Here is a 288,358-nt window from a genome sequence, read left to right as displayed (position 1 = left end):
GTTGACTTTGATGTAATTCTGATTCATGCCTGATTCCTACCTGCATTCCCCTGTGTAAGATATCTCGTAATTCTTTATTAAATACTTTATTATTATACTCTAGTTTGTTGTGACTTTGCTCCTGGGTTCAACTCTGTCTGCATCCTTGACAACTAAAGTACTTCACATATTAAACTTTATTTATATAGCACATGTCATACATAAAATGCAACTCAAAGTACTTCACATGAAAATAAAATAAAAAATAACAAGCAGCGGAATGCCAGAAACAAAAAGTAGGTCAATCTACAATTAGCAAATAAAAAAAACAATACAAAACTAAAACATTAAAAATGGTTAGGAAATTTGTATTGGATAGTACATTTTAAATTGATATTATTAGATATTCAACTTTATTGACATTTATAATTAAATTGGTGTCTTTACACTGTAGAATCCATTGTTGTTTGTTTCTGTTGCTTAACTCTGTTGCTTTAACTACATATAAGTGTCTATTTGTTTGTCTCTAAATGTTTTGATGAATTGAACAATGCCCTTTGTTCAATTCATGCCATACTATAGCACGCCGTTTTTCATCATTTTTGAGGATTTGAAGAAAATTCAAAATTTCAAAAAACATGGGTTATAGCCCATCGTTTTTTGAATTTTTGAAAAAAATGTTATCCTCATTTTTCATCATTTTTGAACATGGGCTATAGCCCTTACCGTACGGCATACTATAGCACGCCGTTTTTCATCAATTTTGAGGATTTGAAGAAAATTCAAAATTTCAAAAAACATGGGTTATAGCCCATCGTTTTTTGAATTTTTGAAAAGGATGTTATCCTCATTTTTCATCATTTTTGAACATGGGCTATAGCCCCTACCGTACGGCATACTATAGCACGCCGTTTTTCATCATTTTTGAGGATTTGAAGAAAATTCTAAATAAAAAAAAACATGGGTTATAGCCCATCGTTTTTTGAATTTTTGAAAAGGATGTTATCCTCATTTTTCATCATTTTTGAACATGGGCTATAGCCCCTACCGTACGGCATACTATAGCACGCCGTTTTTCATCATTTTTGAGGATTTGAAGAAAATTCAAAATTTCAAAAAACATGGGTTATAGCCCATTGTTTTTTGAATTTTTGAAAAAAATGTTATCCTCATTTTTCATCATTTTTGAACATGGGCTATAGCCCCTACCGTACGGCATACTATAGCACGCCGTTTTTCATCATTTTTGAGGATTTGAAGAAAATTCAAAATGAAAAAAAACATGGGTTATAGCCCATCGTTTTTTGAATTTTTGAAAAAAATGTTATCCTCATTTTTCATCATTTTTGAACATGGGCTATAGCCCCTACCGTACGGCATACTATAGCACGCCGTTTTTCATCATTTTTGAGGATTTGAAGAAAATTCAAAATTTCAAAAAACATGGGTTATAGCCCATAGTTTTTTGAATTTTTGAAAAAAATGTTATCCTCATTTTTCATCATTTTTGAACATGGGCTATAGCTCCTACCGTACGGCATACTATAGCACGCCGTTTTTCATCATTTTTGAGGATTTGAAGAAAATTCAAAATTTCAAAAAACATGGGTTATAGCCCATCGTTTTTTGATTTTTTGAAAAAAATGTTATCCTCATTTTTCATCATTTTTGAACATGGGCTATAGCCCCTACCGTACGGCATACTATAGCACGCCGTTTTTCATCATTTTTGAGGATTTGAAGAAAATTCTAAATTAAAAAAAACATGGGTTATAGCCCATCGTTTTTTGAATTTTTGAAAAGGATGTTATCCTCATTTTTCATCATTTTTGAACATGGGCTATAGCCCCTACCGTACGGCATACTATAGCACGCCGTTTTTCATCATTATTGAGGATTTGAAGAAAATTCAAAATTTCAAAAAACATGGGTTATAGCCCATCGTTTTTTGAATTTTTGAAAAAAAATGTTATCCTCATTTTTCATCATTTTTGAACATGGGCTATAGCCCCTACCGTACGGCATACTATAGCACGCCGTTTTTCATCATTTTTGAGGATTTGAAGAAAATTCAAAATTTCAAAAACATGGGTTATAGCCCATTGTTTTTTGAATTTTTGAAAAAAATGTTATCCTCATTTTTCATCATTTTTGAACATGGGCTATAGCCCCTACCGTACGGCATACTATAGCACGCCGTTTTTCATCATTTTTGAGGATTTGAAGAAAATTCAAAATTTCAAAAAACATGGGTTATAGCCCATAGTTTTTTGAATTTTTGAAAAAAATTGTTATCCTCATTTTTCATCATTTTTTAACATGGGCTATAGCTCCTACCGTACGGCATACTATAGCACGCCGTTTTTCATCATTTTTGAGGATTTGAAGAAAATTCAAAATTTCAAAAAACATGGGTTATAGCCCATCGTTTTTTGATTTTTTGAAAAAAATGATATCCTCATTTTTCATCATTTTTGAACATGGGCTATAGCCCCTACCGTACGGCATACTATAGCACGCCGTTTTTCATCATTTTTGAGGATTTGAAGAAAATTCAAAATTTAAAAAAACATGGGTTATAGCCCATCGTTTTTTGAATTTTTGAAAAAAATGTTATCCTCATTTTTCATCATTTTTGAACATGGGCTATAGCCCCTACCGTACGGCATACTATAGCACGCCGTTTTTCATCATTTTTGAGGATTTGAAGAAAATTCAAAATTTCAAAAAACATGGGTTATAGCCCATCGTTTTTTGAATTTTTGAAAAGGATGTTATCCTCATTTTTCATCATTTTTGAACATGGGCTATAGCCCCTACCGTACGGCATACTATAGCACGCCGTTTTTCATCATTATTGAGGATTTGAAGAAAATTCAAAATTTCAAAAAACATGGGTTATAGCCCATCGTTTTTTGAATTTTTGAAAAAAATGTTATCCTCATTTTTCATCATTTTTGAACATGGGCTATAGCCCCTACCGTACGGCATACTATAGCACGCCGTTTTTCATCATTTTTGAGGATTTGAAGAAAATTCAAAATTTCAAAAAACATGGGTTATAGCCCATTGTTTTTTGAATTTTTGAAAAAAATGTTATCCTCATTTTTCATCATTTTTGAACATGGGCTATAGCCCCTACCGTACGGCATACTATAGCACGCCGTTTTTCATCATTTTTGAGGATTTGAAGAAAATTCAAAATTTCAAAAAACATGGGTTATAGCCCATAGTTTTTTGAATTTTTGAAAAAAATGTTATCCTCATTTTTCATCATTTTTGAACATGGGCTATAGCTCCTACCGTACGGCATACTATAGCACGCCGTTTTTCATCATTTTTGAGGATTTGAAGAAAATTCAAAATTTCAAAAAACATGGGTTATAGCCCATCGTTTTTTGATTTTTTGAAAAAAATGTTATCCTCATTTTTCATCATTTTTGAACATGGGCTATAGCCCCTACCGTACGGCATACTATAGCACGCCGTTTTTCATCATTTTTGAGGATTTGAAGAAAATTCAAAATTTCAAAAAACATGGGTTATAGCCCATCGTTTTTTGAATTTTTGAAAAAAATGTTATCCTCATTTTCATCATTTTTGAACATGGGCTATAGCCCCTACCGTACGGCATACTATAGCACGCCGTTTTTCATCATTTTTGAGGATTTGAAGAAAATTCAAAATTAAAAAAAACATGGGTTATAGCCCATCGTTTTTTTTATTTTTGAAAAAAATGTTATCCTCATTTTTCATCATTTTTGAACATGGGCTATAGCCCCTACCGTACGGCATACTATAGCACGCCGTTTTTCATCATTTTTGAGGATTTGAAGAAAATTCAAAATTTCAAAAAACATGGGTTATAGCCCATCGTTTTTTGATTTTTTGAAAAAAATGTTATCCTCATTTTTCATCATTTTTGAACATGGGCTATAGCCCCTACCGTACGGCATACTATAGCACGCCGTTTTTCATCATTTTTGAGGATTTGAAGAAAATTCAAAATTTCAAAAAACATGGGTTATAGCCCATCGTTTTTTGAATTTTTGAAAAAAATGTTATCCTCATTTTCATCATTTTTGAACATGGGCTATAGCCCCTACCGTACGGCATACTATAGCACGCCGTTTTTCATCATTTTTGAGGATTTGAAGAAAATTCAAAATTTCAAAAAACATGGGTTATAGCCCATCGTTTTTTTTATTTTTGAAAAAAATGTTATCCTCATTTTTCATCATTTTTGAACATGGGCTATAGCCCCTACCGTACGGCATACTATAGCACGCCGTTTTTCATCATTTTTGAGGATTTGAAGAAAATTCAAAATTTCAAAAAACATGGGTTATAGCCCATCGTTTTTTGAATTTTTGAAAAAAATGTTATCCTCATTTTTCATCATTTTTGAACATGGGCTATAGCCCCTACCGTACGGCATACTATAGCACGCCGTTTTTCATCATTTTTGAGGATTTGAAGAAAATTCAAAATTTCAAAAAACATGGGTTATAGCCCATCGTTTTTTTAATTTTTGAAAAAAATGTTATCCTCATTTTTCATCATTTTTGAACATGGGCTATAGCCCCTACCGTACGGCATACTATAGCACGCCGTTTTTCATCATTTTTGAGGATTTGAAGAAAATTCAAAATTTCAAAAAACATGGGTTATAGCCCATCGTTTTTTGAATTTTTAAAAAAAATGTTATCCTCATTTTTCATCATTTTTGAACATGGGCTATAGCCCCTACCGTACGGCATACTATAGCACGCCGTTTTTCATCATTTTTGAGGATTTGAAGAAAATTCAAAATTTCAAAAAACATGGGTTATAGCACCTCGTTTTTTGAATTTTTGAAAAAAATGTTATCCTCATTTTTCATCATTTTTGAACATGGGCTATAGCCCCTACCGTACGGCATACTATAGCACGCCGTTTTTCATCATTTTTGAGGATTTGAAGAAAATTCAAAATTTCAAAAAACATGGGTTATAGCCCATCGTTTTTTGAATTTTTGAAAAAAATGTTATCCTCATTTTCATCATTTTTGAACATGGGCTATAGCCCCTACCGTACGGCATACTATAGCACGCCGTTTTTCATCATTTTTGAGGATTTGAAGAAAATTCAAAATTTCAAAAAACATGGGTTATAGCCCATCGTTTTTTGAATTTTTGAAAAAAATGTTATCCTCATTTTTCATCATTTTTGAACATGGGCTATAGCCCCTACCGTACGGCATACTATAGCACGCCGTTTTTCATCATTTTTAAGGATTTGAAGAAAATTCAAAATTTCAAAAAACATGGGTTATAGCCCATCGTTTTTTGAATTTTTGAAAAAAATGTTATCCTCATTTTTCATAATTTTTGAACATGGGCTAAACCGCCTACCGTACGGCATACTATAGCACGCCGTTTTTCATCATTTTTGAGGATTTGAAGAAAATTCAAAATTTCAAAAAACATGGGTTATAGCCCATCGTTTTTTGAATTTTTGAAAAAAATGTTATCCTCATTTTTCATCATTTTTGAACATGGGCTATAGCCCCTACCGTACGGCATACTATAGCACGCCGTTTTTCATCATTTTTGAGGATTTGAAGAAAATTCAAAATTTCAAAAAACATGGGTTATAGCCCATCGTTTTTTGAATTTTTGAAAAAAATGTTATCCTCATTTTTCATCATTTTTGAACATGGGCTATAGCCCCTATCGTACGGCATACTATAGCACGCCGTTTTTCATCAATTTTGAGGATTTGAAGAAAATTCAAAATTTCAAAAAACATGGGTTATAGCCCATCGTTTTTTGAATTTTTGAAAAAAATGTTATCCTCATTTTTCATCATTTTTGAACATGGGCTATAGCCCCTACCGTACGGCATACTATAGCACGCCGTTTTTCATCATTTTTGAGGATTTGAAGAAAATTCAAAATTTCAAAAAACATGGGCCCATCGTTTTTTGAATTTTTGAAAAAAATGTTATCCTCATTTTTCATCATTTTTGAACATGGGCTATAGCCCCTACCGTACGGCATACTATAGCACGCCGTTTTTCATCATTTTTGAGGATTTGAAGAAAATTCAAAATTTCAAAAAACATGGGTTATAGCCCATCGTTTTTTGAATTTTTGAAAAAATGTTATCCTCATTTTTCATCATTTTTGAACATGGGCTATAGCCCCTACCGTACGGCATACTATAGCACGCCGTTTTTCATCATTTTTGAGGATTTGAAGAAAATTCAAAATTTCAAAAAACATGGGTTATAGCCCATCGTTTTTTGAATTTTTGAAAAAAATGTTATCCTCATTTTTCATCATTTTTGAACATGGGCTATAGCCCCTACCGTACGGCATACTATAGCACGCCGTTTTTCATCATTTTTAAGGATTTGAAGAAAATTCAAAATTTCAAAAAACATGGGTTATAGCCCATCGTTTTTTGAATTTTTGAAAAAAATGTTATCCTCATTTTTCATAATTTTTGAACATGGGCTAAACCGCCTACCGTACGGCATACTATAGCACGCCGTTTTTCATCATTTTTGAGGATTTGAAGAAAATTCAAAATTTCAAAAAACATGGGTTATAGCCCATCGTTTTTTGAATTTTTGAAAAAAATGTTATCCTCATTTTTCATCATTTTTGAACATGGGCTATAGCCCCTACCGTACGGCATACTATAGCACGCCGTTTTTCATCATTTTTGAGGATTTGAAGAAAATTCAAAATTTCAAAAAACATGGGTTATAGCCCATCGTTTTTTGAATTTTTGAAAAAAATGTTATCCTCATTTTTCATCATTTTTGAACATGGGCTATAGCCCCTATCGTACGGCATACTATAGCACGCCGTTTTTCATCAATTTTGAGGATTTGAAGAAAATTCAAAATTTCAAAAAACATGGGTTATAGCCCATCGTTTTTTGAATTTTTGAAAAAAATGTTATCCTCATTTTTCATCATTTTTGAACATGGGCTATAGCCCCTACCGTACGGCATACTATAGCACGCCGTTTTTCATCATTTTTGAGGATTTGAAGAAAATTCAAAATTTCAAAAAACATGGGTTATAGCCCATCGTTTTTTGAATTTTTGAAAAAAATGTTATCCTCATTTTTCATCATTTTTGAACATGGGCTATACCGCCTACCATACGGCATACTATAGCACGCCGTTTTTCATCATTTTTGAGGATTTGAAGAAAATTCAAAATTTCAAAAAACATGGGTTATAGCCCATTGTTTTTTGAATTTTTGAAAAAAATGTTATCCTCATTTTTCATCATTTTTGAACATGGGCTATAGCTCCTACCGTACGGCATACTATAGCACGCCGTTTTTCATCATTTTTGAGGATTTGAAGAAAATTCAAAATTTCAAAAAACATGGGTTATAGCCCATCGTTTTTTGATTTTTTGAAAAAAATGTTATCCTCATTTTTCATCATTTTTGAACATGGGCTATACCGCCTACCATACGGCATACTATAGCACGCCGTTTTTCATCATTTTTGAGGATTTGAAGAAAATTCAAAATTTCAAAAAACATGGGTTATAGCCCATAGTTTTTTGAATTTTTGAAAAAAATGTTATCCTCATTTTTCATCATTTTTGAACATGGGCTATAGCTCCTACCGTACGGCATACTATAGCACGCCGTTTTTCATCATTTTTGAGGATTTGAAGAAAATTCAAAATTTCAAAAAACATGGGTTATAGCCCATCGTTTTTTGATTTTTTGAAAAAAATGTTATCCTCATTTTTCATCATTTTTGAACATGGGCTATAGCCCCTACCGTACGGCATACTATAGCACGCCGTTTTTCATCATTTTTGAGGATTTGAAGAAAATTCAAAATTTCAAAAAACATGGGTTATAGCCCATCGTTTTTTGAATTTTTGAAAAAAATGTTATCCTCATTTTCATCATTTTTGAACATGGGCTATAGCCCCTACCGTACGGCATACTATAGCACGCCGTTTTTCATCATTTTTGAGGATTTGAAGAAAATTCAAAATTTAAAAAAACATGGGTTATAGCCCATCGTTTTTTTATTTTTGAAAAAAATGTTATCCTCATTTTTCATCATTTTTGAACATGGGCTATAGCCCCTACCGTACGGCATACTATAGCACGCCGTTTTTCATCATTTTTGAGGATTTGAAGAAAATTCAAAATTTCAAAAAACATGGGTTATAGCCCATCGTTTTTTGATTTTTTGAAAAAAATGTTATCCTCATTTTTCATCATTTTTGAACATGGGCTATAGCCCCTACCGTACGGCATACTATAGCACGCCGTTTTTCATCATTTTTGAGGATTTGAAGAAAATTCAAAATTTCAAAAAACATGGGTTATAGCCCATCGTTTTTTGAATTTTTGAAAAAAATGTTATCCTCATTTTCATCATTTTTGAACATGGGCTATAGCCCCTACCGTACGGCATACTATAGCACGCCGTTTTTCATCATTTTTGAGGATTTGAAGAAAATTCAAAATTTCAAAAAACATGGGTTATAGCCCATCGTTTTTTTTATTTTTGAAAAAAATGTTATCCTCATTTTTCATCATTTTTGAACATGGGCTATAGCCCCTACCGTACGGCATACTATAGCACGCCGTTTTTCATCATTTTTGAGGATTTGAAGAAAATTCAAAATTTCAAAAAACATGGGTTATAGCCCATCGTTTTTTGAATTTTTGAAAAAAATGTTATCCTCATTTTTCATCATTTTTGAACATGGGCTATAGCCCCTACCGTACGGCATACTATAGCACGCCGTTTTTCATCATTTTTGAGGATTTGAAGAAAATTCAAAATTTCAAAAAACATGGGTTATAGCCCATCGTTTTTTTAATTTTTGAAAAAAATGTTATCCTCATTTTTCATCATTTTTGAACATGGGCTATAGCCCCTACCGTACGGCATACTATAGCACGCCGTTTTTCATCATTTTTGAGGATTTGAAGAAAATTCAAAATTTCAAAAAACATGGGTTATAGCCCATCGTTTTTTGAATTTTTAAAAAAAATGTTATCCTCATTTTTCATCATTTTTGAACATGGGCTATAGCCCCTACCGTACGGCATACTATAGCACGCCGTTTTTCATCATTTTTGAGGATTTGAAGAAAATTCAAAATTTCAAAAAACATGGGTTATAGCACCTCGTTTTTTGATTTTTTGAAAAAAATGTTATCCTCATTTTTCATCATTTTTGAACATGGGCTATAGCCCCTACCGTACGGCATACTATAGCACGCCGTTTTTCATCATTTTTGAGGATTTGAAGAAAATTCAAAATTTCAAAAAACATGGGTTATAGCCCATCGTTTTTTGAATTTTTGAAAAAAATGTTATCCTCATTTTCATCATTTTTGAACATGGGCTATAGCCCCTACCGTACGGCATACTATAGCACGCCGTTTTTCATCATTTTTGAGGATTTGAAGAAAATTCAAAATTTCAAAAAACATGGGTTATAGCCCATCGTTTTTTGAATTTTTGAAAAAAATGTTATCCTCATTTTTCATCATTTTTGAACATGGGCTATAGCCCCTACCGTACGGCATACTATAGCACGCCGTTTTTCATCATTTTTGAGGATTTGAAGAAAATTCAAAATTTCAAAAAACATGGGTTATAGCCCATCGTTTTTTGAATTTTTGAAAAAAATGTTATCCTCATTTTTCATCATTTTTGAACATGGGCTATAGCCCCTATCGTACGGCATACTATAGCACGCCGTTTTTCATCAATTTTGAGGATTTGAAGAAAATTCAAAATTTCAAAAAACATGGGTTATAGCCCATCGTTTTTTGAATTTTTGAAAAAAATGTTATCCTCATTTTTCATCATTTTTGAACATGGGCTATAGCCCCTACCGTACGGCATACTATAGCACGCCGTTTTTCATCATTTTTGAGGATTTGAAGAAAATTCAAAATTTCAAAAAACATGGGTTATAGCCCATCGTTTTTTGAATTTTTGAAAAAAATGTTATCCTCATTTTTCATCATTTTTGAACATGGGCTATACCGCCTACCGTACGGCATACTATAGCACGCCGTTTTTCATCATTTTTGAGGATTTGAAGAAAATTCAAAATTTCAAAAAACATGGGTTATAGCCCATTGTTTTTTGAATTTTTGAAAAAAATGTTATCCTCATTTTTCATCATTTTTGAACATGGGCTATAGCCCCTACCGTACGGCATACTATAGCACAACGTTTTTCATCATTTTTGAGGATTTGAAGAAAATTCAAAATTTCAAAAAACATGGGTTATAGCCCATCGTTTTTTGAATTTTTGAAAAAAATGTTATCCTCATTTTTCATCATTTTTGAACATGGGCTATAGCCCCTACCGTACGGCATACTATAGCACGCCGTTTTTCATCATTTTTGAGGATTTGAAGAAAATTCAAAATTTCAAAAAACATGGGCCCATCGTTTTTTGAATTTTTGAAAAAAATGTTATCCTCATTTTTCATCATTTTTGAACATGGGCTATAGCCCCTACCGTACGGCATACTATAGCACGCCGTTTTTCATCATTTTTGAGGATTTGAAGAAAATTCAAAATTTCAAAAAACATGGGTTATAGCCCATCGTTTTTTGAATTTTTGAAAAAATGTTATCCTCATTTTTCATCATTTTTGAACATGGGCTATAGCCCCTACCGTACGGCATACTATAGCACGCCGTTTTTCATCATTTTTGAGGATTTGAAGAAAATTCAAAATTTCAAAAAACATGGGTTATAGCCCATCGTTTTTTGAATTTTTGAAAAAAATGTTATCCTCATTTTTCATCATTTTTGAACATGGGCTATAGCCCCTACCGTACGGCATACTATAGCACGCCGTTTTTCATCATTTTTAAGGATTTGAAGAAAATTCAAAATTTCAAAAAACATGGGTTATAGCCCATCGTTTTTTGAATTTTTGAAAAAAATGTTATCCTCATTTTTCATAATTTTTGAACATGGGCTAAACCGCCTACCGTACGGCATACTATAGCACGCCGTTTTTCATCATTTTTGAGGATTTGAAGAAAATTCAAAATTTCAAAAAACATGGGTTATAGCCCATCGTTTTTTGAATTTTTGAAAAAAATGTTATCCTCATTTTTCATCATTTTTGAACATGGGCTATAGCCCCTACCGTACGGCATACTATAGCACGCCGTTTTTCATCATTTTTGAGGATTTGAAGAAAATTCAAAATTTCAAAAAACATGGGTTATAGCCCATCGTTTTTTGAATTTTTGAAAAAAATGTTATCCTCATTTTTCATCATTTTTGAACATGGGCTATAGCCCCTATCGTACGGCATACTATAGCACGCCGTTTTTCATCAATTTTGAGGATTTGAAGAAAATTCAAAATTTCAAAAACATGGGTTATAGCCCATCGTTTTTTGAATTTTTGAAAAAAATGTTATCCTCATTTTTCATCATTTTTGAACATGGGCTATAGCCCCTACCGTACGGCATACTATAGCACGCCGTTTTTCATCATTTTTGAGGATTTGAAGAAAATTCAAAATTTCAAAAAACATGGGTTATAGCCCATCGTTTTTTGAATTTTTGAAAAAAATGTTATCCTCATTTTTCATCATTTTTGAACATGGGCTATACCGCCTACCATACGGCATACTATAGCACGCCGTTTTTCATCATTTTTGAGGATTTGAAGAAAATTCAAAATTTCAAAAAACATGGGTTATAGCCCATTGTTTTTTGAATTTTTGAAAAAAATGTTATCCTCATTTTTCATCATTTTTGAACATGGGCTATAGCCCCTACCGTACGGCATACTATAGCACAACGTTTTTCATCATTTTTGAGGATTTGAAGAAAATTCAAAATTTCAAAAAACATGGGTTATAGCCCATCGTTTTTTGAATTTTTGAAAAAAATGTTATCCTCATTTTTCATCATTTTTGAACATGGGCTATAGCCCCTACCGTACGGCATACTATAGCACGCCGTTTTTCATCATTTTTGAGGATTTGAAGAAAATTCAAAATTTCAAAAAACATGGGCCCATCGTTTTTTGAATTTTTGAAAAAAATGTTATCCTCATTTTTCATCATTTTTGAACATGGGCTATAGCCCCTACCGTACGGCATACTATAGCACGCCGTTTTTCATCATTTTTGAGGATTTGAAGAAAATTCAAAATTTCAAAAAACATGGGTTATAGCCCATCGTTTTTTGAATTTTTGAAAAAATGTTATCCTCATTTTTCATCATTTTTGAACATGGGCTATAGCCCCTACCGTACGGCATACTATAGCACGCCGTTTTTCATCATTTTTGAGGATTTGAAGAAAATTCAAAATTTCAAAAAACATGGGTTATAGCCCATCGTTTTTTGAATTTTGAAAAAAATGTTATCCTCATTTTTCATCATTTTTGAACATGGGCTATAGCCCCTACCGTACGGCATACTATAGCACGCCGTTTTTCATCATTTTTGAGGATTTGAAGAAAATTCAAAATTTCAAAAAACATGGGTTATAGCCCATCGTTTTTTGAATTTTTGAAAAAAATGTTATCCTCATTTTTCATAATTTTTGAACATGGGCTAAACCGCCTACCGTACGGCATACTATAGCACGCCGTTTTTCATCATTTTTGAGGATTTGAAGAAAATTCAAAATTTCAAAAAACATGGGTTATAGCCCATCGTTTTTTGAATTTTTGAAAAAAATGTTATCCTCATTTTTCATCATTTTTGAACATGGGCTATAGCCCCTACCGTACGGCATACTATAGCACGCCGTTTTTCATCAATTTTGAGGATTTGAAGAAAATTCAAAATTTCAAAAAACATGGGTTATAGCCCATCGTTTTTTGAATTTTTGAAAAAAATGTTATCCTCATTTTTCATCATTTTTGAACATGGGCTATAGCCCCTACCGTACGGCATACTATAGCACGCCGTTTTTCATCATTTTTGAGGATTTGAAGAAAATTCAAAATTTCAAAAAACATGGGTTATAGCCCATCGTTTTTTGATTTTTGAAAAAAATGTTATCCTCATTTTTCATCATTTTTGAACATGGGCTATACCGCCTACCGTACGGCATACTATAGCACGCCGTTTTTCATCATTTTTGAGGATTTGAAGAAAATTCAAAATTTCAAAAAACATGGGTTATAGCCCATTGTTTTTTGAATTTTTGAAAAAAATGTTATCCTCATTTTTCATCATTTTTGAACATTGGCTATAGCCCCTACCGTACGGCATACTATAGCACGCCGTTTTTCATCATTTTTGAGGATTTGAAGAAAATTCAAAATTTCAAAAAACATGGGTTATAGCCCATCGTTTTTTGAATTTTTGAAAAAAATGTTATCCTCATTTTTCATCATTTTTGAACATGGGCTATAGCCCCTACCGTACGGCATACTATAGCACGCCGTTTTTCATCATTTTTGAGGATTTGAAGAAATTTCAAAATTTCAAAAAACATGGGTTATAGCCCATTGTTTTTGGAATTTTTGAAAAAAATGTTATCCTCATTTTTCATCATTTTTGAACATGGGCTATAGCCCCTACCGTACGGCATACTATAGCACGCCGTTTTTCATCATTTTTGAGGATTTGAAGAAAATTCAAAATTTCAAAAAACATGGGTTATAGCCCATCGTTTTTTTAATTTTGAAAAAAATGTTATCCTCATTTTTCATCATTTTTGAACATGGGCTATAGCCCCTACCGTACGGCATACTATAGCACGCCGTTTTTCATCATTTTTGAGGATTTGAAGAAAATTCAAAATTTCAAAAAACATGGGTTATAGCCCATCGTTTTTTGAATTTTTGAAAAAAATGTTATCCTCATTTTTCATCATTTTTGAACATGGGCTATAGCCCCTACCGTACGGCATACTATAGCACGCCGTTTTTCATCATTTTTGAGGATTTGAAGAAAATTCAAAATTTCAAAAAACATGGGTTATAGCCCATCGTTTTTTGATTTTTGAAAAAAATGTTATCCTCATTTTTCATCATTTTTGAACATGGGCTATACCGCCTACCGTACGGCATACTATAGCACGCCGTTTTTCATCATTTTTGAGGATTTGAAGAAAATTCAAAATTTCAAAAAACATGGGTTATAGCCCATTGTTTTTTGAATTTTTGAAAAAAATGTTATCCTCATTTTTCATCATTTTTGAACATGGGCTATAGCCCCTACCGTACGGCATACTATAGCACGCCGTTTTTCATCATTTTTGAGGATTTGAAGAAAATTCAAAATTTCAAAAAACATGGGTTATAGCCCATCGTTTTTTGAATTTTTGAAAAAAATGTTATCCTCATTTTTCATCATTTTTGAACATGGGCTATAGCCCCTACCGTACGGCATACTATAGCACGCCGTTTTTCATCATTTTTGAGGATTTGAAGAAATTTCAAAATTTCAAAAAACATGGGTTATAGCCCATTGTTTTTGGAATTTTTGAAAAAAATGTTATCCTCATTTTTCATCATTTTTGAACATGGGCTATAGCCCCTACCGTACGGCATACTATAGCACGCCGTTTTTCATCATTTTTGAGGATTTGAAGAAAATTCAAAATTTCAAAAAACATGGGTTATAGCCCATCGTTTTTTTAATTTTTGAAAAAAATGTTATCCTCATTTTTCATCATTTTTGAACATGGGCTATAGCCCCTACCGTACGGCATACTATAGCACGCCGTTTTTCATCATTTTTGAGGATTTGAAGAAAATTCAAAATTTCAAAAACATGGGTTATAGCCCATCGTTTTTTGAATTTTTGAAAAAAATGTTATCCTCATTTTTCATCATTTTTGAACATGGGCTATAGCCCCTACCGTACGGCATACTATAGCACGCCGTTTTTCATCATTTTTGAGGATTTGAAGAAAATTCAAAATTTCAAAAAACATGGGTTATAGCCCATCGTTTTTTGAATTTTTGAAAAAAATGTTATCCTCATTTTTCATCATTTTTGAACATGGGCTATAGCCCCTACCGTACGGCATACTATAGCACGCCGTTTTTCATCAATTTTGAGGATTTGAAGAAAATTCAAAATTTCAAAAAACATGGGTTATAGCCCATCGTTTTTTGAATTTTTGAAAAAAATGTTATCCTCATTTTTCATCATTTTTGAACATGGGCTATAGCCCCTACCGTACGGCATACTATAGCACGCCGTTTTTCATCATTTTTGAGGATTTGAAGAAAATTCAAAATTTCAAAAAACATGGGTTATAGCCCATCGTTTTTTGAATTTTTGAAAAAAATGTTATCCTCATTTTTCATCATTTTTGAACATGGGCTATACCGCCTACCGTACGGCATACTATAGCACGCCGTTTTTCATCATTTTTGAGGATTTGAAGAAAATTCAAAATTTCAAAAAACATGGGTTATAGCCCATTGTTTTTTGAATTTTGAAAAAAATGTTATCCTCATTTTTCATCATTTCTGAACATGGGCTATAGCCCCTACCGTACGGCATACTATAGCACAACGTTTTTCATCATTTTTGAGGATTTGAAGAAAATTCAAAATTTCAAAAAACATGGGTTATAGCCCATCGTTTTTTGAAATTTTTGAAAAAAATGTTATCCTCATTTTTCATCATTTTTGAACATGGGCTATAGCCCCTACCGTACGGCATACTATAGCACGCCGTTTTTCATCATTTTTGAGGATTTGAAGAAAATTCAAAATTTCAAAAAACATGGGTTATAGCCCATCGTTTTTTGAATTTTTGAAAAAAATGTTATCCTCATTTTTCATCATTTTTGAACATGGGCTATAGCCCCTACCGTACGGCATACTATAGCACGCCGTTTTTCATCATTTTTGAGGATTTGAAGAAAATTCAAAATTTCAAAAAACATGGGTTATAGCCCATCGTTTTTTGAATTTTTGAAAAAATGTTATCCTCATTTTTCATCATTTTTGAACATGGGCTATAGCCCCTACCGTACGGCATACTATAGCACGCCGTTTTTCATCATTTTTGAGGATTTGAAGAAAATTCAAAATTTCAAAAAACATGGGTTATAGCCCATCGTTTTTTGAATTTTTGAAAAAAATGTTATCCTCATTTTTCATCATTTTTGAACATGGGCTATAGCCCCTACCGTACGGCATACTATAGCACGCCGTTTTTCATCATTTTTGAGGATTTGAAGAAAATTCAAAATTTCAAAAAACATGGGTTATAGCCCATCGTTTTTTGAATTTTTGAAAAAAAATTATCCTCATTTTTCATCATTTTTGAACATGGGCTAAACCGCCTACCGTACGGCATACTATAGCACGCCGTTTTTCATCATTTTTGAGGATTTGAAGAAAATTCAAAATTTCAAAAAACATGGGTTATAGCCCATTGTTTTTTGAATTTTTGAAAAAAATGTTATCCTCATTTTTCATCATTTTTGAACATGGGCTATAGCTCCTACCGTACGGCATACTATAGCACGCCGTTTTTCATCATTTTTGAGGATTTGAAGAAAATTCAAAATTTCAAAAAACATGGGTTATAGCCCATCGTTTTTTGAATTTTTGAAAAAAATGTTATCCTCATTTTTCATCATTTTTGAACATGGGCTATAGCCCCTACCGTACGGCAATACTATAGCACGCCGTTTTTCATCATTTTTGAGGATTTGAAGAAATTTCAAAATTTCAAAAAACATGGGTTATAGCCCATCGTTTTTTGAATTTTTGAAAAAAATGTTATCCTCATTTTTCATCATTTTTGAACATGGGCTATAGCCCCTACCGTACGGCATACTATAGCACAACGTTTTTCATCATTTTTGAGGATTTGAAGAAAATTCAAAATTTCAAAAAACATGGGTTATAGCCCATCGTTTTTTGAATTTTTGAAAAAAATGTTATCCTCATTTTTCATCATTTTTGAACATGGGCTATAGCCCCTACCGTACGGCATACTATAGCACGCCGTTTTTCATCATTTTTGAGGATTTGAAGAAAATTCAAAATTTCAAAAAACATGGGTTATAGCCCATCGTTTTTTGAATTTTTGAAAAAAATGTTATCCTCATTTTTCATCATTTTTGAACATGGGCTATAGCCCCTACCGTACGGCATACTATAGCACGCCGTTTTTCATCATTTTTGAGGATTTGAAGAAAATTCTAAATTTCAAAAAACATGGGTTATAGCCCATCGTTTTTTGAATTTTTGAAAAAGAAATTATCCTCATTTTTCATCATTTTTGAACATGGGCTAAACCGCCTACCGTACGGCATACTATAGCACGCCGTTTTTCATCATTTTTGAGGATTTGAAGAAAATTCAAAATTTCAAAAAACATGGGTTATAGCCCATTGTTTTTTGAATTTTTGAAAAAAATGTTATCCTCATTTTTCATCATTTTTGAACATGGGCTATAGCTCCTACCGTACGGCATACTATAGCACGCCGTTTTTCATCATTTTTGAGGATTTGAAGAAAATTCAAAATTTCAAAAAACATGGGTTATAGCCCATCGTTTTTTTAATTTTTGAAAAAAATGTTATCCTCATTTTTCATCATTTTTGAACATGGGCTATAGCCCCTACCGTACGGCAATACTATAGCACGCCGTTTTTCATCATTTTTGAGCATTTGAAGAAATTTCAAAATTTCAAAAAACATGGGTTATAGCCCATCGTTTTTTGAATTTTTGAAAAAAATGTTATCCTCATTTTTCATCATTTTTGAACATGGGCTATAGCCCCTACCGTACGGCATACTATAGCACGCCGTTTTTCATCATTTTTGAGGATTTGAAGAAAATTCAAAATTTCAAAAAACATGGGTTATAGCCCATCGTTTTTTGAATTTTTGAAAAAAATGTTATCCTCATTTTTCATCATTTTTGAACATGGGCTATAGCCCCTACCGTACGGCATACTATAGCACGCCGTTTTTCATCATTTTTGAGGATTTGAAGAAAATTCTAAATTTCAAAAAACATGGGTTATAGCCCATCGTTTTTTGAATTTTTGAAAAAAAAATTATCCTCATTTTTCATCATTTTTGAACATGGGCTAAACCGCCTACCGTACGGCATACTATAGCACGCCGTTTTTCATCATTTTTGAGGATTTGAAGAAAATTCAAAATTTCAAAAAACATGGGTTATAGCCCATTGTTTTTTGAATTTTTGAAAAAAATGTTATCCTCATTTTTCATCATTTTTGAACATGGGCTATAGCTCCTACCGTACGGCATACTATAGCACGCCGTTTTTCATCATTTTTGAGGATTTGAAGAAAATTCAAAATTTCAAAAAACATGGGTTATAGCCCATCGTTTTTTTAATTTTTGAAAAAAATGTTATCCTCATTTTTCATCATTTTTGAACATGGGCTATAGCCCCTACCGTACGGCAATACTATAGCACGCCGTTTTTCATCATTTTTGAGCATTTGAAGAAATTTCAAAATTTCAAAAAACATGGGTTATAGCCCATCGTTTTTTGAATTTTTGAAAAAAATGTTATCCTCATTTTTCATCATTTTTGAACATGGGCTATAGCCCCTACCGTACGGCATACTATAGCACAACGTTTTTCATAATTTTTGAGGATTTGAAGAAAATTCAAAATTTCAAAAAACATGGGTTATAGCCCATCGTTTTTTGAATTTTTGAAAAAAATGTTATCCTCATTTTTCATCATTTTTGAACATGGGCTATAGCCCCTACCGTACGGCATACTATAGCACGCCGTTTTTCATCATTTTTGAGGATTTGAAGAAAATTCAAAATTTCAAAAAACATGGGTTATAGCCCATCGTTTTTTGAATTTTTGAAAAAAATGTTATCCTCATTTTTCATCATTTTTGAACATGGGCTATAGCCCCTACCGTACGGCATACTATAGCACGCCGTTTTTCATCATTTTTGAGGATTTGAAGAAAATTCTAAATTTCAAAAAACATGGGTTATAGCCCATCGTTTTTTGAATTTTTGAAAAAAAAATTATCCTCATTTTTCATCATTTTTGAACATGGGCTAAACCGCCTACCGTACGGCATACTATAGCACGCCGTTTTTCATCATTTTTGAGGATTTGAAGAAAATTCAAAATTTCAAAAAACATGGGTTATAGCCCATTGTTTTTTGAATTTTTGAAAAAAATGTTATCCTCATTTTTCATCATTTTTGAACATGGGCTATAGCTCCTACCGTACGGCATACTATAGCACGCCGTTTTTCATCATTTTTGAGGATTTGAAGAAAATTCAAAATTTCAAAAAACATGGGTTATAGCCCATCGTTTTTTTAATTTTTGAAAAAAATGTTATCCTCATTTTTCATCATTTTTGAACATGGGCTATAGCCCCTACCGTACGGCAATACTATAGCACGCCGTTTTTCATCATTTTTGAGCATTTGAAGAAATTTCAAAATTTCAAAAAACATGGGTTATAGCCCATCGTTTTTTGAATTTTTGAAAAAAATGTTATCCTCATTTTTCATCATTTTTGAACATGGGCTATAGCCCCTACCGTACGGCATACTATAGCACAACGTTTTTCATAATTTTTGAGGATTTGAAGAAAATTCAAAATTTCAAAAAACATGGGTTATAGCCCATCGTTTTTTGAATTTTTGAAAAAAATGTTATCCTCATTTTTCATCATTTTTGAACATGGGCTATAGCCCCTACCGTACGGCATACTATAGCACGCCGTTTTTCATCATTTTTGAGGATTTGAAGAAAATTCAAAATTTCAAAAAACATGGGTTATAGCCCATCGTTTTTTTAATTTTTGAAAAAAATGTTATCCTCATTTTTCATCATTTTTGAACATGGGCTATAGCCCCTACCGTACGGCAATACTATAGCACGCCGTTTTTCATCATTTTTGAGCATTTGAAGAAATTTCAAAATTTCAAAAAACATGGGTTATAGCCCATCGTTTTTTGAATTTTTGAAAAAAATGTTATCCTCATTTTTCATCATTTTTGAACATGGGCTATAGCCCCTACCGTACGGCATACTATAGCACAACGTTTTTCATAATTTTTGAGGATTTGAAGAAAATTCAAAATTTCAAAAAACATGGGTTATAGCCCATCGTTTTTTGAATTTTTGAAAAAAATGTTATCCTCATTTTTCATCATTTTTGAACATGGGCTATAGCCCCTACCGTACGGCATACTATAGCACGCCGTTTTTCATCATTTTTGAGGATTTGAAGAAAATTCAAAATTTCAAAAAACATGGGTTATAGCCCATCGTTTTTTGAATTTTTGAAAAAAATGTTATCCTCATTTTTCATCATTTTTGAACATGGGCTATAGCCCCTACCGTACGGCATACTATAGCACGCCGTTTTTCATCATTTTTGAGGATTTGAAGAAAATTCTAAATTTCAAAAAACATGGGTTATAGCCCATCGTTTTTTGAATTTTTGAAAAAAAAATTATCCTCATTTTTCATCATTTTTGAACATGGGCTAAACCGCCTACCGTACGGCATACTATAGCACGCCGTTTTTCATCATTTTTGAGGATTTGAAGAAAATTCAAAATTTCAAAAAACATGGGTTATAGCCCATTGTTTTTTGAATTTTTGAAAAAAATGTTATCCTCATTTTTCATCATTTTTGAACATGGGCTATAGCTCCTACCGTACGGCATACTATAGCACGCCGTTTTTCATCATTTTTGAGGATTTGAAGAAAATTCAAAATTTCAAAAAACATGGGTTATAGCCCATCGTTTTTTTAATTTTTGAAAAAAATGTTATCCTCATTTTTCATCATTTTTGAACATGGGCTATAGCCCCTACCGTACGGCAATACTATAGCACGCCGTTTTTCATCATTTTTGAGCATTTGAAGAAATTTCAAAATTTCAAAAAACATGGGTTATAGCCCATCGTTTTTTGAATTTTTGAAAAAAATGTTATCCTCATTTTTCATCATTTTTGAACATGGGCTATAGCCCCTACCGTACGGCATACTATAGCACAACGTTTTTCATAATTTTTGAGGATTTGAAGAAAATTCAAAATTTCAAAAAACATGGGTTATAGCCCATCGTTTTTTGAATTTTTGAAAAAAATGTTATCCTCATTTTTCATCATTTTTGAACATGGGCTATAGCCCCTACCGTACGGCATACTATAGCACGCCGTTTTTCATCATTTTTGAGGATTTGAAGAAAATTCAAAATTTCAAAAAACATGGGTTATAGCCCATCGTTTTTTGAATTTTTGAAAAAAATGTTATCCTCATTTTTCATCATTTTTGAACATGGGCTATAGCCCCTACCGTACGGCATACTATAGCACGCCGTTTTTCATCATTTTTGAGGATTTGAAGAAAATTCTAAATTAAAAAAAACATGGGTTATAGCCCATCGTTTTTTTTGAATTTTTGAAAAAAATGTTATCCTCATTTTTCATCATTTTTGAACATGGGCTATAGCTCCTACCGTACGGCATACTATAGCACGCCGTTTTTCATCATTTTTGAGGATTTGAAGAAAATTCAAAATTTCAAAAAACATGGGTTATAGCCCATCGTTTTTTGAATTTTTGAAAAAAATGTTATCCTCATTTTTCATCATTTTTGAACATGGGCTATAGCCCCTACCGTACGGCATACTATAGCACGCCGTTTTTCATCATTTTTGAGGATTTGAAGAAAATTCAAAATTTCAAAAAACATGGGTTATAGCCCATTGTTTTTGAATTTTTGAAAAAAATGTTAACCTCATTTTTCATCATTTTTGAACATGGGCTATAGCCCCTACCGTACGGCATACTATAGCACGCCGTTTTTCATCATTTTTGAAGATTTGAAGAAAATTCAAAATTTCAAAAAACATGGGTTATAGCCCATCGTTTTTTGAATTTTTGAAAAAAATGTTATCCTCATTTTTCATCATTTTTGAACATGGGCTATAGCCCCTACCGTACGGCATACTATAGCACGCCGTTTTTCATCATTTTTGAGAATTGAAGAAAATTCAAAATTTCAAAAAACATGGGTTATAGCCCATCGTTTTTTGAATTTTTGAAAAAAATGTTATCCTCATTTTTCATCATTTTTGAACATGGGCTATAGCCCCTACCGTACGGCATACTATAGCACGCCGTTTTTCATCATTTTTGAGGATTTGAAGAAAATTCAAAATTTCAAAAAACATGGGTTATAGCCCATTGTTTTTTGAATTTTTGAAAAAAATGTTATCCTCATTTTTCATCATTTTTGAACATGGGCTATAGCCCCTACCGTACGGCATACTATAGCACGCCGTTTTTCATAATTTTTGAGGATTTGAAGAAAATTCAAAATTTCAAAAAACATGGGTTATAGCCCATCGTTTTTTGAATTTTTGAAAAAAATGTTATCCTCATTTTTCATCATTTTTGTACATGGGCTATACCTCCTACCGTACGGCATACTATAGCACGCCGTTTTTCATCATTTTTGAGGATTTGAAGAAAATTCAAAATTTCAAAAAACATGGGTTATAGCCTATCGTTTTTTTAATTTTTGAAAAAAATGTTATCCTCATTTTTCATCATTTTTGAACATGGGCTATAGCCCCTACCGTACGGCATTTGTAAGTGTAAGGCTTAATTGGGTCGTCCACTCACAGTTAACAGTCTTTGTATTGAGTTTGTGCTTGAAATGTAGGCCTACTGTAATTCTGCAAACTGTTAATAAATATTTCAATCAATCAATCAATCAAAATTGACATTTCAACTATTGATCAGACGCTGTGCATTGACGACACCTAGTGGTCATTCATTTTAATTGCATGCATGCAGAGAAATCACAACATTGTGAGACGCACTGGGTCGTTGCCATGTTTTGCCACGGAAACCAGCGACCTGCCTTGTGTAAGTAAGTAAGTACATTTTATTTATAAAGCACCTTTCTTAACAATGTTACAAAGTGCTGTACAGTGACACAATAAAATCAATCATAATTAAAACAGGACAGTACAACAAGCAAATAAGAACAACATAATCAAGTCAAATAAAATCAGAAAAATGTTCTCGAAATAAAAACGTTTTCAGTGGACGAAGCCAGGCTTGATACGAGCAGACGTGGCAACGCGATCGAAACACAGGGGCAATCTCCCGTTGGCCGAGAGGTTGGAACTCACGGGCCAATGGGAGCCTGTGTCGTGTAATTTCTCCCTTTACACTGACTATAATTCTATATATTTGAGACAGAAACGGCTAAGCAATACGGCAGGCTGTAGGCTGTAGTCAAAAGCACCGGACGAATGAAGGCAGGCAGAGAGTGTTCTGAAGTGTAGTGTAGAGTCGATAATTTTATTGCAACCGAGACCAAGACAGAGAGCTTCGCCATTGTCCCTGAGCCTGGAGCTCAGGGACTCCCTCGTACTGAACCGCTGCCGCGGCCAGTTTAAGACTCCCTAAACCTTGCATTTTACAGGACATATATACAGTGTTTTTGCATAGACACAGATATACGGAGGTGGAGACTGAAACTTTACATACGGGTATTCATCAACATATTGCCACTTGGTAAGCAAAGGTCTCTCCTGGATACAATAGAATGCTAAGTTCCCTATCACACCTGGCCAGGCCAAGCTACTTGACTAAGGCCCACGACACCTTGACTTTAAATATCAAAGACAGGCCTCTGCAGACACAGTGACTGCAGATAGTGACAGTTGACTTATTTAGCATGCCCTTAGCACAGTGACCATTTTAACATGGCTTATATATGAATATCATGAAATATAGATACCACACCTGCATGCTTTTGGGCGGCCAATAAGGGCAGGGGTAAAACAGAGAGAATTGTTCCGGATCCTTAACATCAACTAGCACAGAAAAGCTGTGTTGTAGTAACCAGCAGTTAGCTCAGTGTGATGAGTGTCTGTGTTTGTGATCCACAGGTCCAGGGTTCAAATCCCACATTATTCATGTGTCTCTGTGATGCTTTGCTTTGCACACTGACTTTCAGAAGGACAACTTTAAAGCAGCAAAGAAATTCCCAATGATTGTGTGCCTCAGTGGACCAACGGATAAGTCAAATGATATCCGTAGTATACCTAGTAGAAGTGTGCCGGTTCGAACCCCGACATACTCAAATCTTTACTGACACTTTGCATTCCACACTAACATCAACTAGCACAGAAAAGCTGTGTTGTAGTAACCAGCAGTTAGCTCAGTGTGATGAGTGGCTGTACTTAGTTGTGATCCACAGGTCCACGGTTTAAATCCCACATTATTCATGTGTCTCTGTGATGCTTTGCTTTGCACACTGACTTTCTTGAATAAAAAATAAAAACTCAAAAGCACCAGGAGACATCTGCTGAATGCCCCAAGGTGCCTTGGCTCAATGGTGTGGAGCGCTTGACCCAGTTGCCAGCTTCAGACAGTTGGCCGGTTCAAGTCCCATGTCATGACATCAAGGTGCTGGGAAGGACCATCGGGAGACGGTGCTCTCTCCCCCTGTTTCCTGAAAAGTAACGGTTGGGGGTTATGCCGTACGATATAGGCTATAGCCCACCGTCCAAAATGATGAGAAACGAGGATAATTTGTTTTTTCAAAATTTCAAAAAACATGGGCTATAACCCATCGTTTTTTTTCATTTATTCCGCAATTTCCGCAAATTGCGGAAATTGAAATTGCGGAAATTGCAAAATTGCGGAAATTGCGGAAATTGTAATTGCGGAAATTGCGGAAATGGTAATTGCGGAAATTGCGGAAATTGCGGAAATTGCGGAAATGGAAATTGCGGAAATTGCGGAAATTGCGGAAATTGTAATTGCGGAAATTGCGGAATTGCGGAAATTGCGGGAATTGCGGAAATTGCAAAATTGCGGAAATGGAAATTGCGGAAATTGCGGAAATGGAAATTGCGGAAATTGCGGAAATTGCGGAAATGGAAATTGTGGAAATGGAAATTGCGGAAATGGAAATTGTGGAAATGGAAATTGCGGAAATTGCGGAATAAATGAAAAAAAAAAAAAACGATGGGTTATAGCCCATGTTTTTTGAAATTTTGAAAAAAAAAAAGTTATCCTCGTTTCTCATCATTTTGGACCGTGGGCTATAGCCTATATCGTACGGCATAACCCCCAACCGTTACTTTTCAGGAAACAGGGGGAGAGAGCACCGTCTCCCGATGGTCCTTCCCAGCACCTTGATGTCATGACATGGGACTTGAACCGGCCAACTGTCTGAAGCTGGCAACTGGGTCAAGCGCTCCACACCATTGAGCCAAGGCACCTTGGGGCATTCAGCAGATGTCTCCTGGTGCTTTTGAGTTTTTATTTTTTATTCAAGAAAGTCAGTGTGCAAAGCAAAGCATCACAGAGACACATGAATAATGTGGGATTTGAACCGTGGACCTGTGGATCACAACTAAGTACAGCCACTCATCACACTGAGCTAACTGCTGGTTACTACAACACAGCTTTTCTGTGCTAGTTGATGTTAGTGTGGAATGCAAAGTGTCAGTAAAGATTTGAGTATGTCGGGGTTCGAACCGGCACACTTCTACTAGGTATACTACGGATATCATTTGACTTATCCGTTGGTCCACTGAGGCACACAATCATTGGGAATTTCTGTGCTGCTTTAAAGTTGTCCTTCTGAAAGTCAGTGTGCAAAGCAAAGCATCAAAGAGACACATGAATAATGTGGGATTTGAACCCTGGACCTGTGGATCACAAACACAGACACTCATCACACTGAGCTAACTGCTGGTTACTACAACACAGCTTTTCTGTGCTAGTTGATGTTAAGGATCCGGAACAATTCTCTCTGTTTTACCCCTGCCCTTATTGGCCGCCCAAAAGCATGCAGGTGTGGTATCTATATTTCATGATATTCATATATAAGCCATGTTAAAATGTCCGACTTATACATTTGGTCACTGTGCTAAGGGCATGCTAAATAAGTCAACTGTCACTATCTGCAGTCACTGTGTCTGCAGAGGCCTGTCTTTGATATTTAAAGTCAAGGTGTCGTGGGCCTTAGTCAAGTAGCTTGGCCTGGCCAGGTGTGATAGGGAACTTAGCATTCTATTGTATCCAGGAGAGACCTTTGCTTACCAAGTGGCAATATGTTGATGAATACCGGTATGTAAAGTTTCAGTCTCCACCTCCGTATATCTGTGTCTATGCAAAAACACTGTATATATGTCCTGTAAAATGCAAGGTTTAGGGAGTCTTAAACTGGCCGCGGCAGCGGTTCAGTACGAGGGAGTCCCTGAGCTCCAGGCTCAGGGACAATGGCGAAGCTCTCTGTCTTGGTCTCGGTTGCAATAAAATGATCGACTCTACACTACACTTCAGAACACTCTCTGCCTGCCTTCATTCGTCCGGTGCTTTTGACTACAGCCTACAGCCTGCCGTATTGCTTAGCCGTTTCTGTCTCAAATAGATAGAATTATAGTCAGTGTAAAGGGAGAAATTACACGACACAGGCTCCCATTGGCCCGGGAGTTCCAACCTCTCGGCCAACGGGAGATTGCCCCTGTGTTTCGATCGCGTTGCCACGTCTGCTCGTATCAAGCCTGGCTTCGTCCACTGAAAACGTTTTTATTTCGGGAACATTTTTCTGATTTTATTTGACTTGATTATGTTGTTCTTATTTGCTTGTTGTACTGTCCTGTTTTAATTATGATTGATTTTATTGTGTCACTGTACAGCACTTTGTAACATTGTTAAGAAAGGTGCTTTATAAATAAAATGTACTTACTTACTTACACAAGGCAGGTCGGTGGTTTCCGTGGCAAAACATGGCAACGACCCAGTGCGTCTCACAATGTTGTGATTTCTCTGCATGCATGCAATTAAAATGAATGACAACTAGGATAACATTTTTTTCAAAAATTCAAAAAACGATGGGCTATAACCCATGTTTTTTGAAATTTTGAAATTTCTTCAAATCCTCAAAAATGATGAAAAACGGCGTGCTATAGTATGCCGTACGGTAGGGGCTATAGCCCATGTTCAAAAATGATGAAAAATGAGGATAACATTTTTTTCAAAAATTCAAAAAACAATGGGCTATAACCCATGTTTTTTGAAATTTTGAATTTTCTTCAAATCCTCAAAAATGATGAAAAACGGCGTGCTATAGTATGCCGTACGGTAGGGGCTATAGCCCATGTTCAAAAATGATGAAAAATGAGGATAATTTTTTTTTTCAAAAATTCAAAAAACGATGGGCTATAACCCATGTTTTTTGAAATTTTGAATTTTCTTCAAATCCTCAAAAATGATGAAAAACGGCGTGCTATAGTATGCCGTACGGTAGGGGCTATAGCCCATGTTCAAAAATGATGAAAAATGAGGATAATGTTTTTTTTCAAAAATTCAAAAAACGATGGGCTATAACCCATGTTTTTTGAAATTTTGAATTTTCTTCAAATCCTCAAAAATGATGAAAAACGGCGTGCTATAGTATGCCGTACGGTAGGGGCTATAGCCCATGTTCAAAAATGATGAAAAATGAGGATAACATTTTTTTCAAAAATTCAAAAAACAATGGGCTATAACCCATGTTTTTTGAAATTTTCTTCAAATCCTCAAAAATGATGAAAAACGGCGTGCTATAGTATGCCGTACGGTAGGGGCTATAGCCCATGTTCAAAAATGATGAAAAATGAGGATAACATTTTTTTCAAAAATTCAAAAAACGATGGGCTATAACCCATGTTTTTTGAAATTTTGAATTTTCTTCAAATCCTCAAAAATGATGAAAAACGGCGTGCTATAGTATGCCGTACGGTAGGAGCTATAGCCCATGTTCAAAAATGATGAAAAATGAGGATAACATTTTTTTCAAAAATTCAAAAAACGATGGGCTATAACCCATGTTTTTTGAAATTTCTTCAAATCCTCAAAAATGATGAAAAACGGCGTGCTATAGTATGCCGTACGGTAGGGGCTATAGCCCATGTTCAAAAATGATGAAAAATGAGGATAACATTTTTTTCAAAAATTCAAAAAACGATGGGCTATAACCCATGTTTTTTGAAATTTTGAATTTTCTTCAAATCCTCAAAAATGATGAAAAACGGCGTGCTATAGTATGCCGTACGGTAGGGGCTATAGCCCATGTTCAAAAATGATGAAAAATGAGGATAATTTTTTTTTCAAAAATTCAAAAAACAATGGGCTATAACCCATGTTTTTTGAAATTTTGAATTTTCTTCAAATCCTCAAAAATGATGAAAAACGGCGTGCTATAGTATGCCGTACGGTAGGGGCTATAGCCCATGTTCAAAAATGATGAAAAATTAGGATAACATTTTTTTCAAAAATTCAAAAAACGATGGGCTATAACCCATGTTTTTTGTAATTTTGAATTTTCTTCAAATCCTCAAAAATGATGAAAAACGGCGTGCTATAGTATGCCGTACGGTAGGGGCTATAGCCCATGTTCAAAAATGATGAAAAATGAGGATAACATTTTTTTCAAAAATTCAAAAAACAATGGGCTATAACCCATGTTTTTTGAAATTTTGAATTTTCTTCAAATCCTCAAAAATGATGAAAAATGGCGTGCTATAGTATGCCGTACGGTAGGGGCTATAGCCCATGTTCAAAAATGATGAAAAATGAGGATAATTTTTTTTTCAAAAATTCAAAAAACGATGGGCTATAACCCATGTTTTTTGAAATTTTGAATTTTCTTCAAATCCTCAAAAATGATGAAAAACGGCGTGCTATAGTATGCCGTACGGTAGGGGCTATAGCCCATGTTCAAAAATGATGAAAAATGAGGATAACATTTTTTTCAAAAATTCATAAAACGATGGGCTATAACCCATGTTTTTTGAAATTTTGAATTTTCTTCAAATCCTCAAAAATGATGATAAACGGCGTGCTATAGTATGCCGTACGGTAGGGGCTATAGCCCATGTTCAAAAATGATGAAAAATGAGGATAACATTTTTTTCAAAAATTCAAAAAACGATGGGCTATAACCCATGTTTTTTGAAATTTTGAATTTTCTTCAAATCCTCAAAAATGATGAAAAACGGCGTGCTATAGTATGCCGTACGGTAGGAGCTATAGCCCATGTTCAAAAATGATGAAAAATGAGGATAACATTTTTTTCAAAAATTCAAAAAACGATGGGCTATAACCCATGTTTTTTGAAATTTTGAAATTTCTTCAAATCCTCAAAAATGATGAAAAACGGCGTGCTATAGTATGCCGTACGGTAGGGGCTATAGCCCATGTTCAAAAATGATGAAAAATGAGGATAACATTTTTTTCAAAAATTCAAAAAACAATGGGCTATAACCCATGTTTTTTGAAATTTTGAATTTTCTTCAAATCCTCAAAAATGATGAAAAACGGCATGCTATAGTATGCCGTACGGTAGGGGCTATAGCCCATGTTCAAAAATGATGAAAAATGAGGATAACATTTTTTTCAAAAATTCAAAAAACGATGGGCTATAACCCATGTTTTTTGAAATTTTGAATTTTCTTCAAATCCTCAAAAATGATGAAAAACGGCGTGCTATAGTATGCCGTACGGTAGGGGCTATAGCCCATGTTCAAAAATGATGAAAAATGAGGATAACATTTTTTTCAAAAATTCAAAAAACGATGGGCTATAACCCATGTTTTTTGAAATTTTGAATTTTCTTCAAATCCTCAAAAATGATGAAAAACGGCGTGCTATAGTATGCCGTACGGTAGGGGCTATAGCCCATGTTCAAAAATGATGAAAAATGAGGATAACATTTTTTTCAAAAATTCAAAAAACAATGGGCTATAACCCATGTTTTTTGAAATTTTGAATTTTCTTCAAATCCTCAAAAATGATGAAAAACGGCGTGCTATAGTATGCCGTACGGTAGGGGCTATAGCCCATGTTCAAAAATGATGAAAAATGAGGATAACATTTTTTTCAAAAATTCAAAAAACGATGGGCTATAACCCATGTTTTTTGAAATTTTGAATTTTCTTCAAATCCTCAAAAATGATGAAAAACGGCGTGCTATAGTATGCCGTACGGTAGGGGCTATAGCCCATGTTCAAAAATGATGAAAAATGAGGATAAATTTTTTTTCAAAAATTCAAAAAACGATGGGCTATAACCCATGTTTTTTGAAATTTTGAATTTTCTTCAAATCCTCAAAAATGATGAAAAACGGCATGCTATAGTATGCCGTACGGTAGGGGCTATAGCCCATGTTCAAAAATGATGAAAAATGAGGATAACATTTTTTTCAAAAATTCAAAAAACGATGGGCTATAACCCATGTTTTTTGAAATTTTGAATTTTCTTCAAATCCTCAAAAATGATGAAAAACGGCGTGCTATAGTATGCCGTACGGTAGGGGCTATAGCCCATGTTCAAAAATGATGAAAAATGAGGATAACATTTTTTTCAAAAATTCAAAAAACGATGGGCTATAACCCATGTTTTTTGAAATTTTGAATTTTCTTCAAATCCTCAAAAATGATGAAAAACGGCGTGCTATAGTATGCCGTACGGTAGGGGCTATAGCCCATGTTCAAAAATGATGAAAAATGAGGATAACATTTTTTTCAAAAATTCAAAAAACAATGGGCTATAACCCATGTTTTTTGAAATTTTGAATTTTCTTCAAATCCTCAAAAATGATGAAAAACGGCGTGCTATAGTATGCCGTACGGTAGGGGCTATAGCCCATGTTCAAAAATGATGAAAAATGAGGATAACATTTTTTTCAAAAATTCAAAAAACGATGGGCTATAACCCATGTTTTTTGAAATTTTGAATTTTCTTCAAATCCTCAAAAATGATGAAAAACGGCGTGCTATAGTATGCCGTACGGTAGGGGCTATAGCCCATGTTCAAAAATGATGAAAAATGAGGATAAATTTTTTTTCAAAAATTCAAAAAACGATGGGCTATAACCCATGTTTTTTGAAATTTTGAATTTTCTTCAAATCCTCAAAAATGATGAAAAACGGCGTGCTATAGTATGCCGTACGGTAGGGGCTATAGCCCATGTTCAAAAATGATGAAAAATGAGGATAACATTTTTTTCAAAAATTCAAAAAACAATGGGCTATAACCCATGTTTTTTGAAATTTTGAATTTTCTTCAAATCCTCAAAAATGATGAAAAACGGCGTGCTATAGTATGCCGTATGGTAGGGGCTATAGCCCATGTTTAAAAATGATGAAAAATGAGGATAACATTTTTTTCAAAAATTCAAAAAACGATGGGCTATAACCCATGTTTTTTGAAATTTTGAATTTTCTTCAAATCCTCAAAAATGATGAAAAACGGCGTGCTATAGTATGCCGTACGGTAGGGGCTATAGCCCATGTTCAAAAATGATGAAAAATGAGGATAACATTTTTTTCAAAAATTCAAAAAACGATGGGCTATAACCCATGTTTTTTGAAATTTTGAATTTTCTTCAAATCCTCAAAAATGATGAAAAATGGCGTGCTATAGTATGCCGTACGGTAGGGGCTATAGCCCATGTTCAAAAATGATGAAAAATGAGGATAATTTTTTTTTCAAAAATTCAAAAAACGATGGGCTATAACCCATGTTTTTTGAAATTTTGAATTTTCTTCAAATCCTCAAAAATGATGAAAAACGGCGTGCTATAGTATGCCGTACGGTAGGGGCTATAGCCCATGTTCAAAAATGATGAAAAATGAGGATAACATTTTTTTCAAAAATTCAAAAAACGATGGGCTATAACCCATGTTTTTTGAAATTTTGAATTTTCTTCAAATCCTCAAAAATGATGAAAAACGGCGTGCTATAGTATGCCGTACGGTAGGGGCTATAGCCCATGTTCAAAAATGATGAAAAATGAGGATAACATTTTTTTCAAAAATTCAAAAAACAATGGGCTATAACCCATGTTTTTTGAAATTTTGAATTTTCTTCAAATCCTCAAAAATGATGAAAAACGGCGTGCTATAGTATGCCGTACGGTAGGGGCTATAGCCCATGTTCAAAAATGATGAAAAATGAGGATAACATTTTTTTCAAAAATTCAAAAAACGATGGGCTATAACCCATGTTTTTTGAAATTTTGAATTTTCTTCAAATCCTCAAAAATGATGAAAAACGGCGTGCTATAGTATGCCGTACGGTAGGGGCTATAGCCCATGTTCAAAAATGATGAAAAATGAGGATAAATTTTTTTTCAAAAATTCAAAAAACGATGGGCTATAACCCATGTTTTTTGAAATTTTGAATTTTCTTCAAATCCTCAAAAATGATGAAAAACGGCGTGCTATAGTATGCCGTACGGTAGGGGCTATAGCCCATGTTCAAAAATGATGAAAAATGAGGATAACATTTTTTTCAAAAATTCAAAAAACAATGGGCTATAACCCATGTTTTTTGAAATTTTGAATTTTCTTCAAATCCTCAAAAATGATGAAAAACGGCGTGCTATAGTATGCCGTATGGTAGGGGCTATAGCCCATGTTTAAAAATGATGAAAAATGAGGATAACATTTTTTTCAAAAATTCAAAAAACGATGGGCTATAACCCATGTTTTTTGAAATTTTGAATTTTCTTCAAATCCTCAAAAATGATGAAAAACGGCGTGCTATAGTATGCCGTACGGTAGGGGCTATAGCCCATGTTCAAAAATGATGAAAAATGAGGATAACATTTTTTTCAAAAATTCAAAAAACGATGGGCTATAACCCATGTTTTTTGAAATTTTGAATTTTCTTCAAATCCTCAAAAATGATGAAAAATGGCGTGCTATAGTATGCCGTACGGTAGGGGCTATAGCCCATGTTCAAAAATGATGAAAAATGAGGATAATTTTTTTTTCAAAAATTCAAAAAACGATGGGCTATAACCCATGTTTTTTGAAATTTTGAATTTTCTTCAAATCCTCAAAAATGATGAAAAACGGCGTGCTATAGTATGCCGTACGGTAGGGGCTATAGCCCATGTTCAAAAATGATGAAAAATGAGGATAACATTTTTTTCAAAAATTCATAAAACGATGGGCTATAACCCATGTTTTTTGAAATTTTGAATTTTCTTCAAATCCTCAAAAATGATGAAAAACGGCGTGCTATAGTATGCCGTACGGTAGGAGCTATAGCCCATGTTCAAAAATGTTGAAAAATGAGGATAATTTTTTTTTCAAAAATTCAAAAAACGATGGGCTATAACCCATGTTTTTTGAAATTTTGAATTTTCTTCAAATCCTCAAAAATGATGAAAAACGGCGTGCTATAGTATGCCGTACGGTAGGAGCTATAGCCCATGTTCAAAAATGATGAAAAATGAGGATAACATTTTTTTCAAAAATTCAAAAAACGATGGGCTATAACCCATGTTTTTTGAAATTTTGAATTTTCTTCAAATCCTCAAAAATGATGAAAAACGGCGTGCTATAGTATGCCGTACGGTAGGGGCTATAGCCCATGTTCAAAAATGATGAAAAATGAGGATAACATTTTTTTCAAAAATTCATAAAACGATGGGCTATAACCCATGTTTTTTGAAATTTTGAATTTTCTTCAAATCCTCAAAAATGATGAAAAACGGCGTGCTATAGTATGCCGTACGGTAGGAGCTATAGCCCATGTTCAAAAATGTTGAAAAATGAGGATAATTTGTTTTTCAAAAATTCAAAAAACGATGGGCTATAACCCATGTTTTTTGAAATTTTGAATTTTCTTCAAATCCTCAAAAATGATGAAAAACGGCGTGCTATAGTATGCCGTACGGTAGGAGCTATAGCCCATGTTCAAAAATGATGAAAAATGAGGATAACATTTTTTTCAAAAATTCAAAAAACAATGGGCTATAACCCATGTTTTTTGAAATTTTGAATTTTCTTCAAATCCTCAAAAATGATGAAAAACGGCGTGCTATAGTATGCCGTACGGTAGGGGCTATAGCCCATGTTCAAAAATGATGAAAAATGAGGATAACATTTTTTTCAAAAATTCAAAAAACGATGGGCTATAACCCATGTTTTTTTAAATTTTGAATTTTCTTCAAATCCTCAAAAATGATGAAAAACGGCGTGCTATAGTATGCCGTACGGTAGGGGCTATACCCCAATGTTCAAAAATGATGAAAAATGAGGATAACATTTTTTTCAAAAATTCAAAAAACAATGGGCTATAACCCATGTTTTTTGAAATTTTGAATTTTCTTCAAATCCTCAAAAATGATGAAAAACGGCGTGCTATAGTATGCCGTACGGTAGGGGCTATAGCCCATGTTCAAAAATGAAAAATGAGGATAACATTTTTTTCAAAAATTCAAAAAACGATGGGCTATAACCCATGTTTTTTTAAATTTTGAATTTTCTTCAAATCCTCAAAAATGATGAAAAACGGCGTGCTATAGTATGCCGTACGGTAGGGGCTATACCCCAATGTTCAAAAATGATGAAAAATGAGGATAACATTTTTTTCAAAAATTCAAAAAACAATGGGCTATAACCCATGTTTTTTGAAATTTTGAATTTTCTTCAAATCCTCAAAAATGATGAAAAACGGCGTGCTATAGTATGCCGTACGGTAGGGGCTATAGCCCATGTTCAAAAATGAAAAATGAGGATAACATTTTTTTCAAAAATTAAAAAAACGATGGGCTATAACCCATGTTTTTTGAAATTTTGAAATTTCTTCAAATCCTCAAAAATGATGAAAAACGGCGTGCTATAGTATGCCGTACGGTAGGGGCTATATCCCATGTTCAAAAATGATGAAAAATGAGGATAACATTTTTTCAAAAATTCAAAAAACGATGGGCTATAACCCATGTTTTTTGAAATTTTGAATTTTCTTCAAATCCTCAAAATTGATGAAAAACGGCGTGCTATAGTATGCCGTACGGCAGGGGCTATAGCCCATGTTCAAAAATGATGAAAAATGAGGATAACATTTTTTTCAAAAATTCAAAAAACGATGGGCTATAACCCATGTTTTTTGAAATTTTGAATTTTCTTCAAATCCTCAAAAATGATGAAAAACGGCGTGCTATAGTATGGCATGAATTGAACAAAGGGCATTGTTCAATTCATCAAAACATTTAGAGACAAACAAATAGACACTTATATGTAGTTATAGCAACAGAGTTAAGCAACAGAAACAAACAACAATGGATTCTACAGTGTAAAGACACCAATTTAATTATAAATGTCAATAAAGTTTAATATCTAATAATATCAATTTAAAATGTATTATCCAATACAAATTTCCTTACCATTTTTAATGTTTTAGTTTTGTATTGCTATTTTTATTTGCTAATTGTAGATTGACCTACTTTTTGTTTCTGGCATTCCGCTGCTTGTTATTTTTTATTTTATTTTCATGTGAAGTACTTTGAGTTGCATTTTATGTATGACATGTGCTATATAAATAAAGTTTAATATGTGAAGTACTTTAGTTGTCAAGGATGCAGACAGAGTTGAACCCAGGAGCAAAGTCACAACAAACTAGAGTATAATAATAAAGTATTTAATAAAGAATTACGAGATATCTTACACAGGGGAATGCAGGTAGGAATCAGGCATGAATCAGAATGACATCAAAGTCAACACATGAACAGGCAGGACATCTGTGACACAGGTTATGAACTGACAATGAGTGTTTGTACTGAGTCCAGTTTTATAGTGAGCAGGTTGATTGGAGAAGTGTTCACTGCTGGGCTGATTAGGTAGTTGACAGGTGTGTAAATGGAACTGGGTGTGCTGGAATGGGATATGGGAGGCCAGTGTGGAGACTGAGGGAGAGACAGAATGTGACAGAGTTGCATTTTATGTATGAAATATGCTATATAAATAAAGTTTACACCACTGACTGTCCCTCCATATAAAATAAAGGCGAAAGTCACAAAAGAAAATTGATCAGTTACAATTCCAGACTATGAAGAATCATTTAATAAAGGAATACTTCCAGATTCAGTTAGATTAGCTACAATAATTGTGATATTAAAAGTTAAATGCTCGTCATATGACATAACAGAGAGGAATGGGCCGGACCCTGCGCGCTTGAACCGGCACACTTCTACTAGGTATACTACGGATATCATTTGACTTATCCGCTTGGCCATTGAGGCACACAAACATGTTGAATTTCTGGGCTGCTTTAAAGTTGTCCTTCTGGACCTTTAGATCTTCAGTCTAACGCTCTCCCAACTGAGCTATTTCGGCTTGCAAGTGTCAAATCCAGCATTTATTTTTTACATTGACTGTTACTTCTTACTTCTTAAACAAAAAAACTCATAAAGTTTTTCACCCAGGGAGATCAGCCTAAGAGTCATAGGGTTTGCTGTACCTCATTTCAACTGGCGAAAGCCGGGATTGAACCAGGGACCTTCAGGTCTATCAGTCAAACGCTCTCCCAACTGAGCCATTTCGGCTTGCAAGTGTCAAATCCAGCATTTATTTTTACGATAGAATTGCACCCTTTCCCTTCCTTTTCTCTCTCCTTTTCTCTCCTTTTCTCTTCTTTCTTCTCTTTTTCTTCTCCCCTTCTTCCCCCTCTATTTTTCTTCTTCCCCCCCTCTTACAGTCTAATGTTCCCCAGCTTCTGCCCAGGCGGTGGCGTAACCGTCTGGGCACCCGACTGGTAATCCAGTCGCAGTGAGCCGCGGGTTCGACTCCCGAGCCCGACACGGCCTTTACTGCATGTCTTCCCCCATCTCTCTCCCGTTTCCTGTCAGCCTACTGTCTAAAACAATACAAGGCGTAAGCCACAAAAAGAATATCTAAAAAAAAAAGAAAAGTAAACTGATTGCTTTCCTTGTTGTAGTGTTGCAGATTATGTGGCGGTTGTGGTCCTGCAACTACAGCACTTTATTTGTGTGGATTGTTGCAATAATTTAGTAATTTACCTTCATGTCACTTTAATGGAGTCTTTACAGGAACAATGGCAGCATATACAGTATTGTGGTCAGAACTGATCCCCCCACACATACACAAAAATACAGCATCAATAAATGTACCGTACAAAAACACACTTTCTTGGCAATAATACAAGATAGGGTACAAACTACAAGTGATTTGTCTATACAGAGATTACTTGTTGATCGCTGCATGAACATATTACAACATTAATTTAACATCATATACTATACAACAGTAGCCTATAGTTTAATACTATATAAACAATATGTACATACCATACATCTTTTATTATGTGCAAATTGTCCCATTTTACATGATGTTGGTGAGACACCGTGTATGACTGCCTTTCTTTGACCCAATCCAACCAAGCACCAGGGAGAGGAGAAGATGACAGACTATACTATTTGCCTTCCCTTAAACCCATGCGTTCAGGTCTATCATGTTGGGATTAAAACATTAATTAAATGCAAGCTTTGTTCTTCCTACTTCACTCAACAAAATGTTTCAATCGACCCCGAGGACTGATGTCAGAGAGAAGGAGACGTCTTAGTTGATGACTCAGCGATCTAGTCGGAGTCATCACTACTACAGTAAGAACTGTCAAACTCTGCTGTGTACAGAAAGGTGTGAATGTTGGGGTTGAGCTTTGGCACCCAGCTGCGAGGGATCAGGAACGTCGCCAAATTAAACAGATCCACAAACACCTTGTAGCGATCGCTGGAATGGAAAAACAAAAACAGTCAATTTATGATTAAATAATCAGCATTGGGGGAAAAGGGGGTCGCTTTTAATATTGTAGAAAATAAAATTTGCCCATGATACCTTATTAAAGATGGAGCACCGTGCTTTTTGTACTTGTTATGTGTCTATGGAGTTAACATTACTAAAGCTGAAAGCCTTTGAGGTGAAGAAAATCTTCCTACTCATAGTACCTGATGATCATGCTTTAGGGGGGAAAGAAATCACGGCACTCCATCTTTAAGTACTGTACATCTTGAAGTTTGGCAAAATGTATCCTCATTATAGAAGCGATTCGGATGCTAACTTGTATATGTTGAGCAATTTTCATAATTGGCATAATATGTGACCATACCATTAACAACCTATAGAAGGCAGAATATTCAAAATGTCATCATGCTTTATGTAGCATGTGACGTGTCAAACTAGGGGGTTTTCATGACGCTGAATCCATTCCAAGCATTAGTTTTGCTAAACTAACTTATATAGGTTGTTAATGGTATGGTCACATATTATGCCAATTATAAAAATTGCTCAACACATGCAAGTTTGCATCCGGCAGTTTCTACATGCTGGGGACCCATACTAAACATTTATAACATAAAACGTTGGTGTACTCAACATGTCCGGGTTCATTTTTTTGGCTACTAGGCTAATTTAAAATGTGCTGAACAATTTAGGATGAATTGACCATTCAACTGTGGTGATGATGACGCTTACCTGACAGTAGACCTGAGGTAGTGGTACCCAGATGAGCCCCCTGTGCCAGCTTTGCTGCCGATCATACGATGCACCATGCACACATGATTGTCTAAAACACAAGAAGCATTACAAAACACAATCAGAATCAGTTTTGGGGGTGGATCCTTACTGTAGCTAAAACATAAATTCCATATAGCGCGAAGCTGTCGCTTGCTGAGAGGAACACATCGTCAAGCTAACAGCGTTGTTGATGATCTTGAAGATTAGTTCTACTTGGATGGAAAGTGACACCATTGTGTGATGGAAAATACATTATTCGCTGTTATTCATTTTACTCATGTCAGGAATATCTGACCTGCAAGTTACAGTACATGTTTTCCTTGTTTCTTTCTATCTCTATCCTGTGTGTGTGTGCGTGTGCGTGTGCGTGTGTGTGTGTGTTTGCTGACAGCAGTGACTTACATCTCCATTTAGTCATCAGTGTATCAATATCCATGAGAGAGGTGAGCAGCTGGAATGGAACCTGAAACCTTGGCTCTTCTCTGAGGGAAAACAGAAGGTTGGAATACATGTTTGAATATTAGGTGAATATTCTAAGTTAATAGCCCTAGATTAGAATGTCTATATGATCTTACTATATATTTCATGTAATACACAGCCATAGACCGGTCCTATGCGCACACGTTTACCAGAATGACCTCGTCGGCATTTAACCCATTCTGAACGGGAACCCATTTTGGTGTTAGCATCATTAGCTTTAGCTATTGAAAAATAGCAGATCTACAAGCTCATAGCGCGCCACCGAGTGGCGCGCTACGAGCTTGTAGGTCTGCTATTTTTGAAAAATCGAAGAACGACTGTGACATTTTTAGAATCTGATCTCAGGTCAGAATGGGTTGATCAGACCAGTGTGTGTCCAGTGGGAAACCTCGTATGAATCTGATCTCAGGTCAGAATGGGTTAAACTTATGCACCCACCCAATAATGAATTCCTAAGACTTGGAGTCGTTTTGGGGACTAGTTTCATTTTCATTTGAAAGTTCAGGCAGAAAATGTGTATTTAGTCAAATATCTCCACTTTTCCACGAGCTGCACACGGACGACATTCTCTCCGGCGAGGGGCCCGGAATGAGTGCAGGAATGAACATATCAAAACTTTAGGAAGCACAAATGTATGGGGCACAGGAAATAGGTTGTTTGATCAATTACCCAAAACCAATCGCAACACACCTGCCAATTGTGTGCGCCATAATGTTTGCGCTTCCCAAACATCGACTGTTCCCAAAGGACGTTTTTATATTTTCAGTCTAGCTCTTCCTCATGTAAAAGTGGCGATATTTTACATAGCAGAAAAGTAGAGACATGACGCTCACGGGCCCAACCCCCGGTTTTACACCGAGTGGTTGGGGTTGGGGATGTCACCGTGAGCGACACTTTCACGATCCAATTAAATTGTTCGTGTAAATGCAGAGTTTCTGTGCTTTTGCGCCACCAGGTGGCGGGACCCCAAATGACTCTCTTCGAGAGAGTCAACTAGAGGACAGTAGCTGACTCAAAGTATTAGGAATTAATTACTGGGTGAGTACACACGCAGTGCTAAAAGTTTACATGCTGATGTGGTCAGTCTGCTAACTGCTCTGATAGGACTGATGTATGGCTGTGTATTTGGTATTTGGAATACATGAAATGTATGTAAGATTACAGACCTTCTAGGGCTATTAACAATGTTGGAAAGGTAATGATTAGGAAAGCCAGACCATACTGACAGACAATATTGTTGGCTGGTATGAGCGTCACAGAAAAAGCGAAAACAAGTACAATTGTAATGCACTTGTCCGGGAAGATTTAATACTTGTCCCGGACCCGGTCAAGCCTGTGAGTGTGAGTGTGAGTGTGAGTGTGTGTGTGTGTGTGTGTGTGTGTGTGTCATATACAGGATGTTACAGCATGCATTTTCAGTAAACGTCCTCTGCTCTGATTACACAGAAGGTGAGAAGGTTTTGGTTTGAACATACCTGTAGAAATAGATCATCAGAGCTCCTTGGAGAGCCTTGTATGACAGACGCCTCTCACCTGCACACACAGAAAATAAATAATTCATGTGAAATCACGTAATATTACAAACAAAAAGTGGGTCTGAAAAATTGGGCACCCTGGGTCGCCATTTTGAAAGGGCACATAATGTGTTTTAAAAGGAGCTCTTTGTCTTCAGATGGTAACCGTAACTAAGAAACACAGAAAAGGTATTTAAAACCTTGTCAGATACTTTTCTTTATTTTATTTTGATAGTTCACCCACATATTATTGTATTTTTAGCTTTTTCTTTAACTATGAGAAAAGCTTACATTTTGGTGAAGCTGACCTTTGGTCATTTTATCATCTATGTGAACACCCCAGACAGTTTTTAGATTGCTTAATTCAGTATTTAGATATTTGATATTCATTTTAGCTCGCACCTTTACTCAGGAGATGTTCATGACGTTTTTCATCAAAGAGGGAATTGAAAATATCTTTCTGCTTGACCAGTTCCTCTGTCAGCTCCTGCCTCTCTTCAGAGTCAGCAATTTTCTGTCAGAATTGATAACAGGAACAATAAATAATAACAGTATCAGTCAATCATTTCATTTCTCTACACACAAACTACATATAAAGGGAGAATAACATCAACTCACCTCGATTTTCTCCTTCTCTTTATGCAAGCCTAACGTAATGTTGACTTCCAGTTTGTGCCAGAAGTTGAAGCCATCTTCCTCAAGGCCAGGAGTTCTCTCCAGCCATTCCTAACAAGAACAACAACCTGGTTTTACTCAATCTACAAGGTGGTCTTTATTGTTACGTCTTCTGTACATCTACATAAGAGTAACATTTATTTTGGTTTGGCACCTCAGACTGTAGCATAAGTATTATGATTAATAATAATAAAACAGGCAGGCCTGTCATATTATTATACCTACATAACGTGTTTGCATGAAACTGGAAGTATAATACAATTTTACATCTGAAATTCTGAATCCCTGGCCTGTACATTTGTTTGGCAAAAAAAGGGGCTTCTGAGTACTTCCTCACTGCCTGCACCAATCACTCCCACTTTTCACACAGGCTTAGACCATAATAGAGCCTCAGTCCCGCCCCCTCGAGAGAGGAAAAGGGTTCATTTTCCTCATAGACTTTTCAGAAAGTATTTATTTAAAGACGTTTACGCCGCGGACAAAGCCAACTCTTGTCGTGACAAATCATGACAACAAACACAATTCTTCGGGCTGAACAAATAATTAGAAAGAAGAAGAAAATATATATATTTTTTCTTCTTTGTAATTATTTGTTTGGTCCAAAATATTGTGTTTGTTGTCATGATTTGTCACGACAAGAGTTGGCTTTGTACGACGCTTATAATGTCTTTAAATAAATACGTTTTGAAATGTCTATGGGAAAAATGCATTGGAAACTATTTCCTGGGCCTGGCGTCGTCATGAAAGGGGGCGGGACTGCGACGCTCTATAATATGGAGGTCTTAACGAAGCCCTTTTTCCAATTTAACAAATTATAAATTAATAATACATTTATTAGTGAATTAAAAATGCGAAAACGCACCCAGGGCGCAGTACCCCCAGGGGCAATAAATCACAACGGGTAAGGGCTATGTATTATAACTCTATAATATTGATAATTGTGACAGTGAAATAACCGTAAAATTAATGAGAGCTACTGTACCTCTACCAGTTTCAGTAGAGGAGGTTCCTGCTCTGTGGCCAATAGCATCTCAGTTTCATGGCCTTTGAAGATGTCTCTGTAATGGCGTCTGTTGTAGGGAACTCTCAGGTTGTCTGGGACTCCGATCTTGTTTTCCAGGAGACGAAACTGAAGACTCTGGAAGCCAGAGGCAGGGGCTAGGTACTCCCTGAACACGAAATGTACATACATTTACAATAAAGACGCTCTGATCCAGAGTGTCAAAGCCCTTTGTGTATTTAGAAAAGCGCTATATAAATTTGAGCTATTATTATTATTATTAAAGTGCAAGATTGGAGGAGTTAACGGTATGAACCCTGCCCTGGTCAGTGGTCAACCAACAAAAGGGCTAGCGGTCAAGTAAATAGAGTGCAAAGAAAGAAAACAAAGTACTACAAGGTAACTAGGATACCAGGTAAACATCAAACGTAGCATACTGTATGTCTAAACAATATGCTATCTAAATTACATACTGTGGAGAAGTAAACAACATAAATAATGTATGTTTATACAGCAGTAGCATACAATTATGTAAACATAACACACATGTGTGTGTGCGCGCATGCACACGCACACACACACACACACACACACACACACACACACACACACACACACACACACACACACACACACACACACACACACACACACACACACACACACACACACACACACACACACACACACACACACACACACACACACACACACACACACACACACACACACACACACACACACACACACACACGCAGTGATACTGTGTACAGCATGCAGGCACATGCAAACACACAAGGAGACAGGCTCGAGCACACACAAGTATTGTGCAAAAAGACACACAGCCCCATAGGGTGGTCAGCAGAAGGGGAAGGGTCCAGTCATAAAGAGGTGCCCCCCTAATTAAGTGTTCACAAATAAGGCTCTGCAATGAGACGCATGCAGGGAGGGGGTCAGAGGTCATATAGAACGGCACCTGAAGTCAAAGAAGTCCAACGCCGTCATGGTCTCCAGGACGGCAAACTGATCCACCAGCAGTCTGAAGATCATGACGATCCTGTGGATCCGTGTGTTGACCTTCAACATGTTCCTCTCGTCACGAACCTGCAAAATGCACGTGACACTTGTTGTCGCACACGTTTTACAGCTGAATTAACACTGTGCACACGCTCCAATGTAGCCAACTACAGTATATGCTGTAGGCTACTGTATAGATTACATTTTCTTGTTCACACATGACTATGATCATTAATGTTCATTATATTTATTACATTTATTCATTCTAAATTCACCACCAACTTAAATAAGAAACGCGCTCCAAAAAAAACCGGAAATACTGTTTCAGTGTCCCTGGCAGACTTCAGAACTCACATGTCCACTGATGAAGATTTCTCGCACAGAGTCGAGTTCCCATAGAATCTGCTTGAACCACAGCTCATAAGCTGAAACAAAAGAATGTAAAAAAAAACCCAAAAACAATTAACATAATAAAATGTAATAATCATTTGATTTAACCTGCGCAGCTCAGATTATATAAAATTATTGCGGATCGTTTGGAATTGTGGGGTGACAATATGTTGAATGTTAAGTGGAGCATGTGCCATGAAAGATACTATATCTTTCATGGCACATGCTATACACTGCAGAATGAAGGGAAAAGACAAAAAAAGATTGATGCATTCTCATCAACAGTTTTAGTCCAATTCTAAACGGAACGAAATGTGGCAACTTGTGTTGCGTTACTGTTTACACAGCAGAGCTGCTATTTACTGTACCTTGGTGGGTGACAATGAAGAGGTGCTCATCGTGGATCTTATCATTTTTCAATTCACTCTGAAGCACCTGGGCTCTCAGGACTTTATCAAGCTGAAAGTGAAAAAACACACACATACAACTGGATGTAAAATATCAACAAAACATGCACATAAAATGTACCTTTAGCGCAGCACATCCGAGTTAAAAGGGCTTGGGATTGTTTTCTACCTGAAGGTAGTCGCCATAGACGATGCCCCCTTTACTGGCCTTGTTTTCCCCAGCCTGAGCGGCCTCATCTTCCTCGGGCGGAGGTGGTCTGTTTCTGAATAACCTGCAGTGTGGAGAGACAACCCATCAGGCAGGGACAAAAACGTGATTATGTTGAGCACTGCTCCGAGGCCTGTTACAAATCAATTTAGAATATCGCAATCAAGCTTAAGCATGTAAACCCTCTTGGCTTTAGTGAAATTAATAATCGCTTCGCCAAAAGTAGCCGAGCTCCAAAAGCTCAAAACACGCCGCAGTGTTTTGGAGTTTGTGTAGATCTGCTATTTTTGGCGAATGTTCCGCCCGGAATAGGAAGGTTGGGGTTCAGATGATTAATAAGATAGTCCTCCGTCAGCTAAGCAGACAGATTCCTCCAGTGGATGGACGGCCGATTCAACGTACAAGTGCTTCTTTTCCAGGTACGGACATCCACTCATGATTAATATCCAATAGGGTTGCAGAAAAGATGTGCTTCTCCGGGCTTTACTATGTTTTTCTAAGCTCGTCCGTTACGCAGTTCAGACTTTTAAAGGCTCAACTTGAGCCAATCAGACAGCAGGATGACATGTCCATCCGGCCCGCCTGTGTGTTGGGTAAACCTGCTGTGATTTCATGTGACAAAGAAGGGTCAAAGGATACTTTCCATGTGAAATGATTCGATGTAAACAACATCCCTCTGAAAACGTGAGTTTGTTTGTTGTGCCTACGTGGCCCGAACATCTGAAAAATAGTAGGTCATCATCCTCGGATTAATGGGAATTCAATCTTCAGACTGCTCTTCTCACATTTAATTACTCTTCTGGTTTAATCTTTAAATAATAATAATAATAATAATAAATAATTATATAATTGTGCGTGATCATTGCTAATATGCTGTTGTTTTAATTACTTACTTAGATTTATATCCATTATTTTCATTAAAGAGGCCTTTTTGAATAATTTATGTTAGTTTCTCATTGCTGGATTGTCTTCATGAAATGCTCATAATCCTAAACTATAAGAAATGAAACACATGTACTGTAGCTTTTGGTCATGACCATTTGACACAGTGCATCATCATCACTCCATGTAGACATAACGTTTTCCTTGCATGCTTGGGACTTGTTGCAACATCTCTGCTCAGGTCAGGTGACCTGATGAATCAACATCATGCCAATACAGGCTTTAGTGCAGCTTACTGGGGCTACGAGAACCAACCCGTAAATATTTACTTAGTGAAGCTTGTTAATGAGTACATACCATCCTTGTATGAACTTCACTTGTGTTCCGTGCTTGCAACGTGTGTGTGTGCTTTTCCTGGAATATGATTACTGAAACATGACTGTTCGACATCTGTTCAAATGTGGCGACTGTAGATTAGTGATGATTATCTCAACAAGAGTGTTTGTGTTTCTCATTATAGCCCATGTGGTGGAACGTAACAAATGGTAACTGGTGCATTTATATAGCGCCTTTATCCAAAGGCGCTTTGCAGAGATTGTGCATTACATTCACCCATTTAGACACACATTCATACACCGATGGCAGCGGAAACCATGCAAGGCACAAACCAGCACATCGGGAGCAATTAGGGGTTCAGCATCTTGCTCAAGGACACTTCGACAGTAAGCTCTGGGGGAGCCTGGGTTCGAATTGGTTATCGATGGCGACGTAACGATGACATGTTCAGTGTCGGGTGGACTAAAGGTAATGCCCCTATGTATACTGTTAGTGTACATGCATCTAATCTGACACCACTGCCATAACAGGCATAAGTAATCAATACCACACTTCGAAATACTACTTGTTTTCCTCCAAAAGCAAGGTACGTAGCAAATAGCTAAACCTAATTCAAATATTGCAAACGCTCTTTCACAGAGAGGCTGAGATTTGAAAGTTTGTAGCGGTCTACAGTACTTGCACACTCTGCTTGCGCACTAGTAGGCCATTTATGGCCTACTCGTGTGCAACAAGCAAAGTAGCCACTCGACAGAGTGCAGTTCTAGTTACCATTGTCATCATCATCATCATACTTTTCGTGAACCTGCCTCTACTAGGCACTAGACTGTCATAATCACCTGTACACGATATTATACAAGGGAAATATAGTTAATTCACATCAGGCTACATACAACATACTGTATAGTTGGAATGAACGATGATCAAGTTCATCCCCTCTAGCAACCACCAGAAAAACAAATCACAGCAACGATGTCAATCAGCATCAAAGCCCTTTTAAGAATGCTTAACCCAGTTTCATCAGTACGACTCCAATCCTCCCACCCACCCTCAGCACTGCAGCACCCTTTGTTTCCTCCACCCTGGCTCTTTGTATAGCTCCGGTCTCCAAAGCCCATGCAACCGTCCTCAGAAGATGTGAGAGTATACGATAACAAGCAACTATTTCTGAACTGGGACGTGGAAGACAGCCAGGCTGCTTTAACATTGCACTGTTAAAAAGGGAGCACCTATTTTCAACCTTATCTTCATACAGGCTAATTCCCTAATGCTCATTATAAGTTGGCACCATTTCTGTCTGCTCACTCTTTGTTCTACGGGGTGAGGCCTTGGTGGGCTGTGGTTAGTTCGGAAATGACATGCTATAATAGGAACTACATGGGAAATACAGATCGAATAAGGATCGCTGATGATGTCATTGGTAGGCAAAGGTTCTAACTATCGACACCCCATCTGAGAAATGGCACCACCACCATCTCATAATGAGATGAACGTTAGCATGAGAACCCGAACCCATATATGATGTTGAAAAAACATGGGGGGAATCAATAAAAGCTGCAGCATCAGAACCCTAAATGCTTTGCTCTCGAGCCTGTTGAGCCCGGACCATGAACAGGAGGATAAATGACCAAGAACAATCAATAACTATAAAGAAAACTGTTAAGGTTTCCGGCCTCAGCTACCTGACTCAGACGACACATATAGCTGCATGAACATATTGATAAACCATGACATGATGATTGTCTATTACTTTATCAGAGGGACTGACTGTACGTACGATATGATATGAGACGCAAGCGTGTTCCTGCTCATTCTGTTCTCATCATAATACAGTAGGACAGTAGATCTATGACGTCCCTATGATAGATTATTGGAACCATGATAACAGAATGAGCAGGAACACGCTTGCATCACATATTGTACACATTGTACACAGTCTACTATTGACACAGTAGTAGTCTAGACAATCATCATGTCATGGTTATGCTTATGCAGCTCTGTGTCGTCCGAGTCAGGTAGCTGAGGCCGGAAACCATAACAGTCTATCAAAGATTTAGATTTGAGTTATTTAAGATGAAATCATTGATATCCAATTAAAATCCATCCATCCAAATTGACAGGGCATCACTTTCAACACAACTCACGTGCAACGTGTCAACAGAACGTTATCATTCATCAGTGTGGATGATCGCATCGTTATCGTTAAAGTTATCATTCTTGGTTCGCCTGTCACTTTGGAATGCATATAGGCCAACCAGTATTTCAACATGGCTTAGTGCCTCATAAAAATGTTACTTTTATAGGCCTACAGCGTTCCTCTCAGACTGCCCTCTGTCCTCGACCCTATGCCTTGCTGTTGGGTCCTGGGGGCCTAGGGCTGCTCGTTTATAATGACACCTTGACCTCCAAATTTCAACAGTACGTGGATTTCTCTCTAGATGACACAATAAATGTGTTAATAATACTATGCTGGGCGACCAGATAGCCTCGTTTATAATGACACCTTGACCTCCTAACCCACAATAAATGTGTTAATAATACTACGCTGGGCTACCAGATAGCCGACTAATGCATGGAAAACAAAGTACCCGGTTTGACTCCCGGCTGGCCATTTTCTGCATGTCACTCCTCTGATCTTTGTCTGCATGAAAATGTTAAAATTACACCAATAACATGCCAGGTTAATTATTAGTTAATAAACACCAGACAATCTGTGACCATGAAGCTTTGGCAATGTAAGCTATGTTTTCTCCTGCCAATAAAGCGCTTTGAATTGAAATTAAATTGAAGCAACAGTTCTTTGTCCATTATCTCTCTTCACTCTACCTGTCTCAGGCTGTCTGAATAAGAAATCTGAGAATGAATAAAAATTACAACAACAATAAATATGAAAAATCAAACAGATCTGTGTTGAACACATGACTATAGAGGTAGTGTATACCGAATTGCGTGGTGTATGGATACAATCTGTAAGGTCGCTTCTTGCCCTCAAGGGCGTCTCACTGGTAGGTAAGAACATTAATTGGCCTGTTATAGCGCCACCATGAGGCCGATTTGAATTCTTTTAAGTTGCATTTCTTCCTCAGCCTAGTGGGAATGTTGTGCATGTTGTCACGGAAATCGCACGCTGCGTCCATGATTTGTGGCATTTTGTTCAAAACGGACCAACCTGCAAACTTTGGAAAACAATCTTAGCCAATGGCGAGGGAATATGGGGAAGCGGCCGGGTCCGTGTTGATCACATGACTATAGAGATAGAGTATACCGATTTCCGAGATGTATGGCTAAAATGTGTACGAGTAATGTAATGAAATGTGTTTAGCAACGGACGGACGGACACACGGCTGGACGGACGGAGTGCAAAACATACTCTCTCCCCATGCCTTCGGCCTGGTAGAGACAAGACAATAATGTACCATAATTATTTGTAAATAAACAACACACAATGTGTGACGACGAAGCACCAGATAAACATTTCAGAAATTCCCCCCAAAAAACAAACACAGACCTGTCTAATATAGGAGCTCTGAAGGTCATTGGTACTCTAAGGGTCTAATCCAGCGATACAACAAATGACAGAAAACAATCATCTGTGCCTGGAGTCCTTCTGAAATGTCTTGCCAGGATGGGAACATATGAGCACAGAAAACTTCAATCTTAGATTAGAAGGCTGTGCAAGAAGCAGAAAGTCGCCCCGACCTTTGGTGCTCCAGCAGTTCGAGGCTCTGGGAAGAATTCCAGCACTGAAACGGCGGCTCAGTGTTTGCTTCAAGATGAAAGCCATGGCCTTGATGTGGCTTATTGGGTTTAGGATCAAATGAGAATTGAATTGGAATTGGCATCGTCCCAGCCCATGTTTATTGAGGTCTCATTCACACATATCAAAATAATGTTCTGTGCTCTTTCTGTGATTAGTGGCTGCCACAATGGAATTCCAATGGGAGTCACATCACATGGTTTGACCTAGCCATGATTCATGACTCTCGTATTACGAGAGTCATGACGAAACTTCACCCTATTTTTGGCACTCACATTTTGTCTCACGGGTGTTAGTTAGTAGCAGATCCAGCGATTAGAATTTCTGCATCCCGCGTTGTTTAATAAAAAGCATTTTTATCCGAGCTGTTATTTTCCCATTGGCTTTCAACTACGCGCCCCTATCGGTCGGGAGGAGGGTGGCACTCGGTGTGTTCGATATAGGTACTCTGACCGCCCTGCCAATACAGACTTAGGGCCGATTCATACTCCTATTTTAGAGCCGAATAAAAGTCGGTTCGGCGCTGTAGAGCCTACAATTTGACGTCATTTGAGGTTCGGGGGGGCGGGTACCGTCCTAAAGTCGGCTCTTCGGTGCTACTGAAATTTTCTGACGAGCCGAAATCATTTCGGCACTACAGCGCCGAAACAGGAGTATGAATCGGCCCTAATAGGCGAGTGCGCTCCCGGTGTGCAACTGTGGATTTCCCAAACGAACCCCGTTTGAAAAAAGTAGCCGGGGCGCTCGGACAAAAATGCTTTTTATTAAAGAACGCGGGATGCAGCAGTGCTAGCGTTTGGGCTGCTACTAGCTAACACCCATGGGACAAAATGTGAGTACTTTATATTTGAAATCTGAATGTTTATATATACGGAAAACTTGTAAATGCAGCGAGTGCCAAAAATAGGGTGAAGTTACGTCATGACTGTCATGATAATCATCATGGCAGTCATGTTTCAGGGCTAGGTTTGACCAAACAATTGTGTTTGATTGCTGATTGCTGTTTGACCAACAAATGTTTGGTCAAACCATGTGACTCACATTGAAATTGCATTGTGGCAGCCATTAATCACAGACAGAGCACAGAACATTTGTTTGATACGTGTGTGAATGAGGCCTCAATCCAAATTTGGCTTTTAAAGTACACACATTAACCAGTCAACCGTTTATTCAATACCAGTAAAAAGCCTTTGGCGAGAGCGACCGCAGGGCTGAGCCACTCTCCCGGAATAATGTCACTTAATTATGTCAGCACTGTCATAGAAGTTTCATTTTAAATTGTCTCACATAAGCAGGGGGGCACATTATTATTTTTGGCTAGTACTCAAAGGAGCACCTGTACGTATCCTGCCACAACGTTATGCTGCTTTCACACGGGCAGATGCAAAAGATGCAAAGCTGCACAGTGTTATGCGTTATATTAAGCAGCAGGAGGAATAGGACCAGCAGGTGTCCGTTTATCATTAGCGCAAACACAAACGTCCAACACAATGAATTACTCACCTAATGCTGCAGGTTCCATGTTTAATTACAACGTGTGTAACCTACATTGTTTAAGTGACAGATCATGCATGGTTTTCATATTGTAAATAGCCTATGGTTATTTGGTTGCTAATGTGGCGACTATAGCACTTTGAGTACAGCTCATCCATCGTAGCTTGTTTACAAGTGAAATGGACTTCCTGTGCAGAAACTGCCTCATCAAAATAAGAGCCACTTGTAATGATTATATAGTCACTACTCACTTGTCTGTTAGAAAAGTTTGAAGGCCCTATAGTAGTGCAAGTGATATTCATTGCCTAAATAAATGCATTTTCTGTTCATAAAGAGCTAAAGATACATGTATATGGTATAATAATTAGTACAGTACTATTTATAATATACATTCATTTAACACATTAAATGGCTGTTTTAATGATAGGCAAAAAATATTTAGTTAACACTTGCTATGCATCCCAAATAAGCGTTTTATTATTTATTATATTAATATATTAGCGCCCCTCACTTCACACGGGTGTGATTTTATTACTTTGACCATCTTACTAAGCTGGGATGACCCGATCTTATGCATGTTATTGCAGGCTGACCAGGCTACCCTTCCTAGTTTGAAAGTCCTTTTGGGAAGGGTTAGATATAATATAATATGAACCCAAACACTTCATCAGGTAGTCATCAACCTGTTTCAGAGGAGTGTTGTTATAAGTGTTTTTATAATGTGGTTATTGTTGGACTAGCATATATTTAACGTATTCAGTTTTCGTCTCGTTAAAGTTGGAGGCCTGGGAGTCTGAGCGTATTCCAATGATTGACTGATACGCGTTACTAACCCCAGCAGTATGTCTGTATTAATGGCATAAACCTAAAACTAAATCAATTGCAAAGCCCTGCAATGGAAACGTTAATTTGCATTATAGAACCCAAATACATTAACAAATTGCTTGCTGAATTAGTTGATTGCAGGAACAATTTAAATGTTTTTCAACACAAAATATCCACCTTTGCGCTGCTGCACTGGCAGCACTGCATTGAACGCAGTTCAGTTGAATTAAAGAACTTAGGGGTGTTGTTGCTCTGATGTGGTTATTGCATGATGTCTTTGATGTCATTGCAAAGTCGTGCCATCTCTTTTGCCTTTGAAGTAGGTCTATAGCTGCTCTGCACTGGTCTCTGCTGTGATGCTGCTTTGAACAAGCCTGCTGCGATCACACTGGTCACACTTCTGGAAAGTAGGCTATACTGACACTCATGTCTCTAACATTTGTTCACCTATTCCGTTTGATGTCTCCAGTCCTTAAATCAGTGGAACAATGTCTGAACATGGTCAGCCCTGTTGGACTTATACTGTACGATTTATTTTGTGATGTACATAGTACATGTGACGCCACAGCTAATTTCAATAGCTGTTAATTTTTGCTAAACTTACTTGGTCAATTTCGAATGGCCTTTCGAACTAGTGTTCCTTGACAGACATGAATGTAGCCTATTATATACATTTGGTTGCTAATGTATCCATCCTTCTGCTGTTTCAATCTGTGTATATATATATATATATATATATATATATATATATATATATATATATATATATATATATATATATACACACACACACACACACACACACACACACTATATATCCTTTCACTGCACAACTAATGAGTAGTCTATGTGCTATAGAAAAAAAAGATTAATTCAAAGTTAATTCAATTCATAAGTGTTCTTTCTACATTATGAGCAGACAACCAGCTTATTAATACTTTGTGAACTGATGGCACTGAACCACTAGGGGGCATTGGAGAGCAAGCATGGGACAAGATATAGGCTAGGCCTTTCATTGTGGGAGTCTTTCCCCCCATACATTCTGTGGTTTCAAATTATCTCTTTTGGGACACATCAAAACACTTTGGATTTGCAGTTCATTGGAGTTCATTTTGATTTCACAGACGAACTCATAGTAATGAATATTTCATAACAACACATAGGGAATAAAAACAACGGGAAACGAAGATTTCACACTATCAGTACCCTGCTGGTCTCTACTGTACATTGTACTACTGTAATATGTCATAATTATATCTACTTGTACATTATTATACTCTGGTTTAATAAAATGTTTAATAATATTTAAGTTAAATTGTGCAGGTTGGGCACACAGACACACAAAACAGAACCACCACCACCACATATCCACCACCTCGCCAAAGTTTGACACTAAATTCTGCAAATTAGCATCACATCAAAGGATTGTTCGCAGCGATGTGTGTCCTTGTCAGCAGACAAACTGTTCCCTGCTTTGATCAGATTGTTGTCCTCAGTGCAATCACAGCTCAATAATTACATGTAATTAAAAGTGCAGTTAGACACTGTTCACACAGAAGCTTAGAACCAAGAAATCATCGGATCAAGACGCTGAATGAGAATATTGTATTATGTAGGAAGCTGCTGTAAATTCAGGTTACAGTAGTTACACACATTTTCCTCAGAATTCACACAATTTAGCCCAACTTCAAACAGCTGACTTCAAAGGACTGCAGGATTTCTCCTCTAGACTCTTTCTTTGTAGTTGAAATTATGCTTTTTTATTTCCTTTTTTTCCTGCTCATGTTTTATTTTTGATGTATTTTTTAAGCAATCCCTATATGCTTTGTTCTACGATGATAATTAAAATAACGGATAACTACAAGGATAACTACAAGCTGGCAATGCATTGTGAGCATTATTTGGAATTTCTTGAAAATTGGAAAAAGAATCAGGTTAAAAGTGGTCTATACTGAGGTCATGCAGAAGCATTTGTGACGATTTGGTGAAGCGGTTGTGATGTTCTACACACTTTTCCCCCCCTTTTCAAAACGTTTAAAAAACATGTTCTTAAATGTTCCCTCCAAACATTTTAGTTTTTTGTCTGTTTTTACCATTTAAAACATTGGCAGAAGTGATTAATTCATACTGTATTTTTTGAAGTTCGAGCCCCGGGAAGACGTAATCACATTTCTCTTTTTATTCTTGAGCTGAAAAACACCACCTAAAAAACATCATCTGGGGAAAGAAAATAAAGAAAAACAAAAGCTGTTATTTCTTCACTGAAAACATTTCTCATTTCTCAAAATGTAAATAAAAATGCAACAAACTGAAACATTTTCATCTATGAGTGCATTGAACATTCAAACACAAGCTATGGAAATACCTACAGTATTAGGAAATATGGATGGAGTCTTTATCTGGATACATGGAAACCTTTATGTTTATGTGAAATGGGTTCATAAAATATTTGTGTTGATGAAATATTCATTGGACAGGAAGCCAGGTCATAAGGCACCATGCCCAATAAACATTAAATCTAGTGGAAACAATAGTTCACTGCTTGTTATAGATACACCTTGTATTCACCAGTCACTACATGTACAGATTTCTGCTAATTAGATAAGCATTTTGCACCAAATGTAAAAAAATAATTATAATATAGGCCTATATATTAAAAAAAAGCTGTAATGTAACACGCTGCATGTCTCAAAAATGAAAAAAATTGATTCGATTTTATTTGTAATGTATAAACACAACATAAATTACTGTTAATATGACCAGTACGGACAATTATTCAATTTCAGTAAAAAAAAAGAAAAAACATAAAACTCTTGCATAATTTACAAAACATGGTGTCCCTGCACAATCCAAGACACAGCTGTGCCTATTGTTTTGTCAACCTATCCTTATTGTCCTTTGATCCGAGATGGATATTGGGTCTTTAATCATGGGATTAAATGGAACATTAACATTTTTTATATATATATATTTATATATATTTTTATTTTTTTAAAGTAGAGCTAGAATAGAATAAGACATTTTGTTGTTTTACAGTGCTGATTTCTGGTTTACATAGTGGTCGTTTGGTGAGAATATCTCTAAAATTTGAGGTCATTAAAAAAAAAAAAGTGCACACAGCTAGCTATGCGAGCCTTGTTATATCATTGTTCCAGAGAAGTGCTGCAGATATGCATATTGTAAACATTTCCTGTCCTCTTTAAATACTCTCTGTGGAGAAAAAAAACTTCCCCAAATCAAAAGAGAGCAATAAACAAACACCTAAAATAGTTCACCCCTAAACACACAAGCATTCTTCTGATTCACTTCACGGAATCCACAGTCCAAAAGGTTTTGTGCTACAGAGGAGCTAACCTGTAATTGCCATGTTAAGGCTTGTGTGTAGTTATACATTTACTCTGTAGTCCCAGGGTCACAATGCACAGCATTGCTTTTGACCTTGATTTTTTTCATCATCTTTGTAACAAAAACACATCGACAGCTCTGTGTACAACCTCTAACCTCAGAGGTCTGCTGTTCATTCAGACATCAGTGTTCCTCTACCCAAGAAGTCTCTTTGGCAAAAACAAAAAGAAAGAAAGAAACTCTGTTTTGTTACCTTTTGCCAATTTCGTTTTGCCGCAGGAAATGAATGTTATTGGCACTGTCAGCCAGCTCAGGGTACTGCTCAATGGAGAGCACAAAATAGCCGTCATACCCCAGCACCTTCCCACTGCTGAGGAGCTGCCTCTTCTCCCCCTCTGTCCACGGTCGAATCCCCTCTTCGCCGTCGCGCACCCGCTGCTGCTCCCGCGACCAGGCGCTCGCGAGCGCCCTCTGGCGGGCCAGCTCCACCACGCGGGCCTTCTCCTCGTCCACGGTGGAGCCGTAGCGCACATGCAGCGCCAGGGCGCCCCTGCGGACTTCCACGTCGGCGAAGCGCCGCGTCCGTCCGTCCATGACGGTGGTGGACTGGGACACGCTGACGTTGACGCCGTTCTCCAGGGTCTTGTGTCCGCTGGTCAGGCGCAGCGCGGCCAGGTCTCCGTCCGGGAGCCCCGGCTTGACGAAGTAGTGCGTGTCGTGGCCCTCGATGGTGAAGTGCAGGTCCTCCAGGTAGAAGGCGTTGTCGAGGACGGTGGCCACCTTGACGCAGTCCTCGCCGGCCACGTTGAGCGCGTGCGTGCGGACGCCGCCCTTGTAGACGGCGAACATGACGGCGCGGCCGATGGGCGACGCCGCCGCGGAGAACCAGAGCCACGGCTTCTCTCCCCGACGGCCTCGACGGCTCAAGTGGACCTCCGGCAGGCGCTCGAATGACAGGAGAGAGCGTGCTTGTCTGCCGACTTCCTGCTGGACCCCAGAGATGGACTGTGGGAGGGGAGTGCAGTGAAACGTTAACCCATTCTGAACGGGAACCCATGTTGGTGTTAGCATCATGTTATGCTTTAGCTATTGAAAAATAGCAGATCTACAAGCTCATAGCGCGCCACCGAGTGGCGCGCTACGAGCTTGTAGGTCTGCTATTTTTGAAAAATCGAAGAACGACTGACATTTTTAGAATCTGATCTCAGGTCAGAATGGGTTCATCAGACCAGTGTGTGTCCGGTGGAAACCTCGTATGAATCTGATCTCAGGTCAGAATGGGTTAATGCCTGAACATGACACTATACCGGACGCTCCAGAGCATTTAGGAGCACAGGAATGCTCCGCTTCAAATTGTTTCTCATCTCCCCTTCAAGATAATGGTGTTTTCAAGCTTAGTTCTTTCTGCACACAAAAGATAGATAAATCCCCATTTGAAGATTTTAGGACTATTAACTAATGTGAGCTTGCTAGGCCCATTAAACAATTCCACAGGGTTGAATCTGAATAATAATTAATCAAACTTTTTTCTTTATTGTAAACTTCCAGAGACGACAAACCAGCAGAGCGTCGGCAGAGTTCTACCACAATTGTCTTCTTACTTACTTTTCTTTTTCATTAATTGCCCTTAACTTCTTTCTTTATTTCTGTGTTTTTTGTATTTGTCTTTTTTATTTTCTTTGTATTAAATATGTATTACCTGTTCTTGATTCCCTCATAAAGGATAGGCCTATAGATAAACGAATGAAATGAATATAGTTTTTTCTTAGCTTAGGCCTATTCCCTTTTTTTTCTATTTTTGTATAGCTGAAGGGTTAATTTTGTTCTGTATTTTGTTTTGTATACTGTATGCACAAAAAAGAGAGTTGAAAAGTCTGTTATCAACAGTGACATAAACATGTGAAAAAAATGTGAAAAGAAAGCGTATAACAAGGAATTGTACATGTTTCTGACTCAATAAAGTAAAAAAATATGTAACACATAGAAATCTCTGTGCCAGTGTCAGGCTACATACCTTTTTCATTGTGTGTGTGTGTGTGTGTGTGTGTGTGTGTGTGTGTGTGTGTGTGTGTGTGTGTGTGTGTGTGTGTGTGTGTGTGAATTCAAATCATTAGTACAAATGTCGATAATCCCTCTCTGAACGACTACAATAACCCTATGGATACTTAGCACGCAGAAACTGTGGAAATTCAGAGACAAACTAAGCACTATGCCAGCATTGTATGCACTATGCAGTGCACGTACAGACTCATAGTATATATGTTGATTTGCGAGAGTGTCTATTAAACACAAAAAGTGTGTTTAGTAAAAATGATATGAAGGACATTGGTCTTATTGTGGCTTGTTATAGTGCTGTAGTCATTAGCCAGACACATTTTGGGTAGAGGTCCGTTGCCAATCAGGATGGAATGTGAAATAAATCTTACAGATCGGTCTGTTGCAGAAGCCGTTTGTTGCAGAAAAAATATTTTTGGGGGGATAAATCCCCTGAATTACTTCACATTGCAGGGGTGACGTGACATTGTAATTGGCTAGCAAAAATAGTGGGAGGGGCCTATGTAAGCGATTGCGGCAAGCCACACTTTTCCAGTTCAACATGCTACACAAAACTAAAATATTCAGAAGACCAACCGGCAGATCATCCCAGAGCTGGCTCTTCCCCAGTTCGTACGATGGCATGCTCAGGTCAAACTTTGGCACCGGGAAGCCAGGGATGGTGTTGTGAAGATGAAAGCCAAAGGTTACCAGCCAGGTGTTTACATCTGGGGGGAGAGAGAGAATACATTGGAGCCTGATTATGTACTTTGGAAGTCAATGTGGTCAGCTACATACGGCAGAGTATACTGCAGTGCAGACACACACACACACACACACACACACACACACACACACACACACACACACACACACACACACACACACACACACACACACACACACACACACACACACACACACATATGTACAGTGCGCATGCGTCGTTAAAATGTTTTCTGCGCGGTAGATCAAAGGCATGCGAGGCGCATTTGCGCACCAATAGCTGAGACAGTTATGTAGACAAATCTTACAGGCATTCGAAAGGAACTCAAATGTGATGTTAACGTCCTGTAAGTAGTCTTAGAAATAAAACTAGTGTTGACTAATCATTACATGTGGCTCTTATTTTGAAGAGGAAGTCACAGTGCACAGGAAGTCCGTTTCAGTTGTAAATAAGCTACTATGACACTTTCCCAAAGTTACGTGGGATAGTGGTAGTCGCTAAACCACGAGACCATAATTGTTTACAATATGAAAACCATGCATCTTGAACAACACTGGGATTACTAAAACATAGAACCTGCAGCAGTAGGTGAGTAATTACTTGTATCTGTGTTGGACGTTTGTTTTGGTTTCAGTGGTTGAGCCATTGTGGCAGAGTAGAAACGTCCGTATTCACACCAACTTGCATGTACAGGTGCTCCTTTGAGAACTAGCCCAAAATAATAATAATTGTACAGCCCTGTGTGTGTATATGTGTGTATATATATGTATATATGTGTGTGTGTGTGTGTGTGTGTGTGTGTGTGTGTGTGTGTGTGTGTGTGTGTGTGTGTGTGTGTGTGTGTGTGTGTGTGTGTGTGTGTATATATATATATATATGTGGAGAGACAGCATGATTGAGATGTTAACAGGTTATACTATGCCAAAAATAAATATATTTTGTACACCTTTGAACACCACAAATTTAGAGGTTATTGGAGAAATCCAGCATAACTAAATAATAGGATAATTCAGAAAATAACAATATCAATGAAAGTAAACAATCCTAATCATTAAGTGTCATGCTCAATCGCTCAATCCCAGACCGGTAACACTCGGTTAAAACTGTTGCAATATAATTGGCTGATGAGGGTCTATATCACTCCAGAGAAACTAAATAAATTTAGTGCAGATATTCCAGATACTTGTATTAGATGTGGGGGGGACAAAGGTACACTTTTCCATTGTCTGTGGGCATGTCCAAGAGTGAAAGAATTCTGGGAAGAAGTGAGGAGGGAGATTCAGAAGATATTGTCGATAGATATTGAGCTTGACCCAAAACTGTTTCTATTGGGTCTTTGCCCACCTGGCCATAAGATTCAGAGTAGCGAACAAAGATTTCTGGATTTATGTTTACTACAAGCCAAAAGGGCTATAGCCTTATCGTGGAAAAAGATAGGCAAACCCAGTATTGCTCAGTGGTTTAGGGAGTTGTCATTGTGTCTTCCTCTGGAAAGAATCACGTATGCTTTAAAGAATAAACAGAAGATGTTTGATAGGATGTGGGGAAAGTTTATTCAGTATATTACGGTTAATGACTTTGAAAAATTGTTTGATCTTGTTCTCTGCAGCTGTCTGTTTTTGGTCTTGTTTGTTGTTTGACTCTGTTATTGTTGCCATTCGAGTGCCATTTTTATTATTATTATGTACGTACTGTATGTTGTTGTTTTGTTTTGTTTGTTTTTCATTTTGGGTAATTGTATTGTCTGTATTGTGTATTGTTTTGTTTGTTGTATTGTCTGTTTGTCAAAAAAAAAATGCAATAAATATATTGTTAAAAATAAATAAAAGTGTCATGCTCAATCTACTTTCTTACCGGCAACATACTCTCTGACTTCATGCACTTTGCTGATGGGGTTGTTGTTCCTGAACATGTACAGGTTCAACGGTGCTGGCTCATTCGCTATTCTCTTCCACGTGCTGACGTCTGGAACAGTCCACCTGCCGGGCATAATGTCATAGTCCCTCTCCCCAAAATGTATCAGTTTAGTCAGAGGGTCATACAGCCCTCCGTGAAATCCCAGCACCAGCTGGAAGTCCGGGTTCGAGTCAAAGTAGACCTCCCCGTAGGCTGTGTGCTGCACCTGTTTGACCAGCAGGCCGTTGCTGGTGAAAACAGCCACCGGCGTGCCCGTGTTGTCGCAGGCGATGTAGAACTCTTCTCCGCTGCTGATCTCCATGGCGAACAAGTGGCCCTGCAGGTCGTAGTAGAGGGACGTGATCTCCGAACTGGAGTGGTTGTAGACGTGCGTGATCCTGGCCGGGTAGCTCAGGTCGGCGTAGAAGTACTGGAGGTGCTGGCCCAGGCTGGTCTTGGTGGAGACTCTGCGGCCCAGGCCGTCGTAGCGATACTGAACGGTCCACCCGTTGCCCTTGCTGTACACCCTCACCAGCAGACCCTTGGAGTTGTACTCGAAGATCTCCGCGCCGCGCTGCCGGAGGAACCCGTCTTCGTCCATGCGGTACTGGACGTCCCCGAGGCGCGTGATGCGGTCCCGCAGGTCGTAGCGCAGCGGCAGCAGCCGCGCGCTGTTCCCCGGGTTCAGGAGGTGGAGGTTGCCGTTGAGGTCGTAGGTGTAGCGCCACGTCACCTTGTCGTTGAGGTAGACCGTCTGCAGCTGGCCGTCGACGTCGTACTCGTAGCCGTACTTGGTGGTGTTGGCGAACGGGCCGATCTTGATCTCCCGCCGGGTGACACGCCCGACGTCGTCGTACTGGAACGTGATCCAGTACATGAGGGAGCGGAAGATCTCGTACTGGATCTCCTTGATGCGTCCGTGGGCGTCAAAGTGCTTGGTGTACGTCATGACGGCGGTGGAGATGATCTGGTTGATGTCGTAGTAGATGACGCCGAACTTGCCGAACTGCTCCACCTTCCCGGAGATGTCGTCGAACTGGTAGAGGTCGATGGGCAGCGGCGTCTCGTTGATCACGCCCTGCACGCTGGTGACGCGCAGGCTGCCGTCGTAGGTGTAGTCGAAGCGCGCGTTCACCATGCCGTCCTCGCTGAAGCGGAAGATCTGCCGGTCGACCAGCGGCCCGACCTGCCGGTAGCGGATGGAGCAGACGAAGCCCTCGCTCTGCAGGTTGACCGTCTTCAGCACGCCGGCCGTCTCGTCGTAGGCGAAGCTGACGCGCGTGGAGTCGTACAGGATCTCCGAGAGCTTGTTCTGCCGGCGGTACCTGTAGAGGACGCGGCGGCCCGTGCCGAGGTGGGACACGCGCAGCAGGAGGCCGTCCTCGCTGTAGTCCACCGCCACGGAGGCGTTGCTCTCCGGAGGCCGGTACAGGTTCCGGTAGTAGCCCACCGAGCGGAGGGTCTGCATGGTGTAGCGCGCCACGCTGGGCATGGTGACGGCGGACAGGCGGTCCAGAGAGTCAAAGTCAAAGATGTACTGACGCTGGCTGTGCAGCAGCAGGACCATGGACTAGAGAGAGAGAGAGAGAGAGAGAGACAGAGACAGAGACAGAGACAGAGACAGAGACAGAGACAGAGACAGAGACAGAGACAGAGACAGAAACAGAGAGACAGAAGAGGTCAATGACAATAGTTCATAAGTTTGGGCACTGTAAATTAGTAATTGCTAATACAAGCTCCCAACTTGTGACCTTGTAGATGGCTATACAGTTATCTTGGGCAATGTTTATTAAAAGCAATATGTTTTTTTCATAATAGATGAAATATATGAACTGTTCCACCCCTAATTAAATAGTACATTTTCTGTTGTGACACTTACAGTGTACAAAAAAAAGAAAAAAAAAGAAAGTGGAACAATTATTTATATTTAGAGCATGAAAATGTTATCCATTTAAAGTACAAAAAATTCAGTACATTGAGTAAAATAATTCAGGGAAGGTTCAACATAGACGTACATACAGCAAAAAAAGAGTCTAGTCACTAGAACACACACACACACACACACACACACACACACACACACACACACACACACACACAGTCACACACACACACACACACACACACACACACACACACACACACACACACACACACACACACACACACACACACACACACACACACACACACACAGATCGAACAAACAGCCGTGTTTATTTTTAACTAAACCCCCATCCAGACTTTATTTGATTAATTCATATGCACTTTGGATTAGAGTAGGGCTTTCCAGAGCCTTGCCACCCTGGCTGTTGAAATGTCAAGTTCAGTTCAGTCATGCGTTGTGTCAGTGAGGTTCCTCTCGGTCCCTGAGCTCTCTGAGCTCCCCGTGTCACGGCGCTGACACGACCTCGCCTCGGTCACGCAACCAGGACGAGTGGCCCGAGAGTGGCTGAGGGGGGAAAAGGAAAAGAGCCCAGACACTCCGAATTAAACAGCGGAGCATCTTCTCGCATGCTAATCTCTGCTGTTCTGTTTAAAAAAAAAAAATTAAATGGATCAATGCCGTTTGGGAGCAGCGAGAGAGAGAGAGGGGGGCGAGAGAGAGAGAGAGAGAGAGAGAGAGAGAGAGAGAGAGAGAGAGAGAGAGAGAGAGAGAGTTGAGCTTGACATCTGGAGCGATGGAAGTATCACATCAATCTTTAAAAATGTAAATACATGTGACCCAAACAATTACCGAGGCATAACGTGTCAGACAGACAGACAGACAGACAGACAGACAGAGAGACCTTCTTTTCTCTCTGTTTTTGGCTCCATATATACCTTACAGTGTCATCTTATAACTGTAATCATTCTTGAGAGAATGAACAATTGAAATGTGTTTGGTGCTAAAATGTGGGTGCTAAAATTTGTATTGTCTACCATTAAAGCAGAGAGAAGACATGGAGGGAGAGAAGGGGAGAGAGAGAGAGAGAGAGAGAGAGAGAGAGAGAGAGAGAGAGTTGAGCCTCCAGCTTGACATCTGGAGCGATGGTATCACATCAATCTTTAAAAATGTAAATACATTTGACCCAAACAATTACAGAGGCATAACGTGTCAGCAACAACCTGAGGAAGTTATTCTGAAGCATCCTAAACAGAGTACAGTAGTGAACTTTGTATACTGTAGCTATGGTATAATAGCTATACCACCCACACCTTCATAAATCAACATCATTTTCTCTTGTTTTGTAGATTTCATAAAAGTACTCGACTCATTTTGCTGTTCCTGAAATTAATTGCAAACTATGTAGGGGGGTAACGGATACAAATACAAATAAATGTGCTATGAAAATTGAGGCTGCAGTCTCAGCCCATGCTGTTTTTCTCAATAGTTTAAACACAATTACTGAAACACAACTGCACGCACTCAAAACTGCACGGACAAACCCCAAAACACTTTCACCATCAATAAGTTCAAAGTCCCTCAAAATAATTTAAACTCATTTAAACAAGTCCACATGGGCATACACTCCCAACAAAGAACTCTGCTAAGCTGAACTCTGTGCCAATTTCCCCCTAATTAGGATATATAAAAAAACGCTCTACAAAGCAAATGATCCCAACTCCCACCATTACAAAACTCTCCACTTCCAAGAGAAGAACATAGAGCGAGTCCCCTCAGCCAGCTGGTCCTCAGGCTCACAGCACAGCCTCCACACTCAATCTGCTCCAACCACATTATAGCTCAAGAAACAGAAAATTACATTAACTATTGGCCCTCTACCACAAAAGCTCAAAGCTAAGTTCAACGCTATTTGGCTTAGTACACGGTAGCAGTACTTTCTGAGCACCAAGCCTGATCCAAAACTATACTGTACTTTTCCAGAGAGCGGCTGACAAAGACATGGTTGCATAAAACGTGATTTACACTTTGTCGTGCCGTACGTACACTGGCATTGTGTGCTGAAAATAGCGGATCTACAAGCTCACAGTGCATTTGCATGTTGTGAGCTTGGTATTTTTCAACACGCGGACACGTTCATGCGACGTCGTAAGAAAATCAGTCTTCAGTGCAAAAACTCTGACAGCGCAGTGCAGCGTGAAGTGCTGCCCACAGCACACCAACAGTAAGCGTCACACTGGCTGCCACACACACACACACACACACACACACACACACATGCTGCAGGGATGAACAGCACTGAGAACACACACACGCCGTGGGACATTTGTTCTGTCCGAGGCATCTTGATTCCTCAGCTGATTGAATAACCGCAATCTCCAGAGCTGTGGCTCATCAGTCTGTCCCCGTCTATTGTTGTCTCGACAACAACGGGTTGGGACTATAGTCCGCAGGTTTTGGAATCTGCTGTGGGGGCAACAAGCAGAACGGCACGTGTTTCGACTACAAAAACCTTACCTCGGCGTAATCGTCACACCGAGGAAGGCTTTGTAACTGAAATATTCTATAATAAAATAAGAAGCACCTGAATGGACGGAACAATGAGTGCCGGCTACCATTTCTTATGTACTTTTGGAGCCGCGTGCACCCGGCAAATACTTTTCATGCGTTTTTTTGTTGCTATATGCATTACAGCAATACTGTATATTGCTTTTTCTGTGGCGGTGATTATCCCTGGAAATGGGTCGCCAGGCACTGCAGAACGCAGACAGGCGCTGGTGCGGGTCGACTACCACAGCTGATGTTGGGGCTGTGCATAGGCTAGTCTGTCTACAGAAGATAGGTGGAGACAGAGCAACGTTAGAACAATGGAGACATTAGAACAATGTTTTTTAAATGTAAACTCCAGACTGGCTGACCATGCCCTTTAGACAATTTAGAAAAAAAATCTCTCTCTCTCTCTCTCATTCATACCAATAAAACATACTGAATTGAGCTGAATTAAATTGAATTTTGGGAGACAGAGAGTCAGAGAGAGAGAGAGAGAGAGGGAGAGAGAGAGAGAGAGAGAGAGAGAGAGAGATCTGTTGTCTGGGTACATGTTCACATGGCGGGATCCGTCCTGGTCAAAATTGGAACACACAGCGGAGGCACACCTGAGTGAACTTTACAGCGAGGTTTCCACCGCGTACACCAGCATTCCACCGGCAATCTATTTCCTGTTGGTGTTGGGAACTGTTCAGAGTCAGCAGGTGCTGAACCAGAGCAGACGAACAACCGGATTTAAAAACCCACTATCACAGTGGATGGTGGGGTGCTTACGCCACCATATATAATACATTAGTTTCTAGCAAGGCAGGATTTGCAACTCCAGCTACCAAGGTTTCTTCACTGAAAATCAAAGTTCAAGGTTCATTCACACACAAATCAATATTAACTTAATAGATTATAAAGAAGATGCAACATGGAGCCAAATTTCCCATCAACGTGACATGAAAGTAAAAAAAAAACTTGTGCCAATTTTCATCAAAGCAAACCGAGCATCGGCCAATGTGTGGGGAAAATATTGCTTCAATCGTTTCCCACCATTCAAGCAACACAATATTATTATTTGTATTGCTTTCGGTGTGACTGCACCTCAACCACTCGGACTCCAGCATCCCTATTCTGGGGGGAACATTAGCCAAAGACAGTCGGTCTACAAGTCCACAGCGCTTTAGCAACATGCAGCATTGTGATCTTGGAAGAACCTAGAGAGACTTTTTTTTGTGCGTTCATATAGATTTTTTGGCGAACAATAGTGTGTGGTGTGGTCATTAGAGAAGTGGGAAAACAATTTGACGGACTTTTACAACTTTTCCCTCACCTTCTCCAGGTAGGTGTAGCTCCACGTCTTCCCGTCGGCGAACACCCGGGACACCAGCCGCCCCTGGGTGTCGTACTCCACCCTCTCCGTGGTGGGACCCCTCTGCAGGGCGCTTATCTGCCCGGCGCTGTTGTGGCTCACGTTGACGGGCAGCAGCTTGCTGCTGGGGACCCACAGCACCGGGTGACCGGCCGCGTCGTAGATGATCTTCAGCAGGAACTTCCTGTGGTCGTCGTAGATCTTCTCCGTGCGGAGAGTCCGGTCGTAGTCGACGGAGAGGATGTTCCGACCGTTCACCTGGATCAATAATTGAAGGTTGATAATCAGTTCAAATTGGCGGTTGTCCGGTTTATTACAAGAAGTACATTGGAGGGAGGTTATGAGTGTAGTAGCAGCAGTGGAAGTTGCTTTATGCACTTTACATTGTTCATTTTACTCGTGTTTAATATCATGTATATTGTCTGCATTTCTTTTGTTCCATTCTTCTAAATGGGAGCATCTATTTTATGCCGTCAGACTATTGGGACCAAAAAGAAAGTCTCAATGATTAAACTTCGCACGCCCAAGGCTACAGAGCACTTGAATACATTATAGTTACGAATAAAAAAAAGAACAATTTGAATCAGGGATACATTTGAAGAGGTTCACGTATTCTTTCTGTGGCGGTGTTTTAAAATTCTTTGAGCACTTACTGCCCTGTGGAAGTCACAGTGAGAGATTAACAGCCCCTATTGCTGGCTTCATTAGACACTGGCAATCGCTCAGGTGCGCTTAAATCACAACCCGACACCCCAACCACCCCCCCCCCCCCTTAAATTTACTGGAGGCGAAAATTGCTGTGAGGCAAAGTAACTACCCCAGTTAAGTTCATAAAGCAAACCATCAATCGAACCGACAGTTTCTGGGGAGGGGCTATACGATGTGAAGTAATATACAGTGCAGGAGATATTGATATCCCCATTATATGCAAGTTTAAATGTTTATATGACCCATAAAAGCCCAGGGGAAGACAGGGGTATAGAAAGGACAGGTTTAACACGGCACTATTCTTCACATCGAAAAGGCAGCAGGCTTTTGGTGGACTTTACAGTACCATGGATCCATGCAGTTTTAATGTGGTTGGCAGACAGCAACGTTATAGTCTCTTGGGCTTTTTACCAAACCCGTTTCTATAGTGGCTCTACTTGGGGAGAGTCAGAAGGGGGGGGGGGGGGGGGGGCGGGGGGGGGGTTCAGTGTCCCATAACCTGATTTGATTGTTCAGCAACTGGCAGGCTTGAACCTTCATGTGCGTTTACCGTTCAAATCTCCGGCCGAGCCAATCAAATTAATCAACAGGAAACACATACAGTACGTCGTAGGCCTATATGCCCCGTTCCGAAAACACCTGGACTGCAGTTAGTCGATTAAGGGAATCGAGAGGGGCAGAGGCTGCCGAAACTCTCTAGCGGGGGTTGAACTGAAAGTGGCACCATAAGATGGCCCGTAAACTATAGCTGAGCCTCGCCCTAAATGCTGAACCACCATTCAGCCAATAAATGCTCCCCGAAAATAGCATACCCACAAGCTCACAGTGCGTCGCATCTGCGCTCACGTCGTGAGCTTGGTTATTGATCACTTTCCATGTCACATGCGGGAAAAAACAACAACAAAAATAAAATCACACCCGTGTGAACTGAGTGGTGCAACCCCCCCCCCCCCCTCTCTTTCTCTCTCTCTCTCTCTCTCTCATTAGCAGGCAACAGTGCACCACTATCCCTCTCTCTGTTTCTGGCACAACAGCGCCCCTACTGGTGGTCATTATACTGGTGCTCATTAACGTCACATAGGTGAACAACAAGCAAGGTACTGTACGAGGTGGCAGGAGAAGAGGGAGACAAAAGAAAAGATGGGAAGATAACATCGGAGAATGGACACACTTGAAACTCAGTGAGGCAATGAGAGCTGCCGAGGACAGAGAGGGATGGAGAGAGCTGGTCAACAGATCGTCTGTGGTGCCCCAACGACCCTCCGGGGTTACGGGATAGGTGAAGGTGAAGGTGAACATATAGGTGAACATATAGGTGAACACGGGAACACGGACATTGCTGTTCCTTGGAGTGGTTGCACCACTCAGAAACGAACAAACAAACAAACCAAAGAAACATAATATATCTCACTCTCAGCTTGCGACCGAACACGATGACCTTCCCTCTGGCCTGCTCCTTGCGGAAACGCCACTCCACCAGGTTCTGTCCGCCGTCTCCCGGCAGGCTCATGTTGCGCCTGGCCACGGTGGGGTTGGCGGCTCCCGCCAGGATGTGAGGTTCCGTCTGGTAGTGGGTGTCCATCCCGTTGGCGTACGTGATCCTCAGAGAGTTGTCCACGCCCACCTGATAGCTGCTTCTACACTGGTCTGCAGGAGACGGAAGGGATGAAGCAGACGGGGCAATTAATAAAGACACAGCAGAACGGGTAATTATGTGGAGGAATCTGTTATTAACGATCCCGGGGGGGATAATTGTGCTAAATGACTTTGAAGGCACTTGTTTCACATTAGAGTGTTTTCAGATCAAAAAGGACCGAACTGCAGTGTCTATAGAAGGGGAAATGGGCCATCTGGGTGTAAGCCCTGCAGAAAACCATCTAGTCATCCAGCCAGCGGTGGAAAGTACATTTACTCCAGTACTTTTACTTGAGTATTTCCATACAGGGCTGCTTCGATGCCTCTCGGCGCCCAATGCGAGATTTAGTAGATGTCGCACGGGATGCGCAGTTGCGCACGCACGCTGCTTGTGCGGACCACTCGTTGAAAACCACTGAAGAACGGAAAGAGTGTGTGAAGGTGTGTGTGTGTTAGTATCAGCAGGATCAGAGAATGACAAGAGAATCGTCTTGAAAATAAAAGTGGTTACAGTATAGGCCTACTGTTTTACTTTCTCTCAATGAATGAAAACAACAGCCACAGCTTGGCGCAGCACAGTGGTCTCTGGATCTTTGGATGTTTTTGGCACGGTTTAGGACAGTCATGTTCTCGTGGGAGGATTTAATCAAATAAAACTTATATGAGATTAGAATATAATGAAACGATAAGAATTTGCTTGATGTATTGAAAAGGTGCCACCATGCTTTAATTGGTATAGTCTCATGATCCTTCCCCGCCAGGGGAGGATTTATAATCAAATAAAACGTATGAGAAAATAAAAAAGCGATAATGATTTGCTTCGACATCTGAAACATGCATTGAAAAGGTGCCAGGCATGATGCCACAATGCTTTTTTGGTAGTTACACTAGAACAGTCGCACAAAAAAAGTGCTGTGTTTATTTAGTTTGGGCTGTTAAAAAAAGATTGTTTTGACCCAAAAACGAGATAAATCCAGGCAGTGAGGCTGTTATTTACCTACAACAGGCTTTCCACCTTGCGCTCAGAGGAGCTTTTTTGCGGGGGGGTTGCCTGTTAATCAAGTGTGTCACAATATCCACCACTTAAAGCAGGCAGCTAGTGCAGCAGATGAAACATTGTTGTTGTGAACAGGGGTGCAAAGTGTATTTATTATTGTTTATTTGTTCAATGGGGAGGGACACCTGGGCTAACCTGACTCTGCCAGATGGGGGCGGTATTGGGTAACCATGTTCCCCAAGACAGCATCCATCTGAGATCGCTCAGGGGGTTGAGCTAACACCGAACCGCTCCGGTTCGAACCAATCAGCGTGAGCTAAGGGCGGGACATGTGTGAAACCGGATGGGACGCTATATAGACACGTCAATATGATTGGTTGTGTTTGCACGCCCACACAGTGATAGACAGACGGTCCCATCCAATCATCTACCAAGTATCTTGAAAAAAAAAGGAACAGCCCCATCATCGAATTGGCTCCCGAGATCCCAGATCCCAATAAGCTGTGAAACAAACTTGTGTAGCAAGCTTCTTGGATCTGGCAGCGTCAGGTTACACCTGGGCACCCACCAGAAATTTTATTTCATCTTTTTTTTTTTTAGGGCTACACAGCACCCCTACCAACCTGGCGCCCTAGGTGGAGAACTGTCCCGCCTGTATCAAAGGCCGGGCCTGTTTCCATACTTCTACTCCACTAGATCCCCCTGTATTAATTTCAGTCATTTCTTTGTATATTTAAGTCCTCACTATGTCACTTTTTTAATGGATACATTTTTAATTTAAGCAGGAAATGAATCAGGTAAGCAGGTACGGTAGAAGAGGGACGGGGTAGAAGAGGGAAGTTTTCTACTTATTCACTGTATGTTCCAATGGTCAATGTCAAAAACACAATTAAATAGATTATTTCCAACCAGGGAAACTCCCCCCTGTCAGGTGTAAAAGAGCAACTTGGACACTCAAGCATGAAGGAAGCATGAGTTAAGTCCGTTGCTCTCCCCAGGTTGGCGGAGGGTGTGTAGAGCCCAGGATCACAGTAGATGATTGACACAGGGGTGAAAAATGGGTTACAAAATCGTGGGATAAAAAATATATATAAAAAAAAAAAATAGATTATTTCGCAATTATTTGTACATAATGACAATTCATCGTCAACTAAAACGATTGTGACAGCCCTTAAGCCCTGCTATAGTCTATAGAAGGAAAATGGGCACATCTAGACGTGAGCCCCACAGAAAGAAGTGGACACCGATACGCTGCTTCTACCTTTAGTCATCATCAATGCCGTCGTCTGTCAGGCACCGCGCAGTGCTGCACGATTTAACCTCACTGCCCCGACGACCCCACAAGAACATTACGTATAACCACTTTAGAGATGGCAGCTCAAATAAAAGCTTGTGCCTGTGGAGTCACACAGCATCTGAATCCTTCTGCAGCATGTGCATGTTGTCAAGTGGTTATCTTAAATTCCTAAAATGTCTATCTATAATTATATTGCACACTATATATGACATGGTAGGAGGCAAGCCGTAGTCTGTCACATGATGTCCTAGACATGGGAGCCTCAGTGCTATTATTGTTATACTGAAGAACAACATTAGTAGTTAGTTATGTTATTAGTTCAGAGACTTCAGACCATTGCAAACATCTGAAGGCTGAGAATAGTCACTATCACAGTGGAGCCGTAGTTCAACAAGCATGCAGTGAAGAACAAGGTGTGTGTTGTGTGCGTGCGTGTCTGTGTGCGTCCTACCCTGAGCCAGGGTGTAGAAGGCACGGATGGTTGAGGTGTTGGTGGTTATGCTGATCTCCTCCTCGCTCAGCGAGCTCTCGATGTCCACGGTCAGAGCACTGTATAAGTCTGTGTACAAGTTATTCACCATGCCGGTAGGGAAGGTCACATTCATTAGCCTCCCATCACTGTCGTAGCTGCGAGGTGCAAGAGGAGAGAAGACAGGACATTAAATTATCACCACTCTTTAGACCTAGTGAACGAGACCGCTCTCTTTTCCTGTAATTCGAATGTCAAATGTCAATTATCACTCGGAAAGAAAAGAGAGAATGTTCCCAATTTAGAGATTGCCTAAAGAGGCTTGCCATATCAAAGCACAGTGTTCATCAAACGCAGGCTGAGGGAGAATTCAGTGTGTCATCAGCTGTCAATTTCTAGATTAAAAACACACACACTTGTGACGGTCATATACATTTTACATTAATTCAATTTGGATGATTGATGTGTAATTTCAGTGTCATTGACCGGGGGCTGTTGCAGTCGCTACTGTGGATGTCATTTATAATTATTCTTAATGTTACATCACAGCCTCAAACTGAACTACTGTATATCTAGATGACATTCCAGACATTTTATTTGTTTGTTTGTTTATTTATTTAATTGAATGTATGCAAATCAATTCCATATGAAATAACTAGGACTTTATGTCCCTTCGCTGCAGCCACCTGACCTCTGGAAAATTTATGGATATTATAAGATATAGGTTTAATAAAATACTGCATAATTGAGGCATCCCTTTGGGTTATTACAGACCTAACAGGGCTCATTTTACAGATGGGAGGCAATTTCTTTTTAATTAGGTTTCAATTAATTGTGCACCCTAAAGCAGTAGGCAGGTAAGTAAGGACAGCAATTATAGACTCAACTGGTCCTGGGCTATGGGAAACAGACGCACGCACGCACGCTTACACTCATCCATACGCACACGCACAAGCACACATCACACACAGTTTTTTCACCTCCAAGTTTTATTCACCTGATACTGCAAAATATAGCTGTCTAAATAGGTTGACAGTCAAGTGCCGGACTAAAGTGGAAGTTCATTAAATAAAACCTACAACTGGAAGCTCAACTCCAGGTTCTCCTTCAATCAACCATGAAGGACATGCCATAACGTTCTATATTCGTTCTAAATATCAATTTAGAGTTTGAAACTGTTTATTATTCTGATGAGAATCACCATGAGGATATTGCAAGTGTCCCAACTAATTGGCAAAACACTTTCATTTTAATGATAATATAACAACAACAATAATATCAATTAAAAAAAAAATATATAATTATGTTAAAAAGTAAATTCTTTACAACTTCGGAAAAAGGAGTTTCTTTGTGAGAGCGATAAATTAACTTAATGTTAGTTCCACTGATCGAAGCCGGAACGCAAATAAATTAAACCCTCTGAAATGCATGCACGCCCACCCATCTGACCACAACCACAGCCAGTGAGAGGGCTGCACTTTCCAGAGTTTCAAGTGGGCCCTGATTCAGAAAAGGTTGGGAATCACTGGTTTATTCAATTGTACATGCTTGCAAAAAGTGGACAGTTTGTTTCGGCACGTGGAACACCCAGTATTTGAACCCGGGTCACCGGTGTGGAAAGCTAACATCGTAACCACTAAGCCAAAGGGCATTCTCTATGATCTGTGGGACATAACCATCAGGCTGAGGTTGTGAGTCACTCTGCTACACATGCCACTCACTAGAATGAAGTCCGTTTTATCTGAACTAACTAACTTATATGATTAAATCAATTTTTGGTGCTGGATCCATCCAGATAAATGTTTTACATCTCTCTGATAAAATATTAAATTGAAATGCAGTGTAATCCAGTTCAGTGGAGTGTGACAAGCTCCTTAGGTCCTACACAATGAAGGCTAATTCCGACTTTGTCACCTTTCAACATTTTCATTTACAACTGAAAAAACTAAAAGTAAATTCAGTCAAGCGAGACAGGTGTGAGGAAGTATGAATTGAACTGAATCAGTTACTTTCTTTCTTTTATTATTATATTTTGAAAGACTATGGTGGGATGGTTTTTGTTTACTTTTTAAATCAGTGTATATAAACATAGTATAAATATATTACGGTTCTCAAAGTGGGATCTGAAGATCCTCAGGGTTCCTTGAAAGGGGTTCCAAACGGACCCTTACAGGTCTGTAACTCTGAGTTACGGGGGGGGTTCTTGACATTAAAAAGTTTGAGAAACTCTAAACTAATATATTAACTCAATGTACTCACTCATAGAATGTTGTCCAGCCAATCTCCGAGGTCTTGGTCGCGAGCAGGCCGTTGTTGCCGTGGTAGGTGAGGAGCGCCAGCTCCTGCCCCTGGGCGGTCAGGGTCTTCAGGCCCCCATTGGTCCCCATGCTCATCCAGATCACCTGGTTGTCGGGGGCGACGATGCGGACCGGCATGCGACTGGCGTCCCTGCGGATCCGCAGGGTGTTGCCGCTGCTGTCCGTCACCGCCGTGACGTCGCCCTCGGCGCTGTAGCCGAACGTGTACTTGAAGTCTCCCGTGAGCAGGCTGGACGTGTGCTGGTGCGTTCCGTTGACGTCGAACGCGTACAGTTCCTGGGCGTCGGGGGAGGCGACCTCGTACTGCTGGAGGCTGGCCCCCGACGTGGTCGCCGCCGGCCCGTTCCTGGAGATGGCCCGGATGCGGATGTTCCCCAGGTCCGCCACGTACAGCGCCCCGTCGGGGCCGGCCACCAGGGAGGACGGGGCGTTGAGCCGGGCGTCCTTGGCGTACCCGTCGCCCGTCTGGTAGCAGTCGCAGTTGGCGTCGTTCTTGCAGTCGCAGTCGGACGGGGCGCCGGCCATGTGGGTGATCTCGCCGTCCGCGGACACCATCCGGATGCGGCTCATCTTCCGCTCGTCCGTCTCGGCGACATAGAAGGCTCCGTGGTACGACACGGCGATGGCGACGGCCGACTCCAGCGGCGTCAGCAGCGCCCGCTGGCCTCCGGCCACGCCACGGTCCATTCCGGCCAGCGGGCAGTGGACCGGGCGCCCGGCCGCGATGCTCACCTGGCCGTTCTCGGTGATGCGCAGGACAATGTTGTTGTCCAGGACGTAGAGAGAGTTGTCCATGGGGCTGAAGGAGAGGTCAGTGGGCCACTCCAAGATAACCTGCAACATTAAACATTTAGATTAGTTAATCTGCCGTGACAATCTGCAGTGAAAAAAGGACAGTGTGTTCTGTCATAATCTGAATCCATCTAGTCAAAAATGACCTCAAGAGGCATCCAAGATGGTGCATCAGAAAGTTCCTGCCCAGTGCCCACCCCCATGGTAGAATGGGGTTACCATTCCCGCATAATGCCTCTGGGCTTGACCGGACACTTGTGTTTAAATTGTAAGTGGGAAGCATTTAGTCTTTAGTAACTTTCTTGGCTTTGTAAAGGAAAATATTATGTGAAACTATAACAGCCTGTCTGTCTTCGATCCATCACATTGATCCATCACATCCAGCACATCTGGAAGATGTAAGAAATTACCTGAAGATTTAAAAAGCATTTCTCTTATTCATTTATTTTCTTTTTGTATTTGCCATTTCATTTGGATTATGAACGAATTCATTATGTGATATGCTTCACAGTGACATCTTCAAACATATCTTAATAGTCTATGGTCAATTAAAAAAAAGATATTAAATATTAGACTAGAGTGCACTTGGGAGTCTCCAGAATCTTTGGTCATGATAATAAATCTAACAATCCCTCTTTTTGCTATGCTGTCTCTTATGCAGCATGCATGAGTGTACAGTATATGTCATTTGTAAGTTGATTAGCGGTATACTGTGGTTACTTTGCGCCCTATGCACCGTCCCAGCCTTTTCGATGCGTATGCACCGTCCCAGCAATGACTAATGACTAGACATACGTATACATATACATTATACTATATAGAGTATGTAGTTGTAATTTGATTAGCAGTATACTGTGGTTACTTGGTGCCAAAAAGTGACAGCCGTCTTTTTCAACCGTTTTTATGTGTATGCAAATCTGTGCCTGGTTTGCTGGGACCAGATTACACATTACGTCATCGTTGAGAGCTGGGACCAGAGTACATGGTGTGTATATGTATGACTAGCTCTCAGTGATTACGTAAGTGTGTATATGTATGACTAGCTCTCAGTGATGACGTAAGAGAAATGGTCATCTGTGTAATCTGTCCCAGCAGACCAGGCACAGATTTTCAAACTACAAATTTCAAATTACAACTACATATAGAGTATGTAGTTGTAATTTGATTAGCAGTATACTGTGGTTACTTGGTGCCAAAAAGTGACAGCCGTCTTTTTCAACCGTTTTTATGTGTATGCAAATCTGTGCCTGGTTTGCTGGGACCAGATTACACACTCTGGGACTCTCAACGATGACGTGATTGCTCAAAGCGCTTTACAATGGTTCATTCATTCATACGTTGGGAGGCGAAAGTTGAACCTTCACCTCCCAATGTCCTATAGACAGCTAGCCCTTAGGACAGCTTAACTTAGGACAGAACTTACGTTCTGGTGGTGCAACCCACTACTGTTCTGCTGTTGCCTGTCTGTGTTTATTTCTCTCCATGAATATGCCCAAATATGGCCAATGAGATTGTGTGAAATCATTAGCTATCGTACAATATGACGTAATCATGCAATGACATCACAACCACATTATTGTTGTTTATAAATAATTGTCCGATACACTAAACATCAGTTAGTGATTTGCAACAAGGAAACCTGAGCTGCCTTCATCCTAACAAGTTCATCCGTAAACTAGCTGTCAACGCTCATTGACGGTGGAGCTGCTGTGTGAAATGTTTCACTGGACGATACATCTGGAAGGAGAACATAGAGAGGACCAGGCTGCTGCTGTGGTGGTCGGACACCGGATCTACTGCTTTGGAGGAGACGTAAACCAGATGGATCACATTGAAGTACACGTCTTCAACACAGTGTCTTTATGCTGGAGGAAGTTGACCCCAGGGATCTCTGGAACAGGAGAACCTCACCTTGAGGTTCCCTCCAGACGCCGGGACCACACAGCTGTGCTGATTGAAGACACTGTCTACGTCTGTGGAGGGAGGTCTTTCATTAATTTCTGCATTGACCTTCATGAATTTGATGTCGACGCCCACAGATGGTTCAAACCACAGGTTTCTGGAACCGTTCCAGATGGGAGGTGGTGCCACTCAGCCTGTGTTTTGGGGAAGGTCATATTCATCCATGGAGGATTGACCCAGACTGGACCCACTAATGACATCTACAAGTTGGACTCCACCACAATGGTCTGGACTTTAATCAACACCAGAGGAACTCCACCTCCTGATTCATACTGTCACTCTGCTACCATCATCGGGACAAAGATGTTTGTATTTGGAGGCTGGGGGTGGGGTCACTATCACAACACCATCAGAGTGTTTGACACAGAGACCAACCAGTGGATGAACACACCTTCTACACAGCATCTTACAACAGGACGCTATGGTCATTCCGCCTTTACCTACAATGGAGAGCTGTGCATATTTGGTGGCTACAACGATAACCAGTACTTCAATTATCTGCAGATATTCAACGCAAAAACCTTCTCCTGGAAGAAGGTTGAGCCCAAGGGGAAACGCCCACATCAGATGAGGAATATGTGCTGTTGCATGCTGGGAGATCGTGTCATCCTCTTTGGAGGAGTCAACACCCCAGGTGACCTGTATGTCTTAGACTTCAGTCCTAGCCTCAAGACATTATGCAAGCTGGCAGTTATTCAGTACGGTCTGGATCAGTCTGGACTCACACACGACATCAGGTGGGAACTGGCAGCCATGACTGGCAACAGAAGCTGAGAAAATAACATAGTCCTCTAAACAAAGGGCATTAAGCAACTAGTCCACTAGTTTACTAGTAAATCCACTAGTGGACCTTGTTGGTACTACCGTACTAGTTGATTAATTTTTTTATTTTGTAGGCCTCAAGATCAGGTATAATAGTATAGTTATAGTCACCAATGTACACCGTTTTTACAAATATTAATTTCACACGAAGGTCAAATGACCCTTCATGATGTTGGGAAGGAAAAACAATTAGCCTAACTCAGGAACACCAGAGGAGAAAACCTTTTCTTTATGAGTTAATAGTGTCATCTTACATTTCATATATCTTGTATAACTATATGAATATAAGAGCGCCCCTCACTTCACACAGGTGTGATGTTTTTTTTTAGGACAGTCTCTACACACTACTAGTTACGTTGTGCCTTAAACGGTGGTGGTGCAACACACTTTAGTAAGCCACTAGTTACAAACTAACTAGTAGTTAGTGAGCCTCTAGTAAGGACTCAACTCCCTAACTTAGGACAGAACTTACGTTCTGGTGGTGTAACCCACTACTGTTCTGGTGTTGCCCGTCTGTGTTTATTTCTCTCCATGAATATGCCCAAATATGGCCAATGAGATTGTGTGAAATCATTAGCTATCGTACGATATGACGTAATCATGCAATGACATCACAACCATATCATTGTTGTTAATAAATACTTGTCCGATACACTAAACATCAGTTAGTGACTTGCAACAAGGAAACCTGAGCTGCCTTCATCCCAACAAGTTCATCCGTAAACTAGCTGTCAACGCTCATTGGCGGTGGAGCTGCTGTGTGAAATGTTTCACTGGACGATACATCTGGAAGGAGAACATAGAGAGGACCAGGCTGCTGCTGTGGTGGTCGGACACCAGATCTACTGCTTTGGAGGAGACGGAAACCAGATGGATCACATTGTGAAGTACACGTCTTCAACACAGTGTCTTTATGCTGGAGGAAGTTGACCCCAGGGACACCTGGAACAGGAGAACCTCACCTTGAGGTTCCCTCCAGACGCCGGGACCACACAGCTGTGCTGATTGAAGACACTGTCTACCTCTGGGGAGGGAGGACTAATAATTTCTGCAATGACCTTCATGAATTTGATGTCGACGCGCACAGATGGTTCAAACCACAGGTTTCTGGAACCGTTCCAGAGGGGCGGTACTACCACTCAGCCTGTGTGTTGGGGAAGGTCATGTTCATCCATGGAGGATTGACCAGACTGGACCCACTAATGACATCTACAAGTTGGACTCCACCACAATGGTCTGGACTTTAATCAACACCAGAGGAACTCCACCTTCTGATTCATGGCGGTGTCACTCTGCCACCATCATTGGGACAAAGATGTTTGTATTTGGGGGCTGGAGGTGGGGTCAGACCTACAACACCATTACAGTGTTTGACACAGAGGCCAACCAGTGGATGAACACACCTTCTACACAGCTGCTTCCAGAAGGACGCTATGGCCATTCCGCCTTTACCTACAATGGAGAGCTGTGCATATTTGGTGGCTACAACGATGACCAGTACTTCAATGATCTGCAGATATTCAACGCAAAAACCTTCTCCTGGAAGAAGGTTGAGCCCAAGGGGAAACGCCCACATGAGATGAGGAATATGTGCTGTTGCATGCTGGGAGATCGTGTCATCCTCTTTGGAGGAGTCAACAGACCAGCTGACCTGTATGTCTTAGACTTCAGTCCCAGCCTCAAGACATTATGCAAGCTGGCAGTTATTCAGTACGGTCTGGAGCAGTCTGGACTCACACACGACGTCAGGTGGGAACTGGCAGCCATGACTGGCAACATGAAGCTGAGAAAATAACAGTCCTCTAAACAAAGGGCATTAAGCAACTAGTCCACTAGTTTACTAGTAAATCCACTAGTGGACCTTGTTGGTACTACCGTACTAGTTGATTTATTTTTTTATTTTGTAGGCCTCAAGATCAGGTATAATAGTATAGTTATAGTCACCAATGTACACCGTTTTTACAAATATTAATTTCCAAAAAAAATAAGTAAGTAGTAAACTAGTAAAAACTAGAACTGCACTCTGCCGAGTGCATACTTGCTTGTTGCACACTAGTAGGCCATAAATGGCCTACTAGTGCGCAAGCAGAGCGCGCAAGTACTTTCGACCGCTACAAACCGCTACAAACTGTCAAATCTCAGTTTCTGCCTCTATGTACAGTAGTTAGTAGTGGTCGGTAGAGTACTAGCGTCTTATCAGACACTCCATGACAGGTCTTTATTCTGTAGTCTGTTGCCCCAGGGTCTTTCAGTCTGGCCTGAGTCTGGTCTTCACTGGCTCTTAGCTTCCTATGAAATCTGCTTAATGAACAATATTCTTCTGTGACATTACAAATGCTTTGTTCTCATATTATTCAGCGGGCATCGCAGCGTTCTGCTGACCTCCCAGAACATCACATACAGTCTCAGTCTCTCTCTCTCTCTCTCTCTCTCTCGCCTCCATGCACTGAAAACACAGATTGTCTTGCATTTTCCTAAAACAATGTATAGTTTCTTCTCTCCTCTCCATGTATGTGCGTGCATAATGTCTTCCGCTATCACACATGAAATGGAAACGCTTGGTACATCTGCTGTCTAGGCACTGCGGCTTGTTTCACCCTTTGACTTGGCACTGCTGGGCGGCTTGTAAAGTTGGTGATCTAAGCAGTTTAAAACTTATCCTACAATTGCACTTGTAAGTCCCTCCGGACAAGAGCGTCAGCTAAACGTCTAAAATGTAAAGCGGTTAAAGATAAAACTAATGAGAAAGCCCCAAGGTCATGTGTGATGGAGCTCATGGGGCACGGAGGTAAAGAGCCCTCCGATCCTGTTCCAATCTCATTCTCAACAGCCAGCCAGGGCACTTTTAAAAATTTCTCCTCCCACAGAGAGAACCTGATTATTATGTGATGTGCCACAAACACATTCGTTTTAATCTCATGAAAGCTTTTTCTTGGCTTTTATTTTCTTCGCCATTATTCCTGGGTGCCAGGTCTGAGGAGGGTGACGGTAATGGGAAGGACAGGGCAGATAAATACAGGAAGAGGACGGGGAGGAGCCTTTTGCAGCTCTGCTTCTTGCGTCTTCTAGTTATAGTTCACAGGTTTTCAAAGTGGGGGAAACGCAACGTTGTCTCAGAGTTCCACACAGGAGCTAACATTAATGTCATGTCAGAGCCACGATTCCCTAGAACTGTGAGCGGAAATCATCACTGTGGATGTGGTGGTGGTATTAATGTGAGTGTGCGATAAATATTCTGTAATGGCAATGTGGAAGTTTGACTCATGACAGCCACGCTGTATATCTAAACTGGCCAGATAAAATTATATTACGACCCTATATCTGCCGCTTTAATTGGAGAACCACGTTGTTGGCTGGATATAGGGCATGCAGAGTGACTCTTTCAAATCTGTTAAGTTAGCGTTAGCTCACTCAGCTGTACCAAATCCACTGCTGTGGCAAATCTGCTGATTAACATTAACGTTTACCACCCTCGTAATACCAAACAAGGCCCAAAAGGGCCAGGATGTCAATTAGGGCTGGGCAAGGCAATTGAATATCACAATATTCAAATACCTCAATATCGCTATTGTGATGTTTACAGTGGGGCACAAAAGGGGGCATGCATGCCCATGTTCAGTATGGGCGTATACTGTTGATATCAGCGATCTCCATAATATGGGCATAAAAGGGACTGACTGATAGAGATCCGAGGTCCGACCGCTATGTCCATAATGTGCATACAATCAATCAATCAATCAATCTTTATTTATATAGCACAATTCAGACAAAAAGTGCAGTTCAATGTGCTTCACAGGAAGAAAAGAAAGGAATACAAAAATATGGGACTGACCGACTTCAAGCGCAGTGGCAAGGACACGAGGGAGTGCGGTGCCTGTTGGCTCGAACCACTAGAAAAGTCAGGTAAATCATACAGTATTTAAAGTCATACTGTATATGACTAATTTAAGTAATCTATCGATTCATTTTAGTAGTCGTTTAGGGGACAAAACTGGTAGCTCCGTTGTCATTACAGTGTCAGTGTGTATGTTTGGCTATTTTCACAGAATAATTCCCTATTATGTCCAGCATAGGGACATTCATGTGGTTCAAGCTGGTCTTTTATATTATATAGTACTTCATTGCATGGAAAAGAAAACGTGAGTTTTACTCAAGCCGTGGCCCGTGACCCATACAAAATTGGTCCGTGACACACAAATGGGTTTCCGACCCACTGTTTGGGAAACGGTGCCTTAACCCCAGAATATTACAGCACACCTACAAACATCCTTGGCTGAGGTCATTAGAATTTCAAATGAGGAAACAGATTAGACTATAACAGTGGCACTGGCAGCCACTTCAAAACAGGCTCCACAATACAGAGATAAATTATTTTTATTTTTTATCTATCTTCTGCCATAACCTGAAAACTCATCTCTTCAAAAAACACTCTATATGAGTTCCCCACCCTCTTTCTCTCCCACAAATCACACCGCTATTTCTAATATCGAACTTTTCAAACGACACTGAAAAATGCGCCTGTTTGTTGATTTAGAAAAGAGAACGTATACCTTTTCCCCACTGGCTGTCCACCCCCTCCTCCTGACAAGCACTTCTCCATTATGCATGACCATTCCACAAACACAAGAATATTTGTTAGCTATATCAGGGATCTCATGTCAATCACACCGGATTTCATAGACATGCTATGATATCTTCATAAAGTGCTGTGAGTTTGAAACTTGATTCCTGTTGGTTGCTTGTCGGTGAGATTAAGTGAGGGTTATTCCAGAGTTGAACTGATTGTAGGCGAGTCTGCATTAAAATAACACCAGCTAATGTCCCAAACTTCAAAGTGAATTCTTAAACATTTTGTTGACACTCACTCGCAATCACCTGGAATCCACAAAACCCAGTAGTCACAGGTGTCTACTGTCTGAATGAATGTTGTGTCTATTTTATGGTTTACTATTAGAATGGGTGTTGTGTGTGCCTAATAATGTATAGTCTACTGTCCTGTGCGTCTTAAATTGGGCTCAGAGAGATTATCCACTATATGAACCTCATACTATCTATCTATAAAAGCACCGAAAAATATCTGTCTGTCTGTCCTTCTGTCTGTAGCCTATACACTTCCTTACAGATCACGTGGCAGCAGTGAAATGCATGTTGGGAGGGACACAGATTAATGTATGTATGGTCACAGTTTTCTGCGCAACATTCCCCTTGCCTTCCCCACGCACCGGCACCTCCCCGGTGTGCTCTGCTGAACCACACCGGGAAACCTCCCGACACGGCTATACTACATACACGCTCGACACCCAACACTGACACACAGGACTGAGGACGCCTCTCTCTCTCTCCTCTCTGTTGCTTTTCACTCCATAATTCTGTCTCTCTCCCCGCATCAACAGAGCTGGCATCGGCCAGGCGCATACTACAGTTATTATTTAACAACTGCGCTATGCGATGTTGGAACGTCACTCCATATCATAACTTCAAACCAAACGTGGGTCGAAACGCCTGGCCACTTCTGTGTGGAGTTTGCATGTTCTCCCCATGTCCCCTAGGGTAGATACCCTCACAAAAACATGCCGTAATCCTGGTCTCTAAAACTACCTCCCCCTGGCCAGCCGGGGCGCCTGATGGAGGGGAAAGGAACTGGTTGGAATAACGTGTCCCTTCCACGCGCTACGTCCGGCCGGGGAAATTCCCCTCTGTCAGGTGAAAAGAAGCAGCTTGGACTCCTCATGCATAGAAGGAGGCATGAGGTCAGTCCGCTGCCCCCCCCCAGGTTGGCAGAGGAAGTGTAGCGCCCAGGATTACTTAGATAATTGGCACTGGGTGAAAAAGAAAAACTGGGATACAAAATCGTGGGATAAAAATGTAAGTAAAAAAAGGTAACGCGAGGTTACAGATCTGTCACGGGCGCCACTGTTATTTTGACACCTTCAAACCAAACGCGGGGAATAACAGCACAGGCATTGTGGGCGGCAGACAGGCAGCTGCTACACACAGTGCATAGCCTACTACAGTTATTTTTTAACCACTTTGCATTGCAATGCGATGTTGGAACGTCACTCCATATCATAACTTCAAACCAAACGCGAGTGACACGCCTGGCCACTGACGACGTGCAGATCTCATCTTTCCTGCAGCTAATGTGAAACAATGAACAGCACGGCCAGTCATAACATATTAATAATACCATCCACCACTCCATGGAAGGGGAAGACACATCCCGTGCCGTCTGTAAAATTCAACGATAAAACACATACAGACAGATGCAATGACCAAAGTTTGGCTGCCTGTCGTCTGTCGACACCACTTGAGTAAAGATGGCAAGAGATTCACACATTCGCTCTTCCGGCCTCAATAGCTCAGGATCGAAACATTCCTATAAATCACAAAAAAACATCTCATTCTTATCCTGATTAGATAAAGAACAAACGACAACTTCATTTGAAGCGCAAACAGCCAACCTCCAAGCGGTTAGTTAGGGACCGTCTACAAAGTGCAACACCGAAAGTGAAAAATAAATATTCAATAACTTAATTTCTATGCAGAATATTGCCAACAAATCACACACATCAATGGTGTACTTATGATTGTACTACAGCATTTATTTGCGAATGAAAGGTTTAATTTATAGAGGCCTATGTTTAATATTTTTTTCCCATTGCCTTGCATAGGAAAATCTAAAAGGCTTTTGGTTTTATTTGATCGGTTCACCAGTAGCCGTTAGGGTTAACGGTTGGCCACTCACAACGTCATTATCCGTCCGTCCATCCATCCATCTCTATTAGCCTACTTTTGTGCCCAACCCAACTTCCCACGATCATATCTGAAAACAATTCCCTCCCTATCAGTAATGTGATCAATCAGGCAGGAGATATAGAAGTATCCAGAGCTCAACATGTCACTTCAGGGATAGCACTTACCCCGTAGCCATTATCTGAACTCATAGTATATGCATATAGCACTTTTAAAAAACTGAATGTAATTTCCTATGCTGCTGGTTTTTGTTTTTGTATTGTACTGTCCTTCTTGTTTGTGTATCTATGGTTGTCTGTATATGTTGAGTATGAACCAAGACAAATTCCTATCAACTTGTTGACATGGCAAATAAATTATTGAATCTTGAATCTTGAATCGCATTACCCACACTGAACATCATTTGCTGTTCATATATTCAGAACGGGTAAGGACTATAGTAACAAACACTGTATACTATATATTTGAAAGTAAGCCACTCGCTGGCACCGTGCCTTGAGACAACTTGTTGTGATTTGGCACCATAATTACAATCACATTGAATTGAATTGTGACATGTGAGCTACTGCACGTGGCACTTCAATCACCTGATTGATGTCCATGCTGCTGTCACAGGTGAGGGGGCGGGCAGACGTGAGGTCGTTGGAGCCGAGGAACGTGGAAATGATGCCGTTTTGATCCACCTTCCGGATGGTCGTTCCGTCTACGAAGTAAATCAAGCCATTCTTGTCCAAAGCGATGCCTGTTGAGACACCAGAGATGGAAGGGGGGGGGGGGGGGACGAAAGAGGGGGGTGGGGTGGGATGAGAAAGGTAAAGTGAGAACGGAGGTGGATGCGACCGATGCCCGCATCTCGCCACCACTCACATGACTCCGAGGACGGAACACGACGGATACATGTGTCGAGTTTGCCTTCCCATTATTCAGGTCACTGGAAAAAAGCACAGCCATCAATAATTGACGGGGCTGCTTTTCTGCTATTAAATAATTTCTCGGATAGAAAGTGGGAAAGGCTGTATTCATGCGGTATACGAGCGTGTTTCCGCCTGGCTCTCGTTATCTAACCCCCCCCCCCCCCCCACCCTCCACCCCCCCTCTCCACCCCTTTGCCCCGCCCATTCCCGAGGTCTAAAAACAGACCCGCGGGTAGCCGTGCCTCTGTGCCATCGAGTGGTGCGTTTGTCAGGACATTTTTGTTGGTGCCTGCAATCATCCACAATCTAGTCCTCTGTTTGAGGAATGGATGTTGAACACCAGGGAGGAAATGACAGCATCAGGCCATTTTGTGTTGAAAGAGGTGAGTAACAAGCGTTAGTTGCCATGGTGACGTGGGCACTGCGAAGAGTATTAAATTGTCCGACTGACTGAGTGTTGTTGGGATCAGGAGGTTCAGAGGGTTGCAGGTGATCCCGAGGGCTGAGTTTCCTGCTGTCGACTTGTCCCACATGGTGGGAAAACATTAGCAGGCCGTGTCAGCCCCATATCCCTCTCTGTCTCTCTCTCTCTCTCTCTGTGTCTCCGACTCTCTCTCTCTCTCTCTCTCTCTCTCTCTCTCCCTCCCTCTCCCTCTCCCTCTCTCCCTCTCTGTCTCTCTCTCTCTCTCTCTCTCTCTCTCTCTCTCTCTCCACGTCACTGTGCTGTCTAAAACCAGCGAGATTGGGAATTCATTTAAACCTTAATTTCTCTCCCTGCTGCCGAGAAACAAATTTGGACATCACCGCACTTAATACATTGCTTATTCACAGCTTATGTCATATATCGACACACGCCATTTTCCCGTTAATGGCTTTATTTTATTTTGCAGGCTCCCCATAATCGTTCAAAACGTTACTGACCATATTGAATAATTGATTTGACGTCGACTATACTATACGTCATGGGGCCGCTTTTCCTTTTGGCCGCTAGAATTTTCAATCCATACTTTTAAACACGTTTTGGGGCGGGAACCCCTTTTGGTGTTTTAAACGTGATATAGCTATTGAAAAATAGCAGATCTACAAGCTCATAGACGAGCTTGTAGGTCTGCTATTTTTGAAAAATCGTAAAAATGCGGCGCAAATCTTTGGATATATATTCTTTCAAAGTGAATGTTTTTAACTCATGTCTACATGGGTTAAACACATAACCAGTGCAATACAGTCATTATGTCAGAACGCTTCAAGTCTCTGCACTAAAATCACTGATGACTTCCTTGATTTGCCTGGTGAGATTCTGGTGTGTATATTTACAGTGAGCCATAGTCAATGGGCTAAAGATGTCGGACCAACCGCATGGTCCTATAACACACTGCTGTGATTTTAAACCAAATTAAAAACACTTAATCTCAGGAAGCTGGTTGTATCGCATCCATTTTAAGGTTAAACATCAATCTTATATCCTGGCTTTATCTCTAGAGTATGACTTGAATGAGAAAGAACAACTTAAATCCTATATACTTCACCGAAAATAGCCGATCTATTCCAGCTGTGAACAGTGAACCTGCTATATTAGCCGAATGTACGCTTCAGTAAAAGGGATGCCTCGGTTCGTCTGGTTAAAAGCTTCTGATAAAGTTGAGTGGTTTGGTTTGACCCGTGGGCATGGCCTAAGCCAGGTTGCTACCCGCTGAAACATTGATGGCCTGTAGTGATCCTTTTTGACAGTCTAAGATTCTCAGACATTTGAGCAGAGTTCAGCATAAAACGTTTGAAGCCTGGAGGGAGAAAGAAAATGGAGCCATCTGCTCTATGTTCTCAGCCTCCATCCCCGCCATTGAAACCTTTCAAGCCCCCAGCAGAGGCTATAAGCAAAGACAATTGGCATTCAGTGCTGGCAGCGTCTGATGAAAAACAAACCACGTCTGATTCTGTCATTGTGACGGTCCATTACGAGGTTCCGTGGATAGCAGATAGCAGAGTTGTGTATCTCACATGAGCACAGCAAATCGAAATCTGTCACACTTACTTGCTGTACACTTCTGCCAGCACACGCTTTAATTTCTTCTCACTGTCAATTTCTCTCCAAGAATTTAAGCACATTTTAACGAGCATGAGCCAGTGAAGGACATTTTCTTCTTCTTCTTATTATTATTATTATTATTATTATTATTATTATTATTATTATTAATTTAACCTTTATTTAACCAGTAAAGAGGCAAAATAAGTGACACAGCTCTGCCAGTAGTAACAATAAATACAAGACAATAACAACATGCAACGCTCATAAATACAGTACCCACTACCGAAGAAGCTCAAAGGGAGAACAGGAACGTCTAATAACGCAACCTAATAAAGGCTAATCTATAAAAACTAAGCAACGAAATGTGCTAATAAACTAAAAAGGAACAGAACCAACATTTTGCTATATGTCAAAGCAGGAGCAATGTTTGGGAAGTGTGCCCATGGCAATTCTTTTAAAGCTCACTAGGGGAATCACAGAAGCCAGTTTGAGTCTAGTCTGTAGGTCATTCCAACACCAGGGTCCAAAAAAAGCAAGCCATTTCTTTCTAGCCTCAGATTTTGTTGGGGGCACGACATAGCGCAGCCAAGCATTTTGATCTGAGGTTGAGAGAGTTTTGGTCAAGTTCAAATTTAGAACAAATGTAAAGTGGGAGATTTACCAAGAATTGCTTTATAAGTGAGAATAATACCAATGTAGCAACCTGCGAGACGTTAAGGAGTACCAACCCACTAGGGCGTACAGAGTACAGTGGTGAGTCATATAGGGGGAGTTTGTTAGAAACCTCAATGCAGCATGAAACAGGGGGTCAAGTTTGCTCAGAGTTGAGGGACTTGCAAAAACGGTAGACAGTATCACAGAATCACCTAAAATGTGTCTAGCCGGTGCCTCGTGGATATGCAATAGTTTAAAGCATAGTTTGGCCTTGGGCGCAGTTATTGAGCCGGTGTTACTGCTTCTGTTCATTACATTCAAAGTCACACTGGTTGGATTTTGTTTTAACCCATTTTGGGGCGGGAACCCCTTTTGGTCTTTTAAACATTATGTTATAATTTAGCTATTGGAAAATAGCAGATCTACAAGCTCATAGGGCGCCACCGAGTGTCGTGCTACGAGCTTGTAGGTCTGCTATTTTTGAAAAATCGTAAAAAAATGCTGCGCAAATCTTTGAATATATATTCTTTCAAAGTGAATGGTTTTTTTTTTTACTCTAAATGGGTTAATCAACAGTGAATTAATTCATTAATTCAACACAAGCCTATACATCGGATTCCAGTGAGTGATTGAGTCATGGGGGAGTTAGCCTCGATACCCAGGCTTTCATTTCGTCTGCGCGAAAAATGAAAGCCTGGATTTACGCATGGGCTGCACTGGTCTAAAAGTGGGGTCGCTCCAAATGATGTGACGTCAGGGCTCTGAGCGGTGTGCACCCCTCAAAATAACACTGTGAGGAAATTATTACCAGTGGAATTCAAACGAGGCTATGCGAGGAAAATGAGGAGAATGGCTGAAGAACCTGCACCACACCGTCTAAGAAAAAAACCAACGTGTGCCGACTCTGTGGAAATAGCTTTGACAGTCTGTTAGAATGGTATACTCCAGCAACCAGTGGTTTCTGCTTCTGGTCGACACAATAACAGTGCTGTACTGGGGGAAGGGGGGGGGGGGGAGACCGGGGCTGACGGACAGATCGGTGAACCAATCAGGGTGCGCGTTTTTTCTGAGCCGCGGCCCTCCCATCTAGGCCAGAAATGTCTAGCGTTAGCTCAGGCTACGGGGGAGTTACCTTTGGGTCCAGTGAGGGAGGCCTCGGTGGCTTTGCCTCCGTCCCCACAGTGGTTCTCATCAAACGGGAGGCAGTGCTCCCCGGTCCCGGCCACCACCTCCGCGTTGGTCTGCAGGTCCTTGGTTCCGGTCAGGGACTTCGGTCGGTAGAGCCTCCGAGAGTTGGTGTCGGACACGTACAACAGGCCGGTCACTGGGTCGGTGGCCAGGTAGTAACGGTGTGCAGGGTTGTTACTGTGGTTATACAGGGAAAAAAGAGTGGTTGTGTCTGTCAATGCAGATGTTCACTGTGTTGTTTAAAAAAACACATCGACAGCCTCGTGTGAAATTGTCAAAACGGGATGTTGAAATGTATAATGTCAAATGTGTGATGCAGGGAGGAAGAAGAAGAGGAAGAGGAAGAGGAAGAGGAAGAACCAACCTCTCCTTGGTTAATTCATTTAGTTTGAATAAAATGAAGCTCAATTATATCATACTGTTTTCCCCTTTATACAGAAAGGGAAATTATGACATTCAAATGGATAATAAACGTTTAGGGAGTTAACATTTGTTCTATTTTTTATCAATATGAAAACTGTATTAAGATTTGTGCAAGTATTCTCCATGGCAGAGAAACAGAGAAAGATAGAAAGATAACGAGAGAAAGCGAGGAAGAGAGAGAAAGGGGGTACTCTGTATTTTACCGAGTGTGTAAGATACTTGTATCACAGGGACAGTAAAGACAGTTACAGGAATAATGTGAGGTATACCAAGTACCAACAGATGACAAAGTGGAGATGACAACAATCTATATTATTCAATTGTCAGTCTTCTGTGCTAAGGACAGGCACAAACTGGTCGAGTTGCATCTGGCTCTGCTTATTGACATCCTTTTAAAAAGTTTACAAATGGACCGCTCACCACCTCAGAATGAGTAGGACTAGTAGTGGAAAAATGCCTATACATATCAGCTGGACACAAACGTTTGCCTTCAAATTGACTATGCACGTTCAGCCAATTATAGTACAGGATCTTATTTTGTCCATGATAAAATACTCATACTCAGTAAAAACAAGACATTATGAAAGTATTAAAAGGTCCACTCAGTCATTCAGTACCGTCGGAAGGAAATTGCAAACAGAGCACATGGCACGTGCAGCCACAGATCCTTTCTGTTTCATTTATTTTCTGTTAAAAAAAAGTAGTGGAGTGCCCGACTGCCCGTGTAGGACACTAAAAGTCCATGATTGGAACCATCAGTCAGTCACAGTCGACTGACAGTCTCTCAGTTTAATCGTCAATTGGTTGAAGTAGTATTGGTTAGTTGATTCGGATTCAACTCGGAGTGAGGGGTTGGGTGCAGCCCTACCAAAAAGATTCACATGGACATTTTGCTTCTGTATTATAAAAGGTTAAAAGTAAAAAAGTAAAGGTTTCCACACAAATGTAAGAGAACGTCTTGTTAGCTTTGTTGGTTGACTGAAGCCATGTGTGTCATACATTTCACACACACACACACACACACACACACACAGAAAATCGTAACGCTAAACAAATTGAATATAAAATATTATTAATATTATTATGTGAGGCATAGCCTATGATAAATATATTTGTTATAATATAAGATAACATTGTAGCTTGCTACAATGTTATCAATGTAAACATCAACTGAGAAGACCTTTAACCGTCCTCAATGCAATGTATTACAGAACAGGTGCTTAGGGGACATTAATGTGATCCATTTAAAAATAAAGAGTTTAATTTTAAGGCTACAGATTGAGCTTTGCGGGACACACTCAAGTTTAACGATATACCTCAATCAATACTGGATGGATTTGGAAGAGGATAAAGCAAGGCCGTTAAAGTGAACATGGTGATCACAGTCAAACATCTACAGTGTGTATAAAACAATGAAACTGAATCATAAAACCCCAACAGCTTTTATGAGTCAAAGCAGATGGTTTAAATAACAAATAAATAAAAAATAGATAGAGATAAAATATATCAAATTCCTATTAAAAGATAGAGATTTTAATAGAGATGGAGACAGGGAGGATATGAAGACGTGCACAGTGTACTGTACCTGTGTCTAAAGTCTTTATTTCTACGGGAAGGCAGGAAGGAAAGCAGTGAAAGAAGGAAAGGAAATTGAGGTGAAAAGTGTCAGATGTAAAGACAGGTTGACATTTTAAATTTCAGTCAATTTCAATTCAGCAAGAGCATAAAATGTCACGACTTTGTTCTTGAAGAAATCCAAAGGAAACACTAAAATCCAAGGAAAGCATTCTGAAAGAGCAGCACATCAGGGTTTTCCGGCATTCGTAGGCCTGTGAGTTAAAGGGATATTTCACTTTCAAAAAAGACTTTTGGTCACTTCATCGTCTACGCAGTCTTAGATTTTTAGATATTTTGATATTCATTTTAGCTGCCCCGCCCCCTTCCCATACAGACCCATTATAACTTCAAACTCCACTTTAACCATGATAGATTCATCGAAAACATCCAACCTTTTTTTCTGGTGACTGATAGTCTGATACTGCCCTTCTAATATGTGAGGGGGCCGTGCTTTTTCATTTACTGTTTTCATTTATTTTTGTAATCATTCTTTTTGATTTTTAGAGGGGTGCCGGAGTAGGTTCTTTTCAATCAAAAATAGCAGATCTACAAAACGATCTTAGATGTGCCGTCCTATAGTTGAAGAGAAAAAGGAGGTGATTGATTGAATTCTTTATTAGACAGAATGACAGAAATGGAAACAGACGTGAGGTTTTCATTGTGTATCGATCTAATAAAATCTAATAAACATTTTCAATTTAGAGTGACAACAATGTCTCGACATTGGTTTAATTAACCCATTCTGACCTGAGATCAGATTCTAAAAATGTCTTCTACATCCTGACAGTTTTCATTCTGACCTGAGATCAGATTCTAAAAAATGTCTTCTATGTCAGTCGCTCTTCGATTTTTCAAAAATAGCAGACCTACAAGCTCGTAGCGCGCCACTCGGTGGCGCGCTATGAGCTTGTAGATCTGCTATTTTTCAATAGCTAAAGCATAACATAGTGCTAACACCAAAATGGGTTCCCGCCCAGAATGGGTTAAAAGACAAACAATTCAAATATTAGCATGTCATATTTGAAAATAACATGTTTTGGATAATTTAGTGACTAAAACTGAAAGCTTGTGTGATAGGAGCACTGTGCACTGCAGATGTATGATCTTGAAACGTAATAATATAGGATCTCGGGACCCTGTATCAGCAGATACAAATGAAATGACAGTACTTGGATATGGGGCAAAAAAAAGAAAACAAAACTTGACTGAACATACCTAGTTAATTATCATAAATTATTAAAAAAAACACATTAGCTCTTAACTTATTAAATCATTGGAAACACAATACACATTGAGGAAAATATCCTCATTTTCAACGGTGCCAAGAAAGAGCAACAATAATAATGCCTGGTCGATTAAGCCTGAAGCCCCCGAGACTATACACGTCTAATCCCACATGACCACTGTTGTTTTTACTTCATCTCAACCTCTCCTATTGGATTATTGATCCTGACACTTGTGCCACAAGCCACTGAGGTCAGTATCTAAATACAGACTTTACTTTGGCAGCAACTCATGCGGAAGTTACATGGGGTTCTGGGAATACCATGTATTCTGGTTGTATCAGAACAAGCATGCATTATACATATCTTCCCATGCAATTAAACCGCTTCAGCTCCTGCATACCTGGAACTACAATATGTATCCTGCGTGTGCAAGCAGAAATTCTGCAGCTGAAGATACTAGTGGATTTTGTGGAATTGTTTTCTTTTTCTCCACTGGATGAAGTCAGAATTTAAAATGAACCACTTTCGTATAAAAGCAGTAAGGTACCAATCGTTTCCCCCATGGCATGCATGTGTTTGTATTGGTAGATCAGTTTTCGTCAAGAAAAAGTGTATTCATTTCTCGCTTGCGGATAATGACATTATATCCTAATAAAGGTAACGTTTCCTTTAATTTTGTTAAACTGATAAGCTGCCACCAGCGGGGGGCATGGGTGTACGTTTACACACTCAGACAGGATTATTAAATGCCAAACATATGTCGTGTCATACATTACAAGATGCAGAGCTCAGGTTCAAGATAACACATTCTATGGAGAAGATACCTAGACTGTTTCAAACTAAAACCTCACATTTACTGTGCATTAGGGCTTTAAGCAACTAGTCAACTATTCAACTAGTCGACTAGTAAATCCACTAGACGACCTTGTTGGTACTAGTTGAATAGATAGAAAATAAATAAAAATACAAATAAAATCTTCCTGTTTTTGTAGGCCTCAAAATAAGCTAGATTATAGTCATAGTCACCAATGTACAGCGTTTTTAAATGAACTATTATTATTATTAAAATTATAAAATAAAATAAAACATAACAGGTAGGCCTGGTTAAAAAACGAGTCGACTAGTAAACTACTGTCGGCAACTAGTCAACTAGTAAAAATCAGAAGTGAAAGCCCTACCGTGCGTCACTTTTCTGGGTTGTGCTTTGGCAAATCTAATGCTGACATGATAAGAAACAGATCTAAGGGGACATTTGGCTCACGACGCACAGCCATATAATTTTATTAAGTAATTATTACTTCAATTCATTAGAGCTACACACAAATTATACGGTATGATAACTCTCTGAGAAGGTGTTTTTAAGCATGCACTGTATGCTCTAATTTCTAGCATCAAGATGCCTCTCATTTATATAGTTATGCATATTCACACCTGGGAGGTGCCTGGGAGCAGCCTGGGGCAGCTTCAATGGAGCAACTGATGTACGAGTGTCTTGTTCAAGGGCGCCTCACTGCTGAGGGAGGGGACGAGCATTACTCATTCCCTTTGTATGCCCAGGCTTTTCTCAAAACAACCTCACTTAAACAACCTCAGTTCCCCACTAACTCACAATGATAACTTCCCGACCTGAAAACCACACAACCTCTCTCTCACACACACACACACACACACACACACACACAACCAGACAGCATCACTCACGTGACCTTGACAATGCTCAACTGCACCAAGGTCGAGGTCTTGTGGAACGGCCTAATTAACTATTCCCTCTTAGAGATTATAGCCCGGTATGGTGTATACGTCCGAGGGAAGACGACTGGCCCCAGCGGACATTTAATCAACGTCCGACATTTTGGAAAATGGCAATTGGCTGAACAAGACTCGTTGGAGAGAACGGCCAAGTTGGCATGAGGGGACGTAAATCATCTCAATTACACTGTGAAGACGAGATGTCTTTCCTAATTATTGAGATGGATTGGGAAAATATGTATAAAATTGTTGCGGGCAGGGAAAGGATGGCAGCGACTGGAATTCGGAGCCTCGTTCTACTAGTGTGGATGTCTCGGAAATGTCTGCGTTCTATTTTTAACATGAAAATGTATAGTGTGTTCTTAGAATGTAATGTTTTAGCATGTAGGTTGCCTAGTTTGTACAGTAGTCTAGTATGTGCATGATATATGGCACGTAAGGACCAAAATTAAGTTCCGTAGAACAGGCTAGAATACATCTCATCCTATCGGTCTATTTCCAGATTACACATTTCACATTACAACATACACACATTAAATTGAACATGTCACACATGCACGCTTGAATTTAACCCATTCTGAACGGGAACCCGTTTTGGTGTTATAGCATCATGTTATGCTTTAGCTATTGAAAAATAGCAGATCTACAAGCTCATAGCGCGCCACCGAGTGGCGCGCTACGAGCTTGTAGGTCTGCTATTTTTGAAAAATCGAAGAACGACTGACATTTTTAGAATCTGATCTCAGGTCAGAATGGGTTCATCAGACCAGTGTGTGTCCAGTGGAAACATTCGTATGAATCTGATCTCAGGTCAGAATGGGTTAATCGACTCGACTTCTCTCCGCAGTGTGCACTATAGTTCAGCCATGCAGTGAAAGAGAAAAGGAAATCCCACTCATAGTTGTATATACCTGAGCTCCATGACACTGGTGACATTGCCGGACGGGTAGATGCGGCGGATGTAGTTGAAGTCCCCGACGTACAGGCTGCCGTCGAGGCCCCACGCCAGCGCCACGGGCGCCAGCAGCTTGTTGCCCTGGGCCTGGCCGTTGCAGCTGGGGCAGGAGATGCTCCGGCGCCGGCCGTTCCCCATGACGGTGGAGATGACGGGCGGCTGGAGGGAGATGAACTGGTTCTCCCCGCTGCCTTTGTACAAGATGCCTGGAGAGAAGCAAAGAGTGGTGAAGTATGTTATAAGTATAGTATGTATAGTGGTGGTGGTACTGCATGAAACTCAAAATTGCAATTTATCTTACAGCTTTCTGTAATTAAGCCATGACAAGCGAGTAAATGCATGGCGAGCCATTGGTGTGGTTTGGGGCTATTGAATTGAACCAGTTGAGTCACGACTTGGGTCGACTTGGGTCGCGACGTGCAACAGGACATACCACACCGCTGGGACGAACGCTGTAGTTTGGGCTTTAGGTCAGCAGGACAAAATTCTGCACTAAAATCCTGCACTCACACTTGATTAAGTAAAAGGACCATTTCACCACTTTTCAACTCAAACTTCATATAATTGGTCCTCACTAATGTTCATGATAAACTACCACAATTCTTTCCTATTACCCTGTCTGTGTAGGAGCAGGAGGGCTGTAGGCAGTTCCGATTCAGAAACCCGTCCACCAGTGATGACGTCACTGGTGGACGGTTTTTTGAACTGAGTAGAAAGAAAAGTGCCATTGTATCAGGGTCATTGAGGTGAGGACCAATTATGGAGATAGGTTGAAAAGTGGTGAAGTGGTCCTTTAAGGATTGCAGCTTAAATTAAATGTCAAATTGATCAGATGTAATGCAAATATAACTCTAAATGGCATGGGATATTTACCTCGCGATTAAGGAAACATGTATTCCTTTTCAAAAAGGCTGACAGCTGAACAGAAATGGGTCCTCACGTCTAAATATAAGGATCACACATCTACAGTTTGAAACGAGAGTAGCGCCACCACATTGCTTTGTCTTTTAAATTATACATATATTGTACAGTCATGAAAACCGATTATATCTATACTTCTACCTTTATTACACATGAATAAAGCAAGGCTCGATGTAAATGTATTCCATCAGCGTTTCTTAACCTATAAGACACTGATGTGTGGTCTGGTTGTAATGGAGCCTCGATGCAGCAAGCATCAATCCTAGCGCTGGACACTAATGCCTGATTTATACCTAGTTGTGCATCGTGTTGGCGTTGCAGACAGAAAATATTTCCGACGCGCAACACCGGTGCGTAACTAAATATAAATCAGGCCTAACACCTCCACAGCCCTGTGTTTTTATGTCATCACTCCAGTGGACCTCTGGAAATCAACAACAAAACAGCGACATATGTTATGAAATGGAATGTGCCTTTAATCTTGTAAAGGAACACGCTTTTCCCCCTCGGTCACAGTGAAGGGGAGGGAAGATTAATGTGGTGCATTGTGGCCTCGCCAACCTCCGCGAGACATCCATTCCTCCGCCGAGACACGGAATTCGGGCGACTCACGGCAGATTAATATTTAAAAGAGAGAGGACGAATTAAGAACATTTCTAGTATGGAAGAGCGTATAGTGCAGTGTTTGGTGGAGAACGGGGTCGAACATGGTGGGACCCGTCGGACGCCATAGGGGTGTCTGGGTAGGGGTGAACGGCATGCTGGGAGCACTTAACCACTTTCAACGTGGCATCATTATTTTGGGCATGTCATTACAGGCAAAACCAAAAACAACATAAATACAACCTCATAACATGACGCATTGTGACACGTGAGCTTGTAGATCAGCTGCTGCTCACTACATTTGTCGTATGACAATTTGACATAGTACTGTATAGGGCTTAAGTGGTTCATTATTGTACTTTTGAATTCTTGCACTTGTCTCAGTCGATGAGGAAGTCATTGAAGATGTGGCCCTAAACGAGTGGCCCTAAACCCTTCATGTACTGTCTGTAGGTCAGTGAAATTGCGCGGCGTGCCACCGTGTTACAGTGTCCCCTCACTGAGTTCTTTCCTTACATTGCATTAATCTACTGAAGGGCGAATTCAAATGGAGACATGGTCTGGTGAGAGACTCTCTCTCTTGACAGGACACTCCCTGGAGCGGTCGGGCTCCCTTTGTACACGCGAGCGTTGTAAATGCATCGCTAACAAAGACAGATTGGTACCGGGGCAAAACGGGCTTCGTTCACGACGACACCCAGACGTGCGACCTTGGGTACTCGGGAGTGAACCGCGATCTGTGCGTTCGCAGTAACCGACAGCAACACGCCGTGAGCGTCACCGTCGCTGATGTGAATCTGCTGACTTACGCGTCCACTACGATGTAGAAACATTACCGACAGCAAACAGCCTGTGGGTAATATCTCTGTTGATCTTATACTGTACATCCAGGTGTCTAAATACTGGACGCCTAACACTCTTGGCTGCGGCAGAAATCAGCAATCTAACAGTTTGACTGTGCACTTGAGCTAAAAAAAAATACATATCTGATACTGAGGTAATTCTGGCAGTCTGCCACGTTCCCCTCCATTTACACTTCAATCAGAGTTTACAATGCAGACAAGTCTTCCCATAGGCTATTAGACAGACTAATGGAATGCATTAAATACAACAATCAATCATAAACCTCACCCTCCCTGAGCACAACATCCACATGTGGCCAATATTATTTGTATAGAAGTATACAATCTAATGATTTGGTTTTAGACATCTACAGCATCTGATGCCCTGATAGCCAGAGAGACTGAACACAAGGATAGGGCTGTTGGGGATATGTTTTATTATCCCTGCTTCAGGTCAGACTGAATTACATTAAATACATTTAATTTGCTTTTGTTAAAGGGGCATGCAATCCCAGGTTGATGTCGTGGTTTGTTTTTCAGTTCAGGTTAAAAGCGACAGCAGATTAAAAACATGGCAGACAAGTAAGCATCACAGTACAGATGAACAGAACATGAATCTGGATTCCCCCCCCAATTGACAATCTCCACAAGAAGAGACAGCGCAAGAAAGGATCCCCCCCACACCTCAACCCCCACCCTCCCTGACACCTGTTGTGTCTTCGTCTGGGCCGTGTTCGTCTCCACTGAACCCGCCATGATAACGCAGGACAATGAGGCAACGTTGACATGACCTTTGGCAGATATGCCAGGAACACACTTACACAAACGCATGGGAAATGAACTTTCCACCGAACTGTTCTCATGGACACACATGTCTTACACACAGCCGCCTTCTACCCCAAATAACAAAGAATAAATAATAAATAAAATAATAATAAAGAACCTTGAACCTTGAGAACCTTGATGCATGTTTTTAACCCCGCTGTAGTTTATAACCTGAAGTGGGGAAACAATAATATCACCATCTACATGTTTCTTTTACAATTTAATTCAAATGTATCTTAACCACATTAACCGTGGTGATGTTCACGTCAAGCGTGTATACATTTCAACTCAGAGGAGCACTTCTTGTTCGGGAGTGTCTTCCGTACTCGAGTCACTCACCACGCGAGGTAATAATCACTTACAAAACATTCCTAATTTCGAGTCAGAGAATTTGCTTCTAAAAGGGGCCGAGCGAGCAGTCTACCGGTGCCAGACAGCACCATGGTCGCCTGACAAACTGTCACGTTGCCCTGAGCAATGTCACCCTGCTGATGCTTACATAGAGCAGACTGGCAGGGGAGAAGGATGAGCCTTTTAATTGCACCCTCTACCTTTTCTCCTCTTTCCCTTGTCGCCATGTAACATGTCTGCCGTGACAGTGAATCGACTGCACTTAATTAGCACCGTCCTAGTCATCTGGAGTCTAGAACATTCAAAGTGCATGCTTTACAATGTCTGCCTCACATTCATGTGCACACGCGCCGCGCGCGCGCACGCACACACACACACACACACACACACACACACACGCACTTCGCATTCATATTCACACACTGACGGTAGTGTGGAGTCAGCCATGCAAGGCATCTGCTGATCAACGTGCAACACCAGGAGGAGCCAGGATTGAACCATGAAGGATTGAACTCTTGTCAGCTTGTGTTTCAAAAGACACCATTTGAGAAATGCGTGACCATTCGTGTAATACTGTAGTCGCTGAACTCTGGCAATGGACAAATAAGAATAGCCCCTGTAACTGTTACCCCATGGACGGTGAGGCAAGTTCCGTGATTGAGGAGCGGCTGGATCCTCTTTAATGAATAGAGCGAGGGAGAGGGAGGGAACACAACTAAAGCACAGACAGCAGTCATTTGCCTTTATCTGTTTTCCGACATACTCTGGAGGAGAGAGAGAGAGATGGAGAGAGAGAGCCACTGCCAGGGAGGATGAGAGTGGAAGATGCTTTATTGGCACACATCACAGTCAAGCTCTCAGACGGACAAGAAGAAAGCCAGAAAATGAAACCTAAGTCATGGGAGGAGAATGATAGCGACCATCTGGACTTAGCCTGTCACTGCTCCGCCTGCAAGTGGACCACTGTGGCCTTTCTTGTCGCAGGCAAAGACATTAGTCATGGGTTTGTTTGCGGTATTAAGGAATCGATGGTGGGGAGCAGCAGCAGCAGCAGCAAAGGCAAACAGTAATATTTGGATTCATGTTGGTGGCGTGGAGCATTATTGAACAACGTCGGCCCGTCCACAACCCCCATGTGGACCGTGAATCTCAAATGTCAAAAAAGAAATGGAATAAAATGGCTTAACTTCAAACTGAATAATTCAGTTGGTATTGAGAAAAATGCATAATCAAAGCCTCTCGTGATTATCGTTTTATTGGTACACACAGAGGCAGATAGTGACTGTGTGAGAGGATCGTTGGTATACTTTGATGTGAGCAAGCATACTGGAATACAAAAACAAACAATCTGTACTATACAAAGCTTGGTCTGAGCTAGTAGATTGGGTTAGGATGTCCTTTTTTAACAAACCGATGATGAGAGCAGAGATGAGGCAGAAAACATTAGCTCGTGATATTACTTTGGTACCTTTTATATTTGGAGTTTAGATCTGCTTTGGGAAAGAGATTCCATTACCAGAACAGGAGAGAAAAAAAAAAAACTTCTCAGGGCTTGTTGTTTCCAAAGATATTTCTATCGCTATTTACAGCATCTGTGTGTAAGTACGACATTGCATGTGACGATGTGCAACCGCAGACATCAAATCATTAAGATAAAACCTCAATTGCTCAACACAGCTCAATCCCAAATAAAGGACACCGAGTCTCATTTGCATATCACACATTCCCAGAGATGAAACCTTGCACGTCGGCATCTATCCACTGATCACAAATGCGGTCTCATCTCTGCAGCGGCTCTACCCCCCCGTCGCGCGACGCATACGCCTCAGCGAAAGGCTTTGGTGATGTGGGCGTCGTACCTTAACCCATTCTGACCTGAGATCAGATTCATACGAGGTTTCCACTGGACACACACTGGTCTGATGGACCCATTCTGACCTGAGATCGATTTTTCAAAAATAGCAGACCTACAAGCTCGTAGCGCGCCACTCGGTGGCGCGCTATGAGCTTGTAGGTCTGCTATTTTTAAATAGCTAAAGCATAACATGATGCTAACACCAAAATGGGTTCCCGTTCAGAATGGGTTAACCCATTTAGGCCCGACGTCGAAATTTGAAAAAAATGTATTTTTTTAAAATGTTTTTTTCTCTGAAAAACCTCATGTTTCTATATCAGTGGGGTTCTCAATATTTCATGTCAAGGACCCCCAAAAATATATGAAATTGGCCGCTATCTGAAAATGTGTTGTTTCAGGGACCACCTCCCAGATTTAAGTTAAAAACGTTCGCTCTGAAAGAGTATATAATTCAAAGCTTTGCACCACATGTTCATGATTTTTCTATTTCTATTTTTCAATAGCTAAAGCATTACATAATGCTAACACCAAAAGGGGTTCCCACCCAAAATGGGTTAAGACAGGTGGGATGAAACGAGATGCAACCGGAGGCATTCGGGCTCCAAATGCATTTCAATGTTCTTCTGTGCAACACGCATGAGAGGGCTGATGACAGATTGTGTTCAGCTGTTATTTTCAGTTTCTAACAAAGAGAAGCTATAGCAGAGTTTGGTGTAAACATTAATACCAAGGAATGCAGAGTTACCTTTTTTTCCTCTTATTTTTTTAGTTTTCTTCTTCTTCAAACTGTTTGCTTGCTGTGTTCTTTAGTTTTTTGTTTTCCACAATCTTATGTGACAGAAAGCAGTTCGGAAACCATCCATGACCTCAAAGTTGAGGTCCGCGGGGCTATAGGCTATAGGCTAAACTTCCGCTCGTTCGAGCCATTGAGTTATAATTATACTTCCGGCAGTTTTCCCGGGTGCTTGAAAACGCCACTGAGCAACTTCCACTGAAATGAATAACGGGGGTGGGGGGGGAAACTAAATGTTGACAGCTAAAATAACCCGTCTTGATCACATGACTATGGAGAGCATGTGCACCGATTTGCGTGAAACTTGCGTGATAAAATCTTAAGGAGTAATAATTAGACAATGTGTTTGACGTATGCCGGTCTCCTGGTGGCGCTCTAAAGAGCAGATGTGGAAAAATTCCAGGCAAAGGTTTTTCCTTTGACCTCTAGGGAGTGTGCATACAAGGATCGGTGCAGTTATAGGTAAAACACTAATCAGGCAGTTATAGCGCCACCATGAGGCTGAGTTGAACATTTTCAAGTGGCATTTCTTCCTCGGCCTGGTGGGAATGTTTGTGCAAAATGTCACGGAAATCACACGATGTGTTCATGATTTGCAGCATTTTGAAAGAAACAGAGCACTCCTGCGAACTTTGGAAGCCAATCTTAGCCAGCAAATCTGAAAGTCCCGTTTCGTCGAATGGCTGTAGAGAGACTGTGTATTTGCGTGATGTTTGGACAAAATCTGTAGGTGTACTGTCAAAACATTTGCTTTGCACAAAGCGGCCTCCTGGTGGCGCTATAACAGGCCAATGTGAAAACTTTGGGGCAGAGGTTCAGTTGTGGCATTCAGGCAGTGTGTGTGTGCAGAGTATGGCTGCGATCAAGCCAACGGTGCCAGAGATTAGCTGGTCACGGACGGACGGACGGACGGACACACGGACGGAGTGCAAAACATATACTCTCTCCCCATGCTTTCGGCCTGGTGGAGACAATGACATCAATGGATGGATGCTGTCTGTTTTAAAAAAAATGTACACTGCAGCCTGTGGAAACTGGACTGTTTGGAGAATCACAATCACTGTCCGACGCCCGGGGACCGGCAGGCAAATATCAGGCCAGGGGACAGTAAATGAGAAATGCCCTTTCATGCCTCATAGCAGCTGCCATCGGGTTGCCCCTCGAGTATAAGGCACTTAACCTCCACCTCCCTCCAGTGGAACAGCTTTGTGGCCCACGGCGCACAACACTGTGTTTGCACTGGGCAGCTCCCAGGTGTGGGACGTGCAGAACGGAACGCACGTAGAAGCCGCTTTAACCCATTCTGACCTGAGATCAGATTCATACAAGGTTTCCACTGGACATACACTGGTCCGATTAACCCATTCTGACCCGAGATCAGATTCTAAAAATGTCAGTCGTTCTTCGATTTTTCAAAAATAGATCTGCTATTTTTAAATGGCTAAAGCATAACATGACGCTAACACCAAAATGGGTTCCCGTTCAGAATGGGTTAAAACCGCATAATTACTCAGCACACACACCCCCCTTGATAAATCAAGGCACGAAGGGGAACTATGCTTAATTATATTAGCTGATCTGCTATTGGATATAAACAAAAAATATTGTAGGATTAAATTGAAGACGTCTGAACAAAAGGGAGATGAAATGATGCACTGAGGGGAACTCTGGAGAGACGCCAGCCCTCCTGCAGGAAGTGGGACAGGTTCTCTCTCCTCGTTCTCCAAGGACAACTTCTAACCATAAATGACTTACTTACCGAGAATAACTACAGCACTGTCTTTAAATTACAATAAAACACAGTGAGATTGCTCTGTGGAACAAAATTATTTTCTTTTCGGCATGCATTGAGAATGACGAAAAGGGCCAATCAATGAGGAAATATAACCTCAGAATGATAATAATCAGTGGTAGAAGTTTTTGTTTTTAGTTTTTGTTTTACCAATGTCAAATGATTGATCGTTCTATTTCATACTTTCATGAATTTAGAAGAATAGTGATTATGTACAAGCTCATGCTGTACATAATTTCAGACCAGAAAATGTATCTCTGTCAAAGGATGTTTAAAGATGACATTCCATTGTTCATGTCAGTCCAGAATGGGACATGCATTTCTGATTGTAATTACTGTGTCTCCCAACTTTTCGGATTCTCAGAGAGCTCGAGATTGTCACTACCATCTGCAGTTACGTGTACGTTCTAATTCTCTGCTAAAAAGCTCCAGCTATTGTTGTCTCCACCAGGCTGAAGGCATGGGGAGAGAGTATGTTTTTCACTCCGTCAGTATGTCCGTCCGTCCGTCTGTGTACAGCTAATCTCTGGCACCGTTAACCCGGTCGATGCCAAATTTTGTGCGCACACACTCCCTGGATGCCAACGATGAACCTCTGCCCCCCGATTTTCCAGAACGGCCTGTTATAGCGTCACCAGGAGGCCGACATTTGAAAAAACATATTTTTGGATATTACTCCTCCCGATTCTGTCCAAAATCCCACTAATCGTTACACACTATCTCTATAGTCATGTGTTCAAGACAGATGTGTCTGATATTTCATATTCCATCCGAAATGGCTAACATTGGCTTTCAAAGTTTGCAGGATTGGCCCGTTTTGAACAAAAATCCTCAAATCATGACAGACTTTCCTACTAGGCTGACGAATATATCCCACCCTTTTCACATTGGCCTGTTATAGCGCCACCAACAGGTGGCTTGTTATAGCGCCACCAACAGGTGGATTTTTGGCGCAGAATTTGAGGCATTTTGCGCCAAAAATGTGTTTTGGCAAAATCCAATCCAATCCAATTGCCATCCAAAGAAATGGCACCGTTTTTCACTATTACAGCGCCACCAGGAGGCCACAACCTGACCTGCCCTGGTGGGACCTTTGTCCCGAGGGGCACTTTATCTAGTTATACATGTATTTGTGGCTTCAGACCATGTTACTTCATTTTCCATTATCCTGATTCCACTGAGCTGGATTTAACACAACAATATCTCTAGTAAGTAGCACACTTCTTCACCAATTAGAATATAGCGCCTGGGAATCAGAGGGTCCCTGGTTCGATCCTCGACTCCTTCAGGCTTCGTGTCACCTGGTTAAGTGTCCCGCTGATCAAGACACTTAACCTCCAACTGTTCCCCAGTGGCTGGCTCACTCGGAGCGAGTCACTGCTGGGTCAATGCAGGCAAGTAATTACCCCCTGGGGAGTGCTTAAAAATGCCCTTAATAATAAGCATCCGTCTGATGACATCACAAGGACAAATTATAATGTAACAAATCACTGTTTTTAGGAAGAGCAGCACCTTTGAAGCGTAGCAGCCACATAACATTTTGCCTTTCAACAATTATTGACTTGGGTCAATGATCTTTATTGTATGTTGGAACATGTCATCCAGACAGGTACGTGTGTAGCCAGATAATCAGATTCAGAGATGTCTTTCTAGTGGTACGTGTGGGGAAATCTTAAATTCATTGATTTTGGCTTGGACGGCGGAGAAAGGCAGCGGCAACAAACCTATACTGGCCACCTCCCACTGCTTTAGAATCAATCCTGGGCGCTCGGATGACTTACTTTTTCATTTAATCCTCTTTACCCCGCTGAGGGGCACAGGGCATTTCACCAGCGCTCCCGATATCTCCATCTCACTCTCTCTTCTTTATAGGTCTTGGGAGTGTGGAGCGTCTCCAGTTGTTTCTCTGCCTATAATAACCCGTGTCCTCTATCCCTGTGGAGTGCAGTGCAGTGCAGTGCAGGGCCATGTCTTGTGATGTCATTTTGTGTCCTTCCAGTGTGTCCCATCATCCAGTTCCACTTTCTCCTTTTGATGGTTATGGGACCTGTAGTATACCTACAGTGTAGTGTAGGTAATGGTACTGTATACTGTCCTGGTTTGTGATCTGCTCGGGTGGCGCAGTGGTTAAGTTAAATGGTTAAAGCAGGTTGAGGTTGTGGGTTTGAATCCACAGTGGTGCATCCGGCTTTGTCAAGCGTTTATATTGCCCGTGTTCGGGGGAGGGAAGTATGGACCTCCCCAATTAAAAACGAAAATCGTGTGAAGTGAGGGGCGCTCTTATCATCGTACATCCTCATGACTTAACATGTCGATTTGCTTTCGACATTCATTGTCAATGGGAATTTAATGTTTGTGTAGGACAAAAATAGACGGTTTGCCTGTACACATAGTACGTCATCATGACTCTGATGAAGACCGCATAGGTCGAAACATTAGTGGTTTTTGTATGCTAGCACCTAATAAAAGCCTTAAAATGTCCGTGCTGCTCCAGTGTCCTCTCCTTCTTCTGAAACATAATGTCCTTGTTCCTGTGACGCACCGGGCCCTTTGGAATTCAATGTTTGTGTAAGACGAAAATCTACACTAATAGCTGAACTTAGGAGGGGCTAGGGCCCCTCACAAAAAGAAAAAAGAAGAAAAAAACTAAACACTATATCCCAATGTGAAGGAATGCCCTAAAGTATTTTCATTTGTTCTGCGACGTTATCATTATTGTTTCTGAATGGTTTCCCTTCGACCCAGTTTTATCCCATTCATTGATATCAAACTCTCAATCTCATGATGTCACCAAGGCATATCAGTACTAGGCGGAGTATCTCTGATCGGAGACAACCAGACATGTGGCTTTTAAACAACATAAAAAATACATATCAGGGCAAGTGGTCCAAGGCACATGCCACATAATAGGCTTTTTTAGGCTTTCTTTGCTGCTTGTCTCTCCCCTTCTCTGTCTTCCTCTTTCCTGTCTATCTTCACTTTATACTATCAATAAAGGCAGAAAAGCAACAAACAAAAAAAAGACACGTCATCCCTACGTGATGCTTCTGAGCTGAGGACATAAACAATGAAACCCTATATTATATTATACATGTAGTACGTAGGGTATGCAAGGGTCTATACTTCTACAGAAAGTAATACCAGCACTAACTTTTCAAGTTTTTATCCATTTAGGATTCTTTGTTTATTAAAGGAATAAACAGCAGCATAGACTATCCCTATACCAGAACTGTGCACCCGATATTCTTATACTGTGTGCCTGCTTCTACTCTCTTCAAGTCATCTATACTTCTACACCAAAGGCTCCATTCTCGTCACCGCTAAACCCCTTATCCCTAAACTTCTTTGCCTTTTTTTACTATTTTGCTAAACATTTTTGAATAGTTAAAACGGCCAGTCTACAAGCTAAAAAATAGTAAAAAAAAAAAGGCAAAGAAGTTTAGGGATAAAGAGTTTAGCGGTGACGAAAATGGAGCCCCAAATGTCTTTGCTGAAAATAGCTGATGTCAAACCTCACAACATATGCGTCGTGAGCTTGTATATTGGCTATTTTCACAGAACGTTTGCCCCAGAATATAGGGACGGTAGGTTTCATGTGGCTAAGAAATAGAAGACGGTAACAGGTTGTTTAATGTTAGTTTCTTCACAGATAAACCTACATGGAGATATCCATGCTGCACTGACCCACATGCTGGAACCATCTGTCTAGTGTCTACCCTGTAAACCCCAAGAGGTCACTATCACTAGTTCTACATTCAACAGCGTATTTCCACATAAACTCTTACATATCCCTCTCAACTGCCAGCGGAATCTGAGAGCTTTGACGCATCTCTGTATATTGTCCCTCTCAATGTATACTGTGTGTGTAATGTGTGTGTATATGCATGTTTGTATGTATGTCATATAATAGTACACAATATCTCCACACCAACGTCATCAAGACAAATTAATTTAATTTTAATACTGACATCCTAGTAGAATCCTACTGTACCAAGGTAACCCTTTTCTGTAAAAAATAACACCTGTGTGAAGTGAGGGGCGCTCTTATCATCATACGTCATCATACAGTACATCATCTGGCCAATCACAGTTTGCGTCCTCACTTTTGTCTTCAATGTTTGTGTTTACACACTTTTGTCTTCAATGTTTATGGTTACACACTTTTATCTTCTATGTTTGTGTTTACACAGACCCTCAAAAGCTGGACATAGGAGGGACTAGCGCCCCTCAAAAATACTATGACAAATACGCCTAGATGTAGTGTATACTATATAGTAGGAGGATTTGTTCGGTATTTCACAAAAATATTGGAAGTGGAACTGTAGTGTTAATCACTTTAACCATGGGGACACCTATTTTGGGCATGTCATTATTTACTCTAAGGGAAGGTTTTCAAAAAATACCGAAAATAACCGATCATCAATCTACAACACACTCACAGCCCATGGCAACGCAATGTATAAGGCTTAACTCATTTTGGGCGGGAGCCCCTTTTGGTGTTAGCATTATGCTATGCTTTAGCTATTGAAAAATAGCAGACCTGCGAGCTTGTAGGTCTGCTATTTTTGAAAAATCGAAGAACGACCGACACAGAAACATGGCTTTTTCAGAAAACTGTCAGGATTTACAAGACATTTTTTAGAATCTGATCTCAGGTCAGAATGGGTTAAGAAGCTTAAGTGGCTTAAGTGGTTAATCATTTGGCTTAATGTTACACAAAAGCATTGTGTGAACAAATACATTACTGAGAGAGAGAATGAGTGATGTGTGTGACTTCCATAATGGAAAGGAGGAATTTATGATACAAAAACTAAACTAAACAAACACAGAAAAAGCACTTCACTGACCCAGAGATGGGAAAGCAAGAACCCAGGCACCATTTCCAAACTGATGCTATTAGACTGAATTAATTAAACATTAAAATGAACACGGCACAGAGCGGCGGTGGGCCGTGACCTCGGGCAAGGACACAAATCCTGTGTGACGACAACTGCAACAAATCAATCAATCATCTGTGCCAAAGACCGCAGGACAGACTGGGTTTAGTGTCACTTACAGCCAGCAGGGGAAATGAGAAGACCAATTCACTGACAATACAACACGCTGGAATAACAATAAAGGGCTAGCATAATGATACTCCAATAACAAACCGTAGCATCATACGCATTTGTCATCGCATGTGGTTTCCAACCTTTATTCCTTAGTGCCCCCCACCCCCTCCTTCATCTGACAAAAACTGTTCCCCCCCACATGTGCGTACACACACTGCATAATCGCAGGGGTAGGCAACCTTTATTATCAGAAGAGCCATTTTTGGCCCCAAAAACGTATTACAATTATATCTGGAGCCGCAAAAATAATGTTTGCTTTAATAAAAGCAAACTTTGATTATTTGGGATTTTTCTGGCCTTTCAATATTATACATTTTATTGTTTGCTAATTTCTCAAAGCATATCAAGTGTACTGTACCAGCTAAGCCAGCAGCATTGGTGGTGAAAGAATAACTTTATGCCTCGTACAAATTCAATAATACATTGATTAAATGTAAAAATAAAAATAAACTTCTTATTCCTTTTCATACTTCTTTGCCGTAGCAACTGGGAGCCACGGGAGAGGGCCTATAAGAGGCTCTAGAGCCGCAGGTTGCCTACCCCTGGTATAGTGAAATGGTCGAATAGTGTAAATTGGTGATATAACCGAAAATAGCTGACCTTCATGCTCACTACAACACGTCTGCTATATATTCTCCCATTTTCATTTGTATTGAAAAGTTTTGAAAAATGAATAAATAGCCCAACAAGCCCAAAATACCCACTTCCTGCACAAGCCTTTGCCTGACCTGCACGTCATTCATTGAAGCAGCTGTAATTCATCTGCCATGTCGTTTCAAGTCCTTGTCCTGTGTGTATTCATAGACTAACTAGGTCTTCTAGTCTGTCACAATGTCTTACACTGTCTCCTTGAGCTGCACATGAGATCCTGTTGTCCCCGCGTCATGTAAGTCAGTGTGTCTAACGCGATACCGTCGTGTGTGTCACCAGCCCTGAGGGCGCTGGCAAACTTGGCTTGGCGTGTTTTACTCCACACGCTAAGCGAGTGTGATTGATGCGCGGAGCCATTCACCAGGTCAACTATGTTAATGAAAGGGTTAAACATGTCACAGCTCTCTCCCGGTCCGCATGGAACGAGGAGGCCGGTTTCTCTTCCTGAAACGGCTGAGCAGGGTGAAAGCGTTGTGAACGCCACTCTACTGGCTTCTTTCACTCTTGATTTATTCCGTCATTAAGGTGAATGATTGGCCTTTCACAGCTCTCCTCCATTATCTGCAGCAGAGATGACGAACCATATTTCATTTTGATCCGAGTATTTATTGCATCGATCGCAGGGTAAAGACCACCTGTTCAAAACTCTGAAAAAGGGACCACCTGTCTCATGCACGTGCACGCAAACACACTTCAACATGTGCGCACACAAACGCAGACAGTTCCTGCCGGTGCTCGCATTTGCGTGTCAGTTAACACAATCTGTGATGAAACGAAATATCTCGTGCATAGCTATTGTACCCCACTGTGCCAAAATAAGATTTGATTAATCCATAATTAATAAAAAAATAACTCACGTGGTGGTCTAAATGCGAATCCGACGTACACTTGCGCACGCTTATTAGTCGTTTTTCTGCTCAAAATGAGACAAAATCCGAGGTTTGGGAGCTTACTGTATAAATCCATGATAAACATCGCGCCGATAACAGCAACTCTGTCGCGGCTCGTCTACAGGCGTGAGAGTGAGCCCACACTGTAGTGTGGGGTGGGGCTGTACTTCCTGGTTGCCCAGGATCTCTTCTTCTACTTTGGTATTTCGCGGCATTTGACTGGTACTGGCCACACGATCCCGCCTAGTGTAGCGGGAGGGAATGTGTTTTAAGTGTCTTACCGTTCTGGACGTCCAGTATGTGGTGTTTGTCCAGCATCCATCCACCCATGTAGGAGGCGTCCAACTCGTAGCCCTGCAACACAGCCGTCCTCTTCTCCCACAGCACCACGTCCAGACATGACTCATACTCGTAACCCACGGACACTGAAACAAAGAAAACGACGACATAGCAATTAGCTGTCCTGTCCTTTAGAACAGTGGTTGAGGGTCCGTGAAGGAGTTCCAGGGGGTACCCAGCTAAATGATAGTTTGGAACCAAATGGACCCTTATGGGACTGTAACTCTGAGAGTGTACAAATGGAACCAAATGGACCCATTCCATTTGTACAAAAACATTAATTAACATTGATTTTACAATAAAAAATTGGGGTCCCAGAGATAGAAATGTCTAAGTTCTCAACAGGCCCACAAATTAAGGCCCGGTCCAGCACGGCCCGAAGCTCGGCCCGAACCAAAAAATTACCATAATGTTAAGCCCGAAGCCAGATCAAAAAAAAGAACGCCACTTTAATGCCCAGCGCAGCGGCACGCACCGTGGTTCAGTGTGTGTCTGTGTGAGAGTGAGAACGGAGTTCAATGGACTTAATAAAATAAAGGATTTATGTAGCTCACGTTAAGACTGTTAATGTTCCCTTTCCTAGTCATTCTAATGGATTCCATTTCCACTGGTGGCGAGTAGCTCCCCTTAGTTTCATCTGAAGTGAAGCAGCTATGTCCAAGACTCCAAGTATCGTCCAAAAGAACAAACATAGCCTACAAAAGTTTACAAACCATCCACGTACCGCTCATGGCGTGTCTCGACAGCTTAGAGATCTGTTATTTTAAATTGGGCACATATAACGAGGCGCACTGCCGCACCGAGGGACGGCGGTTATAATACTAATCATTTTGGAAATCAAATAGCCTGTAGCCGGCAGTGGACTGTAACACTGCGTGGTCATCATACACTACAGAATGATATCATTTATATGGATCGGTTGGTGACTATATGACGTTGATTGATGTCTGATTAGGTTATATTCATCGCAGCCAGCTGGGTTTAACGAGATAGCTCAGTCAGTGCAGCTGCAACATGACGAAAACCTGATGCTTCAGCTATCGTGTGATAATCCGATTGATTTTTATAAAACATTTAGCGTATGAACTGAAGCTCATTTGGTGCGCCGCAAACCAGAGGGCCAGCCAGCGGTGTAAACAACCACCCCACCGTTCGACCATGCCAGCACGCAGTCAGTATGCGTGCTGCGGCTCCGAGTCTGAAACGCCAGTGTCCCCTGCGTCCTCCAGACGGAGTGGAGGAGAAAAAAAAAGAAAGAAAAAAGAAGGTTGGGCCAGGTCGCGTTCGGGGCAGAGTTTGAGAACTTTATATGCATGTCAAACTGGGGGTCCTTGAAATGACACGGGTTGAGAATCACTGGTCTGTCAAATGGGGTCCAGTCACAGTCACACTGACCTGACGAAAGATCCATCAAGATCGAAAAACCTTGTTGTCTTGTTCAATAAAGTAATCCTTTACCAAAAGAATGGTGTGCGCCGGGCCCTATATACCTCCTTCCATGATGGCCTTATTGGACCTGCAACCCGCTGTCGAGGTGCGTGTAGATAGGTATGCTCTGAATTTACAGGACATGAACAACTTGGGAATCACAGCTTTAGAACATCTGTTGTGCTTTGTTGTTTCTGAGTGCTTGTTTGCCGTTCTAGAGGATGCGCGCACATCTGAATAAAAACCCATTTCATTCTAACTGTTCCCTCAATAGATGTAACGTAAGCATGTGCGTGTATCCTCTATTTGTGTGGGCCTTTGATAGATCATCTTCATCATCTGTATATCCTTTGTATTCCCGTCTTCAAAAAATGTATAATAGAATATAGAAGTACAGTGTGTTGAAAGGAAAGGATCAATTGCACGTTATGCAATTGATCCTTTCCTTTCAACATACTGCACTTTATATGTACAGTAATGTACGTTTACAATTACTTGTGTAAACGTTTTAGGATGAGGATGACACATGCAGAAATGATATACTCTATAACACACTGCACCATATCACACTCAATGGCGTAAGCGCACCACGCACGCACTCACGCACTCGCACTCACACTCACACTCACACTCACACTCACACTCACACTCACACTCACACTCACACTCACACTCACACTCACACTCACACACACGTTCAATCTATTAACCCATTACCTGACCAGGTAACTAGTTAGATAGTAGTGTCAACCACAATGCCAGGACATGCCAATAAAAACGACAACATCACACATACTGTATGTACCCTGTGCAACTATAAGTGTTGTCCTGTGCAAAAAGATGGTCAGAATGATGAATTACCATGCAAATACAAAGACATTCTAGAAAAAGGTTTATTGACCAAACACCCGACTTGTTTCAGTGCCTGTGAGGCAATATGTTATTTAGTCACAGCGCCCTTGATGAAATATTATACATGCAAAACACAACAGTCAGCAGATGAGCAGTGGCCTTCAGAAAATGCAGCAGTCTGGGATTCCAGGATTTCACACCAGCTGCTAATTCTGTATCACACACACGGAAACAATGCACTACTTTCCCCGATCGGCTTCGAGCGGCAAACTGAGTTCACGTGCGGTTCATCGCCCGCAGCAAGAACAACCGGGAACAGCTGCTGTCAATCGGTCTGATGTCTAAATGGTGTCCCGGAATGCAGCTGCCAATCATTCATTGTGAGTAATTGTGATTACTCGAGAGAAACACAGGGTAGGAAATTAATGATTTGGTGTCTTGCCGGAAAGGTTAGAAATATAATATGAATGTAATTTGCTCACGACCCACAAAACAAAAACAAAAAACAAAAAAAACATAAAACCTGAATAGCATGTTTGCTCTATACAGTCGTTCTGGTTCATACACGCACGCACACACGCACGCACGCACGGTCGCACGCACGCACGCAGCAGCCAATCGTGGCAAAAAAACTCACCCACAGCCTCGGCCAGTCCGTACACCTTCTGGTCGTACGCGTCCGTCTTGTCCCAGATGAAGGTGTAGGACAGGTCCGGGAACGCCGGGAAGGTCTTCTGGAACTGCCGCCCCATGACGGCCACCATGAGGTGGACCTTCATCAGGCCGAAGGGGAGGCGGTCCGGCGTGAGCAGGACCTTGAGGAGGGGCCGGTAGCCCGCCGCCCTGGAACTCAGGTACACCAGGTTGAGGTCGCTGCCCGGGATGGCCACCTGCTCATGGAGCACCTGCAGACAAGCAGAGACGATTCGATTGTCATTCGTGCTATATTGGGACAGAATACAGCTTAACAACTTTCAACATCACTTCCCAATGAATTGAATATGAAGGAGCACAATGGGAATAAGCCAGCCATATAGGCTTTCTTGGGTTTTAAATCCTCTTAGCAGACCTTTAAATTGAACTGTACTTTCCTGTGTGATTTTCTGCAAACTGTTAATAAAGTATTCAATCAATCAAAAATGTTCTATGTTCTGAATGCCATTGAAGGTGACAATTTTCAAATATTCCCATATTGGGTAACAGTTCTCTATACTTTTTCAGAAAACGACCTATTTAAAGAATGACATTTCAACTCAGGTCCCCAACGGGGGACGTAGCAATAATCAAAGCACCATCCGGTGGGCTAACCGGTGAGCCTCATCCACACCTGTGACTTTTAATTAGCAGGCGACTGCAAACTATAAAGTGACACATGGAGTGTGTGTGTGTGGGGAGACCAGGTGAAAAAAAGGGACGTGACACCTTTTATCCATCTGAACAGGATGATGATGGCATCTTGTCATTCAGTACAATATAAGTCTGTATCACCCTGTATGGTGAATAGAACGGGAGTTATATTAATTGGCACACTTGTGTGTACAACTAGGAATACAAAAGAGACAAACAATAGGTTTCCTACACTTAACATAACAATAAGAAAAATAAGAATAGGAATAGATTAGGTATATTCTCTCTCTCTCATATGACAGTTTGATATGACCTTTGGCCCTCTCTCATCGCTCGTGTCTCAGCGTTTCACCTCGTCTCTCGTCCGTCCCACCCAGGGGGGCAGTCAGACAGATATTTCGTGAAGCCACCAAGGAAATCGGGACATCCTGAAAGTTCATATAATGGCCTGTTGTGGCGCTGTCATTTGGCCCAAAAAAACCCCATATATCCCCTCCCCATAGAGGTCCATGTATTTGGGCCCAACTTCACCTATTACCTTAATAAACATGGTCATGAATACTTTCTGCTTCCAGTCACTAGTTTAAAGTCTCATTTCTCATGTCATAATATTCTTTTTGGAAAATTATGGTCCCATTTATTAAAGAAATTACCATAAAGTATGTTCTGAGGGGCGTGGCTACCGTTACAGTCTATGAACGGGAGCCACTCCCCGTTCGAGTCAAAATAAAAAACAACTAAGAAGAAGGGGGGGGGGGAAGTCCCGCCTCGTTGTCTGGGCCAGCCAATGGGCCAGCTGGGCCAAAACGGATCTGGAAAGATGGCGACTTACAATACAAGGACTGACTGGCTTCATTTTACGTCCATATCAGACCCGGCGAACGCTTTGTCCATATTTTTTTTACAGTCTATGGTCCCACCTGGCTCTCTGCCTCATCGGCCCTAATGTCTCTCTCTATCCCTCACTGTGTCCATCTGTCTCACCTGTGTCTCCGTCCCACGCGGCCCCCGTCTCATCCGTCCCACTGTCTCTCTGTCTCACTTGTTTCTCTCTCTCGCTTAAAACCCATTTTGGGGGTGGGAACCCCTTTTGGTGTTAGCGTTATGTTATGCTTTAGCTATTGAAAGATAGCAGATATATACAAGCTCATAGCGCGCCACCGAGTGGCGCGCTACGAGCTTGTATAGGCCTGCTATTTTTGAAAAATCGAAGAACGACTGACACAGAAACATGGCTTTTTCAGAAAACTGTCAGGATGTAGAAGACATTTTTTTGAATCTCATCTCAGGTCAGAATGTGTCTCGTTGTGGCAACCCTTCATTGAATATTTCAATATAACCCCTCCTACACAATAGAAAATTGGAAAGAAAAAAAAAGGGGAAAAAAGGAACTGAGTGTTTTTTCTTTATTTAATTTTTTATCATTTAAAAAAGAATATCTGTAATTCACTTAATGTACAACAACATGTTGGGAAAGTTTGAGAGCAAGAGTGTCTGTCCTGTTGTCCGTTTTGTTTGTCTGTAAACTCATTGTTTAACTTTTTTTTGTTTTTTTCATGTTTATCACATTCATGTCTTTTTTATTATGTATTGTACGTGGAACATTTACATTGCCTGTTATTTTTTTCATTTTATTTAACTGATACTACTCATCATTGTCGATAATATTCTGATGTTATACAAAAAATGCCTGATAAAAACAGTATTAAAAAAAAAAAAAAAACGTGTCTCGTTGTCTCACCTGTGTCTCGGGGATGATGGGGTTGTCCTCGGGGGAGGTGCGGTACAGCGTGGAGAGGGGCGTGGCCAGGATAAGCGCGCTGGGCCTGGCGAGGCCCGTCAGGTAGCAGGCGGGGATGTCGTTGTCCTCTCGCTTCATCACCACCGTGTCCGTCACGTGGAAGACGTTCCAGGGGATCCACACGGTGCGCCGCAGCGCCGGGAACGGAGCGCGCTCGTAGTTCAGCGTCAGGGAGGCGCCGCCGTTGGCCAGGAGGTCAAACCTTTAAAAAACCCAAATTGGACGTAAAACCGTGAGAAAGCTATAGACCTGTCATGGATGTAGACGGAGTCGAACCCAAGTGCAGAGTAACAACAAACAAGTAGTAGATAAGTAGATAATAAAGTATTTAATAAAGAATAAGGCAGATCTTACACGGAAGTATAGTAGGCAGGAATCAGGCAATTGCAGAATGACAATGCAGTCAAAACAGGAATCCACAGACAAGCAACCATGACAACAAACTATGAACTGACAATGAGTGTTTGTGAAGAGTCCAGTTTCATAGGAGCAGGTTGATTGGCAAAGTGTTCACAGGTGGGCTGACGAGGGAGTTGAAGACAGGTGTGTAAATGGGACTGCAGTGTGGTGGAAATGAATGTGGGAGTGGCCATGGTGGAGCCACAGACTGAGGGGGAGGGAGAATGTGACAAGACCTACTTTTCATCTTCTTTTTAATTGTTTTTCAAGCTATTCACAACTCGCTTTCAAAAAGTGTTTAATTTCAAATCCCAAATCCATCATTACAACGACGGTCAGCCAGTAATCTTCACCCCACCTTCTTTGTTTACTGTGCCGCATTAGAGACAAAGCAATGCAACATCGTAATCACGCTGCGCCATTATAATGACGCTTGTAAATATTACCAATGTGCTTTAAAAAGCTCAGTAATAATACTGAGCTATTACACTTGTATTTATTTTCTTCTTTCATACATTTGTTTGTATTCTTTTAGCCACTCCTGCACATTCAGTTATTGTTTTCACTTTCCAATTATTATGTACTGTACGTATTCTTTTAATGAACTATCATGTATTTGCAACTAAATAAAATAAACGTCTTGCCTGTGTGAAGCGTCACTATAGGCAAATTAGATAGAACACCCAAGTCATTGCATTACAGAATCTCTCACAAATGTATAGGACAGTTGTTCAATGGAAGATGCGACTTTTAAACTTTTAAACTATTTGACCTTGCATAATTATCACTCTCTGAATCCTAAAAAAAGTATGACTTTTTCTTAACCATGCTAGAGGGAGACAAGACAGTTAGTTTCTTTGGTGAACTAGTTTTAATCCATTTTGGGCGGGAACCCCTTTTGCTGTTGTTTTAGCTATTGAAAAATAGCAGATCTACAAGCTCGTAGCGCGCCACCGAGTGGCGCGCTGCGAGCTTGTAGGTCTGCTATTTTTGAAAAATCAAAAGAACGACTTTTCAGAAAACTGTCAGGACGTAGAAGACATTCTTAGAATCTGATCTCGGATCTAAATGGGTTAATTAGTATCACATGGTGGAGGGAGAAAGTTACTGGTTTGGAAATGAAGGGTGGTCTTTGAAGTGCTGCTCCATATATTCTACTGGCTGCACTGCCCAGGGGGCTGCAGCATATACATGGTGTCATTACACACTCACTCACGCACGCACGTACACGCACGTGCACACGCACACACAGACAATCTTCTCCTTTCTTTCAACTCCTTCATCTCTCCATTCCCCTCTCCTCCCAATCCTTCTCTATCTCTTTCCCTCTCTCTCTCTCTGTTCTTTTCTGTTCTTTTGCCACCATGTTGGACAGTAGAGAACCGCTCACAGCTGCTCTTGAGGACAGGCTTTGATGCTGCCCACACGCGCACACGCACACACGCACACACACACACACACACACACACACACACACACACACACACACACACACACACACACACACACACACAGAGAGAGATCTCAGCACCCTGAGCTGCTCCGGTGGCTAACCAAGTGTGATTATCCCTCCTCTCCTCCATTTATCATGTTTCCAGTCAGAGGACTCACAGGGTTGAATATCAGAAGAGAATCACCTAATCCCCGGGCTATATCCGCAGGACCCCACCCCTGATCTATGTGTGTGTGTGTGTGTGAGAGAGAGAGAGAGAGAGAGAGAGACAGAGAGAGAGACAGAGAGAGAGAAAGAGCACAACAGCTGAATCATTCCTTGCCGTTCATAACATAAGCCCCCTGTACAGTATGTATTATTCATCTGCTGTCAACGTGTGTAAAACACACGAACATATCTCTGAATATGAATAAAGGTCCTCCTCCAAATGTCACTAAACGGCACTCTGTAAAAATCTAACTTTCCAAGCTCTGTATAGTACAGATACCACACACAGTAGCTCTATACACTCACGCGTCTCGATTTTACATCTGGTATTTTAGATTCTCCTGACCATATTGTAGCATGTTTGTATGTTGGGGTTTTTACTAAATTGGGACACCAAGCTGAAAAAGTGACCAGACGAGGTGAATTCACCTCCCGCCCCTCTACACACACACACACACACGTGGGACGTGCATTTATTTGCCTAGCGGGTGTTTGCGTTGCGTTGCGTTGCGTTATGTATCCGGCCTTTGTGCGCCGGTAATAGCGGGAGAAGGTCAGACAGTAATCCTATGTTTTACACACACTGCGGGCTGATTGATTCAGCCCTCCCTGATTCAATGCATTTTAAACAGCCTCGTTCAAAATGGCCTCAACCCGCTGTGACATTTGCATGAGGAATTGTTATAGGGTGGCGCAGAGCTGCTGCCGGGGCTTGACAGAGACGGCCTTTTTTTTTTACTGGATAAAAGCCATGACTTCTCTCTCGGAGCCCCTCTCATTTCTTTTACATTTCTCCGTCCCCGGCGGGCGCAGAGCAGAACGGGATCATCATAAATACACCCAGCGACGGGGACAGAGAGGTCCTGTCTAACGACCGGACCACCTACCACAGACGGCTCATGTTTATTCTGATGAGACGTGTTTGTTTGTGTTTATCGACATGAGCGAGAGAGATAGGGAAACATTTACAATTACAATTTTGGCATTTAGCAGATGCTCTTGTCCCGGTGGCGATTTTACAAAGTGTGAGATCGGAGTGAATGGCAAAGAGAACCCCTAGTCAACAAACGACAGGTGGATGAAATGGTTATGCACGGTAAGTAGAGTGCAAACGGCAAAGAAAAGATCATTTTGTACTCGCAAAACACACCTATACAGCAGGTGTCTGAACAGCATGCTATCTAAAAAAAAAAAAAACATTTTTGATGAAGCCAACTGTATGTCTATTTAAATAAGTAGCCTATGTGTACAAATAACCAACGTACATTCTGTACTGTATAACGAGCATCTCAACAAAAAAGGGAAACAAGGACGTGCAACATACGATGGTGGAATAAGTACTGTTTACTTAGTGTAAGTGTAAAAGTACCAATACTACAATATAACAAATAGCTAAAGTAGCTATTGTTTTGTTATAATAATCTAAAGCTGGGGCACCGGTGGCCGCCCCTCGTGCCTATAGCGGTTAAGGCGCTTACCAAATATAGGCTTCATGCAGCCTAACAGTGAGTTTGACTTCCGGTACTTTACCCCACTGACAAGGAAAAGGGTTACAGAGGCCCAGCGTGTAGATACAGGGGTGCCCAAAAGGCAGATCGTGACCTACCAGTACTGTAGAATAGATCACATGACATGCCCCTAAAAAACATTTCATTTAAATATAAAAACATTTTTTGGCATCTGCCACTTGAATTAAGTTGACTTGATTGATTGCTGTGCACAAATGTCGGTAGATTACAAATGAAATACAAAAAAAATAACTATACCTATTCCATTTCTCCCCTTTTCACATTCCAGGTGCATTTGTCTTAAATGTAATGCCAGCGTTGCGCTATAGCTATTCCAAAGACATTTTTTTCAGCAATGGTATTATAATGTTTTCTAGTGAGTAGATCTTTGTTGAGCTGGTCATTTTGAAAGTAGCTCTCGTCTCAAAAAAAGAGTGGGCACCCCAGCATGTATATAGAAGAACCAGCTTGGAAAGGAAGCATTAGCAGCAGGTGTGCTCACAGCACACAGCACAAATAACGCAGCGTAAGACACTGCCACCCCTGCGTTCAGGTGTCCACAGATTTTTGGCTGACACCAGATGAAATTTCCGTGTTATGGAGCGAAATCATTTGTCGTGAAATAGTTTGCTGTCTTGGGTCGATCAGCATGACAGGGTGAAGGATGTCTGACCAGCGAGCCGTGTCCGTGGAGTATTTAGGCCCCAATTAACCCATTCTGACCTGAGATCAGATTCATACGAGGTTTCCACTGGGACACACACTGGTCTGATTAACCCATTCTGACCCGAGATCAGATTCTAAAAAATGTCAGTCGTTCTTCGATTTTTCAAAAAATTGCAGACCTACAAGCTCGTAGCGCGCCACTCGGTGGCGCGCTATGAGCTTGTAGATCTGCTATTTTTCAATAGCTAAAGCATGACATGATGCTAACACCAAAATGGGTTCCCGTTCAGAATGGGTTAAGTTCTGCCAGCGTCTGAGATTTTGGAGTGCTGCGGTACTGCTTGTTTTTTTTCCGTTCCAGAGAAAACCGTCTTTACAGTTCCCTGGTTGCATTTGTTCAGCGTCAATTGGGCTCGGTATACACGTGCTGTTGTAGGATGCCAAATTGTTGCTCAACCAGTCGCACAATATTATGACATTGGAAAAACATGCAATCTGACAGTCTTATTATGAGAAATTTGACCGTAGTGACATGATCACAGTTTGACATAATGAATATTTATAGAGTTTATGTATACTTTACTTGAGTAGGCCTATTTGTATTTTTGGATACTAATGAAAAAAAGTGCATTATGAATAAACCATTTAAGCCGTATTTCAAATATGGAGCAAATAAAAAGTAATCTACAAGCTCACAATGAGCAATGCAACATATCTTTTAAATAAACTTGTGGAAAATGATAGAGCAAGTAAAGCATGTACTTTAACTCAAGTACACATTTGAGTGAAGTTGAGTAAAAGTTTACCAGGAGTATCTCAAGTGCGTAGTTGAGTAGTGCACTTTTTTCACCACTGCAAATTGGTTAACGGCTTGACCCATCACAGTTACAGAAGCCACATGCTGGGTTATGTGTGTATGTGATTTGATTTTGATTTGAATTGATCAAATCAACCCACGCACTGTGTTACGTGCGTGTATGTGACCAAGCTATATGAACTAGCTTGCAAGCAACCCATGATTTATTTAAAATAATCTTCCGGTCGCCCTTAGCCCCAACAGTGCCAACACGCAAGACCACAATGAGCCCAGAAAGTGTCAGGGTCAGAACGGTAAAAACAGATCAGAGTATGCACAGACTTTGTTGTAACCCTGAGCCAGCAGGTGTGTTGGAGAACAATCCAGAGCGAAGCGTCCAGACCAGAACCGTACAAATCCATGCACCTACAGTATAATCCACAACATTCAAAAAACCAGTAGTGAAAAACATACTGACATTTTTTGAGTGGTGCAACCACTCCAAGGAACAGCAATGCCCCTATGTCCTAACCTATGTGACTATGTCCCGATGTTTAGAGTACCAGTAGGGGCAAGAGTGGAGCTGTTGTGCTAGAAACACAGAGAGAGAGAGATAGTGTTGCACTTTTGCCTGCTAATTACAGAGAGAGAGAGAGAGAGGCAGGGGGAGAGAGAGAGAGAGGTGTCTGCTAAATGGTAATTCCCCCGCACAGTAACTCTGTCATTTCTCGACCGTTTCGGACACGGGGCGGCTCGCCGGAACTGGGCTGGCACCCTGGGCGCGTTTCCTGTGGGTATTGTGAAGTATCCAGTTTGGTATCCAGTATCACTACGCCAGCAGCAGCACAAAACCTATAGTTCCATGTTATTTATTAGGGCGGCTGTGGCTCAGGAGGTAGAGCAGGTCGTCCAATGATCCTTGGGTCGGCGGTTCGAATCCTGGCTCCTCCTGACCACATGTCGAAGTGTCCTTGGGCACGACACTGAACCCAACATTGCCTGCAATGAGTCGGTCGGTGTGAGCTTTCCACCATTGGTGTGGGAAGTGAGGACGCTGGTGTCAACTGTTCACCGCTTCACCTCCAAATGTATGAATGAATGAACCATTGTAAAGCGCTTTGAGCACTTGGAAAAGCGCTATGAAAATGTTACATTATGTTACAGAGGGGCAACAAAAGTTGCTCTATATCAGTGGTAACCAACCTTTTCAAGCCCAAGAGCCCATTATATTCCCAATTGTAAGCCAAGATCTACCACTAAAACGTGTTAGAAAAAACACTTGTTTTTTTGCTATTTCTTTATGGTAGAAATAGGTCAACAATGCATTAATGACGCTAGTTTTGTGGATTCATTTATTTTTAATGCGTGACCCCCAGTGACCCTCACAAAATGACCGGATATACTTAATATTCACCAAAACCAGAGCAGAACTCCCACCACGGGACTCTGGGAATCAATTAATACCTTTGCAATTGCAACCACTATATTGATGGCAAGTATTTAGTACTGTACTCAAGTACAGAACTTGAGTAAATGTTACTTTACACCACTTTTAAAAACACAAATTATATGAAATGGAGGGCTGTGGACTGAAGAAGGAACTGAATGTAGCGTCTCGTGTCCACAGACTCACGCACACAGCTGACGCAATGAACAAAATCTAAAGATGGATGTGCAGACGCTTGTGCGGAGTTCGATGATGAAAGCGCTCTCTTAACTGTTCGTGATAGCAAATGAAGCTTTCATCTGCGTTATCACTGCTGACTGCAAAAAGGGACTGTACACATTCTATAGTGCATTCTACATACGTAAACATAATTTCCTTCAGTGCCGATAAGGTGCACTGCTCCGCTGACATGCTGCAATGCACTTTCACTTTGAGAGAAAACCCATTATACAGCATATCACCGCTGCCGGGCAGAAACCTTGTATCTCTCTCTCTCTATGTTTATAAGGTTTTGTGGTAAATGAATGCCCTAATTTCTTGTTGTTCAATAGTGAAGATAGCCAGTCTACAAGCTCACAACATGTTGCGATGGAATGCATTGAGCTATTCTGCAGTTTTTTGCCGTTTAGGAAAATAAATAAATATTTTACTGTACACCAAATTAGACCTAATAAGGCGTAATGAGAAATAATGTGTTTGTTAGAAGTTACACCCAATTATACATAATTATCCCTACATTATGATCTCATTACATTAACATCTAATTACAACGGACCTGTACCGTAAATTAAACACGGATTGCACGTATTACACACACACATACAGTACGCTCTGTGTAGCTCAGCCATGTGTTATATGGCAAAAGGAATAGTTAATGTGTGGTTAATATAATGCCTTAATCTATTTTAAACAACACAAATCCTCAAAGGCCCAACACATAACAGGATAATAACAATCCTTCTTTATACTCTATGGTCCAGCCCTACTGGACTGCATGGAGGAAGTTTCCATCCTCCTCCTGGGTATGTAGTTCTTGTGACTCGCGTCAGCAAGTCAAAAGGGTGTTGGCTCACTGAAAGATGACTACAACAAAAATGGGCGCTTCTGTTCCTTTGGTTGGCAGCGCGACCAGTTGAAAATCATCATTATGATCGATAGATCGATGTCATTCCCGCTCCTGTTGACTTTCCCGATATAGTCCCGATCACGGGACTAATACAAATATTAATCCCATCACACCGGAATCCATGCGGGAATTTCCCGTGACCCTGACAAAATGTCAGTCTCTAGTCTGTGTGTATATTAGACTACTTCTATCTGTCAGACTAAAGTGATCAAGGAGCAACGTAACATAGAAAGATACACACACAGCCAGTCTGTAAACTCCATTTGAAGTTTAAGATCTGGAAAGGTTGTGTTTAATTTACGGTACAGATCCGTTGTAATTAGATGAAATGAAATGTAATGCAAGTAAGTAGAAATAACATTGACTAAATAACTTCATCTAATAGTGTCGTGTTCAATGTAGAGTACATTAGATAATAAATGGAAATAATAATAAAGAAGTTAAAAGAACATGGCTTTGGTCTTATGTGATTTCTTATAAGAGCATAATTTAGGAATTATTTTTGTATACCGTAATTAGGGTATAAATGTGTTTGTCTAATGTAATTAATATTATTTCTAATAACAAACAACACATTATTTCTAATTACGCCTTATTATGTCTTATTAGTGTACCGTAAATTGTGCAGGGACCGACATCTTTGCCTATAATGACATGCCAGGTTGAAAGTGGTTAAGTCTGTTTTATAAATATTTAAGTAAAGAAAAGTATTAACAAGCCATTTAGAGCTTAAGTTGTAACTAAATAACTGCATTGGATCCATTGGAACACAGGTTTCTCAAATCGCACCGGAAATATACTGTCTATCTGTATATATCCAAAGAACTGCCCATTCATCTATGTCATCTGCAGACTCAGAGGACAATAGTTTTGTAGTTCTTTCTTCCAGACCATTCATGTTATCATGATCATTTAGTAGCCTACAGACAGTACATGGTCGTTTCGATTATGTCACATCATTGGGGATGGGATGGGACCATGTGACCTTAAACTTCCTGGTTCAGCAAAAGGCCCTGCCATTTCCACTGGGAAATAGGATTTAAAAAATGTTCCCTTTAAATAACCAATTTATGTGATTTATATCTGAACATAATTGAGTTGACCTTGGACTGAAAGCATTGACATCTTGTAAAATTGCTGCAGTAATGTGCACCAAATCTCCAAGGGTGTGTGTATATTATATTATATTATATTTATCTTTTTTGCCTACTTGCTTGTATTGAGATATGAAAGGGGATACGTCACAAGACAGAAGCAACAATACATACTAACAGCACATATGAACCATTCACGTTAACACATAGGAACATACAGCAGGAAGGCTATATCGATGACGAGCGGCCCGGAAGAGAATTTCCCATTAATTTTCCCCATAGACGTTTCAGAAAGTATTTATTTAAAGACCTGAAAACCTCGGACAAAGCCAACTCGGATGGTGACAACTCATGGCAATACATTTTTTGGGCCAAACAAATAATTAGAAAGAAGAAAAACTACAAAACAAGTGTTGTACCCTGCCCTATTTTGCTTCTTTCTAATTATTTGTTCAGCCCAAAAAATTATTGTCATGAGTTGTCACCATACGAGTTGGCTTCGTCCGAGGCTTTTCTTCTTTAAATAAATACTTTCTGAAACGTGAAAATGCGAGAAATAAATTGGAAATTCTCTTTCCCTGGACGCTCATCGGTGGCGGGACTGCGATGCTCTATACTGTACATCATGTACCGTACTTGATTAAGTACAAAATATCTCACTGAGCTTGTAGATCTGTTATTTTCACTATTTCTGAAATAGGGCTCAAGTGATTCATAATGTATTTTTGTAAGTTTGGGTCCTGGGGAGAGTAGACAGCGCTTCTATCTTTTGGGTCTTGGGCTGAAAAGTTTGGGAACCGAGGATTAGACAACCACATGTCTCCTCTAATACAGGAGTCACTTGTGCAGCAACATGCAGCTTCTGACCCATGAACATGGTCAATGGGCTATATAAATAATAAGCTGTGTGGACACACAGAATAACTCTTCCTACTTCCGGGCCGCTTCCTTACTCCCTTCACAGGTGTTACCGGTGATACTAAATACTAATTAAGGTTTATTTGGTGTGAGGTAGTTCTCAAAACGTGAAGGAAGTATAGGGAAGGGGCCCAAGTTGTTTCCAAAATGGCGTACAGCACATAGAGCCCATTGTGTTTGTTAGAGCGCCCGGGCCAAACCAGAGGCACCACGGAGGAACTGAAGCCCACGGTCTTCCAAGTTGGTGGGCAGAAACATTTCGCCTGTGCCACCCAGATGCTGCCCACCCTGGGTATACTTTGAGAAGTAGGCATTCTGCTGCCGTCTGCTATAAAAAAAAAAAACTCCCACATGGGGACGGGTACTTACATGCCGTCCTGCCGTGTGACCGTGTGGCCATACTCTGGGTAGTGCAGGAAGGTCACGTTGACTCCGATCAGAGGCGTTCCGTCTCCCGTCAGGACCTGACCTCGAATGATGGATGCCAAGCTGTGTTCAGAACAAAAACAAGACGGTAAACAAACAAAGCGATGCATCACTGCCAAGAAGCAGGTAATTCTTATGGGGCTGTACGTGTCCCCAGAAAAGTTTTCCAGAACCTTTTCTGCTATGCATTTGTGGCGTATAACTAAAGACACGCGTCACACTTATTGGTACAGTGCCCTGGGCGCTTCAAACTGTTTGAACTGTTGGAGAGGACTGCCGGTCATTTGATCCTCCTGATTCCAATCCGGAATGTACAACCCAATGCTGCATCGCAACCACGACCATGAGAAGTCCATGTTTACGTTGATTCGGCTAGCCAATTGTTGCTAATGACACAGATAAGACAAGACGTTCGAGCACAGCAGAGGTTGATAGGTTTTGAACATTGCGGGCATCAATAGAGGGTATGCTGCGCATGCATGAAGTGATTAGCAAAGTGAGTTTAACGTTGTTAAATCAAGAGTCCTATCTGATTTATTTCTGTAATGTAATCCTTGGCACTACACTCCCTCTGCCAACCTGGGGAGAGCAACGGACTAACCTCTTCCCTCAATGCATGACATGAGGAGTCCAAGCCACTCCGCTTCTTTTCACCTGACAGGGGGGGGGGGGTGTTTCCCCGGTTGGACGTGTGGGAGGAACACTTTATTCCAACCAGTTCCTTTCCCCTTCATCAGGCGCCCCGGCCAGTGGGAGGCAGTATAGAGTCCAGGATTACTGCATGTTTTTGTGAGGGTACCTAAGCCCCCCCCCCCCCTGCTTTCTGTGGACGTGGTCCCTCATTCTCCCTGCCATGAAGCATGTTGATTTACTGACAGTTACAGCAACACACGCACAGTTCACATACAGTAAAACACACGCGGACACACACTACGAAAAACAAGTTCACAGACACGCTTAGCGTCAGTGGTTGTTTATTCATGCGACAGCCACCTGCCGTGTTCCTCTCCTCTCCCCCCCCCCGCTTTCTCTAGCCCCTCTAAAAGCCTATAAGTCTTCCAAATGAGGGCTCTCGAGAGTCAAGATGCTGACTTGGATTTAGAACAGTTTACCTACAAAGCATTAAAGCGTCGTCATGCCATGTGGGTCGCAGCAGTGACACAAATTACTCCCCACATCCATCTTCTTAAGCCCCGTTTGTCTGTACACAGATAGTGTCTTATCTACGGTAGCCTATGCGTGGCCAGCTCCCAGAACTATAGGCAGTGGTTTCCAAAAAAGCAGCCATTTTAGGTGAGAGACACATCCCAGCCAGCGTCTGTCCATAATCTTATAATTATACTTAATCACTCGTAAGCTGTGTAAGCATATCGTACAATCCTATCCCACTGTAAAAAAAATCCCGTCCCCCTTGGCATGCCAGCAGTAAGGAAGACGATAAGGGGCTGTTACTTAGCATTTCTGTGAACTCTCATTCAATTAACCCATTCTGAACGGGAACCCATTCTGGTGTTAAGCATCATGTTATGCTTTAGCTATTGAAAAATAGCAGATCTACAAGCTCATAGCGCGCCACCGAGTGGCGCGCTACGAGCTTGTAGGTCTGCTATTTTTGAAAAAATCGAAGAACGACTGACATTTTTAGAATCTGATCGCGGGTCAGAATGGGTTAATCAGACCCAGAGTGTGTGTCCAGTGGAAACCTCGTATGAATCTGATCTCAGGTCAGAATGGGTTAAGACTGCTGTGGGTGGGGGGAGTGACTCACAGGAGTATAGGTCTGATCGATAGGTGTTTCCAATTGTCTAATGTTCTCCCCTTTTTATAGTAGCATGTTGTACCATGGAGGAGGATAGAACACCAACAGAGAGAGAGAGAGAGAGAGAGAGAGAGAGAGAGAGGGGGGAAATTGAGACCTGATGAAAAAAATGTTTTTCACACTTTTAGAGCATACACCCATGATCATAATAATGAGAACATTATGTATCAATATTTGCCAAACAAATTGGGGGATTGTTTTGTATTCTTCCTATATTCAATGTACTGTATTTCCAATGTAGCTACGCCCAAATATGATGTGTGTTGTCTAACCTCGATGTATCGGATTCGTCATGGCTTCAGGCACAAACAAATCACTCAGCCATCAATACTAGTGTATATGGGCATATACTGATGACATCAGGGATCTCCATACAGTCTATGGGCAAAAAGGGACAAGGACTGACAGATAAAGAGCTCTTCATATATCGACATAAAAGGGACAAGGGCTGACAGATACATAGATCTCCATAATATGGGCATATACTGATGACATCAGGGATCTCCATATATGGTCATATCAGTCGGATTGGGGTGCATTGGCGTAAAGTCCAAACTTAATTTACTTCCTGTCTCATGTGTACAGTGTGATTCCCATAGCTCATGATATTTTCATTATGGAGATGCTCTCGCACTGCTATATTGTTTATCTTACTCAAGATGGCGACAAGACAGTGAATTACTCATTAGAAATGTAAGCAGTGCATTAACACGGAGTCCGCCAGAAGCGTAGAAAGCCTAGATTAAGTTTAGTCTGGCAGCCCACCAACAGTGTGTAGCCTACATTTTCTAGGCTTTATATTCTTTAGTCCATGCTTTGATCGGATCACATCGATAGCCGTCTCTCGTTAGCGTCCCAGCGCAAAGTGTGATTTAGAAGATGCGCGCGCAACCACTCGCACTCTATGTGCTGCTTTCGATGGCCTGCATTTCCAAATCGGCGCAATGAATATCGTTTCTGGTGAAAACAAGGTTTTTCCAACGGCCGACAGCTATGGACAGCAGGCGCTGTGATACTCGCGGTCGGGTTTTTTATGCACCGAGCAAGAGAGCAACAACCGGTCAGCCTTCTGTTATCGAAAAGCGTTGAAAGGGGAAAAACTCGGGATGTGCCCACTCGGGATGAGATGTGCGCCCAGTCCAGTCAGTATACTTTTTTGAAGGTTGTCTTGTCAGAGACTCTGTTCTTTGTTTTTGCCAGTCCGTGGCAATGCGCGATAAATAGATTAATTAATCCTGGCAGTCAAACTAAATATGTATTTCTGACACCACGTGCTCTCCATTATCAAGATACAGCAGGCCCAAGTGCACTGTCACTGTAGAAGTACAGCTGCCATCTGCTTGTTAGAATTACATCATGCATCCATTGCTATTCATATCCTGTCTTCTGTATCAGTCACGCCGACTCACAGCTTTCCGATCACGTAATGTGGCTTGTGCAAATGTATAATAATTCTCTGTGTTTGCTCATTAAACTTAAGAACATGTGTGTGTGTGTGTGTTGGGCGCGGCATTGGTGTCATCTTGTTCTCAGAGCTCGTGCTTGCTTGCCGAGCTCCAGTGTGCGACTTACAGTGTGCACATGACACTTCATTTGCAAAAGGTGCCACTTAAAATTTAACGAGGTCGCACCGGTGATAGCCTATACTTGGAAAAGGCAAAAAAGAATAAAGAAATCAGTTTGTTTTACTCCCCTCCTCAGCACTGAGGAGGGCGGCTATGTTAGTATAGATAATAAAATATTACTTTCTTTTGGCCCAATCGCCGAGTCCCCTTTCTCCCCTCTCTCTCTCTCTCTCTGCCTGCCTGCCTGCCTATCTGCCTCTGGCCTGAGTGCCTGCCATGCATGTGAGACTGAGTGACGTGCCTGCGCATGTCGTATACAAGCGGCGGCGGCGTGCTCACTGATAAACTCTGACAAAACTAAACAAAGATGCAGACGTGAACTGGTCAATAGTTGATTTTTTTCAAGAATAGAAATGTGTCAGAGGATACATTTTACAACTGGATGATGATGCTCGGTTTGCTCGCGGCGAATCCACGGAGACAGCAGACACAGAACATGTCCCCAAACACTGAGGTAAACGTGTTGTATTGTTTGATTCAACATAGAGTGCCACCAAAAAATTGCTTCCAATAGCTTGTTATTTTGCTTAGCGCTGTGTGCAGGCTACACAAAATACATCTCCAACGTGAAACCTGGTATATTCTTAGTCGTACGACGTGTTGCATGCTGAAAATAGCAGATTTACAAGCTCACAACGCGTCACGTCCACCACACGTGAGCTTGTAGATCAGCTATTTTCAGCACGTGGAAATATGCAGGCTGAGACGTTCAGAAACCTTTCCCTTTCACAATAAAAGCACATCAGCTTTCACATGTTTTCCTCCGAGGTAGAAACCTGGCGACGCGAGGTTATTCACATAACATGGCGACATTCCATATAAAGACGCAAGCAATTAAAGTGGGCAAGGATTCGGTGGCATTTCACATCGCAAAAGGGTGCAGGGAGAGTGGGCACGTAAACATTGTGGGCACCCGAACACCAGGGGTGTGTCTCATTTCTGTTTCATATTGCCAAATGATAATAACGATGGAAAAAAGGAAAATGGAAAATATGCAGTATGCACATAGGTTAATTATAATAATTTGATTAATTTTTTGATTAATAATTTCCTATAGAATTTAATGTTTATTGAATCGCCCATCATGCCCAGGCAGCTTATAAAAACACACAGCCAAGAAAACCATTGCTAGCCTTGGTGATAAGGTCATGTACAGTATTAATACCACGCTATACAAAGAAAAAGATGGCGCTACCTAATTTGTGGTGGCGCTACCAACTGAAAAGGGTGGCCCCTGCAGTGCTACCTGTGAAAAAGTTAGTCCGGAGCCCTGCAGGAGGGAAATTAATTCAACCGAGTGACCCGTCACCACCTCTCCGACTAGAGGAGAACGTTCGAGATCACAACAGAGGATTCTACGTCACTCTCTCAACAGACAACTAAAAGAACACCTCTTGATGCCTGACTGACACTTAACAGTACAGGGTAAGCAGTGTGGGGAGCACAACATTAATTCAGAACACACAGTGCAGGAAATATGTCCTGTTGTGTCCTCAGTATATTCCAGGCAACTTGATCAACCTGAATAGCCAATACCCAGGCCAGAACTACTGTATGCCTTGCCAGGCATTCTCATTTTTTGGCAAGGACTTTATATTGACAGGACATTGTGCCAATGGATATCCAATTGGATATTTCAATCATTGTTTGTCCTCGGCCATTGAGCCGTGGCAACAAAAGGTTGGGACTAGTATGCAACTTTGGGAGCAAAAGAAGAGTTGCAGTGCCAACCGCTCCAACGTGTGGCTTTGTGTGTATGCCTACCCCCCCCCCCCCCCCCCCCCTAATAATGCCATCTACTTGATAAGTTGATAGTGTGTGCAAAACGTATGAAAAATGTGTATTCCCCCGTGACGTCATGTGCTTGATAGTGCAGGGTGCGTCAGGTCAACTCGTCAAAGGCACCGCTTTTCGTGTGACTTCACACGAGTGCGTATTCTTTTTTACACAAACATTTTTTAAAACCGCAGGAGAGGGAAGGGCAGAGACGGCGGCGTCACGGTCTCTCCGGTTGCCGTGTGGTCACATCAAACATGGTGGCCTCATTTCTGTTCTGCCTCGTCCGTCTTTCAAGGTCTACTGATCACCGGGAGAAACTGCGGCAAGAAGGCCCTCATGAGAGAGGGGCCGGCCACTTTATAAAAGTCCCGCTTCAGAACACGTTATACAGCTCAGATTACTACCTTTTCCCTGTGTGAAAAGTGATGAATATTTCATGCCCGCTAGCACGGCAGATCTGTGCAACTGCCAGCTGTAGAGCTATATCAGAGTAACTGTAAATATGATAGAAGGTAGTGTTTCAGTTGAACCGACCGCCTCGGCTCAGTTACACGTGTCTCCTTGATGTGAGAAGTTGTGAAGGTTGGTGGGTGGCTGACACGCGTCAAGACAAGGTGCTCCATAGGCATCTCTAACAACAACAACACATGCAACGCTGGAGGCAAAGCAGTCACGGGAAACTGAAAGGTACAAAAGTATACAAAAACACCCGTAAAAGGCCTGGGCCATGGCTCAGCGGTCCAGGCACCTTGGCTGGTAATCCAGTCTGGCAGTGTGCCGCGGGTTCGACTCCCGGTCCCGACGGCCTTTACTGCATGTCTTCCCCCCCCCCCATCTCTCTCCCCATTTCCTGTCAGCCTACTGTCTGTCCCTCCATAAAAAATATAAAATAAAAGGCAAAAGCCACAAAAAAACACCCGTAAAAAAACCCCAACTATGAGACACTTCCTCCCCCAGACATCTTGTCTTCTGCTGGTGATCACCGAGCATAACCTACACAGCACGCGTAAGGTTATGTTTATCTAAAGGCCACATCGCCGATGGGTGCTGCTGAGACATCACTTCATTATCTCCCATGATGGGCCACCATCTCTGATCTATCCCCTGATACTGTATATATATCTAAATCCTGGACCATGGCATCACTTACTGCAGAGTTTGTGTTAACGTCGCGGTTAAATGAATGGTGACCAGAGGGATAAATGAGCAACGACTGGAGGTCGCCATGCAGGTAACACGGTCCGCCTCCCACGCTCATGCTCCCTGACTGACAGACCCTAGATGACTGTCTGACGGGGGGGGGGGGGAGGTGTGTGCGTGTGTGTGTGTGTTGTGTGTGGTGGTGGGGGGGGGGGGGAAGCAGGACAGAGCAATATTTCTCCATCAACACTTAACCCATTCTGAACGGGAACCCATGTTGGTGTTAGCATCATGTTATGCTTTAGCTATTGAAAAATAGCAGATCTACAAGCTCATAGCGCGCCACCGAGTGGCGCGCTACAAGCTTGTAGGTCTGCTGTTTTTGAAAAATCGAAGAACGACTGACATTTTTAGAATCTGATCTCAGGTCAGAATGGGTTAATCAGACCAGTGTGTGTCCAGTGGAAACCTCGTATGAATCTGATCTCAGGTCAGAATGGGTTAATCAATCGCTTGCTTCCCCATCCGTGGGGCTGCATTCAGAGTGGTTGCTCCAACATTTGTCATTCTGTAGGCGAGGGGGGAAAAATAAATAAAGGAAGACATGTCTCATTTTGCTCAGTTTATCTACGGGTCATTACGGCTATGAGATGGGGCATGATCAACGGGCCGTCGTCCCTCTGATTACAGCCACCACCCCACCGTAGCCACCTTCCCCGCCATACGTCTAACGGAACCCCCCCCCCCCGCACTTTCTTTATTTAGCGTCTGGCTGAGCAAGGGCACTTAAGAGCTGAAATAGGTTCACGCTTCCCTCTGCAGACGCCTGCAGACTCCATTAATCTCTCTCCAGAACACAGACTCGTCCGACAACAAGGGCTGAACCTCAGAATAAACACAGAGTCACGTCACCTGCCCGGCTGCCCCCGGAAATGAATCGTATAATTGTAGCGCATCCTTATCTGTCGTTTTGTCTCACAACGTATAAGCTCTGGAAGAAGATGGAGAGAGAGTGCAGAGAGAATAGGTGTGTGTGTGTGTGTGTGTGTGGGGGGGGGGGGGGGGGGGGGGGGTTGTATATACGATAGTGCCCAGGGACTTCACCACAACACATGTTCTATTCTCTTTCTCTATGCCATCGGAAAGGGAAGGGAAGGGAAGACTTTGCTGTGGAGATGTGAAACCCGACCACACAATGAAAACAACTCTCATCCTCTCTCTTGCGGGTCATGGCTATCTCTTCAGCAAGGAGGGAAGGATGACCTCTAACTGTATTCAAAACTGTATCCATGCTGTCAGACATGCAGTGCAATACAGCTAGACATTGTCGCACGCACGCACACGCAAACACACACGCACCGAACAAAGGATGATTGTACATTTTTTCCATTGTATCTTCTGGAACGGTTTTGAACAAATTAATTATTAATAGACAAACCACAAGTGACTATAATATGGGGGAATGTATCTCAGCATGTTTCCCGAATACAATCTATAATACATTATGATTTTTACAGATTCAGTGTATAGCTGCACCATGGAATTTTATTCCATATGGTTATTGGTCTCAACATATTTTCTCTACAATGACCACAAAAGGTAATTCATCTCGATTGTGTGTCATTGTTTGCAGAGCGTCTACGGACAGTGTCGTGTTTCACAATGAGCAAACCGACTTCTCGGAGGAGAACATTGTGGCAAACAGAAGTCTAAAGAGCGCGCTATGACGTCGTCAGTTAAGCTGAAGACAATAACGACGAGGATTACTTCCTACCGGCCCCGGTGGGAGGGGCCAGCGGCCAGGGGGTGTGTGTTGGGCCTCATTCTATATTTTCAGAAGAGCACTATTTACATAAGGATTACTCTAAACTACTGAAGGAAATATCCCCAAAGCTTTCTGCACACAGTTGGCAGACATTTCCATTTCCATCAGCAGGGGCTCATGATTCTGAACAGATGTGTGTGCGTGCATGCGTGCCGTGTATGTGAGACAGTGCGAGTGAGAGAGAGAGAGAGAGAGAGAGAGAGACTGCTCAGTTTGCACATAGATCAAGTCTGGGTGCTTTATTCTCACAGTAATGTCTGTTTTGCTTCATATCCGTCCTGGATGAAAGGTGCTTATCTCTACATCGGGGCTTTACGTTCAGCCTAACCGCTTTGATAGCACACATTCCCTCCGAGATAACACTTTCATGTGTGGAAATAGCTAATAAAAAGAAGAAAAGGAAGAAATAAAGAAAAGTACAAGTTGGAGTTTAGTAGGTGGAGAAGTGTGCTTGCAGGGCTGATCCTATTATTAGGCCAGCAGAAGACTGTGGGTTGCACTGGGCCACTGGCCAAGAGTTTAACCCATTCTGACCGGGCACCCATTTTGGTGTTAGCATCATGTTATGCTTTACCTATTGAAAAATAGCAGATCTACAAGCTCATATCGCGCCACCGAGTGGCGCGATACGAGCTTGTAGGTCTGCTATTTTTGAAAAATTCGAAGAACGACTGACATTTTTAGAATCAGATCTCAGGTCAGAATGGGTTCATCAGACCAGTGTGTGTCCAGTGGAAACCTCGTATGATCTGATCTCAGGTCAGAATGGGTTAAGACTGGTTGTACTGGGCAGTATAATCCTGAGTGTTAGGATTAGGACATGGATAAGAACATTTAACCAAAAGAGCCCGAAGTGCCACCTTTTTTTCATAATTACTTACTTCAACCAAGCAGCTCATTTGGAATATAAACACCTCTAGAGAGACATCAGATGCGACAGTGCGAGGTAGTAACGGAAGATTAAGCCTCTCGGTTTTGGGGGGGGGGATGGCTTTTCAGAGTAAAATCTGCCCAATCTGCTTGGCACTAAAGTGCAATTCTGGAGCATTCATAGTGTTAAGCAGTCACAGCATATTCTTCACTACGATCGCATCCTTGAACGTTTATAATGAGAGCATCATTTTCTGCGCGATTGCTCGACTGTATGTCAGTGGACCATAGGTTAGCCAAGAGCGCCATCTAGTGTAAAAACTAAAAAAAAAGAAAGCACGTCCAAACACGTCATTGGCACAGATTAGTTCATTTAAACGTGTGTAAAAATGAACATGTGCATTCTTATATCCTGAGAGCCAGATGTACGTACAGTACTATGGCTCCTGCATCTCATTTCAAACACATTTTGCTCCTGTAGAAACATGAGTGTTATTTATCATTATCAAGCGCAAGCACACCGGCATACAAGCGCAAGTTGATTGTATTCTGAAGTGCACCATGTCCATGCCATCACGTCTCTACTTCATGCATATGGATGCATGGGAGGACGGCACAGATAACATGAGGAGATGGTTGATTACGCATTCTGCTGACCCAAGCAATTCGAGAGGGTCAGTTTAGCATGGGAAATTGTCAGTCTGCAATGCAATGCGATGCAAATGAACACAGGTACAGTATACTATAGGTAGGCTGTGGCGGCGATGTCACCTCTAGTTGCAGTTCAAGGAAACAGATTTAGACACACTAGGCAACTTCGCACGCAAGACATTATGGAACGGTGAAGGTTAAGCAGTCACACAATAGTATTATAGTATTTGCCACGTGTAGGTGAGGTAAGGACCCAAACGCAGGACAGCCAGGCGTGTAGTGTTGGAAAGCATGAAATGGTGTTTTAATTCAGAAGCCAGGTGAACATGAAATAACTTAAAACAGACTGAAACAGGTGACAGGACACAATGACTCAACAAGGACTGACTGGGGAACAAGACTGATAAACACATGAGGGTTGATTACAAAATGAGACACAGCTGGAGCAAACCAACATAGAACCATGGAAACTAGACCAGGGAACAAAACAGAAATACAAGACTTAGACTGTACAATAAATGACAAAAGTCTGTGACTGTGACAGAATCATCCTCATTCCATCTAGGGAAGTCAAACTCTTGTGACTCAATTCTGTTATAGTCCTACACCTACCATGTTAATCATGTCCCCAACATGGCAGGCGTAGGACTACGTTTGAAACTCATGAATACCAATGACCCTCAAATATTTTAATTCCAAGGACCCATTTTTTATTTTTTTACCCACAATTTTGTAAGAAAGAATAAAGAAATAAAGAAATCACTCAGTGTTTGATTTGATATGATGTTGGGGTCCCACATCATCATCCCACACTTTCTGAGTTACAGACTTGTAAAGATCCATTTGGTTCTTAATCAATCTTAATCAGTGATTTATCTGGGGACCACCTGGAGAACAATAGTCAGTCACTCGTTCACTGTCCTAGGCATTGGATGAGTTGGTATTGGTGCACAAACAGATTTTGCCCGCATCCCACAAAGACACACTAAATGTGTCAAGTGTAATCTTATTATGTTTTGCTTTTAATTTATCGAGAAGGATCTTACAGTCCAAGTGTTTAGATGTCCATAAAATAATATCTATATATATTTACATATATATTTAAATATATATTTAGGTCATTAATATATTCTTTTGGATTTGGGTTGATTTTATTGGGATTTGTGGGTGGTGTTTCAGGGTATATTTCTTTATAGATGTGCACTGATTTTATTTGAAGTTAAGGGGAAGGGGGGGAAAGTAAGCAGTCAGGAGCCTATTTGTGTGAATTCTAGCAGACTGGAAGAACAGCCATATAAGGCCATGTGTTAAAGGAGTGTTCTGTTTATTTTCAACCATTTATTTTGGGACTGTATAAGAGAGGGTGTAAACCTGTAATTGGGAGATGTCATGACACCTTGGTGTTGTGACATTCTCCAGGAGCGCTCTTGTAATAAATCCGTGATTGTGTTCTCAACACTTTTAAACCTTTCCTTGATCCGGACTTCAAAGTCATTACACTTTGATTGTGCGTTTAAGATATCCAGTACAATGGCATACTGTGATAACAGCACCGAGGGCTGCTGGCATCACCATTGGCTTGATTTCCGCCGTAGTCTGAAAACCCCCCTTTTCAGACTCCATCATGGCCCGTAGCACTTGCCCTAGCCCCTTAAAGCACTTCGTGTAGACTTAGATAGCATTTTATACAGACTTATAGCATGTTACGTAGACAGCACTATAATTAAGAGCGTCTGCTAAATGCCCAAATTGTAAATTGTAAATTGATGGAGCCTAGAATTAAGCAGATACTGTATACGGTATATGGACCCACCACAACGAGGCATATAGCAAAGAACAAGAAGAGGGCTCTAACAAGCACAAATTAAAACTGTCCAATTTGACCTCTATCATCCAAACCAAAACGGTTCACGTGCAGAGTCAGCACAGCTGGTTGAGAGAAGCTGTCAACTACCATCAAGAGGAGCAGCAGGCCATGCTAGTACAACAAAATCCTGGAGGAAGAAAAAAAAAAGGCAGTAATCCTAAATTCCCTCAATGCCTTCAACTCTCTTCACTCAATGCGCTATTCAAGTACTTCTTTGCTCATGACAAGTAGACGTATGCCAGGCTGATTCCCCTCTAAAAAAACAATAATTCATCAAGGGACATGTCATGTTCAATAAGAACCGTCGTGTCTGAGCTGAGCTGTCTGTGTCTTTTTTTCTTTTTTGTCTTTGTCATAAAATGTAAAAATCAATAAAGATATTATTGAAAAAAAAATAAAGAATCAGATGCCTTTCTGTGCAATTGGGTGGATAATGCACTTAACATCACAAAAGTCCCTGGAGGCCTTGTGGACATTATTCGGAGGTCATGAACATACTCAAAAAGCTCCAAGTCCAACTAGAAGAGGCCTGGTGATGACTTTGGTTATGTAGATGAGCAACCAGAATGCTACCACTGAATGTTTTCCCCTGTCAACAAAGACCAACGATCTATGTAGTGTTTAGTGTTCCATGAAGGAGGCAAAATCGAAGAGATGCCAGGGTGGCAAGCCCTTAAATAACTACTCATCATGTGGAAGATAGGACACCAATGGGAAAGTGTCAGGAAAAATAAGTTCCTGTCGAGAGTACCAGCACCAAAGAGGAGCTGAATGTTTATCAGCAAAACCCCAGGTTTTCGTGGAAGCAACAGCAAGGCTAAGATATCGACTGAAATTGTATCTCAACAGCTTGCAAGAGAATATAACGTGGATATTACCGCACAGCCTGGATGCCGTCGGAGGTGGTACAAGATTCTAGCTCGAGTCCACTGACACCGATGTGTGAAACTATACAATCAGCTATGCAATCTGGCATGGGCAACAAGAAACGCACAATCCCACTGGAGACAGCAGTGTATAGTTGGCACGGGGGCCTTTATCAATCAGATAATCAGGGAGGAGGGTTTAGAAGTTGAAGGGAAACTGATAGTATAATATACTGAAAGTATAATAGTATAATATACTGAAAGTATAATAATAGTATAATTATTGTTTGTTGATAATAATTGATGTTCATTGAACAACCACTTCCTTTGTTGAGTCCCTTTTTTGAGTGGTGCAACCACTCCTACAACCAGTAATGTCCGTGTACCTGTGCCTATGAGCACGAGTATGTTACTTTTCATACCAGTAGGGGGCGCCAGAAACAGAGAGAGAGGGGTAGTGCTGTGTCTCTAATGAGAGAGAGAGAGAGAGAGAGGGGGGGGGGGGGGAATTGCACCACTCAGTTCACACGTGTGTGATTTTTTTACGCTACACCAAATCTCTTCACTGAAAATAGCTGATCTACAAGTTCACGGCGTTTCACAGCGTGAGGTGTTGTGAGCTTGTAGACATGCCATTTGCTGAATGTTTGCCCCAAAATAGGCATGCGCTATAGGGTTATATGTGGTTAAATAAGTAAATGCAAGAGATTGAATGTTTTTGAGGGGCGCCGCTAGCCCCTCCTATGTCCAGCTATTAGTGTGCGTGTAAACCATAGAATGTAAAAAATATGGACAAAGCGTTCCGCGGGTCTAACATGAAGGTAAAATGAAGCCTGTCAGTCCTTGCAATGGAAGTCGCCATCTTTCTAGATCCGTTTTGGCCCAGCTCAGGCCAGCTGGCCCATTGGCTGGCCCAGACAACGAGGCGGGACTTCCCCCTTCTTCTTCGTTGGTTTTTATTTTGACTCGAGTGGGTGGGGGATCCCGTTCATAGACTGTAACGGTAGCCACGCCCCTCAGAACATGCGCGACTTTGTCATTTTTTTTATAAATGGGACCATAATTTTCCAAAAAGAATATTATGACATTAGAAATGAGACTTTAAACTAGTGACTGGAAGCAAAAAGTATTCATGACCATGTTTATTAAGGTAATACAGTCTAGGTGAAGTTGGGCCAAAATACATGGACTTCTATGGGACTATGGGTTTTTCTGGGTCCAGTGACAGCGCCACAACAGGCCATTATATGAACTTTCATTTCCTTAGTGGCTTCACAAAATATCTCTCTGACTGCCCCCCTGGTGTAAACACAAACTTTGTCCTAACACAAACAATAAACGCCATTGATAATGTATGGCCAGCTTTGAGTGTAAAAGACTGAATGATTGGCCAGAATGAGATGATGTATGATGATAGGAGCGCCTCTCACTTCACACGGGTGTGATTTCTTTCCCTCTGTATATGACAATGTTCTTTGCTGAATGTTTCCCCCAGAAAAGGCATGCTCATTTTCATGTGGTTAAATAAGTAGAATTGATATTGATATGACAGTGATGATGATGTGCATTGCTTAAAGTGAGTGAAAGAGAGAGAATTCTAAAAAAAGATCCACTGTATGTTCTATTCAAAAAACTGTTTAATTCTGTGGATTTATGGTTGGGTGTCATTGAAGGCTGATAACTGCAACTAAGCTACCACTTAGAAGAGTGGTAATGTTGAAATTTCTAATCTAGGGATTAGACCTTTAAAGAAAATAGAATTTGCCACCTCGAGTGTCCCCGATTAGTGAAAATTATTATAGTGAGTATTGGAGGTTGCATTGCATCCCTCAAAAAGGACTTGTTGTTCCGTCACTTCAATGTATCTATATTTAAATTTCAGCATCACTGAAGTTGGGTTTACGTGTATTTCTGATAGCTGATAAGAGGGCTTTACGTGTTGCACACATTCCACATGCCTCACACGTACAAATACCACTAGACGGTTCCATTCACTGATTGCATAGTTATCTCCTGTCTTAGGAAATCACACGTTCATTTCACACAGGTTGCAAAGCGTAAATTGAATAGAAGGTGGAGGAAAAACTCGCACTGCCACTCTAATTATACAGTTCATAAATCAGGCCTTCTGACTTAACCGCTTTCAACCTGGCGTGCCTATTTTGGGCATGTAATAGGCAAAAGATGTAAAAACATTCAAAACCGTTCCCCCTTTCCCCCAAAAACGACAAAAACATACAGCATATCTACAATCTCAAAATACATTGCTTGGTGACGTGTTCTCAATGGCCAAAACCATGGCTGTACTGGACATAGTTACACGCTATGAATGTGTGTCAGTTTTAATGTGAGGTGAAGGATGCTAGTGTACATGTACAGTCTGTACAAGTGGTGCACAGACTGTTAGTTTGGTAGACTTGCGTTACCAGACGATCTGAGATGTCTGCTGACTGGACTTCTATCAATCCAAGCTGGTTGCTAGAACACTTGATGCCATGCAACCACCGCCCCAATATGCAGGATCGCCCATGAAGACTTTGGATTGGTTCTGCACTGCAGTTCTTTTTTAACCCATTTTGGGGCGGGAACCCCTTTCGGTGTTGGCATCATGTTACGCTTTAGCTATTGAAAAATAGCAGACCTACAAGCTCATAGCGCTACGAGCTTGTATAGGTCTGCTATTTTTGAGAAATCGAAGAACGACTGACATGGAAACATAGCTTTTTCAGAAAACCGTCAGGATGTAGAAGACATTTTTAGACTCTGATCTCAGGTCAAAATGGGTTCAATCCTTAATTGTTTCCTCCCAGTTTTAGCAACGAAAGCTGGGAAATTGCCCTCAGCCTCTAGTTGAGCAACTGACTTGTGAGTGGAGTCATCAAGGACTCTCACCACCCGGCCACAGTCCGCTCATGACACTGCCAAGGCTGCGGCCAGGCGAGCGATATTAGCCATGTATCAAAAGCCATTCCACCTAGACTACAGGGCAATTTCCACCTGTCACCCATCAGGCTGTTGAACAGGTGCTAAGTCCTGTCATCATGTCTGCCCTGACGACACAGACCTTCACAGGCATTAACACTTCCTGTACAGTACGCTATATGTATGATTATGAATATACTGCATTGCTTGGCTGCTGCACTGGCACTAACATCAATGCATAGATACACTTACATGTTTGATATCTGCTACGTGACGTCTCTGAGCTGCACAAGACACATGTGATGCTATGTTGCTATTCTGTACTGTATCTGCGGCAAATGTCTCTACTTCCACAAGAAGCATATTCCGCCTAATTGTATTCCTTTGTTGGTCATGTTTCTCATTTATATTTGACACTGATTTCTCGTACTATGACCACCCTTTTTTCTTTCTCTCTTATCCTATGGCTCTTTTCTTGTACAAAAAAAGCATTTCACTACTCCCTCTTTTACAGCTGTAAACTTTGATATGTATTGGGTCCCGGGAACTGATGGCAACAATAGAATGGCAAAGAAATGACATAGTGTAATTACATACAGAGTGAAATTAGATAAGCCAAGTAATGAAAAAGAGAAGGCTTTGGTTTGCCTTGAATTACTGAAATACCAAAATAAACATTAGTTTGCCTGAAGGAGACCTTGTTTTTTTTGTCAAAACAGGTTACATGTTTGTCCTGAGTGTACTGAAGAAATGAATAAATATCACATTGGGGCTTCTTTTGGTACACAAATGATTTATCAATCGCTGAAGTTCATGTGCTGCTCTAGGCTATGCATGGTCTGTCTCATGGAAATAATACAATGCACAAGGGAAGTCTCTCTCTCTCTCTCTCTCTCTCTAAGAAAAGAAACAAGTTGAAGGTGAACATCTTATCAGCGCACAGAGCATATGTATTTGTTCTGTCAACAAAGAACAAGCAATAATGTCATAATTTGTTTCTCCTCCATCTTAGCAGCATGCTCCTTGTAAACTGTGGTTTCTACAGTACTCTCCAAATATTGTCGGACAGGCATCTCTACAGTGGACACATTTGCTTTGTCTCAGTTGATACAATTATTGGTTGAGGGATGACGGGGATCCCTCATGTGTCCATGCTCAGGACCTCCGAACAGCCATATATATATATATATTGTTTTTGCACAGTGCTGCACTGTTGCCTGCTAATGAGAGAGAGAGAGAGAGAGAGAGAGAGAGAGAGAGAGAGAGAGAGAGAGGGGGGAGGGGGGGGCGGGGGGGGGGGGGAGAGAGAGGGGAGTTGCACCACTCAGTTCACACAGGTGTTGATTTTTTTTAAGGAGGACCTCACTCACAACCACTTAACGGTAGGGTTGGCAACAATAAAAGGGACATCATGTGTTGGAGAACTGCTTCCACTTTAGAGAGACAGAAAGCACCTGACGGGTGAATATTTCATGTTTTCAAGTTGCATTCCAGAGACGCAGGTGCATCTGCTGACTGCCAGCACGCCAACGCCAAATTGTTAAAAAACTGACACTTTACAACTCATTAAGTGCAGTGTGTTTGGCTTGAAGTGTGCAAGCTCCCGAAACGCTCCATCCAAAAAAAGCTGAGCATTCATGCTGTTATAATGAGTTTATACTTTGTAGAAAGAACTGGGATTTCTTGCATATAAACTGGGATGTCTTGTAAGCGTTATTTCAGTTATAGAGATGGAATTAAATTCAAGATTTGGACGGTGGGTAGAGAGAGAGGCTGTCTGTTCACTAGTTTACGTCCCCGGGGCCCGTCCAAGTAACAGATGTCAAAGTGTACCCTGAGCAGCCAGCAGCTGGGTGAAGCTGCCCCGCGTTGGGATTAAGAGGTCTACAACAAATAGTAGTAGTAGTAGTTGGGGAGGATATACAGTCACTTTCTTCACAAACAGCACGTCAGTACACCACTTTGGGAATGTGTCTTACCTGCTGTTGAACGGGTTCTCCCCGGGTATCACGTGACTCCCGCCAGGACCAATCAGGAAGCTGACGCGGTTGTAGAAGCCCTTGGAGGCGGGCTGAGCGGAGGAGGAGGCGGAGCCGCGGCCCTGGCCTGCGATGACAGCGGGGTCAGGTGACCCGCGGCAGTAGCTCTGACCCTGGCAGGAGATCTGAGCGCAGCAGTCGGGGTCCATGCAGTCGACGAGACCGTCTGGAAGGAACGCAGGGAGAGAGACTCACTGAACTCTGACCTCTATACGCGACAAGTGCCAGCGATGACAGATGGCCGTGTTTGTGCAGGTCACGCAAAACACCAATGGGTTCAGTTTTCTTTTTTTTCCCCCCTTACAGTATTTGTCAAATGACAACATGACATCAGAGCATCATCTGTTGAATCTGTTTTGTACCAACACTTTGTATAGTGGTGGCTATACGCATGCATGTACACAGATGCACGCACACGTGCGCACGCACGCGCGCGCACACACACACACACACACACACACACACACACACACACACACACACACACACACACACACACACACACACACACACACACACACACACACACACACACACACACACACAAAGGAAACACTCAAAAGGAATTGTTTTCATCGCTACTTATTTATACAGTGAGAAACACAAAAGTCGATAACCTTGTTGTGAGCTGGTAGAGCTGCAGGCTGAAAGTGGTTAATTCACGAATTCCTAGTTGCAACGTGTTGCAATCAACAACTTGTTGACATGCACAACGTGTTGACACCAACAACAAGTTTGTCTCCTCTTATACCAACACTCACAACAACAATCTCCTGAGATGTTTCTTCGTTCTTACCTCCTTCGTTGTCCTTTGCGTCCGAACAGAGGGTCTCCGTGGCGACGTCGCAGCCAGTCCTCTCCATCCCGATTGGCAGATGCAGTGCCACACGTTCTGGTCCAGCACACACCTCCCGTTGTTGTTACACAGGCCAGGGCAGCCGTCTGTCGAACACATCGCAACCAAACCGTCAATCACGCACGCATCTCCAGCCAAAACCGCCAATAGAGAGCCATACAGCACGGGGGGGGAGGGGTCAGGGTGTGGGGAGGGAGGGAGGGAGGGAGGGAGAGAGAGAGAGGAGGAAGTGGTGGTGGTAGGGGGTCAGGTTATCACGGGACAGCGGGTTTGGGGAAAGTGGGCGGGACAAGGGAAGGGACAAATAATAAAAAGAAATGACAATATCTGGGTGGACATACATGTGCAGTACACCTCTGACAGGACTGGGTGAGGGGGGGTGGGGGGTTACGGTTACTGTGCAGGTTTCACATGAGCTGCAGGAGGTTTCACCTGCGAGCTACAGGGGGAATGGATTAGCTGTTAGCATAGTTAGCAGTCCACGACGTGAGAATCACAGTTCGTCAGCGCTGTGCGGCGCGGCGTCAATACGGCACTGCTGTCAAAGAGAGAGACCCTCGACATGCACAGCTCCAATGTGCTTATCGCTCTCTTTCTCTTTGAAGGCTGTTGGAGTTGAAACTTTGGCCTGTTCTGGTTATTATACGGTCTTTGTGTTTCCATTTGCCACACGAACCCCTATTCTGGAGGCGAGAACAGATGGGATACTATAGAGTGTAGGAGGCCGGCTATCTATAAGTATTATCTCTGCAGCTCTTTTATAAACAGAAAATACACGTGCTTTTACTTTTGTTTCACTGAATGAAATAAATAAATAAATTACATCCCGTGTAAAAGCCTATTCACAGCAGAACCCGTGTAGAATAAAAAAAAACAACAGTTTTCTTGGCACAACTCTATCTACTGTGTGCATTACCCTGTACTCTGGTCGACTCTAGTGTTCATGCACTTACTCGTTGACGCTCAGGAGGAGAGCATCCGCTCAACGCCAAAATTCTAAAAATACACTGTAATAATAATAATAATAATAATTATTATTAATTCTCTTCAAAACATGGATTAGCCAAAATCAACAACAGTGTGATTTACAGCAGACAGCAGCAGCGTAGTGACATCCTAAATTCAACTCGGCACAGATGTCTAAAAATGTGTCTCATGTGAAGTGCACAGCAACATCAAAGGAGGAGGCAAGTCTAAAGGGGAAGGGGAAGAGGAAGAGGGGTGGCTGGGGAGTGAGGTGAAGGGTGTGGGGGTCTAGATTCTCCACATTGACACAAACAGAGCACTTGCTGCCAGATCGCATTCCTCTTTGTCTGCAGAGGGGAGACGAGTGACAAAACACCAACTGGGAAAGCACATCGGTTAATCTGGGAGTTGAATCTGGCAGAGACAACGGAGATTTAGACAGGCAGAGGAAAGGGGGGGGGGGGGGGGGGGTGCTGATCGTGTGACACCGGTTCAGACAACAGGGGATGAGGCGACGTGTATAGGATAACATTATGGTCAACCGGGAGGACACAGAAACAGGTGTGTAAAGAACGCCGTGCGGAAGGGTTGAAACAGAGAGCGGAGGAGGAAAGGGACGGAGGGAGGGGTTGTTGGTGACAGACCTCCCACTAGGGGTGGGTGGTTGGGTGGGAGAGGGTGGTGGTGGTGGTTCGAGAGGGGGTGGGGGGTTGGAATAGTGGTTCAGTTTACCTTTATATCCTATCTTGACTGCTCCTATTACGTGATCGAGGAAAGGGAAACATTTGGGAAAAGAGAAATTACTCGTCGAGGGTGCACATTTGACCAGAGAGGCCTCAAGGTCACGTTAGGTGACCTTTAAATACCTGCTGTACACACAAGCTTTGGCTGCTACTGTACATTTTGTTTGTTTTGTTTGTGTCCTTCCCCCGACAGACACGATGGAAAAAAGCTGCAGTTGCTGCAAGATGTTCTTCCTTGCTAACGTAAAAAGGATGGAACTTTAATTTAAGCGTCCTATCCTAAGATTGGGTACTCAATAAAACAAAGGAAAAACTATGTTGTCGCGGTGATTGAGATGAACAGCCAGTAGGCAGCGTGTCACTCAGTCCATAAAGAAATAAGCAGCAATAATAACGGTCAAGGAGCATGGTGTGTGTGTGTGTGTGTGTGTGTGTGTGTGTGTGTGTGTGTGTGTCTGTGAGTGAGTGCGTGCGTGCTTGCATGCGTTCGTTCGTTTGTGCGCGTGCACATGTGTGTATGTGTGTGCGCGTGTGTGTGTGGGTGTGTATTTGTGTTTTACCTGATACTCTGGAGTCCAGAGCTACAGGAGGAAACAGGCAGCGAGTTGTAGAGAGAGAGAGAGAGAGAGAGAGAGAGAGAGAGAGAGAGAGAGAGAGAGAGAGAGAGAGAGAGAGAGAGAGAGAGAGAGAGAGAGAGAGAGAGAGAGAGACAGCCAGCCAGACAGACAGACAGACAAACAATAGAAATTGAATTGAAGTAAGTAGTAGTTCAGGAGAGAGATACAATTAGACAACATTTTAAAGGGCAGAGAGGGAGTGAAAGGCAGTGTGAGAGTTGTTAAAAGTGCATGCTGGTTGAACTGTGAAAAGATAATCCACTATTTGACGGAGAGAAAAGTTTCATCATTAAATCGAGTTATAAACAATCCCAAAAAACCCTGGCCTTCTCCATATCTTCTATTATTCAATGCATCAGCAGTCAGCAAGAGACAAACCAAACATCTTTAGCTGAAGAAAATTATTCACTGTTAATGCAGCTCCATCTGCTTAGCTCTGTTAAGTAAAGGCTTCAACAGGCTAACACGTCCATGAGACGTGTTATTTATTCCCCCCCCCCCCGTCTCGGTTTTATTTTAAATGATTTTGCAAATGTTTCTGCAGTAAAAGACGCTCATTTATAAACCGGATTCATCTGGTTCTCCTCCAGCCTCGTGGCTGTCTGATGGCCAGGAGGTGCGTCAGCTCATTGTCATTCTAATATGAATACATTGCACGGACTATGTTTTCTTCTTTGTCTGTGTTTAAAAAATAAAATGAGCCATTATTGTCTTCACGTCACTGATTCAGATGATAAACAAGCAAAAGAAAGGCAGACATGTAAATTAACTCCCACTCCATGCAAATAAACAAACAAATAAAATGAATAAACCATCATCGTGATGTGGTGGCATGGCGATAATAGCAGCGAGAATGGACTAAGCCTCGCATTTGAAAACAGGATCTAGATTTGTCTGACAATGGACCGGCCGAGGATGTCCCCTATTCAGACTCTGGGCCGCGTAATGTGATTAAATGGTGCTTTGTGCAAATGGCACTCATTCAGGGTGTTGAAAGACGGACTAAGCTCCCCCTGCTCCATGTACCTAAAAGGTAAAAAAGGGCCCTATTCACCCCCCCACCCCCTCCCCGCTCCACCCCCCCCCCCCCCCCCCCCTTCCATCAAGCGCCAGGAATTAGTCTACTGCCCGGGGTCTTAAAAACAGGAAGGGAGCGTGAAAGAGTGGGTCGCAGCGGGCAACAGGGGGACGGAGGGATTAATACGATCAGGAATGCAACCCTCCTCCCCCGCAGACAGATGGGGGTTGTCTGTCTTGTGGATGGATTGGATGGGGTTGAGAGGGTGGGGGGGGGGCGGGCGCAGACGAGAGAACTTGTAAATACATAATTAGAGGGTTCAAGTGTTTGAGTGCTGGGTCGCTGTTTCGCGAGGATGATCGCTGTCATGGAGAGGGGCTGGGGGGTTGTCACTTTGTGTGTGTGTGTGTGTGTGTGTGTGTGTGTGAGTGAGAGATGGGTGGGGGACCTATACTTGACTGCGGGAGGGACCCTCAGACTCTGGGGGACATGGGGTCGAGGAAGTTGGGGTTGAAAAGGTTGAGAGGAAGTGACATGGCAGAACTCATCATGGCCATTAAGTGGTCCACGCAGTGCACTAGAGAGGCCATATAGGCTGGGACTTTTCACCACTCCCTGAACACCTGCCCTTGACTTGCATTAGCGAGTATCAATTCAGAAGTCAAGAAGGGTGGAGAATGGAAATGCCAGATGGATGGAGAAAAAAAAAGACGGTAAAAGAAAAAGAAGTGAAGAACTGCTAGCCGAGACCCTCAGAAGTATCACACCTCTGTTATCTTCCTTTCATATCTTTTGTGGGGGTTCGGGGGTGGTAGATGTTGTTATAAGTTACATTCCAGGACTTATTTTGACAAATTAAACATTATTTTAACCATAATGGTAAAGAATGTCAATACGTTATAAATGGATATGTCTGTGGTTTCCACCTGCAGCATCTCTGCCTTCTGTAGTGCCTTCTATCCATTGCAATTTTTTTTATCATGCACCTTCTGCACGTGTATTTTTGGATTTTGGATGTTTGATTTGACATCCTGACATTTTACTTGTTCTGTGTTTCTTCTCATTCTCTCTCCCTCTTCTTGTAACTACACATTGAGAGTTTGCACAAAAACTAATCTCTCTTTGTGACATCATGTGATGTGGTGATTCTGATTCTGATTCCAGCACAGCTGATTGGTTGCAGGTCGTCTCCCTGCTCTTCCATTGATACATTTCACGCTAGTGTCGGCTGGGACACAGACTGATAATGATGTCAAAAAAAGTTATTTGAAGCACATAATTGGAAACTAGATACAGTACACAACCATCTGTGTAGCTTGGACATTGCTGCAATTAGCCCTTCACTAAGTCCCTCCCCAACCCATCCTTGTCCAATAGGCATGTTAGCAGCGAAGAAAGCTTGTCCTGCATTAGCAACCGTCGCTAAACTATTTGGAAGGGCTAATTACCTCTCTGTGTCAGGAGACGGAGGCAAAGGATATAAACCTCACAGAATGTAGCTTTAAAGTTAAGAATGGGAGGGCGTGTTTATTTAATATTGCCCAGTATACAGGTGACCTTCAAATTTCAAAGAAACAAAACAAACATAATACATGCATTTGAATCAGAATTAAATGACTGGTCAGAACGTGGCAGTAGATGACTTGATAGAGTGTCGACCAACGTCTGCAGGTTTGACTCTATCTGTGTTGCAATTCCTTTCCCCCGAACTCACCTCAACACAACTCAAAACTTTATCCATAAAGCACATTTACAATGACCAGCGGTCAACCAAAGTGCTGCACGTCGACACAATTATTATCCTTCTATACCCGAATTGAAAAGGGTGGGACCCGTTTATCTGTTCGTCTTCTTCTATGTACCAAACCACTCTGTTTGCACAAATCTCTCCATGCACAAATAGCAATGCGTGCCATAGGAAATACAACGCCTACATTGCATCCATGCAACTGTCCTATTTACTGTACACTACACTTCATATACTTTTATTATCGCACGATTCCCAACTGCCCTGCTTGCTGGGACGCCAAATGCGTCACCCCTTAGAGCCCCCCCCCCCCCCCACCTTTTTTTTTCTTGGAAATGTTTTTTTTTTTTACGTGGCGCTAGAGTGAGCTTCTAATAATAATAATTATTATTATTAAAGGTAGAGTAAGTGATTCACTCAAAAAAACCCTTAGGTTTCGTTTTTGGCTGTGGGACCTATAAGCCTTCGTCCAATCAGGATAGAGAGTCAAAAAACGAAACCTACGGTTTTTTTGACCCCCCCAGGGGTTAACTGGGGACAGGGAGGAAGTCCTTATATGGTCAGCACACTCTATAGTAGAGAGGATTATCACAACAAAACAAAAAAATAAGTGACAATAAATGACTCACCGATGTGCAGTGTTCTCCCGTCCAACCCTGGTGACAGTCACACTTGCCCTCTCGGCAGACGCCATGATCCATGCAGCGCGGGTGACAGTCCCTCTGCTCGCACTCCGGTCCTGCCCAGCCCTCCTCACAATGACACGTCCCACCCAGGCAGGTCCCATGAGGACCACAGTCAACCACACACACTTCTGGAGAGAGATAGAGACACACACACACACAAAAAAAGCACAATTGAAATATCTTATTTGGATCTGCACAAGGAGCGTAACATGACAGATCCAAAAACACTGATTATAAAAGGGAACTGGATGCACATGCTTATTCACGCATTATACGCAGACACACACACACACACACACACGCAAGCACGCACAGGCTTGTATCAACTATGGACAAGTACGTATAGTACCAGAAACGAATAGTTTTCATAATCCTCATGGGGGCCCGCATGCCCTGGTTTAGCCAAGGGAGGGCGGTGTTGGACAGTGTCTTGACTGTCTTCAGTGCGCTTGGTGCAATTCCCGAAAATCCTCATGGGGGGTCCCTGGCCCTCCGGCCACCCAACAGACTCTACTACGTCACTGGACAGTACAGTAGTCAAGTCACATGTTTCACTGAGCAACTACGTTTGCCTTTGTGTGTCATGTCAATGTTTAGAGCGAAATAGCAAAAAAGGAAAAAATAATCAAATTTTATTATCTTGTAAGCCGTCAGATGATGCAAGGAAGAACGGCTTGTACGTGAATTGCGAAGGCTGGGAGACAATGTTGTGTTACAACTCACTGTGTACAGTGGATTCCACTGAATAATATTCGACACAGATTTGTCGACGGTGCTAATAAAGCAGAGATTTATGAAGTATACTGTGTGCAGTAATACAGGAAGGACTGTGTCCACAGAGATGATCCCACAAAAGGTTGAACTAATCCAAAACAAACACGGGTAATGAGGTTCGCCTACACTCATTTGCAAATGATGTTCTGTCAAAATGTCAGTGAAATGAACTACGGTATTCGAAACTGTGGTGGATTTTAATGAACTCAGCTAGTGAGTGACAACCAGATTGTCCCTTCGTTACAGTACATTACGACAAACTATTCTTCTGAATGTTTGCCGTTAAATAATGGAGTATAATAACCCTATATTCTTATGAAAAGTGCAAATAATACAGGAGTGAAGAGGACTTCATGCAAAATAACAATACTAAAATAGAGATATTGACAGATACAGTACAGTATATTGGATTGACATATTGTACATTGGGCCGATATGCAAATGTGTTGTTTGTCAAAATAGTATTGTATGTATTTTGAACGCATGCCAGCACTACTTTTATACAGTACGAGTGCTTAAAGTGCTTTAAATGCATAATAGGGTAAACTATACAAATGTCTAGAATAAAAGATATGTGTGCAGTCAAGCTTTCAGGGTCAAGAATTCATACATTAATTATGGATGTCGGAATCTTTGAGAGAGAGAGAGACATTGGTTGATATATCGACCTTGGCCTTCATGTTCATCAAAATACTGGAATCTGTATCAGACTTTGAGTCGATATAGGTCTTGGAATACATGAGATGGAAAAAAGTTAACATTGACTTTATCTGACAGGAATAAAAGAGAACTGCAAACAATATGTGGATGTGTATAATTGTGTAATGCATGTTATAACAAAAACGCGTAGTTTTCAATAATATCGTATTGTTATTTACATGAGTGGCAGCTGGCGGGAAAAAAAAACATGACTGAGAATGAGACATTTTCCCATTTACAGGATCTGAGGGATTTAAACGGATGTGGTGAAGGTTGCTGCTGTGAAAGGCTACAGGGAATGCCTCCAAGCAACCATTGCAGATGTATACAGTATTGCATTAACATCCTTTTGCCATACAGATTGGTTACAACAAATTAAGTTTTATTCCTTACAATAAATTCTGGATTTGAGCAAAATTAGTCAGACATAATTTCGTGCTGGCTGTGATGTACTGTAATAAGGGACAGATTAAATATCAACTATGTTGTTCTTTTTGGGTCTCTCCGCGTTCGAACGGAGTTTTTCTTCGATTGAGACCTTGGACGGGTCTGATTAAGTCTCGACGCCACTCCAGAATATTAACCCATTCTGACCTGAGATCAGATTCATACGAGGTTTCCACTGGACACACACTGGTCTGATGAAGCCATTCTGACCTGAGATCAGATTCTAAAAAAGGTCAGTCGTTCTTCGATTTTTCAAAAATAGCAGACCTACAAGCTCATAGCGCGCGCTATGAGCTTGTAGATCTGCTATTTTTCAATAGCTAAAGCATAACATGATGCCGACACGGCATGTTCCCGTTCAGAATGGGTTAAACATGACTCTGGGGGGGGGGGGGGGGGGGGGTGGGGGGGGGAGACTCATTCCATTCAAATGGAGAGGGCCTCCTTCCCATAGAGCATAGAATCTATGTAATCAATTTTTCATTAGTGCCAAAGTGTTTATCTGCTCTTAACATGCCCCTGACTGACTGCAGCCTGGATAGAGGTTTTGTGTGTGGGCGGTCGATCTGTGTGCGGGGCGCTGCTTGTTAATTAAAGTTTATTTAATTGAGGGGGAACCGCTGAAATAATTAAGAGACATCCCTCCACCCGCACAGGTGGACTGACTCCAGGGGGGGTTCTTTCTCTTTTTTCCTCTTGTGGGGGGGTGGGTCTGGACAGTGCTGAGTGCAACGTCTACCTTCAACGTTACGCTTTTGCTATCGACCGGTGCGAGATACAGTATCTCGCTGAGTGAGAGGACTGTGTCTGGGGAATCTGAAAAAAAAAAAAAAAGCTTTACCAGAATAACATACTACCCCCTCTTGAAGATTTGTTGGCTGAAAAAAAAATGAATCAAGCAACATAAATAAATGTTACCCATTCTATCCCCAGACCCCCAAAACAATCTTTTTCCGGGCAGAGAAAACGCTGCCTGATGGCTCGTTCTTGCGTTTTACTCACCAATCTATCATTTCAAAACTCACCAAACACTCTCCTTAAGCTCTAACTTTTCGACTAAATCTCAGCCAGCAAAAATAACTTTGACAGAAGCACGGCAATATAACAACCTATGATATACTTAATCACTGGTCTAGAAATGGCTTCCGATTTTGCCTCTGGGATTCATCGCTGGGCTCAACGAGTCTATTGTGAGGAGACAAACAACATAAATCACCTGGACTCTAGCAGCAGATTAACATCTGGGAGGGGCCAGCCTCTGAACTAACATGTCAACTACATGTGTGCAGAGAGAAGCCATCTGAATACAAAGCTAAGTAATAAATGAGGTGTTGCAGAAAAGCTGCTGTGTGTGCTGTGGACACTTACACAAGCCCTACAGAAATCCCTGGACGGGTGCTACACCAGAATGTTACGTGTGGTACTTAACATCAACCAGGAAGAGCACATCACCAACAAGCGTCTGTAGTCTGTACGGGGCATTACCAAGTGTAACGGAGAAGATAGCAGTAAGGAGGATGAGACTAGCTGGCCACTGCCACCGACAACAAGAACTCCCGGCCAAAAAGCTTGTACTGTGGGAACCAACACACGGGCATCGATCGAGAGGACGTCCCACACCTACCTACGTGGACGTACTAAAGAAAGATACTGGTGCGGAAAGCACAAAAGGAGCTGGCCAGATGTATGGAGAACCGAGATGACTGGAGACGACGATGGAGGACTCGTCTGAGGACGACGTAGAGAGAGAAGCCCCGTTGTTCAAACGTTGACCTCTTCAGATCTCAACGCATCACATTGTGACCACTGTGTGTGTGTGGAGATCGGTCATTTTTGAAAATCTTCCTTTCGTTTTATTTAATAGTGCTTCATTAATCAGTATTAAGCCCAAATCACACCAATGGTCGCTATGCAACTCCTCTCAACCAAACTGTTGTGAGTAGACGCACGTAGACTAACACTGCAGCACGCACGCACACACACACACACACACACACACGCACGCACGCATGCACGCGCGCACAGTCCATTGACTGACCCAGCGAGCAGTCAGCTCCGGTCCAGGTGTCCTCGCAGACACAGGTCCCAGAGTCCGTGTTGAAGGTACCGTGGCTGGAGCACTGTTCTGGACATGTGCTTTTCAGGACTTCACAGCTGATCCCTCCCCATCCAGGGTTGCAGTGGCAGTCTCCATGGTGACAGGCGCCATGGTCCGAGCAGGTTGGGTCCAGACAGTCCACTGAGAGAGGGGGGGGGGGGGGGAGGGGGATTGAGAAGATAAATTGATTCACACCTGAGATCAGTTTAAGAGAAACTTTACTTTCTGGCAGTGGTCTTTTTAATACCTAAAATAAAGAAAATAACTAGGCCTATATCAAAAGTAATCAACAAATTATAAACTGGGCCTAATTTCTAAATAATATATATAAGAAAGAGTAGGCAACTTTGAAAGAAGGTTGATCTGCTATTTCAGCAATATCTATCTGTAGGAACCGAGTCAAACTAAATGTGACGCCTCAATTCCTAAAATTCCAAGTGTTCGTCCGGGCGGGAGTTTCCCAGTTCAAATATGAACTGAAAAATATCCTGAAAAGGCTGAGAACCATTGGTCTGCAGACGGACTCTGAATGACGCAAGCTGCTTTGACCGGCCACATGCGTCTTCTGAGGGAAGGAGCCCGGCCTGAGGGCAGCGATAGCTGGTTATCTGTGTAGGTTCTGTGGTGTAGAAAAGCTTAGCCAGGCCTGGGCCATGGCTCAATGGTCCAGGCACCTTGGCTTGGTAGGTAATCCAGTCTGGCAGTGTGCAGCGGGTTCGACTCCCGATCCCGACGGACTTTACTGCATGTCTTCCCCCCATCTCTCTCCCCAATTCCTGTCAGCCTACTGTCTGTCCCTCCATAAAAAAATAATAAATAAAGGCGAAAGCCACAAAAAAACATAAAAAAGAAAAGAAAAGCTTAGCCAGTATGGCGCAGCGGCGAGTCGTCTGGAAGAACAGGGAGCTCAATTTCCTCTGCAGAACGGCACATTTTGGCCCAGTGACCGGAGGAAATGTTTACCCTCTTGGAGAAATTCTACCGCTTCCACTTCAATATCCAATTTAAATGTCACAATTCCTTCTATCGTTATCTTTTTGTGGTGGGACATTAAATGTTTTTTCCCAACAATATACCGTACTTAACCAAGAAGCTAGGAGAAGAAAAAAAAAGAGAGTGCATTAAATGTCTAGAAAAGCTGATCAATGATTGTCATTAACAATTTTTTTCCGATCGAAATATCTAAAGCTTAATCATTAGCAATTATTTGCAAAAGCAAAATGTTGTTTTATCTTTCCACTGACAATAATTGCTTTTTGTGTTTGGCTTACCTGATTGGGCAATACTATTGATCGTTAAGCCCTTTCATCATGTCCAAGCATAGGAATGCACACTTCCTCTGCATATTACCTCACTTCACAGCAAAACCAACAATATAATCGTTCGGTAAACTCGATTGCATTTTTTACACGGGAGGTCAACGAACTACAGATGTAAATCTGCACCGTTAATTGCCTTTTGTCTGAAAGTGGATCGATGGAGTTAAACGGATTGAACGGGGGTCAGGAGAGGTTGAGGAGAAAGAATGAGGCTTGTTTTTCTCCTCAACAAAAGGAGAAATAGAAACCAGGAAACCGATTGATTCTAACAGGTGTCTCCTACAGAGGGAGGAGCACAAAAGGTTACTCATGAGAATTGATGGACAATCCAATTGATGCAATTCATTCCAATCTGTACAGTGAGTGGACTGAACAGTTACGAGGAACTAATTTATACGCACGGATGTCGATTAGAGTATCTGAGGAATTAGCCACTCATTGGAGTTGAAAATGCCGATTTGTTTTGTCAATGGACTGCATGTGCCTCGGTGCCCCTGAGGGTTTCTCACTTCTAATCCAATATAGAGAGAACCTTTTCCCTCTTCTTTGTTAGCACCAGTCATCTGAGCAAAAGCTGCCTTACACAAACCAGTAGTCAAATGTCACCACAATATATTATACCACTAAGTTGACTAACCCACCCCGTGCACCCTCTCCCAGGTCAGTGTTGTACCTTACCAAGCCTTGTTGTTAAAGGGAAATTAGGTAACATTTAGCATTTTAAATATACACATTTTAGCCTTAATTTCCCTCTATCAAAGACAGCTTCCCGTTTGATACCTGTCAGAGAGGGGAGGGGGAAGTGTCTTTGTACACACAGACTTGTCTAGTGTCCCTTTAAATATGATTATTGACATTTATTTAACTTTTAATTAGATTTATTTGCATTGTTATATTGTTGAATTCCAAAAACAGGAATGTCATGGTTAATGTGGTTTCTATGCTGAAGAAAATGGCTTCATAAGAACAATGTTATTTTTTTGTACACGCATTCCAGTGCAGTGTATGTGTTGATCTTTTAGGCATTATTCGTTTCTTATACAAATGTTGTTCTCATGAAGTTTATACAGTAGGTAAAGATAACTACAGTATTTAACAAATGTTTTGTCGAGGCAATGCAAGGCAGTTGCTGATTTACAGTAAGCTTGTTTCTCAATAAATAGTCAAAAAATAACAAAACTACTTCACAAGAACAATGTTGGTGCAACATTGACCATGTATACCTGTATACTATCTTTGAATGTACAACGCGCCACTGTTGCATGTTGTCCATGTACTATATCTTTGAATGTATTATGCCAGTTGCATGTTGCAACGCACTACAGTGCATGTAATGTGTTGGTATTTGTCTGCTGTTCACCTTGTTCACAGTTGCTCCCCTTGTGTCCGGTGTTACACACACAGCCTCCGGCCACACAGAGCCCATGCCCTCCACACTGAGGGTCGATGCACTGTGAACTGGGGACGTCACACTCTGTTCCCTTCCAGCCGCTGTAGCACTGACAGCGTCCGCGGGTGTACTGGCCGTTCCCACTGCACAGGACCGGGCAGGCAGCTGAACAGAGTGGTGCAAATAACAGTTTAACTTGACTTGATGTTGAATTGCTTTGACTTTTTTTTTTAAATAATATTGGTATTAAACACATTGACTGCCAAGCACGTCATATCATATCGTCTTTTCAGTGGCGGGGCTCTTCTGCCAAACAAATTAATGATACGAGGTTGCTAGGAGACGTGAAGACTCCCTGTCCAAGTGTCCATCCGCTCTAAACGTTTTCTAATCCTTTTACCAGATTGTGTTTTTGGTCAAAACAAGCTATATTCAACGGGCTAAGAACTACAGAACCAATGATCGTGTTCACAAAATGTATTTTCCGGGTGAAAGAAAAAAAGATCTGCCACTCCAGACAGCCTTTTGTTTTACATCCGGTCGACACAATAAGGTGAAAACACTGAAAAACACTGCCGGTTTTGGAAGAATTCATTAATAAATACCCGGGAATCAATGTGTTAATATTATTAGCTGAATAGCTACTGATCTGAAAATGTTACTTTAACACATCTCGATATTATAAAACTGGGCATAAAAACAGAACATTGTGCAGAGCAGTGCTATTCTCCTGGGTGCCAAGTGGTTACAGAATGAGCCAGAATGAATCAAATGCATCACATGCAGTAAGATTGAAAGAAAGATAAGTGTTTTATCTGTGCTTTCAGTTTGTGAAGGAATATAAATATTCGTATTAAATGTGCGGAACAGTAAAGATGACAGTTAATGGTAATACCTCTGGAGCAGTACGGGCCTATGAATCCTGGGAAGCAGTGACAGGAGCCTGCCACACACTCTCCGTTCCGGTAGCAGTTGTGTGTGCACTCCATGACCGACTCTGTGGGTACAATTACAGCGATGCACCGTTATAATGTATGAGTTAAATGACGTTAAAGAAGCGAAAGTTCAATTATTTTCATTATGTCTCGGGAATTGTCATGTTTCATGATTTTCGTCTAAACCTACACTGTGTACGGCAGTATATTAAAATCAAGTTATCCTGCTCATTGAACCTCATTGTACCAGAAAGCATTTCTCGCAATTCTCAATGGAGAAAAGAAAATCCAAGCTGGATGGATTCATCCAAAATGAATCCATCAATTAATACCATAACAAACATTGGTAACATAACGTGCCACTATTATAACCAGGGCTGCTGCACACAACTTTTTTGGTCTAGTACTCAGAGGAGCACCTGGAGGAGTTACTTGGTGCTCCCAAAATGCGGCGACCCGTCTCGCCGGATGGATAAAAGAGGGATGCATGAATAACTTATAGCAAAACGATATTTATTGGATAAGTGGGTACTGGGGAGTCAATGGCGAGTATTGCAACTCTAGATTCATCCCATTATTTAAAAAAATCCAGAGTTGCAAATTGCAGCTATAGGTCCATGTGTATTCCAGCCCTATATGCATATTCTAATACAAACTTCTTAATACTTCCTTTGATTGATTGAAATATGTATTAACAGTTTGCAGAATTACAGTACATTTCAAGCACAAACTCATATTATCCTAAGGATAATATGAGCATCAAAGCAATATTTAGATACTTTATTTTTATTTTTATTTAAAGCCAAATCTACTAGCTCACAACGTGTTGCGGAGCCGCGACACGTTGTGAGCTTGCTGATCAACTATTTGTTTAACATACGACACGTCGTACGGCGAAGCATACGTCAGGCTTCCCTTTTAGCCGAGGCGATGTACAGTACACAGTCAAGACAGTCAGACACGCATGGCTCCTCGGTGCAAAATAAATAATGTACAATACCCGACTTTACGATAAAAGCTGGGTGACTGAAATTCTTTGTCCCTGTATAAAAGGTGCAGTTTTTATCGGCCAGATTGGGATGCTCACGACATATTTTGCACCACATCTCGCTGCGCTCAGCATTAGTTTGGAGCCAGCCGACATCCAACCACTTTTCCGCAAACACACGTTTTCTGTGCGGTTCAGGTGGTGTTCCGTTTGGTGTCTCTTTGGAGGTGGTGGTGCTGGAACACCAAAATAGTTACTTAATGGCGCTTGCTTCTTGGACATTTTGACGAGAGTTTGGCTGTAATACTGTAAGAATAATGTGTCAGATAACTTTTTCTCAGAGTCCATAGTAAACTCCTGTCCTCCTCCCAGTAGCAAGCAGGAAGCAGCACGCATGGATTTGGAATCCTCCCTCGTTTGAGTAAGGACGCGCTGTGATTGGCCACAATGGCCAGTGCACTCTCGCAAGACGTGCTGTGATTGGCCAGTAGCCACTTTGAGTGGCAGTCGGTGGGAAATGCTCTCGCCACAGAATTTAGTGGGTATTCTGGCCATAATAATCATTCTGGGTGCCCCCAGCTGTTGGTACGCAGAAGCGCTTCCCGGCGCTTGATTGACAGCGCATTTTTTATTTTGACGACGCATGCGCACTGGCGCACCACTCTGATTATAACTCATACCCACAGAAACTATCCTCTAAGACAGGGTTCTCAACCTGGGGGTCGCCAAAATATTGTGGGGTGTCCCCAGATTATTATCTTTTATGATTCAAAGTTTATTGCTTTTTTGTAAATGTAAATTAAACTATCATACAAACAATTAAGACAATTTACAATTACAATTTAGGCATTTAGCAGACGCTCTTAATCCAGAGGGACTTACATTAGGCAAGAACAAAAAAGCATGGGAATACATCACATATATAAAATGCATTTATCATGAAACATGCGTAAGCTAAGAACGTAACTAGAACATATCTACATAATGACACTATACATATAAACTATACATATTTACTATACTATGCTATACATATGTACTATGAAGTGCTATGACTATATACAATGCAATTATTGTGCTGTCTACATGACATGCTATAAGTCTGACAACAAATGAAACAAAACAAGACAAAAAGTAAATACAATACACTACAATACCAAACTTTTACAGAAAAGATGATACAATACGCAAGACATGGCCAAAGCATTTCCGGGGGTCCCCAGCGAAAAATGTTGAGAACCCCAGCTCTAAGTAGTATAAGAAGTATATGAATTAATTTATGAGCTTGTCCTTTCAGAATACTGTTGCAGTGTTCTTTGGTGGTTACATGGGACATTCACTTAACAGTACCCCTGCAGGGTGCCAGGGTTAGGGTTAAAACGACCACAAATAACCTTCAACTCAACTACACAAAATGAAAAACATACTCCTCATGCTTTCTCTTCTGCAACAGCAGCAATACACTCCGCTTTCTAAGCGATCTCTCATCTCTAAGAAGCACGGCATACATTTACAGCTATTTGTCCACATCTGAGTAAGGTCTAAGCTTCCAGAACAGGTTTACTGCACCAGTCTAAAAAGATCTAACAAAAGCTCCCCCGCACAGGGTGGTTTAAATTACCCCCAAATAATTCGTACCCCCACCCCACAGGCCTGACCGAGTGAGCATGGCCACAGAAAGCCACAGTGCAGTTTGTAAATCCTCTCAGAGTTGAAGTTAATCTGACACATCCCTCGGACAGATCAGCTGTTCACTCAATAGACCAGTGCTCATAAAGGGCACCTCGAAAAGCCCATTTTGATTCTTTGTAAGAGGGCCAGACAAACAGCTATAGTGTATAAGACACTCTGTCGGTCAGTCTGTCAGTATGTCTGTCCAAAATGTGATATGTGCAAACTGAAAGCTGGTCACAGCTTATCATGGATTACATACTTGTTTTGTTATTGCTCTAGCTGTGCATTGTATGCACTGTGCTGTCCCTTTGGACCCTAGCAAGTTTGACCCCTCAAAACGTCAATAACTTCATTGAAGAGAGGGATCGATGGAATTCCCCAAAGTAATGAACAAATAAATGAAAATTAACTCAATAACTGTCCTTCCCTGAAATCCACAAGAAATGTTCACGGGCTTCCAAACGTGGAAGAGGTTGCCAAGAGAGATCAATGCTTATAGTGTTTTTAAACCATTAACCTACAGCCAACTTACTCTCGTGGGCAGATTAAACTGTGCCAGTCTTCATTCATGAGGCAGCTAGATTCACTAAAGGCCCCATGAGTCTTCAAACATGCATGGCTGTGAAAACAAACAAAGAAACTAAAAAACTAAAATACAAAAAACTAAGTTAAACTAAAATTTTATTAAATTAAAAATCACACAATCACACCCATCCAGGAGCCAGAGAAATGTGGGATGGCAGGAATTTGTGATTCAAGTGGTCAACAGTAGATGGAAGAGTGATGTACTGGGCAGCTCTCAGTGACCATCAGTAGAAGACTGTGGTTGTACTGGGCAGCTCTCAGTGACCATCAGCAGAAGACTGTGGTTGTACTGGGCAGTTCTCAGTGACCATCAGCAGAAGACTGTGGTTGTATTGGACAGCTGCCAGCAATGAATGAGTGTAACGGTCAGAACCAGGACGTGAACAGAAGCTCAGCTCTTACCCAGTATGATGGTGTTGTAGGTCACCGGCTCCAGGCTCCGCCCATCGTTGTAGAAGGCCAGGTGCCACACCCCCGCCTCCAGGTACTGGATGAACCCGGCCTGGTGGACTGCGACCGGGTGCTCCAGTCGAGCCCTGGCCTCCGGCTCGCTGGGAGTCCGGCGCTCCTTGGCGATCAGCCGGCTGCCGTCCAGCAACTCCACAAAGTCATACTGAAACAGATCCAGAATCAGAATACTTTGACATTTGTTGTTTCCAAAATAACATTACAAAAGGTAAGTCTATAGATGTTCTCCGTTTGCCTGTTTGTGGTTAACCATCTAATCTAACATTAGACAAAAGCTGAGCGCAACCAAATATGCCTGCACGCACGCGCACGCACGCACAGACACGTCAAGTTAATGCCCTATATGCAAGAATTGCCAATCTAGAAGCTCACAAACTTTTGGACTACTTCCAAACAGTAGCCCCCAGGTTGGAAAACACATTTCAGGTGTCCAGCTGGGAGAACGATTGGAGTGGAAAAATACTTAAAAAGAAAAAAATTGCTATCTATTGTTTCACTCAAAGCCTCCCTTTCAGCCATCACACCAATTTTTGAAATTACAGTCTTTATTCCAGACTAAAACAAAAATCTAATAAAAAATGAATCCTGAAGTCACTGATTTACCAATCGGGGCTATATACGTGAAGCCTGCCAAATGAAAGTGGCACAGCTGTGCCTCCACTCGGCCACAGAGAGCTGCACCTGTTCAACACCTGAACCTCACTCTGACTCCAGAGGAATGCACTACATTAACACAGACAAGCTGCTTAAAGCACTTTCTGCCAGCCAAACGCAGACAGACACACGCAGACATGCAACCTAGATGAAATCGGACCAGATACTGGCAGAACTCAGGCTTAAAGCGTGTGAACTGAATACTGAATAAAAGAGAGTTTATATAGGATACAGTGCAGTATGGGACATTAAGGAAGGGTGGCATTTGACCATAGTTTTGAGTATTCCATTTGAATTGGACGTCAATTAATTATTTGAAGTGTCAATTTTGATAAATCCAGAAATGGCACGATGGCAATAAACCGTCGTGCCAATTCTTGAATCTACCGCAGCTTAAGGTCTGTCCACAATCCACCTCTAAACAAAAGTGAGGCCGACAGAAAAAGGGACAAAACAGAACATAAGAGCAGTAATACAATGAGCGAGGATTTAGCCCTCACACTGCTCACAGGAACGTGACACACAGACACATGCAACCTTGCAATTGACTCGCAGGCGGACAGGAAATAAAGCATTAAGACAGGGGCAGGAGAAGTCAACACTGTGATTTAAGCCACTCTATGGAGTGCACCCGAGGGCCAAAAAGAAAGGGATATTAACCCGGTGGAAGTCCACTCCTTTGTGTAGCTGGCTGGAGGGCTAAGTAATAAAACAGTTCATCGCCACAGCACAGAGATCGCGGGCGGAGTGCATACATCTCGATTAGCTGGTGAGAAAGCCCCCTGACTCATCTCAACACAACAATACCAGTTAATAACAGCCAAGAGGTCAAGCGTGTAGAGACTGCGGACCGCCCAACTGATGGGAGAGAGAGGGTATGTGTGCGTAAGGCAGTGTGTGAGACTGTGAGAGGGCATGTGCAAGTGGATGAATATGTGTGTTAAAGAGAAAGAGAGAGAGAGAGAGAGAGAGAGAGAGAGAGAGACAGAGTATGCATGCGCGCGTGTGTGTGTGTACTCGCGAGTGTGTGTTCATGCGTATACGTGTGTGTGCGCTTGTCTGGGAGGCGCAGTGCTCGAAGAGAGAATCATTTTTATATTTCTTGCTAATCAGAATCTGTTAGGAGTGAAGTTTGGATTCAGATCAATAGACATGTCGGCCTTTTTGAGAGGCACAGCAGCAGACGCTCTTAAAAGTAGCTTTTTTTTCCCCTTCTGAGCTACGAAAGTAACTGACAGTCAATATCTCTCATCAGGGACTTTCATGCTCAGTTAAGTGAACACATCGATCTGTCCGCCTACCACCCTACCCAGCACAGTAGTTGTACCAGAATGACATTTACAGTTGGTGCAGTGTCCACTGTGAGTTGCTTAATAATAATAATAATAATAATAATAATAGTAATAACTAGAACTGCACTCTGTCGAGAGCCTACTTGCGTGTTGCACACAAGTAGGCCATAAATGGCCTACTAGTGCGCATGCAGAGCGTGCAAGTACTGTCGACCGCTACGAACTTTCAAATCTCAGCCTCTGTGAAATAACGGTTTCAATATTGAATTATTAGGCTTAGCTATTTGCTACGCACCTAGTTTTTGGAGGTAATTTTTCTTTTTTTTTTGAAGTATGGTAAAAGCTTCTATCTATAAAAGAAATACAGTCCCATCGATTTAGATGTGTCCAGGGTCCACTCTCAAAGAAAAATAACACATGGATATCAAAAAAAGTATATTAATTGAAAATAAATATGTTATCATGTATAGTTGTATACAGTATAATATTATTTATTTAAACTTTCAATAACATTGCTTTAATTTTACTTAATTTTGGATTATAGTGATCAATACTAAATCATGGTCCGAGTAATAGGTGTCTCTAACTTCAATGTTTGTAATGGTATTTAAATATTTGTTAAAATATACATGATCTAAAATACTGATATTGATTAATTGTTTAAAGCCTAATCCGGACATGAAGGTTATCCTTTTTACTCTACTGAATGCTACATAGGCTTGTCCAGGGTTAAAATGTGATCCTTTCATAGATACTACGATTATGTTTTATAGTTAAACCTTGAACTTTATGAATAGTTAATTCCCAAGCTAATGTCAATGGGAATTGAAACGAAACCTGTTTGTTGATCCTGTTCCTCTGCCTCCATGGTAAATGATGGTTTCGTGTCTATATATTGGAACTGCTTCTGGGTAATTTGTTTTGTAGTTACTATTAGACTTTGCATTAAGTCCTACATCTTTGTCTTCGAACTTAACGAGTATTACTGTAACATAGTCACTGTTGTTCTGGAAGTCAATATATTCAACGAAGCCGTTGACTAATCCATCAGATGCCATCACATTAGCAGTCAACATCAACAATTGCTATATTAAGTATAGTTCGTAAAGCTCCTGTTTGTGATACTTTCCTTTTTGTGCAATCCAGATTGAATAGTCGCGTGTCTTTATCTTTATTAGTATCTAATGCCTTTATACGATAAATATTCATATTAAAATTAATCATGTTTGTAGTTATTGTGTTCATCGACAGATGTGTTCTCTGCAAAGACATGAATTGCATCTTCTGGGCAATTATCATCATTAGGATTTATTTCTCTTGATTCTAACTGTTGGATATCCTCATCTGTTATTTGTCCTTCTCTGACTCGATTCAACATTCCAGCAAAGTTCAGATCATCTTTCTGTCGCATAATTTCACATTTCAAGTTCCAACAATTTAAATAAATCCCATCCAAAATATGAAGCGAGCGATCATCAGCGACTTTTATCGTATCGTAAGCAAGCAAAAATATGTCTCCCGTTTTTTGGGGTTTTTTTTCGGAACGGAAGTGGGGGGGGGGGGGCTTACAGAGTAAAAGCGGCCATATCTTCCCGGCACCCCAAGCTTCTATTTTGAAAGAAATCCCGGGAAGACGTTATGGGTTTAGTGCCCAGCTCAGGGACACATAATAGACTGGGCCGAGCTGAGGATTGAACCAATGTTGTTCATTAGAAACACCATGTTCTTTATTTCTGTTATGCACTCCCTCACTCCCTTTGGCATTTGGAATCAGACTTTTTCACAGAACAACAGGACGATCAAAGATGAACAGAAAATCCAACACACAAGATAATGAGAATGAAAATGATGAAACAGAACACCTGGTTTGGTACCAAAAAGGGCATCAAATATTAGTGACTGATGAAAAGGGAAATACTGTAGTTATTACATTGCAGCATACTAGATCATTACTATTATTATTACTAGATAATTATTATTCATTTTCAGGTCAAATGGGGACATTCGAGTAGTGCACATTAATATAACTTTTATATCATGTCATCGACTTCACAATGTCCAGCAAATGAAAAATCACACATTGCATAATATGTTCCATACTGTGCAGCTCTAACCTTAACCCCGACTCTAAGGCTATTACACCTCTTTTACACACATTATCCTCTTGAGGACTTTTGGTGCACATAAAAGTAGAACAAAGGTACAAAGAAAGTTCGCACGCACGCACGCACACGCACGCACGCACACGCACGCACACACACACACACACACACACACACACACACACACGCGCACAGACACACACGCGCACACACACACACACACACACACACACACACACACACACACACACACACACACACACACACACACACACACACACACACACACACACACACACACACACACACACACGAACTTGAAGGGAAATAAAGGAGGGCAGTTTGGCACTAAAGTGAGTCCATCCATCTTCAACCGCTTATCTGTAGTCGGGTCGTGGGGGCAACAGCTCCACACTTCGACAGTAACTCTGGGGGAACCCAGGTTCGAACTGGGAACACTGCCGCCAAAAAATTGTGCAATTTTATCATGAACCACCACTGACCTAACCTGACTCCACCAGATGGCGGCAGCATCTGGTCTCTCTCGGGCAGAGACGATGCCACTCCGATCAAATGCTGATCGGAGCGATATGCGGCCGTAAGCGGCCGCTAGAGGCGGGATCAATGAAAAAATGGTGATGTATTGTAGCTGTGCAGCGCAACAGGACTACAACTCGAAATTAGATATCAGATTTTTGTACCGCTGCTTTGGGTTCATCATTTCTGCTTGAGAGAGAGACCAGCTGCAGGCAGGAGGAGGGAACTTGTGAACTCAATAGTGTCAGGTTACCACTGACCACCAGAGAGCTCCAGACTTCCCTCTCCAGAGCAACATCAGTAACTTCCTCCTGGGGGGATCCCGAGGCGTTCCAAGGCCAGTGAGTCGATGTGATTCCTCCAACTGCGCCTTGGTCGGCCCCCGGGTGTACCTCCCTAGGGAGACGCCCAGGAGGCGTCCTAACCAGACGCCCGAACGACCTAAGCTGGCTCCTTTCCAAGCGAAGAAGTAGCGACTCTACTCAGAGTTCTACACTAAAGTGAGTGATATCTACGTTATCTAGTAAGGTCACCTTCCTTGAGATTGTGTGTACCTACATCTGGATTTAATTACAGAATGTGAAAGAGTGCATCTGAAAACAAATTAATTCATACTATGTGACTCAAACAGCAGACTGTGTTACCCTTAGTTACGTAGAGGTACTCAAACAGTGTGCCCAGGCACACTGATGTGTCGTGAGACAAGTCTATGTGTGCCTTGGGATTTCTTTCTAATGGCTACTCCACACTTTATTTATAGCACAATTTCAAAGTGCATATAAAGGATATCTGAAAATAAAAGCATACATTGTTGGCCTTGAATATCAACGTTTATTAGAAAATGGAATTGCAGCAGGGATTCTGCAGATTTTAGTTGTAGGCACATCTTAGCAATGCAATGAATGAATAATACCCTTAGCATGGTGGAAGAACTCACCGACTAGTCTTGAACAGGAACACGGTCCAGTGAATGGAAAGAACTAAATGAAGAATGTGTCCTCTTTTGTTTGCTGTTGTTGCAGTTAAACACTGTGCAAAGCGTTTTGTTTTCTCGGAAAGAAATCAAACTGTTGTTCGCTTGTACATGTTTAGTTTGCAAGTGCCGCTGTACTTGATTTAAAGCTCTTGTTAGCAAGGACGTCACACAATGTAAAGTTCTGAGTTTAACTCTCAGCGTTACAGACCCGTAAAGACTACGGAGTGCAGACTAACCTGGCATTACTGGGCTTTTCCACATTGCAGAAAATACGTGCACCTATAATCACACAAATCTGAGCACTCACAAAATAATCAAAAGAGCCACCAGTCGCCTCTGGGTGACAGTCTGGCATCAATAATTATAGATGCATGATGTGAATAGAGAGAGCTAGATGTGCATAACATACACACACAGCTGCCAGGCGGAAAATTCAATCTGAGCGTCGGTCGCAAACCCCACTTGCGCAAACCCCCACCTTCACCTTCCTGCTATAGAAAGTTTATAATCTTGTTATCGTCATAATTTGATCATTCACAGCTGTGATCTGCGTGTCGTGTGTCCTACCTGTGTGTGTGAGGGTGGGAGGCCCTTCCTGCCATACACTCCTATAAGGGCGTTCTTCTGGACGGAGATGTTGAACTTGAGGAAGTGAGCTTCCTCCATGGTCAGCCTGGAGCGCCAGAACGACCCTGGCAGCACACTCTGTCCTACTAGACGTCCTATCTCCACCTGCCCCGTGTCCACCGAGTTGTTCTCCTGATGAAGCAGACCAGGTCTTCCTACACACACACACCAGACACACACACACACACACACACACACACACACGAGCATGAGATGCAGTATGTGTATCATTGAATGCTGATTTGAAGAACCTTTGGCCCTCTGCTGTATAATCTCACACCTTTATTCAAGCAGGGAGCCATCTCTTTTTCAAATGAGCACTGTACTGGCCAAGCGAGGCAGTATTAAAAATAATGGTTCCCTACAGTCAGTGATGCAGCACAAAAAAGGAAAAATGACCAGAGATAAATGGGCCTTTTATAAGGCTTTATATAAATCGCTAACAGGCTGCCTGCCCCATCGTCTGAGTGTTTCTGTTGAGTCATGAAAGAACATTTCTGCCCGAATTCATGGACTCATGGAGTGTTACCTGGGCTAAAGCAACAATGATTAAATGATTAAAAGCGGCATATTTCGGTAACTGAATCAGAATCAGAATCCACAACACAGAAGTAAAAATAGATAGTTCCCATCGTGTGATTTATTTGGAAGTGGAAGAAGAGAGGAGGGTGGGGGATGGTAGGAGATCAAGGTAATAGATAAATAAGAAGAAATGAAGCACACACACACACACACACACACACACACACACACAGCCGGAGGGTCTCTCTTATCTTATTTACAATACAGATACAATACAAATAAGCTTTCCAGATATATACAAGCTTGTTTCATAAACGGCACAACCATAGGGTCTCTCTCATCTTATTTACAGATTATATATATATATATATATATATATATATATATATATATATATATATATATATATATATATATATATATATATATATATGGTGCAGGGCATTTCTCAGGTTCAGGACGTTATTCAAGGTGCAACGTTGTTCATAGTGCATATAGTCCAAGGATGGTTCAAAAGATGAGCTAAACTCCAAGTCAAACGAGACCCCAGGATAATCCACAGTAGATTCAGGAAGGGCAAAAAGAAGGTGTATAAGGCCAGCCTATCGGTATTGCATGTCACCATGTGGGTGTGACTGTGGCTCAAGAGGTAGAGCAGGTCGTCCAATGATCCATGGCTCGGCGGTTCGAATCCCGGCTCCTCCTGTCTACATGTCGAAGTGTCCCTGGGCAAGACACTGAACCCCAAATTGCTCCCGATGTGCTGGTTGGTGCCTTGCATGGCTTCCGCCGCAATCGGTGTATGAATGTGTGTGTGTGTGAATGGGTGAATGTATAATGCACAATCTATGTAAAGCGCCTTGGATAAAGGCGCTATATAAATGCACCATTTACCACCAGGCTGCCGAGCAAGGCATCGCCCGTCATCAGGCCGCTAAGCAAGACTCACGCCTTGCTCAGCGACCTGATGGCAGACTCATGCCATGCTTCAGCAATCTGACGACTGTCGTGTGGAAACTGCTCATTAGCCTGGTGGTGCTGCCCTTGATACTGCTGTAGGCCCCTTTGACCATACCGCGGGCATTGTGAAGGGGTGAACAGGCTACGCTACCGCTTGTTGAACGCACTATTCGCTGTAGGCTGGTCTTTTCTGATTATCTAGTTCATAAATGAGTGAGTGAGGAACATCATGTGTTATTGGTCATTTACGGTGTAGATCTATCTTAGATGAGACTTTTGCCATTTTGTGAAGTGATTACTTCTAAATGATGTGGCTGATAAACAAAGACGTCCTGCCACCAACTTACATCATTAACGCCAATCAAGCGAGTGTGCGTGCGTGTGTGCGTGAGAGAGAGAGAGATGTGAGAGAGATTGAGTGTGTGTAATGAGGCCAAAGCCTGTCACTTAGTTTCAGTCAAAGTGAAGCCAGGCAGCCAAATTTACCTCTGGGGAGAATAATAGCAGGATATCGATTGCCTTTAAGCAGTCCAAAATCTGCCACATGCCATCTTAATTAGCACTACTAATGAGGACTTAAGTTGAATATAGTTTAAAATAATGAAGCCTTAGTTGGCCATTCTCAACTCAATTAATGTTTTCATGGCCATGCATTTAAAAATGTGTGATCCGCGTCATCAGTGCCCATACCCATACCCCCAGTTGGCGATAGGGCCTTTCTGTGTGGAGTTTGCATGTTCTCCCCGTGTCCCCTAGGGTAGATACCCTCACAAAAACATGCCGTAATCCTGGTCTCTAAAACTACCTCCCCCTGGCCAGCCGGGGTGCCTGATGGAGGGGAAAGGAACTTGTCGGAAATAACATGTCCCTTCCACACGTTACGTCCGGCCGGGGAAATTCCCCTCTGTCAGGTGAAAAGAAGCAGCTTGGACTCCTCATGCATAGAAGGAGGCATGAGGTCAGTCCGCTGCCCCCCCAGGTTGGCAGAGGAAGTGTAGCGCCCAGGATTACATTAGACAATTGGCACTGGGTGAAAAGAGAACTGGGTTACAAAATCGTGGGATAAAAATGTAATAAAAAAAAATAAAAAAATGTGTGTCTACTCTACTCATCAAAGATGAATTTGATAGCTTTTTTTGTTTGTAAAGGTGAGATGAGGTAGTCTGTCTCGAGTCTTGTACTGAATACCGACGGGTCCAGTTATCATTAATCTGTACAAGGGTGTCTGGAATCAAACATTCGTGAATCACAGGTGTCCCAAAAAATGGAGTAGAGCTTAGCCGATCCATCTCACCCTGGTAGAAGGCTATGTCAGGCCCAATGTGGTCCAAAAGTCAAACAACATAATACTGTTTGACCACATTTGAGTATTGGTATGAATGTTTCCAATGAGAAAGTAAAAGAATATTTTTCCCAGCAGTTTTCACAACACAAACAAATCATTGGAATATTCATACTGAGACAATAATATTAACACTTCAAATTATGAATGTGAAGGCTTATTTAAGTAAACAGAGAACTATGAAGCTTGATTTGAACATTGCTGCGGTGTTCCTCCCTCCTTACCATTGTCGGCTGAGAGGGCTGTCACTATGCTGGGCTGAGTGGGACCAGGCTTCACCCCGGCTCCATTTTCAAACGCCGGCTGGTGTTCTAGATCCTGGAGCTGCCAGTTTAGGCCAAAAAGGTGCATCGCTGTGAAGAACAAAGACGAGAATTAGCAACAAGTTTGCTTAATGAAATAAAGAAAACTAAAACAGGTGTGGGTGAACGGTGAAGAAAGAAAAAAGGGAAGAATGTCCTCAAACTTCGACATCTCTTGGAACTTTTCTCTTACCAACATTTTGTCCAGTAGCCAGCCCATAGACAACCCGGACATGTTGAGTACACCAAGGTTTTAGGTTAGAAATGTTTAGTATGGGTCCCCACCCAGCATGTAGAAACTGCCGGATGCTAACTTGCATATGTTGAGCAATTTCCATAATTGACGTGACCATACCAATTACAACCTATAGAAGGCAAAATATTAAAGATTTTATCATGCTTTATGTAGCATGTGACATGTCAAACTAGGGGGTTTTCATGATGCTGAATCCATTCCATTTGAATATTTTGCCTTCTATACAGTAGGTTGTTAATGGTATGGTCACATATTATGCCAATTATGAAAATTGCTCAACATATGCAAGTTAGCATCCGGCAGTTTCTACATGCTGGGGACCCATACTAAACATTTCTAACACAAAACCTTGGTGTACTCAACATGTCTGGGTTCACTTTTTGGCTACTAGGCTAATTAGAGTGTAAAGTGATGCACAACCCGAGAGACGTCCTGTGGATAACGTTCCCCAGGAACCCCGTTGGTCCCCGTGAGTATTCTTAGGCAGATGGAGGCTTTGCATTAAAGTCTTAGAGTCGGCACACAAAAACAGCATCTGTATCAAAGACGGGCAGCAGCAGGTGCCATTTCTATTTTGACACAAATCTTTCCTCTACAGAGAAAGAAAAAAAGCGGGGGGAAAACGTAATTCTCAAAGCTCCACGGGTCTGACAGAAGAAGAACACACGGTGGATGTTTTTTTGTGTGTGTACGCCGAAATGAAAAAGGACTGTTACAAAAAGAGCAAGACAGTCGACTCTCTCAGTGGGAGTGGGACGGGCGAGGGTGACGAACCTGCAGGGCGTCTCAGTGCTTCTGGTTCGTCTTCTTACATAATAGCACGTCGCTGCATGGCTGGCTGACATCTCACAGTGGATGTCTTACCACCACCACCACCACCTCCAGCTCAACGTGGGCAAAACTGAGCTCATCTTCTTCCCTGGAAAACCTTTCCATTTCCATCAGTGATAGTAAGGCTATACTGTTCCAACTTCTGAATCTGGGAGTGGTCCAGGACAGTCAGCATGTTCTCTTCACTGGCTTGTGGTATAGCTACCTGGATCCAATTAACTTGCGATGAACTACAAGGCAATCAAGGTCACGACAACCCCATACCTTCAGTGTCTTCATTACACTTTACACATCAGCTAACACAGGACGTCTGTCTGCTCCTCCCATCCCTATATGACACCCTGCAGGCAAAACTCTTAGCATCCTAGATTTTTCTCCCTCCTGGTTCCCAAACAAAATGACCTCCCCTGACACAGTCAGGACTGCTGACTCATTCCACATTTTCTGCTGCAGTCTGAAAACTCGCCTCTTCAGACTCTACAGGGCTCCAAATTCCCTTTTTTTCATTGCTATCAAAACACCACTCAATGCAATGATTATAAAATAAAGATTAGCATTTTCATTTGAAATCATCTTAGCCACTGTGACATTTATATCCCTATAAGCCAGTAGATAATATTGTATAATAAGTAGTGGTGCATTATATAATCGGTAGCATATCAAAATCATCCATATCATATGCCATGCCATATCGGTATCGGATCGGTCTAAAAAAATAATACAATATTTCCACAGATATTGATGACGCAATAATAGTGTGACCGTCGCTTTTGTTTTGTGTATTTCTAATGTTTGAAGGCAGCATAATCCGTATAATATCGGTCTGAATCGGTATCGGATATAACTGTGCACCCCTAATAAGACTGATAGGATGTTGCACTTTGTAACTTAGTCGTCCTGTGTAACAGCATCTGCTAAATGCCTATACACTGTGAATTGAACATAAGTAAACTCCCTGTCTTTCACTCAGCTGGCCAAACCGGCCTGTATGGTTGCTGTGTATTGAATGCAATCAGACTGTGGCTCAGCGAGAGGTCCAATCTCCCTCAAAGTCACCAGGCTGGGAACCCGCTGGTGAAGCATCTTGATTTCGGACCATTCGATCTGCACGAGAGCCATTTTCTCGTCGTCATACGTCACATTCCATGCTCAGTCAATCAGAACATCACTACGGGGCACACACACATACACACAAAGCTGGGCATAGGAGCGGCTAGCGCAGGTGGAGCGAGGTCAAAACGGTGACCGTCATTGATTGATTCATACATCGGTCGCCGTCATCCGTCTGTCCGTCGCTGATTACAACCGACCGGAATCACCGACCAACTTGCTTTCTCTCGGCTATAGCGCCCCTCAAAAATCTGATCTACAAGCCCTGCACAAGCAATAACGTATGCTTGTAGTCCAGCCATTTTCAATTTGAAGCCTGTGAGGCTTTTGGGCGGTTTAGATCCTGACACCTGTTCCCTCATACTGTACTTGTTCCCGGCAAGTTCCACTGTGCACTCTCTCTACTGCTTTGCTTCAAGAAAAGCTCCCATGCTTTTCTTGCCGCTGGGCCACTGGAGATTAGGAAATCGCACGCCAGCAGCGTCTGTCTCTCTCAGCTGTGGACGATGATAAAGTTAGTGACCAAGAAAGGTGCCCTCAGCAGAGTGCAAATCTCCACCAGGAGTCATGTCTTAACTATTTTTTTCCCCAAGTCTGTATACAGTATGTACGTATGTCTACGCTAGGTGGCGTCATAGGTACCGTATATATACGTACCCCAACCATAGACTGTAAAAAATATGGACAAAGCGTTCCGCGGGTCTAACATGAACTTAAAATGAAGCCTGTCAGTCCTTGCAATGGAAGTCGCCATCTTTCAAGATCCGTTTTGGCCCAGTTCAGGCCAGCTGGCCCATTGGCTGGCCCAGACAACGAGGCGGGACTTCCCCCCTTCTTCTTCGTTGGTTTTTATTTTGACTCGAGTGGGAGGGGGATCCCGTTCATAGACTGTAACGGTAGCCACGCCCCTCAGAACATGCGCGACTTTATGGTCATTTTTTTAATAAATGGGACCATATTTTTCCAAAAAGAATATTATGACATTAGAAATGAGACTTTAAACTAGTGACTGAAAGCAAAAAGTATTCATGACCATGTTTATTAAGGTAATACAGTCTAGGTGAAGTTGGGCCCAAATACATGGACTTCTATGGGGCTATGGGTTTTTTTGAGCCCAATGATAGCGCCACAACAGGCCATTATACGTATGAACTTTCATTTCCTTAGTGGCTTCACAAAATATCCGTCTGACTGCCCCCCTGACCCCAACGTGTACTCCGTCTATATAATGGTTGGTGCCTATAGGGAAGCTTTTAACTTTGGATTGCAAATATATTCACAGTGCAAACCAGTGGAAGGGAGGGATTTTCTTTTTTTTTAATATATTTTTTATCCCATGATTTTGTAACCCATTTTTCACCCCTGTGCCAATCATCTACTGTGATCCTGGGCTCTACACACCCTCCGCCAACCTGGGGAGAGCAACGGACTTAACTCATGCTCCCTTCATGCCTGAGTGTCCAAGTTGCTCCTTTTACACCTGACAGGGGGGAGTTTCCCTGGTTGGACGTAGCGCGTGGAAGGAACACGTTATTCCAACCAATTCCTTTCCCCTCCATCAGGCGCCCCGGCTGGTCAGGGGCAGGCAATTTAGAGACAAGGATTACTGCATGTTTTTGTGAGGGTATCTACCCTATAGGGGACACGGGGAGAACATGCAAACTCCACACAGAAAGGCCCTTTTGCCAACCCCGCCTTCGGGTATGGGCACTGATGACGCGGAGGAGGAGACACGCCGCCAGCACCCACACTGCCCCGAGCGGGAATCGAACCCAGGACCTTCTAGCTGTGAGGCGACAGCACTACCAACTGTGCCACCGTGCCCCTAAGGGAGGGATTTTCAAACCTCATAAGTCTTACTCTAGAATCGCTGTCCTTTGGTGGATTCTCTGCCATCCACATTGCGGATTTAATTTGTGCCTTTGTACAGCGTACGCTGCCGCCAAGTAAAATCTTCTGACGAAAGGTAAAGAGTGTGTGTGCGTGTTCCAATGACACTAGAGTGTGTGTGGGGGGCGGGGGGGGCAGGCAAACACCGTCTTTTAAAGTGAAGGCGTATGCTGGCACTGGGAACTGGGGTGTATGCTAACAGCTAGCGGTAGAGATAGAGTTAATAATAATAGAAATGTATGGAGTGACATTCACATCATGTACAATCATGAAAGTAGCACAGCTTGTGCAACCAGTTGATTGTTAATTCCTTGAGTCAAAGATGTCTGTACTGTATCATCAGCCAATCAAAGGCTGGTTCTGGTCCAAAGCATCACAAAATGGATATCCCATAGCTTATATTTATTTGAAAAATAATTCTGGAATTAAGGTCTTTGGCCTGCTGGCAGCGTGCACAGGAAATGTGTCACTGATCGGGCCCAGTAATATGCAAGATTAGCGGCAGACACACGCACGTAAACACGCACGGACGAATGCATGAATATCTTAGCGGAAATTATATATCAACCAAACCGTCCGTTACGACATGACCGATGGTACCAAATTAAAAACACATCACACTTAAAAGGAAGAATGAAGTTGAATAATTGATTGGCAAGATGACACAAAAGCTCCGACTGATAAACTTTGGATGAAAGGGAAGCTGTGGCCCGGCCCATCTTGTCTCTTAATTCCTTTCTTTGACTGTTGAAGACCGTGGCCTTATCTCAACAGGAGTTTCAACTGTGTCTAATGTCTTTCCTTCAGTTCTTTAAAGCAACGCAAACCGTGCCAGACACGCGTCACACATCAGACTGACGGCAGCATATAGCACACTGTCGGAAGCGTCAACCGACTTCCTGCCAGAGAGGAAGTGATGTACTGTACGAGTCTGTGGGCCAACCTCGCGGTGTATCGGGGGGGAATCTCTGAAGCGAGACAACAGCAGGAAACCCCTCTTTGTGCTCTTTCCCCTCTCCAGTCACCCCGCCATCAAACTGCCTCAAGGTGAACAGCCCTCAATTTAAGAATTTACATAAGTTATTCTGCCCCGACCAGCGCGGCTGGATTAATATTTATGGAAGGTGAGAAACGTCTCTCTGTGAGCTAGAAACCAGAGAACCGGGACTATAATCAGCGATGCCATCAGAGCTGAGCAGTATATGCAGCTGCTATATGCACAACATCCAGCATATACTGGCTCATATCCACACTATCCTCTTATTTTGGAGATGCTATTTATGTGCACCTATAATAACAAAGTGAATGGGACTTCTTCCCATCTTTGCTCTTCCGGCTTTTAGAACAGAAAGGCCAGGTGATGATGGTCCCAGTGGTCCCCGATGTTTGGCCATGCTACGTATATAGGGCGAAAGCATTTAAAAAACGTTCCAAAATAGTGAAAATGGGAGATCTACTACATGCCAGCTCACAATGTGACACATTGTGACCTTGTGGAACTGCTATTTTTCACAACACCATGGATGAGAAGCATAACATATGGCTTAGCCCAGTTAGACGAGAGGCTGATTCTAAAAAAAACACCTTATAAATCCTAACCTAAGTTTATATAATATTTAATCAAAACATGATGTTGCTATACAGTATACTGTACACAAAGCAACAACAACCCGAAAATAGGTTCCCGGATTGAAAGGTATAGTTACTGTACGTATAGGGGTTCCTGGTCTAAATGGGTTAAGTGGTTAATCGTGTGTGTGCGTGCGTGCGAGCGTGCGTGCGTCTCTATCTCTCTCTCAATTTTCTTTTTTAACGTGGTAATGTTGATTATGCAATGAATCGAAAAACAAATAATTGACAGAACAAAATCAATAGTAGCAAGCCCTACAATTGAACACAAGTCATGTTCTCATACCGAAGCCCTTGCTTCAGCATGTAATTCCAGATAATACTGGAATATCCAAGATATCTTATCATGAATTTTATAGCAGAGATAAGAGCTTATCTGGGTTACTGTAGACAGCATATATATATATATATATACAAAGTGCATTTCCCATGCACCAGCTCATGTGAGGCATGCATTCAAATTATGAATAATAATAAGAGGATATTGGTGTACGGGGAAAGGGCCCATTGAGACAGAGATTGAATATGCAGACTCAGTACTTTGGGTCTTTCAGTCGAATATGTTTTCTCAGGGTCAATGTAAGTTCAATGTAAACATTACTTGAGCCGCAAAGTGAAGTGACTGCAAAACCCTGTAAAAAGGCTAACTGTATAACTGTATAACTGCATAACTGTAACATCCTGAAGTGTTAGAGTAATTTAAAGGTGATGTAAGTTAATAGTGTGGTACGAGGTGTCCAAAAAACAGCTCTTGTTGGATTTTTTGTCTGTGGTTGAGAATACTAAACAGGGGCTTTTATTACTTTAACTAACCTTTATTGTTAGTCAATAAGCAGCCAAAAGGGGATCTCTGATCATGACATCAAAGAAAAGGACCCGCACACTGTCAGGAACTTGCAAAGAATGTTGCTCTTAATTCGTTTCGGTCGTTAGACCTTCATCAGGACAGACAATGATTGACGATTGTCTGTCCTGATCCGACCGAATCGTTGAATGAAGTTCCTGACTGTGTGTGGGTTTGATTGATTGTACAGTCAAACACCAAACAAAGTCCTTGCTGTCTTGTTTCCATTTATGCCCTAGGAAAGAATGTAAAACTGTATGTACAGATTGGGGGGAAAGGAGGGGGGGGGGGGGTCACCTGGGGGAAGGATAATTTCCTCTCCCTTGGGCCTATAGAGTGTCGCAGTCCCTCCCCCTTTCAGAGCAACGAGTGGCCCAGGAAATGAATCCCAATGCATTTTTCCCATAGGTATTTCAAAACGTATTTATTCAAAGACCTTTCAAGCGTCGTACGAAGCCAACTCTTGTCGTGACAAATCATGACAACACACACAATATTTTGGACCAAACAAATAATTACAAAACAGAAAAACAACAAAAAAAAGTGTTGTAACCTGCCGTTTTCCTTTGTTGTCCTGATTTGTCACGACAAGAGCTTAAAAGGTCTTAATAAATACGTTTTGAAATGCCTATGGGAAAAATGCATTGGGATTCATTTCCTGGGCCACTCGTTGTTCTGAAAGGGGGAGGGACTGCGATGCTCTATACTGAAAGGTGGTATGTAAGTGATCTCCCTTTTTTTTTTTTAGAAGGAGATATTTGTTTTGGAAGTCGGTGGTACCAGATTGTTGTTTCCGCTCCCTCTAGTATTGTGGCTGTGGGTGTCACTCACTCTTTTGAGGTAGCTAATCAGGTATGCAGCCTTGGGTACTGAGGGCATTGAGGGCAAGGCTGCATTTACAATTTTGAATGTCAAACACATTTTCATTTGCTTAACTCTGTCCTTTAACTCAGTTTAGACTAGCAAAATGCGTTGGGAAGAGATGGGTCATGGGCCCCAGAGAAGTAGTTGAATTATTTTGTTTTGGGAGGTCTGAAGCTTAGTTTTAAGTGACATTGTGATGCTGGAGAAGAGGTGGAAGCTTAGTCAAAGGAGGGCTGAATTAGAGCTCCCTCTAGAGTTTTGAGAGCACTTTGATTTACTTTTTTGATCACTTTTGTTGCCATGTTTTCACCTGTCAGCTTGTTGTCTTTGTTGGAGATTACTATGTCTATGTCATCAACTTTAACCTTGGAGTCATTTACGTTGACCTTACTGAGGGAATGTTTATAACCGAAAGGTTTGTTATCGGTAAGCCGAGTACGGATTTTGGTGAGTTCAGAACTGAGCGCCTCCTCGACTTGCATTTTGTTCTGGCCCGAGATCAGGAGTGCTGAGTCAAGACAAGAACAAGAACTCCTCTCTCCTTTTCTTTCATGTCATGATCAAAGATCCCCTTTTGAATATACAGCTCCATCTCAATGAATTAGATCATTTTGTAAAAGTTAATTTTCTTCTGTAATATAATTCAAAAAGTGAAACTTGAATGAAGTTAAGTATTTAAAACTTTTTTTTTATTTTTTTATCTTGATGATTATGGCATACAGCTCATGGAAATCAAGGGGTGTTCCCTCCTCCCCGTCATCAGTGCCCATACCCGAGGCGGGGTTGACAAAAGGGCCTTTCTAGGGTAGGTACCCTGTTACGGACCACGGTCCTTGTGATTATTTGATATTTGGTTAAGTATAATTATTATTTATGGTGACTATTAAATTAGGATAAAATGTCAATGCCAAAATGTGGGAGTTGTGAACGAGAAATGTAAATGTCTCTGGTATTGAACAAAAAGGGCTACTACAAATAAATTGAAGTTCTTTTCAACCCTGTCTCCTCGCAAATTATGTCATGTCCCTTCACCCTAGATGAAGGTCCATCACAAAAAACATGCAGTAATCCTGGTCTCTAAACTGCCTCCCCCTGGCGGCAGCTGGGGCGCCTGATGGAGGGGAAAGGAACCGGTCGGAATGTTCCTTCCACGCACTACGTCCAAACGGGGAAATTCCCCCCGTCAGGTGAAAAGAAGCAGCTTGGACTCCTCATGCATAGAAGGAAGCATGAGGTCAGCCCCCCCCCCCCCCAGGTTGGCAGAGGAAGTGTAGCACCCAGGATTACATTAGATAATTGACACTGGGTGAAAAAAATGGGTTGCAAAATTGTGGGATAAAAATTACGCCATAATCATCAAGATTAAAACAAAAAAAGCTTTTAAATACTTAACTTTATGCACAATGAATTGAGAATATATGAAAGTTTCACTTTTTGAATTATTAGAAAATTAACTTTTACAAAATATTCTAATTCATTGAGATGGAGCAGTACTTTTTGTCCTACTATAGCCGGGGAGCCACAGGCCCAACATTTGAGACGACCTGTGATGTCATGCTGTACTTTTTATTTGTGTTTTTTCCTATTCATTTGGTCATTAAGGTCCAGAGAATAAGAGGCCTGCTCTGCCTGAAACATCGCGAAAAAAGGTTATTGTATAGCACACCATAGACATTATATAAGGCATTATATAAGGCAACCTTTTACACATTTCATCATGCTTTAAGTAGCATGTGACATTAATGTGACTTAATGTGATGAGGTCGGCACAAATGTGAAGCGTTTTCTTTTTTTCGTATAAAACTCATGCTTGGAATGGATTCAGAATCATGAAAACCCCCTAGTTTGACATGTCACATGCTATAATGAAATGTGGAAAATGTTGCCTTTATAGGTTGTCTGTGGTGTGGTCATAACTTATTTTCCTCACTATGAGTATTATTAGTTAGTGTTAGCTATTAAACAGCTAAATGAAACGTATTGTTTATTGAATTACTAATATCTTCAGCTTTCGCTAGGGGTTAACCTTAGAAACGTTAGGGTAGGCTATTAGCCTCACCTGCTTTTTGTGTTATTTGAGATTAAATGGAAAATTCCCTTCAAACCCATTTAGATCACATCCCTGGTCATATTGTGCACCTAAATAACTGTATTAAAAAAATGTTACAATGTTCCTTTCAACATTCAAATGTAATTCCTCCCAACGCTATGTCCTGCCTACCTATCCTGTTTCACTCAGAAGTTAGATAAACTCAAAATGCAGTGCATGAGGCAATGCATGAGCCCCCCCATGCACTGCATCCTAGAGTTCTGGGTATAGGCTATATTTAAGACTGACTGCAAAGCAGAATTGCTGACAGATAAAAGAGAAAGAAGTAGAAGAACACACTCACGCACGCATGCATGTGTACACACGCGCGCATATATACACACACGCACACTCACACAAACACACGGAAGCCTGTATACGCGTACTGACTTAGGAATCAGGCCAAAACAATTACAACTCCCGACACACAACAAACCTGTATCGAATTGACAAGAGGTGTTACTTGAAATGACTAATTCAACAACTGATCTGAGGCCCAGGTTCCTACTGGCATAACCCCAGCACATTTTGTTGTGAGTAGTATAGGAGATAAGATAGCTGGCGAATCCGAGAGCCGCTGTGTCACAGGAGCATCATCTAACCACTTATTCCAACAACAGGACATCATGAATAAAAATAAAAAAAGAATAACACAGTCAGGGAACGCATAAAGGGTCTGCGTGTGTTGATATTGATGTAATATCTTTACGACCACTGCCGTATGAAGAGATCCCCCCCTTCCTCTCTATTCAACAATAAACCAGCGGTAATAGCATCTTCCCAACATGGACATTATTTCTCCTTATACGACTGTGTCACATCTTCTCCTCCGTCTGCGGCGGAGGAGGCCTTATATATCTGCTCTGGGGGGAAAGTCACAGTAAGATTAAGGGCTTGGCTGACAGGAGAGGGCAGAAGAAGAGATGAATCTGCAGCACTTTTATTGCTGTGGTCAAGACTATAAAGGTTGGCAAGAAGTCAGCTCTGACATAGAGTAAAAAAATAAGACACTTCTTGAGAGTGAGAGAGGGAGGGGGTGGGGAAAGGTGAGCATCTCTTCTTCTTGAGAGAGGGGGTGGGGATAAAAAAAAAGAGAAAGAACTTCCTGTCAGACATAGAGATAGATAGTTCCACCTCTGAACTCATGAAAAACCCAAGGGTTTGTTCAAGATTTAAGCACACAGAACCGGAAATGTTTGATTTAAGGACAGGAGGCGGTCTAGTTTGTATTCGTCTTTGATTGGTTCCATATGGGCGACCCAATGGAGTCCATGTTTAATCCCCCTGGTGTGTATTATGTAGAGGGAACCCCACCTGGGCATGTCACATTCTGGATGAGAACAACTCAAGAGATGATGCATGGCCTTGTCAGATGAAAATGCAGATGGGAATGTCTCATTGCCGAACGCTGTGACAGCGACACACAATGGCAGACTGATGGCTTTAGTCAGAGCTGAATCGTATCGGAGGACATCTGCCATTTCAGCAGGAGGAGGAAGCAAAGTAGAAATGCACTGGCAGAGATCAAACTTTATATAGATTAAGAGGCTGGCGTCTGGCTTGTCTGTCATCTGTTCGGCTCTGACTGAACAGAGTGTCAAACAGATGGTTCACTCTGCTGGCACCTTTCATCTCAGTTAAAGCGAGACATCACTCTTTTCCCGGAGAAAGAAATACATATTTCAACATCAAAATGGTAGCAGCTATACCGTTCTGCCTGTATTGTTCCTGCCATATCACCTGAGTGAATACTCAAATTTGATTGGCTGGAGGAGTTTTGGATTATTTGTGATAACCACAAAGGTTTGACATGACACTTCATCACTGCTCTGAATAACTGCATGATAAAGATGTAGGAGAGAGAGAGAGAGAGAGAGAGAGAGAGAGAGAAAGGTTTCTCACCTATACAGTAGCAGAGAATGATTGACAGGACAACAGCCACGCCCACGGCTATCAGGGCGGTACACCTCCAGGAGCAGTGTTTAGGGGACTTCTTGAACTTAAATGCCCCCCTGGAGAGGCTGTTTCTGGGCAAGGGTCTTGTCGGCGTGGAGTAAACCGCTCCCGTGGCCATGGTGTAACCGGGAGTCGCCGTGCCGAAGAAAGGCGTCGTCCCTGTTCCGGTTTTAAAGAGAAAGTGCCTACGAAGACAAAAAGGAAAGGAACACAACTATGAATTATCGTGACAAGGCATATTATGCAGGCAAGTTTTGAGTAAAGGGAGTTTGGTGCTCATCAACAGTAAAGGACGGAAGTATACAAAGCAAAAACTTTTTTTTGTTTTAACTGGGCACTTAGTCTACCGACATAAGACACTGGAGCACTCTTTAAGTATGCACATTGCACAACACTGCATATATTGCAGGAGTGACTGATGTTTCGGGAAGTGTCTTCCTCAGATCTTGACTCTGAAGGGAGACACAAACGTCAGTCAGCCCTGCTATGTGCAGATTTAACCACACAAAGCCTTCATGTTGGTTACAGAATAATTTACCTGCCGTGCTAGGGGTATATTTGACCGGAATATACACTTGGTTTTATTACCTTTAGTAAACATTTTCATAAAACCTTTCAAGTTTTCAGTCTGTACGTTCTTTCAATCATATATGTGTTTTTTTTCGTAATTAATCATAAAGAAGGGTCTGTTTCTACTGGTTCTACTAAGTGAAGCCGCTTGTACTGTACATCGGCCATTTCTGCTGAAGAGATTTGGTGCAGATGGAACAAAGGAGGTGAAGTACACTACAGACCCCTGGTGGACCCCAAGTAATAAGTATACCAGTGTCTTATTTGGGTAGTCTATTTGAAGTGTCCAAGATAAGTGTTTGCTTCCATACTGTTCATAAAGAGAATTTTACTTTCAATGAATCCCTGAACTTTACAGAACATCACGTTAATCTGTCCACCACTTTCACATGGCAAGGCATTGAACCTTGAACCCTCCGGTAAAATGTGGGCATGTATATGTCCCTCTCTGAAGGCGTATGATTTATTCTCCATGCAGAAAATGGGAGATTTGTTTATGAATATAATGGCTGGGTTTCCCCAAAGGAAACATGTATAGTGAGTATGCGTGTGGTTCTTCTCAACAACACCCCCTTTCACTGTGAACATAGATATTCCGTGCATAGATGTGCCATGCAATGGTAGGCCTGAGGCCTACCATACCGGCCTGACCAGTCAATAAAATAATGCTGAATTAACTAGCTTGTATTGGTAACTTTGACTGCACAATAGCCTCCCATTTAACCTCCTTGTAGGCCTATTTATTTATTAACCCACAATTGAATGTTATTCAATTTAATTCACTTGCACAATGGGAGTAGTGTTTTCATAATAGGCCTACATTTATGTTGCCGACATCACTTCGCCTCTGAAATTGAATTGAATAATACTGCTGGACATCTGACAGTAGGCTCTCTTCACTCAAAAATGATATGGCAATTTAATTTCTTTGATGCTGAAGTAGGCCTAAACATGTTTCGAAATTTTTATAAAATGAAGAAAGTCACCACTAATTTCTCTGTGAATGGTTTTATTACTGCCACATGTCGACAGGTGTGTGTAGGCTAAAGAGGCTTTAGGGAAACAGGTTTGCTTCTAAATGTATTCATGCAGGAGGCTGTGCTCTAGTCTAGGTTGTCAATTTCTATGTTGTTGTGTTTGACAGTGTTTCCCAAAAAAGGACATGTCTGATTGCAACACAAAATGTGTTTGGGGAAACCCAGGGAACTTTGACAGAAAAAGACCCGCTCACCGTATAAACAAAGAAGTAAAACTCCTTAGACTTGAGACTTAGAAAAAACCCAGCCATTAATGTCCCCAATCTCCCTATAATTCTGAAACACTAATATTTGTACAGATCACTTCCTTTTCTCAGCTGGTTGAGGGTGTTAATATCCTGTCTAATCCTGACATGGGAACCTCATAAAAACAATCAACTCCCACTTGCCCTTTCGCAGCAAGGGCCGCTGCTAATAGCCCATTATACCTGGGGTAATTAAGAGAGTTTAATCAAATGCAGTGAGGGGCAATCGTCCTATTAGCTTTTAAACCCCTGATGAGAACCTCTTAAGTAAACGAATTAAGCCCTGTTCCTACTCTTGCCACTACTTACAGATTACCAGACAAAATGTCTGGTAATGGGTTATTTAATCCATTACATTATAGCGCCCAGTCGATTTATAAACACGGATCACTTTTACCGACGGGCCGGATGTTGCTGTGAATGTGTGTGTGTAGCAGCTAACGATAGCCACGCCACTCTAGAGTCGATCGACAACAACGGGAGGTAAGAATAAAATCTATCGCGACTAGCGACTGGACCGCGGAGGGCCGTCTTAACACAGGATCTTTTGTCATAATTAGACGGGATGATGATTTAGATCGCGAGTTATTGATGTTTTAAGATTTTCGTCGGCTAAACTGGGGAGGGAGTTTTTCGACTACGTCTCATTCTTGCGCAACATCGAGGATTGCCCAACAGGCGCTCCCGGGCTGTGTATAGCCATGCGATCTGTTCTCATAGCAATAAACTTCGTCTTTTGGACAATACTTCGTCCTGGGCGTCGGCCGTTTACTATAGAAAAGACGAAGATACTTCTTCCTGGGCATTCTAGGGGCTGTATTTTGCGTGTCTTAAGTACCAGGTCTTATTCCCTAACTTGAGTAAACTAAAGACCTGGAGGCGTGGTCAATGCCATTTGGCTATTCTGAGTGGCCAAAGAGCATTGATCACGCCTCCAGGTCTTTCGTTTACTCAAGTTAGGGAATAAGACCTGGTACTTAAGACACGCAAAATACAGCCCCTACTAGGTGTTAAATGCCTAATCTAGAGACTCTGGTCCAGGCAGGGACAGCAGTGGTAAAGAATACATTCACTTTTCATTTCGTAACCTTATCATTTCCTCAGATTAAAAAAAAGTTACTAGAGCGGTGCCCGTGTTAATTGTGACGTCAGAACAGGCCAGATCCATAATTATACGGAGATATACAGTAGGCGTGATCAGGTCCAGATCCCAGCAGAGGCATTTGTGCTGGTTCTGGACAACCAGAAATGCATGCCCCACCCAGTTATTATGATGTACAGTATGTGTCCCTTTTATGGAGTTCTTTGTCAAGCATGCCAAATGAGGCTTTTTTATGCTGGTTCTGGACAAACGGAAAACGCAGAGTAGTACCCATTCCAGGGCCTGGGCAAAGTGGCCTTTTTGGGGCGATTCTGGACAACCGTGGGTCCGACCGACTCAATACCAGGCACTGCGGGGGGGGGGGTGGAACGTGTGTGTCCAATTTTAAGTCGTGGGGCGAACGGTTCTTGAGCTCTTGAGACAGACAGAAAGACAGACACATTATGCATCTATAGATAGATAGATAGATAGATAGATAGATAGATAGATAGATAGATAGATAGATAGATAGATAGATAGATAGAACTGAGTTTTAGTTACTGATTAATTCATAGAAGCCCAGCAGACCAATGGGTGACTTGAAAACGTGGGATAATTTAAGGCACTTGTACAAGTACATGATGATATTCAAGTGCCATTAAAAAAAAATATATATATATATATATATATATATTATATTCTCTTCAAAAATGCACCTACTTATAGGTGTAGGGGGCCTAGGGGCCATGTCCCTGTTCCCTGAATATGGCTTCCTCTGCATTGTTTAATCCCTAGAGCTCTTCCCTCCCTTGGAGACGGTATGTCACCTGGGAGCAAGCTCTGCCTCAGGAACCATGCTTAGGGGGGAAAGAAATACCTTCTGCCACCCTGAGCGAGCAAGCATGTGCAATGTGCATCGCTGTGGAGTTCTGGGACTTGGCCTGTTGAGCCGAGCTTATACTAAGAATCCCATTTGATGGGAACACAGGCGTTAGAGATAAGATATTTCATCACATTTAGCATCGGCATAATACGTATGTTGAAAGTGAAGTGAAACCTATGGGTCATGATGGTCCAAACAACAATATTATGCCACGTCAAATCTGTTTGGGATCTAGGGCTATGCAGCAAGAACTGTGGTTGGCATGATGCATTCACTCAGAAGTCTCTCTATGGTCTCTACCTCTTCTGACCTAATCTTCCTCTCAATAATGCAGAGCCGTCCTAGTGCAAATATTCTCTTGGCGAGCGTACCATATAACACGAAATGAATTTGAGAGAATGTAAACAGTGGGTTTTGTAGAACTAGTCCTTACCCGATATTGCCCCCCAGAAATATTAATTACCAGTCATTTTAACTTGTATAATATATTTTTGTGTTTTTTTTTTAATGAATAAAAACAGTACTATAACATGAAAGTATTTGTATAAATGCTAAATGTTAATTGAACTCTGAGAGTGTAAATGGGTTCATTTGGTGTGGTTCCATTTGGTTCCAAACTATCATTTAACTGGGGACATGGGGGGAACTCCCCCATGCAGGACCCCTAAACTATGATTTATCCACACACACACACACACACACACGCGCGCGTTGCGAAAGTAGCGAGACACAGACACACACGTGCGTTGCGAAAGTAGCGAGACACACACACACACACACACACACACACACACGCGTGGCGAAAGTACACACACACACACACACACACACACACACACACACACGTGCGTTGCGAAAGTAGCGAGACACACACACACACATACACGTGCGTTGCGAAAGTAGCGAGACACACACACACACGCGCGTGGCGAAAGTACACACAAACACACACACACGTGCGTTGCGAAAGTACAGCTGCCTGGAAGGAATTGTTTACCTGGGCTGGTGGAAGGCAACGTGTGACGTGTGATCAGTGTGTGACCCACGCACGCGTGCGTGGCGAAATTCGTCGGGTGAAAGAAAGTGTGTTGTGCTGTGTACTGCATGCTGCAACGTGAGCTGAGGCAGAGGCTGTGCCACACAAGCTGATTATACTGTAGAGTCTACACTACAGTGTAGATGTTTGCTTCTTTATAGCCAATTATTTTAACCCTCATTTTCTCCCCAATTTAGTTGTTAAGCCAATGAATTCCTCCACCACACACATTTCTGTGCTGTCACTGCTGTTCCCTGCTGTATCCTCCTAACTAATCTGGAGACCCCACCGGGAGGACAACTCTTCCCGCAGCACTAGCTCCCTGCTGACGGGTGCCACCCCAGCCTGTAGGAGTATGTTATAACCCATATCAGAGACGTGCTGGCCATTGGGAAATTCGGGACAACTCCCGAACGGCCGGTCCAGTCCAGTCCAGGCCGGTCTGGGTTCAGCCGTTTTTTATATATAAAAAAAAACAAAACACCACGTCCCTGACCAATATCATCCTCCCCGTCCGGCTTCCCTCCTCTTGAACACAGGCCAATTGTGTTTGCTTAGATGCCCCGACAAAGCCGGACACGCCACTGTGGATTCAAACCCACAACCTCTGTGGTGGTTGGTGGGGGCAGGAACTTTACCACTGTCCCATCGGAGCACTTAATAAAGGTTATCTTATCGTATTTCACGTTTCATGTTTCTGGCCCGCAAGGCTAATGTTGGGATAGAAAATGTCCTCTGATCAATTTCCTGACTGCAAGAACAAATGTCATGTTTGGATCGTCTGAGTCAGATTTGGACGCTGGGCTGTGATTGACATGGGCAGACCAGGGAATGCATTTAAAGGTTACAACACATCACTGTCTGAAATGAATCACAATGACTGTGCAGTCAGCTTCCCTGTACTGTAGAGCCAATGGAAAAGTGCATCTAGTAACTAATTAAATAGCAGGCCTTTCATTTAAAGTGATATTGAACGTTGTACTGTCTACTGTACCTGGACATGATACAAGTACAAATGTGTTGATCAGCTTTTTCTGATGCTTTTGTGCTCTGTGAGTGAAGAACTAGAAGTAGTCAATATAATCATGGTGTTGTAGGAAAATAACACTTTTAGCACATAAACAAAATGGGGGGGGAAATTTATATATCAATAGCAGAAACCACTTATTTGCACTTGTTTATGTGCCAACAGTATGATTTTGAGACCCGTTTCACTGTAATGCCGGTGAATTAATCACTACTGCTGGTTTCTCACTCGGAGCACAGAAGCAACACGTAAAGATGGATATTGTTTGGACGATTTCATGCCCAGGTAGCTATATAACTATAGGTTCTACTAAAGTTCAATATAGCGTTAACTATTACACGTATATACACAATGTACATACAGACAGTACAGTACTATCCTACTATGAATGTGCCACGTCTGTCTGTCTGCGTGTGTGTGTGTGTGTGTGTGTACGGTTGTAATGCACGTAACTCGTTTGCCCCACCGACACACGTGTTCCCCCCCCCCACAGGGAGTGCAGTGCCAGGTATCGAGTCGGTCGGACCAACGGCTTTCCAGAACCACCACAAAAGGTGGGCCTATACGAGACCAACTCCTTTCACCTGGGCCAGGCTCTGCCAGTGGGCCTAATGAGGCCAACTCCTTTCACCTGTGCAATTTCCAGCCTCAGCCAATTGACTCTCAACCAATCAGGCTCTGCCAGTGGGCCGAATTGATTGCCACTAGTACACTTTTCAGCTTTCAGTCCTCCCACACAGGCACATAGCAGAAACTCTACCGCCCACTCCGTCGCGGCACACACAAACAAACAAGCCACTAATACCACCACTTTTACAGAACAACATAATGATACAAACCAACAGACAACAGACACAACCCTTTGTAGAGGGTTTATTTGTCACTCGCTGATACAGGTACAGTGAAATTATCATGATGGCACTGGCAGAATGGCAGCACGCCCGGACCTTTCCTGGTGGCCTGCCGCCTATTGGCCTGCCTGCCTGTCCTGTTTTTTTTTTCATCATTGCGGCAACCTACGGTCGCGGCCCACCGGGAATATGCCCGGTACGTCCTGTGGCCAGTCCAGCCCTGCACAGATCTCCATGTGGGACACCGGCTGACAGTCAAAACGGGTGCTATGACAACGTATATCATTAGGTTCCCAAGTTGCATCGTTCCCAAGTAGGCCGGTGGCCGACTGCGACGGACTCTAGTATATTATAAAGCAAATGTAATAACATGTTATTCTTATTATATAGGTATCCAGGTAATGAATGAGTAATATACCCGTTTGTTATTTGGCAACAGTGAACTTATTATTATCTATTTGACTCATATTATAATGTTGCAACAAGCCTGTACATTTACCTCCACCAAAAGATATGTTTCTATCCCTGGCTGTCTGGGTAGGACATTGTGCATTCATCCTGCATCGACATCCGTTGCGTGCCATATACTATTAAGTAAGGGATTCATATTAATTTACTTTGGCACATGATGCAACCCACTATCCACAAGCACAGGACTGACAGAGAACATGGACAACTAGACATTTAACCCATTCTGACCTGAGATCAGATTCATACGAGGATTCCACTGGACACACACTGGTCTGATGAACCCATATTCTGACCTGAGATCAGTTCTAAAAAATGTCAGTCGTTCTTTGATTTTTCAAAAAATAGCAGACCTACAAGCTCGTAGCGCGCCACTCGGTGGCGCACTATGAGCTTGTAGATCTGCTATTTTTCAATAGCTAAAGCATAACATGATGCTAACACCAAAATGGGTGCCCGGTCAGAATGGGTTAAATTAGCAGCAGGCATGCCCTAATAATACTAGTGATGTATGCAGTTACATTAAGTGTTATTTCAAGACCGATTAGTTTTTCCGAAGGTCAGCAGTCAGCACTCAAAAGACTGTTGGACAGCTCTGAAGAAGTGGAATGTGTGCAGACATTAAGACTCTCACAATTAGTTTTGTTGTTTACTTGATTGTCATGTTTATAAATGTATATTTTTGCTGTAGATGTAACGTTGACTTATACGGGCAAACTTGCATGTCTGCAATTGGCCGATACATGATCCCACGCACGCACGCGCGTGCTCACACTCACACACACACACACACACACACACACACACACACACACACACACACACACACACACACACACACACACACACACACACACACACACAAGAAAAACAACACCTGCATCCAGTACATGGATGTGGTCTCACTAGTAAATAATCCGGAATTGGCATCCAGGGAGTGTGTCTGCAGTCTTGTAGCGGGGCCGGGCCAACGCTGACGGAGATTAGCTTGGGTAACAGACGGAAGGACACACACACACGCGGTCGGACTGAAAGGGGCGAAAAACACATTCTCGAGACAACAAAATAGTTAACTTAACTAAGAGCTAGAGTACTATACAGGAGTGGTTCAGCAAGCATAAAACAAAAGTGGTATTATTTGGTACCAGGCAGTGGCCATCTGGGGACAGGACAGACTAATCTCCGCTTGGAGCTGGAGACAGGACAGACTATGTGGAGCAGTCAGGGCTGCAGAAAATGCTGTAATATGCAGCGGAGAAGGAATTGAGGTCAGAACTTACACAACGCCTGAGACAGCGCGCGCGCACGCACGCACACACACGCACACACCCACACACACACGAATGAGCAGATTGAAAAACCAATGCAAGACAAAGGCAGACTGGTGATCAGGAAAGACAGTCAGGCCAGGAGTTCACAGGCAGGTGATCAGGCAGGCAGGCAGGCAGGGAGACAGACCAAATAGACTATAGAAAGTTGCATTCAGTTGAGCGCAAGTGTCTGTCTGAAATCATGCCCTGATAATAATCGTCATAATAGTTAGATTAGATCAGTGGTTCTCAAAGTGGGGTCCTTGAGGATGGTTCCAGGGGGCTCCCGGCTAGATTTGTTAATAAAAATGATCATTTTGTTTCAAAAAGAAAAACACAAATCTTCTCTTCTGGGGGTCCCTGGCACAAAACCTTTTCAGATGGGGGTTCATGGCCAAATATACCATGCAGGCTCCTTACAATAAAGTTGGAGAACCACTCGATTATAGATGGTTACATCGCATGTCGCGACAGTACTACTTAGCAGCGCAGCATGTGATCACCGACTGTACATTTGCTGTAGAAGTCACACATCGCCAAGCAGCGGTCAGTAGGCTCGTCTCTAAGCGGACAGAGCGGTCGTTGTGATATTCACCAATATCAGAACAAAACTATACTTCACAAGAACAAGAGACTCACTTATCTCTAGCATTTATTTTACACGCACAGATGAACTATAATGTCAACTTCCACAAGTTGACATTATAGTGGAAGGAGGCAGAACAAGGACATGGACAAAGACTGAACGGGGACAGTGTCATTCCAACGCGGGCTGACAGCCAGGCCTAGAGCTGGATTGGACAGGGCAGGAGGACTACTGGATAGGACCGGATAGGGCCGTGTGACACCAGACAGTGCAGATGCAGGACGGGATTAGATAAGACTGGGCAGGGCAGAACCACTGGGCTAGACGTGACAGACAGGGCCAGGAGAGGTAGAGCAGGTAACCCCGACAGGCAGACATGGAGACACATACACGTACGTACGTACATACAGTACGTACACTAGTACAAGCGGACAGGCAGAGAGAAACCAGCATTAACAGACAGCCTGACAAGACGACAGACAGAAAAAAAAACGGAAAGACTAACGGATACACTAATATACAAGCAGACAAACGAGGCTGGACACCTTATAACCAACTTATAAACAATCAGACAGGCAGGCAGGTTTGGGTTCTGGGATGCTGGACCAAGACTAACATAAGGGTCTGTACGGTATACACACGGTCAACACAATGGACAGTCAATCAGCGCAGATGTACGGTAACACAATGTGACATAAAGCAGATGAGAGGGCCGATCGCGAGGTGAGAGTGACAGGTAGAAGTGGCACAACTGGGACACTTAATGCAGAGCGGAATGGGAACGGGAATGACATACCGACTACGATAATGTGTGCACTGGAAGAGCACTTCAACAGCTTGAGATCATTATATTATGTGATCATCTATTATTACCATACAATGATTATAATTATAAGGCCAATAGGGCCGGTGGTGGTTGATGATATTCATACACGCTCCCAGATGCTGCTTGATCTCTGTTCATTGCCCTGAAATGGAAAATCCAATAATTACCTAATGGGAAATTGAAAGAATTTTAATATGCACATAATTAACGGGATTTTTTTTTTCCTTTTCTCTGCCTATACCCGATAACCATTTGGCACTGGGTGGGTTTTGAAGGCTTTTGCGTATAGAAAAAAAAGAGAGCGGCCTGCATTTAATACTTTTTCTGTCCGCATGTACAGTATGAATGAATGAATGCATGAAGGAATGAACGAACGAACGAACGAACGAAAGAACGAACGATGAACAAACGGACGAACAAACGAACGGTTTCATTTGGTGATGAAAGAAGAGCACATCAGAACTTCCACAACATCATCACAGAGGATAAAAAAAACACAATAAAGTCCCGAGGCCTATACGTACATATATCCACTGTGGTCCAACAGAACAGTCACAACATTTCACAATGTATATGACACGCCGCCGTATAGCAGGACGTTTTTTGGCCTTAACCCTCTGCGCGAAGGCCAACCCGAAACGTCCGGCGCGTTTGATCTTGCTGCCGGCGGGGCTTTTTTTAACCCATTCTGACCTGAGATCAGATTCATACGAGGTTTCCACTGTGACACACACTGGTCTGATGAACCCATTCTGACCTGGGATCAGATTCTAAAAAATGTCAGTCGTTCTTCGATTTTTTCAAAAAATAGCAGACCTACAAGCTCGTAGCGCGCCACTCGGTGGCGCGCTACGAGCTTGTAGATCCACCAGTAGTCACAGAGACTGATCCTGGTGGAGCTGAGCCAGTGATTAAGGGGAATGTGATAGCGCTGTCTGATGGCACGACGTGATTAAATGATGACATGATTAATAGATGGAGGTGAAGAGGACACATCCCTCATTCAGACACACACACACGCACACACATTATTCTACTAATAGCTATAGTGTGTGGTTTGTTGTGCACGCGTGTCCGGGCGCACGCGCATGCAGTGTGTGTGCATGTATGTGTTAGCATGAGAAAGAGAGGGGTAGGGTGTGTGTGTGTGTGTGTGTGTTTGTGCGCATGTACGTGTTACTATGAGAAAGAGAGGGTTTGGGGTGTGTGTGTGTGTGTGTGTGTTTGTGTGACTGTGTGCATGTTTAATGTGTTAGCATGAGAAAGAGAGGGTTAATGCGTGTGTGTGTGTGTGTGTGTGTGTGTGTGTGTGTGTGTGTGTGTGTGTGTGTGTGTGTGTGTGTGTGTGCGCGCGTGTGCGTGCGTGAGTGTGTGTATGCGGCAGAAAGAGAAAACAGAAGAAAATGGCTAAAGGGGAGAGGGGACAAAAAGAGTTGTTGTAGCTTGTAGATCTGCTATTTTCAGTGTGTGACACCAACATGTGTGCATGGGAGAATCTTTTTTCCCCCTTTGTTTTGGCTCGGCTGCAGGGATCATGTCTGAAACTATGAGAGGCAACGTCCGTCCTTTGAATAATGTAATCCTCCTCTTAGCCTGACACGCCGCGCTAGGCTATAGCGTGAGCGTTTCAAGGTGAGTGCAGGAATAATCGGGAGCCTTTTAATCTGCCCAGCCGACAGCGAGGGCTACAGTACAGATGTTCAGCGGAGTCTAGGGACTTTTCCTATTTCACTCGTTCTCTCTCTCTCGCTCTCTCTCTCTCTCTCACCATCGTCACCTGCCCTCTCTTCAGGGAGGTGTGCTGTACCTGTGTTGCTAGCGTGCGTGTGTGTGTGTGTGTGTGTGACCAGTATGGTGCAATCTTTAGACATTGTGGTATTATCAGAGACACAGAAAAGGTGTTTTCTTTTTCAATCTGAGCTCTGAACAATGATGACCCCCAACTGCCCTTGTCTTAACATGTACATGTAAATGCACTTGCTCACCAAGAGAGCATGCACAGTATGTTTTGACAATCTGTCGGCACAACGTCCTAGCATAAAATTATAATTCACATCGTAGTAAGAACACCTGCATTTCCCACTGGCATCAATACAGTACACTGTACTGTCACTGTAGGTTGGTCGGTCTTTACATGTATCTATAATAATGCCATGGCACCATGTATACCGTATACTTGGATGCTAACTTATTCATTTCTCTGCTGCATGAATGAGCATTCAGTATAGGGTCACTATTTTCATTCTGTATATTTTCTATCCTGCAGGCAATATTCTGTTTTTTTAGCTGCACCATATACTGTAGACATATAGCCTATATACTGTATATCCACATACCTGAATAACGTAGGGAAGGTGCAATTGTAAATGTATATCTTTGGTTGCTCATACTTATTTATACATGTATTTATCTTATTCTGCATTCTGTACTGTATTTGCTTCTGTGTGCAACATTGATCATTGATTTTTTTCCACCCCCCTGAGCTTTGTATTTGTAGCTTGTGTTACATCTCGAAGTGTATTATGGTGGACATTGTTGCACAGTACTAGCTGGAGATCGCTGCGCCAACATTTCACTGCACATGTATGCACTGTATGAGTGGCGTGCGTGTATGTGACAAATGTGAAAAAAGTCTTTCAATCTTGAATGTTGTTTGTGGCTGCTTGTGCATAAGATTATAGATGGACAGGATTTGATTGGGGTTGAGGGTGTGATGTGCTGAGCGCACGTGCGTATAGATTGAAGTTTTGGACTGTGAGAGTGATCCGTGTTCATGAATGACAATCAGGGGTGGGAAATCAACACAGGAAGCCATCTGACCAACACTGGTAGTTTCACCGCCGAGTCTAAGTGACTGACTGACTCGATGCTCACAGCCAGGTAACTATAACCATTATTACGAAATAATGCGCAGTAAAAAATGACTGGGCAGCTTTGGGCAATGTTTTACTTTCACCAACAACAGAGGCTGGAGAGAGAGAGAGAGAGAGAGAGAGAGAGAGGGAGAGATAAAACAGAAGGAAGGCTTTTTAATTATTTACAATTTGTTCGATTGATTTATATGTTGTATTTAATTGTTATAATCACTAGCCCTTACCCGTTGTGAGTGACTAATAAATTCATTAATAATCATTAATGTGTGAAATCGACTGACTGTATGCCTGTACCTATGCCTTTCATCCAAAAAAAAAAGAGGAAAAAAAAAGAAGGAAGGCTGGAGGACAAAATAAACAAGTGTTTGACACAACACCCCGTAATGACCACGTGTATCTACAGTCAGTCAAGACATTTATATAACCTGCACACCCACGACCTATACCAGCCTCACTGCACTTCTAACTTGTTGGTCTGTTGGTGGAACAGCACAACGCAAGACACATCATTGCATTTAAGCCACAAACGCTCCCCTGACACCTGGATCCGGTGAGGAGTCGGACTGACAGTGCATTTAGAACACCTTCACAAAGACTAATTTTGAAATGTCACAACATCTCAGAGAATCTGAGGGGAGAGAATGCCAGAGAGGATTGCAAGACATATATATGGAACAGCAGACGGTCACCAGCGGGAGCGTGGGCTGTGTGTGTGTGTGTGTGTGTGTGCACAGTGAGCACAGTCTCGCGATCGAGAAAGGCCATCATAGGCAGACCTGTATCCCGAGAGAAGACAGACTATGCACCCACTGCACACAAAATGAAGTGGAAACCGAGCTACACTTCCTAACCATCTGAGTGATCTTGGTACATAGAATTTGATCTATTAAAGATTCTGACCTTCAAATGTACATAATTTTTGTTTTGATTGTATTGCTGTATTGTTGTATTATTCTTTCTGCTTTGGCAATGTAAACGTATGTTTTCTCATGCCAATAAAGTGTGTGTGTGTGTGTGTGTGTGTGTGTGTGTGTGTGTGTGTGTGTGTGTGTGTGTGTGTGTGTGTGTTGACAAGACAGACATACATACTAGAACTAGTGTATATAAAATATAAAAGTAAAAATATGTAGGACGACCGATTCTACTCTATGGCTCCGAGACATGGACACTTTCAAAGAAACTAAAGAAACGGTTGGCACTTACACCCGCCTTCTAATGAGAGCGCAAAATCTGTCTTGGAAGAGCCACCCATCGACTAATCTAATATACGGCAACCTTCCCCCCGTGTTTCTTCACTAGTCCGATCCAGGAGAACACAGTTTTCTACAGAGCTCACAATGAGGTTTATATCTTCCCTTCTTCTCTGGAGTCCTGCCTCAAAGCAGACCAGAGGTAGAAAACTGTCGTTCCCTGATGTCATCGCTATAGGGACACAGGCATCAGTAAGCAGGAACTGGGGATGGCAATGAAGGACCGGGCGTGTTATTGTGAAAATCCACGATCTCGACCGCGGTCGAAAAATGATAATGATGACTAGTGTACATAGTGACATACATAGCCACTTTAGGCCACCCAGCGGTATTGCAGCTGTCCGTACTCAAACAGACATACATGGAGACATACTGTATTCATATAAATACATTCATACGTTAATTGGAGCGGTTCGGCACAACTCAAAGGAAAATGCGCAAAAGAAAGTGCACGAGTCACTCTTAATTGTGCCCCAGTAGTCATAGAGTAAGGCGCCAGTGCCATATGGTGCCATAGCAAATCGATTTCACACAGAGTCAACTTTAAGTAAAGGACAGCTGTAGCAACAGAGTAAGTACAGTGCCTGCCGAGTGCACGAGGCTATTCGACATGCAATGCTCATCGCATAATAATGGAACTCAATAGCACATCAATACAAAGCCATCACAGTTGCTATGGAGACCAACGCTTAACCAGTGAACATGTGTGGTTCATTAAAAGCACTCTAAAAGCACTTAAAGATCTCAGGTGTGAATGTTTTCTTGGAACTATACAAGAATAGCGGCATGCAGTAACAGTTCTCTATTGTGTGTATAACCCATTCTGACCTGAGATCAGATTCATACGAGGTTTCCACTGGACACACACTGGTCTGATTAACCCATTCTGACCTGAGATCAGATTCTAAAAAATGTCAGTCGCTCTTCGATTTTTCAAAAATAGCAGACCTACAAGCTCGTAGCGCGCCACTCGGTGGCGCGCTATGAGCTTGTAGATCTGCTATTTTTAAATAGCTAAAGTATAACATGATGCTAACACCAAAACGGGTTCCCGTTCAGAATGGGATAATTGAGGTCTTTATACAATTACAGAGCTGGAGTGGTCTTGGCACCATATAGAGCAAAACCTAAAGTAGAACAGAATGTCTCAGGTGGACAAGATGCCATTAGTCACTTAGGAAATGACTATAATCAAGAACATGTGGTCTCTTAACCACACGGTCTGGTAAAACTGTGCTAATTTGTGTAAAATGTGCAATTTTACAAAATGAAATACAAATTGATTGTGAATCAATGTCTTGTTCTGTTGGATATTTTAGCTGCTCCCTGAACAAGAAGAAACGTAATTGTCAATGTTTGTTCACTTCAATTCCTCGTATAGGGGCAGTTACTGAGGTGAGCGGAACCTTCTTGATGCTTTCAGAGGGTGCTTACAGCAGTGGTTCTCAAGCCTTTTCATGTCAAGGGACCCCCAAATTGACACTTAATGGCCCACGGACCCCCATTTGAAAAAGATATGCCAGGGACCCCCATAATGGTATGGCAGTGATTCTCAAGTCTCAACAATTTTAATTTCAAGGACTCCCAGTTTGACATGCATTAGGCTATAGACACCCCATTGAATGACATTTCTATCCCCGGGACCCCAGTTTATATTGTAAAATCAACGTTAATTTAACTCTGAGAGTGTACAAAAGGGTCCATTTGGTTGCATTTGTACACTCTCTGAGTTACAACAAGGGTTAATTTGGCTCATATCTATCATTTAGCTGGGGAAACCCCCGGAACCTCCCTCAAGGACCCCTGGGGATAGCTCTGGTCCATAGCATTAATGCTTCGATTCTGCAAATTTCTTTCCTGCATTAAGGATATGGGACTTTCCCTATTAAATATCAAATCGAAATCAGACCAGCCTCTCCTCTTTAGTGGAAATCTCACGAACGTTTGACCTACTCACCAATACAAACACGGGTTGTGTCAATAGAAAGCCTACTTTCCTTAGTGGACGCACTCTGAGCCCCCCACCACACGTATAAACGGTACTTTTTGGCCAAAAAGGGATATTTTTTCACCGGAGGAAAAATATCCTCTATGAGGCAGTTCTCTGGGCAATATCAGTAGAGGGCGCAGCGGAGTAACTAAAAATGTTTTTTTTCCGGTGGAAACAAAATCCCTTTTTGGCCAAAAAGTACCGTTTATACGTGTGGTGGGGGGCTCAGAGTGCTTCCACTAAGGAAAGTAGTCTTTCTATTGACACAACCCGCCTTTGTTTTGGTGAGTAGCAAAAACGTTCTTTTTATTTACAATAAAGAGTAGAGGCTGGTCTGCATTCATGCGAGCGGCGGAAGTTGAAAGTAACATAGCTCTAAGGCACGCATTAGAGCTATGGACCAGAGCTACCCTGGGGAGAACCAATGGCTTACGCCTTACAGTATGTCAGTGGCCCCATTCTACTCACTCAAAAGCACTTCAGTCATTCACTGAACACTGAAAGCGGTTCACTTTGAAAGCTGCATTGAGTAAAAGATCAAGATTCCCACCCAACACCTCATTCATTAGTGTTAATTACCCAGTACAAATTAGCTAGTGCTATCACCCCAGTTTATTAGCCTACCTGGTCTTGAAAGACTTTAATGTCTCCATTTTGAAGTGTTTTTTTAAACAGACTCTCTGCATCAGAGTGTCTGTGTGGTCGGGAATGACTGCAGCAATTAAATTAAATCTAATTTCAAATGAAATAAAGAGAGTGAGAGTCTCAATGGTAGTAAGTAATCACATCATCACATGTGAGCTGCCTTTTCTTATTCCCATTCTAGTAACCATACAGTGTAAACATAAAACAAGTGTTACTCACTGCTGAAAATGGCCCATTGTCTGTGGCGCGCGCACGCACGCACACGCACACGCACACACACACACACACACACACACACACACACACACAGTGTTATTATGATCGTCTCATCGTGGCGGTGCCCTGGCACTGTTAGTACTGGTACTCAAACCCCCCATGGCTCTACGGGACCTCCTACACAAGCACTCATACCTCAGACCTATACACAAGGTCTGGCCTTGGCCCACAAAAACCTCCCGAAAGGCAGCCCTAATAGATGGTATCTGGGGCTTCTGTTTACATCCCTCAAACCCGCTAGTTTACTTGACATCTGTGGTTACATGGACACCCATGGCCGTCCCTCCTGACCCACCCCCCCATCGGCATCCGGATAGTTGCCCTCTCCTCCTCCTCCCAGCTACCCACTGACAACCCGGCTGATTTACAGTGCAAACTGCAGCAGATAGTGATTTATGCCTCCTCTGATGATAGGTGCGCACATATTGTTTCGTCGATACCCGGCGAAGACGACTCAAGGTCGGCCGTGCGGTTAGTATGCAGTCGCCACATCCTCCCTCGTCCTACAGGCCTACCGACGTTCTATCTCACTGTGTGAACCAACACAGCTGCGTCAAACTGGAATAGAATCATCTGTGAGTCTGAAGGAGAAGCTACAGTGCATCCTCCTTCATTAGCAAAGGGGGGGTAAATCGAAACTGCTGATTGAGAAAGATATAACTGTTGCGGGGTAAGGGGCTTATGACGGTATATGCTGCCCAGGGCCAGCACCAACTTGATATAAAAACATAATCCACTTATAAAGTTCCTTGTTAAGTCATGGCCTTCCTGATTTGAACTGGCAAGCCTCTAGATGCTTCTACTCACCTCTAGCCATTACATTTCACAGCTACAGTGTATATAATTTAGTAATCCACCGTAGGGAGATGTTCTGCAATGAACTGCCAGCAGTAATGAACTGAGCTGCAGGTGTAACCCTATACAAATATGTATTACCGATGATAAACACAACTATATCTGAGGGGATAGGTACAGTATTGCTTCATATAAATGGATATACTGTTGCACTTAACAGGATTATTCTCCATAACAAGAAAGTGGACCATATCACTCCACTTCTGAGATTGTTACACTGGTTCCCAGTCTGTCATATAATTGATTTAAAACCTGACGGTTTATAAGCACAGCACGGTTTATGGAAAGAAATATGCTACAGTATACAAATAAACGGGAGACCAAACACCCCTTGATTACAAAACTCAATATGCAAATATTTGATCTCCTTTCCTGGAAATGTGAATGGCATGAAATATTTGCCCAGGTCATTGTTGTAAATGAGAACTCCACTCAACTCCAGTACAGATACTCCCGGTCAAATATTACTCAAGTAAAAGTACTTGCTTTTAAAAAATACTTAACTATCCCAGTACATTTTCAGAAGTCAGAAGTACAATATTTGTCACAATACTCAAGTAAAGCACACGTGTACTTACAGTAAGTACTCTAAATATACTTGGGTTAACGTGCGACAGTGACTGTGGGCAGCACTTACCTGCTCTCCAGGGCCACATTGCTGCCCAGCACCCAGCTGTCCTGCAGCTGAACGCATTCCGCTGTGCTCTGCAGCTCAGCCGCCAGGCCGGCTGTGGGCGGAGGGCTCGGGCTCCTCTGATTGGCCAGCGAGCTGCGGCTCAGGGACGTGATGGACGGGTGTTGTTTATGGTGCGGGGGCGGAGCCGGGGGGAGAGGAGGCGGGACTTGCTGGTTGGACAGGTGGTCCCCTATGAGGAGAGAGGAGAGTCGGATTTGAGTGGGTCTGGGTGACAAGAGCGCGCGGGGCGCACTATTTTGTTTTGCTGATTGAATTAAGCTTGTGGCAAATGCGCTGTCAAGACACTGTCATTACTTAACGACAGATGGAGGACGGTGCACACAACTGCTGCGTGCGCGAGACACCAAACCATGTAGACTAACATAACAGAGCACTAAAAGCTAATACAGCCGAGAGGAGACATCAAATGAGCTGCAACCGCTGCAAAAAAGAGAAGGCAAATAAGAGTTTATTTTTTTCCATAGCGATAATTGTCACCCTAAACGCCACACACATGGCCGACAGTTGGGTTCGCTCAAACAGAAGGTCAGTGCGAGGCAGCTGTTCTTTTATTATGGGTGCTTAACGGGTTGGTTTCACGTTTGATTACAGCCAGAGAAGACTCTCAGATAACTAATGACCAGAACATCCATTAGAGCTCAGAGAGAACAGGTTTTCCAATTTCACTGAGTGCTGCTTAATTGGCCTCAGGAATGGCAAGCAGTGATTATCTATCCATCTTCCCCTTTTAAAAAGGTAAACATAATAACACAATGAATAACACAGAAAAGTGTTTAAAGGTTTACAAATCACTTTACAATAAGGAAAAAAAAAAGAGAAAAAAAAGGAAAATGTTTCAAATGGAATTCTCAAATGGAGATAAGAGTGGTGTCGTGTTGTCAGAACGCTGGAAGGTTGGACTGTGACATTGGCTATAAACGCTGAATCAACCTCCCCTACGGAAAAGGTCTGAGGTTACATCAGATCAGGAAATGAGGATGTGCACTCTGTTCTTACAAGAGTAAAACGGCACAATCATTTTCTTTAAGGAAGGAGAAGGCACGCTGACGGTTACGCACACGGACAATGCAGTGTAAGGCCTACAGGATATATATAGCAAGAGAATAGAGGGCGGCGAATAGGTTCCATCGCACATTTGCACAGTGTTGCATAAAGCTCTTTAGTGCAGACCTGGAACGGGAATCCTGACGGGCAGCTCCGCTGATCTGGAGTCAGATAAAAGTGGTGTGTGTGTGTTTGTGTAGACCTGCAGGTTTATTTAATGTATGTAGGGCTTTAGTAGGCTAGTCGCTATACTTTATAAAACAAGTTGGTAAAGATGTAGACATCCGTTACTGCGTTATCGCACACGCACACACAAAACAACAGTGATGTTCGGCCACAAGTACTGGAAAAAAAATGCCCTAACTACTGTACTAACCCACTTCAGACATCATCAAAGGCAGGGACAGCTCTCTTTCTGTCTGTGTGTGTGTGTGTGTGTGTGTGTGTGTGTGTGTGTGTGTGTGTGTGTGTGTGTGTGTGTGTGTGTGAACGCACACGTGTGGGTGAGTGTGTGTTTGTAGAGAAGACATGCAGCAGACAGGCTGATCAAAATAAAATAAAATTTGTCCTAAGAGAACTCTGAGGTGAAGAAACATTTGACCCAAGTATATAGAAATAAACCCCCACAAAACGCTCTGTAACTACTAAGCAATGTACTATGGTCTCCAGGGCTGCCACTGTGTGAGTGTCTTAATTTTTTAACAGAAAGTGATAAATGGGATAATGGGCCTATTGCTTTGCAGACGTACTGTAGGCTGTTGTCTGACAGAGGTGGATGTTTTATCTCTGAGTGATTCTTCTGCTCCACCAGCAGAACAGTCACTTATTGGTTTATTGTTCCACACCATCACTCAACGTGCTGCTATACAGTGTTATTCTGAGTTTACAGAAGTAACAATGCCTAGTTTCCTTTTCTCAACTTTGTAACAAACCAATGTAGTCCACGTGTGTGTGTGTGCGTGCGTGCGTGTGTGCGCGCGTGTGTGTGTGTGTGTGTGTGTGTGTGTGTGTGTGTGTGTGTGTGTGTGTGTGTGTGTGTGTGTGTGTGTGTGTGTGTGTGTGTGTGTGCGTGCGTGCGTGCGTGCATGTGTGCGTGCGTGTGTGCAGGGTTCCATAATGGTATGTAATGAATGGGTCATTAGGGATGAGAATTGATAAGATTGTACTGATAACAATGTAATTAGTGATTCTTCTTATCCATGAAAATCTTTATCGATTCCCTTATTGATTCCTGATACATTTTCTGTGTTTTATTATCTCCGAGTCTCAACACAGTATAGAACCAGCGGAATAATAACACGATAACAATAATAATTTATATTCTTAGTTAACAATCCAGATTCTCAAAAGCATCTGTGTCATTTTATTTTTGACACTTTAACCATTTTGTACTTTTAATTGTGAACATTTGTACAAGTATTTGTATGTGTGTGTGTGTATGTGTGTGTGTGTGTGTGTGTGTGTGTGTGTGTGTGTTGTACCTGAACGTGTTCAAAGAATGATCGTTCACGAACGCCTTCATAATGGGTGAACGTGAACTGAACGTACTGTATTTCTGTTGATGAACGTCATTGTGAACGTGTTCATTTCTGGCGTGTGTGAACGTCACTTTCTCACGTTCAACTTTGTTCAAGAGTGAGTGTTTCCATAGAGCCTTCCAGGCGAAATCCCCGGTGCTAAAACACACCCTAAACATGCCTTAATATCTAGCGGAAAACCAACCAATAAGTCCTTATCCGACACAAATTAACGAATCTTTCTCAGCGTCCTGGTGTTCATAATATCGCCAAACAAAAGACATATCTCTTCCACAGTGAGTGAAGCGCAGTGATGCCTGATTTGATCTTGTGTTCCGTGCTGAAAACAGCTATTTTCAGCATGCAGAGATATGCAGGCTCTGAGAACATTCAGAAACGTTTGCCTTCACAATAAAAGCATGCAGCTTTCAGAAGTGTGCCCATAAAGACAAGGGAAATTATAAAAAATGTGGTGGCATTTCACATTGCAAAAGAGCAATTTTTGTAAAATGTAAAAAAGGAATTAATTTGGATAATGGTAATAAAGAGATTGTAAAAGTATTGTAAAGTCACTTTATTATTCCCAAAGTTGTTTTTTTTTAAGGTTTGGACTTCATTTGGAATAAAGTCTGCGATTTTATATGGGCTATGGGCTGAGGCAATAATAAATAAAATAAAATAAAAAAGAATGAAAAATAACTATAATAGTTCCTTTTTTGGAACGATGAACCTAACATCTGTGGTGGATTATGTTACATGAGCTAATTTTATAATAGCTCCTGTTTTAGAGTTGCTCAGTTAGCTTGGCACGTCTAACTCACTGTAACATACATAACTGTATGCATTGTAGTAATTACAGTAAATATAGTATACTGACTGTGATATAGTGACAACAGACAACTGTATGTGCCGAGTCACTGATAAGCTGTCATCAAGGAAGGAAGGAAGGCCAGAACTACGGCTTGCACATGATTTTTAGAAAGTCGCCAACACCTGCTAGCACAAATATATAGACTCTCAAGACAGTTGACTGTTGACTAAATTCAAAGGAAAAAAAGGCGCTGTTTTTCTCATTTGTTTTGCCAATGGGTACCCAGAAGTATAACAGTTCAAAATACACTGAACCAATGTGATAAAAGATTAATCTGAAATCTAACATGAAAGTCTCTCTCTCTCTCTCTCTCTGTAGGTGACAGTCTTAAGACTGCACATTAAATTACAATGTTATGAAAACAGAAAATCCCACAAACGTTCAAAGAAGCTACATTTGAGATGAAGCAAATCTGACTTCATATAATCCCATATTTGACAATGAGATCGTTTAAGCCTCATGGGAGGATGAAACCGTTGCAGCGGCTGGGGTAACTACAAATCTAATCAAAATGCACCGTTAGAAAAGGTCTACTTCTAAAGGCAAAAGGGGGAAAAGCTGATGATACTGTGTAATATCGTGCTATATCTTGCGCCACCCCCTTTACTCCTTATTTCCTAAACTTCAGTCAATTTAAGTTGATTAAAGATTTGAAGATTTAACTATGAAGTCAATTTGAACTATGGAATTATTGGTCATATTACTGCGTGAAAAGAGAGGTTAACGGGCAACTATGGGCACTGTATTTTGCCTGTAAACCTCAAGTTTAACAGGCATATACAGTAATATACGGTAATATACAGGTGTGATGGTACAATTCGGGAGTTTACCAGAGTTTGTTGGAAAGTTTAACGGGAGTTTCCTGTAATGTTGTATGCCATCCATTTATTTATTTCATGCACAACCAAGTGGGCATAGACAGCAACTAACAAGATGATGTTTTTTTAATTTAAATTAACATCAGAGTATGCACCCTGTTCTAATTAACTAACATTGTAATGAGCTACTCCATCAAACAGCATCATATTATCATGCACTTGTGTATGCTTTTTTATGCTAAAGAGGCATGGATATACGTGCAGCCTTTTGTGTATTGGCAGTTTGTAAATTACTAGACAGCGAGGCAGACCCATGGCTGCATGCAAATGGCTTGTTTGTAATGACATGGTTGGACATTTTTTATCAATGTTCTGATTGCATGATCCATGGTTTCATGACCCGTTTAAATGTCATGAAATCATGCTATGGTATAGGCCTTTGTTTGTTCAACATGAATCTGTTATGGTGATGGATTTTCTTATCAGCGTTTGGTTTATGTATAGTAGCCTAGTCATGCCTTATTGATCTGCGGCATACATTTGGGTGGAATGCTCATGTGATGTGTGGGCAATTATTAAATGCTAATGAAGCGGTCAGAATAGTATATGCAAATTCAATTGCATATTAACATTACTAACTTTTCATTGAAAATTAAACAGCACAGAAGCACAGTAAAACATTTAGGCTAAAATGATGTAGACCTATCAATGCATATAGAGATGATAAAGTAGAATAACACATTCAAAGGATATTTAAATACTGGTATAGATATGATGATATATGATATATTTGTACATACTAAGTATATACTGTAAATATTAAGTATATATACACCCACAAATAATGTATTAAAAGCACACTCCCCTCACGTATTAGAGGGACAATATCAGTCACCAGAAAAAAGGTTGGTTGTTTTCGATCTATCATGGTTACAATGGGTTTGTAGGGGAAGAGGGCGGCGCAGTTCAAATTAATATCAAATATCTAAATACTGAATCGAGCAACTTAACCCATTCTGACCTGAGATCAGATTCATACGAGGTTTCCACTAGGACACACACTGGTCTGATTAAACCATTCTGACCTGAGATCAGATTCTAAAAATGTCAGTCGTTCTTCGATTTTTCAAAAAAATAGCAGACCTACAAGCTCGTAGCGCGCCACTCGGTGGCGCGCTATGAGCTTGTAGATCTGCTATTTTTCAATAGCTAAAGCATAACATGATGCTGACACCAAAATGAGTTCCCGTTCAGAATGGGTTAAAAACTGCCTGGGTGTTTGAGTAAATGATAAAATGACCTTCCATTCTTTTTGGCGATATCTTCTGTGTGTGTGTGTGTGTGTGTGTGTGTGTGTCATCAACAAGTAGTGTGTGTGCGTGTGTGTGTGTGTGTGTGTGTGTGTGTGTGTGTGTGTGTGTGTGTGTGTGTGTTTTATCTATTCCTCCTGTTCACCTCCTGCCCTGCCTACTTCTGCATTATGACTCACACATCAACTTCTGGCCACATAATGTGGCTTATGCAATATCATCTGTTTGCTTAATACACTTCAGAAGATGCAGTGAGATATAGTGCCTCGTGTCGTCTTGTTTACCGAGCTCACGCTTGCTTGCAGAAGGGTAATTAAAGGGACACTTAACCGTTCTTGCAAAAAAATAAAATATACTACTGGGCTCACTTACTTCCTGGATGACATGTCTCAATAAGTCAGCCCTCCCCCTATCCACAAGGAGGAGCAGGTGCACCAAAGCATTATTGGAATTGTAGTCCAGGAAGGAAGTGAGCCAGGTGTCAATGACATTGCATGGACACTGCTAAAATAGAAATTGTCTAAAACCACATTGCACACATATAAAGACCCCAGGAACGTTTTCAAGATCTTCTAAATGCCATTAACATAAATATTTTCTGTGTGTCCCTTTAATTCAATATAATGACCAATGACTTCCTTTGACAAGAGGAGGACGATCAGGATCACAACAGAGGATTCTAAATCACACCCGACAGCTGGTGAGCGAGGCTTTTAGGACCAACACATTTTAGCACTCTACAGGGTGCGATGGATAGTAGCCGTCGATTGTCTGTTTGCTCGCTGAGGGGAGCGATGGGCCCAAGCAAGTAAAAGTGTATCTTTCAGCGAATACATGTGTTAACCCATTCTGACCTGAGATCAGATTCATGCGAGGTTTCCACTAGGACACACACTGGTCTGATTAACCCATTCTGACCTGAGATCAGATTCTTCGATTTTTCAAAAATGGCAGACCTACAAGCTCATAGCGCGCCACTCGGTGGCGCGCTATGAGCTTGTAGATCTGCTATTTTTCAATAGCTAAGGCATAACATGATGCTGACACCAAAACGGGTTCCCGTTCAGAATGTGTTAAACAATGAGCCTTGAAGATGGCTTGGCAGTGTCTTCCATCAGGACACAAGGGGAATTAGGCTGGATTTTTAAAGAGCCCGGTTTGGTGGAGGGAAAAGGCAGATGAAACAGCTGTGTGGTTTATGGGGCTCAGCTTTGAAATTAGATCAAGACGGATGCCTCCCTTTCATAATTTCTCAATGTCAACTTGTCGTCATCTCCATCAACTGCATACTTTAAAGGCCCCTTTTGATTAATACATGCCACAGCTCACAACGACAGTCTCATTCTCCTACTTAATGGTGCCAGCGATATCTATCAAATGACACTTTTCATGGAGCATGATATTCATTTACAGAAAGGCATCGTGGAGAGTGGAGTGGATCTCCAGTTTGGCTGGCTTTTAATTCTCTGCTTTCAGTGTTTTGTGGTCTGTGAAGTGAACACAGAAACCATGGGTCTTTAACAGTGATTGCTGGCGTCTGGCATATCAGCAATAGGCTGTGCAATTGGCCCAAGGATGCATCAAAGAGTGATAATAACACAGCACCATGTTTGATCTGATCTGCTAGAAGTGATATGCAAAATGGGTTGGCCTTTAAATGTATGAAAGTATCAAAAAAAGAGATCAAATCAAATATCTGGTTGACCATTAAACGCCGCAGAAGAATATCCATGAACAGCGGGGTTGCAGAGTTTCACGTTCCACCACACTCCTTGATTGTTTAATAGCTCTCTGTGATGTCTGTTCTTTGAAAATATCTCTTTTTGATCAAGTCACAAAGCTTTGAACACACTGATGTACAAATATGTTCCAACACAGAGTCAAGTAAACATTTAAAAGCACAATTAAGATTTGCTCAGTTAGTCAAATATCACAAACATCAATAAAGATGCTTCCAGGGAAAATAAAATGCACTTGTAATAACAGTCCTTCACGCGTTAGCACAGGTGCAGCATCTACTATATAGATGTATTGTTTGATTGATAGATTAGCTTAGCGGCCTGTGATGTTTGTGTTTACATTCATGGCCATTCATTTTCAATGGCATTTAATGTTTGTGTTGGGACAATGACATAAAACTGGAGATGCATCATCAATGGCATTCAATGTTTGTTTTAGGACAATGTTTGGGCAGGGGGGGGGGGGGTTAATCTGTGACCAGCTCTCGGTTGCACATGAAAATTGTGGACTGACTGACTGACAGACAGACAGACCAGCAGAGTGGCTTATACTGCGGCTCACAGCTAAAAGCACATTCAAGTGCATTCAAGGACCCGGCATGCAGCACCTGATTAAACCCAGTTATTAGAATCTTCCAGTCACCTTCACAGAGTTCTGTAGGGCTTGTTCAGAGGCGGTACAGTGTGGAAGCGTTCATTTGTCAGCGGGCGCAGGTGTGACATGCAGAACCAGTGGGGGGGGGATTCAGCTCCATTAACGCATTCTGAACTGAGATCAGATTCATACGAGGTTTCCACTGGACACACACTGGTTCTGATGAACCCATTCTGACCTGAGATCAGATTCTAAAAATGTCAGTCGTTCTTCGATTCTTTAAAAAATAGCAGACCTACAAGCTCGCGAGTGGCGCGCTACGAGCTTGTAGATCTGCTACTTTTCAATAGCTAAAGCATAACATGATGCTAACACCAAAATGGGTTCCCGTTCAGAATGGGTTAAGAACAGTCTAACCTCACCTAGATGAGTTTTTTTTTTGTTGAGAATTTACTCTGTGACACAGAACGTTAGGTCTCTTAAGGGGCCATGGGGTTTACAAAAAATAGATAGAAAAAATAAGATGACTCTGTTTCTTAATTGTCTGCAACAGTATCTTTTGCATCTCTCTCTCTCTCTCTCTCTCACTTGGCTTGGCTTTCTATCTGATCAAATACCGACTTTAGAATTTTAAATCCCTTTTCAGGGGAATCAGAGGGCAGCCAACATTTCAGGCAGTTACATAATCATTGCATTAGTCAGAAGCACATGCACCGTACACAAAGTACTCCGAGTACTTCGAGAGGGCAAATAATTGAAAATGGATACGTTATAACACAGCTTACACTCAATTAGTCCACCAGAGAAGCAGCGCAATCACAAGCAGCTTCATTGTGTGTGTGTGTGTGTGTGTGTGTGTGCGTGCGCCCGTGCATGGCTGCGTGCACAATTATCTCTCTCTCTCTCTCTCTCTCTCTCTCTCTCGCTCTCTCTCTCTCTCTCTCTCACCCACCCAAACAAACATACAGATGGCAGATCATCACTTTGTTGATGAGAGCTGTGCTACTTGTGCTGACAGCTTTCAGATTACATAGCAATTACACTCTTTCACAATGGCTGCTTTGACAATTAGCCCGCTGACAAAACGCTGTTGTGTTCATTCATGTGCGGACAGATGTCTTTGCCTCGTTTGTCCCAAAAAAATGCTGCGTGAAAACAGCGGCAAAACGCCACAGTCGCACAACGCGTTACGCTCAGTCGTCACCCGAGGTGACGCAATCAAGGTCTGTATACCTTCGACGGCTGCTATTTATTCACGGAATACATTCCATGTGATTGTGGAAACATGATTTAGCCAGTGGCACTGGTAATTACTGATTGATAAAGGCTGGGCCACTAGAAAGAACACTTGTATGCTGCATCTAAAATCATCACTATGACTCGAATGGCATCGTGTCCACTGTAACTGCTGGCAGTTGTCATGGTGATTGGTGATAGAGGTGCATGGGGTCATCACGGTTAACGTGGATACTCCTTTGAAGATGCAGAGCCCTGTTGATCAAATCTTGAAACCCTCAATCAAGGAACTCAATTCAAGCTGCGTTATAAGGCTCCCAACACAGCGACGGCAGTAGCAAAGCGCATCCCCATCAGAATAGAAATCTATGTTTCTGTGAAGGAATAAAGATTGGACTGGAATTGGTCAAACATCATTCATGTAGGCTATATTTTCCATCAAAGGAAATGTATTCTGAGAAATAGTCCCATGCCCCCCACATATATTTCGGACACACTTCTCAAATTCACTTGGGAAAATGGTTGCAGGGGGAAAAACATGAAGAAAAACAGGCCACTTGTGGTTGTAGTGCCAGTCCTTAGAAATGTCTGCAGTAATTGCATTTCCCGTGCAAATCAGTGTGTTGTTAGGGACACTGACTCTAGGAAGCACCAAGTCGGTTCATAGACACTGAAGCACAATATAGGAAATAAATATCACAGCTATAGGCGTTTGAAGTCAAATTTTAATTTTCCTATTCTTCTTTATGAAGTCAGATCTGCATTATCTAACACACACACACACACGCACACACACACACACACACACACACACACACACACACGCACGCACGCACGCACGCACGCACGCACGCACGCACGCACGCACACAATACGGCCTTTTATTGATCACCGTGGGCATGGGCTTGGTAATGAGTGCAGTCATATTAACGTAAATATCGCTCTCTTGCAGGTGTTCGAGACTTCCCTTTCTTTCCCTACAGGTGGCGTTGGAGGACCAGGAGAGGACCTGGATCGGACCAGGACAGGACAGGACCAGGCCCCGGGCCAGGAGGTATAGGTACGAAGGTAAGTATAGTCTTTCTTTCCCTAACAGGAGTCCCACGGTAAGTAAATGTCTATTTCTCTATTATCACATTTCTCTCCCAGCTGTGACAGGTACTTCGTTCCCCCGTCAGACCCAGCCAGGTGAGTGTGCGTTATTCACAGATATGGTCGGGAGAGGGTTACCTATTATGAAAGAGAGACGCGGTGGGTATTAGCGCTTTCTTTATACAACATCATCATCATTGTGATTGTTATGCGTGTGAGAGGAGAATGCGTGTGGATTCGCTTATACCGCCAGAGCGCGGCCCCGACCTGTCCCTTCGGAGAGAGTCAGTGAGGAAATGAGGGCAGAGGCAGCCGCCTCGTCTGCACGTTATCCGTTTGTCTGGCGGCGCAGGTGGACTTGACGAGTATGGGGGCTTGAACTTGAGACAATGCGTAGTAGGCGGGGACGCATCGAGCGACTATCGCTTGACCGAGTGGTGGTCAAGTGACGGCAGATTGAGAGGCCACGGCTTTAATGATCTTGGCTCTCTTTAGCTTTCCTTTTTTTTTGTTTCAAATGGTTTGGCAAGGCAGATTTACTGATCCCGATCCAGCATTCACCCCCCCATCAGTACCAGTCCAGTTTTACGGAGAGATGGCCGGAAATGAACTTAGTGCTTCAGAGCCTACGCGATAACACGCGGCTAATGATTCATAAGCACATTTTAAACACATAACACATTATAAAGACATTAAGGCCACATCACAGGGGCATTATAGCAGGAATAGAATATTGTATAATGTGCCACAACATTGAGTGGTTCTGTTATTCTCTTAGGTAAATTGAAAAGTGAATAACAATCTCATGTTCTGGATGAACCGAATCGTGACAAAAAGCTTTTTTAAAAAGATTATGGAACGTTATACTGATAATGCGTGATTTTGTACAGTTACAAATACAATACCTCACATTTCAATTAACCCATTTTGCCACCGAGTGTGCGTGCTACGAGCTTGCAGGTCTGCTATTTTTTGGGAAAAATCGTAAAAAAACTGAATGGATTAAAGTGAAAGATAACATCATTACCCAGAAGTCCAGATCCCTGTGCGGTGACTGCGCTCCACCCTCTGCATTTGACCCGTTCTAACTATTAGGAGCAGTGGGCAGCCACTGTGCAGTGCCCGGGGACAAGCTGCAGCTCTACATACCGTGATTTATGTTTTGTCTCAATGCTCAATTTGCTCGTTGTAAATCACAGGTGAAGAGTTCAGTGCAGAATCAGTTATTTCCGGCAAGCGACACCGTTATATGACAAAGTGTATTAATTAGGCGTGAGGCCGGAAGTCACTGCAAAGAGTATACCTTGTGTCCCTAAAATGGTGTGGTTCTGGAGCCAAAGCACCCAGAGGAAAGGAAACCCACATACACACGGGGAGGAACTCCACACATATAAATTGTAGATCAATCTCTTCACTCACGCAATGTCAAGCTAGGTGTTTTAGAATCAATGGTTCACTTGGGGGCTTTGAGATTCAAATTTTATGTAATGCAGTCAGAATGCACTTCGAGCCGAGGAAGCACTGCAGGTGTTAGCGTGTGTTCTCAGAAAGGGCCCCAGCTGATGCAACAACAGAACCCTCCCTAGGCCAGAGCTACGAATGGATGGACACGACTCTGTTGCAGTCCCCCTTATCCACAGAGCACAGCACAGCATGAGAATAGCAACGGGAAGAGAATCACAATGCGCACAATGACTGTATAGTGGTGGGCAGCGTTGATATCCTCCATGGACAACGCGGCTCTATACTTTTATGCCCAGAAGCTTACAAACATGCACAGAAAATACATCTGCACACCCACACACACACCTTAAGGTCACTATAAAACGAACTGGAGCTACACTTGTTGTGTTTTTGAATGTTCCACCAGAACAGCAGTCCACCACCGTCTCTTCCCTCTAGCAGACAATCTTTCCTGGGTTTCCTCCCAGGCACCATGCATGCTCAATCATCATGGCCCGTGGCGCTGTGCACATGCAGGCCACTGCGGGATCCCAGAAGACACAGTGTGCAACAGGGAATACAGTCTACACAATGTTTTACAGTTGATTTGCTAAGCAAGCTGTCTCGGCGGCTTCCGCAACCACCAAAGCGATATATATTTTTTACTTTTAAATGTATACCGGCATGTATCTATTTATTTGTTTTTAAAACAAACATTGAACTAAAAACCAAACATTAAACCTGTATATAGGTTAAAAGTAAAGTAAAATAAAGTTCTGTTTATGTGTGCATTTTATATTTACTTATTTGCTTGTGCATTGTGTACCTTTAATGTTATTTTCATATTTTGAATTTGAATGCAACTAATTTCTAATAGCTGCGATATGTAACATTTCTCTTCTACCCCCGATTTGAACCCGTGCTGACATTTTTACCATTGAACTAATAGAGCTGGGGATATATTGAACCTGGACCATTACGTAGGTCAAAATTCAGATGTCAGATCCGTGTCTAGGTGACGCATGACCTTTAAATATTGACTACCATACAGATTGCACAAAAATACATTTATTCATTAACCAATTAGGACTGAGGCCGATTTTTAAAAAAAAACAGTTTTCTGGAAAAACCTATGTTTCTATCTCAGTGGTGCTCAACCTTTTTCACGTCAAGGACCCCCAGAATTATCTGTATTTGGCCGTGGACTCCCGTCTGACCATATGTTGTTCCAGGGACCCCCTGGAACAACAACAACGTTCGCTCTGGAAGAATAGATATTCAAAAATGAGCGCCACATTTTCACGATCTTTCCGAAATAGCATAATAAAGTATAACATAACGCTTAAAACACCAAAAAAGGGGTTCCCGTCCCGAAAGGGTTAAATTCCCTGCCTTTTGATCCTTAGCCCTCGGCACAGGGATCATCTCATAATGCTGTCTGTATCGCTCTATGGGAGAGATTTATTTTTTTATCCATTTATCTCAGATTCTTTTTCCAGGCTGCGTTTTTTGATCAAAACAAAGTTTGATTTGCGGCTCATAACCGAAGCGTTGATGATCGCCGGTTACTAAATGTATATGATTTGGGTGAATTAAATAACGGGACACGTTACATAGCCAATTGTATACTGGTCTTCTGTTTCCGAGTAAACGGCTTTCAAAATGAGATCCTCCCCCGTAGTACATAGTGCCGCTTTAAATGTTGAATTAAACTTTACTCAAATCAAACAGAAACTTTTACTCAAATCTAAGATTTGAAACTTATTTCATAACTTTGTACTAGAACTGCTACAGTAGATGGGCAGCTTCCAGCTTCTCTTCGCATTTCTCTCTCTCCAAAACCATTTCAGCTGAGCTTACTGAAAATATGACAGGCTGAAAGCAAGTGGGAAATTTGTCTCGAAATATTGTCTATACTGTATACATTATATTCATGAATCCACTTGCTGACCGGCTGTTAGTATTGGGCAATCTTTTTGTGACCCTACCATTAACATCCTATGGCAGGCAAAAATATATTTTCCTTTTTCTTTAGGTAGCATGTGACATGTCTTGTGACATGTCAAACTAGGGGGTTTGTCATTATTCTGAATCCATTCTAAGCATTCGTTTTGCACAAAATACACTCCTTGTGCTAAAAAGCAGCCATAGCAACTTGCCCAAATGTGCCCAAAATGTGCTGACCTCATCACATTTGTCATGATGTATGTGGCCGATTTGAGTGTTTTTTTTTGTGCAAAACTAATGCTTGGAATGGATTCAGAATCATGAGAACCCGCTAGTTTGACATGTCATATGGCTACCTAAAGCGAAAGGAAAGTTTGCCTTTTGTGACATTTCTGCCTGCCATAGGATGTCAATGGTAGGGTCACAAGAAACCCCTATAAAACAAATTGCCCGATACTTTCAGCCGGTCAGCAAGTAGATTCATGAATGTATATGTACAGTATGTAGACAATATTTTAGGCCAATAAAAAAAGACTATATACCAAATTTCCCACCCGTCCACCTCGGCTGCCGGACTAACACATGTACTGTAAGTATTCTTTAGTTTCCTAATATGAATGTAAAAAAAATGGCCCCCTTAGAACACTACCATCACAATGCATTAGCAGATGTGGCTGTTCAAATGATGACTGAACCATGATTTCAGAGACAGACTCTCACACAGGCTGATGTTGTTGCGTTACAGTAAAAGTAGTCACAGCCTGCAGATGAACTGTCCTTCAAAACATCTCTTAGCCGCGCTTTCCCCTGACAGCAGCCGACAGGACCATGTTGCCCATGTTCCAGTCCTCATTCACCTCAGAAGTTTCAGCCTAAAGCCTCATCTGTCATGTATCGGCTGTAGCCTATAACATTTCACTTTGTTTGGCAGAAATTGATTTCTACCCCCAAGGTTTCGTCAAGGAGGCCTCCCGCCTGACTGTACTGCTTTGGAAATGAATTGCAGGAACAGACATGTAAAGGGGGGGATAAATAATTCTCCCAGAAATGACTTACATGTGAACTCTAAAAGCAAAAATTGATCTGACTAATTATGTATGGGCGATACACCTTGGCTTATCAACAGTGCCTCGATGTCTATTCACTTTCAGGAATACTGTACAGTTGAAGCGAGACGCAATAGGCCCTATGCATTTGTTTTCCAAGACTACTGCAGGCCTCAAATACCATTATTGCCCTTCATTATGGTGAAAGGGAATACCATTTCTTTAAACACAATGTAGAAATATCTAATTGCCGGCTTAAAAGTGTAAAATAATAAGTTAAACTTGTGCTGTGCCTGAATGCAAGGTTATCACCAATGAACAGTGGTTCCCAGACGTCGCGCTGAGGCACACTGGTGTGCCGTGAGACAAGGCCAGGTGTGCATTATTATTGCAATAATATACAATAACATAAAAAGTCATTTCCCAACACAGAGGAAAGTTTTATCACTTTCAACCAGCCGTCCCTATTTTTCACCATGCATTGAAGCCAAGGTACTACTGAAATAAACTTGTCTGAATTTTCAGTATGTTATTCTGTACGCAATGACATACACTTGTACAGTATGTCACACTGTATCATCATAAAATCACTAGAGAAGGCTATTAATCTTCATATAGATACAATGTACCACAATGGAAACAAGCCCCCTGGGGCTTTTTGTGTTATCCTTTTAGCAAAACCTTTAACAGAACAACCCTGCTAATTAAAAATGCAATCAATCAATCCGATTCCACGTCATCAGATCCCTAAATCAATACTTATGGTGGTCAAAATGTCATCAGGCAGCTCAACTATACAGTATATAGTATGGACACACCTCTAGGTTTCCATTGTTTTAAATTGACAGGATATCTGGCCATATCTGCATGTTTCTTGCTAATGATTTGACTTTCCCATGAAAAACAGACAAATTTATAGTGATAATGCACTATCTAGACGTTTCGGCAGAAATTGAATATATGTTTTTTTTTTTATCCATCAACTGAAAACTTGCATGCATTCAACAATGGTATGTCTAGTGCTCTGAACACTATGGCTCCACTCAAGGTTAAAAAGAGGTCACGTGAGAAAACATCTCCATGACTAAACAACTCTGTTAACACTTTAACCCATTCTGGACGGTCGGGAACCCGTTTTGGTGTTTTAACTAAGCATTATTTAGCTATTGAAAAATAGCAGATCTAAAAGCTCATAGCGCGCCACCGAGCGGCGCGCTACGAGCTTGTACTGTAGGTCTGCTATTTTTTGAAAAATCGTGAAAATGTGGCACAAATATTTGAAAAGATGGGTTAAGAGAAAGTGCAGGTGAAAAGTTCACTTCGGCATTTACAAAGAAGCAATAGCTGACTATAATAAGGCAGTACATGCAGCAACGAAAAACACATTTCTCTAACATGATTCGGAGTATTAGGCAGCTCCTAAATCTTGCCACTTCCTTGTCTCAGGAAATCTCTCTGTATTGAAATGTGAGGAGTTTGACATTTCCAATTATAAAATCACAGCAATTAGTGGTGAAATGATTGACACTGGTGATCCTTATACTATAATAAACATGTACAATTGAATAAATTCACACGCAGCAGATCTGCAGCAAATCTCCACAAGACCGTAGCTGAGAGCAACTCCCCCGGCTCTCCTTTTGACAATTCTTTAAGCCGGTCTTGACAGTGTTGCAAACTCTGTTTGGACAAATCATCAAAAATTATGTCTAGAGTCAGGGATTTTTCCCAGATGCTTTTAAAACAGCCATTCTGAAACCACTGCACAGGAATAAAACAACTTCAGATAGTGAGACTAAAACTAATTATAGATCAATATCCAATCTCCCTTTTGTTAGCAAGATAGGACTACTCGGAAAGGTGGTTTACAATAAAATGATCTCCTTCCTACAATAATATAAAACAAGATTCTGGAAGGGTTTCAGTCATGTTTCAGGCACTGTATATTCACAGCACTGAGACTACTCTCGTTAAAATCAATTTCAGTGACCTTAGGCTAAGACTGATGCCGGTGAAGAAAGAAAAGCAGGTTGCACTTCCTCTGGAAACTGCCCTTGGTTAAGGCAGTGGGTGCTCAGCCTTGAAAATAACTTAATTCATAAACCAACTAAGTGGAAAAGGAGGCACTCCAAAAAAGAAACATGCAAGACTGGCTCAGATGCAATTTCTCACGTTTATTTGAGAACGCCGACGCGTCTCGGCAAACAGCCTATCTTCCTTTAGTCTGCTCTGAAGATAGGCTGTTTGCCGAGACGCGCCAGCGTTCTCAAATATACGTGAGAAATTGCATCCTCATAAAATTGATTGCATCCAATGTTGATCCTGTACTGTACATATATTACAGGAAAAAACATATCTCTCTGTCTTGGAGATCATATCAGGTGACCCTTGCACAAGGAAGGTGTCTTCATCCCTTACGGCTTACACTGTACTGTACTGTACTGTGCTGTGCTGTGCTGTGCTGTGATATTATCAGAGCACACACACAGTAAACTTCATGGCTATGGGGATGCAGGGGCCTAACTATGGCGATGCATGTAATGTTGGTGCATTGAAGGCCAGTGTTCAGAAAACACAATTATGCACAGTGCTAGGCTTTTAACCGCAACTTGCAACATGTGTGTGTATCTAAAAGAACACCGTCTCTACCAAAGACGTGTGAACAGCATTACAATCAGACCGCTAAAATGGCTTGATCACAGCAGAAGCTACATAAACAGCAGATGGTGCTTCAGGCAGAGACACTCTATGACAACCATCTCTATTACAACAAATGTCACAGTTATATTTTGCACTAAGGTTTTGCTCCTGGGGATGTTTCCAATTAATCTGAACTATCTTTTTCAGAAAGATAGCCCCGATGAAGATCTTATAGACCGAAATATTGTGATTTCCCAGTAAAGCCTTTATTTTTTATTTTATTTTTTCAGGCCAATTTTCAAAGAAACCAGTGATTCACATCTTTAATTGGAGGGTGCCGGGGCATTCCACATTTCTGGGGGCAGAGTAGTAGAATAAGAATTGTATTTGTTTGTTCTAGTAGTACCAGATCATTGTCACTCAATGCCTGAACTGCTGCAATGCTTCATTTAGGCAAATGTATTAGTATATAGTATATACTAGGATAGTGTACAGTAAGTAAAGTACCATCTATTATTTTCAATAGGCATGGAGAACGTTTTTTTATCTGCAGTGTGTGATGTGGCGTTCTCATTCCACCTACAGTTTCATGGCCACGGTAACAATATCTTTGGATGACCTTTCCTTAAATCCTAATTATGATGCATTACAGGGTGAACATCTAGAGCTAAAGCCATTTACAAGTCTCACTGTTTCTCTGCAAGCTTGCTGAACAACTGCACTGCTTTTGGTCCATTTGCAAGAGCCCTAGGGACTTTCAAACAACTGTTGAGAGGCGTTTTTGAGTTACAATATATTAATTTGGTTTGAAGGTCAGTATAAATGCATCATTGCATGTATTAAAATGTAGTCCACTGGGCTGTCCTCTGTCATTAAAAACAAAATTTAACATTATCTTCTCAAAGGTGTATAAATAGACGTGTTCTGAAGTGATAATAAAAAAATGTATGATAACTTTGAGAGACATTTCAAAAGGTGCATGACAGAGAACAGTTGGAACAGATGGAATAGTTGGAGGAAGGTGGAGGTGGAAATACTTCGTCTCACACTTTCAGAGATATACATATTGCAGTAATCATATCATGGGCAATAAATTTGACAAGAAGATGTATATTTGATATACACAAATAAAGGTCTCATACAACTGTACGTGTGCACTCGTGTGTGGGCACACTGAGAGTGAATAAATTAATTATATTTATATAAGTGAACGAGGGCGTTGAGTGTTGGATTTGTCAGCAAGAGCAGAGTTAGACACTGCAGTGTTTTCAGTGTCGAGTGAACTCAGTGAACCATTGATTAACCCATTCTGACCTGAGATCAGATTCATACGAGGTTTCCACTGGACACACACTGGTCTGATGAACCCATTCTGACCTGAGATCAGATTCTAAAAATGTCAGTCGTTCTTCGATTTTTCAAAAATAGCAGACCTACAAGCTTGTAGATCTGCTATTTTTCAATAGCTAAAGCATAACATGATGCTGACACCAAAACGGGTTCCCGGTCAGAATGGGTTAACACTAGCATGTCTGAGAGGTCATTTTGACCGTTTCTTTTAAGATTTTGAAGTTGATTATCTTTGGGCCCATGGAGCTTTCAGAAGGTCCCCCTTCCATGACCATCATCATCCATCACCTATTCTATCATCTCAGAAATGTTTGACATCTGGAAAAAAAAAATGGTTGATGATGGGTTGGAATAGTCATGGGTGGCCAGACTGTTGCCTCCACAATGTTCAAAATACTTCCGGTCATACAGTACGCCCCTCAGCTATAAGAAATACAAGGGGTTGGGCCACGCATCCAGCAAGAGAGAGAGTACACAAAGCACAGCAAAGCAAAGTTACTATATTTAGTCCAGGGTAACTGGACTAAGCTCAATAACTTGTTTACAGCCAGGCCCTGCTCATAGAACATTTCATGGTAGGTAGGTTCAATGCCTTGCCCAAGGGCACTTCAGCGGTGGTAATTTTAACGTGCCGGTCCGGGGATACGAACTATAGCGACCTTCCGATATCAAGACCGCTCCACAAACCGTTCGGCCACCGCTGCCTCAAACACCGGTTCCCCCAGGGAGGGGAAGGGGAAACTGTGTACTCTCAACTAGTCAGGTTACTGTACTGTGCCTACACACTGATTCCAAGTGTAGCTAGGATGCATCAAATACAGAGGACATAAATGAAGATATAACATGTGACTAATGAGAGTTTATTCATGGAATTAAGGAGCAATTGGTTGTCGCTATTATAGAAGGGATTTGTTATGGCCCATTGTATTAAGCTGATCATAGAATTATAGCTTGATGTTAAAATAAGTGCACTGTGATATGTGTCTCGTTCAGACTATAGCAACTTTAGTGGAATTGTTTTCATTTGAGTGTGAAGCTATCACACCACAGTAAATAGACATAACTGTCAAGAATAAGCAGAATAGAAATAGTTGAAGATCTTCAACTGTTAAAAATCACACCCGTGTAAAGTGAGGGGCACTCTTACCATCGTACAGACACATATGATGTAAATTCTCCATTCATTGACAACGGGAATTTAATGTTTGTGTAAGACGGAAATCTACACTAATAGCTGGATATAGGAGGGGCTAGGGCCGCTCAAAAAATTGGATAAGAGCAGCAGAGCATGAAATCCACTTACCCACTCTTTAAAACTCTGTCAATTTACTCGCACAATACGACCACGTAGAGCTGTTTGTACGGTGTGTAGATTGGCTGCCAAACTTGTAACAGATCCCTTTGGCTTGTCACCCTATCCATTTTCAATTAGCAACTCTTTCAGAGCTATTGTGACGAGTCTGACGACCGTCTCTATCTCTCTGCTGTCTACTTCTCTCTGGTTCTCTGCACTTGTCTGTCTTCCATCAGAGGCAGTTCTGCACTTGAAGGAGATACGGGTTTGGTCCTTGGAGAAATAGCAGACGTACAAGCTTACAACGCATTTTTTAGGGTGGTGCAACCACTCCAAGGAACAGCAATGTCCGTGTTCATGTGTTGGTTAACGCACCTATGTGACGTTAATGAGCACCAGTATGACTATTAGTACCAGTAGGGGGCGCTGTTGTGCCAGAAACAGAGAGGGAGATAGTGCTGCACTGTTGCCTGCTAATGAGAGAGAGAGAAGGGGGGGGGGGGTGGTGAGGGGAGTTGCACCACTCAGTTCACACGTATGTACAGTACGTACAGTACAGTATGAAAATGTGACGATTATGACAAAATAATTGTTGGGACTGTAGGTTGCAGTTTACTATGAAAATATGCATTTCATGTCAGTCACGCCTTGTGACACGCTCCATATATGGCCGTCTCCATATATGACACAACACTGACCTCATCAAACCCTGGATTAGATAAGACTCGATCATCACCTAGATCTGCATATATTGAGCCAGCCAGCAACTCTACATCTGACCTCACAGACACCATGTTGATGATCGAACGTGTATCTATTTTGCGTCCGAGCATAACAAATAACACACTCATCCACGCCACACCTTTACAAAACCAATGCCATATTCCCATATTTCATGAGTTGTTAATAGCTTAGTATATTAAATACCCTTTGTGTGTGTGGTCTCTCTTATTTGTTGCAGAGCCAGGTTTGTATAACACTATACAATGCAACGGTCTAACTGCTCTGCACCACTCCGAGAGAGTCTTGACAGGAATGTGTGACACGTGGTCTGAAATGCAGGGAGATGTGCGACCGCAACACGAACCATTTCATTCCGCAAAAGCCCCATGAATACGTTTTGTCTCCTTTTTTCTTTTTTCTTTACACAAAGCCGCCTCCGTGTGTGCTTTTATACATGGCATGCCAGTGTTCTAGAATCAGAGGTGTGACGTGTTACACAGCAGTGTCAGTGATAGTGTTATACACTATGCTGTTTACGGTGACAGCTGTCAGTAGAATCTATACATGTGCAACTATATAGCATGGCAGTCACAGAAACTCCATCATTGAAGCATTTTTCTTCACCAAGTTACATAAAGCCTTTTTTTTTTTTTTAAGAAGAGCATAAAGTTGTACAACCCACTCGTTATTGTCAAAAATGATATTCTAAAGTTACAAAACTCACTTCATTCTCTATCCCAGGGGTTCTCAACGTTTTTGGCCCCGGGGACCCCCGGAAATGCTTTGGCAATGTCTCGGGACCCCCGCCCCGCCCCCTCCCAACCCCCAATATAAATGGACTGCTACAACAACCTTAATAATAGAGACAATGCACCATAAATAAATACTGAAACCAGATATAATCATTATGGAAGGTGTATGCATGTACTATGTGTATACTATTATGTAAACTCTTCATTTCCATTTTCCAGCCATTCGGTTGCAAAAAAAAAACAAAATAATTTGGCCACCCACGGGTTGAGAACCCCTGCTCTATCCCTTTCTTTCATTCACTCTCTCCTCTCTCACACACATACATTGCACACACACAACGTGGGATACACTCACAGCTGTTGGTAGTCTTTATCGCGGTGTGGCGCCTAAAGGGGTGAGTCGTCTAGATTAGAAGAGCGTTCATGTGTCCGTGTGTCCATCCCCTCCGTCCGTCCGTCCGTCCATCCACTGCAGCTAATGTCTCAAACCACTGAACCAATCAGCGCCATTATTGTGAACACCTGCCAGCAGGTAAAGTGCCTCACTGAATATTTTTCATCTTTTGAAAGTTCAGAGCCACCATACCACCTCATCCACATGACATTTAATTAAATAAAAATTTGTAATTACATTTTCTGGGGTACTGAAACATTATCTTTTGGGATTTATAATCTATTGTTGTTACCACTCTTATGTCAGGGGCTGACTCACATCTTGCCCATTTTCTCACAAAATAAAAGTTTCATACTTTTCTATTTAAAAAAAGACACACGGCGTGCATGACTATAATTGTACTGTGTGCGTTTGTGTCAGAGAGATGGGGTATGAATGTATAATAATGAGATTCAGGCAAGCTACAGTACATGTTTGTACAATCAGAACTACGTTGATGGAGACATAGAAGAGAAGTGGTCCAAGGCAGAAAGGTCATGCCCCCTGTCTCGCCCTGCCCGGCTGTCCCTTTTACACTGATTCCGGCTTTGTGACTTATAGATCCGCTGTTGTCAACCTCAACAGTGGCACAACGAAAGGCCCCCATTCTGTGTCCGTACCTCGTAAACAGAGTGGTCGAGGTGGAATAATGGCCTTGAACAGGGCTTGATAGAATCGGCTACTGCCCTTGAGTTTTTCATTATAATAATCTAAAGAAATCCTGTATTGCAAAATGGTAAGGAACCACGGGAGCATTATATTCCATCACTAGTTTTTCATTATAATATCCAAATCCTGTATTGCAAATGGTAAGAAAGTAACCACAGGAACATAGTATGGAATGGATAACAGAATGGTCTATCTATCTATTCTATCTATTCAATGTGCTGACAAGAAAATATTGCCTTTCGCTTTTAGAACTTGAACTTTTACTCAAACTGAGCATGAAAACACATTGCGACACACGTAATCTTAAAGTGAATTAACTGGTTTTTTTGGGGGTTTTTTTTTTGCTTGGGACCACCCTGGAACCCCTTTTGGTGTTTAAAGCAGCAGAGGGGTGTTTGACGAGAGTCGAGGCACTGATCGTCCTTCAGAAAGGGGCCCTATACCGGTAATCATGTTTGCTTTGCCCCAATTAGATAAGGGAACGGCGAAGTTGTCAACACTTCAGCTATTTGTGGTCCCTGCAGACGGGCCCCCTGTTCTCCGTGTGTTCTTCACCAAATGGCAGCCGTAGGAGGAGAGGGTGACTAAGCTGCATTGGCACCCGCCTGACTCATTTCACACTGGAGCCCTTCAGAATTAAACTCATTAAAAGCGCCATGGTGTGGTGTGCAGACACACACACACACACACACACACACACACACACACACACACACACACACACACACACTTTCTTATAGGAGCATTGCCCACTCCCACCTACCCACCCACGCGCACACAAAGTAAAAGTGAAGAGCCAGCCAAGCCTCAGAGAAAAAAGCGATATAGCAGGGCGACATATGGCTGAGTGAAACAATAAGTTGTCAACTTTTCTCTTATTTATTATTTTCTCTTCCTCACAGCGAGCAGCTGGGCAAGCTTCGTTCCTCAGATGCATATTGTATATGACCGCACTGTATATATTCCAGCCTTGTTCTTGATCAACTCGTACAATAAGTCACACTGAAACAGTGGCAGTCCAACCGTTTGGACACTTCAACACTAATACAGATGAATTGAGAGTATTTGCATAAGCGTTTCAATATGCCTCCCCCCTTTCTTTTCTTCTGGAATCCCCATCCCACAAGGCAGATGCAGATTAATGATACAGGATAGTCGCATTTTAACTTAATTTAACTCAGCAAATTAAGCTGTTCGTGAAGGGAAGGGAGGTGACACTGTAAACGTATAGTTTACGAAGATGCATCACAGAAATATACTGTTACGAAACAAGGGCAAACCCAGAGGTGTGCAATGTGCATATAGCCAAGCCACAACATGCACCATTTACATAATTAACTTCTGTCCTCAGTGGTTCCCTGCAGAGGTGCTGGTGTGCTGTGACAGTCCAGGTATGCCTTGTGAATTATGTGACAAGACAACCATACATTATTTCTGCAATATACGAGTTATGAATTATTGTTTGAATTTACTATATCAGTACTTTGTGAGCACCCATTTTACCAAGACCAAGAGGCCACTTCTAAACCCCCCCCCAAAAAAATATTGTAACCTCTATCAAGAAAATTACATTCTAACCTAAATTGTTTTTGCAGTGCTCGACTTCAAATAACTCGGGCCTGGAGGGCAACGTGCCTGGAATGCCCTGCATGGGATGGGGAGTGTGGACATCAGACATGGGACAAGACCTCAAGAAGCGGATGTTCTCATAGCGACAGTGGAGTCAGTATACTGCTGTATGGGGCTGAGTCACTCGCCCCACAGAGCTATATAGCCAAACTCTATACCAACTAACTCTGGAATAGATCTTGGTCGGACACCCATTTTACATTTGAGATCAGCGTCCAGTCGTCTGTGCGGGAGGTCCACGACGTGCTTCAATGTTTACATCCTGTTCTGTTGCCGGGGGAGAATGCATTTACGAGCAGAGCAGTGCTGGAATGGGCTATTTTCCTAAATCGCCTATATACGGGGCATATTAAACAACATAGAAGATGGTAAGTCTTCCGTGATGTTATGGGCTATACACTGTGGTGAAAGTGCCTCACCCTCCTTCTTCGCAGGGGGGGGGGGCCTCGGGACTTTGAGCGATGCTACTGGACCTACAACGGGTCACAAAGTCAAAGAGAGAGGGATGAGGCTGGCAGGGCACTGTGTCAGGCGCCTGGGACTAGTGATAAGCTAAATGACACTGTGGGAGCCAACCCGGGGCACAGCCAGGAAAGGCACAAAAGCGCACTACGCAGTACATGCACTGTGGCGCAACATTTGGCGGCTGCTAGGCCACACTGGATCACATTGTTTTCATTTCAAATTTGTACTTTGATAATTATAAACATTGTCAAGAATTGAACTACAAAATCATGGCTATGTGATGCATTTTATTAAAGGTAGAGTAAGTGATTTCACTTAATTCAAATATCACTTATTTTTTTGTTTTGTTGTGATAATCCTCTCTACTATAGAGTGTGCTGACCATATAAGGAGTTCCTCCCTGTCCCCAGTTAACCCCTGGGGGTCGAAAAACCTTAGGTTTCGTTGTTGACTCTCTATCCTGATTGGACGAAGGCTTATAGGTCCCACAGCCAAAAACGAAACCTAAGGTTTTTTGAGTGAAATCACTTACTCTACCTTTAAAGTGATCAATAGGGATACAGGATATAGGCGGTTCGGACATCTGGTTAGGATGCCTCTCGAACGTCTCCCTATAGGGAGGTCCTCGATGAACGTCCCACTGGGAGGAGACCCCGGGGCAGACCCAAGGATGAGATGGACGGATTACATCGACTCACTGGCCTCGGAACGCCTCGGGATGCCCCAGGAGGAAGTTACTAAAATGTTACTCTGGAGAGGGAAGTCTGGAGCTCTCTGGTACTGCGGAGCTGTTGCTCCTGCGACCCAGATAAGCGGTCGAAGATGGATGGATGGATGCAATAGGGCTAGAGTGAAATGTAAAATGTGTTGTGCACGGTGTAACAGGGGTTTGAAAACCACTGATATACAGTAGGTAATGTAATGCGAGGAAGTAAAATGGCTCGGTACAAGCTTTTAAAATGCCTCAAGTTGTATGCAATAATTATGACCTCCTTGACCTTTGACCATGATGTTTGACCATCAAATTGTGTCTATAAGTCAGATCTTGGTTATTATGTCATTGTGGACAGAGACAGACATACTGTACATAATTTAGAGCCATTCTACCTCCTGAGCCACTGCCACCTCTTTCTGTTAGCGAGAGCTGAAATCCAACTGTACAAATTGATTTACAAAGTAATCACTTTGTTCATGTATTTTAGCATGCAGGTTATGTAATACTAAGGACAACATCCCTCCAAGTGTTGCCCTTTCGCTGATGTTTATTCAAGCTACTGTCCATTACATAATCCCACCGATTTAGCTCCAAATCACAACCTGCCAATTACAGGTGAAGGCTGGTCCGTCTCTTCCATATTCATAGGCATCAGTATTGACTAAACGTCTCGTCTCCAGAGGCAGACAATGGGGAAGTGAAAAATATAGGGAATGAGTTTTACATCAGATGTAGCGTTATAGGCCGGGAGGACAAATGCACACAGCGGGATTTATAGGATTCCATTTTAGAGTTACAGTGCCGACACCTGTCTTCAATCACGCCACCCACGTCGACTGACGGTGAGATGTGAGTGTTTGTCAGGTGGCGCCAATAAAGACGCACAGATTCCTTAAAGGGTTAATTCCCCCTCTGCCTTCCCATTGGAGCAGCAGTGGAGAGAGCAGGAAGGGACCGTCGACACCAGCACAACTGACTGCATGCTGTCGTAAGACACTACAGTGCCAAGCCATCTGCTGACGTTTACTTAGATTTCCAACCGTGGAAAAGAGAGAATTGTGAATTAGCACCTGAGGACTGTGGGTGAGATTTTGAACCCTACATGTCCCTATTCTGGGTACATCATGTACTGTATGTCACTTTTTTCTCTGTAAAGAAATAGCAGATCTATAAGCTCACAATGTGTGAGGTTGTGAATCCGCTTTTGTCGCTATTTGATATACTACAAGGTGTATAGGGTTATGAATAAACTGAGTTGAAAATATCAGCAGTTCAACATACTGTATACACACTTACGGTATTGCCTATTGTCACCGTCTACCATCTCAAGCCGCACAAAAGGTATCAGTTAGCGCCTCAAATAGTATATAATGCCAAGAGGAGGCCTCGACTTGTACACGCCTCATGTAACCATTATCAGGAGCTCTCCAGAAGAAACAACAGGTTCTCCGCTGATTAATTCACACCGGGCTGCCGCTCTGCGCCGAAGCCTATACCTGCTACAGTAGCACCTGGTGATGATGGTGTAGGTCAATCCCGGTAGCGAGACATGTTTACCAGCAGTCTTTGTGTTTCCCGGGTGACAACAGAATCTCATTGTCAGGTGTTTAGTCAGATAAGGTCGTAACACCCGGCGGGATTAGTGTGTGCCTTTCATCAATGTTACATTTTAAAAAAACAGCTTTAGCACGCTGCGTGCCAGATCAACCAATTTAAATGCTAAACCTCTTCCTCTGTGAAGATTGGGGGCTAGGGGCTAAACACATACAGATAAACAAATCAACCCTGCAATAAGGACCGGGAGGGAAGGTGACAAAACTGAAACTAATGACCCTCACGTGCTATATTTGAGAGTCCTGGGGAAATGGCGATATTGCTTACAAAGTGTAAGGTGAGAGGCTGCAACTCTCTCTCTTCATGATAACACGTCCAATGTCGATAGTGATAGCGAGGCGGAGTGCTGTGTTCACAGCACAAACAAATCTTCAGGAAGTGGTTATAATACAAGAGAGGATGGATCCTCAATGCCACCGGTCTCTCTCCTTAGGATAACACTGTTGTTGCCGCCTGCAAGTTAAACGCTGCCAGTCACACGCCATCCTAGTCCTATATAGTTCAATTAAAGGCTGACTGGCTGGTGCTGGGAAATGACGTGGGCTCTCTTTGAGAGCAGCATAATGATCACTATCAATCTCCTGAGTGTCGAGTCACATTAGAGGGCTATCAGTGGAGGAGGAGAGAGGATAGAAAGTGGAGTGGAAGAACGCCGCAAGACATCTCTCCGCCGCGGCCGCGCGGCAGAGTGCATTAATCACATCGGTGGGACTTTCTCAGTGTCCAGGACTAAAAGTAAAAAACTATCGGGATAAAGCACTCCACGGCCAAAATGGAGAACGCTATAACGTTCTTCTGGCCGGGGGAGAGGATTGCGACGTAGCTGTCTGGCATTAGCGCGCTCTTAACACTGGCATGAAAGCCAGGCATATTATTATAATGTCACCATTTCCTCCTTTTTGCGGATTCACTCCCCCCCCCCCCCCCCCCCCCTCAAAAGGTCTCTTGTGGCTTCTTAAAGGTAGAGTAAGTGATTTCACTTAATTCAAATATCACTAATTTTTTTGTTTTGTTGTGATAATCCTCTCTACTATAGAGTGTGCCGACCATATAAGGAGTTCCTCCCTGTCCCCAGTTAACCCCTGGGGGTCAAAAAACCTTAGGTTTCGTTTTTGACTCTCTATCCTGATTGGACGAAGGCTTAGGTCCCACAGCCAAAAACGAAACCTAAGGTTTTTTGAGTGAAATCACTTACTCTACCTTTAACTCTTTTTTTCCTGTTTTTTTTTTACAATAACAGAGCCATGCACTGAGGCAAAACTGGCATGACAAAAAAGCATAAAGCTGTTGCTTCATAATTAGCAACAATTTTACAACTCCTTCTGAAGCTATACAGCATGTAGCTGTGATCGTAATGAGTAACACAAACTCGCAGCTGTTAAAAAAAAAAAAAAAAAAAAGAGTCATCATTGGCCATTTGACAAAATGTTTCACTCGAGTTGGTACGCCATTAACTATATTCACACAGCGGCCATTTGGAACCATTTTGTACACTCTCAAGAGTTACAGACCCATAAGGGTCCATTTGGTTCCAAACTATCATTTAGCTGGGGACTCCCTGGAACTCCTTCAAGGACCCCTAGGGGTCCCCGGACCCCACTTTGGAAACCACTGATCTACCGGACACCATGTAGCCCTACAGTTATTGAATCCCACTAATAACACAACGGATGTTTGACAAAAGCATTCACCTCATTTACTTCTCCTTATAGCCAGGTTGGCTCCATCATAGTTCCGTCTGTTAGAGTTAGTTCATCTGCTCAGAGTTCACTATGTCGTCCGTCAGAGTTATCTCCATCTGTTAGTGTCAGCTCCGTAAGTTTGAGCTATGGCCGTCATGTTGAGTCGGCCTTGATGGCCTTTAGTCATTCTCACCACACTTGGGCAGTGCAGCCCAAGTGTTGCTACCAGTGCCCAGGCTGGGAGAAAATGTGTATAGACCACAACTTATTTTTTTGAATCCCTGCTGTCTACTATTGCAGTACACGTCGTACTCAAGTGGTTTCTGAAACCGTGCTCCGCTGCTCCACTACTGCCGTCTAAATAATGAATACCACCCTGCCACATGCAGTAATCCTCCAAACAGCAAAGGAAATAGAACACATCCAGACAAAGCATTAGACCCTTCCTCCTCCTTATCACCTCTCATAAACCTCATATACACAATATCGCGGATTCTTGCAAAAACATCCAAGCCAAATTGCTGCCAAGAAGATACTGCTATCGTATTTGCACATTGCATACAAGTTCTCCAGCAACCAGAAGTCTGTCGTGTTGACCAAAAATGACCAATGTTGGCTGTTCTTTGGCACTCGTATGAACACCGTCTGCGGCTGCGAGCTCCGTTCAGTATCTATCTGGAGGGAACTTCAAAGTGTAGGTAAAGCAACTATTTCGAAAGACATCAAGAGCTAACTGAGAAAGATACAGTGCAGTAACCGCAAAGGGCACCTCTGGGCCGCACATGATGGATGATAAGAAAAAGAACACAGAGAGAGAGAGAGAGACGGAGACAGACAGACAGAGAGACAGACAGACAGAGAGAGAGAGAGAGAGAGAGAGAGAGAGAGAGGGAAGAGGGAGTGTTGCGACTGTGGTACTGTTTTGTGTGTTTTCTCTCTCCCCTAGTGTGTGTGTGTGTGTGTGTGTGTGTGTGTGTGTGTGTGTGCGCGCACGCGCGTGCGTGTCACTTTGTGATTGGCTGACTATAGGAGAGTGTGAGTTCGGGAAAGGTACCCATGACATGACAGCTCCTGGGACATACCTGTCAATGAGCTGTCACTAACTGACCTGATCTCCGTCCTGACTCCCCAACCCATCTGCTGTTTTTGTCACATTATTTATTAGCCATATATCACAACTTCAAAAGATGTAGATTAATTTGCCTGTAGGATTGATCTTGTTCTACATGATATTTATAGCACAGGAGGTGGTGGGGACCCATTGTACATCCTGAGCATTATTGAAGAGGTTCAAAGCTATTTTAATAACACATTTTCTCGTGTTTTTTGTCTCGTGATAGATAATTGTGTTTGCTGCTCTGGTATTTTCCATCCTGAGCCCAGTATTAATGCCGTTATCTGTTAATAAGCCTGATGTCTGATCATTTTCGATCTGTTTGGATGACAGTTTTTGGGAGCTGGCAAGATGTTGTCACACACCATATGTCGTACTTAGGTTAGGCCGGGCATAATGGGGAGAGACAGAAGTTGTGTGTGTGTGTGTGTGTGTGTGTGTGTGTGTGTGTGTGTGAGTGAGTGAGCGTGTGAGCGAGATGGATTGACGACGTGATACACAGAACAGAAGGATGGAGAGAGAGAGAGAGATAAAGGGAGAGAGGTGAACATGTATAAAAGATAGCCTTAATTAGACGGAATGTTTTCCCCCCCTTCCACAAAATTCCTTCATGTCGATCCAGGGAAAAGAAGACCAAAGCTGAATGAATCTGGGGAGCGCTATCTGCTTAAGTGGCCTTTTATAGCGGGATCAAAGGGTGCTCTCTGCCTCCCTTTCACCTTGCTCTCTGCCTGATTATGGAGAGAGACGAGGCGAGATGAGACGAAGGAGGCCACTCCGCCGTGTCCTATTGTATGCAGATGATGACAGCTTTGACATTTGAGGTGAAAGCTAGGAGTTTTGCCGTCTGACGGTAAGCCAATTACCTTAGGGGGAGGAAGGATATAGCGATACATAACTTGCTCGGACCAAGGTGCTAGGTCAGACCTTTTATATTGTCTAATAATCATGTTTTATTCTTACCACGTTTCTTACCGTGCCATTGCACCTGGATTTCCCTTACGGGAATCAATAAAAGGTCAATACATCAAAAACGATATGCGTTCCAGATTAATTAAAAATGGAGGACCCCAATGTAGAAACAACTTTCTCAATCCTCTTATAGCAGACCTTGTTTTGAATCAATTCAGCAAAAAAGCTGAATAGAAATCATGAAGCCTCCGTAACTTTAACCCATTCTGACCTGAGATCAGATTCATACGAGGTTTCCACTGGATACACAGTACACTGGTCTGATTAACCCATTCTGACCTGAGATCAGATTTAAAAAAAAATGTCAGTCATTCTTCGATTTTTCAAAAATAGCTAAAGCATAACATGATGCCAACACCAAAATGGGTTCCCGTTCAGAATGGGTTAAAACACTAGAACACTAGTACTGTAGCCTCCTTGACAATGGACAGCCAAAAAAGCAATACACAGAATATAAAGTAAATACTGAAATGACCAGAATTACCAGTGAAAATAATGTCCAGGTAACAGTGATGCCTAATTTGGCACGGAGACAACTATAGGCCTAGTCGTTCAACTATCAATTATTATTATATTAAAAACATATTTGTCGATTGATCGAATGATTGAGAAGTATACATTACATATAGGCTACTGTACATTGTTTTACAATTTAAGTGAACAGAATGTGTGTGTGTGTGTTTTTCTTTTTTTTAAATAATTGACTAAATCAATTGGTCTAATTAATCACTCGTACAACAGTGTTTTCCCTAAAGTCAAAAAAGCAGATATACAAACTCAAAATGTAACACGTGAGCTTGTACACTAATCTTAACCCTACCGCCCACCGTACCTCTCCCAAATTGATTTGTATTAAAATACATTATTTGTTCAATTATTTATTTATTTAATTGATTTACTTATTTAAAGACATAAGTACATAAGAGGTAACATTATTAAAAGACAGAAATCAGTGCAGGCGAGAAAGGAAACTATACTTAAACGCTTATACAAGGTTCTCTCCTAAAAAACATGTGACAAACATGTTGCAGCCCTGAAACCAAAAGATTATATTTCAGGATGAACAACTTCAACCATGTATAATTAACTTGTAGTAAGACTATAGATCTGCTTTTCTCCAAATGTTTGCCTATTATAGCTGAGTATTCTCCTATTTTCAGCGATTATTTTGCCTATTTTTGACGAATGTTCACCTAAGTATTATGACAAGACAATAATCAGCAAGGGGGCATATATCTTTCCAGGGCTATATAATAACAACTGCAGTAAGGCATGTAACACAACAATGCACCGAAAAACAATAAGTAAAATTCTGCACCAACAACAAACTTGGGCTATCTACCAAAGCACTAGCGTAGCTAACAAGTTGAGGTGCAAAGCACTTACTATGCCTATACCTTTTAAGACTCACAGAATTGTAGGGAAATAGTCATAGTCACCCATAGTATTTCATACAGAAAGCATATACAGTACAGTAACAGCATAGTCATCGCATCACATTCATTTAACTCGCCACCATGAGAGATTGATTCACTGAGAGTGAATGAGGAGCAGGAGGACAGTTCCTCACGCCTAATGTATTTTTCCAGTTCATAATTATCAACTAAAGTACAACAGACCTACGTGTTATGTTTTATTTATTCATTTCACTCAGCTATAGCGATTGTGGCCTGCGTGAAACTTCCTTAATTTGCCATTTTATTTTGGCATATTATGCTTGCTGAGGACACCTCTATATCTCCCAGAACAGTACCAAAACAAATCCAATGCTGTGCTAATTATAGGCGTGTATTTTTAACCTAATTTGGAAATGTACTAGTACATTTATAATATTTATGAATAATGAATTTATATTTAACATTTGAAAAACATGCATAATCTGGAATAGTCATGATAGAGACGTTGGTTCATGGTTAAAATGTTTGCTTTTATAAAGACAAAAATAATAATAAAATATGAAGTGAGGGGCGTCTAACTCATGTTGATTAGGTGATGCAATGGTGATGTAAAACAAACGGTGCCCAACACAAATATTAAACGCCATTAACAAAAAAGAGACAATATGATGTAATTATATTACATTTTCCCTTGATTGTCAATGGCGTTTACAAAACAAACATTGAACTAAAGACAAACATAAAACCTGTGTATACTGTAGGAGGGGCTGGCGCCCCTCAAAAAACATCTTCTATCTGTCCATAATGCCAGCGGACGTGAACAGTTTACAGTTAGCATTTCTTATTAAATTGTGATATAATTCACGCCAGCAGTTTTTTTCCCTGTTGAGCTCTTATTTTGAAAAGCCACATTTCCAGACTTCCGGTGTTGATCTTATGTTAGTAAGTTGGACGATGTGTGTTCACGTCCAGTTTATCAAAACGGAGCCAACAGAGTCTAATGGAAATGGGCTGTGGAAAAAATAATTTGACCAAAAATGCCATCTGGGACAAGGAATAAGAGAGATTTTAATGCCGTGATAGTGTCATTGACAGCACTAGCTATAGCAACCCGAGACTAACATGAGTAGCATTATGACTTGATCAATCAAAAGCGCTATAAAAAACCCAATTGCCGTAGATCAACGCCAATGGCGTTAAGCGTATAGCATTAATTAATTGCTTTTAATTGACGTAATGGCGGATTTTGGTTTAAAGCGATGTGCTAATGACAGACGGTGCAGAGAGAAGGATTAGAACGACCCTGGATGTGTGAACAGTAAACAGAGGGGAATGCTATCATAAAACAGCTAAATGGCTTCTTTCACCTCCAGCTCTGGTAGCCCCCCCCCCCACGTGCATCATCCACATGGCGAGATGATGACCATAAATGTGCCCCCCATAATCAGCCAGACGAGCAACGCTCTGGTCCTAACCCAGCATCATTAACTCATTTTGCGCGGGAACCCCTTTTGGTGTTTAGCATCACGTTATGCTTTGGCTATTTCAAAATAGCAGATCTACAATCTCGTAGCGCGCCACCGAGTGGCGCGCTACGAGCTTGTAGGTCTGCTATTTTTGAAAAACCGAAGAGCGACTGACGTAGAAGACATTTTTTTTTAAATCTGATCTCAGGTCAGAATGGAAAACTGTCAGGACGTAGAAGACATTTTTAGAATCTGATCTCAGGTCAGAATGGGTTAACTATACAGCCAGGGAGCACATCGCTACCTGGTGGATGCCAGTGACTGATGTCCAAACACAGCCCTGTGCATTGTAGTCTATGACCACATGTAAACATAAAGATACAAACGGACGTATACGGTAGTGGTTGTCATATTGAAATCAATCAGATGGGACTGAATCTACTCGAGGAAAGAGAAGGTCACCACCGACTCTTTCCTCGAGTAGATTTAATGAGGTCAATATCTAATCCTCTGTACATTCAAAGAGATAACTAGGCATTTGTTTTGTTAATGATTGTTTACACAGATGCGTGCGCACACGCACACGCGCACATGCCCACACGCACACGCGCACACACACACACACACACACACACACACACACACACACACACACACACTAATTAGTTATTTTGATTTGAATTCCTACAGAGCTCCGTTTCCATCGTATGATTATAGAAAACAACTCATTAAGCCAGAAATCATATATGTTCCCGAGCAGCAGGAGTCAGATGCCGATCTCTCGTACCGACTCCTTTCGAACGGCCTTCGGGTTAATTACAAGGTCTCACCGTCCATAACGTCACACAACAACACTGTGTGGACCACCACCACACACCGTTCCGCAACTCAACTGTGTTTCTCATCCGTATCACATCAAACAAGACTGTTCACCGACGTGTATACAGTAAAGAGAGACATGGAAAACATCCCCTCTGTTTGTCTTAATGAAGTGAAAACAAGCAGGGCTTTTTTGTTTTGTTGTCCAATCAATTGACCAATGGACCATGAAAGTTGAACGTTGAGTGAATCGTAACCTCCAGTGTATTTACAGGGACAGGGTTTCCTTGGTGAATGCTTGGCCGGTGCCCAGGCAAACACATGAGTTGTGTGTGTGTGTGTGTGTGGACAGGACTCGTGTAGTCTCGTTATACGCCGTGCGACTGACAGGCTGAATTAGCGGAATAAGTTACAGCTGACAAAGTGGTTGCTTAAATGACGTTCTCACATTACACTTCATTGGGTTACTTTATAGTTTGCATTGCCTGTACACCGCGCGCGCGCGCACACACACATACACACACACACACACACACACACGTTTTTTTTCCTGCATTTAGAGAATTAAAAGGTGACCACCTTGATAACGCGGCCGCAGTTGCGGAAAAGTATTTTCATTATAATGTCTGTCTGGTGTGCAGTAAAACTCTTCCAGAGAGTTTTTTTTTTGTCGATTTCAATAAACTACGCTGGCAGAAGTAATCAAGAGGGAAGGTGAGGTTTCGTTTGATTGCTCCACTGGCGGGGGGGGGGGGGGGGGGGGGGGGGGGGGGGGACGACGACGACCAGGAAGAAACGACTTCTGCTAAAACATAGTCTGTTGGTCAGTAACACCGCCACAGTTGCTAGGCAGCTAGCGACAAGAGATTGCCTGTATGATCCAGTGACAATGCCTTTGTTCAATTAAAGATGAATTGAAATGAACACATTTTAATTGATTTGTAGCAATACTAAACAATAAAATGTTTTATAAAATGCTGAAAAAATGTGTACGAAATGCACGTACACAACATGTATTGTTTTGCTACTACTACTACTACTATACTACTACTACTACTATAATTACTACTAATAACAATGATACTAGACAAGTTCCACAGAAATGTGGTCCTGAACCACTTCAGTGCTGATTGCTGGATGTTTCATCATGATAGACTTTACTTCTCAAACTTCATGTAGAGAAAAAGCTTTAATGAATAGGTGGGCATGTTCAACACAGAAGACTAATGGCCTCCGTCAGTGTGACTGACCTCCACTTCACCTACTTCAATTATACTTTTTTTCTAACGGTACCAAACAGCTCATTACAAGACCTTAGAATGTCTGCTCAATGCCTTTGATTATACATAACGTGTATAAATACACTATATCATATAATATAACCCTCCCAACTATGGGGAACGTAACAAAATGTAACCGGACGTAACATAACTGTATGGAACAGAACAGAATAGCACAACCAAATAACATCAAAACGGAACAGGGGAAAAAATGTCTGTCTGTCTGTCTGCCTGTCTGCCTGCCTGCCTGCCTGCCTGTCTGTCCGTCCGTCTGTCCGTCGAATATATCCATCTAGAAGTGTTTGTGTTTGTCTGTTTGTGTCCAGGGATAATCTTGTTTTTTGGCCAGATGGGTATTTGCATTGCATCATACATTAAAACAACAGACAGCAGCGTGTACAGAGTGTTAATTCATCCATTACATTAATTAGAAACAGTTCATCCATTTACGCCGTTAATAATGCGGTGGACCATCCAACAGACCACATGCTAAAGCGCATGCTGGCTTTAAGCTCCTACTGGGTGTCTGGCAGGATATGGGGGCGTGACGCTAACAGGGCTTGTTGGTGGAACGCCATGAAACGAAAAGGAAAACGCTGCATTCATGTTAATGTAGAATAATGCCTTCGGTTCAAAGAGGGAAGCCTGGGATTGAACGTGAATCTGGGCTGACTGCTGATATATGTTCCATTTAAGCGACTCCGAATGAGACATAATGTACCAGCCAAGACTGATCCTCTGGTCCTATAGGCAGTCACTATAGGAGTGTATAGCTCTGTCTGCAGCAGCTACACCATTTGTATACACTCTGCCAAGAGATGGTCCCTTAAGAGTCCATTTGGTTCCATGCGTAGGCTCGCAGATTTAAGTAAAGACAGAGGATTTTTTACTGTGTATGCAGTTCAGCCAACATGACGGAATAAGAAGGATACCCCCACCTCTTTCTCTGGGGATGTAAATCCACCTTTTCAGCCTAATTACTGTTGACACGTATAAAGATAGGTGGGATCAACAGTACACCCACCTCCTCAGCATTTCACCCGCCTCCTCAATTACCGCCACAGGCTTTTCCGCGCGGACCAACCTGCCCGGGGGCCCCTCCGCGCAAAACGCATAACAGGCGGCGAACCGTGGTCATAAAATTATACAACTGATGGATGTTAAAATGAACAAATAAATTCTGGCTGTAATCAATCATGCCCCACTTATCCCGGGAACTAAAAATACACACACGCCTTGTTCCACAACTCACCTTGTGGCCCAAACAATAACTCATTTCTCCGAGCTCCACAGCAGAGCTCATAATTTGCCGTGCCCTCTGAGAGGAAGCTCTTACCTGCTCGTATTTACCTGTACCGAATATGGGTCTGCCGCCTGGCGACCCCCGCTCGCCACTCAAGACCTTTTCTTCCCATGATGCATCTGCTCTGCTTACATTGGCCACCACTCGCGACGCACCAATTACTCTTTGTCTTTTGTGGCTACTGTTCTGCTAAGCACTTCAATCTGTCTCTGTCGCCATGGCCTGACGTAAACCTCCGCAATGATTAATCAAAGGGGAGTCAGCGACCCCAAGGTACCCTCACCCACCAGGTTTGCTAGCATCATCAACAATATGTCATGGGTGTCAAGTTTAATAGAGAAAAAAACAAAACAAGAACTCCTTAAAGAACAGAAATTCTTTCCCCTGTGTTGTTCTCAAGGTGTAGCCAAGTTATAGAAAACACAAGCTTGTCTAACCGCGAGTGTAATTTCAAAAGGTAAATAGGAACATAGATGAGCTCACAGCAGGCAAAACGGATTCACATCGCCTCGATTTGCCAACACCTTATTGGAATGGGGAAAAAAAATATCTGGGCAGCCACACAGTACAGTAACTTGACTCGACTGAATTCCAAGATGCAATCTGTCTCCAATTACGCTCAAGGTAAATATCTCCAGGCCTACGGGGCATGTGCCTCTTGGCACAAATGCGGCAGACGTCCTAAAATACTTTCAATTTAAAATGTCAAGTGCCGCGCCGCATTATCAATTTAGGCACGTTGAGTTGAGCCACCGTCTGCTATACGCAGCATCCAACAGAGGACTGTATCATTTTAACCCATTCTGACCTGAGATCAGATTCATACGAGGTTTCCACTGGACACACACTGGTCTGATGAACCCATTCTGACCTGAGATCAGATTATAAAAATGTCAGTCGTTCTTCGATTTAAAAAAAATAGCAGACCTACAAGCTCGTAGTGCGCCACTCGGTGGCGCGCTATGAGCTTGTAGATCTGCTATTTTTCAATAGCTAAAGCATAACATGATGCCAACACCAAAATGGGTGCCCGGTCAGAATGGGTTAATACACTATACCTCCACCTCCTCCTCCTCCTCAGCATCCCATCCACAGGGGAATTGAGGCGATTACAATAGACTGAAGCTATCTGCAATAACAATAAGGCCCTGGCTAATGGAAGGGCTGTGGGCACCCAGGCACTCCCCCCCCGCCCCCCCCCCCCAGACACACACACACACACCCATCCCTCCGCCCCTTTCATGCGTGAAACATGCTGTAGACACGGCTAAGTTCCCAACGGCCGGTGTACTCACGCTCAACTCTATACGACGTGTCAACACAAAATGACCAGCACGCTCTAATGACCCTCAGAGAGCGTGAATGAAACAGATCACAGGTGATAATAATAATAATAATACAGCATTCCGGAAGACGTATGTCATGACAGCGGGACTGCATAGAGAAGTTCACGTGTTACCTGAAACAATGCCTGTAGCAGTTCCCTGAACACGACCCCCACCCACCTCTCTCTCTCTCTCTCTTGCACTCTCTCTCCTCTGTCTCTGCTGAGGTCCACTTCTCAGGTTGCCTGCATGCGACGCCGTTGCCTCGTAGTGGATTTACAAACGCTCCGGATCTCCTCTTCTCTTCTCTCCTCCTCTTTCTCCCACTGCTGCTAACACACTGCACGCCGCACTGGAACGCTAGCTCTCAAACACACACAGACACGGCAGCACTTGACTGAAGGCAAAAGGGTTAAAACCCAGCGGACCAGAAAGTCACACCAGCATCGTCCTATAGTCTCCGCCAGCTCCAGAGCCGCTGCTGCTGCACTCTCTCTCCCACTCTATCATTCTCTCCCTCTATCTTTCTCTCTCCTCCCTCAGCCTCACCATTTCCCTTTTTTTCTCCTCCATGCTTTACTCTATGGCTCACTCGCCTCCCCCTCCCCCATCCCTCATCTATGTACGTGAGGTGGTGGTGCAGAAATCGCGCCAGGCGATTTGCACCACTCTATCATGAATCGTGTTACACTGTCTGGCTCCGACGCCAGTCACACTTGATAGTCTGTCTGTTTACCCTCTGACTCAAGAGGAGGAGGGGGAAGAGACAGAGAGAGAGAGAGAGAGAGAGAGAGAGAGAGAGAGAGAGAGAGAGAGAGAGAGAGGGATGGAGAGAGAAATAGAATGAGGGAGCATATGGAGACAGACGGGAACATAGAAAGGGACCGAGGGAGACATGGGGACAGAAGTACACATAAAGGGACAGAGGGAGACAGAGGGGGACAGAAGTATAGACATAAAGGGACAGAGGGAGAAAATGGGTGTAGAGGTGGACAGAGGGAGATGGAAAGGAACAGAGGAAAACAGAACGGGACAGAGAAGGAGGGGAATAGAAAGGGAAAGATGAGAGACCGAGGGGAACCCGGGGATATACAGCAGCGGGGACAGGCGGAGACAGGCGAGAGCAGAGTGGGACAGAGGCAATGAGAGGAGGACGGAGGAAGTCCTAGGGAGACAGAAAGGGGCAAAGAGGGACACGGAGGGACACGGAGAAAGGAGGGCTGCAGAAAAAAACAAAAGAAGCTAAATCTGGGATAGTGGCTTTGCCCTAGAAAAACACATCTCTGAGATTATCTGGCTGCATCGGTGACAAGCTTCAGCACAATGGAGAAACCCTGACAAGAATTCAAAAGAAGCTTTGACGTGAATTCACAGGGGAAGGGAAGGTGTCTGCCGCTTCTGTCAATCGAGTAAAGCCAACCTCAAAGTGCCGCATGTCTGCACAGAACACGAGAGATCTCCCCCGGATCACTCACTTGGGGGCGGGATTTGATTTCATATTAATTTCATGTCAGAATGTAATCAATCAATGGTCCTTTTTTTTCACCTGTTTTGGCCGCATACATAATGCATGATGTTTGTTTCTCGTTGATATTGCACTAATTACCCCTGTGAGATGAACTTCAACAGAACATAAACTAGCCCTACTGTACTGCGGTTTGCTGCAGACGGACCAGCAAGTCATGCGTGGTTATGAAAAACCCTCAAAAATGGACCACACCAGCGTGCAGGCTCTGATTGTGTTGACGACAGATTAGATCAGTGAAGTGGAAAGATGAGAGCCATCACAACACAATCACTCCAAACTCATTTATTAGCCAGACCTCTTCATTCTCCACACGGCGTGCCAAGACAAAGTCCATAACCACAGCTGTAGGATTTGGTTAATAGATCTCGCCTTCTTGCCCTTGCACTTGTCAGTGTTTGTTATACATTTGAAAGTGAAGACAAGAAATGGCATTACACAGAAATCACACTTTTACAAGTGTTAATTAAAATAATATTGTTTAGTTATGCTGCTCCAAAGCTGACATGATGATATTGACTATTACTGTATGTATATTTACCAGCCTCTCCATAGTTTTCTGCAAGATTTATAGTCTTTATATACTGTAGGCATGATACAGTATTATGACCGGTAATCGAGAGGGACGATATCTAACGTTTGCTAAAGCCAGTACAGTAACTGCACAGCTGTAAAAAAGGAAACAAATTCATCGAGTCAGTGGGACATTTTAGTATAGCTTTGCTAGTTTGATGATATTATGTATTTGAATGACATTTCAGAAAGCCAGTATTATATTGGTGTATGTCAAAGGCAGAGGTGACTTAAGTGTTAAATGGTGCATATTGATTGAAGTATTCACAAGAAAAACAAACTTTCCTCCACCTGCATTACAACTCCTCTGACCATGGAGGAAACTGCTTCTCATCAAAAAGGTATGGAAATTAGAGCACACTGCATCACATCTTATTGCAAAATCAATTGGACATTTCATTTTTTTCAAAATAATGGCCTTGGTGCAGCAATCCATAACGCTCTGCTTTCATTAACGTTTAATAAGTAAAACACCATAAAACTGACAAGACTCTTTTGAAGATGGACATAAAACACGACGCTTCCCACTGTGAGTGAGATCTGTTATGGCCTAAGGGCTCCCAGTGTGGGGGAGATGGGTAACGCATTTGGCACACTATATATGTTGCGGACATACAGTAGGTTAGAGGTGTTTGGCCTCTGTGTGGGGGAGATGGTATAGGCAGTAGCATACTCGCTATTTAGGGATATAGCATGACGCAAGGGGCGTTCCCATGCAAAAGTTGCTATGTTCCGACAACCAGCCTTATCCCTAATAAACCTGCGCTACCCGTTACATTATGCATAGGTGTGGTTTACAATAATAAAACCAATCGCCGTGCCAGATGCCATTGCCAAGACACTGTGCAAGCCACTATTCCTCAGTGGAATCTTACGCTCTCTCTCCTTCTCTGCCAAAGGAAGAACAACGTTTCCTTGGAATAAATGTATATTTCATACCCAGAATTATCACTCACACATTGCTGATTATAGAGAACTTTAAATTACACCAATATTCTTGTGTTCTGGCTTAATTAAACAAAATGGTCTGGTGTGCTTATATCGAACACAGATTAAAGAACCTCGTATTTGTCTTTGATAAGCTTAACTGGCAACTGCTGATACTGATCACTTTTGTGGATTACAGTAAAATTGTAATGACAATCACATTCAAAAATCACTTAATTCAGAAGTGTCCACTAACTCTGCAGCCGCACTGAGGCGCTTGTAACATTGGACACTATACATACACCATACGCTCTAGCCTTTGATTGCCTTTCAATAAAACCATATTCGATAGACAAGTATCACCTACATGTTACTAATCTGAGTTCCCAGAAGTTTTATTTTTCGCCACTAGGCGGGCGAGAAAAAAGGAACTTCTGGGAAAAAAGGAACGTATCCCTGTGAGGGAAGTACGTTGCGCTCAGAATCTGAGCGGACACTCCCCTTTCCGGTCTGAAGCACTGTGCATACCATGAAAATAGTCCGAAGGGAATCCAATTCCAAATTGAATTGTAGTAGGCCACCACCGCTCAAGGAGCAATTGTTTCCCTTCCGTCTTATTTAGATGTAGCGCCCACTCCATGTGGAACCCGCCCCTGTCTTTTGATTTGCATTTCATTTGAAACGCAACGCACTGGGCCACGCCCCTGCTGCACAGGATCTGAGGCCAATTTTCCTAGACTAACATGTTACTGATTAAAGAGAATGTTATATTATTGTAATCCAGTCTTTATTTCCTGCGCAATGGATTAATAAAACTGGAAGTGTGTAATTATCTTCTTTGAATAGCCAATTAGAATTACAGAGATTTCTGCTGATTATAGGAAAATTACAGAGATTTGTTGAGAATGAGGAGAGGGGGACCTCTGAATGTGGGGAGGACATGGGTAGAATGGGACATGGGTATAGGACATGGTAGAGCTTTTGGCCCCCTGTGTGGGGGACATGGGTTAGGTGTTTCCCCCCTTCGTGGGGGCATGGGTGTGGCATTTTGGCCCCCCGGTGTCAGAGGGATTGTTAAGGCCTTTGGCTCCAGTGCTTGTAGTTCAGTGTTGCCCCAGTTTGGTGTGGCGCAATAAAAAAAAAATCATATCGAGTGGCCCAAATTATCATATTCATCATCCGTCTTAGCAGGAAGAAAAGAAGCAGGTATTCTGTACCTGGTGCAGGCCAGGCTACTTTTAAAGATCGAAGCATATCCACATTATCCACAAGTTACAACACCCAGGAGATGATGTCGATTTCTACTCTTATAAAGATAACAGACGCTCCCATTACAATTCCCTCATGGTCTGACGCAGTGCACTGCCGAAATGCAAATCGAGGACAGTCGCACGTGTGAGTTAAATCCTCGTCTCCCATGACCCATCGCAATGCACATCTTCATTAAAACGTACATTCCCAATCGACCTAGATTGTTCTTTAAATGACCCCAAAACAGCCGCAAAGGACACAATAGCGCCAGAGCATAATTACTAATCTATTTGTGCATGCTTTGCAGAGATGTTTGCAATGTGCTCAGCCCAGCAGCACCACCACCACCAACACAATGGGGACCCGCACTGTATCAATGTGTGTACACATGAGAGCTGGGCTTGGAGCAACAGTAATTGGGGAGGGTCGGGTAATCTGAGGAGGAGGAGAAAGAGACGGTGGGTGTCGTGGGTGTCGGGCCTGGTCCGCTCAGGGGATAAATATCAATCTACTGAAATACCTGGGCTTTTGACAGTCACCCGTCTGCAGTGATCCACCCGTTGTCAATATGAGCTCAGCCCGCAAAGCCCCGCTGGATATAGAACCACCTACAGCCACGACGGAGCTTGTTTTCTCAACGGCAAACCATGTGCAAACACAGGGGAAACGAGAGAGAGAGAGAGAGAGAGAGAGAGAGAGAGAGTCTGCATTGGGGAAAAAAAATAAACAATAATACTGCAGTACATTTCAAACAGTATGGAGATAGGCCAGGATGTTTTCTACACTTAATATACCTCATTCTCCAAACTAAAAGGAGACAAGTGGAGAAAATGGAGCGTTTTCAGTCAAAGAGCCGGGGGCTAAATAGTCTGTGAGCGTTTTCGACACGCGGCCACTGAACCGTCTTGACAGTGTTCTTTAGATAGGTGGTTGGAGGAGAGCTCTATGGTCTTCTACATGCCAGCTGCCCTTTAGAATATGGATTATGATGGTCCGGGCTCTCACTCAGCAGGGGGTTCTTGGCTGGGGACTGGGGGTGGACGGGGGTTCAGGCGGGCATAGCACCCTGCCGTGAGACCCCGAGATGAAGACCCCCCCTCCCCCATCGCTTTCTCAAGACTCCCGGATCATTCAGAGTCGCGCGGGCACCGAGCTTCCCACACTATCGCCCCGACATATCGGCGAGTGTAAGGACAAAAAACAAGAAGCGGAGAGAAAGAAAGAAAGAAAGGAGAAAAAAAAAGGACAGTGAATGGAGGGGAGGAGGAGGAACAGGAAGAGGAGGGAAGACGGGAGGCCACTGAACAGCGAAGAAGGGAAAGAAAACACAACGGCTGCTGTGACGCAGCATCGAACCAATCACCTCTCCCCGCTCTGTTGAGTGTGTGTGTGTGTGTGTGTGTGTGTGTGGGTGTGTGTGGAGGGGGCTTGCAGGCGGGTGGGCCAGTGCAGCTGTGTGTCTGATTCACCTTTCAGAGTAGTGTGATGTGACAGTAAGCATTGTAGCTGACAGCTCTGTGGCACTGCGTTCCCAGGATGAAGTTTAAACAGAGGCCCTACAGTATATACTGCTGAGGTGCCCGGGCCTGCCGGGCAAGCACAAAGGTCCGACCAGCGGGGCGCCAGGCCGGCTAAATGGGGCAGGTGACCTCGCCCCCCCCCTCTCCTCCGCTGCCCTCCGGGCATGGCCAATTACTGTCGGGGACCAGTGGCGCCTTGGCCAGCCAATCAGCCAGGCAGCCGGCAGACCGGCCCAGCCAGCCGACTAGCCAATGAGTGGGAGGTGCTGGAGAGGAGAGCCAGGCATGCATTATTCACATGCACTGCTACGGCACTAAGACCTCCAGAAAGGAACGGCCTCAGGTTCCATCAGCGCCGACTTGTTTCCAATCCATTATTGATGGCAACACTACACCCTATACTTTTCCCTGATTTACTGGATTCTATCATTGTTTCTTATAATAAAGAGGCCATTTCCAGTAAAGTCACAGAGAACGAATGGAGTCATTCCAAGCAGAGAAATGTGGGTGTATACCTTCTCACTGGCAGCTTTTTATAGATTCTCCTTAATTAGAGAAATCAAAGACAGAATTATTCCGTTATACCCAAATGAAGGATGTGTGTGTGTGTGTGTGTGTGTGTGTGTGTGTGTGTGTGCGTGTGCGTGTGCGTGTGTGTGTGTGTGTGTATATAATTCTTCTACTATGTATGGGGGTATGCCAAATTTCACTAATGTGCAAATAACAACTTGTAGCAGTGTGTGTGTGTGTGTGTGTACGTGCGCGTGTGTGTGTGTGTGTGTGTGTGTGTGTGTGTGTGTGTGTGTGTGTGTGTGTGTGTGTGTGCGTGTGTGTGTGTGTGTGTGTAGTTATGGAGGGGGGGGGGGGGGGGGGGGGGGTGATTGTACATGTTTCACATGACTCCAGGGATTCATGTGCATTTTGGACAAAGTAATGCTGTACATATTAAAGAAAATGCAAAATATTGGTAGTGTACTGTAGATTGTTGTTAGGCAGAAAATGGGGCATGGCCTATACTGGAGTCGCGTCACGATTCCAGGGGGGGAAATGTTTAATATGAACAGAAAGGGAGTGTACTGCTAGTCTGCTGCGCCTCAGCCAAACAAAGGCAAGCCCGAGTCATGACTCTGAGGAAGATGCAGTAGCATCGAAACGTCAGTCAATACCTTAAAGGTCGCATAGACAACTTTTAAGCCAACATTTTAAATATATATATATTGATATTTGTTCCCCCTATATTATGATGCTGGGTTGTTCGAACGAAAACGCGATGCAATTCCAATGTGTTACCAACATGTGCATGTGAAATAGTATGTTTTATTTGTGTGTGTGTTTGGTTTTATTTATTGAAATTATGAGAATCGCTATAGCTCCTGGTCTGGGTAGGGTGAAATCCAGCAGCAGCAGCAAGCAGCCCTCAGACAAACCGGTGGCTTACTTGCTATAACCTCCCGTGGGGTGCATGACTGCATGTTTCTCGTGTCTGTCCAGTCCTCGCTCGCTGCGCTGCTCGGTTCCACCCGGGGAGCGGCGCGGAGCGGTTCTTTTTCCTACCGTGGTTGTGACCGGCTTGAGTGGTGCATTCAAACCCATGCAAGTCGCTCAACAACCATGCCATGAAAAAGAATCTCACCAACTGGTGGCAATGCTTTTGAATCATTGCAATGAATAACCGTAGGACGGAAGTATAGTTCACATGAACGATGCTGTAGTGGCTGCGGGGCAATTGAGGGGCAATATATATTTTAAATGCACTGATTAAAAATAAATGTTATGTTATGTTATTATGTTGAGAGCCGTGAGTCATGGTCTCTGCTCCGCCACTTCCTCATTTGCGACTACAGGACTGACTGTTACCCTTAAAAAAACATGCCATATTCAGACATACAAACGCAAATATCCATTACGTCCCTCCCAGCAGCAACAACAGCCCATAGCCTGAAGTGACCTGGCTCAGCCAAAAAAAGGGGGACGGGGGACGGGACGGAACGACCAAGATTTGAATTATGTTTGGAAACATCACTGACTTCTGTGTACAAACACTGGAAGTTGTCTATATTCTCCTTTAAGAAAAGATGCTTCAATTATCTGAGCTGCTCCCAGTGTCATCTACATATGTGAATATGAATGAATGCATGACCTACAATACTAGAGTTATATTTAAAAAAAAGCTACATTGAAAAAAGGTAAAGCTGCGTGGTATAAACACACCATGAGGCTGGATTGGCACGCGCTCGCAGCGCACAGCGCGCACACACACACACACACACACACACACACACACACACACACACACACACACACACACACACACACAGTATGACACCTAATTTAAACCATGCTATACAGTCTTTTGATGACATGACATTTATTTTGTATTCCATCATGAAGACAATACTGACATCGATGGCAGGTTACATAAACAGTGTTATACCATGAAAGTACTGTGTTAATCAATTTGTAATAGTTAATCAAAGCCATCGACAGTGAGCCAAATCATCTTAAACAATATCACCAGTCAACACTTAATTCAAAACTCCAGCTTTTGAACTTGAGGGTAATGGCTTTGCATTTCACAGCCAACTCCAGATTATTACCATGCACACTTCAAAGATTTCCCCCTAAACCTCCCTGGGAAACCCAATCAATGTGTTCAGTATGCGAGGCTGGGACAACGGGCCATCGCTTCCTTTGAGGATTGTCGGAGTGTTTGACCGATGGTGAGTCGATCTCCAGATTGTGGCTAATCATCATTACCAGCTGCTGAAACAATGACTTTCCTTCAGAAGGGCACTGGGGATCTGCCAGGCTTTTCTTACGGCGGCTTAGCGCCTGAGTCTGGATTTAAGGAATTAAGGCAGGCTTGGACACAACTAAATGTGCACTCTGATCACCCATCCAAGTCATCAACTCTGGACTGGCTTGTAAACCCTGCCTCATGAATTGCAACAATGCAGCAGCATTTTTGCAATTCTCTTCTTTTTTTTTTTTTTTTTTTTTCTTTACAGATCGCTGGGGTATTGCCAGTGGCAGTACAGCTGAAGGAACCTCATTTACACACACACATCTCAAAGAGATTTCCTGATCTCTGCACATTCTGGACAAGGAGAGGAAGACGGGGAGAGAGAACATAGGGGAATGGAGGGCAGATAGGAGATGGACATCGGTTCGTGGGAAAGGGAATTCTCCAAATATGGACGGCAGGATTATGAAAAATGACTCCTTCCATGTGGTGCTTAAAGGTTAGGTCTCTATTACATGGTGAGCCAAATGTCAGCAGTATCGCTGAAAGACTGGACTATACGATATTAATGGAGGGCCCTGGGAGCGAGCTTTCCCTGACTGAGTTCCCCCCCTCTCTCTTCTATAGACACATTATTCATGTAGTTGTCAGCGGGCACCTGGTGCATGTAACGTCACCAACATCTACAAACTAAATGATGGAGAGAATATGGCCCTCCCTGATAGCCAGCCAGTGGTGAAATTGAATGCTGCTCATGGAGGATAATGGAGAGTAAAAGCTACTACCGCCACGAGATAGTGAGATACATGCATGAGCCCCTCAGGTTGTCGCCTGCCCCGAAGCATATTAGCATAATGTTCAATTTTCAAGCTAATGCTGCTGCTCTCATTTGGCTCTTAGCTATACCTCTGATTCTGCGGGGACAGAGGGGAGTGTGTGCGCGGGGCAATGGGGCAGAGACACCGTCGACAAGACCGCCACATAAACCCGTTTTCCAACTCCCTTCGCGGCACAAATCAAAATGCTTTCATCTTCCTCTGGAAGCGTGTTAAACCTCCCGTGAATCTCCTTGGCATAATGGCAGGGGAGGGTATTCATGAATTTCATAATACATAAATTGCGTGGGAAAATATACAAATGCACCGAGAACAAAAACAAAAACAAACAAAGGAAACCACAATCAAAAAAAGAGCATGCATATACCCCTCATTTCAATTTGCGCCTTATTCATAGTAGGTCCTACTTGAACCAGGCATGCGTGCGGAGTGAATTTTCTTTCCTTTTTTTCACCAATGTAATTTGAGAATGTGACTTAAACACAAAATTGCATGTGGATTGTGTTTCCGATGAAACATGATCGACAGGGGACAGACAGACAACTACGGAGCAACTCTTATTGATTTAAAAAGACGCAATGTTATCTGAAGTGCGTGCGTGACTGCGCGCGTGTGTGTGTGTGTGTGTGACTGTGTGTGTGTGTGTGTGCGCGCGCGCGCGTGTGATTGTTTGTAAGGCAGGCAGGGTTGAGCTTGTGGATTATTTGCGGGTAATATTCTACTGCTGCGGTAAATATCTTGTGTCGTGCAGCAGAGGGTGTATAAGAAAGATTCTCTCTCAAGCCATTTTAATGAAGTCCCAAATGTCATCCCTATGCCTCTTTCTTTCAAGAGCAGACTGTAAGAAACTCCCCTAGAAACACACTGTCCCCTCGGTACCTCTTTCAACTGATTTAAAAACAAGCGGAGGCTGGAGAAAAGGGGAGGGGGGGGGGGGTTGGTAGTATAAGAAACGAGACAGCTATTCCCTGGCGGAGTTCAGAAGGTTGTGTCTAAACAGGTGCTTTGTGTCATTAACCATTATATTCTAAATTATTTAAAAAAAATCACAGATCACAGATTGCGGCGCGTTGTGAGCTTGTAGATTTGCTTAAATTAAAAAAATAATGATAACATTTTCCAATTTAAGGGTTAAAGTGGTTAAGGGACCCCCTTGTTGACTGGATGAAGTGGGTTTCGTATAATGTCAATTTCTGCTCAATCTCCCTTCAAACAACGTGTCAGGGTTGGCATCTCACTGATGATGGAAAAGCACAGGGAATGCTATGGAATCCAATGCCAAAAGATGGCTTTAATCATTAGCCATTTCATAATTCCATTCCCCTTGCCCCAACGCTCCTGCAACAGGGCTAACAGGAGCAGGAGACGTCCATAGCTAAAGTGTGAAAAATGTCAGTGTAATTCACTTGGGTTTATTTATTCATTTTTGCAGCCAAGAGAGTCAGAGAGAGTGAGCTCAAATTAGAGCCAACATATTTTCCTCTCAACAATAGTGAAGTGGGTGGTGAGAATCATCCAATTACTGCAGCACGGTGTCTCTGTGTGTGGCACTCAGTCTGCTTCTTCTACTATGTATTAACCCTTTATTTCATAATGCGTTTCTTGACAGCAGTATAAACACAATCATTATTTTTTTTGAATTATCCCTATAGATACGTGACTCAAAATGTAAAAAAAAATAATAAATAAAAAGAAAGAATAAGGAAAAAGTGACGTGTGTGTGTGTGTGTGTGTGTGTGTGTGTGTGTGTGTGTGCGCGTGCATTAGTCATAAGGCAGTGCCACTGCTGTAGATGCAGTAAAACAAAAACAGTCAAGTGATCAATCAGATCAACCAGTTGCACCTGCCTTGATAACGGCCCAAACAACAATTACTTCAGAGAGCCAAACTTGATCAAGAATTCTAGCAATTTGTTCACAACAAAGCAAAGTCCCAAAGGGAACTAGAGCATTATTTTAATGTTGAGGTATACAGTATGTGCAAAGGGGAAAAGAAGTGCACCGTTTATCTGTCTATGAGATCTCTAGTGGTGACAGGAGAGACTACTGTGGATAATCACATTAACACCCCCCCCCCCCCCCCCCCCCCACACACACACACACACACACACACACAGGTGCGTGATTTTCAAGCAGTATCACAAATCCACAATACTATCAGATTCCTTTTCATTCGATTTTTTATGGTTATTTTTTTCTTTAATTACTTAACAGCACAATCACTAACAATAAAATAACATGTAACAGGCCATTTAGAGCAAAATACTTATTTCAAAGTATAAATTAAGCTATAGAACTGAAAACCATAGCATGTGCTTTCACTCATTCACTGTATCACGATATCTCTGAAAATACATATTGTGGAGACATTATATCGTCTCGACGATAGTTCTCACCATATCTCCAACAACCCCACCCCGCACGCATGCACACGCACACACACACACACACACACACACACACACACACACACACACACACACACACACACACACACACACACACACACACACACACACACACACACACACACACACACACACACACACACACACACACACACACACACACACACACACACAATTCAAAGCAATTCAAAGCAATTCCAAAGCTATATGCTTAAATGCTTGCACTTTACCGTTCCTATTCTGGGCCGAACACTTCAGGCAACCAGGAAAAGTGCACAAAGAGGGACAAAGTGAAGTATCCGTGCACATGTTTAATGTTGAGCCTTAATGGGCCTTAAGGGAGATGAGCAGGCAGCAAGGGAGACATTTATGTCCAAGAATAATGCAATCAGTCGGTCCTCACTTCCATATCGGGTTGCAGGCAGGATGGGAGCGGAGCATGTCATTCAAACCACTCCAGGACTCAAGTGTGTGTGCGTGTGTGTGTGTGTGTGTGTGTGTGTGTGTGTGTGTGTGTGTGTGTGTGTGTGTGTGTGTGTGTGTGTGTGTGTGCGTGCGTGCGTGCTGTGCGTGCGTGCGATGTTTTAAGCAAGCGTTGTATAACAAAATAAACATAATCATTTATACATTAAAAAAATCAATCTGTGGTTACATTTTTTTGGACTCTTAGTTCAGACAATAATATTGTAACAGTGAACAGTACGGGGTTAAAAAAAAAAACTAAGACTGCAGGTAGAGGCCCTGCAGGTCTCTGTAGAGATGGCTATGCAATATGATTGAAAACATTATAATGGCCCTCATAGTACTAATGGCTGTAGCCATTACCGAGGGGATGTGGGGCAATCAGCTGATAAGTATCTGAACATCATCTCTACTGGAGTCTTGTATTCAGCATTTTGATATATTTATTTAATAATGTCTTTGGTTTAAGATTTGAAACATTTTGCAAAGTGATTGAGAGTGACATGAGTTCATTACTTTCTGTTGTTCTGGAATTAAATGATGTACTGAAATTCAAGCGGAGTGGATTTTATTTCAAGGTGATGTAACTTGTTCTTCAGCTAGTGTAACAGCTCTGGGTTAACTTATCTCACCTCTTTGGCAAAGTTGTCTATTCTGTGAAGCCAAATAGGATTTTAAGACGGAAAACAGGATTACATTAAAAGACAATAATAAAGTGCTCCATCTTCATTTCAACACCTTATCGTTCTAGATAATTATTATCTCCCAAAAACACGGAGGAAGCCCTTTTCTCTGCAACTTCCAAGCTCTTGAGACGTCAGGCAACATTCAGCAGACGTCTCCCTCTCGGGTAATGTGGAAAAGGCAATAGGTGGAAAACGCTCCAACGTATTTGCCAAATGCTCTGTCATCTAATGCCCTCTCCGCTGCTCCATTGTCTAATCCCACTGCCCAGGCCTCTAAAAGGATACAGCCAGCTAACAAGATGAATGGGCTTTGAACCCTGGAGCTGCTAAAAGCCAACCTGGCCAATTTATCCGAGTGACCTCTCCACTTGGCAGAGAAGGGCCCTAACCTCTCCTGGAAGCCTTTAGGCGTATAGATCAATACTGGTCCATGCAAAACAATCCAAAACCGGGGAGAGGCTCAGACACCTTGTTCGACATCTTAATGCTGTTTTCAACACACAACTGGCTGCAATTATAAACTGCAACTTGAATTGATTGTAGTTTGTGGAGTGTTGCATCGTCATTTCTTTAATATTACTAAATGTCTGTCTGTCTGTCTGTCTGTCTGTCTCAGGGGACTTTTCATTGACAAAATAATTTACTACACTGACACTGTGGTGTATTTCAGCTACTGTCAATGTCTTATCACAAAACTAATATCACAAACAATATTATAAATTTGCCAAAACAACCAACTCTGAAGGAAAACATGATGCTGAAGACAGTAAATCATGAATGTACATAAGAGGAGAATCTAAGTCAACTCCATTTGTTGTGCCACATCACTGCACACACCGTCACACTTTAATGGAAAAGAAAAAAAAAATCAAGGCCATCCTCTTTAATCAGGCTTTCCAAGTCTTGGATGTAATATTGAGCAGCACAAGTTGAGGGGAAAATAAGACTTCAGCTAAATTGTGTATTCCGTTTCATGTTCTTTTTTTCGGTGTCATCTTCAGCTCAGATAAAAGGCATCGGCTTCAATAGCCGGGGCCGGGCCTATATGGAGGAGAGATAAAGGATCCGCGGGAAAAGAGCCTTTCACAACAGAATATGTTTTCTCTCTCTCTCTCTGTGCATGAATCAGCTTACGTGACACACAATATCAATCGCCGGGCCTCAAATCTATATCTGCAAAGTGCTTAGGTTTGCATGGGTGATTAGATGAATTGAACTGAGAACAGTCAGGTTACTTGAGCATCCCTGCCAACGTTCCCGACATCTAATGCCTCTGCTCTGCCTCTGAAGTGACCACAGTTTCCAGATACAGCACTCGGGGAACTCGGGCCCCCGAGTGCTTTATGTATTCTGATACCATTCATTTTTAATAATCAGGACCAGAATATTTTTCTTCCCCCCCCCCCCCCCCCCAACGTCTTCCACAAATCTCCGCCGCTGCAGGCCCAGAAAACCTCCACTCTTTTTTGCTTTTTCGGTGTTCACCTGACAGTTCCGTTTCGAACAATTAAAAACAAATCAAATAATTCAAAAATAGGAAAAATAAATGACATTATCTGCAAACTCACAGCATGGATGAAGCCATTTCTGCGCTCTCTGTCTTACAACAAAAATATATAGCATGGAGCTTACACTAGTAAGTGGTTAATATTCCTAAAATCCGCAGAACCCTGAAAAATAATGCTTTCTAGAATGGCATCCTCTCTCTCTCTCTCTCTCTCTCTCTGTCACAGAATTATGCATTTTCCCCACCCTTCCAATATAGACTATAGGGGGGAGACTGGGGTTTGTTGTGTGTTCAGCACATTTCTTTCCCCAGGCTTCCCCTGTCGATGATGTGCCCCGGCTCCCAGCACAGCAGCGGAACGGCAGCCTCTCGTCAGATGAGTGCTGGGGTAGAGAGGAGAGGACATGAGAGGAGGAGGAGAGGAGGGGAGGGGACGGGATGGGGTTCTCGTGGCTGTATAATGAGTTTGACAATGAAAGTGACACAGCGTCCTCCCTAGACGCTGCCATGTGATCAATCACAGCAATGGCTCAGCCCATTTCCTCCAGTGGATACTGACCTTTCTCCCTCATGTAAAGCCTGCGTGTGCGTGCGTGCGTGCGTGCATTGTTCTACTGTACATCTCGGCATTGTTCCAAAGCCCTTTTAAGTTCATCTCTACGGCCAGTTTAGAGTTAAAGAGTGGCAAGTCTCTTTCAGGGGTAGAAAAGTAAAAAAACACAACAATCACAACGTCCCAGCGAAGGAAGGTTATATCCTTATGCTCTTTAGCTGCGGATACAGGACACTTTACAGAAAGGCTTAAACGAACACGCTTTTTTTTCCTCTCTATTATATGTTCTCATATAAAGGTGTATCGTAAATGTATACAAATAAAGTAGGACAAAGCTTTTAAAGTAAGAAGAAATGAGAAGATTTCACACGGCTTTAGAACCATCCTTTTCTTTTTTTTAACTCATTCTGAACGGGAACCAATTTTGGTGTTCGCATCATGTTATGCTTTAGCTATTGAAAAATAGCAGATCTACAAGCTCATAGCGCGCCACCGAGTGGCGCGCTACGAGCTTGTAGGTCTGCTATTTTTGAAAAATCGAAGAACAGACTGACATTTTTAGAATCTGATCTCAGGTCAGAATGGGTTCATCAGACCAGTGTGTGTCCAGTGGAAACCTCGTATGAATCTGATCTCAGGTCAGAATGGGTTAAAAAGGCTAGCTGAAGACGTGTGGGTTTTATTTGACGGCACCGCCGCGGATGAAGCGGCCCAACTAGGGACTCTATGTTAACTTGAACCGGCGACATCATCATCATGAGCACATGGCTCGTGTCGTCGTCCCCCCCCCCCCCCGGCGGCATGCAGGACTGCTGCTCCCGCGAAACACCAGGGGATTATAACGGCTAACGTGCTATCGGGGGGGGGCATCCTCGGGCCCGCTCATGTCCTCTTATTATCGGCCTCATCTTAACCCATTCTGAACGGGAACCCATTTTGGTGTTAGCATCATGTTATGCTTTAGCTATTGAAAAATAGCAGATCTACAAGCTCATAGCGCGCCACCGAGTGGCGCGCTACGAGCTTGTAGGTCTGCTATTTTTTTTAAATCGAAGAACGACTGACATTTTTTTAGAATCTGATCTCAGGTCAGAATGGGTTCATCAGACCAGTGTGTGTGTGTGTGTCCAGTGGAAACCTCGTATGAATCTGATCTCAGGTCAGAACGGGTTAACATGCCCCCCGGGGCCCGCCGGCGCATCTCGTCGGGGGAAAGCCGACGTGTCCGTAATAAGACTTCTAAATCACTCTTTATGACTGCCTTTTTTTTTTACATCGCCGCAAACCGCTTGTCTTATCTATGAGGTATGGCTCTATACGCTGCGCTCCGATGCCTCTTTAACTGCCTCGATATCCAGTCAATACCTCGCCTCGTTGGGCTGAATATGTTGTAACTCAAATCGGTAAAGCAGCGCTGCACGACGTCCATCGAGTCAAAAAAGATGTGAAAAGCCAAGACGACATTTGGTTTCAGGTCAGTGAGTGAGTGAGGACCGCTTGACAGGAAGTCCATTTAATGTGCACATAAAACATACTGGAGAAAGCAGGGTGACTTGAAACAGAAGTCTATTATTGACAGAGGAATAATGATTAAGAAAGAGAATTGAGGATTCAAGTTGTTACTTTGCCCCTGTAGTATTAGTCTTAGTTTGATTGTTTTGAGAGTGTAAAATTACAAGTATATAATAATAAATATAGTCAATTTTTTTACACTGGCTAGGATTTTCCTGGGTGGTTGCATATTGTTTTATTAAACCTTTTATCTTTGATGTTTGGTTAAGGTTGGTTGTCTTCTTTAAGTTCACCCTTAATGAAGACAGTATAACGTAATGTTCAAAGACTACGCTATTTTCAAACATGAAACATTTATCCTCGCGTGGAATTTCCCCCGAAATAGCCTAAAATAACAAGCGGCCCAATTCACAGTTAAAATGATTTTCACACTGCACGTCAAAGAGCCTATTTCAGCACCAGGGTGTAATTGATGATTTCCTTTACTCATTTTCTACACCATAATAGTTCAGTAAACTCATCACTTAAGATGTTTAAGCTGAGATACAGTAAGCACAGTTTTGATGTTGTACTACAGTTTAAACAGGCATTTAGTAAGAGTTATGATATCAGCAGCAGCAGCTTGAGACATTTGTTTTTAAACTAAACATCTTACATGAAATGTTAGCTCTCAGGTTTGGGGGGAGGGCACAATCCATACAAACTGCTGCATAATGGCTGTAAATTGCCGGTTTTGATAGTTTTTTTTTTATGAGAAAGACTGGAAAATATATCTCTCCGGACAACCTGACCGGTTGACAATGACACGGCAGTTTATTATAACAATTATCACTGCAAATTAGGCACATTTCAAATCCTCTGCTTCGCAAGCTCTGTCTCTCTCTCTCTCTCTCTCTCTCTCTCTCTCTCTCTCTCTCACACACACACACACTGTTGCTGCGAAGTTGTCGGCAGTCTCAGGGCACCGGTCCGATTCTATACTGTTCGATAGTTGTGTATCGAACAGTCAAACCAAGTCGCATGCTTCATTATGAGTTAGAATACACCACAGACACTTTCAAACGAGAGCACACTTGTGAGTGAAGTTGGCTAGTTGTCCTACCCCCACATAACGCACGCACATTTGAATGCGATACATCCAACGCGGATGCCTAAGACTCTTCACAGGAGCTATATCCACACTGCGACTGTCACCACCCAGGGGAAACACGACGTTTATCATACACGTGGACGGACACAAATAAAATTCTACCACGACTTCAACTGAAAAGCTCTTTGAAGAGACGATACACACGATTCCAACCTATATGCTTGAAGAGCCGCCTGGAGCCAAACCATAATAATAAGCAAAGGAGGCAGAATTTGTTTTGTATGCTTACACGGTACAGTCGAGGCATTCAGCTGATGCTCTCAACGACGCAGACGTGCGGCACACAGTCTGAGTGCAATGGCACAATGTGGTTAGATAAATCCCTTGAACGCCAAGCGTCCCCCGCAGTCGATAGATACACAGTGCAGCGGTCGGAGCCACGGCACTGACAACTGCAGTGTCCCTGGGAAGAGGAAGGAGAACACAGAGCAAAAGGAAACTGACATAAAGTCAGATGGATGTTCCGTGTTACTGCTGGGCTACATGGGAAAACACCTGCATACCATGTCCAGAAAAACACTCCAGGAGCGGAGGAAAGAAAACCTATTTCAGTGAATAGGAAACAAAAATAGACCTAGAATCCTAGATACTGTGTAGCGTCTCAACATGCTACAACACATCTGTCCGTCGTGAATTCATTTGAATAATAGTAAGCAGTAAGCCCTGAATTACTTCGTTGTACAACGGACTGTTAGTTAGTCAATAGCCGGGTTGAAGGTGCAGCACTTTAACAACACAGTAAACACCTATGAATCAGAAAGAAAATTGTCCCAAGATTCCAAGGTTAAAAAAATCTGTAATGGAAAAAGCCAAGTTCCAAGGATTCTTGAACCAGATTACAAATGGGATGTACTGTAACAAAGCAATAACACAACACAACACAATCCCTGCAGCAAAGAACTCTTTTCAATTTCTTCCAATATTATTCATAGGGGAAAAAAAGCTTTCTGACTCATTCAAATGCAGACTGGTAATACGACCACTCAATTAGGCTGCCTGATGAAATGAGCCATTCTCTCAAGTACAGTAAATAAAGGCTCTGGTAAATGACACTTGGAGAATAATTCCTAATCGTAATTGCGAGTCCTTGCAGTCTGCGGATAGAAAAGGCAAAGTGGCAGGTTGTAAGGGGGGGGGGGGGGGGGGGGTGTTAATCCAACTCCAGGAAATGATCCGGAAAGGTAACACAATTAAACCTGCTCCGTGGGAACTAGGAAATTGAAATTCATGTATTCTATTTGTCTGTATTCTAAGTGTTCAAAGTACTGTAGGGTTAACGAGTGAGACATTTTCTATATTGCGAAAAGAGGCACAATGTCCCAAGAATCCTGGGAAATTTGTTTTCTATCTACACTACAGTCAAAACTAATTTGTTCATATTGCAAGCATATTTCAACAAGAAGAATCAACATTACAATGAACATAATATAAACTTTGAATGCTGCTTAATTTCACTATACTGTAGTCTTTTATTCCTGTGAGGGATATGGAATGCCAAGTTCATTGTCTTTGATCTCTGCTGAGCAGAACAGCCTTGTGGAAGTGACATTTGACAATTCTTCATTGTATAAACAAATGAAATAAGTAAGTCATTTGGGATTTTCAAAATCATTCCATTTAGATGAGATTGATACCATCATGCTGTTAGGCTCTGAGGCTGCAGGTATGCAGGGTGCATTATGGGTCTTCTGTAATAGCAAGCAATGTACTAGCCTGGAATCCAGCCTGATTCGCTACGTTCATCTTTTTCTCACTGGCAAGAAGCGGCGGGCTATTTTCTCCAGTTGGCGCACAGAGAGAAGAGGCTTTTGTGAAGCGATAGATATATTGCAACCAGCCTAACACCATCACATCCACCCTAACACCACCACATCCACCCTAACACCATCACATCCACCTAGACACATCACATCCACACAGACACATCACATCCACCCCAACACCATCACACCCACCCAGACATGTATGCACCCTAACACCACCACATCCACCCTAACACCATCACATCCACCCTAACACCACCACATCCACCCTAACACCACCACATCCACCCCAACACCACCACATCCACCCCAACACCACCACATCCACCACCACATCCACCCTAACACCACCACATCCACCCCAACACCACCACATCCACCCTAACACCACCACATCCACCCCAACACCATCACATCCACCCTAACACCACCACATCCACCACCACATCCACCCTAACACCACCACATCCACCCTAACACCACCACATCCACCCTAACGCCACCACATCCACCCTAACACCACCACATCCACCCTAACACCACCACATCCACCCTAACACCACCACATCCACCCTAACACCACCACATCCACCCCAACACCACCACATCCACCCTAACACCACCACATCCACCCCAACACCACCACATCCACCCCAACACCACCACATCCACCCCAACACCATCACATCCACCACCACATCCACCCTAACACCACCACATCCACCCTAACACCACCACATCCACCCTAACACCACCACATCCACCCCAACACCATCACATCCACCACCACATCCACCCTAACACCACCACATCCACCCCAATCTGAGAATCCCATCGTCAAATATTCGGGAAAACAGCGCCTCCGCTGTTGTTCCTCGAAATTAGACTCTGGGGGCAACGTCTGTTTAGAATTTCGATCAACCGGAAAAGGCCCTTGCTTTTCCGCCGAGTTCCACTACTACCGCTGTGTCGCACTGTTTTCATTCCTACTTTCAACCATTCCTTTGCGGAACAAAACATGGATGTAACGGAGGAGGAAAAGTTGCTGTTCTACACAATGTTGAACATATCAAACCGCTTCAGCACATTTGTTTGAAATATTTAATCGATCGACGAGATGTTTTATTATGTTTACCTACTGGTTTTGGAAAAAGCCTCGTATATCAAGCTTGGCCAACGGTGTGTTCCCTAGTCCCTACTTTCCGAAGCCTTTCCAGAGAGATGGCTAAAGGACGCTATCGTTTTTGTTATATGCCCACTCATTTCTATAATGGAAGAGCAAGTGAAAATGTTGACGGAGCGAGGCATTTCTGCAGCATATGCTGGGCAGAATGCATCTACAGACTCTGAAAACATGCCGTTTATTAACATTTAATCATAATAATGCTAGAAAATACAATTTAACCATGTGTACTACTACTTATGCATGTTGCATCATGGCATGCAGAAAAACAGCCAGCTTTAAACTCACGAGTCACAATGCATCTCAGTGCTAGTATTGTGACCTTATAGATCACCCATTTTGATCAAGTGCTGAGTATTTAAGGGATTAGTGTCTAAAATAAAATACACTGAATGTACTTTTAGTACTGTCAAACGATCATATGGACCCAACCATCCATTAAATCAAGTTTATTATAAATATGCAACACAATTTGAAATTTAGACAATAAATGTAGCTAATGTAAGAGGATTTATATTCATTGATTACACTAGATAATGGGTCCTTGTTGACCTGTAAAACGTAATGGACCCCTTCTCAAAGTTTAAAGCAAAAATATAGATAATACCACGTCTGAAAGGCTTTGTATCCTAATGTGATTTGTGAAACAGTGTGAAAAGGAGCCCCCGCGGTTTCCAAATCAATTCACTTTCAGATTGAACACTAAACCAAAGCTTTTATAACTTTAATTTGTACTGCAAAATACATTTGTTTTACGTCCGTTATATTTGTACGTCACGGACTGTTCTGAAGTTGCTTAAATAAAGGGGTCATTTGTTGGGAAACGTAAATATTAGCACACAACACAATTAACGCATTTGATTGAAGTTAATTACACTTAATCATAACCAACGCTTTTATTCATACTTTGTACTGTACACAGTTTACATTACATTTAGTTTGACGGAGTTTACACTTATTTGTTCAACATAGGACAACATTAGATAGCACTTCCCCGTTTTTTTGAGGTGAGATGGAGATGCTGTTGCACAACGCTTATGTCTAGCATTGTTTCGGTCATACAGTTATTTGACCGAATCGCCAACCTTTTCCAAAATTTCTTTGGTGCGCGAATATTTCATCAACAATTGTTTGCAGCTTAAGCAAATCGATTTCAGTGGATCGTCTGCAACAACAGGTTCTTCGGTTATAGCTTCCAAACTAGTCTCCAATCCCTGATTTGTGAATAAATTAAATACTTGTCCTTTTACTCCATACTTTAAATAATCTCCACAAACTCTACATACATTCGTAATAGGTTTATTTGGTGTTGTTTGTTGACCAGAGGAAGCCATGTTCAATAATAATGGAAGCGTGTAGGTTTGCTTCCAGTGGGACGAAATGTCCTCGCTGCACACACATGTAAATCCCGCCCACTAAATGTGATTGGGTGATTGCGCGGCTGACTTCCTGAACTACAGCGTCCATACTTGTAGGCCAGTGATACGTTTCTTTCTACTGCTTGCCGACAGACTAGTTGACGCGAGGCAACAGTCTGTCTTGAGAGACTACATCCACCCTAACACCACCACATCCACCCCAACACCATCACATCCACCCTAACACCACCACATCCACCCTAACGCCACCACATCCACCCTAACACCACCACATCCACCCTAACACCACCACATCCACCCTAACGCCACCACATCCACCCTAACACCACCACATCCACCCTAACACCATCACATCCACCTAGACACATCACATCCACACAGACACATCACATCCACCCCAACACCATCACACCCACCCAGACATGTATGCACCCTAACACCACCACATCCACCCTAACACCATCACATCCACCCTAACACCACCACATCCACCCTAACACCACCACATCCACCCCAACACCACCACATCCACCCTAACACCACCACATCCACCCTAACACCACCACATCCACCCTAACACCATCACATCCACCTAGACACATCACATCCACCCTAACACCACCACATCCACCCTAACACCACCACATCCACCCTAACACCACCACATCCACCCCAACACCACCACATCCACCCTAACACCACCACATCCACCCTAACACCACCACATCCACCCTAACACCACCACATCCACCCCAACACCATCACATCCACCCCAACACCACCACATCCACCCTAACACCACCACATCCACCCCAACACCATCACATCCACCCCAACACCATCACATCCACCCTAACACCACCACATCCACCCCAACACCATTACATCCACCACCACATCCACCAGGTTGTATGTGAATGTTGGCAGACAGCTGCTCCACTCTTCCCCGGTACTGCGTCGTATACCAGCACTGAATCATCTTTTAGTAGTATATGGAGTACCGGATCGTACCCCAGAAGTGAACAGCCTGTACAGAACAGTGGACGATGGCGGAAAAACAATGGCTCTGCGAAAAAACAACGTCCACTCTCGTTTGCAGTCTGACGAGGCCAGAGTCAGGAAACCAGAGCATTTTTTTCTGCTAGCATAACGAGAGAACAACGGGGGTACTGTTTTCATCAAAACACGCCACAGATGGCCAGTCCTTTCGACCGACAACAAAAACTGAAAACTCTCTGATGTTAATCATCCTGTTGGGTGTTTTTGGGCTTCTGCCATATTGAATTATGAAAGTGGTGAGGGAGTACTGTCTGGGGTAATCAATATAGGCTGATTCCATTGTGCCAAATACGCAGTATACAGATCCTGAGAGATGTTGAGTTTAACAGATGGTGTGATACCTTCGTCAGTATGTCAACGTGTGCGTGAGTGTTTGTATGTTCTAATCTTGGAAAGATAATGGGTAAGAAAAAAGTGGAGGAGTGAGTGTTTGTGTTTCTGTGTGTGTGTGTGTGTGTGTGTGTGTGTGTGTGTGACTGTGTGTGTGTGTGTGTGTGTGTGTGTGACTGTGTGTGTGTGTGTGTGTGTGTGTGTGTGTGTGTGTGTGTGTGAGAGAGAGTGAGTGAGTGAGAAAGAGAGCGCAAGCACAGGAAGCAGCATGTTAAAATCTGTGTGCTTTCATCCTCCCGCCTCCCTAGAACACACCGTTGTTGCTTCTCCGTGGCTTTAATTAACCTTCTGCTAACATCAGTGCGAAAAGTAAATCTGTGAGCAGTGCCAAGCCATAAAAAAATGAGTAAAACTCATTTGTATCCGGAGGAAAGCAAGGTATTTTTCTTATTATGAATTACTGTACACAGTCTGTGACATTAAGGCTCTGACTGAACGCAAATCTGATTAGTTTCACGAATACAATCTACAGGGACTGACTTCCACACACTACTATACTTGCAAGTGGTCGACCTATATTATGCCGATCGCGGTAAGGGTGTGCAATAAAAATAAAACAGATTCAATTATTATTATTATTACAATTGTAATGGTTTTGGCCCGGGCAGTTAGCTCAACCGTCTGGGCACCAAGCCAGGCCAAGCCAGCCGGACGGCGTGCCGCGGGTTCGACTCCCGAGCCCGGCGGTCTTTGCCGCGTGTCACTCCCCATCACTTGGCAAAACGCCAAAAGAAATATCTTAAAACTAAAAAGTAATGGTTTATATTGTTTTTAAATGTTCTAGTATTTTTAAAAAGCTAAGTAACTTGGGACACACACACACACACACACACACACACACACACACACACACACACACACAAAGAATTGTGATATCCGATCAATCATTGAATCGCAGAATTGCAATATAAAATACAGTATGTAATAATATAAATCAAGCACCCTAGGTATCGATATCGTATTGGGAGGTACGTGAATCGTCCCACCCCTAAATCACGCCACATTGTGAGCTTGTAGATTGTATTTTCACACACATGCGCGGGCGCGCACACACATGCGCGCGCACACACACACACACACACACACACACATACACACACACACACACACACACACACACACACACACACACACACACACACACACAATCTAAACACATACCTGTACATCAGCATAGAGACAGTGTAGTGCCACGGTAATCATATAGGATCATAGGTAAACCTATAGCATCAATCTGAACAGTATCATGTGAAAAATAAACACTAGAATGTGTACATTCATTGAAACTATAGGATGCCAGGTCAACAAATGGACCCGGCATCTGTCAAAATATCTTGCCATCTAAAAATGAAGCTTATAGTCTGGCAGTCAACAGGCTAGTGCAACATTTGGTATACAGTCTTTTTTTATTGGCGTAAAATATTGTCGATTGTCTAGACATTAATGATAACAGCGATATCGTATCACGATACATGGTGGACGATACATTGCATGGGTGATATTGGTTCATTATGGCGATATGATACAATTCAATGATTTGAAATCGATACAGTAACTATTTAGCAAAGACATGCAATCTGTGTGAAACATGTGGACGGAGCAGTTTTTCTTGAGGGAAATATTTAGTATTATGGATATAAAGTAAACACAGTATTTCTCTGCCAAATACATGGCCAGTATATGTGAAGACATTATGGACAAACCTGCACCTTGACATGAACACAGAGTTCATGTGTGTGTGGAATGGAAAAGTAATTAAACACATTTATTTCTTCTTAAAAGTGCTTAGTATGGATACAATCGTTTAGATGTTTTCTTTTTCATTGCAAAACCATTCAATACTTATTATTTGCATTACAAACGTGTGTCATAATACGATATGATACAACGTGTAACTTAAATTGTTGAAATTAAAATCGATTTCTCGATGCAGTTACTATATCGTTACACCCCTAATATACATGCGTTCATGAATCCACTTGCTGACAATCTGTCAGCATAGATTTTTTTTGAATCGAGGTTTACATATAATGTGACCATACCATTAACATCCTACATGAAGGCAAAAATGTCAAAATTGTATTATGCTTAAAGTAGGACATGTCAATTGTCAAAATTGCTCACAGCTGACAGCCGGTCAGCAAGTGGATTCACGGATGTATGTATGTAGACAATATTTTAGGCCAATAAAAAAAGACAATATATATATACCAAATTTCCCACTCCACAACCCCGGGCTGCCGGACTATTAAGACTGCATGGTCAAGTGCTACGGGCTAAGGTGGAGTCTGAAGAGGCGAGTCTTCAGATTATGGGGAGTTAGGGCGCTTTCACACCGGACATGTTTGGTTCGTTTAAAACGAACCATGGTCCGCTTACCCCTTTGGTTCGGTTGGTGTGAACGTGCATCCGAACTCTGGTGCGGATCAAAGAAACGAACCATATGGTGCGCTAAAAAAAGGCCGGACTCGGTTCGCTTCCAAACGAACCACGGTGCGGTTCGTTACTGGTGTGAACGCATTCGGACTTTATAGAGGACTAAATGCAGGACGATAGCCAAAATAGCTGTCGGGCGTCGGCAGTTGTGAGGCTGCATTAATAATTAGTTATAAAAGCATGTATTTTTTACGGGGATCACTATTGATATGAGAGCTGACAGACTGATTTTAATAGTAGACGCATACAGTATATGTCGAGGCGCAGAGCAAAAAAAAAAGCATGCGATGCACGAGTCTTCATGCGAGAGTTTCTCTTTCAACTTGTGTCCCCTCCTTTTTTCTGTCTGTGTGTGTGTGTGTGTGTGTGTGTGTGTGTGTGTGTGTGTGTGTGTGTGTGTGTGTGTGTGTGTGTGTGTGTGTGTGTGTGTGGGCGCGCGCACATGAGGGGGAGAGACCCATATATTTATATGGGAGAGACACAGAGACAGAGAAATATTTAAAATCATCCATGTCGCGCACGGCCGCACGTATAGAGAAAAAGCCAGTGTTAAATAAGCTATACACAGGTGGTCCCAAATGATTAATGGATTACATCACTATAGCAAAAGACGTAAAACTAGGTAAACTCAATTAGCTGCAGCGGAGCTGTTCTGACTTGAAGCTCAATAACCTACTAACTAGTGACCACCTTCAAGTTTAAACCATAAGATGACATGGAAATGCCCGCCGATTTGATGCGCAGAAATAACATCTAATCGGGTCCTTTTTATCGGGGATACCTTGTTGTAGGCTATACGTCTCCGTGAATTGTATGCATCAGCAGCAAGCACAGTATTGTTCAAACACCTGCTCCTCTGTTCATCTGTTGCTCTTATTTGGCTAATAAAATAATGAATAAGAATGAATGCAATAGCAAGTTGTTGCTGACTGTTATGTTGCTGTTCTCTTCTCTCTCTGTGTGACTGAAGGTTGCCCCAAAAATTGTAGACAGTGATTTCCCCTCATGTTCTTTTTCCCCTCACTATTTGGTTCGCTTAACATGTCCACGTGTCATTTGTTTACATATTGGGTACGCTTTACAAAGTCCAGTGTGAACACCAAACGGACCAAACATCAAAATGCAAATAGTTGGTCCTTGGTCCTTGATCCGGACCTTCTAAGCGAACGTTGGGTGTGAAAGCGCCCTCAGTCTACAATTCTGACTGCAATGGGTAGTTTGTTCCACAGTTTGGAGCCAGAAGGGAGGAGAAAAGTCTGGCATGTGTGGAGCGTTGTTCCGGACTTTTTAGGGAACGTTCTGACAGCTTCCCTGTGTTAGATGATCTGAGTGTGGGGGAGGGCCTGTATAGGGTTGGATCAGGCTTTGAAGATTTTGGGGGTGCCATACCTCTGGTGGCTTTGTAGGCCAACATCAGTGTTTTGTACTCTGTGGAGGCAGTAACTGGGAGCCAATAGAGGGAGCAGAGAAGGGGAAGGAGACACACACACACACACACACACACACACACACACACACACACACACACACACACACACACACACACACACACACACACACACACACACACACACACACACACACACACACACACACACACACACACACACACACACACACACACACACACACACACACACACACACACACACACACACACACACACACACACACACACACACACACACACACACACACACACACCTCGTTTGTGTCCGAGCATAGGCATGGTAACGCCCCGCCTGCCTCCGATTGGCCTACCGACACTGCCCGTCTTGACTGTCCTCCAAGGTGGATATAGCTATGCTGGATAGTCTGATACGAGGTTACTCCGTGGTGGGAATTAAATTAATAATGCGTAGTAGCCTACAGTATGATACAAGAGAACTGTAACTTGTAACTTTTATTTTTGTAAAAGAGGCAAACTAATGTTAATGCCGTTTGCTTTGATGGAATAATGTGTGTTCTAATTCTAAATAAAGTATTTGTGTTGATTATTGTGCCATTTATTTGTATACCGTGTAAACTTGAAACATTATTGTACTGTAAAAAGGTCTCCTTTCCCTTCATCTTTATCCTTTTTAGTATAATGGTTTACTATAATTAGATCATTAGATAATGCACAATATTCAACGCCAACACTTCATTTAGAACACACCCAAAACAAATCATATATAGTACAATGTACGTGTTCAATCAAGTATTCAATCAAAGCAAACAATATTAGTTTGCCTCATCTACAAAAAAACTTAAAAAAAACTTAAAAAGTTAGTTACAAGGCTGCATTCTGTCGCACGTGCCAAAAGTTAGTTACAAGGCTGCATTTTGTCGCACTGTCGCACGTGCCAAAAGTTAGTTACAAGGCTGCATTCTGTCGCACGTGCCAAAAGTTAGTTACAAGGCTGCATTCTGTGGCGCGTGCCAAGCTGTCATTCTCTTGTATCATTACTCAACCACGGAGTAACCTCGCATCTCGGAGGACAGTCAAGACGGGCAGTGTCGGTAGGCCAATCAGAGGCAGGCGGGGCGTTACCATGCCTATGCTCGGACACAAACAATATATACGTGCCACACACACACACACACACACACACAAGCCTTCCAACCTAACCATGTGCGCTGCGTTAACTAAGGATGGCAGGTGTTGTAGTGAGAGTGGCTTCAGCAGACCTAGGGTCTGCCCTCCCTGCCTCCCACAGAGATCTGTCACACACTACTGCACCACTGTAGCTACACGTACAAGTCCTTAACACGTCCTGCAGAAAACTCTTTCACACCCTGTTAGGAATCAACTAAAGTGGGCCAGACTGTGTTTCTATTTCATACAGTCATTCATGTTTTATGAGGGGTATCATATTGATTCTGGGAGTCAACACAGTCAACCGCTAAGGGAAGTGCCGAGTCTCAATTCACCGGTGAGTTCACGCAGCACCACAGAGTAACAATCAGAACTGGACTTAAAGGACAAGTCCATATTCACAGTACAGCGCCCCCTTGTGTTAAACAGCTGTTCCATGTTTAGCTGCATTTACATATAGTAAGACTCAAGTATTGGTGGACAGCTATTAATCACTCTATATGCAGTTTTTATAGCGACAGTGGAGGGAGAGAAAATGGTAGGAGAGAGAGATGGAGAGGACATGCATTGCATGCCATTGCAATACATGGGGCCTCAATTTCCCAGAACCCTTTGCATGCCAGTGCGATGGATGTTTTTGTGATGACGTCATCAAAACGCGTCACCTGTCCCACTGTGTCCTGTATGTGAAACCCTGTATGTCTTAAAACGTCTTAAATACGCGAATTAAACAATGAAAACATAACTCGTGTATCTCGTTATTGGGAGGGAAGCTGTTCTACAGTCAATTTGTTAACTCGTTAATCGTGTTAAGGGAGGGGAAGTGTTTACTTAATTAATAATAGGAACAGAGGCCAATAAGAGTTCTGAAGGAAAGGTACACACTCGTGTGTGAATGTAAATGCAACCCATGCATTGTACAGTAGTATTTATGTACAGTAGTGTGTAACCGACAGAGGAATAGGCTTCCATAACTTTGGTGACATTGTGATTTGTTGATCTGGTTTCATGATAATATTTCTGTGACTGCATTTCAACATCAACAACAACATTATCCATCAGGAAACAAGGAAGTGTGCCGTGTTTGTAACACCAACTACTGTAGGAATACAGACCAAAATGAATCATGTAGAACAGTTAGCCACTGACTATACGCTAATACATTAATCTCCTGCAGATGAGAAAGAATTGACTCAATGTTGCTGACACCCTGAAGTAATGTGTGAAATGTTCAGCTTGGAGCGTCTTACATTATTATGGACGATTGGATTACATCACTTCTCCTTCATCTCTGCTTCAGTTTGAAGTTTATGAAAACAGAAAATGAACACCCCATGGCAGGAACAGGCTATGGGTCGTGTGATGTGATAATATACAAAAGTCTTAGAACATCAGCACTCGTATATTATATATTATTATCCAGCAATGTAAATTATCCATAGAGTTTTCATAACCACTTTCCGCCTTGTGTCCTTGTGTTTTGGGTATGTCAAAAAAGTTAAATAAATGAAATAGTGAAAATACCCGATCGACAACATCACAAAATGTCACATTGTGACGCAGTGTGAGCTTGTAGATCAGTTATTTGCAATACTTTTGCACAAGACTGTAGTATAACAATTTGTTTCGTAGTGTTAGTTTAAATTGCAGTATAAATTGTACAGGTGCACAAACAGTAACTATGTAATGTTATGTAAATGTATTCCACTGTTTGCCTGTCTGTTTTCCGTTTCTTGTGAGGACTGTGGATGAAAATCCGGTGTATTTACGTCCATTAATATGCATTGTCCTGTCCAAATAAACAAATAAACTAAATAAAGTAAAAGTAGATGTTGTTCAAGGCTGGGAAAGCAACAAGGTGGTCCATCTAGGAAACCAAATAAAAAACAACCAGAATCAATCAAATTGATTGAATTCTGAAAACATTGGACCCCCCAATGGTAGGTAAAAGATGATGTTCAAAGAAGTGCCTCTCAGTCACGATGCAGTTTTCAGTTCAATATGTTCTCACCAGCAAGCCTGTAGTATCCAATAAACTTAGAAATCTCCCTTCAAACACTCTCTACCACTGAGTTTTCTGTCGAGTGAAGTTACACACCAAAACCCCGAACCTTTTGGTCCTGTACACAAGTCCCATCCGTTTTGGGACTTTTCCCTCAATATTGATGGCTCCACCGTTACCTCCCTCCACCAAGTCCATAACCTTGGAGTCATCCTTGACCCTATAGTCCCGCATGGCCAGTGAGCAATCAGTGATCTCCCCGCCTTTCGACTATCTGGGGAAATTGTAAATGAAATCTAAATGCAATGCTGCGTCTAGAAGAGGGAAGAAAACCTCCACTAACAAACACATGAAACCAACCCTGTCTCTGTCCAAATATGAAGGATATTGCCCTAAAGTCTTTGCATTGGTTCCGCAATGCAGTTTGTTTTTGAATCTACGAATGTTGTTGTTGCACCAGATGCATCAGTGTACCAGATGTTATTGGTAGGCGGCGATCTCTCCTTCTTTCCCCAAGTTAACCAGATCACCAAAACACCCCCGAAACATTGTTGCAGAAAGTGCCAGAAACACTCATTCATGCTTTCGTCACATCAACAGTGATAAACTTGATCATTGCAACAGCTTCCTTTACACCACCACCACTAGAGTCCTCTAGTCTAGACTACAGTAGGCTACTGTACAGCGAGTGTACAAAACTGCTTCCCGCATGCTGACAAGTATGCGCTCCAGAGACCACATCATACCATCCCACCGTGAGTTTCAGAGGCTCACAGTCAATCACAGAATACATTTAAAGACCTGAGGCCGATTCTCATATAATGTTTTGTAAATCGGTTTTCTGAAAAAACCTATGTTTCTATATCAGTGGTTCTCAAAACTTTTCAGCACCACCATCTCAAAATATTTTGTTCCAGGGAACCCCGGAATCAAGCTTATTTTCTTTTTAGGTTTTCTGAGCTCAATTGCACCCAAAAAACATGAACTCTTAACATTCAGTAGATTTTCTGTGGTCTGGGGTTTTCTGGCTCAAATAAGTGCTCTGATTGACCTGTGGACTGAGAGGCAAAAGTAGGAATTTGCCAGCAGATGTCACTGTTGGTGCCTGTTTGCATTGCAGCTCAAAAAGGCTTCAGAACACACACACAACAGAGAAAATGCCAGACCACAGAAAATCCACTGAATGTTCAAAGTTCAGGTGGTGTGGGTGTAATTGAGGTCATGAAACCTCAAAGAAAAACAAAAAATAAATGAAAATGAATAGCATGAAACCTGTGAAAGATTATAAAATAAATGACAAACATGTCTACGTTTTTGTTTTGTTTTCAATAGCAGAAAAGTATAAAATTAAGTTAACCCATTTTAGGCGAACACCCCTTTTGGCGTTAGCATTACGTTATGCTTTAGCTATTTAAAAATAGCAGATCTACAAGCTCATAGCGCGCCACCGAGTGGCGCTCTACGAGCTTGTAGGTCTGCTATTTCTGAAAAATCGACATTTTTAGAATCTGATCTATTCAGTAGTCACTCGCCACCTCAACAACCTAGCTCCACCCACCCACCCACCTACCTACCTATGCCTCCTCCTCCTCCACCACCGTCTCCTGATCCCACAGTTCCGCTGATGCTATAACCTCCTGCTAAATCCCCCAGGACCAAAGAGCTGAACCTGGGGTGATACAGGGCTTTCTCTGCTGCCCCGCCCCCTCTCTGGGGAACTGACTTCAGTTCCACCCCACTTCAAAGCAGCCCCTGCCCTCTGTTCTTTTAAACCCACGCTCAGAACCCAGGACTTTCCTGGCCAATGCCCCCTTTTCTGATGATTAACTGTTAAAATAAATTCTAAATTAATCACAATAATAAAGTATGTACATACTAGTATATATACACATACATAACACATACAACGGGGTGTGTGTGTGTGTGTGTGTGTGTGTGTGTGTGTGTGTGTGTGTGTGTGTGTGATAGTAGTTTGAAAAACTGAATGAAGAACAGACAATACTCTAAATTAATAATTTGATTTTTGTTATTGTTCATCAACATCACACTATGTCAAAATCGCGGGATTGTTGTGTTGCAACATAGAGCGACGAGGGCCCAGGAAATAACTCCCCATTCAATTTCCTCATAGACGTTTCAAAAGGTATTCATTTAGAGACGTTTACGCCGCGGACAAAGCCAACTGTTGTTGTGACAAATCTTTTTTTTTTTCTCTTCTTACTAATTACACAATAACACATTGTGTTTATTGTCATGATTTGTCACAACAAGAGTTGGCTTTGTAGTACGTGGCGTAAACGTCTTTGAATAAATACTTTTTGAAACCTCTATGGGGACAATGAACGGGGAATTATTTCCTGGGCCCTATATATTGAATGGAGTACACATTTAAACATGATGACACCTTACCAAAATAATGGAAGTAACCCGATTGAAAATAATATGCAATTTTGATGTGGATAGTGTGTAACAAAAAGGCAATAGTAACTAAATTGATCATCTATATATTTTAAATCAAGTATAATATGATATACAGCACAAATAATGTTTTTTTTTGTCACCAGTGATCCAAAACAGAATCAGTATGGATAACAAAGGTTGCCATCTCATCTTTATTCCGATCTTTTTTTCTTTGATCAGGGAAGGTTAACAACACCAGCTCTGAGACAGAGCCACGACGCCACTTCTTGTCCGTGTTGAGTGCTCCCTGGAACGAGGCAAATTAGAATGAAATATTGAGTTCATTTATGAATAAGTGGGGCTGAACGCCCCTCTGTCTGGGCTTCAGCATGCATATTTAGTTGATGGAAACCACTGGACGGGTCATTTCTCTTTAGCTGCTTCATTAAATAGTGAAAGTCAAAAGTGCAATGTCTCACGATGTCCGAGAAACCCCCCAAACGAGAGCAAGATCTACAGCGGAGGAACAGAGCTTTTTAAAATCTGCATGAATGTGAAGAAATTAACGTGCCAAAAATAGACGAAGAGCCACTGCACCTCCCCATCTCTCTGCAAGAACTGGAACTGGTGTAAATTGTATGAAATAATAATAATCCAACTTAGAAAAGAGGAAAGGTTTCTCCTTTTTTTTTTTTTTTTTTTTTTACGTCAAGCGGTAGAGAGACGACCTGAGATGAAAGGAGTTTAGTGCTCTCATCATTAACACAGCAGAGGCACTGGAGAGCTAGATAAAACTCACAGCAGGTCGTTGTACTAACCACAGCCAATCAGTGGCAGCCCTCCAGAGATCTGCACACGCACTCCAAAGACACCACACACACGGGGGGGGGGGGGGGCAGAGATAGAGAGAGAGATTGCAATATTGCAAAAGGCATTGCAAAATTGCAATGTGGCTGACACAGCTCTCTGTTTACACTTTTTTTTATTCTTTTTAATAATTGTACATACATTTCTTAATTTTGACTGTTTCATTTCACTGACTTGCTTTGGCATTATGTAAATAATGTGCAGAATGTTTCTCATGCCAATAAAGCCCCCGCTTTGAAGGGAATTGAACTGAGAGAGAGAGAGAGGATGCTCAGGGTGGGACAATGTCAGATTTCCGTCTGCTCCAACTGTCTTGAGACACCTTGTTGTGATTTGGCACTTAAATACAATTACATTGAATCTAAGAGCTGAGAGAGAGAGAGAGAGAGAGAGAGAGAGAGAGAGAGAGAGAGAGAGAGAGAGAGAGAGAGAGAGAGAGAGAGAGAGAGAGAGAGAGAGAGAGAGAGAGAGAGAGATACTACTACTACTTTTGTGCTCGGCAGGTACAGAAGCTAATATGACAAGAGGTGAGAGCTAAGGAGGTCTGGGACTGTGTGTTCACCAGTGGTCTGTTGTTCTCTGCCTTAGTGCCTTTAGAATGCATTCCGTAGGGCTAATGGACAGGCCAGATAGTGGAACAGGAATGCTGGCTTGAATTCTGAATAGGTAAAATAGCTCAATTGAGGCTCTCTAGAGACAAGCTCACTATGATGAAGGTCACTATTACTAGAAAAAGATATTCTCTCCAGAGACAGGCTGCAGCCAACAGTGGTAAGAAGAAGGGGGAAAAAGATAGCATGTAAACGCAATAAATGTTCCACTGTGTGCTATCTGGCCACGTCATTCGGAATCTCCAACAATTATCTTAACTGCTGCTCATTCTTTTTAAGCCCATTTGGTGGAAATAATGATACTGTTACAATTAGCAAATATAGAAGACTGTAATGAATTGATTGAACAGTGTGGGTAAAATGTCAGAATAAATATGAGAGAACAAGCCTTCACAAAGCTATTAAAAAACAAAATAATATCAGAGACAACACAAATACAGAGATTTGCTTTAAATGCAATACTTTTACCAACTGTAAAATGGCCTCAAAAGCCTACACACCTTACATACAACAAGGTTTCTGCCTGTGACAGCAATAATATTTGTCTGATTTAATGTATCAGAAATCTCCCTTATTCCACAGGACATTCTCTGATCCTGTGCCTCAGGCTTGTAATACATGGTAAATGGATTTCTGCATTTATATAGCCGCGCCTTCATCCAAAGCTCCTTATGTGCTTTAGATTCACACAGTGATGGCAGAGGCAACCATGCAAGACACTAATCTGCTCATCGAGAGCAGTTAGGGGTTCAGTGTCTTGCTCAAGGACACTTTGACACAAGCCGGGGATTGAACCCGGGAAGACCAGATAGACGCTCGAACTGCTGAGCCACTGCCGCAGGATGCAATTTGCACTTCAAACCGATCAACCCATCTAATCAGCCATTGTGAACAACAGCTAGACCCCCAAGCTGCAGAAAAAAGCAGCATCTCAGACTTAAGGCATACAAAGCTTACTTTGATTACATGCTGGCTCATGGGGAAACTTCATCAAATATCGGTGCTTAGTTTCCCCCCATGGAGAGGGCCAGGTGACTTGCAAACCACTCAACTGGAAGACCAGGCTCTTTCACGTATACACTGCTATGAGGGAACATGCCTTTGATCCGCCAAAGGGGGCGTGCTTGCTCCTCCGTCACCACCACCACGACCACCAATCACAATCCCAGTTACATCCGCCAATCAGGAATGAGATGCCTTTAATTCAGTCCCAACAACCACCAGTGTTTTGCTGCCTCTTTTTCCCCCTCGACACTCTGAGAACAGATCGAGGATACTGTGTCGCGTATAGGAACAAGCACATAAAGAAGTATAATGAACCTGACTTACCGATCTCCGTGTCCGATCTGTCCATCTCCGTGTCGGTGAGGGTCAGGGCTGAGTTGGAGCGGCTGGACAGGCAGGAGCTCTGTCCCGACTTCACCCCGCGCCCCCAGAGGGACATGGTATGTTCCGGCGAGGCAGGCTCGTGGTTTTCCGAGGAGACGGCGGCGGGTCCCCTGGAGTAACTCCCGAGGGGGTGCGAGAGGCCCGTCTCGGGGCAAAGAGCCAAAGCCCTCCTGGCGGAAGGCTCGCAGACCCCCAGCTGCCTCAGCGAAAAGGTCTGGCCTGGCATGAGCAAAAAAACGGTAAAGTTAACAGACCAAGGAGACAACAGAGTTTAATGGATAAAACCACACTTTGCAGAAGAAAGGGGAGTTGGTTGAATTAACACGCAGTGTTAAAGGACCACCTCACCACTTTTCAACCTATCTTCATGTAATTGGTCCTCACTAATGGTCATGATAAAATACCACCATTATTTTCTACTATATTCAACTCTATTTTCTCTTTTCTATACTCTGCCTGTGTCTCATAGGAGGGCTGTGGGCAGTTAAGAAACCCGTCCACCAGTGACATCATGGTTTTAAAAAAAATCAAGATTATTTGTTATTGTATATATTTAGATTTCCATTATCGTGAGATCGATTCCATTTTAGCATTGCAACTTTTCAGGAATAGAAAGCCTGCAGTTTCTATTGGCTTGGATTCCCCATCGATGATGTCACTGGTGGACTTTCTTCCTGGAAACAAAAATGTCTGTGTTTTTCCGAGGCTACTGGTGGACTGAACTGCCCACGGCCCTCCTGTGAGAACCAGACTGAGAAGATTTATCTTGTTGCTATTGTACCATGATCATTACTTGAAGATAGGTTGAAAAGTGGTGAAGTGGTCCTTTAATACAGTAATTCATAACAAGTCAACAACATGCTTAGTAGTTAGTTATTTTATTTTGAATTGCATTATTACATTTTTTGTCCTTTGGGACACTACTACTGTATTGGCCAATGCTACTGTACTGCCTTTTGTGTCTATTTTGAAAATAATACTAAAGAAAAACAAAATGTGTTGTGGATCTTGTAAGAATGAACACTTTTGATGTAATAATAAAATAAAAAAAACTAAGATTTTAAATGAATATAAATAGTGTCAGTGTGTATGTTTTCATCAAATGGAAAATGTTTAGTGTTTATGGTTACCATTAGTACTAAGTTTTAGTAGGAACTACATACTCTGTAGGATACTGTTAACAGTGTAGTGGAACGGAAATGGTGGGCAGTTTAAGCTTGAAACGCTGGCTCTGAGGTTTCTGAACCAATCAGAGCGTCGCACCACTCCAGGCTATGGGGTTTTAAAGGGACACTTCACCCTTTTTGCAAAAAAAGACATGTTAATGACGTTTAGAAGCTTTAGATCACTTTCCTGGGGGTATTTATGTGTGTAATATGTGGTTTTAGATATTTTAGATTGTAGCAGTGAGCCTGGTGTCTCTGATGTCATGGACACTGGTCTCACTACCTTCCTGGACTACAATTCCCATAATTCTTTGGTGCACTGCTCCTCCTTGTGGATAGGGGGGAGAGCTGTCTTACTGAGACAACATGTAGTCCAGGAAGGAAGTGAGCCCAGTGTCCATGACATCAGAGACACCAGGCTCACTGCTACAATCTAAAATATCTAAAACCACATATTACACACATAAAGACCCCCAGGAAAGTGTTCTAAAGCTTCTAAACGTCATTAACATATATTTTTTTTGCAAAAAGGGTGAAGTGTCCCTTTAAGTCTGTGACTTCCTCTCACGTGCAGTTTCATTTGTAAACAACGTGGGGCAAAGACAGGGGATTATTTCTATACAACCTAGTAACACAATATTTTCAGATGTTATTTGAGAATACATCATTGCACAATTCACGTTCCATCATTACTTGAGAAAGTAATATTGAAAATGTCATATCGCCACAATATTTCAATAAGTGACTACTTCATACTATGTAACCATGACAACAAATGGAAGATGCATTAGATGGCTGTACAATGTACTAACAGACAATTAACAGATAAAATCATTATCCTTTAACACACTCTATTTGATTTCCACCTCTAATGCATCCAATATAATCTTCACTGACAACAAAAAATCTTGATATAAAAAGTCACACTTGTGAACATCTGCCTATCAAAACTGCTACTCGAAAGATTAATCAAATAATGATTCCTAGTGGAGTGAGTCATTTTCAATAAGTTGTAATATCAAACCAAGAGCATCAGGGGTTTTTAATTAATCAATAAAGCCATTAAATTAAAAGTGCTGAAACATTCAAACCAAGAGCAAAGTATTAATTCAGAAATATGAAGGACACCGATACAGCTATCAATTCACTATGTGAAAATGTTAAAAATATGTTTTTATTAGAATATTTAACCCCACTCGCCTATATTAACCCATTCGGGCCTGATAATAAATTAATAAAAAATTCTAAATCATGAAAAATCTCGGAAAGATTTGAGGCACATTTTAACGATTAAAAAAAAATAGCAGACCTACAAGTTCATAGCGCGCCACTCGGTAGCGTGCTATGAGCTTGTAGATCTGCTATTTTTCAATAACTAAATTATAATAACTTAATGTATGTAACCACCAAAAAGGGTTCCCGCTCAAAATGGGTTAAACCTCCACCGTTAATAAAACAGTACAATGAAAAAAACATACACAAAATATGCATCACAAATTCAATGTACATGCAGCACTAGTCTAATAGATTATTTGGCATTTTAACACGAAGAGAGAAATGAATGCCTGTTCAGCGTTGTAATGAGAGCTGAAGAAAAACTAACATCCTTCCAACAACTTCATTATAATCCGATTAATTCTGAAGTAGGCACCAATTAACAGCATAAAAATCTATGGGAGATATGGATAGATTTCTAATTGCAATTTTATGAGCTGGGAGAGTGCCATAAAACTCAATATACTGCCCAAACTTTTAAATGAAGGAAATGAGACGGAGATTCTAGCAGCTAATTAAAAGCATCCTGTTATTTACTGAGCACTGTTTTCTTATTATTTAAAATTGGTACTAGTCATGTGTGCTATTTTATTTTTGTTCACAACAGTTCAGATGTGCTCCACTTGTCCACTGTATGAAAACTCAGAAGAATGATTTAATTAGAAATGAGTGGTAAAATATCATATATTTTTTTTCTATTTCTATTTTAATTGTCAATTAAGGATTTGGAAACCCACAACCAGGCTGCCCCCTCAACCATGAAGAACAACTACTATGTTGCCCCTTAGTTAACTAATTTGGTGCATTTAATCTCACATCTCAACTTCAAACTAACTGTTAGAAGGTCTGTTCTTGTCGGCAAGCGACATTGTGCAACGGTGTATAGATTTTGCATATCAGTCCTCTAAAAATGCGAATGAAGTGCTGATCCACTATAAATAAATACATAAATAAATAAGACTTCCGGGGTGGTGGCTCAGACAGTTAGTGCACGAGACCACATGCTCCTTTTCTTTTTTGCGTTTCTTTCCGTTTTGTTTTTTATTTGAAATGTCTTTTAGTTTTATTTATTTAATTCGTTTTTATTTATTTATTTATAAAAATATCAGATACAAAATTTCACTTCAAAGTTCACGTCATGTCGCATAGCAAAACGTTGCAGACCTTGAACTTGCAGATCGCATACAGGGCCTGCCTATACGTTGTTATGAGACTGACTTCGAGCCTATATATACTGTATCCCCTTGAGAGTGTGTCTCCTATACTGACCTGGCCTTGCATACTCCTGGCTGTCCTTGTGAGTCATGTCGCTGACTCGGCCTCCGAACAGCATGCGCGTGGGGTCATGGTCGTACGCCTGAAGAGTTTCACTGGAGCTGTACGACTTCTGAGTGGGAACCCTGCAGCCGTCCTCGCGCTCCGCTGTCGAAGCCGTGTAACGGCGCTCCCTCTCCCGCTCCCAGTCCCTCTCTCTCTCCCTCTGGGACTTGGACAGCGAGCAGAAGGGTCGCTGCTCCTTCACCTGTTCCATGCTGCCTGCATGCTGCGGCCCGCCCGCCCGCCCGCCCGCCCCCCCTGCCTTGCTTCTCTCTCCCGAGAGACACGCGCTGGATTCCTCCGTTGAAATCCTCTTCCAGGCCTCCGCCGCTCGTCTGTCTGCCTCTCCTCTCCTCTCCTCTCCGCCTGGCCCTTTGTTTCACCTGGTCAATGGAAAGATAGAGAGACAGAGAGGGAGAGAGAGAGAGAGAGAGAGAGAGAGAGCAAGAGAGGATGGGGGATAACATTAATCCTTCCCATTCATCTTCAGAATGTCACCCCTAAACATCGCACCACCTCCTAAACCTCAATGTTCTCGTCCCTCTTAAATCTCTTTGACACACATTTCAAATATGTATTTATTACCAGTCCACACACACACAGACACACACAGACAGACCTAATATATTAAACCTATACAGTTTGCACTGTGGCATGATGTTGGTACTTTTTTCCCGTTTTTCATTAAGCTAAGGAATTGACATTATTTTTGTAGTCTAGACAACCCGATGTGGTTAATGTAGGCTAAGCCGTGTATTTTTTTTGCTTTCCCATTGTAAGCTGCTCTGGCAAACGGGTGAATAGGAAGTTAGGAACCGACTGGAATCCTGGACGATGTACCTGCTGTCACATTGAATTGATGATGCATCGCCTCACTCAAAATAATAATCGTGTCACGGCTGATGTACTGTAAATGCACCTCAACAACCAGGAAATGTGAAGAGAATGTGGAACTTCATGTAAACCATGCAGGTAAAAAAACCTATTTTTGCAGCTAATGTCTTAGTTACAACAACATACTAATAATAATTGAATTGTTTAAAAAATATATATCGCTGTTTCCATTTGACAAAGGGAGACAAGGGCCTTGGTGAGACTGTCAAGAGGGAGGGAGTAGGGGGTTGCAAGTGGGCGGTAACAAAGTCTATGAGCTGTTGGGGGGTGTCTCCACAGAAATGCTGATCCGAAGTAAAGGGAGGGTTATTAGTAAGAAATAGGCCTGTGGACTTTTTAATTGTTGCTTTATCTGATATATATATACTGTATATACATTTCTTTCTCTTTTTTAATTATAATTTTAATTAAAAATGTATAATTAGACCACAAGACTGGGAGAAAATTAAACCCATCTGACCTGTGCATGAACATGTCTTACAGTGCATGAACATGTCTCAGACTTTCATGTGGCCAGTCTGTCATCTATGATGGGCCTGATCTGAGCCCCATTGCTTTCTTCTAACTCTGGATCACACGCACACAGCTAGCCGTGCCGTAAAAAAAAAAACAGAACAGTGGGAAGTTAAGTAGGTGTGTGTGTGTGTGTGTGTGTGTGTGTGTGTATTGGGGGGAGGTATAATCCATAAGGACCCCAAGAGCAATGTGGAACGAAACCCTAGTGAATTACTCAAGTGTTTATCGCGGATGTTTGTACTGAAACCTGACGAACACACACACAAACACACAAACACAAACACTTTCATTTCTCTCCTGGCTGAGCTATAAGCCTGGAGTAGCAGACTCCCTCTTTCCCCAAATGAAATCGACTTCATTTCACATCAAGCAGCACAACCTTCCAGTGAGGGCAGGCTCGCTGTGCCTGCTGCACACACACACACACACACACACACACACACGCACACACACACACACGCGCACACACACACACACACACACACACACACACACACACACACACACACACACACACACAAACACACACACACACCAGAGAGCGGCAGAGGGTCCAGGGGTAATGATAAATTTTGTCACGTCACGACTTTGTTAAACGTCTTTAACGCTCCTGATTTATTTTACATCCTCAGAATTGATGTTTGTCATCGTATACCCGTTATGTTCCCAGGTGCAATCAGTGGTGACCCTGACACGACCGCGCACACAGAAACAATCACAATCGCACGCACGGCGCGCAGCCGCGCACACACACACACACACACACACACACACACACAGGCCGTGACATATATCAAACACACACACACACAAACATACAACACATTGTGGACAGTAAACACGTATCCAGGCTGTCAGATTAATGCGCAGAATGAGCAAACACACTCCAAAGGATTTCCAGAGTACAGCCGGACCGATTTTTGGGTCCGATGCCGATTTGTCCTAGACCAGTGATTATCAACCTGCACAAAATAGTTTTGGGGGGAACGCCAGAAGATTTAGCTTAATGTGCACCATTGCTTTCTCGCTCAACAGTAAACAAGCCAAGGGCCAAGGGTATCTGCACATTTCCAAAGTGATGATTTAAGGACTTTTATGACCAAATACCTCTAAAATTAAAATAAATAAAACCATTACTGCGGAAAAAAAAGTAATCAACAAACTATACTATAAAAATGTAACAAACATTGGCAATACTGTCAAATATTACCTATGAATTGAGCAAAAAGGGTGAAAATAGCTACATGCTGTAAAATATGTTTTAAAAAAAAAATCACACCCGTGTGAAGTGAGTGGTGGGGGGACCCACAGGAACGCACCCAGGGTGCCGGCCCGGTTCCGGCGAGCCGCCCTGTGTCCGAAACGGTAGAGAAATGACAGAGTTACCATGTGGGGGTCCCCGGGGGTGGGGGCTGTTTTCGTGCTAATACCCACCCACACACATAGCTCCGTAAGGGAGTGGTTGCACCACTCAAACATGAAACAAAATCTATTTTAACAGATTTGAAAAACAGATTTGATATTCTAAAATAGCAAATCTACAAGCTCACAACACATGTGAGCCTCTAGATCTAGATACTGTATAATGAAAAATGGAGATGCCAGCTTGAAAATGTCGGCAGGCTAATGCCGACAACCGAAAAAAAGTCAAATTACGATTATCGGTAAAACCGATGTATCAGTCTGGCCCTATTTTTGAGTAATTTGTTTATTCTGTACAGAGTGATCCCCACATAGCAGTTCACGATACAGGTCAGCAATAAACACAAGTAAGACGCGCAAACGCGGGAAGCAAACGCAGCTCGTACATATTTGGGGTTTTTTAAGATTTATTTTAAGTTATTTTTTTTTTAAGTTAAGTTTTTTTAAGTTAAGGTGTGTGTGTGTGTGTGTGTGTGTGTGTGTGTGTGTGTGTGTGTGTTTTGTGTGTGATACAGCTGCGCCCTCTGGTGGCGGGCAGGTGGTGTAACAGCAGGACAGACAGACAGACAGACAGACAGACAGACATGATCTGCTAGGTCTCATAGTTAGTGCTCACTGCGTTCGCAATCACTGCGTTCGCAATGACTATGTTCGGACTGGCAGCCCAAATTGGCCAATCCAGATCAGAATCAGATTGGTTTCATCTGAGCAGCTAAAAACACATGAAAATTGATTTTAACCTATAGATGCTTTGAAATGCCAGCGTCCGAGCGTCCAGACTCTGGACAGTCGGACACTGTCACTTCATTTATCCTGTATTTTGTATTGAGAAACAAAATGGTCTTTGCCTGCAGTCTGAACAAAGCCTGCGTGGAGGAGATGTGGTCTACACACTGACTCTCCCCAAGGCCACCATGCAGCTTGGCAGCAACAGCAGCCGCAGTACACACAGGAAGAGATTGGCTGGGTCTAAATCAGGGGGGGGGGGGGGGAAATGGGAGATGAAGAAAGTTGTTTACAAAAGAAACCCAAACCTGCAATGAAGAACTGTCACAAAGCAAGGTGAACTGCCGGGCACGATGACCGCCTTTTAAGCACCTCTCTGAGCGGCACCCTGCGGGCCCGGATGCCATCGTTTTAACGGCTCATCAAAAATGTCCTCTTTGTACTGTAGATGGACGGAGCACACGGGGACACCATGCGCACATTACGGTACGAGTTCACACGGGGCACGGTTATGGAAGCCTGCATTATACACAGCCTAGAGGTCCCGGCTGCAGAATTCAAATGTTTTTCCCCTACACTTTAGTAGTATAGATTAGGCCATTTCTGCACTAGGAGAAGACAGAGCTACATAAAATTCACCTCAAGTCAGCCCAGTGAGATTTATGAGTTCCTGTACAGTCCAAACATACGTTATGAGAACAGATGCGGAGCAACACACAACATTCAGTCCAAACTGTGCTCATTTCATCTGTGTGGATTCATACAGTACAGCAGTGGTTTTCAACCGAACGAAATAATAGAATAGAAAAATAGAATACCTCGTTGGCCGCTTGTGGTATAAAAGAGGTTCTTCGTTGAGTTGAGTTGCTTAGGACTCATACAAACGAATGTTCTATGTTCCGTCTGTGATTAAAGGGACACTTCACCCTTTTTGCAACAAAATATATGTTAATGACGTTTAGGAGCTTTAGAACACTTTCCTGGGGGTATTTATGTGTGTAATATGTGGTTTTAGATATTTTAGATTGTAGCAGTGAGCCTGTTGTCTCTGATGTCATGGACACTGGTCTCACTACCTTCCTGGACTACAATTCCCATAATTCTTTGGTGCACTGCTCCTCCTTGTGGATAGGGAGGAGAGCTGTCTTACTGAGACAACATGTAGTCCAGGAAGGAAGTGAGCCCAGTGTCCATGACATCAGAGACAACAGGCTCACTGCTACAATCTAAAATATCTAATAACACATATTACACACATAAAGACCCCCAGGAAAGTGTTCTAAAGCTTCTAAACGTCATTAACATATTTTTTTTTGCAAAAAGGGTGAAGTGTCCCTTTAATGGTAGAGTAAGTGATTTCACTCACAAGTTAACCCCTGGGGGTCAAAAAACCTTAGGTTTCGTTTTTGGCTGTGGGACCTAAGCCTTCGTCCAATCAGGATAGAGTCAAAAACGAAACCTAAGGTTTTTTGACCCCCAGGGGTTAACTGGGGACAGGGAGGAACTCCTTCAGCACACTCTATAGTAGAGAGGATTATCACAACAAAACAAAAAAATGAGTGATATTTGAATTAAGTGAAATCACTTACTCTACCTTTAATGGCTGCCACAATGCAAACATTTGTGTTTGATGGGGCAGCAATCAGCAATCCAACACAAATGTTTGTCAAACCATGTGACTCCCATAGAGCACCTGACATAGAAGTCATGACGTCACTCGCTCATCCCCTGGTTCTCTATGGAAAATAACATGGGGTCATCTTAAAATTGCCTTGGTCCAAAAATAAACAAACTGTCTCCTGCGAAATTGTCGGGGAGGTGTCTCTGTATCGTTTATCGTTACAATCAGGATAGAGAGGGTCCTCCGCCAATCATGATCGAGCGGGGGCAACAAAACAAAAAAAAATTAGTGATATTTGAATTAAGTGAAATCACTTACTCTACCTTTAAATAACTTTAGCAGTGCAATGTAACACTAAGCTGTAAAGTGTACAGAGCTTCCCTAATCAGACCGGAGTCTGAGTGACTGAGACAAAATGTTTGCACCACCTGTGTGCAGTGACATGCAATCATGCGTCAATCAATCATGGTCCAGTGTAGCTACTGACAGACAGGGAACTTCAGAAAGTCATCATCATCACGTCCATGTTTTACAGAGCGGTGCCTCTGCTCCGTTACGGAGCTATGTGTGTCCCTATGTATGTGTACGTGTCCCCGTACACAAGCGTCCCAGCACGGAAAGCTGCAACACGCTAACTCCGTCATTTCTCGACCATTTTGGGCGGCGGGAAGCGAATGTTTTCATATTACACTCAATACAGTAAATTAGTATTAAACATCTGCATTACTTAATTTAAAAGAAGTCTACACAATTAGAGTGAATGTAGAATAATTCTTATTTTTGAGCGACGTCTTCCTGGTATCTCTCCTATGTGGCATCACATCAATACAGCATGAAATTGTGGACATTATGCGACGATAACAAAATACCTTTGGGTCTGCTAGGTTCAATCTCATCAAATGGTGGCCTGTGGCTCAAATGTCAAACAATGGACCTTGATATGAAAAGAGCTGAAAACCACTGCAGTGGATTCCCAACTTTTTTCCCGTGCCAAGGTCAAGGACCCCTAAGTGGCCATAACCTCTGGCTGTGCCCCCCGCCCTTGTGAACACGGGTTGAACATCCAGTGGAAATCTATTTAGAATGGAATTGGATCGCTGAAAATAACAAGGGTATATATGGGTTACAGTTGAGAGGTTTCAAAACAAAATAGAGAAAATAGCTGATCTACAAGTCACACATCTTACATAAAATGACCTCATCACATTTCACATTCCTTTTTTCTTTTTCAATTGGCCCCCCGGCTGGTGGCCCAATCGTCGGAACACCACTGCAGTATAGTGTACTCCAGGCGCTTCTATAAAGCGTATCCCCTCAGCAGCCCTCTCTTTCTCTGTCACTCTCTCCCCACTGTTCCCGCTGCCTTTGAATGGGGGACATCCAGTCACCCATGACCGCTCTCCCCGGAAGAGTCGACGCCGCAGAATTAGTGTCACACACACAGGTCCATTGGCCAGCCAGTGAGGCGCGGAGGCGGACGACGGCTCATGATGGAGGTAGCGAAGCACCACAACGACTCCCCGGCCGGCCGCTTCCACTACGTACAGTACAGTACGCCCCTGACACCTGATTACTGTGCTGCTGCACCTCCGGACGCCTTTGAAGCAGAGACCATAACCCATTTTGACCCGAGATAAGATTCTAAAAAAAAAGTCTGCTTGAAAATGACAGTTTTCTGAAAAAGCCATGTTTCTATGTCAGTCATTCTTCGATTTTACAAAAAATAGCAGACCTACAAGCTCGTAGCGCGCCACTCGGTGGCGCGCTATGAGCTTGTAGATCTGCTATTTTTCAATAGCTAAAAGCATAACATAATGCTGACACCAAAAAGGGGTTCCCGCCCAAAATGGGATAAACCATCTGTATAATACTCTGAAGAAATGTGTCCAAGTCAATTCACGCTGGACTTTGTTCTTGCACTTCTTTAGGGCATGTTGTGGGGGGAGATTTCAAGGATCTAAAGCTAGATTCCATTCCTCTCCCGTTCTGACATATAGATCTCGTTCATCAAAGAGGGGAGAGGTTCGGATGCCTGGAGGCTCGGCCGGTTAGAGAACGGACCACATGCTCCCGGCGGACCCGAGTTTGAGTCCGACTTCCGACCGTCATGTCCCGCGCGTGCCTCCCATCTCAATATGACCTTGGTTTTCTGTCTCTCTACAGTCTACTATATCTAAAATATAGTATACATCGATAGAACAAGAATAAATAACTAGACAGGTCTCCACCAGGAGGATAGGAGTGTGTGTGATGTTTGGCAAACATCAATATAAAAATAAAATTGCAACAATTTTCTTCATTTTGTTGAGGAAACGATGTGTTCTCAGAAAACACTCTCTCCCCATGCCTTCGGCCTGGTGGAGACAATAAAGACTAGAAATTAAACCATGTACGTCGGAATCCACCTGACAACATTGTGGACCCAGTATGGATCTCGGGCAGCCTGAGACATCAGTCATCTATGACATTTCTTTCTTTTCATTTTTCTAAATTGAAATATCACTTATTTTTTTTGTTTTGTTGTGATAATCCTCCCTATACTATAGTGTGCTGACCATATAAGGAGTTCATCCCTGTCCCCAGTTAACCCTTGGGGTCAAAAGGGTTTCGTTTTTGGCTAGGTGGCCCAACCTTCATCCAATCAGGAGAGAGGGGCCCTCTGCCAATCATGATAGAGCGGGGGCGGGCCTTGGTGTGCCTGCTGTTGGCCTGTCGCGTGTCCCCCCCCACTGTAGTGCGTGCGTGTGCACATCTTGATACCGGGGCGGACCACGGGGTTTTCCAATTCACCCAAATCTGACTGAATGCTCCTTTAAATATTGAAAAATTCGGAACCATATTTTAGTTAGTCGTCTACTGGCAGAGCGCACAGGACATTTGGCACCGATAGGTCCAAACACACACAGACAGACTAGACACACAGAGTGACACTCTTACAGATGGCTAGCCTCCTGTGGAGCCTGCCTTAAAAAATAAAAAAATAAATTAAATAAAGGATGAAAAGTTAAACAAACCCAAAAAAAAAAAAAAAGATAAAGGAAAGAGTTTCAAGCCTGCTGAAACAGCAATCTTAACGGAGAGTTACAGTCAACGCATTCTGATGGCCCGCTAGTCATATTTTGCCGCTTGGTCAGGTACTCCCCGCATCAGTGAAAATGTGTAGTAGTTACAGTATACACTAGTTTTTGGTAGCTAGCCAGTGACCTGTGTAAACAGAAGTAATAAGGAGTCCTTGACACTGCTCCAAATGTCTATGTGTCAGCCGGCTGTCCAGACCTATTCAGTGTACTCTCTCTCTCTCTCTCTCTCTCTCTCTCTCTCTCTCTATCTCCCTCTCTCTCTATTTTCCCTCACTCGTTTCTCCTGTCTCCTGGCCGTGTTGTTGGCCATTTGCCGGTGCAGAGATCAGACGGCACAGCCGAGCCCTGGGGAGCATTGAGAGTGGTTGATGGAGCTGCTTGGGATCAGGCCGCACTTCTCTCCAACACGGCCAGCACCTCCAACAATAGCTTCCTCTGACAGCTTTGCATAATTCATTTGGTGGAGTCTCTCTCTCTCTCTCTCTCTCTCTCCTCTTTCTGCTTCTCTTCAGTTCTTTTTTGCCTCCCTCTCAGCACTGTGAGAGAGGGGGAGAGAGGGCGAGGAAAGCAGGGCAGCGTTCCATCAGATGGGGTCTGTTTCGCCCTGACAGCAGTGATTCTGGAGACACAGACGCGTTTGTGTGTGCAGCGTGTGGGCCAGGCGTCGCCACGCTCGGGGTGCCATCCCGACCGGATTGTGTCGGTTCAGTACCGAGGCTCAGCCGGGGCCAAATCCCCCGGCTGATGATGCCTGGAGAGCAGAGCTATTAGCAACGTAGATCTACACGGATCAGACTGCGGATTAGCAATGATGCTGATTAGGCACTGTGGTGTATACGTTGTGGGAAACCTTTCAACAAAATCGGACCACGTTCCACTTACGGTACAAGGCCTCATTCAAAAATATTTTTCATTAAGGTTTATTTATTTTGACTGGGCCTTTATGTTCACCATGAGCATCTTTCTTTTTTTTTTTTTTTTTATTAACTCAGGGGCAGCTCAGTGGCTCAGGGGTAGAGTGTGACCGGATGTGAACCGGCAAGGTTCCCAGTTCAAACCCGGGCTCCCCCAGAGTTAGTGTCGAAGTGTCCTTGAGCAAGGCACTGAACCCCTAAGGCCTAACAAAATAATAAGTTTGGTTTCCGGTTGCCGACCGACTCTATTAAAGTCAAAATCCGACCAAAAAGGTCTTCGATCACTAAAATTGTCTTTGGTGAGACCACCTGGTCGCGCAAAGTCAAAATGAAGTTCTCTTTCAGGCTCGTCAAAGTTAACACAGCACTAGAGCTGCAGAGCAGAGCAGCCGTTGTGGTCATTATTAATTCATTTTATCCACGTGTGAGAAAAACAAAAGCTCCGACAGTTTTGTTTGACAAAGATAGCAGTTAGTTGTGTTGACTGCTAAAGCTAACAACAGACAGACGTGCGTGCGGGAGAGAATGAGAGGGGTGTGTGTGTGTGTGTGTGTGTGTGTGTGTGTGTGCGTGTGTGTGTTAAAAACCATTTACCATTTATCCAATGTTACTGTATTAGTTCATCACAAGCAGATCTACAAGCTCACAATGCATTGCGATGTGTCGAGTTGTGAACTTGCAGATCGGCTGTATTCGCAACTTTTGCATGCCATTGTTGTACGAAGAAGCAGGGCATTAATTCATGAAAAACCATAAGAATTGTGAATTTTGGCGATACAAGGTATCCAGCCAAGGTATATGCCCGACAGCAACGATTTACAGAAATGTCTCATTGGGTGTGTACAATGTATAAGAGAGACACAGACAGCACCGGCGAGAGATAAAGAGAGCGGACAGAGAGATAGAAACACTCCATGACAACATTTACTTGCAATTAAATTCCAGCAGCAGCTATATCATTACTCCGCTCGGTGACAGATGAGGTGACTGAACTAAACAAGGCTCTCAGGGAGGCTGATGAAATCACATCTCTCCCTGCTCCCACCGTATGATGCATGACGCGCGTGTGCGCACGCACGCACGCACGCACACACGCACGCACGCACACACATCAATGGCTCAACAATGTGAGTCTTTAAATTCATCCTTCAAACAAACAAAATGACAATATGAAGATAAATCACCCAGAAGATATCTAACCCTATGTTTTACTTTTACTTTTTACTTTATTTATTTTGTTTTTACCTCCCTTGCCTGTCATTCCTTGATCATAGCAGGTCATTTGGAACTTAAACCCATTTCAATGGTGTGTATTTATTTATCAGTGAATAATAATAAAAAAAGCTACAGTACTGTATAGGCCAGAATATACAACATAAGCTGAGTAGAGATGTTTACAAAATCCCCCCCAAATAACCCTTCAACGCTGACAGTGTATATATATATTCATTGAATCTTTAGTGGGCGAATAAAGGAAAAGCTAAACTGCTGCAAGCACAGCCTTTTTCCCCCTTTATAAAAAATGTAATTGCCAGGTATGGATTCTCAGAATATGAAAGAGCCTAAATATTATAATGTTGGTGGCTCCTGCAGTATCGCTACCCATCTGAAATGGTAATAGCATGATGTTAGTGCCTCAATGCATTCAGCTGCTACAGCGCGTATCTGTATCCAAGGCTACCCATACAGTATTGAACCGTGCGCTTATCAAAATAAACACACCCTCACATATCACGCTCCCAATTACAGCAAACAGTCTTAATTCATTGCACCCTGCTCTTATCCATTCATTCAAATTGGCATCGTTGCACTGCTAATTTCTCACCATGGCGCTATAGAGGAAGCAGCCGTGATCACGGCTGGCATTCACTTAATTTAGGAACTTTCTAGAACATCATTATAACTCGCAGGTTGATGTAAACAACGCCTTCCTGAGGCACTTCCTTACAACAAAAAAAAGAAAATGAATTGAGTCCGTTAGTCTGCAAAAGCGAAGTCGACCTCCTGAAGGCAGTGCCTCGGGAGGTAGAGCGGTCGCCAGGGAGCCGAAAGGTCCCCGGCTCAATTCTCGGCTGCTCCGGGCTTTATGTCAAATTATCATCGAGAAAGACACTGAACCCCCGTCAGCTCCCGATGAGTAGGTAATGCAAATTGTAAAGCACTTTGTAAAGACGCTAAAGCAATGCAGACCATTTTACCGGCTACATCATCCGTAAATGACTCATCGTTATGGAAATAAATTACATTGCGGGGATGCTGCTGGCTGCAGCATTTTAACCCATTCTGACCTGAGATCAGATTCATACCAGGTTTCCACTAGGACACACACTGGTCTGATGAACCCATTCTGACCTGAGATCAGATTCTAAAAAATGTCAGTTGTTCTTCGATTTTTCAAAAATAGCAGACCTACAAGCTCGTAGCGCGCCACTCGGTGGCGCGCTATGAGCTTGTAGATCTGCTATTTTTCAATAGCTAAAGCATAACATGATGCTAACACCAAAACGGGTTCCCGGTCAGAATGGGTTAATGAAGCTATGGAGGAGACATGAAGGCAAATTGAAAAAAAATGCATTCAGATCACATCCGTTCACAGCACACACCTTGTGAACAAATAGGAAAAGGCTCTCAGTTCCTTCAGTGGTCCTGTGGTGCAAACTAAA

General features: G+C 42.1%; 2 protein-coding genes across 2 annotated transcripts; both read right to left on the bottom strand.

Moving 5' to 3' along the window:
* Nucleotides 1-37,400: 37,400 nt before the first annotated feature.
* On the bottom strand, nucleotides 37,401-44,462 carry tdo2a (tryptophan 2,3-dioxygenase a; the record flags this gene model as incomplete). Its single annotated transcript, XM_080774267.1, has 12 exons — nucleotides 37,401-37,551; nucleotides 38,293-38,383; nucleotides 38,737-38,816; nucleotides 40,290-40,347; nucleotides 40,731-40,842; nucleotides 40,947-41,054; nucleotides 41,986-42,172; nucleotides 42,980-43,107; nucleotides 43,375-43,445; nucleotides 43,779-43,869; nucleotides 43,987-44,089; nucleotides 44,428-44,462. The coding sequence occupies 12 exons, from the start codon at nucleotides 44,460-44,462 to the stop codon at nucleotides 37,401-37,403; spliced, it is 1,215 nt and encodes a 404-aa protein (XP_080630393.1).
* Nucleotides 44,463-53,567: 9,105 nt separating this feature from the next.
* LOC308323109 (teneurin-3) lies at nucleotides 53,568-276,628 on the bottom strand. Its single transcript, XM_080774726.1, is given in 29 exon segments — nucleotides 53,568-55,669; nucleotides 57,296-57,426; nucleotides 59,280-60,891; nucleotides 65,072-65,368; nucleotides 67,230-67,465; nucleotides 70,199-70,374; nucleotides 72,476-73,368; nucleotides 83,451-83,605; nucleotides 87,587-87,819; nucleotides 89,651-89,671; nucleotides 93,569-93,818; nucleotides 108,528-108,671; nucleotides 111,503-111,770; nucleotides 113,954-114,215; nucleotides 123,997-124,116; nucleotides 141,397-141,622; nucleotides 142,253-142,309; nucleotides 142,312-142,398; nucleotides 148,029-148,217; nucleotides 152,048-152,248; nucleotides 154,787-154,981; nucleotides 155,712-155,813; nucleotides 159,401-159,611; nucleotides 165,595-165,809; nucleotides 168,703-168,831; nucleotides 180,196-180,434; nucleotides 198,696-198,924; nucleotides 272,705-272,983; nucleotides 276,475-276,628. Coding segments are annotated over 29 exon segments (7,977 nt in total). The 5' UTR covers nucleotides 276,539-276,628; the 3' UTR covers nucleotides 53,568-54,913.
* Nucleotides 276,629-288,358: the final 11,730 nt, after the last annotated feature.

This window comes from Protomyctophum bolini, assembly GCF_963924005.1.
Source record: "Protomyctophum bolini genome assembly, chromosome: 10".
In the NCBI taxonomy this organism is placed as follows: Eukaryota; Metazoa; Chordata; class Actinopteri; order Myctophiformes; family Myctophidae; genus Protomyctophum; species Protomyctophum bolini.
This window is presented reverse-complemented; position numbering and strand designations above follow the sequence as displayed.